This window comes from Tenrec ecaudatus, chromosome 3 (assembly GCF_050624435.1).
Source record: "Tenrec ecaudatus isolate mTenEca1 chromosome 3, mTenEca1.hap1, whole genome shotgun sequence".
NCBI lineage: Eukaryota > Metazoa > Chordata > Mammalia > Afrosoricida > Tenrecidae > Tenrec > Tenrec ecaudatus.
The window spans coordinates 208,238,659-208,527,016 of NC_134532.1; the positions used below are offsets into that span (position 1 = coordinate 208,238,659).

Sequence of the window (288,358 nt, forward strand, 5' to 3'; positions counted from 1 at the left end):
GAAGCGGGGAGTGGGGAGGGAGGGGGAAGAAAAAGAGGACCTGATGCAAAGGGCTTAAATGGAGAGCAAATGCTTTGAGAATGATTGGGACAGGGAATGTGCAGATGTGCTTTATACAATTGATGTATGTATATGTATGGATTGTGATAAGAGTTGTATGAGCCCCTAATAAAATGTTTAAAAGAAAAAAATAAAATAAAAAATAGAATGTGTGAAAAAAAAAAAAGAAAGAAAGCTGGACATTGTATAAAGAAGAATTGATGCATTTGGTCCTAACCTCTGATCTACTCAGGCAACTGTTGAAAGTCCTTTAGCTCCACTGATAAGTACCCAGAGGCATCTCATTGTGCCAGTAAACCTTGGTCCATAAGCACTCAACTTTCCAGACCTGTGGGTCAACAAGCCTGCAGGCTCCCTACTCTGCCAGCCAGCTTCCTGCTTGAAGGCGCTCAGCTCTCCCGCTCTGGGGAAGCCCAGAACTGGGATACTCTCTGGCATTCTGGTGCTGCTGTCCCTGCTTTTCTGTCACTGCTCCTCACACCTGTTGGTGTCTCCAGGGTCAGAGTTCTCGCTCGCTCTCTCTTGCGTCTAAAAGTTTCTGGGCACAGGAATCGTGGGTCCAAAGGATGTGCCCCCTTCTTTCCAAAGGATGAGCTGTTCTTTCTTGGTGTTTGTGAAGTGCCTGCTTTGCCCATGAGATAGATTTGGGTTTGGCTTTTTAAAACAGTTTTATTGGCACATAATATGAAATAGATTTTTTTTTCAAGTAGGTCCCAGATCTTTATTTTGTCTTCTATAGTGTGGATATATTTTTTTAATTATGTTCAATAGTGTGTTTGGGCCTTGTATTTCGGTCTGTAAGTGTACACTTTTTTTGGTTTGCATTCACGATTGCAGCCACTGTGTCACACCGTCTCCTCGAGGCCTTTCCTCTGTGCAACACGGCCCTGCTGCTTAACCAAGCACGATGTCCTTCCCCAGGGACTGCTCGCTCCTGACCACATGTCCAAAGGATCCTCTAAAGAGACAAAATCAAGAATGCCAACACACAAAAAGGCAAAATATCACTAACAAGGCAGGGGAGAAAGAAAAGACTAAAATGGATGTCAGAAGAGACTCTGAAACTTCCTCTTGAATGTAGTGAAACGAAAGCAAAGTGTAATTGCTGAGCAGAATCATTTCACAGGGCAGCTCCAGAAGCCAAAAAGACCAGAGTTTGAAAGCCAAAAGGGGAGAAGGGAGCTGCTGCCTTCTACGATGGGCTGAAACATAGCAACAATCATGAACATGGCATGTGACTAGGAAAGGTTTCCTTAAGTTATACACACAGAGGTGGCGTTGAGTTAGACCACTAACTCAACAACCACTGACAACAATTCCCTAACAGTCTCCTGGACAGTCTAGACTAGGGCTTGACCAAAGAACTGGGCACCACGACCTAACCTAGACGACGCACAATATTAACTGTCGCATTTCAATCAGCTGCCCCAGGTCACACATGTGCTTAGTCATGGAGGCAAGACTCCCCAAGTCCCAGTCTTTGAATCCAAATTAAGTCCCAGCTCACCCCCTGTGGGAAAGAGCCCTGCTGAGTTTAATAAAATTCCTATCATTTTATCATTAAAATGGCATTAATTTGAATGGCATTCGGGCTGTCATTTTATTGTCGATGGCTGATAGCACTTTAGTCTTTCCGCATCACCACAGCATTTGCTCATCCTTCCAACTACTGAATGAGGCCACAGATAACCCGTCCAGCAAGCTGAGGTCATATCTTCATCCAGTCAGTTCCTCCTCTCAGAGCCTCCTCTCGCCACGTTCTTGAACTTGGTCTTCTCTCACAAAGGCAGGCAACCTAGCCTTTGTATTCTGAGTACTGGCTCCTAAAAATAGGAGTTGTAAATCCTAATGCCTATTGTGTTAGAGAAACAAATTCAGAGACACTCATGTGTTTAGGGGAGCGCTTTATAGCTAAGAGCAATTGTATTGAGAAAGCATCCTAGCACAATCTGGATCAAGTCCATTAGTCTGGTTATTAACCCAGATCAAGTCCATAAGTACAATATTAGCCCATATGTCTGATACTAGTCCATAAATTCCTCTCAGATTCATGCAGCACACGCAATGATGGCAAATACAGGATGACCGGAGGCTGGTCGGTGAAAAGTCTTATGGATCCAGTGGCGTTGGAAGCATCTCAGTGTTGGTACAGGTCTCCACTTGTCTTCTCCAGCTCTCTGAGTGTGGCTCTCAACAGGAAGGTGAAGCAGAGAGAGGGAAGTTTCCAGAATTCTCATGAGAAGGCCATGCCCTCAAGGAGGCATCATCAGGCTATGACCTGATTGACAGACTAGACTCCATCCCATTCACTCTTAATAATACCCTCAAGTTGCCATAAGATGATGTAACTACCACACCTCACTTCTCACCGCCATTGAGTCTGTTCTGACCCTAAGAGGGTAGAACTGCCTATTAGGCTTCTTTAGACTATTGCAAAGCAAGGATGTCACTTTGAGGGCTAAAGAGCACCTGACACTCAAGCCAGTGTATTTTCAATCACCTCATATGTAAATGAAAGTTGGACACTGAGAAAGACTAAATGCATATGCATTTGAATTATGGTGCTCGTGAGGAATACTGCAAAGTACCATGGACTGCCAAAAGAACAAACAAATCTGTCTTGAAAGAAGTACGGCCATAATGCTCTGTAGAGGCAAGGACAGTGAGACTTCATCAGGAGCAGCCAGTCCCCGGAAAAGGACGTCATGCTTGGGTAGATAGAAGGACGGCGAAAAAGAACAATAAACAGAGAAACTGGCTTATTGGCAGAAGAATGTGGGATCAGGATTGGAGGAAACCTTATTAACAACCTGCCACGTGATTTAACCTTGCTTGCTGAAAGTGAGGAGGACTTGAAACACTTGCTGATGAAGATCAAGGATTGTAGCCTTCAGTAAGAACTGAATGAAGAGGTGGAGTCTAACCTGTCAATCAGGTCATAGCCAATGAGGCCTCTGTGTGGGCATGGCCTTCTCCTGAGGATTTTAGGAGCTCCTGTGTTCCTCCCTAGAGACAGGACACACACTCTCTGCTCAATATTCCTGCTGATAATCCACATGGAGGTCCCCTGATGGAGTCAGAGCCCTGGAGCTGGAGGAGGCACGTGGAGACCCACACCAGCGCAGAGATGCTTCCACCACCACTGCATCCACAAGACTTCCCTCCCACGGGCCTGTGCTCTTCCTGTATTTTGGCGTTATTGCATGTGTTGAGTGAGTCTGAGGAGGAATTTATAAACTGGTATCTGACATATGGGTTAATATCAGACTTATGGCTTTGATCTGGAATGGGCTGGGATGTTTTCTTCATATAGATTTAATCTTTCTTATACACATGAGTGTTTCTGAATATCTCTAGTCAACCCAGACTAACACAGGTGGTGTTTCATTCCGTTGTACATAGGGTTGCTAGGAGTCAGCACCGACTCCGTGGCAACTAACAACAACAAGGAGTCCTGATCAAGAAGTACTCTGACCATACTACTTCCAATAAAGATCAATTTGTCCTTTTAGCAGTCTAGGGACTTTCAATATTTTTCTCCAGCACCACAATTCAAATGCATCGACTCTTCTTCGGTCTTCCTTATTCAATGTCTACCAGATCAAGTAGTGGGTTACGTATAGAGTTCAAATCCACCATCCGCTTTATGGGAGCATGATGAGGCTAGCTACATCCATAAAGATGTATAGTTTGGGAAACATCCGGAGCCAAATCTACTCTGTCCTATAGGCTTGCTATGAGTCAGAATGGACTCAGTGGAAGTAGATCATGATCAGTACATATTCTCTTTGTGTTTAGAAACCCCAAAGGGTTTCTTGGACTCAACCCCGAGGGTAGGGTGACCTTGACCAAAGATGGGCAGAGCCTCCTTAACCTCTACCCTCTGCCAGGAAGTCCAACTCATTTGCATCTGTGTCTTCATCTACAGATTCAAAGGTTTTCTCTCTGGGTGAAAGCGTTTTTTCCCACCCACAGAACGTGACCCGGGTTAGTCTGTGAAGTCCTGTTGTCCAGTCTCCAGGTAAAGCTGTTGTCTGAGAAGGTGTTTTGAAATTCTTGAGGCCTGTTATTTCCTGGCAAAGGGTTGGGCTCAGGGTGGGGTTTCCTTCCCTGGGGAGCAGAAACCCAAGACTCCTGTGAAGTTGACTAATTGTTCTTCTGGTCTGTGGGAAACCCCAAGGAGGGCAGGAAATATGAGCTCTTGTCTCACCTTCCTCGTCTTTGGACAGGTTTCCGGGCTCCCTGTGGACACGGAGGAAAGCTCAGGGTCAGGGCCCATCACACACTTCTACCACGAATGCAGTTACTGCCTTTATAGATTTCACTACCCTGGGTTGCGTATACAGAAAAGTATACAAAACAAAAACCCCGACGACAAAGAGAACATAAAGTAGAAAAGCCTCAATCTCAAGGAAAGCAGAAAATATTAAAAATTAGAGCAAATTTTAAATGGGTCAAAAGGAAGATGCAATGATAAGGTGTTAAACTTTAACCTAACTAAATCTGGAATGATCCAATTCCCAGTGCATTGTGTCTGATAGCAAGGCTCTCCGCATCTCTGGTCTGTGCTCAGAGGGATTCACTGGAGGCTTACTATACCTGGGACCCTGCAAATGGAGCTGAGGCTCTCGCCATTGCCCATCGCCTTCTGCACACCAGGGGCTCAGAATTTAAGCTCCAATACTCTTTTCTTCTCTGGCCTTAGATTCTGTTATCCACAGCCTTGAATCGTACAGGCTGGTGTGTGTCTCCCATGTGGACTTAGCTGATCCTGCAATAAGATGGTTGATTTTTTCCTTTCCTTTAAAAAATATTTTATTGGGGTTCTTACAGCTCTTACAACAATCCAGACATCAATTGTATCAAACACATTGTTGTACATATGTTACCATCATCATTTTCAAATCAGTTTCTTTCTGTTTGAGCCCTTGATATCCGCTCCTCTTTTTTTCCTCCCTCTCCAGAACCTCTCACCCTCATGGACCCCTGATAAATTATAAATTATTATTGTTTTCATATCTTACACCATCTGCTCTCTCCCTTCACCCATGTTTCTGTTGTTTGTCCACCTGGTTGGCGGGAGGCTGGGGAGGGTTGTTATACGTCGATTATTGTAGTAGGTTCCCCACTTCTCTCTCTTCTCCCTGCCTTCATGGTATCACTACCGCTATGACTGTTCCTGAGGGCTTTATCGGTCCTGGATTCCAGGTGTCGAGAGCTCTTATCTGGACCAGTGGAGTGATTGTTCTAAGACAAGCCTTTAAGACCCTAGACGCTATTCTTTTTGGTAGCTGGGCATTGTCACCACACTTGGCTAAAACATTCATATCCTCCATGATCTCTTTATGAAGGCAAATATTGACTAACAAACATGCCATAGAACTAAGTGTCCGAAGATTAAGACTGCGATTAAGTGTGAGTTCAAAATCCCTTCATACACCTGTAGTTTATCTATGTCCCTGGTCACTTTACAGATACCATTATCTTTTCATTGGGGAACATTAAACATCATCACCATGGGCCAACTAATAATTCTAATGATAATATCATTAAGTTAGTTAATGGTACGGAATTTAACGCTGTTGAAAAATGAAAGTTGACATGTATAAGGAAGCTTTTTCAACCAAAATGCATGTTGAGGTAGTTAGCTTATTGTGCCAACCTGGCTGATAAAAACATGTGGGGTTAATTGAAGAGCAGAGGGATAAATGGCTCAGTGAGCCTCGCCTTTCTAGTTCTGGGGTCTCTTGCTTTGTGATGGTCAGACCAGGGTGCAGCTGTCTTAGCCAGTTCTCTGCTTCAGCTGGCAAGGCTCACTTCCTGCAAGACATCCCCAAGGAGAAGCCGCATGGACCTACCCCGATGCATCCCTGGGTGCTGGAGCAGCCGTGTGGAAACCCCTGCCAGTGCTGAGATGCTTACACCTTCACTGATTTGGCTTTCCTCCTGCAGTTGGCATTGTTGTGTGTGTTTTGCAAGATGGAGGAGGACTTTGTGGATTGCTGTCGGACATATGGGTTCATGTTGGACTTGTGGCCTTGGGCAGCACTGGGTTGGGATGTTTTCCTGATTTGCACTTACTCTTTATATAAAACTCTCTCTTATACATGATTTTCTGTGGATTTGTTTCTCTAAAGTACCCAGACTAACACACATGTATTGTTGACTTTCACAGATTAAACATTCAAGGAACAGGACACCATTTACACTAACAATGGGGTTGGAGATAAGCTAAAACTTCCGGGTACACTCACTCCCAAAGGTAGAACCACACCTGTTAGACTAAGACATGCATAAAAAAGCAAAGAAAGGGTGAAAACAGTGACTATGTTAGTCTTGGTAGTTATTCCCTGAGTATCCACAAAACGAGATAGCTAAACCAAAGTTGGCCCTTAAATCCATAACCCTGGGGTAGTAGTCATCTGCTTTATCTCACACTAGGGTGTTTCATTCTTAAGTGCAACGGCTTCCTTCAGCTCCTGAAGTCTGCTTCAGGTGAGTTTAAGGTGAAGTCTAGTTCACTTAGTGGGGTTTCCAAATCAGGTGTGATATATGAAGAAGGTGGATCAGCTTGCAAGGATAGGGTCTAAAGTCCAAGCTGTCTATAGCATATGGCTTTAGTCAACAGGGGCTGGATAGGCACTAGGTCAAAAGCATCCAATTAGGAGCATAGTGCCGGGCACATTCTTCTCTTAGGGGTAGATACAAAGAACATCGGGCATTTTCCCGATGGTAGTTTGCCCAATGGTGTTGACCACCAACAGATGTGAAGTCACCTTCTTTGAGACGGACACACCCCTTGACTTAAATTTCCATTGAACTTCACCAAGTACCCTTGTTGGAGTATCTGTTGATCTGGGAACTGATTCGTCTTCTCTCTCTCCCCATAACGTGAGAAACCGAGGCCGCCCCTGTTGAAGGGACTGTGCAGGTGTATAAATAAGGGGGTGATATATGGTTCATGAGCACTGGGAAGGCAGACTACCTGGTTGCTTAGGAGACTGGATTACAAGATTACATGACCTGAGAACAGAAGCCTGCCTTTGCCTTGGCGTTTATCCTGATTGCAGCGGCCTCACACTATCTCTGTCCTGTAATTGACTACCTTCCTTCAGTACTTTAATGGTTTAAAGGTCCATCCATGTCATGAGATGTTGTGTGGTTTCATCACCGTATTGTTTAGGGATGCATAGTATTCCATTGTGTGTATGTACCAGAGTGGCTTTATCCACTCTACTGATGGGCATTTGGGCTGTTTCCAGTGTCTTGCTATTGTGAACTGTGCTGCAACGAACATGAGAGAGCATACACTTGTTTGTGTTCTGTCTCTTACTTCTTTGGGTTGTATGCCCAGCAGGAATCACTGGGTGGTGTAGTCCCAGTTGTTTTAAGTCACATCATATCATTTTGCACAATGGTTGTACATGGTTACAAGCCCACCAGGAGTGTATAAAACCTTCCAGTCACGCCACCCCTCTCCTACATTTGCTTTGGATGTTCTTTGGGACAATGTGATGCTGTTCCTCTTGGGCGTGCCATTTCCAGCAAAGTAGGCATGCTCGTCTAATCCTCTGATTCCAAAGAACTCGTACAAGTCTATTTCAGCTCGCTTATGCCTAGAATATTGATCTTCAAGTGCTCCATTTCATTTTTGGACAACTTCTCAGTTTCCTAGACTCACACTTCAACATGACATGAATGATTAGTGATGACTATTTGCCGGGGTTCTCCTCATTGTGAGCCATAGCACATCTCAGTAAAGAAGGTCCCCCCAAATGCTACTCTGCCCATGCCCTTCAGGTGGACTCTACTTTGAGGAGGTAGATCTTCCCTAGTGTATTTGGCATCCCTTCCAACCCGAGGGGCTGGCCTCCTACACTCTATCAGACCCTCCGACTCTCCCTTCAGTGTGAGCTTGGTACCAACCTTCAGACACATTCACTGCTCATAAAGGGCAGGCTGATGCAGACAATATGTGTAACACAAGCGTGGGATGCAGAAAAGTACTGAATAAGAGCCCCCTCCCCCCTGTTGTCATGGCAGCATTGCCTTCTCAAGGTCTTCCAGCAAGGTCTGCAGGGAAACCCGTAGGCAGGAGGAGCTGGAGATGGGTTTGTCCTTGACTCTGGTTCTCCTCTTGGACCTTTCTGTCTCTCTGCCATTTCTGACCCCAGGGATGACCTCACATTTACGCCAGCTTGCATCGCAGTCTTGAAAGTCCAAATTCCACTGACCGCATTTCTGCCCTCTGCCGTACCCTTTCCTGCGGGCCACTGTGCACACAGTTCAGCAGATGGGCTTCCGAGAAAGCTGCATCCCTCTGGGGCCTGCTCTCAAAAACACGGCTCCCATGTTCCTCTCTGTTTTCCAGCCTCCTCTGCTGTGTTCTGCAGCCGGATCCCTGAGCTGGGATAGATGGGAGGTATACATGTGCAAGTCCCATGAGACAGCCTTACAGCCTTTCAGTCATACCCACCCAGTGGGCTTTCCTGACCACTTTATCCATGAGAGAACACCTCCCCCCCCAACCCAACCAGATAGTCTCCTTCTCCTTGACCACCCCCACTGTTCTAACCAGATAGTCTCCTTGACCACCCCCACTGTTCTAACCAGATAGTCTCCTTGACCACCCCCACTGTTCTAACCAGATAGTCTCCTTGACCACCCCCACTGTTCTAACCAGATAGTCTCCTTGACCACCCCCACTGTTCTAACCAGATAGTCTCCTTGACCACCCTCACTGTTCTAACCAGATAGTCTCCTTGACCACCCCCACTGTTCTAACCAGATAGTCTCCTTGACCACCCCCACTGTTCTAACCAGATAGTCTCCTTGACCACCCCCACTGTTCTAACCAGATAGTCTCCTTGACCACCCCCACTGTTCTAACCAGATAATCTCCTTCTCCTTGACCACCCCCACTGTTCTAACCAGATAGTCTCCTTGACCACCCCCACTGTTCTAACCAGATAGTCTCCTTGACCACCCCCACTGTTCTAACCAGATAGTCTCCTTGACCACCCCCACTGTTCTAACCAGATAATCTCCTTCTCCTTGACCACCCCCACTGTTCTTCAGAACAGTTATCGCTAACTGAAACGGTGTCACGGTATGCTTTTTGTTTGCTTGTCTCTCTCCTGTAAAAAAAAGAACGTTATGAGATCAATGTCCTGTCTCGTGCTGTTCACTGTTACATCCAGGCTCGAGAAGAGGACCTGGCACGTGGCAGGTGTTAGATAGCATCTTCCAAAAACCGATGTCCACCTGGAACCTGTGAAAGTGACCTTGTCCTGGGGGGCTGGGGGGAGGGGATATCTTTGCAAGTGAAATTAATTTTTTCTTGATCTTCTTGTCATTGTTAGATGCCAGTGAATCCGGTCCAACTCATAGTGACGCTACCGGCAACAGAATGAAACCCTGCTCGGTCCTGCACCATCCTTACAGTTGTCCTTACGTGGTAGGCCATTGTTGCAAGCATTCTGTCAGTCCATCTTGTCGAGGGGGTCTCCTTTCTTGTTGCCTTTCTAATTTACCAAGCCTGTGACCTTTTCCAGGGAGTGGCCTCTCTCCCTGATATCATGCCCAAGGGACATGAGCCAACCACTCGCCATCCTTGCGTCTAAGGATCCTTCTGGCTGAACTTCTTCCAAGACAGATTTGCTTATTCTTTTGAGAGCCAGTGGCACTTTCAATCTCCAGTCTAGGGGAAGATGATATTCTTCACAAACAAACAAAAAACCCAATTCACTGCCATTGAATTGACGCTGACTCATAGCGGACCCCTGTGGGTTTCTGAGATGGTAAATGTTTCCGTGAGTAGAAAGCCCCATCTTTATCATGCCGAGTGGCTGGTGGCTTTGAACTGTCGACCTCGAAGATAGCAGTACAATGCATAACGAATAGATCACCAGGGAGCAATATTCAAAGCCTCTACCAGTGATCATTTCATTGCCTACCAATCAATCATGAAATAAGAAAGAGACAATACAAATAAGCCCTAAGATGATCAATATATTGAAATATATTCTAAATTTTAAAAAATTCTTCACCAGCACCATAATTCAAATGCACAGATTCTTCTTCTTTAGCAGTGTCCAAACTTCACCTGCCTGTGTGGCAAGTGAATTCCCCTAAGGATCTCTAAACCAGGTCTCTAATTAGCTTGTCAGACTGTGGTGGCCGGTGCGCTGCTGGGATGCTGGTGGCTCTGTCACTGGGAAAGGAACCCCAGTCGTGCTGACAGGTGAGCACGCACCACTAACCTCAAGCTTGCTGGTTAAAAACCACCAATTACTCTCAAGGAGAAAGAAGTTGTTGGCCGCCATGAAATTGACAGACTTGCAGACCCTGTACTGGGTTGGTACGCATTGGAATGGATTCAGTGGGCGTGGTTTGGGCTTTGGTTAATGACATCATTCTGAATTGAAGTCCTAAATCCAATGGCATGTGTACTTAGGAGAAGGGCAGAGAAACAATCGAGCCCATTTTAATCCATAGCAACCCTACAGGCCAGCGGAGGACTGCTCCGCAGGGTTCCCAAGGCTGTGAATCTTTATGGGAGCGGACCGCCTCATCATTCCCCCTTGGAGAAGCTGGTAGGCAGAAGCCTACTGTTTAGCCCACTGGACCAAGGCTTATGAGACGTGAAGAAAAGGGGAGAATGGAAGCAGAGGTGGGAGGAATGCTGCCAAGGAATGGCTGGACCCACTGGAAGCTGGAAGTGGCAGGGCAGTATCCACACAGAGAGCCTTTCGAGGCTGGTGCAATCGTATTGATTTTGAACACTTGACCTCCAGAACTGTGAGCTTGTGTTTCTGTCGTCTTTAAGTCACCAAGTGCTCAGTCCTCTGTTAGGGCAGTCGCTGGACACTCAGCATGTGGCCAGGTACCCCCGAGGCGACCCCGTGATCCATAGAGTGAAACACTGCCCAGCCATACACCGTTCTCACAGCACACTTGCATTGGAGCTCAGTGTCGCAGCCATTGAGTCAATCCGTCGTGTGGAGTGAGGGCCTTCCTCTTTTCGGCTGCCCTGGTACTTTACCAAATCGATGTCCTTCTCCAGCGACTGGTCTCTCCTGAGAATACATCCAAAGAACATGAGATGAAGCCTCCCCATCCTTGCCGGCAAGGAGCATTCTGGCCATCCTTCTTCCAGGCAGATGTGTTCGTCCTTTGGGCTGTCATGGTACTTTCAATATTCTTCTCCAGCACCACAATTCAAATGACTCGATTCTTCCTCGGTCTTCCTTATTCGATGTCCAACTCTCACTTGTTTAGGTGTTCAATAAATATTTGCTGGATGAATGACTTAAACAAATGAAGCATTTCTACAATGGGGCAGTATTCAGCCCCTTTCTAGGGGGATGTTCTAGAATCCTTTGTGTGGAAATCTCCTAAATGAAGTAGCACACAAGTAAAATGTCTCTGCTCACCACTAATACGCACCCTGGGCTTCAGTCTCCCCGTTTGGAAGAGATGCTCTCCAAGGCCTCTGGAGTCTCTATGATCCACCAGGAACATTACAGACTCTCCTAGGCTCCCCCTTGGGCCCTTTCCAGCACCCTGCTCTCTTACCCCTGGCCTCTGATCACAAGGCCCGAGAAGGCTTCTCCCTACACCCTTCTCTCCAGTAACCTTACACATCCTGAACTATGGCCTCAGCTGGCAGCGGGCACCAGCATCCCCCCAGAGCAGGACACAGGCTGCGTGCCCAGCAGTGGCAGCTGATGTGTGCCTATATCTGCCCACCCCTGGAGGCCTTGTGGTTACCTTAGTGATTGTCTCTCTCCCAAGTCTCCCAGCAACAGATGGGACCAGCTGGCGGGAGGGTGAGGGGGGTGGTGCATTGTTTCCTGGTGAGGAGACTAGCCTGGGGGCCCACAAGGGACCTTTAGCTCTAGGTCAGGGTAGAAACAAGCTGCTGAAGGATGTCCCTTGTCATTGTCAAGGCGTGTTTTCCACTCGTTGTATGCAGAGGGGTCTCCGAAGAAGTCTGGCTGGCTTCCCCAACATGCAGATGAAAAGCTACTTTTGGAAACTTGGAAAGATGTGCGAAAAACTTAGTGCTCTGCAAAGCTGCCTTCTGCAGCCTCCAAAGGATGTTTTTGGAGGCCCGACCGGGGTTCATTTCAGCAGAGTTTCAGACTAAAGCAGATTGCTGGATCTTTGAGATGGAGCTCTACCTGACCTGCATCTTCTGGCCTTTCCAATGGTTGCTTCATCTTGGAAAGCTCCTGGAGCAATTACTGAGCCTGACCACTCGGCAAAGACCAGGAAACACTGGGTTACCCCTAGGGCCGTGAGGATTGCACCAGCTTGTGACATTAGAGACGTCCCTAGATCTCTGTGTCTCAGCTAACGTTAGGAAAATGCCAATCGCAGTACAGGAGGTAAGAAGCCCTGGTGGGGTGGGGTGGGGTGGCTATGAGTCGGACTGTGATCCACATTGTCAGAAGTTCAAAACCATCAGCCGCTCTATAGGAGAAAGAAAACAGAAGCAGGGCTTTCTACTCCCATAAACAATCTCCCATGGGCAGCTCTACTCTGCCCTATAGGGTCTCTAGGAGTCAGCATGGACTGTGTAGGAGTGAGTGAGTGAGTGAGTGAGTGAGTGAGTGAGTGAGTGAGTGAGTGAGTATTGGTTCTGCTCACCCCAGGTGGCATCAGTAGATCCAGGGAGTTAGGGATTTTGTAAAGGTTTCCTAAGAAAAGACTTGGGCACCCAGGGGAGTGGGTGGAAAAACTGGAGAGGTCTTGATGTAGAGTGAAGAGTGAACTTTGTCCAGAGACAAGGTTAACCTTCAACCCACTTCCTGCAAGACAATCTCTAAGCAATTTGGAAGGTCCTGCTTGATAGGAGTGTTTTTGTTTACCTGGGGCCCTTAGGCTATTGGAGATGTGTCCCTGATGCTAACTATGGAATCTAGGATGAGGGCCTTAGGATACTCCAGCTCTAGAGGGTCAGGAGAGGGAAATTAGGCAAAAGGGCAGTCTGCTGGGTCTATGTATCTCATCCCTAATAAAAACAGAACCCCAAAGTGTGGGAGAGATTTCCCTAGTTGGCAATATTCTGTGCATATTGGGTCTATGAGGAGCTCTGGTGATATCGTGGGCTACACGTTGGGTGACTAACTGCAAGGCCGGCAGTTCGAAACCATCAACCACTCTGTGGGAGAAAGACGAGCCTCTACCAGTGAGTGAGATGGTGAGTGCTGTCACACATCCCTGCTGGGAGCACTAAGTGCTGTCTGCATGGCTCCACTGAAAGGACAATCAGAAGCTCCTCCTGGGAACTCTATGCACCTCAGCACATGACTCATTTTAATTTGGATCATTTTCCACGAGGATTTTCAATCACCTCATATACATGTGAAAGTTGGACAAGAATAAGGAAGATAGCCAAGAATTGATGGATCAAAATTATGGTGTTCGCAAAGAATATTGAAAGTTCCCATTCCAGGAGAACGAACAAATCTATCTTGGAAGAAGTACAGCCAGAATGCTCCTTAGAAGTAAGGATGGCAAGACTCTGTCCCACACACTTCAGTTGTGTTATCAGGAAAGACCAGTCCCTGGGAAAGGACCCTGTGCGAGATGAAGTAGAGGGTCAGGAGGGAAAAATAAGAGGAAGATCCTCAAGAAGATGGGTTGACGGAGCGGTTGCAACAATGGACTCCAACATAACAACTGTGAGAATGGTACAGGACTGGGCAGTGTTTCATTCTGTGTGTATAGAGTCCCTATGGGTCAGAACCAACTTGATGGCACTGAACAACAAGAAAGAACATAACAGCTTTGCTGAGTTTTGTGAGTCCTTCTAGCAAATGATTGAACCTAAAGGCAGGCTTGGGTCCCTCCCGCTGAATTCACACGTGGATAATAGGCAGCAGCCCAAGAAAGCTCAGCAGTAGAGGGCATAAAGGCAGGTGACAGGAGAAGCTAGGATGGGATTCTGACCCTAGTCCCACTGGACACCTGGGTTGAAAATCATCTAAGCCTGCCCTGACCGCTTGATTTTATCACCACCAGAGTGAATGAAGCATCTCCAAGAGTCCTTCATCTTGGTGTCTCTTCCCGAGACTCAAAGTCTTGTAGCGAGTGTCTGATGGACAGAGCCAGGACCACACGACTGGTTACCCGGAGCTAGGAGAAGATCTGCCTCTTTGAGGTTCACATGGTGGGAAGAGACCATTCCTACCCCCAGGATCAGGGTTGGCGATTTCCTAGTGCTGCTGTGACATCGATACCACAAGCGAGTGGCTTTAAAGAACAGAAATGTATTCCCCCGGAGTTCTGGGTTCTGGAGGCTCAAGGTCCCAATTGGCACCTTGGTTGTACTCTCATTCCTTGTGGTTCGTACCAGGCTTTCCTGGGTTCCTAGGTGATTCGCCCCTGGCATTAGTCTTCTGCTCTTGTAACGATTCAAAAGAGATGTGGTGTAGGATGCCACCGGGACTCCTAACATGGCACAGAAACCCTGCTTCCAGACAGCATTCCTCCACAGGTGTAGGAATGCCAACACAAAAATATGGGTGGATGGAGAATAATCGATCCAATCCATAACAAATGGGGAATCGCTCTATCTCCCAAACAAGAAAAACATTCTTATATTTTAAAGATGATTTTATTGACATAAGATCTATATATCATAAAAACCAGTGGTTTGTGGACATCAAAAAGAGTTGTGAAATCATTACCACTGTCATTTTGGGAACATTTCTTCTTTTTTGGCTCCATTGTTTTTAGCCTTTTCTGTCCCCACAACCTTCTGTCATGACCTCAAGAAACGATTGATCTAGTTGCTGTCTCTCTAAGTTTACCTGTCCTGGATTCCCTATAAACAAAAGCATACAAAAAGAAGAAGAAAACAACAACAAAATGCAACACAGAAAAATCATATTCCAAAATAAAGCTGAATGTAATAAAAATGCTAAAATGAATCAAAAGGGAAAACAAATGTTAAGATGTTAAATTTAAACAGAACTGTGTCTACAGTAATCCACTTTCCAATTCAGCCTGTCTGTGGGCAAGACCATTTATGTCCCTGTTCAACGGTCTGAGAAAACTTAATGGAGGTTTAATCCACTTGGAGACTCTGCAAATGTCATCCTTAGTCTTCTGCAAACCGAATGCTCAGAATTTAAGCTCTAATTCAATTCCCTCCTCTGATCCGGGTTTTGCCATTTGAAATCCTTGAATCACATGGGCTACTGTGCTTCTTCTGTGTGGATCTAGCTGGCACATCGCTTAGATGGCTGCTTGCTTCAGATAAACCTTTAAGACCCAAGACACTCTTTTTTCTGATAGTCAGGCACCATCTGATTTTTTCTTTTTTTTGTTTTTTTTAAACAATTTATTAGGGGCTCATACAACTGATTTTTTCATTGCACATTCTTTGGCACCCATATCCTCAGTGATAATTTCATGAGGACACATATTGAGTAGGCCACATAAAAATGCACTGTTCTTAGATTGGGGTGTACAGTTAAGTGCACTCTACAAGTTCATTCATTTATTTAATGTTTCTTTGTATCCCTTGTCTACTTTAGAGGCAGCATTATCAGGCTCTTGAAAATAATATAAGTAGTATACAGAGGACATTTGATTATTCAATTAATAATATCCTAAATCTAGTTAATGGTACAGAATTGAAAATACTGGTGTGAAAAGGAATATGTACATGTATACTAAAGCTTATTCGACTGAAATATCTAGAACGTTCACTTACAAAGGTCGAAAACAAGTGACTGAACATCACTTAAGGAAACAATGGGGGCTACACATAAGGCAAAAAAATCGATAGCGTTCATTCACTAAAGCAAAAGTATGCCTGCAGAACTAATACATGTCACACAGAGCAAAGAAAATATAGGAATGGCCAATGTATGTTGGTGTTAGGTTGCCAGTTCTTGGACAACCTGGAAAGCAAGATGTTTGACCCAGAATTCAATGAAGGAAGGGCATTCTGTTGTTTGGTGACTAAACAAGGGGTCATCTGAAAAATGACTTGGATGGATCAGACCATCTTTTAAAATGTCTCCGTGTTAGTCTGGGTAGACTAGAGAAACAAATTCGGGGAGACTCATATGGGTATAACAAAGATTTATAGACAAGAGTAGTTAAATATTAAGAAAGCATTCCAGCGCAGTCCAGATCAAGTCCATAAGTCTGATATTACCCCATATATCTGGTACCAATCTATAAAGTCCTCTTCAGACTCATGAACACACAAATGCAGAAAGATCACAGGCCAGTGGGTGGAAAGTCTTGTGGATCCAGTAGCTTAAGCATCTCAGCACTGGCAGGAGCTCTCCATATGGCTTCTCCAGCTCAGGACACCAGAGTAGTTCTATATGTCTTGTTAGCTGCTGTCTCCCAGGGTGTGAGCAGAGAGAGACAGTATCTTCCTGCCTCCAAGGAGGAAATATAGGAATTCCCAGAATCCTCAGGGGAAGGCCATGCCCACACAGAGGCCTCATTGGCTATACAATTATTGACAGGTTAGACTCCACCGATTCAGTCATCATCCTCTTAAATTGACGACAGATTATATAGCTACCACAGCCTCTGGACTGAAAGTGTGGAGAAAGCTGGTTGGGAACAGGACTGGCTGTATGCACCCATGACTTGTGCTGACAGCCTAAGGGGGTCCTGCATGCAGAAGGGCCGGCAGTACTTTCAGTGCTTTGCTGCTGCTGTCAAGAAACCCACCATCGTTTTTGGAAAGGGGGCCCTGCACGTTCCCTTTGCACCAAGGCTCACAACCATGTAGCCGTTCCTGCTTGGAAGACATCCAACATCATGTAACTGCAAGGGGTGGGTACAACCTTTGTTTTACTAGCAAATGATCCGATCCATCAAAGCTATTTTCACAGCTGCCTCTTTTGTTGATTCATTTTGATTTCGATTTAATGAAGCCACCATCTGTCCCACTGGTAACAGCCCTCTAAGTGACCCTTTCTGTGGACATCACTGGCTTGCTTAACAACAGACCTCCTGCTTGTTATGCAGTTGTCATTCCCCCTTTATGAGGGCACCCATTGCAGTTCTCCATCCCTCTCTGGCCCAATCATCCTGGTGTGCCTCTACTTCACTGGCTGCTGCTCTTGCTCCTTGACAGTTCCTTCTTCTCCACTTCCTCTCTGCACTTCAAATCTGGATGCCCCCCAAGGTGACTTTCCTTGTGCTTTGACTCTTCTTTAGATGCATGAGGTGTTTTATTTATTTATTATTTTATGCCTTCAATCAGAGATTCTTGGCAGAGACTTCCCTGGTGGACACTCACTGTCTGCCAGCAGTCACTACCATGTGGAGGCTGTTATGGGTTGAATGAAGTCACCCCCTTCAAAATGCATGTTGAAATCTTATACCCCTGTTCCTCTGGGTTTAATTTAATCGAATACACGCACCTTTTGTAATGCAATCAATTGCAATGTAACTAACCAGTCTATGAATTGCGATCTTACCAGTGTAGGGTGAGTCCTAGAGCGAATCATTCGGAGTCGGACACAGACAAGGAAGCATACACAAGGGCGATCGCAGATGGCATGTGAGGTTGGCTGAGGACGCAGGGAAATCCTGGGCTTCTAATAAAGAATGATTTGAGAGAGCTGAGATTTTAACTTGGATTTAGGCTTCAAAACTGTGAGAAAATAAATTTCTGTTCTCCGAAACCACCCATCTGTAGTGCCTGTCTTCAAAAAGCTCTAGGAACCAGCAGATGCTTCAACAGATCCAAGCCTAATATTATCAATTCTGGCCACATCCCTGCTCCCTCGGGATGCTTTTGATGGTGCCCATGGAACCTTCGTGATCCAGTTTAACTGACCTCAGTCCCCTGCCTCCACACTCTTGTCATCTGTAATACATGTCCAGAAATTGATAGAATATCTGTTGAATGTTTCAACAAGCTGATGAAACACTGAAGTTCTCGCTCATCGATGTTAAAAAATTTGGAAGACGGCTACTTGGCCAACTGACTTGAAGAGATCCGTATTTGTGTTCTTTCTAAGGAAAGGTAATTCAAGCGCATGTACAAATTATAGAACAATATCAGTGACATCACATGCAAGTAAAATTTTACAGAAGGTCATCCAACAATGGTTGCAGCAGTATATTGACAGGGAACTGCCAGAGGTTCAACAGAGAATACCTTAGGAACACTATGGGGAAGATGTTTATTTGTGTTTCATTGACTATACAAAGACATTTGACTGTGTGGACCATAACAAACTGTGGCTAGTCTTGAGAAGAACGAAAATCCCAGATCAAGGGGCAGTTGTGGGAATGGAACAATGGAATGCTACATGGTTTAAAATCAAGAACGGTGCATGTCAGGGTTAAATCGTCTCCCCATACTTATTCCGTCTGTATGCTGAGCAAATCATCAGAGACGCTAAATCACATGAAGATGAATGTGAGATCAGATTTGGAAGGAGGCTTATTAACAACCTGTAATATGCAGATGGCACAACTTTGCTTTACTGAAAGTGAGGAGGACTTGAAGCACTTGCTGATGAAGATCAAGCATTACAGCCTTCAGTATGGATTACAACTCACTGTAAACAAGACAAAAATCCTCACAAATGGACCAAATCATGATAAACAAAAAAGACTGAAGTCATCAGGGATTCCGTCTTGCTTGGATCCACAATCAGTGCTCATGGAAGCAGGAGTCATGAGAACATGTGATGTACTGCACTAGGAAAATCTGCTGCACAAGCCCTCTTTCAAGTGTTGAAAACAAGAATGCTACTTTGAGGACTAAGGGGTACTTGACACAAGCCATGGTAGTTTCCATTGCTTCATATGCATGTGAAAGTTGGACATTGAATAAGGAAGACAGAAGAGAATCATTGTACTTGAATTATGGTACCATAAATTATTTTTTAAAAACAGGAAAAATAAAAACCACAGACAAAATTGTCTTGGAATAAGTATAGCCAGAATGCTCCTTGGAAGCAAGGATGGCAAGACTTCATCACATGTACTTTGTCCATGGAAAGACCAGTCCCTGGAGAAGGATATCATGCTTATTAAAGTAGAGACATCGTGAGAAAGAAGGCCCTCAACAAGATGAATTGGCACAGTGGTGCAGCAATGGGCTCACATAGAACAATGTGAAGATGGTGCCCAACTCGGGGGCTGGGAGTGTTTCATTCTTATATAGGGTCACGATGAATCAAAACCAACTCAATGGCACCTAACAGCACAAACATAAAACTTCAACAATTGAACAGCAAAGAGACAAATAATCCATCATAGGATGGGCAAAGGACGATGAAACAGACATTTTACCAAAAGGACAACCAAATGGTCACCAAACCCATGAAAAGATCATTAAGCACCAGAGAGATGCAAATCAAAACCACCATGAGATCCATTGTCACCTCCATTAGAATGACTATGATCAAAAGTATTTATGTTGACAAGGAATTTGGAATCCGTATTCATTGCTAGTGGATACACAAAATGGTATAGCCGTTATGGAAAAGAGCGGAAGTTCTTCGGAAATTAAAACTAGAGCTACGGTATGACTCAGCAATTTCACTCTTGGATATAGATCCACACACCTTGAAAGTCAACACTCAGAGACTTGCACACCAATGCAGTATGACTCATAATCGCCAAAAGGTAGAAACAATCTGAGTGACCAGATGGACAAACTGTGGTACAGACATTCAGTGGAACACTACTCGGCCACGGGATCAATAGCCTTGATGCATATTATCATGGGGATGGTTCTTGAAGGCAACATGCTGAGTGAGATAGGTCAGTCACAAGAGGACACATGAAGCGTGGTAGTCACCTAATCTGATGTCAATTTAAGGATTAAGAGTGTAGGGGTGGAGTCTAGGCTGTCAATCTGGTGATAGCCAATGAGACTTCTGTGGGCATGGCCTTCTCCTGAGAATTCTGGGGAATCTGGTACTTCCTTCTTGGAGGCTACTCCCTGGGAGACATTGCAGAAGACAAGTCACAGGATGCAACCAGACCTCGGAAGCCGGAGAAGCCACAGAGAGACTGCTGTCAGCACTGAGATGCTTATAACGCCACTAGATCCAAAGACTTTCTACCTACTGGCTTGTGATCGTCCCACATTTGGCTTCATTGCATGTGTTTTGTGGGTCTGAAGAGGATTTTATAGATTGGTGTTGGGCATATGGGCTAATATCAGACTTATGGCCTTGGACTGGACTGGGTTGGGATGTTTTCTCAATGTTCAATTCCTCTTGTATATAAATCTCTCCCTTATATACATATGCATGTCCATGGATTTGTTCTCTAGTCTACCCAGACTAACACATGCAGTATTAGCTCTCTTATATAAAACACAAGAGCAGGCAAATTTATGGAGACCAAAGTTTCTTGGTTACCAGGGTCAGGAAGGAGGATGAAAGGGGAGGGTCAATTACTATAGGAGAATCACCCTCATCAAGGGTAGGATTGCACAGCCAAATTGGCATTGTTGTCAACAATGCACACCTCTGTAAAAACTTGAACTGCAAACATTGGGTGATAGACTTGTCATCCGAGAGATGCAAATAAAAATGGAGGAGATACCACCTCCCATTGGGAGAGATAGCCAAGTTCAAAAATACAGACACAGACAAAATAATCATAATTTGTGAATGATGAAGGGCGCATGAGGTAGGGGGAGTGGGGAGGGAGGGGGGAAACGAACAGCAGATATTAAGGGCTCAAGCAGAAGGCAAATGTTTTGAGAATGATGATGGCAACAAATGTACATATGTGCTTGACACAGTGGATGGATATATGGATTGTGATAAGAATTGTACGAGCCCCCAATAAAATGATTTTTAAAAAAGAAAAGAAAGCTGGTTGTGAGGATATATTCCTCTGAACTAAGTCCTTTCTTAATCCTTGTTTTGCTTAGTTTATTTCCCTAAATTCTGTGAAAGAGATGATCAATTTTACACTAAGTGTTTTAATCTATTAAACGCATTACTGAGTAAAAAAAAAATACAGACACAAAGTATCAAATGCTGCGGAGGACAGGGAGAGGCTGGAACCCTCATGCATTGCTGGGGGGATGTGAAAATGGGCAACCACTGTAAAAAGCCACAGACCCAGCATATGGCCCAGCAATGCCTTGGCGGAGTATCCTAAAGACGTCAGAGACTTAGGTGAAGGAGAAAACATTATTCCACAAGAGGAAGAAGAGACATCGCAGGGGAACAGCGCAAAGTGTTGAAGGGTTTGATAAATCATTTACTTTGTTACATACCAAATTGATTATCTGAAATGTAAACTCCCACTTAATTCAGAATAAAATATTTCTAAATCGTGCGAGAACAAACAGAGCAACTGCTGAGGTTGCTTTTATCTTCTATCACCTGGCACCTCATGATCTTGGAGCTTCTGTACTATCTCCTAGTTCCTTGCGTCGTGCCTGGGTCCTCAAAGCTTGCAAGGCAGCGATCCAAGGCACAGTAACCTGTTCCCATTGGCCTGGCTTAACAAAGAAAGAAGAGTCAAGAATGTTGTTTTCAACTGATTTGGGTAGTGGTTGTACAACCCTGCTTGATATGGTTGAACTATGGAATGGTATGACGCCCAGATTAGGTCCTAATGAAATAATTTGAAAGGATAAAAAGTAACAAACACGTTGTTGTTGTTGTTGTTGTTGTTGTTAGGTTCCCACCCACTGCAGCCCTCTGTCCAACAGAACACAACACGGCCTGGTTCTGTGTCATCCTCACAATAGGCAAGAAGAAGAGGAGGGAATGGAATGCTTGCCTCCTTTGACAAGCCAGAATTGCACGGCGCCGATGACCATGACTGTGCGTTTTGATTGGAGATTCTGAAGAGGAATCCTGGTGCAAAGGGACATCCTGCAGAAGAGACTTTCAAATTCTCAAGGAGCCTAGAATTTCTGGAATCACAGAAGGTGGATGGATGGGCCTCTGAAATGTTAGCCTTTAAATCGGTCATCTTTAAACGTTCAATCCAAACTATCCTGAACTCTTCAAAACGAATAGTAGGTTAGCTTTACTGGTATGATAATAATAAGAATATACACAGATGCATATGCGGATATGAGCAGTTGACTCTGTAGAACTGCCTGCATGAGATCCAGGTATCAACAGCCACTCCAAAGATTAGACAGGAACCCTGGGGAGCCCTGGCAGTGTAGTGGTGATGAGTTAGACCACAATCCACATGGTTTGAAGTTCGAAACCAGCAGCAGTTCCTTGGGAGAAAGACTGGATGTGCGTCGGCACTGACTTGATGGCAGTGAGTTTGGTTTCGTTGGGGAACAGGGAGGGTGGCAACGGTTGCAAAATTTGAAGAACAAAATCACCGTCACTGAATTCTTCCTCTAGAATTGGCTGACGGGCCCTTGTGTTTTGCTGTATATGTTCTCGGCAGCAAGAGAAAAAGTCAGGCCAAGGAGGATGCCGTAAATGAGAGAGAAGGAAGGTGATTCAGACACAGTCCCAGAAATGGAAGAATCTGCACCATGTGTTCAGTGTCTAACTTTTACTGTCTCGTTTTATGTGACACAACATTATTTTTGTCAGGAGCCTGGTTTTCCTCAGAGAAGAGCAACACATGAGTACCCATACTGTTAACTCTGTGAATGCCGAGGATCTGCCAGGTGTCTGGTTCGGGGTGGGAAAGGAGAAGGAGCAGGGAGCCCCCGGTTGATTGTGTTGAGCTTGTGAATCAAAGTCAGTCTGGTCTGCCCAGAGTGCAGAAGCGAAGTCCTGGGAAACCCATAATCAACAGATTCTGTCCTTATCGATTTTCTCTTCAGTCCAAGCAGCTTTGGGTTGGGGAGGAAATGTCCTGATCTTCTCATCCAGTTGTTGTTGTTAGGTGCCATCTGTACACAACAGAAGGAACCACTTCCTGGCAACAGTTATTCCTAGGTCCAGGAGCCCTGGCGGCACAGTGGGTTACCTGCTGGATTGATAACCACCAGGTCAGCAGTTGGAAGCCACCAGGGGAAAGAGAAGGCTTTCTACTATCATAAAGATTTACCGCCTTGGAAAAATCACAGGGGCCGTTCAACTCTGTCTTATGAAGTTGTGATGAGTCAGAATTGACTCCAGGCCAGTAAATTTGGTTCTTTTCCAGATAAAGCACTGGACCTCTAAAGCATCACATGACTGATAGATTTGGGCAGTCTCTGACTTCTGCTTGAGTCCCTGGTTGGTACAAATGATTAACAATGTACTTTGCCAGTTGGAAGTTAAAGGTGAGCTGACCCAGAGCTGCCTCAGAATACAAGCCTGGCAATCAGCTTATGGCACATCAGCCCTGGAACACCCGATGGCCTAAGGTGGAACTACTGGGCTCTGCTTGTCTGGAGACAAGAAGAGTGATGAGCATTTTTAAATGGAAACAATTAGGCCACTGGATGAATGGACCACACAAAGCTCAGTCTCCACAACCCTGAGACCAGAAACGCTAGATGGTGCCCGGCTACCGCAACCAACTCCAATGAAAAAAGACCACATTAGGGGGTCCTGGAGAGAGTGGGAGAAGACTGTGGAACGCAACACAGATTCATGAGAGCAGGCTTACCAGTCAGACAGAGGCTGGTGGAACCCCATGACTATGGCCCTTCGTTCCACTTCATGACCAGGACTGAACTCACGCCTGCGTTGGAATAATGAATCATTTAAGACCAAAAGTCTAGCTAGTCCTTAGCCAAGGACAAAAGTTTGGCAATTGATGGGATCTGCTATGAGAAGCCAAGCAGTTATACGAAGAGTGGAGTGTGGCCCCCTTACTCGGGTATCAGCTCTGATGCAATCGGAAGGAAGTTTCCCCAGGAGTGTGGCTCACTTCCTATGTAATTGGGCGCTGTGGAAAAGCTTGTTCACTTCTGGCTGCGTCTGAATCCTGCATTGGGCTCATTGACCTTTAGTTCTTTGGATTTGAGCCAGTGGCCTGTCATGCTGGCTTTTGACCCCAGGAGCAGTCATTGGCCTGTCATCTGACCTACTGACTTTGAAGTCATCCACCTCTGCCACCTGACGTCAACCTGCGGTGTTCCTGCCTAGCTTGGGATCTGCTGGGTGTCTGGTCTGGGGTGAGAAAGGAGAAGGAGCTGATGATCGGCTTTGTCAACTTCCATCTCATTTGAAATAAAATGTTTTGGGGTTTTTTTAATAAATGAAAATCCAATGGCGCACGTTTGGACCGTGACACAGAGAGGGTTGTCATGAGTTGGAACCAAACGAATAACTAACCCCATGTGAGCCTGGGCAGCAGGTATGAGCTCCCTGACCCCCATCTGGTGTCTGAAAGCTGGGGCTCCGGAGGTCTGTGCTTCCTGAGCTAGAGGGAGGGTGCTGTGGTGGGTTCCTTACTCTGGGCTTAGGGTAGCACCGAATGCCACTTGGCAGCTGATGCAATAGGGCAATGGCGACTATGCTGAGGGGAGAGGGTACAGACAGTCTTTCTGTGGTTCTCCAGCCCATCTCTCTCTGCGCCCCTGCAGTCCACTCCCCTGCAGTGCCTACAGTGGTGTCATAGAGACACGATGGGTGCTGGGAGTGATGGGATCTGCAGCCCACCAGAGGCTCACTGCCATTCCTGACATATCCCCAGCGGGAGGGGAGATGCTTGGGAATTTCATTGACAGAGGACGTCCTACATTCCTTCCCACTTGACTGCCATTGGACAGGCCACAGCCTCGTCTACTGGACTGCTGGCACCCCAGACCATTCTTAGTCTGTGTGTGGCCCATACACCACTCCCTCCCTGCCCTTAGTCATGCAGACTCCATGTTCCTAGAAAGAATCATTGTCTGGTCCTGCCCCACCCCGGGACCTGTTGTGAATCTGACCACTGTGATCCGTTCATGGAGTTCTTACTTGAATTTGATCACCCGTTAATTCTTCCTAGTCCCTCTTAGTCTGAAAACTTCACCTGATACATGCTCAGCCTCCACTGACGGGCAGGCGATGCTTGTGCTTGGGGTTCATTGGCCGGTCACTGACCCAGGCTCTCCCACAGGGAAGGCGAGAATTCTACCACCGAGCTATCATGCCTTTAGTCCCAGGGTTTTAGGCGTTGGGGAGCAGCTGCCTGCCAGGGAGTCCCTGCCTTTGTGGGAGAGTTCCAGAAAGACTGGGAAGGGTAGGAACGAGCGTGCTCTGGAGGGATTTGAGCAGCAGCGTGAACCCTGGATCCCTGAGGACCTCCAAGTTGAATTATTTATGATGCAGTCTCGGTCTCTGTGTTTTTAATTAGCATCCTGGGAAAAGGCTGCAGGCGGCAGCCCTCCTGTGGAATCCTGAGGAAAGCTTTACAGGCCCACGGCATCGCTTTGGTAACAGGCTCAGACGCCGCTGGCCACCTGGAGCCCTGAGAGCAGTGAGTGAGTAGGTGGCAGGAGAGGGGTCCTCCATCCTAAACTAAGTCCAGCAGCATGCCCCACCCCTGCTGGAGGTCTGTGACCAGCTCCCCGAGCTGAGCGTGGAGGCTTCCAGGCAAGGGCGGTGGTGAGGGCCAGGCCGGTGTCTAACTCAGAGCTGACAGCAGCCAGTATAGCCTGGCACAGTGCCACCCCAGGGCCCTGTGCGGTCTCCAAGCAGAGCCTGTACTCCGGGGGCAGAAACGCAGGGACCGGAGCACAGGCATCACCAGTCATTCTCCGAGGTGTGTTGGCCTGGGTTTCTCCTGTTGTGGCCAGGAGGGGAGCTGGGCCAGACTCTAGGGAAGCGGGAAGCCGGGGCCCTGGAGAAGTCAGCAGGCAGAGTCAGAGAGGCTCTGGAACCACAGGAAAGTGAACCATCTGGCGACACGATTCTACACTCAGACATCCCACCCTTCTGTCAGTGTCTCCAACGGTGGTGGCCGGCGTATGGCTGTGATGCTGGAAGCCACGCTGCTGCTGTTTGAAGTGCCAGCAGGGTCCCCCAGCGTGGACGGGTTTCAGGGGAGCTTCCAGACTAAGACAGACTAGGAAGAAGGCAGAGGCAGTCCAAGGACTGGCCACTGACATAGGAGGTGCCAACAGGTCAGGTTGGGGACTGAAGTCGACCCACAGGGCCTCTTCCTAGCTGTGTGGCTTTTGACACACCATGTCACCCCACAGTGCCTACATTTCTGTCGCTGAAAATGACCTAAAGCCACCGCTCCCTGCTGTGAAGTTAAATCCCGCACATAGCCCACCTGCCCCTGAGAACAGCGTCTTTCTGTTTTTAAATTCTTTTATAATTATAATTATTAATGCTTCTCAATTTGGTTGGACCACCGTTCTCCGTGGTTCGCCATTTATGATACAATTTGGCAGTTGGGAAATCATGTGTTGTTGGTAAGTGCCACCGAGCTGGTTCGAAACCATAACAAGCCTACCTACGCACAACAGAAAGAAACACTGCTGGCCCTGTGCCTTCCTCACAATTACACCCATGCTTGAGCCCATTGTTGCAGCCACTGTGCCAGTCCATCTCTCTGAGGGCCTCCTTTTCCCACTGTCTCTCACTTTCCCAAGCATGACGTCCTTCTCCAGGGACTGGTCTCTTCTGACAACAGGTCCAAAGTAGGTCATTCTTGCCATCTTTGCCTCTAAGGATCCCCCTGGCCTTACTTCATTCAAGACGGACTGCTTTGTCCTTTGAGCAGTCCACAGTAGTTTCAATATTCTTCTAGAGCACCACAATTCAAATGCATCGGTTCTTCTACAGTCTTCCTCATTCAATGCCTGACTTCCATACCCTGACTTGGGCCGGGCACACCTTAGCACTGGAAGTAATGGCCTCGCTTTTCAACACTCTGAACAGGTCTTGTGCAGCAGAGTTCTCCAATACAATGTGCCTTTTGATCTCTTGACTGCTGCTTCATGAGCACTGACTGTGGATCCAAGCAAAACAAAAGCCTTGACAGATTCAACCTTTCCACTATTTATTATGTTACCTGCTGGTCCAGCTGTGTGGATTTTGGTCTTCTTTACACTGAGCTGTAATCCATGTTGAAGGCTGCAATCCTTCATCTTCATCAGCAAATGCTTCAAGTCCTCCCTGCTGTCAAGCCAGACAATGTGTATTATCTGCCTATTAAAGGTTGTTAATAAGCCTTCCTGCAAGCCTGGTGTCACATTCTTCTTCATGTACACCAGCCTCTCTGAGTATTCACTCAGCATATTAATTGTATAGGTGTGGGAGGAGGCTACAACCCCGATGCACACCTGTTCTGAGTTATAACCACGCAGCATGACTTTGCTCTGTTCACATAGCCGCCTTTTGATCATTAGGAACCCAAGCTCCTAATGAGGGCAATGAAGTGTGCTGGAATTCCCATTCTGCTTAAGGCTGTCTATATGTTGCTGCGATCCACACAGTCAAATGCTTGGCATAGTCAATAAACACTGCAAACAACTTTATGATACTCTCTGATTTCAGGGAAGATCCATGTGACATCAGCAATGATCTCACTTCTCCCATGTCCTCTTCTGAATCCAGCTTGAGCCTCTGGTAGCAGCCATTGTTGGATGATCTTCGGCAGAATTTTACTTGTATGTGATATCATTGGTATTGTTCTATCGTTTTAGCATTCTGCTGGGTCACCTTTATTTGGAATGGGCACAAATATGGGCCTCTTCTAGTCAGTTGGCCAAGTAACTATCTTTGCAATTTCCTGGCATAACAAGTGAGTGTTTCCAGGGATTCATCAGCTTGTTGAAACATTTCAGTGGGTACGCCATCGATTCCTGGAGCCTTGATTTTGGCTAATGCTTTCAGTGCAGCTTGAACTTCTCCCTTCAGCACCTTCGGGTCTTGCTCATATGCTACCTACTGAAATGGTGAAATGTTGACTATTTTTTGTCTGTACAATGACTCTGTATTTTTTCCATCTTTTTAATTTTTTAGTTGTTTTCTACATCATTCAATATTTTGTCCATAGAATCAAGATTGCAATTTGAGATTTGTGTTTTTTTCCTTAAATTCTTTCAGTGTAAGCTATGTTGAGTGTGTTCTTCCCTTTTGGTTTTCTAATTCTACATCTTTTCACATTTCCTTGTAATACTTGGCGTAGTCCTCTCAAGTTGCCTTTTGAAATGTTCTATTCAGCTCTTTGACTTCATCATTTCTCCCATTTGCGTCAGCTGCTTCACGATGACGTCCAGCTGCTTCACGATGACGCCCAGCTGCTTCACGATGACGTCCAGCTGCTTCACGATGACGTCCAGCTGCTTCACGATGACGTCCACCTTGGTCTCTTCCTTCTTTCCTGTCTTGTTAGTGACGTTCTGCTTTCTTCATGAATAATGTTCTTGATGCCTTCCCACAGTTCATCCGGCCATCTGTCATTAGAGTTCAATGCATCAAATCTGTTCTTGAGTTCAGGTGGAATAGACTCAAAGTCAATTTTCACTCTCGTGCATTTGTATTAAGTTTCTTCAGCTTTATCCTAAACTCACATATGAGCAATTGATGGCCTGTTCCATGGCCAGCCCCCAGCCTGGTTTTGGCTACTGATTTTGAGATTCCCCATTGTTTCTTGCCACAGATGTATTCAATTTTATTTCTATATGTTCCATCTGTATAGTCTATATGTTCCATCTGTATCATCACCTTTTGTGTTGTTGAGAAAAGGTATCTGCTGTGAACAAGTCATTGATTTTGCCAAATTCTATCACGTGAGCTCCAGCTTTGTTTCTATCATCAAGTTTATATATTTTAATTACTGTTCCTTCCTCTTTGTTTCCAACTTTTACATTCCAATCGCTAATGATTATCAATGGTTCTTAGTTGCAGGTTTGCTCTATTTCAGAGTGAAGACATTGGTAGAATTCTTTAATATCTTCATCCCTAGTTTTGTGGTTGGGGCATATTTTAAATAATTGTTGTTTTGACTGGATTTCCTTGAAGGCAGAGAGATATAACCCTATCAGGGACAGCATTGTACTTCAAGACTGATTTTTAAATGTCCTTTCTGACAATGAATGTAATGCCACTTCTCTTGATTATGTTATTCCTAGCCTAGTAAGTCATATAATGTAAAACATATGTAATGATATGATATCCATACTTTGTGATCCGATATAGTATAATTTCCCCCATAATTGGAAGTGGTATGAACAGTCAATTAATTGAAAGGGAGTTTCTTCAGGCATACGGGCTGTATGTAATCCATATGAATATTCTGTAAAAGTTCTATGTGTTTTTGCTTTCTCTGAATCCTGCATACAGCGTATTGTCATCTGATCTCCAGTTCTTGCGACTTGAGCCAGCTGCCTGCTGTCTGACTGGATGATCTTGGCTTCCTCAGCCCTGTAGCTACATGAGTCAGGAGAAGCCTCCAGCTTGATGTCTATCCAAGGCACTTGGGGCGTCAAAGGGTTGTAGAGAAAATAGATAGCCACATGAACAACTTTCTAGAGAGGCATTTCTCTCGATGGATTCATATATAAATTTCACTGCCTTTGCTTCTCTGGAGAATTTGGTCTAAGACAACCTTGTTCCCTATTTTTCTCCCAGTGCTCAAACTATGTGACCATCCACTGCCGTGGCGTCGACTTTGACCATTTGGCACACAGTAGAACTCTTCATGTGGTCTCCAACACTCCACACCTCAGCGGGAGCAAGCAGTCTCGTGTTTCTTCCATGGAGCTGCTGGTGAGTCTTGAACTACTGACCTTTCAGTTAGCTGCACGTGGCTTAACCCGCTGGGACATCAGGGTTCCTTCATGTGAGTTCAGGAAAAAATCCAAACCCACCACCAGAGAGCCGATCCTGTCTTTTAATGAACCCTGCACAGGGTTTCTGAGACCATAAGTCTGTATGATTGCCGACAGCCGCCTCTTTCTCCCAGAGAGCACGAGGTGAGCTGAAATTGCTGGCTTTGCAGTTAGATGGTCAGATATATTCTGTAAATGGTTTTATTGTTTTTTACTTTTATGATAATGACGTAGGACATTTAAAAAGCAGGAGGCAGTTGCTTCTGGCTTCTGTGATCCCATGTGTATCAGGGTGGAACTAGCCCACAGGGTTTTCAACGGCTGATTTATTTTTTCTTCATAAAATGATATGTTTAATATTCGTAGAAAATGTTGTAAGCCTACAAAGTATTCATAAATACCTGTCCACCTTATTATTGTTCTAATTAATATTTTTTGTTTGAAATATGAAAATGAAATGGTTTCTAGAATATAATGGCAAATAAGATTAATGGAATAGCCAAAGGTGACATGAGTTATATAACATCAAAATAATTCTTAAATTTCTTCCTAATATAAACTAGATTTGATTCATGACAATAAATTTGCTTGTTATATTAAATGTTGCGTACTAGTCTTTACGGGGCAATCTTTCTTCGGTTTGCTTTCACTTTAAGTACATGCTGAACGGCCATTTCCTTTGAAGGGCATTTGACCAGCAGGCCATTCTTCTGAGGCACCTCTGGTGGATCCAACCTTATGGTTATCAGCTGAGAGTCTGAACTCTCTGCGCTCCCCAGAGACTGGGGCCTAGAAGGTATTGCTGCTTTGTGCCCCGGACATCCCAATACTCAGAAGAGGATGTCAGTTGGCTCCACATTGGAACAAGTTTCTTCACCTCCTGGTGCGTGTTTCTTTGTCTGCAGATGCCACCCTCCCTGTGTGGAAGCGCTGTAGGGAAACCATCACCACAGGTGATACCCGAGAGCCAAGAAGGACAGTTGTACTGGGCCCTACCGGTTTACTGTGAGTCAGAACTGACACAGTGGAAGAGAGGGATTTTTGTCTTTGTTTAATTGTGTTGACTGAGTTTGCTCTGGACTAAATGGCACTGCTTTGTTCTCTCTGAGAGAATGAATTTCATATTTCAGGAATGTCACCTCAATAAAAGAAAAAAACAAACAAGAGGCTGGGGTTAGGGGAAGGTCCTCTTTGTTGGTTTATGCCTGTTCAGTGACTCAGCCAACAGGAATGACCTTCCGCCCTGCGACTCCCTCTTAGGGCAGGAGCTTAGGTGGGGAATTTTTCCCGTGCCCTGGGGAGGGCCTTCTGCTCAGGACTCCCCATTTCTTCTGGGAAGTGGCAGCCCCCTGGGGGAAGGGAGATGGGTTTGCCTCTCTGTCTTTCCTGCTGTTGATGGGGTCCAGCGAGTCCCTTCAGAGCCGAAGGACCCCACGCACAACTGAATGAAGCACCGCACGGGCCTGAGCCATCCTCACGAGGGCTCCCAAGCCTGACACCTGAGCCACCGTGTCAGTACAGCTTGGGGAGGATTTCACCTTTTCCCTGCCTTTGGACTTGACCGAGCACTTGACCCAGCATGATGTCCCTGTTCCCTCGGCCCTCTCTGTCCTTCTTTCCTTCCTCCTCCCCACAATGTCCTTCTCCCTTCCTCTTCTTGACTCCCTTTTCCCTCTTTTCCCATCTTCCTGACCTCCCCCCTCTCCCCTCCCTCCCTCCCTTTCCTCTCTCTCCTCCCCGTCTTTGATTCCATTCTGCACAACCTCCCCGCCACTCCCCCACCCCCCACCACACTCTCCCTGGTTTCCTTCTTTCTGTGAACTTGTCTTGACAGAGGAAGTGCCTGGATAGTGCAACCAGTTAACAGTTCAAGCCCAGCGCCTGAGGGTTCCAGTCCACCTTGTCTGGCCCTCCCTGCTGCGCAGTGGTTAAAGCCCTCCACCATCCATTCATCACCGCCATCCATTCATCACCGGTGCCACGGGAGAAAGACCTGGTGCGCCGTTTCCATAAAGACAGCCAGGCTGTTGTCTCTCTTCCACTGCCTCCCTCCTGTGCAGAGCAAGTGCTCAGTCATGGTTTCTAGACGGAATTCTGCATACAGAGGGCACACGGCTGGCTTTGAAGCTCTGCTCTGGCGACTTTGGGCTGGTGCCTCTGCTTCCCTGAACCGGGGGTTTGCTTGACTGTCAAAGTGGGACGGGGGTGGGGGTAGGGGTGGGGGAGGTTGTCCCAGACCAGCCCCTGCTTCCCCGAGGAAGCTGGGACAGGAGGATAGAAGTAGAACAGCAGGCCCTTGGGAGGTGGTGCAAGTGATTACAGCATGGGGACGCCATGCCCGTTCACTTTCAAACATCTCAGACCCCTCCTTGTGGTTCAGCTTCCTGGGCTGAAGGAGCGAGGGCCTCCTAGCAAAGCTGTGTAAACGAGGACGCCTGCCACTGGCCTTTCTTCTTCCTCCACGGCAGGCCTTCCCTGCCCCCTCGCTGAGTGAGATGATTGGCAACCTTGCTCCCTAACCGCAGAAAGGTTTCTAGGGCTCCCATTGCACAGCCTCTCTGTTTACAGTGCTTAGGTACAGCTTGTTCCTGGTGTACCCCAGGGCTCTAGAGCCAGCAACTTTCCCTCTTACTGGATGGAGAGGATCTTGAGAGGGTCACCCAACCTCTCCAAGCCTCAGTTTCCTCATCTGTAAGACAGAGACAGTAGCATCTTCCTCCTGGGGTGACGGCTCCAAGGAAAGGCAGTTGGGTTTGGGGAAGCTCTGTCCTGGTGTTCAAGGCCAGCGGAAGCTAGTCTCTGAGATGCTTCTTGGATGATGCACTGTCTTCTTCTAGATGGTTCTACTGTGATCTCTGTGATGGACATGGGCTACTCGCTCAGCATCAAATGTCAGGGTGGTTGTTGGAGGCTGTCTGTCTGTACCGCACGGGCAGACAAGCTGTACCTCCAACTTCCAGGTAGATATGAGACTTCTAGGATTGAGGCAAGTCTACCCATGCACATGACCTTTCCATGGGTGCTGTGTTCATCTGTGATGGAGCCAGACATCCGAGACATGGTACTGGCAAAGTGAAAACCAATGTTATTAGTTATAGAATGCAGACGGGCAACAATAACAGTTGATGGTCAAACTGAGATGGCTTATGCAGCCTCAAACCAACTATACCCATGCTTACAGGGCCAGACGGGTAGACAGAGAATCAAATCAGAGGCTGTGGGCTTGTCACGAGGCCTCTGGCATCCTGTACGGCTCAGAGTGCCTCCCTGCCTCCTGCTTCTACTTCTCTATTGGGGCCTCCTGCTGCCTCCAGCCATGCTGCCCAGGTCTGCTGCCTGAACGGCCAGCGGTGTACAACTCCTACCCAGGGTACACTCAGACCCCCTTCTCCTGCCCCAGGCAGGCAGCTCTCTGGTCATGGGCCAGTAAGCACAAGGCAGCCATCTGCCGCTGTGTCTCTGCAGCTCAGCTGGCCCTTCAGACATCATTCTGTTGCCCAAGCTCAACGAGCATTTAAAAGAAACACGATAGCAGTCACTTGCAGATGCCAAAAGTGCCCCTTAGGTGGGGTATAAATTTAGGAGCAGAGAGCTCTGTGGGGAAGGGCCAGAGAAAGATGGAAACAGCATTCCCAGGGTGTCTAGTCTTAGATGAAGGAGAGGTTGAGAAACTATAGTTGTGCATTTTGATATTATTGTATAATAAAGGTCTCTATGATTTCTTTTGGTTGTCATACCTTTTGACGGATCCTTGTACAAGGGTCAATCTCACAGAAGTTCTAAAGGGTTCTCAGGGAGAGTCTGAAGTGGAGCCCTTCCTTTGAACCCAGGGTCCCTGTGCTGAGAACCTCCTACACCGAGAAGAGAGAGGTGTAACACTGAAGACAGGGAGACCTAATGGCAAGCACGCAGCTCACCTGTTCTTTCCCCCACAGAACTCTCTGCTCCTGAATGTAAACCACATCAAAAGGCACTTTGGGCATCCTCAGGGGACTCCAATCATGTTCTTTTTAATGCTCTTCGAGATGGGAGAGCAGAATGAAGTCTGAGGAGCAAGACCAGGGCTGTAGGGTGAACGAAGTAAGAGATCCCAACGCATTCTCCTCAGAGAATGGGCAGGTGTGTTGCCATAACGGGAAAAAGATGCCTCAGCCCAACTTTCCTGCCTTCGCCTCACTGCTGCAGTTCTCAATTTTCTTCAGACTTCTTCCTAATTCACTCCCACGGCCATCCTTTGTTCTTCAAGACTCTATGAAGACAAGCCCCTGGGAAGCCAGGAAAGGGTCCCCATGACTGTGTTAGCCTGTGTAGGCTGGAGAAACAAATTCATAGACAGTCAGTCATATGTCTATTGCAAAGAGCTTTATATAAAGAGTAATTGTACATGAAGAAAGCATCCTAGCCTGGTCCAGATCAAGTCCATAAGTTCTATATCAGGCCATATGTCTGACAACAATCTATAAATTTCTCTTCAGACTCATGAAACACATGCAATGGTGCCAAATACAGGAAGATCACAGGCCACTGGGGGGAAAGTCTTGTGGATCCAGTGGCAGTGGAAACATCTCAGGGCTGGCAGGGGTCTCCAAGTGACTACTTCAGCTCAGGGCTCTAGCATAGCTCCATGTGTCTTGTCAGCAGGAATGTCTCACAGGGAGTGAGCGTGTGTCCCGCCTCCAGCAAGCAATTTATCGCCTTAGTGCCTCCAAATGAGGTCATGAAGCTGTGACCTGATTGACAAGCCAAGCTCCACCCTTTCCCTCTTAAGTCTCAAATTGACATCAGAGTATGTAACTACCACAATGACCTTCTTTTAAAATGTTTCTTCATTGGTTCATTTATTTAAGGAGCTGCTTTTGAACACTTATGACATATTACCCAAAAAATATCCAAATCCACTGCCAGAGGGTAAATTCCAATCCATAACAATCCTTTATAGGGCTCGCAAGGCTGCTTGTCAGTCCTTAGGAGCAAATAACCTCGACCTTCTCTCGTGTGACATGACAGGGATTGGCCTGTGTAGGACGTGCTTGAATTCCCTGTCACTGTAACTGAGTTGACCCCTCTGCTTTGAGTGGAACTGGTCCAACAGATCCCCTCAGGGGCTACTGTTCTGATTGGGCTCTTTTTTGACGCACCCTCAAGAAATCACACAATATATGACATCGGGAAAATCTGTTGCACATGACTTCTTTATAGTTTTGAAAAGCTAGGGTGTTACTTTGAGGACTCAAAGTGCACGTGACCTAAGCCATGGTATTTTCAATTGCCTCACGTGCACATGAAAGTTGGACATTGAGTCAGGAAGGTGGAAAAAGAATCGATGCATTTGAATTGTGGTGCCGGCAAAGAATTTTGAAAGTACCACAGGCTGCCCAAAAGAACCAACAAATCTGTCTTGGAAGAAGTATGGCTACAATTCCCCTTTCAGGCAAGGATGGCGAGACATCATCTCATGTGCTTTGGAGCTGCAGTCAGGAGAGGCCAGTCCCTGGAGAAGCACTTCGTGCTTGGTGAAGGAGAGGGGCAGTGAAAAAGAGGACAGCCCTCAACAAAATGGATGGACACATGGCTGCCACAGTAGCTCACACCTAATAACGACCTTGAGGACGGCCCAGGACAGGGCAGGGTTTTGTTCTGTTTGGAAGAAAGCTGCTATGGGTCGGAACTGACTCATTGGCCCCCAACAGCAGCTACAAAGAGATAAAGACAGGTATGACTGAGAAAGCTTGGCCACTGGCCCCAGAGATAGATTTGAACACGTTTTGCTTGGAATAACTGGGCATATATGAACTGAAGCCCTAACAGCAATATTTTTAACTGACCGCACAGATCCATCTGTGTCTTATGGGATGCCTCATCTCAGTCTCGGCCCTCCAGGATCCTTTAGGTCCCCTGTGAGTCTGGAAAATGGCTCTTGACGTTTTCTCCTAGAACCTACTTTGTAAGCAGGTTGACAGTTCCCCAGCTCTGAAAAATTATCCAACCGAACCTTTTCTTTTAAAAAAAAATCATTTTATTGGGGGCTTGTACAGCTCTTACCACAATCCATCCATCCATCCATTGGGTCAAGCCCATGTGTACATTTGTTGCCATCATCATACTCAAAACATTTTCTTTCTACTTGAGCCCTTGATAGCAGCTCCTCATTTCCCCCCTCCCCCACCTTTCACAAACCCTTGATAATTTGTAAAAGAAAAAATGTTTCATGTCTTATACTGACCAGTGTCTCCCTTCCCCCACTTTTCTTCTCCAAGACAATCTTAATTTCTCACGGAATCCACACTTCCCAAAGCCATTGAGGTTGGAAAGATGCTAAGTCTGTTGATTTAAGATCACCTTCAAACCTTAAAACTTACACCAAAAATATCTCCTAAAGTCTCCATTAAGTCCAAAATAAGCTTACTTTGTAAAAATGTCTGCCTTGAGCATCACGCTTTCTGGAAGAACTGCTTCTAAAGGATCAGATTGACCAGAGCAATTTGAAAGGTCCGATAGGAAGCTTAGGGGCAGCGAGCATCTTAGTGGTGGTTAGGTGCCATGGAGTCAGTTTTGACTCAAAGCGACCCACGTAAAACAAAACAAAACCTTGCCCGTCCTGTGCCATCCTCACAATAGTTCATACGTGTGAGCCCACTGGTGCGGCCACTGTGCCAATCCATCCTGCCGAGTCTCTTCCTCTTTCCCGCCGCCCCTCTACTTCACCAAGCATGGGGTCCTTCTCCAGGGACTGGTCCCTCCTGAGAACCTGTCCTAAGTACATGAGAAGAAGTCTCGCCCTCCTTGCCTCTGAGGAGCATCCTGTTTGTGTTTCTTCCATGTTAATGGTCACACAATCTGAAGAATATAATTGATGTCATTGAAACATGGGTAGAAATTGTTGATTGATGTCTATTTTGCTGTGTATACTTTCGATATCATTGGAAAAAATTAATATGAGGTTGCTGGCTAAAGGCATGAGAGGTACAAAGAGCCACATCCCCGCCTGAGTCTATTAAACACTTTGCTGGACAGGGCAGATGGAGAACTTGGGTGTAGCTGTGGAGATAGTCCCTTGCCTTTGACTGTTGTTCTGTGCGCCTGGCTCTGTAATGCAAACTGCCCGGTGTATCCCTGTACTTTACTGTAAATGGTGATTAGAAAAGGCACCTCAACAGACAGAAGAAGATGATGGTTATATTCCTAGGAGGGAACCCATGTTGATGGGAAAAGGTTGCCCAGGAATTGGGTCAGTCAGTGACAGATGTAATAACTAAAGTTAAGCAACTAAAGGACTCAGTAACCAGGAGCCACTGAGTTGGCTCTGACCCATAGTGACCCTGTGCACATCAGAACGACACATGGCCGGTCCTGCAGCCTCCTCACATTGGTTCCTGTGCCTGAGCCCAGTGATGCCGCCACCAGGCCAATCCAATTCCGTTAAGGTCTTCCTCTTTTTTGCTGCCCAGTCTACTGTCCCAAACATGATGTCCTCCTCCAGGGACTGGTCTCTCCTGAAGACATGTCCAACGTATGTAAGACGATGCCTTGCCATCCTCACCTCTAAGGCGCATTCTGGCCTTACCTCTTCGAAGACAGGTTGGTTTGTCCTTTTAGCAGTCCATGTTACTTTCAATATTCTTCTCCAGCACCACAATTCCAATGCGTTGATTTTTCTATGGCATTCCTTATTCAGTGTCCAACGTTGACATGCATATGCGGCAATGGAGAATACCATGCTGGGTCAGGTTAATCCTCAAATAATGTCCGTGCTCGCCAGTACTCTACGGAGGTCTTGTGTAACAGATTTACCTAATGCAACATGTCTTTTGCCTTCTTGGTGGCTGCTTCCATGAGCATCGATTGTGGATCCAAGCAAGATGAAATTCTTTTTTTTAACTTATTATTAATTGGGAGTTAGTACATATATCACATTGTTCTATAGTTCAATCATATCAAGCAGAATTGTATAATTGCTACCACCGTCAGTTTCCAAATATTCTTTTTCTTCCTGGACTCTTTGACATCAGCTCCTTTTTATATTCCCACCACCACTCTATCCCCCTCGCCCCCCAAACCCTTATTCTACTTGCTGTCCCTATAGGTTCATCAATCCTGGGTTTCATATAACAAAAACACAGAAAAACATGCAATATAACTTCATGAGGGTGACCTGCAGTGACATAACACCTCTGAGACAAACCCTAATATGAACAAACAAAAATACAGAAGGTCTTGAAAACCAGATCAGGTCCAGCTGCATCAGATGGGGGATCAACTGACAACATTTTGACTGTTCAAGTGTCAGCTTTATGCCTTTCATCTTCTGTGCGCATCTCGCCAATGCACTCTGTTTAGGAACCACAAGATGAAATTCTTGATGACTTCAACTGTTGCTCCATTTATCATGATGTTACCTATTGGTCCATTTGTAAGGATTTTGGTCTTCTTTACACTGAGTTGTAATCCATACTGAAAGGGACAATTCTTGATCTGCATTAGCAAGTGCTTCAAATCCACCTCACTTTCAACAAGCAAGCTTGTGTCATCTACATCTCGCAGGTGGTGAAGGAGCCTTCCTGCCATCCTGAGTCAGCACTTTCCTTCCTTCGTAGAATCAAGATGATTTCACCGTACAGATTGAAGAAGTATGGTGAGAAGATAGAACCCCGACACCCACCTTTCCACCTTTCCTGGTTTTTAAACCACACAGTGTGCCCTTGTTCTGTTCATAAGTTTATAAATAAATGAATATTAAAAGTATATAATTTTAAAAATCCCATCAAGTTGACTCCAACTTATGACAGAGATCTCACTTGTGGTTCCTCAGAACTGTGCTTCATCAAGTGGCTGATTATTATTTTTATTATTACTTATTATTTTGGAAGTAGATCTCTAGTCTTTCTTCTAAAGCAGCTCAGGGTGGAACTGATCATCCAACCTTTCTGTTGATAAATCAAGCGCTTGGCCATTGGCTCCAACCAGGGACTCACCTTGGGGCTAGTGGCTCTTCAGGAAATTCTCAATCCATCCCCCCTGCCCATCTGCTCGGGTCAAAGCCCCAACTCTGCCCTGAGAAGGCTCAGCCCTTAGGCAAAGAGAGTGGGCCACCATGAGGCCAGCTTTGCCAACATCTCTGCCACTTTCCCTTCTTAGCAGGAAGATGCTCACTGGGAATGAGAAGCACAGTTGAGTTCCAAGGCACAGATCACGTGGGAAGTTTCCATGGCATGATTCAGAGCAAGAGTCAACTGAGTCCAAGTCCACCGAGCACGGGTATGAACCAGCAATAGTTGCAGCCCTTGGAAGGACGGTGCTCTGATATGACCGGGTTGGCGCTCCTCAGCTGTTGTTAGGTGCCATCAAGGCTCCAACCCAGAGCAAGCCTTTGTGCGACAGAAGAAAACACTGCCCAGTCCCATACCAGCTTCTCAAAAGGGAGAGGATATCCCTGACATCAATCAGGCATGAAGAGGAGGCTGCTGGGACAGACAGGATGTTGCTTGGAAGGTGGGCCTTTGACCAGTGAGACATTGCTATCTTCTTTGTAGGATCTTTTGGCCTCAACTTGAACCTAGATGTCAAGGTGAGCTAGGGAAGGTGAAATCCAAATGCAAGAAGATGGCCACTGCATTGGAAGAGGTTAGGCCAGGCAGGGTCTCCCTGTGGGCAGCCTTGAAGGTTTGGGGAGCAGGTCCAGCTAGTGGGCTCACTCAGTCTCACTTGCTGCCATCAAGTCAAGGCTAACTCACAGCACCGCCCTATGGGTTTCTGAGACTGTAATTGTTTTTTTGTTTGTAATTGTTTACAGGAGTAGAAAGCCAAGTCTTTCTACCACAGAGCTGCTTGTGGTTTCAAACTGCTGACCATTCAGATCACAGCCCAACAAATAACCACTATACCACCAGACCTCCTATCATCTAGTGAGCTGTTGTTAATGACTCTGATTACTGTATATACTCGAATATAAGCCGACCCGAGTATAAGCTGAGGCACCTAATTATTAACCTGGTAAAGCAGAAAAACTTTTTGACTCGTGTGTAAGCCTAGGGTGGAAAATGCAGAAGCTATTGGCGAGTTTCAAGAATCAAATCAAATGAAAATAAAATTACTAAAAATTGAGACAACAGTGGGGTAATGTATTTAAATATTTATTTTAAATAAAAAACATAAATAAAAGGATAACAAGTCATTTAACATTAGTAAACCAGCACAGTAAGTGGAAAATAGGTTCAACAAAAACAATACGGTATCAACAATGATACCTTAAGAGTACTATTCCCTGAGTTCAATCAGCAACCAAGCTAAAATGTAAAGAGTTAAAATCCTTCAAAATTGGATTCCTCATCATCATCCGTATCCCAGTGAAGAGCTTCAGCTGGTGTGAGGTCATCATAGACGCTGTCCTCACTGAGATCTCCGTCATCACCATCACTGCTGTCATTTACATACAAAGCGCAGTCTTCACTGCCATCCATAGCATTACTAATACTACATTTCTGGAAGGCACGTCGCACCATGTCTTCTGGAATGTCTTCCCATGCATCTCGAACCCACTTTGCCATTAACTCTATGTCAGGCTTCATGAGATTTCCTCTTTTTGTTAGTTGAGCTTGACCAGATGACATCCACTCATGCCATATCCTTTGCACATGGTCTTTAAAAGGCTTATTCAAAGATACACGTCATAGGACAGTTTTGATTGGTTAGATGTGAATAAACAAACATTCAAAGCCCTGCAGTGTCAGGGGGGCTTTGAATGAACAGTGGAGAAATGGTAATCACCCACGAGATAACGGGCACTCGTCCCCTTTTTTTTTGTGGTGAAAACACAGCTTATACACGAGTATATATGGTGCGTATACACGAGTATATACGGTATACTCCTTTGGCGCCCCCAGACCCCCTGGAGAAGTCTCTAAGTGTCATTAACAGTTGAGCACTTGGCTAGCAGTCACAAAGGTAGGTGATCAAACTCACTCAAAGTTATCTCAGAGGACAGGACTGGAGATCTGTTTCTAAACAGATGGGCTCAGCCTTAAACGCCTGATGAAGCCTTTCCACTCTGCAACACGGTGGGGTCACCCCCAGCCCAACAACCAGCTGACACCTGCCATCAAATGCTGCTCAACAGTGCAGCTTTCTCCCAGCTGGGTTGGGCAATTTGCAGGAAGGGCCCGCGCTCAGGTTTAGGTCAGCGAGCTTGAGGCACAGACAGGACCCCGGACAGCAGTGGTGTGATGAGACCTGAGCTCCCCGAGGAAGAGGAGTCTCAGAGGTGAGCTCCTCTGCTCCTTCAGCGTGGACGGTCTTGCCGCTGCCAGGATTGCAGGAGCAAGGTGTGAATTTAATAAGGACGCTGATAGAATAGGCTCAGCCACCCAGGTGACTGAATCCCTGCCCAAGGGGCTGCCTGCTTCAGGCCAGGTGTCAAGGATGATGTGTTGAGTGCTGCATCTGGGGAGCGGTTTCTGTAAAGAAATTTGAGAGAACCAGATGGTCAAGCTGAAGCTGTCCTGGAAAGACCAGAGGAGGACCATGCTTGGAGGGTCAGAAGCAGGCCTGGAGAGTAGGAGACAGATCTCAGAATTTAGAATCCCTCATCTGAGCCGATCCAGGCCTCCCCCACCTTGTGTCCTAGCCCAACCTCTGTGGGATTTCTCCCACGTTGTCTCCCCCAAATTTATGCCAACCCCAAGATGCTGCTTGCTACACGTGGTAAATAGCTATGCACTTGGAGGTCAATGAAAGCAGGTCAGAGGTTATTTTCCCTAAGGGTTATCAGTCATCAAGAGCAATCAGACTGTACATAGTATATAGTCCATCCCACCCTAAGTAGGGTCCACTCCCATCTGAAAGGATAGTAGATTGTTTCCCTGAAGGAGAGCCCAGGGAGGTCAAGCCCACTCAAGGGTGACCAAGGTTAGGCCGCCATATTGAGTCTAGGGTTCACCCAACTTGCCACATCTATACGCCTAGTCCCTCCCCTTGCTATTAAGTGTACACCCCTAGCTCATCCCCTTCCTGTCGCACTTATACCTATTGTACATCCCCTTCCTGTGACATGCGTGGTTACCTGTAATCACACCCTGAAGTATATATGGGCCTTGGCCAGAAATAAAGAGCAGAGACTGTTCTGCCCTCTCTGCCCTTGTTGTGCACGGACCTGGCTGGTGAGATCATGACCTTCCAGGAGGTGAACATGCTGCCATGCAATGTGTCTGACTCATTTATTTTACCTTCTCTTCTATCTCTCCTATTCTCTATGACTTTATTATAATCTTTACATATCTTAACCGTACAATTGCGCCTATGGGACCTGTGGTAGGGTTGTGAGGGGCTGGTTTCCCCCACAAAGCTCTGCACCTGATGCATGTCTACCTGGGCCATTTTGCCTCAGATACTTGCTTCCTTCCAGTCTCTGCTAAGACATCACCTGGCCACGAGTTTCTCTGACCACCTCATGGAAAACACCAACTCTTGCCGATTGCCCACACTTTCTTTTACTTCCTGGCACGCATCTCTCCAAGGCTATTCTACAGAACATTTATGTGTTGCTAGAATGGAAACACCATGCAGGTAAGAATGTTGTGCTTGACGTTGACTCAGCGGCCTAGAGCAGAGCTGGTGTTTTGCTGTGTGCTGTCAATTTTGTTCCCGCTCCTAGTCCCTTAGAGCCACCTCATAGGACAAAGTACAACTGTCACACGGGGATTCAAAGACTGTACCTCTTCGCAAAAGCAGATTGCTTCATCTTTCTCTGACGAAGCCACTGGTGGGTTCCAACTGCCCACCTTTGGGTCAGGAGCTGAGCAATTCACCGTTCATCAGCAGGGTTGCCGGCACATAGTCAGTAAGCTGTTCATGATGGAGGCCGCTGGATGGTTATGTCAACCCAGACCTGTGTGAAAGGGTAAGCATGGAGTTGATCTGTCAATCAAGTCATAGCTTGATGGTTCCTCCTGGGAGGTGTGGCTTTTTTTTATAAGAGCGACACGGGAAATTTCTCCTTTTTTCCGTTGCCTTCCTCCTTCCTGGGACTCTGTATCTGCCTCCAGGAGGAATTCCACCTGGCTGCAGGTGGAAGCTTATGGAATCCTGCCACGTTGCCACTGGCCTTTCATCCACTCCACTCTGCACCCACTGGCCTATGATTGCCCTCTTTCCCACTCCTGCTCTCAGCATCACAGGCCTGCCCCTGCCCGAGGCTGAAGAGGGCTCTTGCCAGCATCGAACCCTTGGACTTAATTCCATTGCACTGGGATGGGAAGCTTTCTTGATATAAGAGGACTTCTTGATTTAAAGTTCTTTCCTAGGCATATGTGAACGTCACTGGTCTTGTTTCACTAGACACCCCAGCCTAGCATAATGAAATTTGTTGAGTGGGTGGTGATGGGATAGGTGTTGATGGGGCTTCTACAAGAGCTCAAAGATGCGCTTTCATGGGATATCATTTTGGCATAGGGATGGGGACTTGCAGAGGCAGCACTGAAAAGCCATGATTCAGGGGAACCCATCCCAATGATCGACACATAATCACACACACACACACACACACACACACACACACATCCCTCTAGGAGGATGAACAACAGAAACCACGGGGGAAGCGAGACAGCAGTCAATTTAAGATAGGAAAATAATAATAATTTATAATTTATCAAGGGTTCACAAGGGTAGAGGAAAAAAACAGGAACTGATAGCAAGGGCTCAAGAAGTTAAATGTCTAGAAAAGAATGATGGTGGACAAATTTACAAATGTGCTTGACACAATGGATAAATGGATTGTTGTAAGAGTTGTAAGGCCCCCAATGAAATGATCTTTTAATTAAAAATTGTTTAAGCCATGATTTGCTCCACCTTCACTATTAGTGCCTATTGCCCCACCTGTCAATACTGGGCCATTTCCCTCAAAGATAGCCCCGCCCCTGGTACATTCTTGACCGCACCACGTATGACTCCTCTTTGGCTTTGTCCAAATTAGTTCGTCTTATAATGTTTTTTCCACATCCTCCGCTTTCCAAAACGTTGCTCTTCTTTAAGGCCAGAATGTATTCAAGCTTTAGGGGCCAACTTGAAGATCATCAGCCTCCTTGTAACATCCTTTCAGGTGAAATGCTTATTCCTTTCCCTTGGAAGGGTCCCAGAGCACGTTCCTTACCCATCAATTAAGGCAGGTTTCACGGTCTGACTTAATTAGGACACGGTATGGCTGTGTTGTCCCTGGAAGATGTTGTCGTTTGCGGCCATTGAGCCAACTCTGACTTACGGCGACTGACCCCCTAATGCAATAGAACAACCCTTTCTTCTGATCCTCAGCCGCCTTGGCTGGTGTTCTGCTCAAGTCCTGCATTGCAAGTGCCGTGTCACTTGCGTGCTTCCCAACTTAGGGGGCTCATTTTCCAGCCCTGTATCGGACAATACCCTTGAAGGGGGTTCTCAACACCTGTGGAGTCAAATGACATTTTCACAGGGGTCGCACAATTCATCACATTAGCAAAATTACAGTTATGAAGTAGCAACAAAGATAATTTTATGGTTGGGGGAGTCACCAACTTTCTAATTAGTTAGTCAGTCCTTGGATCTCATGCATAGTTTCCTTCCATTTTATCTCAGCTCTGGCTCTGGGTCAGTGTGGTCTTTGCATTTACCTGTGGCTACAGTGCTGTGTCAGAAGATTCACCAGGCCCTGGCTTCAAGGTTAAGGTGTTTACCAAGCCCGTTCTCACAAGGTCCCGGCTTCATAGCTTGCTTTCACAGGGTCCTCTGCTCTTTCCCATAGCAGCAGAAGACCCTGTTCTGTCTCTGTCCAATGGGCTACAACCCTTGGGATTTACGGGGCTTTCAGAAGTACACTGCTAGGCCTTTCTTCCTCATCCCTCTTAGTGCAGAAGCTCTGCTGAAACCTGTTCATAGCAGCATGCAACCCTCCACCGAATGACACGGTGGCTACGTAGGCCACCTGCGACGGCCAGATTCAGACCTGGGCCTCCTGCCCAAGAGATGGTGAGAGAAATCTACCACTGAGGACTCAGTATAGTCTGGGGCTCGGAGCCCAGGTTTGAACACCTCGGTTCAAACTACCATCCAGTCCAGTTTAACTCATGGCGATCTTCCAGGACAGGCTAGAACTGCTCCGTGGGTTACCAAGGCTGTAACTCTTTGCGGGAGTAGAAAGTCCCATCTTTCTCCTGAGAAGCAGCTGGCAGTGTTGAATTGCCAACCTTGTGCCTGGCAGTCTGAGGCATAACCCCCTGGCCCATATCCAAGAGGAAGCAACTTTAAGTCTATCTCTCTTGAGCACCTTAGGACAGTTCTAAAGACAGAGCTTAGGAATCAGTCGGCTTAGGCACCAGGGCAGCGACCTTTCAGTCTCTATGCTTCACACAGTGACTACACCAAGTTGTTTCACAAGCGTCACACACTCTATGAGCCAGACAGTCTTTTAACCTATTTATTTCAACAGGCATTCACACATATCAATAGCAAGTCAAGAAAAACAGGTAAGACTTACAGGCAAGAGGGAGGGAAGGAGGGAGGGAGGGAGGGAGGGAGGGAGAGAAGGAGGGAGGGAGAGAAGGAGGGAGGGAGGGAGGGAGGGAGGGAGGGAGGGAGGGAGATCTCTGTTCTACTACAGCTGTCAGAAGCTCTACCTTCTGGGCTCTTGGTGATGGTGGTGGTGCTGGGGGTAGCCATTAGGTGTGGTGGGTGCTCATCAGTCTGATAAGGGGTACAACCTCGGATGTTTAGTCCAATAGCCTGGCCACTTTAGGTTTCCTTCTTGTCAGGCATACTGTTGTTTACTTCTTTATTCTTGTTGGCCTTTTTATTGTCCGTGGTCGCTGCATTTTGTATGCTCTGTTCACTATCTTTGTGATGCACTTACACAAATATCACATGGTTGGCTTTGGGGGTCAGACATTTATTTCTCATATTTTTTTAGGCTAAACGTTCCATCAAGGTCTTGACTGTACTGATTCCTTCCTACCTGTTAGTAACCGTAGGCTGTTTCTTGATTCCTTGATTGGTAGATATTCCTCCCGTTGCATCTGTCTCTGTGTTGAATCTGCTTGTTTTCTTTCCTTTTTTTTTTTTATAATTCAGAAATCATAAGCTCTAGAACCAACCTGAGACAGTGAAGGCCTACTGCCAACTTGGCTGGGCCCGGATTCCCAGGGGGTTTGCAGTGAAGACCTAGTTATGAGAGATTCTCAGGGGTGTGGTTTATTTCCAGTATAATTGGGTGCTGGGGAAAAGCTTGCTTGATTTTTGCTGGATCTGTATCCTACATCTGTCTTATTTTCTGACCGCAAGTTCCTTGGATTTGAGTCAGCAACCTGTTATATTACCTGATGATCCTGGGAGTCTTCAGCAACATGCCATGTTTTGTTTTTAAAAATCATTTTATTAGGGGCTCATACAACTTTGATCACAATCCAAACATACATCAATCATGTAAAGCACATTTGTACATTCATTGCCCTTATCACTCTCAAAACATTTGCTCTCCACTTAAGCCCCTGGCATCTGCTCCTCATTTTCCTCCTCCCTCCCCACTCTGCCCTCCACATGAACCCTCGACAATTTATAAATTATTATTATTTTGTCATATCTTACACTGTCTGACGTCTCACCCACTTTTCTGTAGTCCATCCCCCAGGGAGGAGGTTATATGTAGATCCTTGTAATCAGTTTCCCCTTTCCAGCCTACCTCCTTCTACCCTCCCAGTATCGCCACTCTCACCACTGGTTCTGAAAGGATTATCTGCCCTGGATTCCCTGTGTTTCCAGTTCCTACTGTACCCGTGTACATCCTCTGGTCTAGACAGATTTTTAAGGTGGAATTAGGATCATGATAGTGTGGGGCGGGGGGAGAAGGGAGGAAGCATTTAGGAACTAGAGGAAAGTTGTATGTTTCATCATTGCTACACTGCACCCTGACTAGCTCATTTCCCGCAATCATTCCATATGGGAATGTCCAATTGCCTACAGATGGGCTTTGGGTCTCCACTCTGCACTCCCCCTCATTCACAATGATATGATTTTTTTGTTCTCAGCAACATGCCGTCTTAGCTATCAACCTTACATTCATGTATCTTTGTAGTCAGAAGCCCACCAGCTGATTGGGTTGATCAGCCTCTGAAGCTGCCTGAGTCAGAAGAAGCCTCTAGCCTGACACCTGGCCCAGGAGCTTAGAACTTGTCCTCCATTGCATCTATTTGAGCCATTCCCTTGATATAAACGTCTTTGTATATATACATATACACACTGACACCACCCTCGTTGGATATGATCTGATTAACATAATAAAGGAAACCTTATTTCCAAACCTATCATATGCACAGGTGTGGTGGTTTAGGATTCTAACACATGTTTTTGTGTTGGGAACACAGCAGTCTTTCATTCATCAAACACTTGACATAGTTGCCATTGTCCTTTCGTGACACTAACGTGTTGGGAATGTCCTAGAGCAGACTGATGGCTGTTGTCTCTCATGGCTGGTCCACTGGTTGAAGACCACAGCCCCCTTCCAACCCAGCCCCAAGTCTCCCACCACACCCTCTGCTGCCAACTCCCAATGCCAACATTCCAGCTACTTACACTGCCTTTCATGACAGAACATTTAAACCTGCAACAAAATGGAACCTGGGTGCCCATTGTACAGCATCAATCCTTTCACTGACTCAGATCTGACTTCAGGGTGTTTAACATAGTTCGTCAGGATTCTTTGCATTTCGACTGCTCTTTACCAGTGGATTTTTTTTCCTTTCAGAGGATTCAACCTTGATTGAACTTCCCCTTGAACTTCCTCCTCCTCCCCCTTCCTATTAGGTATCTCTGAAAGCAAAATTTCTCTTCCTCAGTCTTTTTCTCATCTGTTTGAAATGAGCTTGTATGTCACTAAAGACTGTCCACTTGGGTTTTACTTTTTGTCGTTTTTTGTACGTTTGTTTAAGCCACTCAAGTCAATATTTAGATCTGAAGGGTAAGAAGTCTAGAGAGTTAAATTTTTTTTAATTTGGTTTTTCCTGTTAAACACTGCATTTTTTGTGTGCTGCCCCCGAACCCCGCCCCATCTATCCCTTCCCTCACTGTTTCCACCCCTGTCCTTGGCCTGCTTGTAGTCACCAAAGGGCTGTCCACTGGTGTCTAAACTGCATTTTTCTCAGTTTTTCCTAATAGCAAAGATTCCCTGGGTTTGCTAAGCACGATGATCTCCAATTTTGTCCATTTCTTGATTTCTTTCAATGAGTTATCATGGATTTTTAATAATGCATGAAATTCCATAGTATGAATATACCAGAGCTTGTCTATCCATTTCTTTAGAATTAGGGTTTTTGGTTGTTTCCAAGTTTTTGCTATGGTGGAAATTGCTGCAATAAATGTAGGTGTACATACGTCTGTTCGTGTTATACTCTTGATTTTTTTAGGGGATATACCCAGTAGAGTGATTGATGCATCCTAAGGTACTTGTATTTGCATTTGTTTAAGGAAGTGTCATACTGATTTCCATAACGATTCTACAATTCTACAGTTCCACCAGCAACATGAAAGCATGTCTATCTCTCCACATCCTCTCCAGCATTTGTTATTTTCTATTTTATTGAATTTGGCAAAAGTGTTACTGAGAGATGATATCTAATTTTTAAAAATTTCTATTTACTTATTGCTAATGATCTCAAATACATCTATTATAAACTGTCTGTTCATGTCTTGTGCCCATTTTTTATTGTATTATTTGTGCTTTTCTTGTTAAGATGTTGTAGTTTTCGATCAATTTTGGATATTGTCCCTTTATTATATGTATTACTACTGAATATTTCTTCCCATTCTATGGGTTCTCTGTTGACTCTTTCGATACATCATGTATGTGTTGTGCATATATGTTGTATTCTTAATAGGTCCCAGTTCTTTATTTTGTCTTCTGTGGTGTGAACATTTTTCATTATGCTTAGTCATGTGTTTGTGCCTTGTATACAGTCCTTAATGTATCCCTAATTTCTCACCAATGTCCTTAATAATTGTGGTAATAGTTAAATTTAGGTCTTTGATTCATCTTGAGTTTGTTCTGGTCCATGGTGTGGGTTGGGGGTCTTGTTTCATTCTTTTGCAGGTGAAGATCCTGCTTTTCCAGCACCATTTGTTGAAAAAGTTGTCTCTTGCCCATTTCATGTGTTTTAGTTCTTTATAAAAAACTAGGTATCTATAGGTACTTGGTTGTATTTCTGGGTACTCAATTCTACTCCATTGGTCTTCATCTTTATTGTTGTGCCAGTACCAGGCTGTTTTGATTCGTGGCTGTGGTAGATATATAATCATTTGTCAATTTGAGAATTAAGAGGGTAGGGGTGGAGTCTAGCTTGTCAATCAGATCATAGCCAATGAGGCCTGTATGGGCATGGCCTTCTTCTGAGAATTCTGGGAAATCTGGTACTTCCTCTTTGGAGGCAGTAGACACTTCTCTCTCTGTCACTCCTGGGAGACATAACAGCTGACAAGACACATGGACCCACCCTGATGCTACCAGACCTCAGAAGTCACATAGAGGCCCCTGCCAGCACTGAGATGCTTACAGTGTCGCTGGATCCATAGGTTTTCTACCCACTGGCCTGTGATCTTCTACATTTGGCATCATTGCATGTGTTTCATGAGTCTAAAGATGACTTTATAGAATTGGTATTGGACATATGGACTAATATCAGACATAAAGCTTTGGACTGGACTGGGTTGGGATGTTTTCTTTTTGGGGGAGGGGATGTTTTCTTAATGTACACTTGCTCTTGTATATAAACCTCTTCCTTATACACATATGTGTCTCCATGGATTTGTTTCTCTAGTCTACCCAGACTAACACAATGGCTATATAGTAAGTTTTAAGGTCTGGGAATGAAAGACCTCTTACTTTGTTATTATTTTTTTTAACAGTGTTTTATTTATCCTAGGTTTCTTTCCTTTTCATAAAAAAAAGCTGGCAATTAGTTTTTACATTTCTCTGAAAAATCACGGTGGAAGTTGGATCAGAATTGCATTAAGTTTTAAAGTAGTATTGGTGATATTGCCATTGTCCCAATATTTAGTCTGCCTATCCGGGAACAGAGTAACTTGTTCCATTTGTGTAAATTCCTCTCAGTTTCTTGAAAGAGTATTTTGTAATTTTTTTGTAAAAGTCTTTTGTTTTTCTGGTGAGAGACCTATTCCTAAATATGTAATCTTTTCTGTTGTGCATGATAGTGTTCTTTTGATATCTTCTTCGGTATCATCATCCTTATTATACAAGAATTTAACTGATTTCTGTATGTTGATCTTAGAGCCTGCTATTTTGCCCAACTTTTCGATTTGTTTGAGCAATTGTTTAATTGAATCTTCAGGGTTTTCCAGATACAGGATTATGTATTCTTCAAATGAAGAGATTTGTTTTTCTTCTGTGATTATGTGGATACCTTTAATATCTTTTTGATGTCTTATGGCTGTACCTGAAACTTCCAGAATTATATTAAATAAAAGTGATGGTAATAGGCAGCCTTGCCTAGTTCCCATTTAAAGAGCAAATGATTTCAGTTTCTATCCATTCATTGAAATGAAAGCTATTGGTGTCTAATTTGTGGCTTTTCTTATGCTGAGAGATTCCCCTTCTATCGCTATTTTGTTGAGTGTTTTTATAAGAAATGAATGCTGAATTTTATTAAATGCCTTTTCTTCATTGATTCATATAATCATATGGTTCTCCTTGTTTTGTTTATGTAATGAATCGATTGTTTTTCCATTATTAAACCATCCTTGCATATTTGGTATGAATCCCAATTGATTGTTGTATATACATATTTTTAATGCTTAGTTGAGTTGTTTGCTAGTATTTTATTAAATATCTTTCCATTTATATTCACTAGAGATATTGGTCTATAATTTTCAATTCTGGAGTGTCTTTGTCTGTTAGGTATCAAAGCTATAGTTGCTTCATAAAATTATTTTGCTAGTATATTGTCCATTTGTATATTGTGGAATAGTTTATATAACATTGGTATTAAGTCGTCTCTAAAAGTTTAATAGAATTCCCCAGTGAAACTATCTGGTCCAGAATTTTGGGATGTTGGGAGTTCTTTTACTACTAGATCTACTTCTTCTCATGTTATAGACTTGTTGAGACTTTCTATAGCATTCTGTAGTAAGTTCAGTAAATGATGCCTTTCTAGAAATGTATACATTTCTTCTAGATCTTCAAATTTGTTGGATTACAATTTTTGATAATTAGATTATAATTTTTCATATTACGTTGTCATTGTATGTGTATTTTTCATTTGGTTCTGTTGTAATATCATCCATTTTCATTTATTTGGGGAATTTGTTTTTTCTCGTTCTTTTCCTTTATTAGGTTTTCCAGTGGTTTATCAATTTTGTTCATCTTTTCAAACAACCAATATCTTATTTTATTGATTTTTCTATAGTTTAAAATTTTCCTGATTCATTTATTTCTGCCCTAATCTTTATTATTTCTTTGCTCCTAGTACTTGAGTTTTTTGCTGCATTTTTTAGCAACTCTTTAGTTGATGTGTTAATATGTTTGCTTCAATTCTTTCTGCCTTATTGATATGTACAGATATTGCTCTAAACTGGCTGCTGAGTAACAGCTTTTGCCCTGTCACAAAGATTTTGATATGTTGTAATTTCATTCTCATTTGTTGCGAGGAATCTTTTGATTGTGTGTTCATTTCTTCAGTTACCCAGTCGTTCCTGAGTAGAGTGTTATTCAATTTCCATGTAGTTGGCTTTTGGGGGTTGATCATTCTATGGCTGATTTCTAATTCTACACTGTTATGATCTGAAAAGATGGTTTGTATTATCTCAGCATTGTTGAATTTAGTGATACTTGCCTTATGACCTAAAATATGCTCTGTTCTAGAATAGCATCTTAGCATTTTCAGACAGCAGCAAATGCCTTCTGAGACATTTGGCAGAAGACATGTGTGCAAATGCTTTCCTCTGACAATCTACATCTTCACCTCTCCTTCTCGGCTAGTCACCAGACTCCTCTGTCCTCAGCCCCACGGTGTGTTCAAGGCCTCTGAGCCACAGATTGCTGGTCATCTTCCTGTTACATTCAGGCAGACCCAGGTGTTTTTGTTTGTTTCGTGTTCTTGGCTAAACGTGTCTCACCATAAGTATTGGCCATTTAATACTAGTGGGATTTCTTGAGCTGCTACAGTGTCGGGACCCCCAGGATGCAAGCAAAGAGCTTCTCATCGGGACGGTGTTGAAGACACACACCGCTGGCTGTGTCCTTAGGTGTCTAGCAGAAGGCCCATCTGACACAAGCAAACCAAGCAAGCCGAATTACTGTCCCTCCACTATGGCTCATGGCCACCTCATGAGTGTCAGAGTAGAACCAGTTTCCATAGGGTGTATCTTGTTTGTTGAAAGGTGACATGCTACACAGCCGATGAGAGTTCTCTTCATGAAAGGTCTGCAACAACACAGAGGGAGATTTCAATGACTGCTCAGCCGTGGACCAGAAGTCATACCTTTGGTGAGCTCGGACCTCCAGCTTTTCCCTTGCAAGTGCTTAACCAATGGCACCATCCAGGGCCTCCAAGCCAGATGCACACAAAGGTCGCTGAGAGAGTGTCTTTCCTGCCAGACAGAGGTCAAAGCCCACGGTCTCTATTCCACTGGGAAGCACTTCCCATGGGAACATGGGGGAGGTGAGCTTTGAATTGAATTAGCCCCCTGTTGCTATGTCTGTGTTTAACTCTTAACATGATGTACTGGGGGAGGGTTTACAGAGCAGGTCATCGGTTTGACCATTTTGGCACATGCCGTTCCGTCTCAGTGATGACAATCCCAGTGTAGCGTCACTTTGCTCACTTACATCCCCCCTTCTTGCCTAACCCTTTTGAACATTACCCTTGGGAAAACGCTGCCCTTTGGAGCTCAAACGGCTGACCATTCTAATGTGTGTGTACACCTGAGTGCTATTGTTCCCCTTGAGGACCTGCCTATTGTTTGGCTGAAAATTGAGTCATGGAGTGAGTTCAGTTCCAGTTCCTGAAGGATAAAGTGGGGCTATAGTCTTGAATGTTCCACCAGTCTCTAGCTGATCAGTAAACGACCCTTGAGTATTACCTTTGACCTTGGGCATACAGTTCTTCCCTCTGGCACTCTAGAGTTTGGGGTTCTGTCTTTGGGCTCTCAGGGGGTCATTGGCCAGGCCAGGCCAGCTTCTGCCTCAGTGTTCTTGCTCTGGGTGTCCCTATGTCCACAACAACCATGAGGCTCCCACCTCACCTCCTGCGTGGATCAACTTGAAGCCCTTTTGCAACAAGGTCCACCATGATCACCCTTCTTAGGACAGTGTCCTCCCCACCCCCATTTCCAATCACCTCCTACTCACGTGGAAGCTGGAGCCTGAAAAAAGAAAGACAGAAACAGAAGACACATACTTGCAGTGTGATGACAGTGAGGAGTATCTGCCAGATGTACATACCAGGGACTGCCCGAAGGATGAGCGAACACATCTCTCTCCGAAGAAATGCAGCAGAAGGCTTCTTAGAAGCAAGAATGATGAGACTGTGACTCTCTTACTTTGGACACATCATTAGGAAAGACCAGGCACTTATAATGATGGTTGGGTAAAGTGAGGGACAATGAAAACAAGGAATGCTTGCATATTGGAGCTGAAATATCTAAGCACTAAGTTAGGGGGAAAAGGCAATGGTTTACAGTCGAAGTCCTAAGTCCATTTATGAGATTCCACATAAACCCAACCTCCACTGAATTCCTTCTGAACATCAACCCATCTCATGAATAGCTTTGTCCTCAGGCAGAGTGCATTAGAGAGGAGATTGTTGTCACTCCCTGGCCATCTGGAGAGAAGCTGCCTGACTCTTGGCAACAGGCCCGGGTGTGTCCTTCATGGAAATTGTGGTGCTTCAGTCATGCGGTCACGAGGCCCATCCTGACTGCTTTGATTGGAGGGCCCTGAATTAAACGTGTCGGCTTTTCTAACAGAAAGCCCACGTCCCAGTCATGGTCCCATTCCCCTTCTGTAGTCCCATCTGTAACTGTGATGTCTTGACCTGCCACCAATCATGCCTTTGTGAGTGTTTCCTTTGCCCTCCTGTGCCCCTTCTAAGCCCCCAGATCTTTGCCAACTCTTGGACACCATCATGGTCTCGTGCTAATTGTCTCTCTCATCCAAGGATGTATTTTTGCCTTTGTCTAGTCTTTTCCTGTTTAGGACTTAACACATGTTCTCCTTAAATTAGATGTGAGGTTTGGGGTCTCCTTTGTACCTTCATGTAAAGAGGAACCATTTCAGAACCCCCCAGGGGAAATCCTACCCTGTCCTGTAGGGTGGCTGTGAGTTGGAATTGACTCGATGGCGGTAAGTTTTTGGTGCCCTAAAGCATCTCAATGGGATGGACTGAGGCAGTAGCCTCAGCCACGGGCTCAGGCATCTGAAAGATCATGGAGCTGGCACAGGGCCAGGCAGAGAGCACTTTGTTCTAATGTCACATGCTCACCCTGAGTCAGAGCTGACTCAATGACTACTAGCAATAACAACAATGTTGTCGCTTAGATCTGATTGTCTTCTTACATTCGCTCTGTTCTGCTATACTGTTATCACTTATCACTGAAAGGGTTGTCAGATAAGAGGCCGGTTTACTCACCCCAATTAAGTCCAAAGTCCCCTAAGCAGGCTAGACTTTATCTCACATCTTTGCACAATGCAAACCTGCTTTTGTTTTGTGTGGTAATAATCTTGATAAGGGGTCTGATCCTCAGATTCCTGGTCTACCCTTCTGGGACATGGCAAATTCCCTGCCTTTGGCATAGTGCTTAAGCCCTGGGCTGCTAACCCTAAGGTTCAGCAGTGTGAAACCAACAGTAGGAGAAAGACAAACTTTCTAGTCCCATAAAGAGTTAAGTCTCAAAACCAAACTTGACCCATGGTTACCGTGGGTGAAGGGAAAAGACTCGTTGGGTAGGGGGATTGGATTTATGTCAGTGGTGGTAGAATAACTTGGAAAAGGATATCAATAGGGGCTTTACAGCACAAAGAGTATAATCAATAACACTGAATTATGCAAGTAGAAGTTGTGGAACTGGAGAATGTTCTGTTGTGTGTATTTTTGCCACAATTAGAAAAAAAATCATTGCATGAATAACAATGACTACAAGGAAGACAAATATGTTCTAGAATTGCACACGACAACCGTACATCTCTTCTTGATAGGATTGGACGATTGAATAGTATGACATGTGCATGAAGTGCTAATAAAATTGTTAAAAAATAATAGAGTAAAAAAAAAAAGAGTTACAGTCTCAGAAACTAAAAGGGTGGTTCTACTCGGTCCTGATAGGGTCGCTAAGAGTCAGCACAGACATGAAAGAAGTGAGTTTGACTTGACTTTGGTTAAAGGAGCTAATAATAATACCTACATAATTTGCATTTGAGAATTATGAAATGAAAACAAGTGCGACAACTACCAAAACCCTGGGGGCTTCGTGCATTATGCAGTGGGTTATTAGCTGCAAGGTCAGCAGTCCGAACCCACCAACTGCTCCTTAGGACAAAGATGAGGCTTCCTACTCCCATAAAGAGTTACAATCTCAGAAACCCACATGGGCCATTCTTCCTTGTCCAAGAGGGTCGCCATGAGTCAGAATCAACTAGGCAGTGGCAATGAAAAGAAGCAAGCACACCTGCACATGGTAAGTGGCCCTCTCAGGTGACGTGGCTTGGTTTTACAGTCTACAAGCACATTTAGCATTCATCACAATTGCTTTTTAATTTTTAAGCAGTTTCATTGGGACATAATCCACACAACATACAATTCAATAGTTCAATCACATCAAGAAGAGTTGGACAATCATTACCACGGTCAATTAGAAATCATTTTCTTCTTTCTTGTACTATTTGTTATTAGCCTCCCCAGCCTCCACTGCCTTACCCCCAAGAAGCCATCAATCCATTACTGTCTCTTGGTTTCCTTCGGTGGAGGTGTAGGAAGCTCTAGTGCCACAGTGAGTTCAGCCTTGGGCTGTTAACCACAAGGTGGGTGGAGTGATTCAAACCCACCAGCAGCTCTGCTGAGGAAAGATGAGGCTGTCTGCTGAAAATAAAAGCATAAGAATTTTCCACCTTTATGTATCTGGCAAAACTCTGCACAAGTGTCACCTTCTAAACCAACTGTGGATCTAGGACAGTGAGGTGGTTAGTTTATTGTGCCAACCTGACCGATAAACACATGTGGCATTAATTGAAAGGCAGACGGATAAATGGCTCAGTGAGCCTCACCTTTCTAGTTCTCAGGTCTCTTGCTATGTGATGATCGGACCAGAGTGAAGCTGCCTTAGCCAGTTCCCTGCTTCAGCCGGCAAGGCTCACTTCCTGCAAGGCATCCCCAAGGAGAAGCTGCATGAACCTACCCCGATGCAGCCCTGGGTGCTGGAGCAGCTGTGTGGAGACCCCTGCCAGCGCTGAGATGCTGACACCTTCACTGATTCGGCTTTCCTCCTGTAGTCGGTGTCATAGTGTGTGTTTTGTGAGATGGAGGAGGACTTTGTAGATTGGTGTCAGACATATGGGTTAATGTTGGACTTGTGGGCTTGGGCAGCACTGGGTTGGGATGTTTTCTTGATATGTACTCAACCTTTATTTAAAACTCTCTCTTATACATATGAGTTTCTACGGATTTGTTTCTCTAAAGTACCCAGACTAACACCGACAGTAGGTATTCAACTGGGGCTGGTTTTCACCTCTGAGACATTTTGGGTCGTTACAGTGAGGGAAGGTGTGCTACTCAACTCTGGGCAAGTGGAAGCCAAAGATCCCTCTGATAGCCATCCTACCATCACCCCACATCCCCTGTCAGCCCCCATAGCGCGTATCCATGTCCAGCCTGAAATGCTGAGATTATTTGCAAGCTGAGCCAATCATCTGAGACACGGGGCTATAGGAAGAAGAACAGAGCATCAGGATGGGAGGAAGGCTCACTAACCAACTAAGAGATGCAGGTGGCACCCTTTGCTCACCAGCCTCAGTGACTGGTAAAAACCAAATACAAAGCTTTCTGGGTGGCTTACCAGAGCAAACCCCTGACCACCGAGTCCATTCTGACTCACAGAGACAGGTCGCACGAAGGAGAACTCCCCTGTGAGATTCTGAGATGGGAACTCCTTATGGGAGTAGAAAGTCTTGCCTTTCTCCAGCGGAGTTTATAGGAGTTTCCAGTGCTGCCCTTGGGTTAGCAGCTCAAGGAGTAGTCATGACAGGGTACTCGTGTGGATTGCAAGTAGCCCCAGGGCTCGCAGTATGGATTACGCCTCCGTGGAAAACCAGAAAACTCACTACTGTTGAATTGACCTGGCCTCCTAGGGACGCTTTAGGATGGAGCAGAGCTGTCCCACAGGCTTCTGAGGCCTGGCACCATGGATACAGATAGCCTCGTCTTCCTCCAGCAGAGCAGCGTGTGGGTTTGAACTACTCATCTTGTGGTTAGCAACCCAGGGTTTTACCCACTGTGCGCCTGGGACTCCCTATACCTCAAGATAAGGAAAACAAACATCCTCACAATTGGGCCCATTAGCAACATGAAGATAAATGGAGACAAGTTGGACAGTGTCAAGGATTTCATGTGATATGGATCTACAATCAGCGATCATGGAAACAGCAGTCAGGACATCAAATGACGCTGTGCACTGGACAAATCTGCTGCAGAAGATCTCTCTCTGTAAAGGGCTCGTGCGTAAATATGTTACTCTGTGGACTAAGGTTCGCCTTACCCAAGCCAGTGGATGTTCACTGGCTCGTATGTAGGCAAAAACTACACAACAAATACAGAAGACCAAAGAAGAATTGATGCCTTTGAATGTTAGTGTTGGCCTAGGAATATTAAACACACCGGAGGTGGCTAGAAAAACAGCAAGGAATACATGTGTGTTGGAAGGAATGTGGCCAGAACGCCCCCTTAGGAGTGAGGAGGTGGAGAATTCTGAAGGACTTTGCACATCTTATCAGGAGAGGCCAGTTCTGGGGGAGGATAGCATGCTGGGTAAAGAGGGCCAGTGTAAAAGAGGAAGACTTTTTTGTTGTTGTTTCCATTTTATCGGGAGCTCTTACAGATATTATAACAGTCCATAGTTAACTACATCAAGCATAATTGTACAATTGCTGCTACCGCCATTTTCCAAACCTTTTCTTTCTTCTTGAACTTTTTTATATCAGCTCCCCTTTATCCCTTTCCTCTCAGGAACCCTTATTATTATATTATATATAGACAAATATTTATCTATGTATATATATATATGCAGATGGACTTTGGACCTCTACTTAAATCTTACCTCTGTACAAGAATGGTTTGTTCTAATAATGTGGCAATGTATGAGATCCACCTTCCCAACACAATCACTGAAGGTAAAATGGGTGCATAAGCAAAGGTGGTAAAGAAAGCTGACAGTGCCTGGCTATTAAAATATATAGCATCTGGGGTCTTAAAGGCTTGAAGTTACACAAGCGGCCATCAATCAGGGAAGCAACAAAGCCCACACAGGAGAAGCACAGCATCCTGTGTGATAATGAGGTACCGATGGGAATAGGTCTCAGACATTAAAAAATGAAGCAATCAAACTGGTGTGAAGGAGTGTAGGCAAAGTGGAGACCCAAAGCCCACCCGTAAGATAATTGGACAGTTCCTCACAGAAGGGCCACAGGAAGGGATGCAGTAGAGCACTGATGAAACACTGAACTATTCTCTAGTTCTTTAATTTTTCCTCCCCTTACTATTATGGTCTTAGTTTTACCTCTTTGATTTTGTGAGACCTGTGTATGTTCATTTGTATAATTAAGGTCATTCGATACACGAAATCCAATTTAGATAAACCCTTCAGAAATCGAAATGGGAGTAATGATTCCCAGAAGGCACGGGAAGAGAGTGGGGGTGAAGGGGTGTGGAGTGGAGGCGGGGGACAGTGGGAATTGATAGCAATGGCTGTATGACCCCACTCAAGGGAAATGAGTAACAGAATTGTAGGTGAACAGATACCATGGATGGTGTAAGATACAGCAAAGAGAGGAAGTGGGTTAATGAGACAGGACGACACATTCACTGCGAACATGGGTTCCTACTTATAGCAGTTGTGAAAATGGCGCTGAACCGGGCCGTGTTGGTCCTGACTCAATGGCCCCTAACAAAAACAACAACAAAATGTCAAGTGTGCGGACTATGAAAAACCCTGCTCTCTCCATCACGTTTCTTACTTAGCTTGACATTTTCTTTCTCCTACTTATGAAAACGGTTCTTGATATCTTCCCTCTCTCTCACATTGCACCTGTTGGACAGTACCCTAACTATTTTATCCCACCTACAAGCCCAGTCCCTGAACCTACCAGCTTAGTCCAGCCCGTGCTGCCTTGACATTACAGGATCATTGCAGGGTGAGGTAATTCTATTTACATTCTGAGGAAGGAGAAGAGAATGCCTTTTGTAAACATTAAAACTTGCTTCCTTGTCGTTTTCCTTGATCTTCCAGAACGTTTAGACCTGTTAATTAAAAACACAATGACTCATTCTGTGTTTTCTGTCGGTCCCAAGGAGTGTATTGCAAACGAGTCCCTTTTAGTACATCCCCCTGCTTGGAGTAGTCCTTTGAAGTCTGAAGTTAAAGATGACTTGAAATGGGAGTTTTCTATACAGGAGATTTCGAGAAAGGCTGCCAGGACCTTCCCTGTGAGAGTTACTGCATTTCTGTCCCAGCAAAGGGCCTGTTATTACAATTCCCCATCAATAGCAGAGCCTCTTCCAAAGTGCAGGCATCAATCCAAGTATTTAGATTCTAAATAGAATATTAAAATTATGTCATTTAAAACTTTGCTGTCTGCCTCCCAATAGATGTTAAATCGCATCTGAGCTGAGCTATCATGATTTTCAAGGAACTTAAAACTTGATCGGTTACAATGAAGCAGAAGGGGGTTGTTCCTTTTCATACCTAGGGACCCCTACAGGAGGCTGGAAGCCAATGTAGGCTAAGGGGCATGTGCCAATTGAAGGCCGAGTCAGGTGGGCTTAATCAGCCAATGGGGTCAACCAGTACTGTCAATTACACCTCCCAGCACAAGACCCCAAAAGGCAGGAACCTGGAGACAACCGTGCTCTTTTCTGGCTGCTCTTTGTCCTTCTGCTTGGCTGTGCGGATCTCTCTCTCTCTCTCCTGAGCTCAGGAGCTGAGCAGGACGCTGCTGTGGTTGGCTCAGCAGCAGATCACGTGAAGAACAGACATTTACATAGGCACTCCGAAGTACCGCCATGACAGTTTGCTAAGCGTCGCAGAACTTGTCAATATCTTACAGTGTTGGAAATGTGATGGCTGGGTTCATCTCGTGGACATGGGAAAACCCCCCTGCCATGCCCCCCAAGAAACCATTCCTTCAGTTACTGGAAGACTGTTTCCATGAGCTGGGACTTTGCTGGGTTTAAAATCAACATGGTGCCATTGTTGTTAGCTGTTGTGGAGTCGGCTCTGGCTCTTGACCTTCTGTCGCCAACATAGAAAACACTGCCTGACCCTGAGCAGACCCCGTGATCTCTGATCTGTTGGAACCCATTGTGTTGATCCATCCCCATCTCCTGAAGGGTTTCCCTCATTTTCCACCGGCCCTCTACGTTACCAGAGAGGATGTCTCTTCCTAGAGACCACTCTTTCCTAAGGAAGAGTCCAACGTGAAAAATTCCCAAGTCTCACCATCCTTTCTGCGAAGGAGCATTCTGGTCACATGTCTCCTGTGGTCATGAGTTTGCCTTGCTGACAGTCCATGGTGTTGGTAATATTCTTCAACACCACGGTTCAACTATGTCCATGCTTCTTCGTATTTTAGCTGCAGATAAAATAGGGAGAACGGGAGAAATTTGAGCAAGAATGCTTGACGACCAAGTCTCCCCGTGGGGTGATTTGCAAAGGACAAAGAAGAGGAAGTAGAGTAGTTAAGGAGAGTATTTTTGTTCATAAAGGATCTTTGGGATTAGAGATCTTATCAGTAAGTAGCTCTCCCTTCTGACAAAGAGCCAGTGCTGAGTAATTATGACCTATTAAATGATGGAGTAACAGATGCTTAATAAGCGCTTTGAGATGATGGGGAGGATAAGTATAAATGAGTAGTTCTTTAGAGAAAGGTGGGAATAATAGTTATCTCCAGAAGGGGTGAAAGGCTGCTTCATTGGGGTGTTTAGTTTGCTGCTATGTAAATTACAAGTTCCAACCGGACCTTTTATGGGCTATGATCGAAACAGACACCTATTGCATTATAAATGTTTTCCTGCCTGCCTCCTTCCACCACCTTACAACATTTACATAGACAGAACACACCAATGAAGCTGCCACGTGTCTATCTATAGAAAGAGATCTGTATCGAGAAAGGGCCCCCACAGATGTAGAAGGGGGAGAGTGCAGTTTGGTTCAAGTCCTGGGTTAGACTTAAGCTGGAGGCATTGCCTGACTCCTGTAGCTGCAGGGGCCGAAGAGCAGGAACCAGGAAGTTGAAGCAGGAAGAACACAGGCTGGTGGATGCAGAGCTGAATGAATCAGAGGCCGGGAATCTGCTGCTGGCTCCTGGGCCTGGTGGGCACGATAACAGGAGGCTGATGAACTAGATGCAAAATGCAGTTGGCTTCCACATATTGTCAATCTAAACCAGTGGTTCTCAACCTTCCTAATGCCACGACCCTTTAATACAATTCCTCATGTTGTAGTGACTCCCCCAATCATACAATTATTTTTGTTGCTGCTTCATAACTGTAATTTTGCTACTGTTATGAATTGGGCAAGCCCTGGGAAAGGTTCGTTTGATCCCCAAAGGGGTCGCAGCCCATGGGTTGAGAACTGCTGATCTAAACAAATAGTGGGCCACACCTGGAACGAAACCTCCCTCCGCTGTATCAATGCTGTGGCCAGAATCCTCATGACCGGTCCAAGAGGTAGCGCCCTGAGAAAAGGAGGGAAGGTCAAAGTTACCTCGGGTCATGTCTTGCTTGGATCCACAAGTGATGCGAGGGAAGATCACATGATGCATTGTACTGGGTAAACCTGCTGTACAAGACTTCTCTACAGTGTTGAAAAGCTAGGAGGTATGCCCAACCCAACTGATTTTCAAGTACCTCATATGTGTATAAAAGTTGGAATCAGAATCCGTGTCTGGGAATTGGGAAGAACATTGAAAGTACCACGGAATGCCCAAAGAACAAACACATCTGTGTTGGAAGAAGGAACGTCCAGATTGCTCCTTAGATTCAAGGATGGCGAGACTTCGTCTTACGTCCTTTGGACATGTTTCCAGGAGAGACCAGTCCCTGGAGAAGGACATCCATCAAGCTTGGTCCAGTGGAGGGGCAGTGATAAAGAGCAGGTCCCTCAGCAAGCTAAATGGACACAGTGACAGCAAACAGGGGCTCAAATGTAAGAACACTCGAGAGGATGGTGCAGGAGCAGGCAGGCTTTCACTCTGTGGCATAGCAGGGCCACTGTGAGTCAGAACCAATTCACGGCACCTGACAGCAGCAACAGTCCACCCCATTCCTCCCACAACGGCTTGGCTGCTATACGGAAGCGCCCATCACCAAGTTGAGCACACTGCGTAGATCTTATCATGGGAGAACCCTAGCTTACCCAAGTTGAGCTGAAAGCTGACCATTATAATCTTCTTTCAGAAATGACTCCAACGCTTTATAATCCCTGTCCTTTTGCAGTGCACGCGCGCACACACACACACTCACACACACACACACACACACACACATACACACATCCTACACACAATATGGTTATTGAAGGGTCACAACAAAGCCCGTGAGTTTGTGCCTGTGAAAATGGACATCAGAGGAAAGGAAGGCTTTGAAGGGAGGCATTTATTTGATACAGATACTGGAAGATCGATTGAGTGCACACCACCTTCGACGACCCACCCCATCTGCCCTGCCCCATGGAAGTGTGACTGAGTTTTCCAACTTTTCCTCAGCAGAGTGCTAACCCTGAGGCCAGGTCCTCAGCCTGGCCCCCTTCCCCTCTCCCTCCCTTTGTTCCTGAGCCCAGGAAGAACAGGGTTGAGTGCTGGCCCCTCCCCCCAATGCAAGAAGCTTGATGGATGCCTGCAAATCCTACCTGAAGGCTCTGGAAATGCCACAAGAATGTTGTCCCAGCTTGGTTGGTTATTAAACACCAGCCGTGCTATTTCTGGCATCCAGGCCTAGAGGCCAGGGGGCGGGGGTGGGGAGCAGGAAACCATGAGGTAAAGCATTTATAGGGGAAGCCTGGCTTGCATGAAGTGATTCCTCTCAAAGCTAGATGGGCTTCTTAAATACTATGCTCCCTCGCTCACTCGTTCCTCTCCTGCTCTCGAGGCATTGGCTGGTCCTCACACGTGTTTCAGACTTAGGAGGAGGGCAGGCTCAAATCCACTGCCATCAAGTCCAATCTTCCCTCTGGGCTTCACAGACTGTAACTCTTTAATGTGAGTAGAAAGCTGCTATTCCCATAGAGTTACAGTCTGGGAAATCCACGTCTACTCAGGGGGACAGTTCTACTCTGTCTGTAGGGCCGTTATGAGTCAGAATTGATTCGGGCAAGGAGATGGTTTAGCTACCCATTGGAGCTAGCCAATTCATAGTGCTACCCAATAGAACTTTCTGCAGCGATGGACAGGTTCTTTTTGGGATCTGCATTGTCCAAAATGGCAGCCACCAGTGGATACCGAGCATCACCACTGGACAAATGAGATTGTGTGGCCTGCTGGGTCACATTGCCAGTTAGTGACAGGACCGGAGAGTCCAGGACTGCAGGCCCAAGAGGGTTTCCTGTTAGCTTTGCGTACCATGGTGGGCACAGCGTTTCACTTACCAGCTACGTGACTTTGGGTAAATGACTACACCTGTTCTAGCCTTAAGGAACCCTGATGGTGTAGTGGGTCAGGAATTGGACTACTAACTGCAAGGTTAAACAAAAGATCAGCAGTTCGAAACCACTAGCCACTCCAAGGAAGAAAGATGAGGCTTTCTACTCCCCAAAGAGCTACAGTCTCAGAAAGGTACTGGGACTGTTCTACTTTCCCATAGGGTCACTATGAGTCGGAATGGACTGGTGGCAGTGAATGAGGGAGCCTTCACGTTTTTCACAGGACAATCTCACAGGACAGTCTTTAGCAGCACTGTCTCAACAACAAACTAACAACTCCCTGTCATCTGGTCAATTCGGACCTATAGTGACCCGATGGGACAGGGTTGACTTGCCCTTGTGGGTTTCCCAGAGTTTAACTCTTTATGAGACTAGAAAGCTTCATCTTTCTCCATAAGTGGCTGGTGGTTTCAAACCGCCTGCTTTGTGGTCAGCAGTTAACCCCCATGCCGCTAGGGCTGTTCTCTTCCGGGTTGCATACAATCATGCACTTGAAGGGACTTAGCACAATGCCTCATTTACAGACAGCACTCATTAAGGGCTAGCACTGTTGTCCATATGCTTGTCATGGTGATTGGTGGCAGTAGAAGAAATCTCCCTGTCCTTGCAGGAGCCACGGGTTCAGTTCTTAGGCAGTATGCCCATCATGGGCAGCCAAGACCAGTCAGTGCAAATGTTCATGGTGCTGAATAGGTCTTAGCAGAGCTTCCAGAGGAAGATGAGATAGGAAGGAAGGCTGCATGACCTACTTCTGAAAATTCAGCCTACAAATACTCCATGGACCGCAATGTCCTTCTTCTGACTGCAGACGACCGTGGAGTCAGCCCCAGGCCTTTGTGCATGGAGTGGCTTCGAATCTGGGACTGTCTTGAATGCAGCTGGCAATGAATATTATAATGAATACTAACAAGCCTGTGAGGAGTAGATCTTTCTCTTAATTTTACAGATGAGGAAACTGAGGCTCAGTGAGGTGAAGCAGCTAAAGTCACAGTGGTGTGTGGGAAACAGCCAGGGCCAAATTGGAGGCAGGCTGGAGGGGGCTGCTCTTAGGAGCGGGAGAGGCCCCACTCAGAGGAAGTTGGTCCCCTTTGATCAGGTGGGTGATGCTCCTCACAGGTGCTGTTCATTTTGAGGGCCCTGAGCAGGGGTTGCAGAAACACAGGGCTTATTAGAAGCCCCTTGGGTGCCCCCACAGGAGGCCTGGTAGTGTAGTGGTGACGATTCGGGGTGCTAACCACAAGGTCAGCAGTTTGAAAATGCCAGCCACATTGTGGGAGCAAGATGAGGCTTTCTACTCCAGTAAAGAGTTGACAGTCTTGGAAACCCACTGAGCCTTTCTACCCTGGCCTAGAGGGTTGCGATGAGTCAGAATCGACTCGATGAATGAGAGTTTTCTTGGTGTCTGTGCTTGCTGTATAAATTTCAGAAGTGTCTGGAGCTACCTTTTCTTGCCCTGGAAACATGCAGATTCAAGAAAAGTTCAAACTGTAAGTGCACTGCCATCCCGCCCCAGCAACTCTCTAATGCCAGATGACTGAGAGAGCTATTGCTCATTCACTCTTTCCCTCCATCCATCCTTCCACCCATCAGTCCCACACAGGTTTATGAAATGCAGGGTGTACCGTGCCAGAAGCCATCTTCTTTCTTCCACAGACTACATTCAAGAGGGAAAGTAGGGGTGGAGAGGTGGGAGTTGAGGGTGGGGAGGCATGTGCAGCCTCAGGAAGGCCATTAGCAGAGATCAGCAATTTCCACCACTCAGCTCAGTGAAGTAGAGACACGGGGAGTGTCAGCCAGCTGACGCCTGTGGCTTAGTGGTACTCAATCAGGCTGCTAACCACAAGGTCAGCAGTTCAAAACCACCAGCCACTCCACAGGAGAAAGACATGGCTTTCTACTTCTGTAAAGAATTACAATTTCAGACACCTGTAGGGGTGGCTCTACCCTGTCCTATAGGGTGTCTATGAGTTGGCATTGACCCAATGGCAATGAATTTGTTTTTCTGTTTGTTTGTTTTTTTGTGCTTCTTGCTAATGGGTGTGCTTTGCGGGAAATTAGCACACAGTCCACCACTTCCGTCAGTTTTCCTGACTGTGTGTCCTTACTCCTATGCACGCGAAAGTTGGACATTGATGAAGAAGACTGAAGAATCCATGCATTTGAATCATGGTGGTGGTGCAGAATATTAAACGCACCATGGACTGCCCAACGAACAGAAAACTCTGTCTTGGGAGAAGTACAGCCAGCATGCTCCTTACAGGCAAGGATGGTGCTGCACTTTGGACAAGGATGATCTCATGTCCTTTGCACGTGTGATCTAGACCAGTTCCTTGGGAAAGACATCACATGCTTGCTAAGGTAGAGCAGCAGTGGGAAAAGGGGAAGGCCCTCCATTAGATGGACAGTCGCCGTGGCTGCAACAAGGGATTCAAACCCGAGAAAAATCGTGAGGATGGCGCAGGACCAAACAGAGTTTGGTTGTGTTGTGCACAGAGTCGCTATGAGTCCGAACTGATTCGATGGCACCGAATACCAACGGTGCTCCAGGCCTGGGAACCCAATGCTCGGTTGTTTTGACTAATGGTAATAAAATAATAAAGCGCAGTGAACCCAAGGGCAAAATTCGGAAGAGTTGGGAAAGGAGGAGGGGTGGAAATGAGCAAACTCCGGGAGAAGGTGGCATAAGTGATGACCCATGGGGGGTGGGGGGGTAGGGGATAGCTATTCGTGAGAGGAAACCTGTGGAGGCACCATTACTGATCTGCTCTGCGAAGCGTCCCCTAATTCACAATAAAAAGTTCACAAAAGAAAAAGTGCGCCCAGGCGGGCAGAAGAAGCGTTTGGGGCGCTCGGGCGGGGTTCGGTTGGAGTTGGGAGTGGAGTGGAGGGCGCGCGGTCTCCAGGCGGCGGCGTTCGGGCAGCGGGAGGCGTGGACGCCGCGCGGGCCGGGCGCCCCCGCAGGAAATGGACGCTGTCCAGGCCCCGGGAGGTGCCGCGAGTCGCAGGGCTGAGGCCGCCCATCCATTCCGAGCCGGCGCCAGTCCAGAGTCCCGGGCGTCGGGGCTGGGGCAGCTGGTCGTGGGCTCCTAGTTCCCCGCCCGGCCCGGGCCGAGCGCTCCGCTCTCCGGCCCCGGTGAGTACGTGGAAGCGCGGCTTCCCCGCGCGGCCGCCCGGCACCCAGCTCTCAGCCCCGGGACCCGGAGGCCGCAACAGGTCCGCGAGGCACCCTGCGCCGCGCTCGCCCTCCCGGAGGCGGGCGCCTCCCCCTGGGGCGGCCGTTTCCAGGTTTTCGCCGGCGGGGCGCGCGGCTGGCCCTCGGGCAGGCGCCCTGGGGTCCCCGAGGCTGGCTCGCCAACCTTTATGACCGCGGGGGGCGGGGCGGCGGCCGCGGGAGCCGGGCGCACCGGAGTAGCGGCGGCGGCGGAGGCGCGCGGTGAGTGGCTCCATCCTGGCCTGGGCACCCGGGGCAAGTCTGCGAGCCGGGCGGGAGTGCACCCCCTTCCAGAAAGTGGGGAGCAGTGAGGTTCGTGGTGCGCCTCCCCTCCGCCCCGCGGCAGGTGGCCCAGCCCCGAGAGCGGCGGGGTAACCGGGACACGCGCAAACTTTCCGGGTTGCCGGTAGCCCGCGCCGCGCCGCGCCGCCGGGGTCGCCTCCTGCGATCGGGAGCCGGCGGCCGCGGGAGGCTCGTTGGGACGCTGGGGACGGCTCGCGAGTCGCGGGGCCCCCAGCCGGCTCTCTTCTCCCCGTGCGAAGCGGGGCCGGCTTTCCCGGCGGGAGGAGGTGAGGGCCGGCCCCGGGGGGAGTCGGGCGCCTCTGCTTTGGGGTGCTAGGGAACAGGGCTCGCGCGCCTGGCTCTAGCACCCCTACGCCCACCCCCACCCAGGGGTACGGCGTGGGTCTCTCCGGAGATCGCGCGACCCGGAGCTGGGGCACTCGGGGCGCCCCCCGCGAGCCCATGCCTGCCGGAATAACAAAGGGCTGTGGGCGGCGGCGGGAGAGCCGGGGCTGGGGTATGGTTTCTCCGGTAGCCTGCACTCCCGGAGCCCTCTTTCTCCCGGGGCTGGATCCCCTCCGGATCCAGGCCAGGCAGCGCCCCCGCGGGAACTCGGTGCCAAAGCGCTCTTGGAGCAGCTAAGTTCCCGGGCCAACCCTCCTGGCGGCGGGTTCCCGGGGTCCCCGCGCCTCGTGCGCCCGCGCTCGCCCTTTCCTTTGTGTCGGTGCCCTGACGCCCCGAGCAGGGCAGGAGGCGCGGGGGAAAGGCGGGAAGCCGGCGGCCCAAGCTTCCCGCAGCCACAGGTTTCTCCGGAGGCTGCTGGCGCGTCTCCGGCCCGGGTTCCGGAAAGGGTTTCCAGGCTTCCTAGTGGGTGGTTGTGTACCTTCGTTTAGAGAAGCAGGTGCGGGAGGATGGGGGTTGGTTCCCGAAATGTACTTCCCTTCCCTAAAGGATACACTCGGGGCTCAACTCTCAGAGCCCATGGGGGTTCGGTTGAACCTCAGGAAAGGGCCCGGTTTTCTTTGAGTTAAAAGGGCTCAACCTTTCCGAAGTGATTTCTTTTCTGTTTAATTTGCTAGTGTCCCCTTTCACGAGTCGTTGGAGCTGCCTCTGGTCCAGGAAAAGCCTAGGGGACCCTGGTGGAGTCTGGCAGAGGGGTGGTACTGCAAGGTAGCCACACACCTTGTCCCCATTGCCCCTCACAAGCACAACGTTCCCCTTTGTCCCCCAGGAGCCTGGGCAGCTTGGAGAATGAAAACCACCGAGGAAGCCCCAGGGTGAGCCCCAGGGTGAGCCCACGGTACCTGGGGCTCCTGCCCTGTCTCCAAAGCTTGTCTGTTGCCTCTTTCCCCGTGGCTTTTGTTTTGATGTGGCTCCAATCAATATTTTCTCATGCACTTCCTTATGAGTGGCTCTTAGGCAGCGGTGTCCTTGGGCAGCCAGGTAGGAAAGTGTACCAAAGGACAGGCTAAAAATAATACAGCTTTTAAGGCAATAGGAAGGAAGGAAGTAGGTTTTGTGGCAGAGGGCCCTTTGTGAGATTGTAGGGATCAGGCTGTGGCCAGTGGGGAAAAACCAACCACGCTGGGCTGCTTTTAGCAGAAAAGGGATTTCTTAGAAAGACACTGTCCTGGTCTCCAAGTGCTGCTGTGACAAATACCACCAGGAATGGTCTGCTGTTTGTAACCACCAGCCATGCCCCAGGGAGAAGGATGAGGCTTTCTACTCCAGGAAAGGGTTTGCTGCCATCGAGTTGATGCCAGCTCATGACAACCCTATAGGACAGGGTAGAACTGCCTCAGTGGGTTTGCTGTAACTCTTTACAGGAGGACAACGCCTCCTCTTTCTCCCGTGGAGTGACTGGTGTTTTCGAACTGTTGACCTTGCAGTTGAAAGCCCAATCTATTCATCACTATGCAACCAGGGCTCCTGGTGTAAAGGGATGCAGTCTCAGAAACCCACCCGGGCAGTTCTACCCCATCCTGTAGGGCCGTGGAGTCAGAATCCATTCTGTGGCAGTGGGTTGAGTTTGAGAGGGTCTCCCACAGCGGTTCTCAGCCTTCCTCATGCCGAGACCCTTTCATACAGTTCTTCGTGTTGTGGTGACCCCCCAACCATAACATTATTTTCATTGCTACTTCATAACTATCATTTTGTACTGTTAAGAATTGGACGACCCCTGTGAAAGGGTCATTCGACCCCCAAAGGGATTGCGACCCACAGGTTGAGAACCGCTGGTGTACAGGCTCCAGTGGATATCTCTCTGTCTGGTCTGGGTGGGTGGGGGGTGGGGAGCAGATCCTGGCCTCAGCTAATCTAAGGTGTTGGCTCTCTCCAACATCCTGGGAGGTCTCCTCATGGCACAGATCAGCCCTTCTGTTCGTGCTTGCTTTCTTAAATTGCTGGGGGCCCTGGTGGTGTAGTGGGTTACATGTCAGCCTGCTAACTGCATCCCCAGCAGTCTAAGCCCACCAGCTTCTTCCAGCTAGAAAGAGGGAGCTTTGTCCTCTGATAAAGAAGAAACCTTGGGGACTCTGTGTTCTAGGGTCCCTATGAATCTGAATTTACTCACTGGCAAGTGGTTTGACTTTTGGGTTTTCTAAAAACCTTATCTAGGGAGCCCAGGTGGCATAGTGGTAAAGCATTGGGCTGCTAACCATAGGCTTCACAGTTCAAAACCACTAGCTCCTCCGTAGGAGGAAGACAAGGCTTTGGGTTCCAGTAAAGAGTTACAGTCTCAACAAAATTCAAAGGGATAGTTGGTTCTACCCTATCCTCATAGGGTCGCTATGAGTTGGTATCAACTCGGTGGCAGTGAATCTTTGCTTGTGTGTGTGCCTCATCTGCATTTCCTCTAGGAAAAATTGTGAGGATGGTGCAGGCCTGGCAGGGTGTTGTTTTGCTGTACATATTGTTGCGATTAGTCAGGGTCACTGTGAGTCATAACCGACGCAAAGGTACGTGGCACCAACACCAACAATCACAATCTGCTTTTTTTCTTTCTTGAAAGTGTTTGGTTCAGACACATGCTCCGTTGCTGTGGCCTTATAAGCACGACCACTGAGCCCCGAGCCCCAAGTGAGGCCACACTCACAGTAGACCCACGGCCTGTGAACCTATGCAGACTCGGTGATGCTGTAGGACAAAGTCGAACCACCCCACAGGTCTCCAAGGCTGAAAATCTTCACGGAAGCAATCTGTCATTCCTTTTCCCTCGGAACTGCTGGTGCACTCAAGCCGCGGCCCTCCCAGGTAGCAGCTGCGACACGTGGCCTCTCCACGGGTGTACAAACCCCAGACCAAACCCACCGCCACTGAGTAGGTTCCGACTCACAGCGACTCTGCAGGACTATGCCCCTGTGGGTTTCTGAGACTGCAAAGCTTTATGGGAGCAGACAGCCTCCTCTTTCTCCCACTGGTGGGCTTGAACTGCTGACCTTGTGGCTAGGATGTGCAGCACATACTGGGGTGCAGGGTGGTGGCACAATTCACTCTCTTAACAGATGGGCAGTGGGGGCTTAGGGAAGTGGCAGGAGGGCAGGCTTGGACCCCTAGAGGGCTGGGGTCTAGGCCAAGCAGGACCCCCAGGCCATCTTGGGATCCTGAGAGTGGCTACTGGCTCACTGGGGGGTGCTGGTGGGTGCTCACTGCCATCAATAGAGAGCATTGTAAACTGACCTTATTCTGCTGTGTTGTGAGGGTGCTGTTAGTGTGCTTGCCTGCTAACTGTCAGCGTTGTCTGCCCAGAGGTGCTGTGGAAGACAGGTCTGGGCTCTACTTGCAAAATATCAGCCATGGGAAACCCCACGGAGCATTGTTCTCTCTCTCTCTCTCTCTCTGTCTCTCACGCACGTGCACACGAGGGCTGCGGTTGTCACCAGGAGTCAGAGTGACCTCAAGGGCAGGTGACTGGTCTTCACAGCATGGCTCTGAGCAAGGTCTAGGTGTTAGGTTTCTGGGGTGGTTCACCTCAGTTCTTGCTTCTCAACGCCTCACACAGCAGAAGCACTTTTGTAAATCCAAGTAGCTTTTATGAGGGAAAGGGAAGTGTTGTGTTTTACAGTGTCAGATACTACACGCTATCTGTGGAAAGCGGGCAAGGCCACGCGAGGGGGACCGCTCAGGAGTTTGAGACTGCTGATGGCCATTTCAGGAGAGCAGGAAACACCAGGTGGAAGGAGTACCAGAACAGGAGAGCAGACCAGAGAGCCACTCCCCTTGGTCTCTGCTTGAGGATACTGGCTGTTCATAGTGACTGAGCGCAGGCGCACCTGTGATGTAATGTTGTTGGTGTCTAGTGTGTGTGCCCAGGTTGACTTTCACTTGGGTCTAGGTGACCTGGGTCTGAGCATGCTCAGTTAGAATCGTCCCAACCAGTGTCTAATGTATACCTGATTTCTTTCCAACCCTCTGTTGAGGCACGGACAGCTAACTTTTGTTGAGCGTAGGCATTCGGTGGAGACAACCCCGTCTATCCCTAATCTTCCTACCTGTCACAGGAGGACAACCAGAGTGTGAGTCAATAACCCAGAGGGTTGGAGGCTTGGCCACTCAGCTGACCTCACCCCAAGTGTCATGGCTGCCTCCCAGAGACCTCCCAAAGGCGGGGCACAATAGCCGGCCAGCGCTGACACCCAAACAAACAAAACACCCCAAGCCAGATGACCAACGTCCATCCTTTCCTGCGGTCCTTTGGATCAAACATCGGAAAAGTGGTGCTACGGAGAGGAGGCTCAAGGTTTCCATCTCTCCACTCTTCACTTCCTGTCTTGGTTGCAAGAAAGCGTCCAGGCCAGCGGGCCAGAGGCAACATTCAGACCAGAGTCAGCGAAAATGTTTGAATGGAAAGAGCAGGTTTTTCGAAGCACACAACTCCAAAGGGCCCATATCTAATCCCAGGGCCTGGTGGAATGTGTGTGGCACTGGATTTTTGTTCTGCTAATGGTGGACCTCACACCATTGGCTGGCTTTCCAGCGGGTCTTCTGCCATTGGCTGGGTCTCTGTGAGTAGCCAATAGCTATTGGGTCTTGTTCTCTTTCTAGGTATGTGCACCCCTGCACTCCAGGCTTCATTCCAAGAGTCTGCCCCTTTAGCTTGTGTGTGTTGTGTGTGTGTGTGTGTGTGTGTGTGTGTGTGAGAGAGAGAGAGAGAGAGAGGAGTGGGGAGGGGTGTTAGGTGTCAGGGGTGGGGTGGGGCGTGAACACCCTGCGTTTCCCCACCCAGCCTTTTATTTCCTCTGGTCTCTGCCATTGATAAAGGGAATGTGTTTCATCCGCCGCTTTATCTTTTACTGTGCTGGAAGGTATGCTACCCTTCTTTGGTACTGGGATTCCTGCCAGCGTCACCTCTTTGCCCATTCCTTAGAGGTCTTTGGACTTCTCACGAGAGACAGTCCCTGGAGAAGGACAGCAGGCTCTGTAAAGTAGAGGGCAGCAGAAAAAGAGGAAGGCCCTCGACGACATGGATGGACACAGGGGCGGCGACCATGGGCTCAAACCCCAGAACACTAGTGAGGCTGGCACAGGGCCGGGCAGTTTTGTTCTCTTGCATACAGAGTCCTTTGAGTCGGAACCGGCTCTAGAGCACTTACCAACAACCGCGTGCCAGAGGAGCCGTGGTGCGGCTCCGACACTCTGCTTGGAAACTCTATTGGTTGAATTGAGTTCGCCGAATTCCAGCTTCACAGACCTGTGTAGTGCTTCTCTACGTTTGTGGGGTCCCTTTGCCAGTTAGAAATTTGTGCATTTTGCTCCCTGAAAGACTTTATGGCCTCAGAAAGCCGCAGGGGCAGTTCCACTCTGGCTATAGGGTCGCTGTGCGTCAGCATAGACTCGATGGCAGTGAGTTTGGTTTGGTTTGGGTTTGATGGATGGTGTTACTAGAGCACTGTCTCTGTTCTGCCCCCAGGAGGGCTTCCCCCTCACAGATGTAAACATACCACAATGCACACCCCCACAATTAATGGGGGCTTGCATCATTGGGTTCCCGGAAGGCTCTGGGCAGCTGATTTTCATAAGTAATTTTCCAGCCCTTTCTTCCAGTCCACCCCAATCTGAAAAACTTGTAGCAACCTGACACAGCTTGGTGGCTGCACAGGAGGTGCCCTGCCTGGGTTCTGAACCCCGTCTCCCACCTGGAAGGCTTCCTTTTTTGGGGGAGGGGGGTACATGGCTCATTTCCATTCAGAAAAGAGGTTCCTCCTTTTTGATGTGACTTTTCAATTGTCTGAAGTTTCAAAGGAACCCTGATGGGGTAGTGGGTTACACACTGGGCTACAAATTGCACAAGGTGAGCAGTTTGAAACCACCAGACTCTCTGTGGGAGAAAGAGGAGGCTTGCTGCTCCCAGAAAGATTTACCATCTCGGAAACCCACACACGCACTTCTACTGTATCTTAGAGTGTCACCTCGAGTCAGAACCGACTCCATGCAGGAGGAGAGTTTCATCAACAGTGAAACCAATCTTTCCTTCAAGCTTGGTCTGAACTGAAGTGGGTGGGGGGCACCTACTGCATTGGAGCTGTGGTGTAGGCAAAGATCATTGACTGTTTAGCCCGTGGGCAGCCGGAGAACTAACTCAGCTGGTTGGAAGAAGCACAGTTGGAGTGTGTGAATGCTCCTTAGAAGCGAGACTCTCTCATGTCCTCTGAGGATGCTCTCCGGAGGGACCAGTCCCTGGAGAAGGGCATCACGCTTGGTAAAGTAGCGAGCAAAAAATATCTCAACGCTCACTTGGTTCCAACTCACAGCCACCCTGTAGGACCCAGGGCAGAATTGCCCCTGTGGGTTCCTGAGACTGTCCCTCTTTTTGCTTTTTTAATCATTTTATTGGGATCTCATACAGCTCTTATCACAACCCACCCATCCATCCATCCATCCATCTATCCATCCATCCATCCATCCATCCATCCATTGTGTCAAGCACATTGGTACATATGATGCCATCATCCTTTTCAAGACATTTTCTTTCTACCTGAGCCCTTGGTATCAGCTCCTCATTTTATCTTTCCCTCTCTTCCTCATGAACCCTTGATAATATATATATATATCCATATATATATCCATGTCTTACACCGACCAACGAGACTGTAACTCCTTTTGGAAGTAGAAAGCCTCCTCTTGCTCTCTCAGAGTGGCTGGTGGGTTTGAATCGCTGGCCGGTGGCTCTGTGCACAGCCCACTGCACCATCAGGATGCCACGGTGGGTAGATTGTCCTGGAAAGCAGGGAGACCCTCGGTGCGATGGGCTGACCCAGTGGCAGCCACGCGGGGCGCTCTCACAGGGGAGATTGTGAGCAGGGGCAGTCTGTGGTTCACGGAGGGCAGAGCCAACAGGATGGCACCTGACTCATCCCCACCTGGGAGCCGGGTGGATAGACATCTGAAAGGGCTCCAGGTTCCACCCTGGCCCAGGTCCCCTTCTTCAGCCAAGAGGAAGTGGGGAGGGGAGGCGAGCAGGGCACCTCCTGTCTCTGGGGCCTTCCCGTAGTGCCTTCCCGAGGGTGTTTGAGAGCCTGTTTATTCCTACTCTCCCCGGGGCCTCCTGCCCTTCTCTCCACTGCTGCTTCTCACTGCTGCCTGGCTGGGCCAGGCTGGCTTTACCAGGAAGTCTGTCTTTCTCAGCCCCAGGGCCTGAGTCCCCCTTCACCCAGCTTCCTGCTCCACTTGCCCTCCAGGGGAAGCGAGCTGGGATGTGTGGTATGTGTGTGTGTTTGTGTGTGAATGTGTGCTAATCGCATGTGCTTTGGGAGTGTAAGGTGTGAGGATGTGTGGTTTGAGAATGTGGTGGTCTGTGTGACTGTGAAGTGTGTATGTGAGTGTGTGCTGTGTAGGTGTGCTGTGTGAATGGTGTGTGTGAGCATGGCGTATGTGAGGAGGGTGAATGTGTGGAATGGCAGTGGTGTGTGTGAGTTGTGAGGAGTGTGTAAGCCTGAGGTGTGTGAATGTGGTAGGGAAGTGGTGTGTGTGAGGTGTGTACTGTGTGAGTGTGAATAAGAGTGTGAGTGGGTGGTTTGGCAGTGGTGAGTGAGGTGTGTAGTGTGTACATGAGTGGGATGTGAGTGAGCAATGTGAGTGGTGTGTGAATGTGGCGTGTGAGTATGTAGATGTGTGTAGGTGTGTTTGTATACTGTGTGACTGTGGTGTGTGTAGGCATGCCTGTATGGTGTGTGAGTGTGGTGTGTGTAGGAGTGTCTATTGTGTGACTGGTGTGTGTAGGCATGTCTGTATGGTGTGTGAGTGTGGTGTGTGTAGGCATGTCTGTATGGTGTGTGAGTGTGGTGTGTGTAGGCGTGTGTGTCAGTCTGGGTAGACTAGAGAAACAAATCCATGGACACACATATGCGTATAAGAAAGAGAGATGTTGAAAAAAAAAAAAGAAAGAGATGTTGTATACAAGAGCAATTGAACATTGAGAAACATCCTGACCCAGTCCAGATCAAGTCCTTAAGTCCGATATTAGCCCATATGTCTGATACCAATCTGTAAAGTCATCTTCAGACTCACGAAACACATGCAATGATGCCAAATGTAGAAGATCACAGGCCAGTGGGTAGAAAGTCTTTGGATCCAGTGGCAGTGGAAACATGTCTTCGCAGGCAGGAGTCTCTGCCTGGCTTCTCCAGCACCCAGGGCTGCATCAGGGTGGGTCCCTGGGAATCCCGGTATTTCCTCCTTGGAGGTTGGAGACGCTCTGCTCACACCCTGGGAGACACAGGAGCAGACAAGAGGAAGGCCTGGACGAGCTGGATTGACACCATGACTGCAACAATGGGCCCACACATACGCACAATTGTGAGGATGGCGCAGGACTGGGCATTGTTTCCTTCTCTTGTATGTCGCTCCCTGTGGGTCAGAACCGACTGGAGGGCATCTAACAACAACATGCGGGAAGTTGAAGGGTCTCTGGAAGCTTGGGCACAGTGGTGGATTCTCTCTACCCACACTGCCCCGTGTCTGCCAGGGGTCGGGTCCAGATGGGCACAGGGTCAAGGTCCACTGCAGTGGCCCCTGCCTTGCCCAGTCTTTACCACAGGAAACCCCACCCATGCCATCCCTCGGTGGAGGAAGGGAGTGAATGAGGCCTGGTCTTGAGGAGACCCGGAGGACTGGGTGGGTATTTCAGGAACCGAACCAGCGATCCTTTCCCCACCAGGGAAAGGAGAGCAGAAGGTCTCATCAGCCCTGCAGACGTGAACGTGCTTTATTTCCTTCATGGCATCTGCTTTCCCTGGAAAGAATTAGAGGACTAATGGAGTGTACTTACGTTCTTGGAAGCAAAATAGCAGTGACAACTCCAACCCAAACCAAACCACACTCACTGCCCTGGAGTCAATTCCCACTGGTAGCGATCCTATGGGACAGAATTGAATTCTGAGACGGCAACTCTTTACAGGAGTATAAAGGCTCACTTTCTCCTGTGGAGCCAGTGGTGGTTTTGGACCACCGACCTTGTTGCTGAAAGTGCACTGCTTAACCCACTTCATCACTAGGGCCCTGACTAGAACTGGGGAAAGGCTAGTGCCTTCTAGTGTCTGGGGGGTGGGGTGGGCAGTGCCTGCAGTGCCCAAGGTGTGGCAGGGGACAGAGCAATCCTGTGGAAGTAGTGGCCGGGGTCCTGGCAGGGCATGGTCTATCACCACATGGTGTCAGAGGCGGGTTAGTGAGGTTGACAGTAGTTTACAGCTCTGTCATTCTGGGAAGGCCTCCGTGCCCTAATGGTTCATATTTGGCTGCTGACAGAAAGGTCAGCGGTTTGAATCCACCAAGGGTTCCACAGGAGCAAGGTTTTGGGATCGGCTGTTGGGAGTATATACTGTTGTTATGTTGTCAACTGCTGTCCCGCTGGTTCCAACTTATCGCCACGCTCTGTGCAGCAGAACCAAATATTGTCTGGTCAGGCGCCATCCTCACGGTTTTACTTACATCGCAGCCACTGTGTCAATCTATTCTTGTCGCGGGTCTTGCTCTTTTCCGCTGCCCCTCCACTTTTACCAAGCAGGATGCCCTTCCCCGGGGACTTGTCTCTCCTGACAACACGTCCAAAGTAAGGTGAGACAGTCTCACCATCCTTGCCTCTAAGGAGCATTCTGGCTGTACTTCTTCCCAGAAGTGCGACTGTACCAGGGGAAGCCTCATCAGGCAGTTCTCGGCCCCTTAACTAGTCACTGGAACCCGCTCCACCCCAGCAGGCACATCCATGCAGGGGAGCGCCCTCTCTGAAGCCCTGCCAGCGTGGCTTCTCCATGTATGTGCACAGCCTGTTCTGCGAAGTCCCTGTTTCTTTTTTTTTTAACATTTTATTAGGGACTCATACAACTCTTATCACAATCCATACATATACATACATCAATTGTATAAAGCACATCCGTACATTCTTTGCCCCAATCATTCTCAAAGCATTTGCTCTCCACTTAAGCCCTTTGCATCAGGTCCTCTTTTTATTCCCCCTCCCTCCCTGTGTTTCTTGAACCCACCATGGGCCGGCGCTCTGAGCCTGATTCTTGGTAGCCCCTCCCATGGTGGTAGCCCCTCCCATGATGGTAGCCCCTCCCATGGTGGTAGCCCCTCCCATGATGGTAGCCCCTCCCATAGTGGTAGCCCCTCCCATGGTGGTAGCCCCTCCCATGGTCTGAGCTTGGTTCCCAGCCTCCCGGATTAACTGTCCTTTGACTTGCTCTGAGCCCTTACTTAGCCTGCTCTCTGGAAGAGCTCCTGGTGGAGGCAGGCGCAGCTTGCAGGCTGGTGACAATTGCTGTCCTTTCTCTCCCTGCTAGGGACTGACCCTGCTGGAGAAAGCTGGCCGCCCCCTACTCCGCCACGCCAGCCCAGCGTGACAACTGAGGGATCTGCAGACCCCGTCCAGCACACCTCTGCCGCTCAGGGAAGCTTCCAGAACCTCTGAAGCGGCAGGAACCCTTTCTACCTCATGAGTGGAGCAGCCTGCTAGCCATGGCTCCCGTCCTCGGCTGCCTGCTGCTGCTGGGACTCAGTGGGAACATCCTCGCAAGAGCCCCGCCGTCCACCCGGAATCCTAACGGTCTGCGGTTCAACCTGCCAGTCGCCCACTATGAGACCAGCAGCTCCGCTGACTGGGGGCCCATCACGCCCCTCTTCGGGCTTGCGCACGCCTTCCTGCATGTGGTCCAGCCCCACGATTTCCCCGAGGGTAAGTGCCCACCTCCCGGCCTCTGAGTCACAGACACAGCATTCACGGGCTTCTGGGGGCCAGTTCAGGAGTGGGAGAGGGTCTCAAAAGGAGCTGCTAACCACAAGGTCAGCTCTTCAAAACCACCAGCTGCTTGGCGGGAGAAAGATGGGGACTTTCTATTCCCCGGAAGAGTTACAGCACTGAATTCTATGAGAAGTTGGTGAATCGGAGAATATTTTGTTGTGTATATTTTTGCCACAATTCAAGTCTCGGAAATCCTCAACGGCAGCGCTGCCCTGCCTTAGAGGGTCTCTGAGAGTCAGTGTCGACTGGTTGGTAGGGAGTTTGCTGTCCCCTGGGAGAGAGCAGAGTCTGAGCAGGGCAAATGCCCATGAAATTGAGGAAGACCTGCCCCAGTTTAAAAGGGTCTTAAAGAAAGTTTATAACACTTGAATCAAACCATGTTGCTATACCGGGATTTAAAATTCTAGATCCAGATCCCCCCCTCCCCCCTTGTTTTGGAGGGACTGGCGCAAAAACAACAAAACCCAGACTCAGAGGGAACTGACCGGGAGAAGGCAACCTCATCTTTCTCCAGGGGTGCAGCTCATGGATTTGAACCGCCCACCTGCGGTTAGCCCGTGTGTACCTGGCAACACCACCCAGATCCACGCCCCCTTTTTTGGAAGGCAGAGTGTTATTTTTAAATACCACGAGTTATTCTAAAATATCAGTCAAATTTGTAAGACATGAAAATAATAATTTATAAATTATCAAGAGTTCATGAGGGAGGAAAGGAGGGTCAAATGAGGAGCTGATACCAAGGGCTCACGTAGAAAGAAAATGTTTTGAATAGGATGATGGTAACATATGTACACATGTGTTTGACACAATGGATGTATGGATCGTTAGAAGAGCTGAAGGGAGCCCCCAATAAAACGACTGATTAAAATTTAACTAAAAAGTGTAAAGGCTTCAAATGCAAACTGCCCATCATTAAATGAGAAGTTAATGATTATCTGGCATCTCCTGGCCAGTCTAGCGCATAATTATTCAGCTGTCTTTCTCTCACTGCAAAATACATTTGAACATTGCTTCAGGCAAGGGCCAGCCTGTCCACAGCAAACCTGCTTACCTCATGGCCCACTGCTCCTGCTCTGGGGCGCGGGGGTGAAGAGAGGAGGGAGGTGCTGGCCAGAGATTTCAAGGCGTGCATCTTTCACCTTAACTTGCCTGTACACTAACATTTTCAGGATATCTGTTGGCAAAGACAGAATTATGAAGTGAGAAATGGTCTTGGGGAATTTTTGCTAGTAGAGATCTTCGCTCTGAGGGATAGAGTGAGTGCATTCTATTCAGTGAAGAATTACGGTCTCCGAAACTCACCAGGCAGTTTCACCCTGTCCTGCAGGGTCGCTAAGAGTTTGACTTGACTCAATGGCAGTGAGTTGGGGTGGTGAGAGCTCTTCAAGGAGCCCCGGTGGTGCAGTGAGTTATGGGTTAGGCTGCTGTCCTGAAAGGTTGACAGTTCGAACCCCCCGGCCCCTCCATGGGGCAAAGATGAGGCTTCCTGCTCCTGTAAAGATTCGCAGCCTCAGAAACCCTTGGAGCAGTTCTGTTCTGTCCTATAGGATCCTGATGGGTCGGATTGGGAGGCTTGTGGACCTGGTGGTGCTTTGTTCTGTTGTGCGTAGGGGTGGAGAGGAGGTGGATCCAACTGGCTGGTGCTTCACCACAGCAGAGTTTGCTGCATCAATGTTTGCCTTCTTGTTAGATCTACCTAGGCCTGTTCTTTCAACTGGAAAGACTTGACTACGATGGCTGATTACGAAGAATCACGAAGCTCATCGTCATCAGCTGCTAGTTGTAAGAGGCTGCTTTGTGTGTGAGAGATATGTCCTTAGTGAGCTTCACTGCCATCTGCAGTTCATTTATCATTCTGACATACACTTTTGACATTTAATTGGATTGATTTGATTTTGGCTTTAACCCTTATTAGTCTTAGGTTAAGCACTTGGAGCAGTTTGAAGGGCAGTTGTCAGTTCCTGTAAGGTTCAAGTTCAAGTTCACCCAATGAAAGCCTCACTGTGCTGATTCCTCTTGAAGAGAGTCTTGAACTCATGCTGTTTGCTATTCGCGTTTCTCCCCAAGGGAGGGAATTGAGCCTGGACACTGGGAGGTGGAAGTAGCAAAGACGTCCTGTTCAGCATAAACGCAGTGTCCTTGGAGTGTGGGTAGACCTCGTGCACATGTTAGTGAATAAGCAAGTTACTTCTCGTGATCTCGGCCTTTTAAAGCCATCTGTGTAAAAGGCATACAGTTGAGCTGTTTGAAACGAATTTCTGATGACTCTGAGAAACCAGGGGACACGACCCACAGATGTGCTAATTCCCCGGCACATTACATAATCCCTTAATGCCCTAATCTCTTCCCATATGTCCTCCTAGTTTGCTGTCTGGATTTCATAAGTAGGCCCCTCCTAATTACCCTGCAAAGAATGAGCAGCGTTATGGGGAAACCTTCGTGCCAGTGATCAGATCAGGAGGTGCCCGGGAGCGCCACACAGAACCTGCCGGCCGTTTTAGGGCTTTGAAACCCACCACCCTTTGTTGAGAAGGTGCCTTCTTAAAACCCCAGTACAACTGGAGGGCATTCGCCCCCTTTCCCCCTCGGTCTCCATCCATCCTTATTTCCTCACAGGAAAGAAAGAAATGTTACAAACGTTTGAGCCCTTGACCAGATGGTTTCTTACCACACCCACCCCTCCCGTTATGGGAGATTGAATCTCACGATGGCCAGTGCCGCCACCTGGGAGAGCTGGTGGGCCTTCCACAGCAGATCATCTTTGGCAGATTATTGATTTGTTTACGTAATTGTCTTGTTGTGCTCACCGGGCCGTTTGCTACGTAACACATTCCAGACAGCCAAGCGTTTTCATGTGGGGCTAGTTAGTGCATTTCATGTCATGCTGCTGTGAAAGTCAACAGTGAGTAAGCACACATTGGCCAGTGGAATGTGTTTGGCGCGTAACCACAGTGGCGCTGGTTATGGCTGCCGTGTGCCACCATCACCACCGTCCATCGCTATCGTGTTCCACCACCATTATCTGTAACTCGGTGCCTCCATAAACTAAGACTCCCTTTCCCCTTTCTCCCTCCTACCCCTGATAACCACCAAGAACTCCCGTCCCTACGCCTTTGCCTAGGACATGTAAGTGACTGTGTGCCCTTCTGTGACTGACTGATCCCACTGAGTGCCATGGTGTCCAGGTTCATCCACGTTACAGCACACCCCAAACCTGTGTTTCTCTGCAATGGTGCCTATTGATGGCTGTTCTCAGAGTCTTGCTGCTGTTATTGATCGTGAACTGTGCTACCCGGAATGTTGATAGGGTTCCTTCCACTTAACCAGACCTGACTCACACAGAAGCCTTCAGGATCAGGCAGCCCTGTCATGGGCAGTCTCTTCTTGGACTTTACTACACATGGGAGCTACGTACGATCCCATCATCTGGGGTTTCTTTTTGAAAGAGTTGAGGCGCACTGTAAATGTGAGACTCAACTCAGGCCAAGGAGCTGAAGAGGGAGGAAGGATGGGCTGAAGGGCTGGATCCCCACGTTTCATGCCATTCTCACGTGGGAGCTCCTCACTTCTGCCTCCTTATGTCTCTCCCCACTCCAAAACAATTGGCCTGCTCTGCTTTACCTGGGAAACAAAGAGCCACTATTGGGTTGTCCTCATCAACACAAGGTAGAGGGGTCTTGTTGGGCTGGGACGCCAAGCCTTCTTCCTAAGTGGAAGCGGAGATGATTCAAGATTTGACCAGGTGCTCAGGGAGCTCTGTGTACTTGGCTGAGGGATTTTCAGGAATACCTGTCCTGGCCTGACCTGGAGCCGAAAGAGTGATGCAGTGCTCTGTGTCTAGGCAAGAGCTATCCACACATGCACTCAGCCGGGGACGCTTGCTGCGGGCAGGCTTGCCAGGCGACCTGAGGGAAGGGCAGTCCTGGTAGAGAGAACAGCATGTCTGAGGTGTGGAGAAGACTGAGTCATTTTAATATGGCATGTAGCGAAGGTGTTCCAGTGTAAGTTGAGGCAGAGTATAGAGGGCCCTGAGTGCCAGGCCGGGGAGCTTAGTAGAGGGAAGGAAACTACAGACAGTCTCTGAGTAGACTTCTCCATCATTCAAGTGTTTGTTGGAAGCCCCTACTTTCCAGGGCTGTAGACAAGGTTCAAGATGACATTGGCAGGTGTGGTAGTTAGATAATCTGTTGTCACTTTGAGACAACTAAGAGTGAATGGAGTGGAGTTTAGTCTGTCAATCAGGTCACAGCTTGATGACCTCATTTGGAGACGCTAAGGAGATAAAAACTCACTGAAGGTAGGCCACACGTTCACTCCCTGCAAGACATTCTTGCGGATAAGACACATGGAGCTATGCCAGAGCCCTGGAGTTGAAGGAGCCATGTAGAGACCCCTGCCAGTGCTGAGATGCTCACAATGCCACTGGATCCACAAGACTTCCCACCCACTGACCTGTGATCTTCCTGTATTTGGCATCAGTGCATGTGTTTCGTGAGTCTGAAGAGGACTTTATAGATTGGTATTGGGCATATGGGCTAATATTGGATTTAAGGGCTTGATCTGGACTGGGCTGGGAAGTTTTCTCAATATCCAGTTGCTCTTGTATATAAAGTTCTTGCTTATACACATATGAGTTTTTCTCTCTAGTCTATCCAGACTAACAGAGTAGGATACATCACAGGAGGCGAGACCCAGCCGGGGATTCTTGCAGTAGTGCTGTGCTGTTGTTAGGTGTCATTTTGACTCCTGGTGATCGGGCACAACAGAATGAAACACTGCTCATTCTCACCGTTGTTGCTATGTTTGAACCCATTGTTACAACAGCTGTCAATCCACCTTGTCCTGGGCCTTCTTTTTTGCTGCCCTTCTCCTTTGTTGTTGTTTGGTGCCATTGAGTCAGCTCCAACCCATTATAACACGATACACAACAGAAGGAAACACTGCATGATCCCACGCTATCCTCACAATTGTTCTGCTTTACCAAGCGTGATGTCCTTCTCCAAGGACTGCTCTCTCTTGATAACATGTCCAAAGTATGTGAGACAAAGTCTCATTATAGCCCTTGCTTTTAAGGAGCCTTCTGGTTGTACTTCTTCCAAGAGAGATTTGTTATTTTTGATATTCCTTTCCAACCCCATAATTCAAATGCACCGATTCTTCTTTGATTTTCGTTATTCATTGTCCAACTTTCACATGCATATGGGGCAATTGCAAATACCACGACTTGGGGCTGGCCCAACTGAGTCTTCAAAGTGACATCCCTGCTCTTCAACACTTTAAAGAGGTCTCGTGCGCAGATTTGTCCAAATGCAGTATGTCCTTTGCTTTCTTGTTTGTGAATTCCATGACCACTTGACTGCTGATTCACACAAAATTTAATTCTTGACAGCTTCATTCTCCATGTATCATGATGTCCCTATTGGTCCAGTTGTGAGGATTTGGGTTTCCTCTGCATTGAGTCGCAATCCATGCCGAAGGCAGCAATCCTTGAACTTGATCAGCAGGTGCTTTTCGCCCTCCTCCCTTTCAGCAAGCAAGTTTGTGTCATCTGCATAATGAAGATTGTTAACAAGCCCTCCTCCAGCCCTGGCACCACACTCTTCTTCATATAAGCCAGCTTCTCTGATGTTCTTCTCAGCATGCAGACTGAAGAAGTCTGGTGACAAGATACAACCATAGCTTTCCTGATTTAAACCCGGCACTAGTCCCTTGTTCTGTTTGCGCAGCTGCCTCTTGATCCACGTAAAGGATCTGCCTTAGAACACTGAAGTGTGTGGAATTCCCATTCTTCTCAGTGTTACTCACAGTTTGTTCCGATCTACACAGTTGAATGCCTTTGCACCGTTAAGAGAATATCAGGGAACATCTTTTTGGCATCGTTTGCTTTTAGCCAAGAGTCTTCTAACGTCAGCACCAATATTCCTAGTGCCACGTTCGCTTTTGAATCGGACCTGCATTTCTGGCCGCTCCCTGCAGATGTACCGTTGCGACCGCTGTTGAATGATCTTCACCTACATTTGACTCTCATGGGACATGAACGATGCTGTCAGAGGATTTCCCGCGCTCTGTTGAGTCACAGGTACAGACACAGAGCTCTTCCAAATTTTTGGGGGAATTAACAACTGAGTGCTTCCAGTGCTTCATCAGCTTGTTGAAACATTTCATTTGGTATATTTTGCCAATTCCCGGAATTTTGTTTTTATTCATGCCCTCAGCGCTGGTTGGACTTCTTCCTTCAATCTCATTGATTCTTGATCATCTGCTGCCTATTGAAATGGTTGACTGTCAACCTGCTCTTTTGGGAACAGCGACTCTATGTGTCTTGTAACTCCCCACCCCCCATCCCGCCCCTGCCTGCCTGGGACAGCTTCATTGCACTCAGACTAGGCCATGATCTCATAGGGGATGGGCTCCAGCAGCTCGGGCTCCTCCCCTTTGGTTCCCACGAAGTGAGCCTCTCTTGAGGGGGCAGGCTGGCTCTTCAGGTGCACCCAGATGCCCTTCTCTGCCTCCTTCTTTTTCTGGTCTTCCTCCTTCACAAGCTTCAGGAAGCCATGCTGGCTCTTCGAGGGTGTAAGGCGTTCAATGAGCACGTAGATTCTCTTGGTGACCATAATAAGCCCCGTAACTTGCTTGTTCATAACATGCCAACGGCTGGGACACGTTGTAGACATGTCCGGTTTTGCTGCGGTCACACGTGTATGGTGGTTCGTTCTGAACACTGTCCATGGCCCCCATCGATGTTCACAGTGTCATCTCTCTTGTGGATTCAGTGAATGCCGCCCTGCTTCCCGAGGGGCTGGAGAACATGCAGTGGGTGTCCCTCCTCCTTCCCCAGGTTGCGACTTGAAACCGCTTTCTGTCTCACTCAGTGTTTCCTCATAGGATTCTCAAATAGCGCACCGTGAGGCGGACCAGTTTTCTTCATTGCTGCAGCGTGAGATGTGTGGAGTGTGTGCTTTTCCCATGTGGCTTTCTCACTGCCGGTCTTTGCCCCTTTCGTCCGGCCCTGCCTTTGGAAATCGTGTGTTTGCTCCTTTGCATCATCATCACTTCCAGTTCACCGTAGCTACTGGACGTTCAAGAGCAAGTTCAGAAACTCTTCTAAGGCCCACTTCAGCTCTCGGGACTTTCTTGTCAGTTGCGTCCCGTGCACGTGCTAGGTTCGCCACGTTCTCCCACAGCTCCCCGGGTTGGCTGTCCGGGGTGCTCAGTGCGCCAACTCTGCGCTCCAGAGGGTCCCCACATCCAGGGGCGTAGCCCCGCGGCTGGAATTTGGTTCTCGTGAGCTTGTTTCCATTTTCTTCCACTTCAGCCTGGACGTGATCTGTGAGTAATTGACGTGGGTTCTGCAGTCGGCCCCTGGCTCGGTTTCAGTTGATGATGCTGAGCTCCTCCATCATCCCGTCGGGCACATGGAGTCGACTCGGTTCCTGTGTGTTCTGCCTGGTGAGGCCCATGTGCGAAGGCGCTGTGTAGGCTTTTGAGAAAAGGTAACTGCGATGAAGAAGTTGTTGATCTTGCATAATTCTGCCAGTCGATCTCTGGTTCCAGCTCTGCCCCCAGAGCCACAGTTTCCAGTCACCATTCCTTCCTTTTTGTTTCTAACGTTTGCATCCCATCGCCCATCATCATCAATGCATCTGGGTGGATGTGTGATTAATTTCAAACTGAAGGCATTGGTAGAACGCTTCCATTTCTAGCTTTAGTGGTTGGTTTGTGAATATGACTAATAGATGTATTTGCCCCTGTGAGTCACAGATGTATAACTGGACTTCCTGGTAAGGCTGGGGATATGAATGCATCATAGACAGTGTTGTCCGTCAGAGTAGATCTTGAAATGTCCTTTGTGATGATGCAGGTGATGCCATTCACCTTGACCTCCTCGTTCCTGGTGACGCCAACCATGTGGTTATCTGATTCAGAATGGCCAATGCCAGTCCATTTCAACTCCCTCTTCCTGTGCGCCACATCATTTTTAATGCTTTTCCCTTTCTTAGACGTGGACTTCGTACATTCCATCTCCCCATTGTTAAGAGCTTGCAACTCTTTCTTCGCTCTCTGAGTCCAAGCCCCAACAGCAAACGAAGGTCCTGAAAGCTTTCCTCCAGCCACAGCCCTGTGGTCTGCTCTGCTCCGAGGAGCCCCCTCTGGAGTCCCTTCAACCCGGCAGGCCTGTCTTCTGGCACTGTGCCTCCTAATATCCTGCGGCTACTCCTAAGGTGCTCAGTGAGTCATCTCTCAAAAGAGTTCTTTGTAGTCTGCATCTGGTCTGGAAGCTCCACTGAAACCTTAAAATACCAGTGAGATAGCTTCCAGCACCACAGTGACATGTCAGCCACCACGGTGTGACAGACTGGTGGCAGCAGCAGTCAGGGGAGAGGTAATCATGGAAGAACTGGGATATGAGCGTGAGGGCCATCTGGCTGTCCCATTGTTATTCATTGCCATTAAGTCGATTCCAGTGTATGGTTTCTAGAGTATATTGCGCCCTATGACAGGGTAGACCTGCTCCATGGGGGTTTCTCAGCTATAACCTTACTGGAAGCAGGCTGACAGATTATTTTCTTCCATGGTCCCACTGGCTGGGTTTGAACTTCTGACCTGTAGGTTTGCAGTCCAGTGTAAACCGTCTGTACCCTGAATGAATGCAGAATTCATTTTATGTCCAGAGGGCTTGGTTGACTTCTCCACTCTTGCCGCTTGCCCGCCCGATGCTGTTTGTCAAGTTGCGGGCCTCTGCTCTCTTTGATGTACGAGTCCTGGAATCCTAACCCAAGGCAGAGCTGGTATCTGTGAAGCTTCAGTGAGTTGATCTATGTAGCGCTTCTGTTTAAAACCATTCCTGAGACACGCAGGGAAAAATTCCGCCAGTTACACGGCTGCTGTGGAGATTCCTTCAGAGACAGAATTGGCCAAATTTGGTGCTGAGATGAAGGTAGAGGGGACGTCAAAATAAGAAATGGTTTTCAGGTGGGACCTTTAAAATTTCCTTACGACTGCTCTAGAAGCAGCCCTGGTGGTGTAGTCTACAGTATATGTTGCACTGCTCACCATAAGGTCAGCAGTTCGAAACCACTCTGTGGGAGAAAGATGAGGCTTTCTACTCCCACAAAGGAGTCGGAATTCATTGGATGGCAGTGGCCTGAGTACTGCTCTGTCTTGGAAGAACAACAACTACGATGCTTCTTGGAGGCAAGGATGGTGAGACTGCATCTCATGCACCTTTGCACATGTTTTCAGGAAGGTCCCGGCCCTGGAGCAGGACGTCATGCTTGGTAAAGTAGGGGCTCAGTGAAAAAGAGGAAGATCCTTGACAAGATGGATTGACACTGTGATTGCAACAGTGGGCTGAAACTTTAAGGAGGATTGTGAAGATGGCACAGGATGGAACATTTTCCCTTCTGCGGTCCATACGGGGGTTGCGATGAGTCTGGATACGCAAATCCTTCTGTGAGCTGTGCTCCCCGGCAAATCCAGCTGTTGCAGAACTGGGTTTAACGCTGGCTTCCTGTGTGGTCCTTCTCATTGTCATGGATCCAGGCTGACTCCTGGTGACCTGGTAGGACAGGGTAGCACTGCCCCTGTGGGTTATCCAGACTCTTAACTCTCTATAGGAGTAGAAAGCCTCGTCTTTTAAAAAAATTCTATTATACAGTGGTTCTGTTTCATACCATAGTTTTATTGATATAGAATTCATCATATACTTCTATAATTTAGTTGGATTAAAAAGAGTTGTATATACAACTGCAATCCATTCTAGAACATTTTCTTCCTGCTTGTATTCATTATTTGCTCCCCGTTACCTTCCAGCCTGCACACACATACACACACCTTATCCCTGATAAGCCATTACCCCACCTATTGTCTCTATCCTGTGTTTCATATACTGGAAGACATTCCAAAACACAACCAAGAACAAAAAAAGCTTTCTATCTATCTATACTGTTTTTTGTTCATATACACACACATATATAATATGTTTTAAAGAAGGGAAAGACCAACAACAATATTAAAATGAACCAGAGGAAAAAACCCTCTGTTGTGAAAAAAAAGGCAGAAAATTTTTTTAAAGCTAGAACAAATTTAAAATGGGTCAAAAGGTAGATGGAATGAACAGGTGCTACCTGTTAACCCACTGAGCTCTGCCATGACTGAGTTGGCAACATCGCTGTCTGATAGCGATGTTATTTGCACCCCTCAGCTATGGTCCTAGGGGACTCCCCAGGGGTTTAATCCATAGAGGGACCTGCAAATGGACGTTGGCCTTCCACTGCCATCCATACGCTTCTGCATATTGGATGTTGACAATGAAGCTCTGATACCCTTCCCTGCTTCGGGTTTGGATGTTGTTATTTATCCTTCTTGGATCTCCCAGGCTGGTGTGCTTCTTCCTGTGGACTTTGTTGACGCCTCGCTTAGATGGATGCTTGTTTGAAGACAAGTCTTTACGATCCAAGATGCTATTTTTTTTTTCTGATTGCTGGGCACGATCTGCTTTCTTCACAACACTTTGCTGTAGCATTCGTATCTTCAGTGATCTCTTCATGAGAGAAAGTGTCAAGCAGCGCCATGTCAGAAGAATTAATTGTTCTTGAATTGGTGAAAGTCTCACCTTTCTCCCTCTGAGCAGCTACTGAATTAATTGTTCTTGAATTGGTGAAAGTCTCACCTTTCTCCCTCTGAGCAGCTACTGGCTTTGAACCGCTGACCTTGTGGTTAGCAACCCAATCTCTATATGGAATGGACTCCTTTTTCTTTGCATCTTTATCCCTTTCTTAAGGTCCCAGTATCTACTGTAAGGTTGATATCTTGCTTGACTGACTCAATATTATCCCACTTGATCTGGCAGCTTTGAGGAGAGGCAGATGGTAGTGCTACTTCAATGTACTCTCCTCCTTGTGCAGATTCAGGAGTCCTGGTGGCTCAGTGGTTAAGCACGAGGCTGTTACCCCAAAGGGGAGCAGTTTGAACCCACCAAGCACTTAGCAAGGAGAAAGATGAACAGTTTGTGTCCAACAAGACTACAGCCCTAGAAACCCCATGGGAGGGTTCTGTTCTGCCCTACTCAGTTTTGACTAGAATTTTCCTCTCCTACAGTGGGTTTGTGTTTTGCTTCCCGTTCCCCTCCCTTCCCCACTCTTGGGCAGCGTCAGGATCTCTGGTGGCTCAGCGCTTATAAGCTAGACTGCTCATCGAAAGGTTGGCGGTTTGAACCCATCAGCTGAAGCAATCTGTTTCTGTAGTTTCCAGCCTTGGAAACCTTACGGGGGAAGTTCCACTCTGAGGGGCTGGGTGGTTGCTACGAGCAAGAATCGACTCAGCCACAGTGGGCTGCACCAAACCAAGAACTCACTGTCCTTTAGTCGATTCTGACTCACAGTGACCCTTGAGGACAGGGTCGAACTGCCCCCGTGGGTTTCTGGGGCTGTAACATGGAGTGGCTGGTGGTTTTGAACCACTGGCCTCATGGTTAGCAGCCCATCGTGTAAGCCCCCAGGAAATTAAGTCAGAAAGAAGTTGCACGTTCAAGATGCTCAGCAGCCGGGGGCACACTGAGAAACCCCGTCCCAGGTCTAGTGGTTGCTTCACAGCTCCTCAGCCTCCTGGGGCGGGATTGTTTCTCTTCATTTTACCCTGCGGGAGAAACTCGGCCGTCCGTCTCCACCGACATTCCATCCCAGGAAGCCCCGGGGTCAGTTTCACTCTGTCCTACAGGGTCACTAGGAATCCAAATGGACTCCATGGCATGGGGTTTGGTTGGGTGGCAGTGCGAGTTAGGCATTCCACTATTAACCATCAGGTTGGCAGTTCAAACCCACCAGCCGCTCCGCAGGCTAAAGATGAGTGAGTCTGTGTGCTCCCAGAGAGATTTCCAGCCTCGGAAACCCTATGCGTCTATAGGGCTCATGGTGAATCAGAAATAGACTCATTGGCAATAACTTACTTGTTTGGTTTTGGGGTTTTTGGGTGCTAAATTTGGAGCCCTGGTGGCATAATGGTTTATGTACTGGATGGGGCTGCTAACTGCAAGGTCAGCAGTTCGAAAACACTAGCTGATCTGGAGGAGAAAGATGCAGTTTTCTACTTCTGTAAAGAGTGATAGTTTAGGGAACCCCCAGGGACAATCCTACCTTGTCCCACAGGGGTCCGACGAGACAGAATTGACAAGATGGCAGTGAGTAGGTTTTGAGTTTAGACCCAGATCAGAGTCCTTCTCTTGGAGCAAATGCTAAACTACTACTACTACCACCACCACCACTACTACTACTGTGCTTTCTATTTTTTTGTAGAAATATTTTAGAAAAAAATTTTTTGACTTTTTAAAATTAGATTTTAGGATGGTTAACTTGTTTTAAATCTATATATATATAGGTTGCTCTGACCTGCTCCTAGGGTTTGGCAGGTGTGGGAGTGGAGATGGGTTGATGGGCCTTTCTTTTTTTTTTTAAATTTTTTTTTTCTACGAGATTTTCAATGGCTGGAGCGCTGGTGGCATCATGGTTTCGTGTTGGGCTGCGTTCAAAATCACCAGCTGCTCCACGGGAGAAAGATGGATTTTCTACTCCCGTAAAGTTAGAGTCTCAGAAACCCACAGGGCCTCTGTTCTATGTGGGTTGCTGTGTGTTGGAATCCACTCGGTGGCAGGGAGCTCAGTTTGCTTTTGGTTTGTTGCTTTTAGATGCCTGTGAATTGGCCCTGACTTACAGTGACTGGATATATAACAGAGAGAAACACTGCTCGGTCCTGTGTCATCCTCACAGTTGTTCATGTGCTTGGGCCCATTGCGGCAGCCACTGTCATTGCCAGCAGCCAAGGGCCTTGGGTGTGAGGCTCGGGGTGGGGGCGGTTCAGTCTGGCTTTGTTGGATGGACACGGGATGGCTTTGTCAGGGAGCAGTAGCTACGGGGAATCAAGAAGGAGACATCATCAGGACTCACATTGTCCCGTAGGACACAGTGAGGGTCCAGCCACCAGGGTGTCCTTCGCTCTGTATCCTCTGCTCTCATCTTGAGTCCTCCCGCATCACTCTGTTCATCGTCCCCACTGCCCTCAGCCCCCAGCATGCAGAACCAGGTTGCCCTCCTACCAGGTGGCAGGGCAGCTTCCTGGAGCGTGGCAGTGAGTTCTTTCTCTGTAGCTGCTACTTCCACAATCCCAGGGAGGGCTGACTGCCAGCCCCGGAGCCATTGACGGACTGGGTGACGCCATCCCTGCCACCCACCTTGGCATGAGCGACAGAGAGGAAGTTCCTGGAAAAGGTCAGTGGGCAGACAGCCCAAGAGGTGTGCCCAGGTCAGTGGGCACGTAGGCTTGGGCTCCCACACAGGCTGTTCTTAGTGACTTCGGACAAAGCCAACATTGTCTCCTTTGGATCTGGTGACTCATGCTGACGATGGGCCCAGGTGTCACTGAAGCCACAGAGGGAAAGACCGAGTCGCTGGGGGTCCTGACTAAGCCGCCAGCCTTGCGCTGGGTGGGCGACAGCTGCCGTCCATGTCTTCTCAGCCTCGCAGTAGTGTTGCTGTGGCTCTGGGGCGCTGTGCAGTGGGATCTGGCTCTGTCCTGAGGAGGACTGTCCCTCAGGGTTCGGCACGGTCAGCCTTTGTGCCGACAGCCGGGGACGCGACCATCCACCCACAGCGCTCTTCGCAGTTACTGTGACAGACACTTGCTGTGAGGTTACGGCAATTGCTCTGATCGAGGATGTCGGACCGAAAAAGACCCCCACACTCACTGCTACCCAGTCCATTTTGACTCATCGCGGCCCTGGTGGCGTGTCGGGTTATTTTCCACTGGGCTGCTAATCATAAGGTCAGCCGTTTGAAACCTCCAGCTGCTCCTCGTGAGAGAGACTCCCCGAAAGAGCGACAGCCTGGGAAGGAAACGCAAGGTCCGGCCTGCCCTCTAGGGTCGCTGCCAGTCGGCATCGGCTGTGAGTTTGCTGGTTGGCGAGTGATCTTACAGAAGCACGCGCCCAGGAATTGCCACTTGCTGCTGCTGCTGCTGCTGCTGCTGTTGTCAGGTGCCATCGAGTCGGCCCGCCCCATAGCGACCCCGTGCCCAACAGAACGAAGCACTGGGGTCCTGTGCCGTCCTCACACCTGTTCCTAGGCCTGAGCCCCTTGATGCGGCCACTGTGTCAGTCCATCTCGACAAGAGCCTTCCATTTTTTGACCGTCCATCCACTTTACCAAGCACGGTGTCCTTCTCCAGGGACTGGCCCTCTCCGGACAGCGTGTCCAAGGCATGTCAGATGAAGTCTCGCCATCCTTGCCTCTAAGGAGCAGTCTGGCCGTAATGCTTCCAAGACAGATCTGTTTGTCTAAAGTCTCTGCTCACATCTCTCTCCTTCCATCTGCTGTGGAGATAAAAGGGGGGTGCAGGCCGCACCCGAGAGGATCCCCACTCGTGTCAGATCAGGGTGGTGACCTGAGTCAGCATGCTGCCTCCCCCCACAGCCCTGCTTCGTCCATGTCCAAAGGTTGTCAGGAGGGACCACTTATCACAATGGAGTGTAATTCCATCAGCTCACACCTGAGGGATGTCTCCATCATTATCCCACTGCCAAGCCACTCAGAAGCATGGCATGGCCCCAGGGACACATCTTCGGGGTGGGCCGGACAATAGATCAAAACAGATCAGACTGGGGCCAGACTGTGAATCTCAATCACCCCCGGGGTGGATTAAGAAGAGGTTTCCGGACGTAGATCACCAGGCCTTTCTTCCAAGGCTCCTTTTTGAGGATTTAAACCTCCAACCTTACAGTGGCCACTGAATCTGTTGGCTGTTGACACCATCCAGGGACTCAGGGGACAGCTACTAGAGGCTTGTGGCCCAGGCCCAGGGCAGACTGTGGACAGGGGCTGGGGGTGGGGATGGGGTGGGTAGAGGAGGGGGAGGGGGGATACCTTAGAGTAGGAGTCCTCAAACTTTTTAAACAGGGGCCAGTTCACTCTCCCTCACACCCGCTGAAGGGCCAGATTATAGTTTAAAAAATATGAAAAAAATTCCTACGCACACTGCACATATCTTATTTTGAAGTAAAAAAACAAATGGGGCAAAAATACCCGGCGGGCCAGATAAATATCCTTGGCGGGCTGCATGTGGCCCGCGGGCCATAGTTTGAGGACCCCTGCCTTAGAACATGGAGATCTCAGATTTTTTTTTTAATTGACCTTTTCAAGGATGTGGAGATAAAAGGATGTGAATGTGCGGGCGTGTTCCTTGATGCATAATAAAATGCTGGGGGCTTGGCCGTCTGCCTCCTGTTAACCTGCTGTTTACGGAGCCTGTCTGCATTTGCTCTGTGGTTTCATGGTAGCTGTACTTTGGGGAACAGAGGAACGGGGAAAGAGCATATGCAGACAGGTTCTTTATTCTCATGTTTAAGAAGCCTGGGAGGCCAGGATTCTGGGGTGAAAGGAGGCCTTCGCACTTGTGAGTTAGAGATGAGTCGCAATCACATTGTCATAATTAAAATTAATCCCCACATTATCCTCCCGTAACAGCGCTACCTGAAAGCTACTTCCTACAAGTACCTGGCTGATGGCGATGTGGCGGGCAGCTTTAGCCACCGACATGTTATAGCTGCTCTCCCGACCCCCTTACCTGCCCCCAGCACTGGTGTTAGGTTACTCCCCCAGTGAACTCAGGCACCTTTAGGGTTGGGTGCTCTGTTAAACATGTGGTTACCTGTAATGAGGGGGGCCTGCATGCCCCAAGAGCATATACGGTGATAGGAGACTGCAATCTCTCTCTGCTCAGACCTGGTTCCTGAAGAGACGGCGGAGGTGAGGACCACCCCAAAAATTTTGTCTGCATCTAAACCTCTCTCCTCCAATTACACGGTCGTCCCTTAGGGCCCATCTGGATATGAGGTTGGACCTCACACTTTACCTCACTTGGAGTCTCCTTTACACCCACTGAATTGACTCCGGAAGCCTTTCCTCTCTCAGGAAAAGCTGCCCAAGTAGCGGGGGCACGTCTCAGTTTGTTTGTATTCGGGATGTGTGTTCATCTGAGGTGGTGGGGTGGAGTTGGGGGTTGGGGGTTGGGGGAGAGAAAGAGGCTGATTTTCATTTTAGAAACTGGAATATTGGGAAGTTCTAAAGCAGAAAACAAACCCTTTCGGGCCTTCCTGCCCTAGGAAAGGGAAAGCTCCCTCTTTGGCACATGAGGAGCCCTGGTGATGTAGTGGTGAAATGTTGAGCTATCAACAGCAGTGAGGTCGGCGGTTCAAAACCACCAGCCGCTCCCTGGGAGAAAGACGAGGCTTTCTGCTCCGGTAAACAGTTCCAAGTCTTGCAACCCACAGGAGGTCGCGAGGAGTCAGCACTGATTTGATAGCAGTGAGATCCTGTTGAGTTGTTGTTTTCTAAACATGCATTTTCTGTTTGGGTTTTGTTTTAAACTGGACAAAAACTAATCCTGCTACTGTTTTGTGCCTTTTTTTTTTTTTTAACTTCTAGCAACTGTCAGAAAACTTATATACAACAAGTTTGACATCTTCAGCGATTACAAGGAGGTAAGTACTCCTGATAGCTATGTCATTTAATATACCTCTAATCTATCCATCTATCTATCTATCTACCTATCTATCTTGAATACTTTGACTTCGAACTTTGGGGAACAAGAAGTTGGAAATACCCAAATAGATAGGATCCCAAAGCAGTAGTAGTAAGTCTCCTGTGTAACTCTGGAAGTCCACACTTATGGAGAAGTCTCCGAGGTAGATGCCTTTCACTCTGCCCTTCACCTGACATAGTGCCCGCATACTCAGGTAACGTACCCTCTTCTGGAAACGAGAGCGTGGTGCACATCTTATGCGCTGTTTGTGAGCCGCTTCTGGTTCCTAAACTTAGGGGAGGCTTGGAGAAAAGCCTGCACAGTAGGCACCTCTCCGACTTCCCGCAGGCTTCCGGGCTCAGACTGCTCGGTAAAGTACAGACCGTTTATTCCGTCAGTTTCCTGCTACGTACAACAGCCGTAGCACAGAGCTCGCTGTTTCAGCCCCTTCAGCAGACAGTTCAGGGACATGAGTAAGAGTGGCCTGTGGGGCAGTCATGACCAGGATCTGCCTCCAGACAACTTTACCTTCTGCTACAGAACCTCGGGGCCCCGCAGGGTCACGGTCCCTGCCTCCCTCTCAGGTTCCTGGCAAACACTCCTCAACTTTTGGCTCTTAAGAAAAGGGAAGGTGATGAGGGCAACGGGTGTACAAATGTGCTTTACACAAGGGATGGAGGGATGGATTGTGATAAGTCATATGAGCCCCCAGTAAAATGATTTTAAAAGGAAGGAAGGAAGGAAGGAAAAAAGCAGGTAGGAAGGGAGGGAGGAAAGTCTTCACACCCAGCGGATTGTCTGCAATTCTCATAACTTTTTCCGCTCTAAGAACTTGCGTGGCCGAGAGAAACACCTCGTGGCTCTCACTCACATGGCAGCGGAAGTTTCAGGAGTGGAGCTGGAAGAAACAGTAACCTTGCAGTGAAGACTAAGCCTTCCTAAGAAGGAAAAAAACGTGCTTCTCAGGGAAGTAGGCGCCCTAAGAAGAACTCTGGAGAATCTTAGAGATAGTGCGTTTGTATCTTGCTTTAAAAGACGGTGTGTGAGAGGACCATAGAGCTGGCCCCACCACAAGACATGACTGACCCATTGTGCTATGAGAGACAACACTGGAGACACAGTGCAGGAATTGTGCCCAATCTGACCCCACCACACTGAGACAGAACACTAAGGGTGTGCAACAGAACAGCAAGGGGAGCAGAGCAAGGAAGTCCCCAGGGAATACCAAAAGTAGACTTGGGGGCCAGGGCGGGGCACCCCATCAAACGCAACCGGAAAACACTCCTAAAGGTCAACAAACACCTTCTTTCTTTCTTTTGTCGTTGGTTGTTTTGTTTTCTTTTGTTGCTTTGCTTTGCTCTCTCTTGTTTTGTGCATATTATTATCTCTGCAGGTATATATATATATATATATATAGTGGGCTGGATAAACAATCTGGAGGAGAAAACAACAGGACTAATGGTTGAGGGGGGCATGGGAGAGGGGAGATGGGGGAAAGAAAGTGGGCATTAATAACCCCAGGGACAAGGGAACAACAAGTGATCCAAAATCGATGGTGAGGAGGGTGTAGGAGGCCTGGTAGGGCTTGATCAAGAGCAATGTACCCGAGAGGCATTACTGAAACCCAAATGAAGGCTGAGCATGATAGTGGGACAAGAGGAAAGTAAAAGGAAATAGAGGAAAGAACTAGGCAGCAAAGGGCATGTATAGAGGTCTAAATATAGGCATATAAATATATAAATATGCTTATATATGATGGGGAAATAGGTCTATGTGTATATATTTATAGGTTTAGTATTAAGGTAGCAGGTGGACATTGGTCTTCTACTCAAGTACTCCTTCAGCGCAAGAACACTTTGTTCTATTAACCTGGCATTCCATGATGCTTACCTTCCTGACATGATCACTGAATACTAAGCGGGTGCATAAGCAAATGTGGTGAAGAAAGCTGATTGTGCTCAGCTATCAAAAGACATAGTGTCTGCTATCCTAAAGGCTTGAAGTTAAACAAGCGGACATCTAGCTCAGAAGCAACAAAGCCCACATGGAAGAAGCATACCAGCATGTGTGTTCATGAGGTGTCTATGGGATCAGGTATCAGGCATCAAAGACCCATAAAAAAAATCATGTCAATATGAATGCGGTGGAGTGCAGAATGTAGACCCAAAGCCCATCTGTAGGCAACTGGACATCCCCTTACAGAAGGGTCCCAGGGAAGAGATAAGCCAGTCGGTGCAATATAGCACCTATGAAACATACGACTTTCCTCCCCCGCCCACTATCATGACCCCATTTCTCTCTTACAAATCTGGCTAGACCAGAGCATGTACATGGGTACAGATAAGAGCTGGAAACAGAGGGAATCCAGGACAGATAAACCCTCAGGACCAAGATTAAGAGTAGACATACCAGGAGGATCAGGGGAAGGTGGGGGTAGATAGGGGGAATCAATCACAATGATCTATCTATATCCCTCTCCCAGGGTGATGGACAACAGAAAAGTGGGTGAAGGGAGACATTGGTTAGTGTAAGACATGAAAAACTAATAATAATTTATTAATTATCAAGGGTTCATGAGGGAGGGAGGGGAAAAATAAGGAGCTGATACCAAGGGCTCAAGTAGAAAGAAAATGTTTTGAAAATGATCATGGCAACAAATGTACAAATGTGCCTGACGCAATGGATAGATTTATGGATTGTGATAAGAATTGTAAGAGCTCCCAATAAAATGATTTTTTTTAAAAAGATGGTGTGCTATGGGAAGCAAGCCCGAGGAGAATCAGCAGGACCAGTGGTCCTGAGTGGGGTGGGCAGTTTGGGGGCCGAGGGTGGTGGGGGGAATGGTGTAGTGAGCAGGCAGCGCCATAGACAGGGGAACAACTAGGGAATTACAGTCAATAACAAGGAATAGATAGAGATCCTGGGGGTATCAGAACAATAGCAAACTAGCTAAGAGGAAGTTCTAAGAGGCAGAAATGGGAAAGTGGTAGTGGGGCAGGAGGAAGGTCAAAGGAAACAGAGGAAGGACCTAGGAAGCAAAGCAATGGATAGAGGTATAAGCATAGGTGTGTACAGATGTAAATCCATTAATCTACAAAAATAGAGGTATTGTCCTATGTGCATATATTTATACGGCAATACACTGAGGTAGTGGACGGACTTTAGTCCTGCTCATACTCTCCATCTAAGAACACTTTGCTTTAACAAATCGGCATTCCTTGATGCCCACCCTCCCGACACAATCACTGAAGACAAAATGCATAAGTAAATGTGGTGAAGAAGGCAGATGGTGCCCAGCTATAAAAATAAATAGCATCTGGGATCTTAAAGGCTTGAAGTTAAACAAGCGGCCATTCAGCAGAGAAGCAACAAGCCCACATGGAAGAAGCACACCACCAGTGTGATCATGAGGAGTCACTGGGACCAGGTAACAGGCATCAGAAGACACATAACAAGCAAACAAACAAAAACATATTGTTGAGAATGAGGGGGGTTGGAGCAGAGACTCAAAGCCCATCTGTAGACAGTGGTGTGTCCCCCCACAGAGGAGTCATAGCCCCCACTATTGTGACCCCAGTGCTGCTTCTCAAGACCGGAGCATGTACAAAGGTATTGACAAAAGGTAGGGTTCACGACAGACGGATACCAGGAACAGAAGTGGAAATAGCGATACCAGAAGGGTAGGAGGAACAGGGGGGAGAGGAAGAGAGAAATGGAAACTAATCTCAGTGATCGACACATACCGGTACACCCCTCTCCAGGGGGAAGAACAACAGAAAGCATGGGGGAAGGGAGACAGCGGTCGGTGTGAGATATGAAAATAAAAATAATTTATAGTCTATCAAGGGGGTATGAGAGTGGGGGGTGGGGGAGGAAAAAAAAGAGGAGTTGATACCAAGAGCTCAATAGAAAGTAAATGTCTTGTAAAGAATGAAGGCAACATATGTACAAACATGCAATCAAAGTATGGATTGTAACAAGAGTTGTAAGAGTCCCCAATAAAATGATAAAAAAGATGGTGTGCTAGAAAGTCGCTTCACATTGTGCAGGCTCTACTGAGCAGCCCCTGTGCACGTGACCGAGTCCCTGCTTGTGTAGATGGTTAAACAGTCCCATACACAGATGTGCAGATGGGTAAACGCTCCATTGCCAACCCAAAGGTTGTTTGTTTGAACCCACCTAGAGCTGCCTCTGCCAGCCACCGTTGGCACAGTGGTTCACACTGGGCTGCTAACTGCAAGGTCAGCAGTTCGAAACCACCAGCCGCCTCTGAGGAGAGAAAGAAGAGCTTTTGTAATTCCATAATGTGTTAGTGTTGGAAACTCACCGGGTCAGTTTTACCTTGTCCTATACAGTCCCTATGAGTTGGAATCCACTCGACGGGGGTTAATTTTTTTATTTGTGTGAAAGGTGCTTTGAAGGAAATGCCAGCGACACACGTCTGGAAACGCAGCCCTTGGAAGCCCCACGGGGTGCGGCTCTGCTCTGCCACACCCGGGGTCCCCATTTGTCGGCACCAATTTGAGGGCCACCGTTCCGGCTGTTTGGGGTTTTGCTGTATGTGTGCAGCACTTGACTGGGTAAAGCAGCGACATGGAGGCCAGGGAGAGAGCCCCCAGTGGTGTGAACAGTGCACTGCACTCGGCTGCTCATGGAAGGTTTGATGGTTTGAATCCCCCCACAGTGGCCTCAGAAGCAAAATCCCAGGGAGTCACTGCCAAAGACTCCGCGGCTTCCACCAACACAGTGGTGCATGGTTCTCCTGGGACATCCGTGGGGACGCCGTGTCTCAGAGGCCACTCAGAGGCACGTGGTGTGAAGGCAGTCTTTAGTCACCAGAGGTTAAGAGCCAGATGGTGGGACTATAACCAGAAAAACCAAATTCACTGCCATCGAGTCGATGCCCACTCGTGGTGGCCTTTTAGGAGAGGGTCAAACTGGGCCTGTGGGTTTCAGACACTAATTCTTCATATGCATGGAAATCCTCATAACTCTGAACTATCCAAGGAGATGAAGTCCGTCGTCAAGAAATCTGATGATGTACACGGCAGCAGGCACATCTCTCTGCACCAGTGTCGGCAACCAAGGCTGTCACTCTGAGGACGAGGGTGCACCATGGTACTGTTGGTCACCTCATAGGCATGTGACCCGTGGTGCTGGGGAAGAAAATCGAAGATAAAAGGACAAACATGTCCGTCTTGGAAGAAGGACGGCTGGAGTGCTCTTCACAGGCGCAGGTGGCGAGACCTTGTCTGCCACACTTTGGACACGTTGTCAGCAGAGACCGGTGTCTGGAGGAGGATATCACGTTTGGTAAAGCAGAGGAACAGTGAAAAAGAGGAAGGCCCTCGATGAGTTGGACGGGACACGGGGCCTGCCACCATGGGGCTCCAGCAGAGCGAGGATCGTGAGGATGGTGCAGGGCCCGGCGTGTTTCCTTCTGTTGCGTGTTGGGTCACCATGAGGCAGAAACAACAAGGTGACACCTAACAACAACAACCACAACGATACAAATTACATAGGAACCCCAGAGGTGCGGTTGGGCAAGCATTGCACTGCTAACAGCAGGGTCTGCAGTTCAAACCCACCAGCTGCTATGAAAACAAAAGTCAAGACTTTCAACTCCTGTAAGAGTTACAGCCTCTGACTCCCTGTCTAAGGCAGCTATGTTGGAGTCACCTTGATGGCAGTGGGGTTTGGGTGTAAGATGAGTTACATGGAGAGGGGTGTAGAGGAAATTAGCTCATTCTTATCAGCGGTTTTTCCAAGAGAAGTGACTTGGGGGTTGGGGTAAAAGGTTAGGCCGGGTTGGAACAGGTGGGGAAGTGGTTCTGCTGAGGCACATAGATGTAGAAACCACAGGAGCCAAGGTGATGCCCATGGCAGGTGGGCGAGGAGGGGAGGAAGGAAAGGGGATGGGAGTGGAGGAGATTGAATGCCTTGCTCAGGTGAGCGGATGGGACCTTTGGAAAAGACCAAGGCACTTGGCAGTTCTTTCCGGAATATCCCCACACCCCTGCTGTCATGTACATTCTGATAAGGAACTGAAGGCCGGCTACAGCGAATCATCTCACTTCGAGGGTGTAACGGATCCTTGAACAAAAACGCACTCCTTTCATTTTGATTCATTGTGGGGTGTCGCTTACCAACGGAACGCAGAGACCAAGCGGCGCTGCTGTGCATGAAGGATGGCAGAGCCCCTTTGTCAGGATCTTAGTCCTGCTGCCTGGGCCCCTGGGGTCCTGGTGTGGAGAAGGTTATCAAGGTACCATTACAAGCAGGGGACAGGTGGGGGCCATTCATTCACAACCAGGGACAGTTCTGACTTCGAATGTTCCCGGTGGGTGTGAGGGCTGTATGTGTGGGTAAGGTCAGCCCACACTTCCCTAGTGAGTGGGTAGCTCAGAGACAGTGTTACAAATTATGTCACCCTACCCTCACTTTACCTGAAAATGATACACAGGAGCCCACCAGGAAAGCCTTCTCTAAAAGCCACTTGTATTGGACCACTTGGTGCTTGCTAAGTTGCCTGTCAGTCCATTCTTCCTTCCACAGGGAAGACTGTATAAAAGAGTCTGAACCAGCCACCAGCCTTCTCCAGTACCAGGGAAAGCATTTTCATTCATCAGTGCCCCTGTCATAGCTCCCAGACGGGTCAAGTCCCAAGAAAACCAAACTCAACTGTCATCGAGTCAGTGCTGACTCATAGTGACAGCTGCTCCTTTGTTTATATTAAAAAAGTAGCCACTGAAGCTACAACTGTTGGTCTCTTCTTGTCCAGGGCTAAAGCACAAAGAAGGAAATGAAAGCCCAAAGAAGAAACTAGCCTGCAGAACCAAGAGGCTACATGAGTGATGATGACCTCATCTCCCTTGAGACCAGAAGAACTAGATGGTGCCCGGCTACCATGATTGACTGGTCTAGCACGGCCACCATGGATGGGCCCTGATGGAATGGTGAAAAATGTGGGAGGAAATCTCAAATTTCTTTCAAAACAAGAACCACCCCAAAGCAAACCCAACTCAAATAAAAAAAGACCACCCCAGACCAGACGTACTGGACTGATTAGGACTGGACAACTTCATGAGACGTGGCCCTGAGATCTTCTAGCCTGATTCTAAAGTAGCCCGTGAGCCACTCTTGTAGTGAAATATAACAAATAGCTAATCAGACAACCGGCCAGCCAGCCAACAAGCCAACCCACTCCACTGCCATTGAGTAAATTCCATCGCAGAGAGACCCTATCCAGGGATTCTGAGACTGTCAATTTCTATAGGAACAGACAGCCTCACATTTCACCCACAATGCGGCTGCTGGCTTTGAACCCCCGGCTGTGGTTAACGGTGCAATGTTTATCCCACAGCACCAACGAAGAGCACGTCCATTCTTCTTAGAGGAAATAGAGCCAGCATGCTCCTTAGAAGGAAGGAGGGTGAGAGTTTATCTTTCTTACCATGGACACACCACCAGGCAAGCCCAATGGCTACAAAAGGGGACAGCAGAGGGTCAGTCAAAATGAGATGGAATGACACAGCCACCACAGTCGTCTCAAGCAACTGGCACAAACATGATCATGAGATGGCCCGGGGCGGGGCTACATTGTTATGGGATATGAGGTCACCAGCCCTCCTCGAGGGAAAGGACAGAGTGCTTACCAAGGCATGCACATACAACAAAGGGGATCTCAGGAACTGAGACCCGCAGGGACCATCATTCCATCGAGTGGACTACCCTGGAAGGCGCTACGCCTCACTGGATGAACCCACCTACTAGACTTAAGGAATACGGGTAAAGTGCGTGGAGCGGAGCGCTGCACCTGGCGTGTGTGTTAGCACTGCGTTCTCATGGAGCTGTGGCAGTAGCTCGTGGCCCCCATTCTGTGGGTCTGGACTCAGAGGCCCAGAATAGCATTGGCAGCCATGCTCAGGCCCATCCCCAGGAGCTGCTGATGCCCATGGCCAGGCTGGGTGGCTGCTGGTATTTTTAAACTGCTCGGGGAGCCTGGGGGGTTGTCACGGCCCATTGGAGGTGCACAGATATTTCAGAGAGGAGCCAGCATGCAAACTGCCGCATTGCACCCACGGGAACTCCCACACCTGCCTGAGGACCGGCCTGGAGAGGACCCAGGTGACGGTACCTGAGCTCCCTGCTGCTGTATGCTATTCCTCTGAGTCAGACCAGGCCAATAACTGGCACAGAAGGGAAGCACAAAAAATGGGCTTATTATAACTTATATATGGTTCTTCCCCGGTCACTGCCCAGAGGGACCCTTCTTCACCACCAGGATCAGGTTCCTGGAAACTTCCTGGATTGTTTCCATCACATGGAGTTTGTTTTAAAGGTGGATTCTGGTACCAATGTGTGTTCTCTGGGCTAGCCAGATTTGTAAGGTAGAACTGGGTCATGGTAGTGGGGGTGGGGGGTGGGGGGAAGCATTCAAGAACTGGAGGAATGATGCGTGATTTACTGGTGCTAAACTACACCTTGGTCGAATTATCCCGTGTAACCCTTCTATGAGGGGGATATCCAATTTTCTACAGATGGGCTTTAGGTCTCCACGCCAACCCCCCTCATTTGCATTGCTATAGCTGTTTTGGCTCTTTTGATGCAGATAGAGCTCTCCACACATGGAATTCAGGAAAGATAAACCCTTCAGGAACAGTAGTGGGAGCAGCGATATCATGAGGTAGGGGGATGTGGGAGTATGGAAGAGGAGAAAGGAGGAACCCATCATAAGGTTGGATATATAGCCCCCACTAAAGGGGACGAATAACAGAAATGTGGGTGAAGGGAGACAACGGACAACAGACAGTGTAAGATATGAAATACTAATAACAATATATAATTGATCAAGGATTCACGAGGGTGGGAGTAGGGGGTGGGAGGAAAATAAAGAGGAGCTGATACCAAGGGCTCAAGCAGAAAATGTTTTGGAAATGATGGCAGTGACATGTACAAATATGCTTGATATAATTGATGTATGGAGTGTTATAAGAGCTGATTTAAAAAACAAAGGCGGGGTTCTGGCCCCACTGCACACTCAGAAGAGAACATGTATTTAACTGGAAGCCAGTGTGTTTAACTCTCCTCTTGGGTAAGTTTAGGAACTTGGGCCTGTGGTAGACTGGGTTCGATGCCCAGTCAGGGCACTTCATGTGCTGCCATGACCTGTCAGTGGAGGCTGCTTGCCTGCTGCTCTGGTGCTGAGCAGGGTTCAGTGCACCTTCCAGACCAAGTCACACCAGGAGGAAAGACCTGGCAGCCTACTTTGGAAAACTGGCCCATGCACCCTGGGAGTCCCAGCAATCTGGTCCTTAGCAGGTGGTGGTGTCACATGGCTGGGTGGGGTTGCAGTGAGTCTGAGCAGCCTCTCAGACCTCCACTCAGGACAGACAGCACCTGTACCTGGACTGCCCGCCCTGCCCGGCTGTAATCTGCAGATGTCATTGAAGATGGGAGCATCAGCCTTTGCGATTCCTGGAAATTTCTCAGAAATTAAAATGAGCAATCTGGGTAGTGAAACAGAACCACCTAAGGCTATTAAATGAAGAGCCCTGGGGGCACAGTGGTTATGAGGTGGGCTTCTAACCGCAAGGACAGCAGTTTGAAACCAGCAGCCGCTCTGAGGGAGAAAGACGAGGCTGCCTGCTCCGCAGCGATTCACAGCCTCGGCACCCTTTGTAAGGCCCCTCTGGAGCTGGCATCCACTCCGTGGTAGTGGGTTGGCTTTTTGTTGGCTATCAAACCACAACACGTACATCACACACACGCCGTCCCCCTAGAATCCCTAGAGAAAGGGCCACCGTGCCGACTGAGCCGCTTCAGTTGTGGTATGCTCTTTGCATCGTCTTTGTCTCCACCACCCTCCACCTTCTGCCCCCCAGTGGGGCTGGTTCAGTCTCCTGGCTGACTGGCTGGTGGGTTTATTCAGGCAGAGGGTGAGGACAGGAATGACATTCTAAGCAGGGAGGCAGTGTGGTCGGATGGCAAGCAGGGCCAGGCCAGGGACGGGGAGGACGAGTTGAGGGAAGAGGATGGGGAGGTGGATGTGCGAGACATAGGGGAGGAGTGGATGGAGGGTGGGGGTGGTGGTGGTGATGGGAGGATTGGCCAAGCGCATCCACTGTGTAAGACCAGCGCCTTCCAGAGTGTCGTCCCCCCCGCCGCTGCTCAGTGTCCCAGGGTGAGGCTGGGGCCCTGAGGTAGAGGGTTAGTTCCCATGGGGCCACGTTCAGTTGTGATGTGGAGCCCTGTGGGTGGTGGAATGACATCGGCATGGCGGTGATCGCTGCCTCTGCTTCTCAGCTCCACCACCGTTAGGCGGCGTGTCCATGAAGCTGAGTAACCTCCCTTCTGATGGCTCCTGTTTCTACTAGTGGGGCACATGGGGAAGAGGCTCCAGAGAATTTCCCAAGTACCTTCCAGACCTTGACCTCACCCAGCATGCCCTTTCTCCAACCAGCTCCCCGGTTTCAGGCCCTTCGGCCCCACCTTGTGTCTCTGCTACCATCTCTGTCCTTCGATTTCCCCTATTGCCATGATCACTCACAAGGCCTGTTCTGTGCTTTCCTGATGCACGCTGCCTCTGCCTGGACCTCACAGCCAGAGGACGTGGTCTTGACTCTGAAGGTAAGGTCCTATCCCGCTTTGCCTGCACCTAGTAGAGGAGCGACGCTTTGGTCAGGCTTGCCGGGGTCTTCGCTGCGGTGGCTTTTAAAGCAGTGCTTGCTCCCCCCACCCTCCCACCCCCGCCCGCTGTCATCTGCAGTCTGCTCTTTGAGTGTCCGTCGTTCACCAGGAAGCTGGATCCCGCTTCTGTCCATGCAGGTCTCGCTCGTCCTTGCCTTCTGTACCATCGGCCCATCTCTCCCAGAACATCACGTGGATGTGCCGTCCCACCCTGGCTAGACTGCAGCCTAGAAACAAGTGCCTGAAATGCCATATCTTGTTCATGACTTTGTGGTCAGCCACGTTGGGCTGACGGTTCCAAACCCACCAAGTGGATCCATGGGAGACCCATCTGGCGAAAGCCCTCCGGGGCAGCTGTGAGCTGGAACGGACTCCCTGGTCCACAGTGTCAACACGGGGAAGGCTGTGTTAAAGTTACATAAACCAAAAAAATTCATATTTGGCTCTAAAGCGAGTGCATTTGTAACTGGGCTTCTGGCAGATCTTGTTTGAAAAGATCCCCATTCAGTACATCTAGGGTGGAAAGACACATTCTCCTCAGGAGAGGGGGTTGAACTGGTATGAACTGGTTTCTGATGGAAAATGTTGTGTAGGGGTTACTCACAAGGCTGCTAACCGCAAGGTCAGCAGTTCTAAACCTACAGTTTCTCCAACGGAGAAAGACGAGGCTGTCTGCTCCTGTAAAGATTTAAAATCTTGGAAACCCTCAGGGGCAGGTCTGTCCTGTCCTACAAAATCCTTATGAGTCAGAATTGATTCGATGGCAGTAAATTTAGTTGTGATTTTTGTTTTTCTTTCTTGAGTTTGGGCTCAGGGTCTCCTGGGATTTAGAAAAAGCTTTAAGATTCCTTTAAACCAGTGGTTCTCAACCTGTGGGTCGCGACCCCCTTGGGGGTGTCGAATGACCCTTTCACAGAGGTCGCCTGATTCACAACAGTAGCAAAATTACAGTTAGGAAGTAGCAATGGATATAATTTTATGGTTGGGGGTCACCACAATATGAGGAACTATATTAAAGGGTCGTGGCGTAAGGAAGGTTGAGAACCACTGTTTTAAATAGAGTAAATCATTTGGAATGTTTGCCCAGAAACAACTCCATGTATTGGTGAGAGTTTGGAGTGGCTGGGACTGGTTTCTGAAGGATTCGACAAGGTTAGCCCTCGGAACTCTTAAAAAAGCCTATGAATAAGGGCTCTGTAAAACCGGGGTGGGGACCCTTCTTTCAGCCAAGGGACATTTTTAACAGCATTCTCAGGCCACACAAAATGATCAACTTAAAAATTACCCTGAAGCATTTGGTGGCCAGACTTTTGATGAACTCGCCTCTAATGTGCCCCGGACTGCAGAAGAAGAAACAAATCTGTCTTCAAGATTCACACAGCCATAGGATTCCTTTAGAGGCAAGGATGGGAAGACTTTGTCGTGCATTCTGTCGACATGCTGTCAGGAAAGACCATCCCTGGAGATCATGCTGGGTAAAGTAGAGGGGGGAATAGAAGACAGGAAGGCCCTTCAGGAGATGGACTGACCCCGTGGCTGCAACAATGAGCTCACACTTAGGAACCGTTGTGAAGATGGTGCAGGACCGTGCAGGGTTCCGTTCTATTGTGCACGGAGTTTTTAGGGCCAGAACTGACCTGATGGCACCCAACCACAAGGTCATGGCTGGAACGGCTTCTCTCTGGTGAGGTGTGCGATGCTAGTGGGTTTGATTTCCCAGGCCTTAGCCAGCCCTCGGGCCAGCAGTTGCCCACATCTTGTTTAAAAAGAGCGCTTGTACATTGAGACAGTCATACCCAGCCACGTTTGCTTTACTTGACACGTGAACCTTAGTTGTGAAGTCGATCATTTCTAAGTGCCACCTGCCCTTGGCTCAATAGTCTTAAGCGTGTTCCCATAGACAGAAGAGATACTTGTTGAATCTTGACCAAACGGAGCTTCCTGGGTTATAAGTTGGGCTGGTCGACGGGAGGAAGTCGGGGCTCACTACGGAGCCTTATAGTCTCGGAAACCCACAGGGGCAGACCCGCCCTGTCCTAGAGGGTCACTGTCAGTCAGAATCCACGTGATGGCATTGAGTTTGGCTTGGGACCAGCCCCTGACTGGCTACTTACTGCACACCTGATCATTTCGTTCTTCGCCCTTCACGGTCTCCTTGCAGGGCCTGGGCTAATGGAACAAGAAGCTATCTGGTGGGCATTGGAAGCAGGTCCCCTGCTCCAGTTCCCGTGCTCCCTTCCCAGACAGCCATGCCTTTGCTCTGCTCCGCTGGCCTTCAGAATCCCGTGCTCTCTCCCACCCTGCAAGTTTATACCTTGAGAGTTTATACCATCCCTACAAAGAGTGCCTTCCTTTAAGGAAACGGAGGTCCTTGGTTTTCGTTCACTCCTGTGACACAGCCTAAGGGGCTCTGGTAGTGGGTTACACTTGGGCTGCTAACCGTCAGGGCAGTAGTTCGACACCACCAGCCGTTTTGAGGGAGAAGTGTGAGGCTGTCTGCTCCCGTGAAGATGTGCAGTCTGCTCAGCCCACAGCAGTCGCTCTGCTCTGTCCCACAGGGTCACTATGAGTTGGCGTTACTCGATGGCAGCGAGCTTGAGTCAGGGCCCTGATGGAGGAGTGGGTTTCACATTGGGACAGCCCTGCACCATGCGGCTCTCGTTGGCTGATTTTTTGCAGGCTGTTTGCCAGGCCTTTCTTCCGTGTGTGGTGACTTGTGAGTTGCTGTGATGCTGAGCAGGTTTCAACAGAGCTTCTCAACCAAGACAAACTCAGAAGCAAGGCCTGGCAACCTACTCGCAAAAATCAGCCCGTGAAAACGGCATGGATCAGAATGGCCCCAAACTGGGTTTGGGATTGGTTTTGTTCTGTGGTACAGGCCACCCCGGAACCAACCTAGTAGTCTCCAGCAGCAACAACAACAACAACACACACACATACACAGATTCAACCGAAGGTGCTAAGTAGGAGCTGAATGAAGAAAGCACCAGGTGCTCTCGGGAAAGTTGTTAGCTCTGTGTGATGGCGAGCCGCGTCTCTCTGTTTTGCAGGTGGTCCACTATGAGATTGGGCTCATCGTCTGTGCCTCCCTGGGACTGCTCTTTGTGGTTCTGATGCCGCTGGTGGGGTGCTGCTTCTGTCTGTGCCGCTGCTGTAACAACTGTGGCGGAGAGATGCATCAGAGGCAGAAGAAGAATGGGCCCTTCCTGAAGAAGGCCTTCGCCCTCTCCCTCTTGGGGCTCTGCATACTCATCAGGCAAGTGGAGGCTCGGACAACACCTGGCTGGGGCTTGGGTGGACACGGCATGCCTCGTGTTAGGCCCTCGAGCTTGAAAACAGACGGCAAAATCTCAAAGCGGGGAATTGGTAAACAGAAGTGAGGTTGGAACCGAGTGAGGCCGATGGTTACACGCCTGGCGGCCGCTAACCAAAAATGGAGTTTCCAATTCACCCAGGGCACTGTGCAAGAAAGGTTTCCTTTGGAAACATCAGGCACCGGCTCCCCTGTGGAGCACCATTGTCACCATTGTCACCCAGCACATACGAGACCATCGAGTCGGTTTAATTGTTTAAGGTGAGACCATCTGTTTAATTGAACGACGTCAGTCTGTCTGGCGTAGATTTTGAGGGATCCAGATCCATTTGGGGTTTCAGAAGGCATTTGTCTGTAACACCCAGGACTCCCACCTCTTCAGTAAGTGCTTGGGTTCAGGCAATGCCCAGGAGCACCCAACAGGTAATTGGTGGTTTGTAATCACCAAGGAACCATCATCGGGAGGTAGGTTCCTTGCAGCTGGGGACCAGAAAACGGGAGAGTGGGGTTAAATTTCTACCAGTAGACCTCCGTGCACCACACGGTGGGGGCTTGCATGTTGAACAGGATTCATCGGGACTTCCAGACTAAGACAGGCTAGGAAGACAGGCCAGTTGGGCCTGAGTCTTGCAGGGCAGGCCTTGTTTATCCAGAGACTTAGGACGTAGGCTGCTTCCTCTCCAGCCATGCTCGGTCTCCCAGGTGCGGCTCAGAGGGGAGAGGGTGTTTCTAGAAATACTTCCCTTGGAATTTCTTGTCATAGTATTGGCCCGCTTTGTAATTTTCTAGCTTCTAAACATGGGCATAGAAAGCTCCAGGAAAATTCTTTAATTGCCTATAGTTTTTCATTTGCCCAGGGAAATATTTAGATCTTTCACCTCTATGATACTATGGTTGATCTTAGCAAAAAGACTAAGGTGCCCTAGTGATTATGTGTGGGGCTGATTGCTGAATGGTCAGCAGTTCGAAACCACCAGCATCTCTTGGGAAGAACGACTGGGCTTTCTACTGCTATAAATAGTCTTGGAAACCCACCTTGGGTGAGTGGGGAGCGAGCTATGAGTCAGCATTAACTCGATGACAATGAGTTTGTGAGTGAACCTTCATGATAATTAGCTCTTGATTTCTTTCTTTTCTCTTTTAAAAAAGCCTCTGTCACATGCTGGGTTCCCTTTCTAAATTGCACATGCATCGACATCAGGATCAATGTTGTCTTTCAGAGCCAGTCACCTGAATTAGCTACATTATGTTTAACCTAGGTCAGCAGTGTGATACCATCAGCCGCTCCACTCCTGTAAAGAGTTACAGTCTCGGAGACCCACAGGGGCCGCTCTACTCTGACCTTCAAGGTGGCCATGGATGGCTATGGGTGGACTTGACGGCAGTGAGAGGAATGAGAAGGTTACAAAGTCAGAAACAAATTTGCCTTGCATTTATATTATATACGAAATGAACGCTACCACGAGTGTTAGGATTTTTCATCGTCAAAGAATGCAAACCCATCGAACACATGAAGATGTTTTCATTTTGGATCGAAAACTTCAGTAGCTATTCGATGATTTGAAAGCCTCTTACACACCCGGTAAAGGTATTTTTCCCACTCAAATAGAAAAATTGGAAATCTTCCAGGTTTGATTTCAGCATAAGGTGCGAGGTAGTCTGTCCCTATAAACAGTTAGTCTCAGACACTCAGCTACAGTTTCTGACCCACAGCTACCCTGTAGGACAGAGTAGAACTGTCCCCGTGGGTGGCCAAGGCTGTAACTCATTACAGGCACAGAAAGCCTGCTCTTTCTCCAGAGGAGCAGCTGGTGGGTTTGAACTGCTGACCTTGCCGTTAGCAGCCCAGTGTGTAACCCACTACACAACTCGATGGCAGCAAGAGATTTTTGTTGTTGTTACAAGGCTACATGATTTTGTTGTTTAAGGCTACATGATTTTGTTGTTTAAGGCTACGTGATTTTGTTGTTTAAGGCTACGTGACCAGAAGTGGGACTAACTGGGTTTCATAGAGCCTTCTATCAGAATGGCATCTCAGAGCAATCATTTGAGATTCTTTTGTTGACTTTAAAGTCCAACTCAAAAGGGTCACTTGCTTTGCCCTGGAGCTTTGGACTTAGCAAAGCTCTTCTGATGTCATCCTTTCGAGGACCCCTTTGGTTTGCAGGAAGGAGCCGCGGTGGCGTCGTGGTTACCCATTGGGCTGCTAACTGTGAGGTCAGCAGTTTGAAACCACAAGCTGGTCCGCAGGAGGAAAATGAGGTTGTCGATCCTGTAATGACCCACCATCTCAGAGACCTACGGGGCCATTCTATTCTGTCCCTCTGCGTTGTTAGGATTGGACCCGGCTCGATGGCAGTGAGTCGGCCGACAGGTTTGCAGTTGGCGGGTAAGAAGCAGGAGCTGAGTATTGGCTTGCTTGGAGTCCTGGGCAAGACAATAGCTAGCAAGGGAAGTGAAAGCTCAGGCAATAGGAAGATTTCCCTACTGCCGTCAGTTAGAAAGCAGAAGACCGTAGAAGAAAGGAGGAGATTGGGGACACGTGAGAAGGGGGGAACGTTGCTGAGATGTAAAGATAGAAAGGGAAAGGAGGGAGTGGACGGTGGAGTTTTCTCTGGTGTAATGCGGGGGCTTGGTCTTCGGCTGGCGTTAGCTGTAGATGAGGTACCTTGTGTATGTGATACGATGAGAGAGTGTTTTCAGAAATCCCAAGAAGTCCACTTGTTCTTTGTTCAACTTGGTAACTAAGCATGAGGGGGGCTTAAAACGCTGGAATAATGCCTTTCATGAACTTTTCTTTGTATTTGCCCATCAACTTTTGCAAGTCTCGCATCTTTATCCCGGTTCATGGCACTTCTATGAAGTTAGAATTAAGTGGATTTATTTTTTTTGGTCATGCCAAGGTAGAATTTAACAAGGGTATTAAGTAACTTTACATTGTCACAAGTATTTTAAACTTTGCTTGAATTTTTAGATTAAAAATGAATAGTTAATATACAGCATGTTTGTTAGTCTGGGTACTTTAGAGGAACAAATCCACAGAAACTCAGGTATAAGACAGAGTTTTATATAAAGGTTAAGTGTGCATCAAGAAAACATCCCAACCCAGTGTTTCCCAAGCCCACAAGTCCAACATTAACCCATTAAACCATATGTCCAACAGCAATCTACAAAGCCCTCCTCCATCTCGCAAAACAGAGGCAATGATATCAACTGCAGGAGGAAAGCTGAGTCAGTGAATGTGTAAGCATCTCAGTGCTGGCAGGGGGCTCCACACGGGTGCTCCAGCACCCAGGGCTGCATCGGGGTAGGTCCATTTGGCTTCTCCTTGTGGATCTCTTGCAGTAAGTCAGCCTTGCCAGCTGAAGCAGGGAACTGCTAAGGCAGCTGAACCCTGGTGTGACCACCAGAAAGCAAGAGACCCGAGAACTAGAAAGGCGAGGCTCACAGAGCCATTTATCCCTTCGCCCTTCAATTAATCCCACATGTGTTTATGGGCCAGGTTGGCACAATAAACTAACTAACTCAGCATGCAAAAACAATGGAGGGATACAATGTAGAATAATTGAAATAGATGCACATGGATGAAGTGAAGTTAGCCAGACTAAGAACCACAAGAGAAATCAAAAAGAGCACCCGTCATGTTTAGAAATAATTCACGTAATACCCATTCTCATACAAAATATAAGTAAATAATTGCCCCTGTTTGGGTATATATTTTTAAGATTTAGAGTTTACATTTACAAATTAAAACAGATAAAGCAGAACACATATTCCATATCATTTGAATCACTTAATCAATTAGCGTGGCAGGGTAACTGTCAGGCATATAGATGTCATTACAAAATGATCATCACTATGACGAATGTAATATTAGATTTTACATTTATTTTTTCATCATTGTATTGGCTCGCACAGCTCTGATCACAATCCACACATACATCCATAGTGTCAAGCACATGTGTACATCATTTTCAAAACATTTTCTTTGTACTTGAGTCCTTGGTACCCGCTCCTAATGAACCCTTGATAATTTATAAACTATTATTATTTTTTCACCCTTCCTCCCTCATGAACCCTTGATCATTTATACACTATTATTATTTTTTCATGTCTTACACTGACTGATGTCTCCCTTCACCCACTTTTCTGTTGTCCTGGGAGGGGGCTATATGGAGATAATTGGGATCATTTACCCCTTTCTCCCCCCACTTTCCCCTTCCCCTCCTGGTATTGCTACTCTCATTATTAGTCCTGAGTGTTTATCTGTCCCTGTGTTTCCAGCTCTTATTTGTTCCCATGTACATGTTCTGGTCAAGCCAGATTTGTAAGGTAGAACTGGCTCGTGATAGAGGGGAACAGGGAGCATTAAAGAACTAGAGGCAAGTTCTATGCCTCATTGGTGCTGTCTTACACCCTGACTGACTTGCCTCTTCCTTGTGACCCCTCTGTAGGTGGATGTTCCATTGTCTAAAGATGGGCTTTGGGTCTTCATCCCATGCGCCCCTTATCTCACTGGGATGATTTTTGTTTTGTTTTGGGTCTTTGATGCCTGATACCTGATCCCATCGACACCTCATGATCACACAGGCTGATGTAGTTCTACCATGTGGACTTTGTTGCTTCTCAGCTAGATGTCCACTTGTTTATCTTCAAGCCTTTAAGACCCCGACACTATATTTTTTGATAGCCGACTACCATCAGCATTCTTCACCACATTTGCTTATGCATCCACTTTGTCTTCAGTGATCATGTCAGGAAGATAAGCATCATGGAATGCCAGGTTATTAGACCAAAGTGTTCTTGCATTGAGGGAGTACTTTAGTAGAGGCCCAATGTCCATTTGCTACCTTAATACTTAACATATAAATACATGTACTTAGATCTGTTTCCCTATCTACGGGGGGAAAGGAAGGCCCCCAACAAATCATCACTGATCCCATAGGTGCAATTGTACGGTGATAATAAGTAAAAATTACAGTGAAGTCATAGAGAGCATGAGAGATAGAAGAGAGATTGAAATCATGGAGTCAGACACAATTCATGGTAGCAGGCTCGCCTCAACCCCACTTGTTGGTCCTCATGGGGAGAGTCCAAGAGCCAGAGCAGGAGAGCCTTTACTTTATTGCTCACTTGGGGTTATATTTACTTAGGGGGCATGATCACAGGTAATTACATGTCACAGGAAGGGGCAGTACAATAGGTATACGCATCATAGGAAGGGGATGTACGATAGGCATAAGAGTGACAGGGAGGGGATGAGTTAGGGGTGTGCTCGTAGGAATGGGAGGGACTAGGTTTATACATGTGACAAGATGGGCAGACCCTAGATTCATGATGGCGGCCTAACCTTGGTCACCCTTGGGTGGACTTGACTTCTCTGGGATCTCCTACAAGGAAACAGTCCACTACTATCCTTATCAGAAGGGAGTGGGCCCTACTTGTTGTGGGATAAACAGTGGTGACTGCTTGCTTTAGATGACTGATAACTCTTAAGGAGAATAACCCCTGATCTACTTCTGATGACCTCGAAGTGGATAGTCATTTGCAAGCAGCTAAGTCTGACATATATTTGGGGGAGACAACTTGAGAGAAATCCTCTGTTTCCCACACCTATCATTATATAAAAATATATTTACTTATGTACATGCCTGTATTTAGAGCTCTGTAAATGCCCTTTGCTTCCTAGTTCTTTCCTCTATTTCCTTGTACTTTTCTCTTGTCCCACTATCATGTTCGACCTTCATTTGGGTTTCAATAATTCCTGTTACGTTGCCCTCGATTAAGCCTTATTAGGTATCCTATGCCCCCCTTGCCATTGATTTTAGATCATTTGTTGTTCCCTTGTTCCTGGGTTTGTTAGCACCCACTTCCTTTCTCCCCGCCACCTCTCCTCCCATGTCCCCCGCAAACCTTCGGTCCCATTGTTTCCCCTCAATTGTTTATCCCACCTATCTTATCTAGATAGACATGCAGAGACAATAAGCACAAAAACAAGACCACCAACAACCAAAAAAACCCCAAAAAACCAATGACAAAAAAAGAGAAAAGCTTATAAATAGTTCCAGTTCTTTTGACCTTTAGGAGTGTTTTCCAGTCCAGTCTGATGGGGTGCCACACCCTAGCCCCAACATCTATTTTTTGCATCCCCGGGGACTTCATTTCTCTGCTCCCCTTGCTTTTCTATTGCATGCCCTTAGTGTTTGGCCCTGGTGTGGTGCAGTCAGATTGGGCACAGTTCCCGCACTTTGCCTCCATTGCTGTCCCCCGTGTAGCGCTATGCGTCATGAGGGACACCATGTCTGGTGGTGGGGCCGGCTCTATGGTCCTCTCCATGCCTTGTCTGCTCGGGGCTTCGTGGGCCAGGATGTGTTCCACTCTTCCCTTCCCTCTTTGTTTGCTCCTATGTGGTCTGATTAGACAGGCTCCTCTTCCTGAGCTGTAGCTTCAGCGCTGTCCTCTGAAGTGAATTCTTCTGGAGGGGAGGTGTCCACATAGTTGGGACTGGGGCTGACACAAAGCGGATTTTTAAGGTTAGAATTGAGTTCTGTAATTTTCCATTCTACTTTATTGAAAAGTTAAAACATACTTACTTCATTTATTAATATATTAAAATAGAGATATTAAATTCAGGAAGGCCTAGATGTTAGGGAGTAACCTCCCCCTTCCTCAACCACCCTCTTAGGGAATCTATGTGCCGGTGTCTTTTCCTCTGGGAACTTTTCCAGGGCAGCTGGGGATATATGCTGCCATTCCATAGGCGATGGCATGTGTCTGTGTTGTCTCTCTGACCAGCCGCAGGAGATCGGATTTCCCCCTCTATCCGCGGACTGTTTAAACAGATGTGGCTCGTGCTGGAGAAAAGCCAAGTTCCCTTCCCTCTCTGTCCCCTGCTCTTGTCATCACTGCACAGTTTAGACTTTGGAGGTAATGGGGGCTGGGGAGGGAGACAGAACATTCATCATGCTGACTTCTCCGGCGTATTTCCAAGCTTTTCTGGCAGCTACCCCGGTCACAATTGATATCCCAGTGGTTTTCAAGAGGAAGATGGATATTTCCACATCTTCTTTTAGACGTTTTGCTGTGAGGTGAAGGTTTACAGACAGATTATAATTTTACATCTGACGATTCATACACATTCCGAGGCAGCTCATTCTTGCAGCCCCTCCCGGTGCTGAGGGTCACGGACCCTGCTTCCTCCCTGTGTTTCCTGTTTCCACCTGCCTTTCTTTCCCGACTCTCCCTGCCATCTCAGCCATTCAGACTCATCTTGACCTTGTAGGACGGAAGACAACTGCTCCTGTGAGGCTTTCCAGAATTTCAACAGAGCGCCTCATCTTTCTCTCACAGAGCAGCTGGTGGAGTTCGAACCGCTGACCTTGTGGTCGGCAGCTCAGCGCATGGCCCCGCCAAGCCACCAGGGGTCCAAAGATCTAAATGAGATCTTGAGTGGGGAACAACAATGGCTCCTCCCTAGTAGGTGGATTTTTAAATTTTAAGTTGGTTGCTAATATTTTAAAATTTGGAGATTTCCCATAGGAGTCAGACTGCCAAAGTTCTGGGACTCTCACCAGAAACTCGGCGGGATGGGCATTCCATCAGGGCGGCCCCTTGGTAAGAACTGCTAAGCGGTTCTCTTGGCTTCCCAGCATCCTTTTACTTAGACGTGAGCTTCTTGTCTCCCCCACCTAAGGATCTGAGTCTTCCGCCCTTGAGTTGAGTGTGACATTTTCAACAGGTGATGGGTCTGGAAGTCAGCTGTGAACATGACAGTGTTTTGAGTTGAATTGGATGGGAGATTGGTTAGCAGACAGGTCACCGAGCTGCGTTGAAATTCGGTGTTGTGTTGAAGTTCACTTCTGTGACTGATCGCCTCGATGTAACTTGTGGAGGGAGAGGCATCACTGAACAAAGCACAGGGCGGTTTCCTATATAGATACCCCAGACACTTGGCCCATCGTCTAGAATCATCTGGGATGTAGATGGAGCCAGTGAAACCACAGCCCAGGCTGATTCCTGCCTCCACTGAGCACCCACTGTGGACCACAAACCCTGCATTATAAAAAGGGTTGTTTCTCCACGTCGATTCCCCCCCCCCCCCCCCCAGTTTGCTTATCATGTGCAGAACTTTGTTTTAAAATCACATCCATACCTCCCTTTGGATGCTTGCTAACGATTCTGTAGTCAACTGGGGTGGGTAAAGTAGTCATTGTGTTTCTTGTTTGTTTGTTTGTTGTTGTGGATGCCATCTGGTTAATTCTGACTTTCAGTCGGCTCCAACTCACTGGCTGGGCTGTCAGCTCCTACTCTGTCCTCACAGTCCTGTTGGAGTTCTTATTCCGTGGGTTTCTGCAATTCCTTGCTGCCCTCTAGTGGCCGTGACGCCGGCCTTGACCAGGAATAGGAAATTGAATATTTTAATATTTTCAGGCTTTGGCTCGAAAAGGCAGAACAACAGATCAAGTTAATTTAAGCCAGTGGTGAGTTGATATGAAGCGCTCCTTAACATTATTAAATTAAATGCAGGCGTTTTCAATGGCTTACACACAGACTTTTAAACAACCTGTCCTGCCCAGTAGTCTTGCGTGGAAGATAAAAACCTTTTCTCTGGCTTGTCGTCAATGAAAGTCCACATGGAAGAAGCACATCAGCCCGTGCGATCCAAGGATTGTAAATGATATAGGGAATGATATCAGTGCTTAAATTGTGAACATCCAGGTGGCAGAAGGCTATGGAGGACAGTGGAAGCCCAAAATCTATTTTCAGGGTTCACGCACAGATTAGACTTCTGATGAATCTCCTCTGACCATGGTCAAGGGTCGGGAATAGCCTTATTACCAGACAGAGAGCATTGTCGAGACGATTATGGTGGATATAAACCCCCAAACTCACTGCCAGGAGAGTCAGTGCTGACTCATAGCAACCCCCTGTGGGTTTCCAAGTCTGTGGGAGTAGAAAGCCCAGTCTGTCTCCAGAGGAGCTGCTGGTGGTTTCGACCATGTTGACCCCACTTGTAACCACTATGCCATAGAGTTAGGTTAAGACGGAATATCTTATTTGATCTTTTGGCCCATTTAAAAGTTGTTTCCGTTAAAAAAGGGTGGGGGAGATACATGTTGATTAATCCCGTCTGACTACAGACCAGCCTTGCTATCATGCCAAGTCCTTTGGAAAGTGGATTATGACAGGATAAAATTTAGCATCTTATCATTTTGATGTCCCTTTTGATCCATTTAAAGTTGTTCTAATTGTTCATATTTTCTCCTTTTAGATCAAAGAGTTTCTCTTTTATTTTGTTATGGTTGCTAATTTTTTTCCCTTTTGTTTTTTTTAATATCTGAAATTTGGGATGGGTGAGTCTGTAGAGACAGTAACTGAATTAATGACTTCCTGGTGGGGGTGCGCACTGTGGGCAGGGGCGGGGGAAATGGGGAGCTAATAACAACGGATCAAAGAAAGGACAAAATGTCCTAAAATTGACTGTGGTCCCGATTGTACAACTCTTCTGGATATGCTTGAACTCCTGAATTGTATGCTATGTGGATGAAGTGCCAATAAAACTTTAAAAAAGAAAAAACCGAGAAACTTTTTCTATGAAAGTAGGTTCCACCTGGGAGTGCGTCCCTCCCCTCAGTTAGCTCTGTGTGAATTGTCTCATGGAGATCATGCTCATCAAAGAACAGAACATCCCAGCACCCGCCCCTCCTCCCCCAAGTGTCCCAGTGGGGTCTAGTCCTCCGTTCCTACTCTTCCTGTGGGAAAGAATTGGACCGAGAGACACCGCCTGGGGTGAAGCATGTTGCTGTTGTTCTTCGGTGCTGTCTGGTTGGTTCCGTCACGGAGCGAGCTCATGCACAACCGAACGGAACGGAACACTGCCTGGTTCTGCGCCATCCTCACAGTGGTCCCTGTGCCTGAGCCCGTCGTGAAAGCCACTGCTTCCAGCCATCTTGTGCAAGGTCTTCCTCTCGTTTGCGGCCTGCCACTTTATAGAGCAGGATGGATGTCCTTCTCCAGGGACGGGGCTCTCCTGCCAACATGTCCAAAGCACGTGAGCTGAAGGCTGTACTTCTTCCAAGACAGATGTGTCTGTTTGGACAGCCAAGCACAGGAAAGCTTTGTTCAGAGCAGAAGTGCAGAGGTACCGGGAAGCTTTAATACCCCCGACAGGGGCAGCGTCTGAGGGCGCTGTCTGCCTCGTGGGTTTCTCTCTTACAGCGGTGCCTTTCTCCCTTTGTTGTTGTCTGACTGGTCAGTTCCTACATGTTCCCCGTTAGCGTTTGGGGGGTTGCTTTTCTGTTCAATTTGCCAACATCAGGCTCCTTCCCTCCCAGCTCTCAACTCTGCCCCTAACATAACCGCCGACCATCATGCTGCCCGATTTCGTACTTTTGGTCAAGGAGCCGAAGGCAGTGAGCAGGTCTGGGTGTGGTGTCACGCACAGCATTCTCACGCTAAAGCCACGCATACTCCTGTCCAACCTGGACGATAACAGAAACAAACGAGACAACACGGGGAACCGGAAACGTGGGACCGTCCGACCCACGGTGAGCCTTTTGGTAAATTTCCTTGTAGCCTCGTTGGCAGGCACAGAGGCGTCTGCTTGGGGCGAGCTGGGAGACTACACAGGGCGGGTACACGCATTTGCATTGGCTCAGGAGTGGCACTGTGCCACACAGGCTGCCTGACCACCTTTGCAACTTCTCTTTCATCCACAATTTCTCGCGACTCTTGTCCATTCAAATCACTGATGAGGATCAGGGATTGGAGCCTTCAAGATGGAGTACAACTCAGTGTAGAGAAGACTCAAATTTTCACAACTGGACCATTACACCTCGTGGTAAAACAGAAAAGATCGAGGTTAAGGATGTTGTCTTGCTTGGCTCCCCACGCAAGGCTCATGGACGCAGCAGTCAAGAGACCAGAAGCCGCATTGCACTGGGCGAATCTGCTGCGCGAGGCCGCTTGAAGGTGTTGTAAGGACGTAAGGACGTAAGGACGTAAGGACGATACTGTGAAGACTAAGATGTGCCTGAAATTCCAAGCCATGGAATTTCAATTGCCTCCTATGCCTGTGGAAAGTGGGCATTGAATGAGGAAGGCGTAAGGAAAATCGATGCATTTGAATTGTGGTCCTGGAGAAGATGGACTACTAAAGGGACGAACCCATCTGCTTTGGGAGAAGTGCAGCCAGCGTGCTCCCTCGAGGCAAGGATGGAGAAGGACATTGTGGTGAAGCAGAAGGGCAGGGAAAAGAGGAAGACGCTCAATGGGATGGACCAACAGTCACTGCAAGAAGGGCTCAAACACAAGAACAGCTGTGAGGATGCAGCAGGACCGGGCAGTGGTTGGTTCTGTTCTATCCGGGCTCGCTGTGAGTTGCATGTGACTTGATGGCTGCCCTGTTGTCTTCGTGGTTACTCTCTGGGCTGTGATCTGCAAGGGCGGCAGCTCGAAACCACTGGCTGCTCTGAGGGGGAAAGACAGGGCTTTCTACTCCTGTAAACGGTTGCAGTCTTGGGAACGCACGGGGGCAGTTCTACCCTGCCCTGTAGGGTCACGATGAAATGCACGGGCTTGATGCCAGGGAGCTTTTGGACAACCGCTGTCTGTCCATTCATAAGATTCACAGTGACCAGAGCAACCAGACGCTGTGGAGTTGATTTTGACCCACACGGCTGCCCCACGTGTATCAGAGTAGGGTCCTGCTCCCCCAGGCTCACCGTGGCTGATTTTGGGGGGAAGCAAATGGCCAGGCCCTTCTTCTGTGGCACTTCTGGGAGGTCCTGAACCGCCAGCCTTTTGGCTTTGCGCCAAATGTGTTAACTTGTTTGCATCAAGTAACTGACTCATACTTGGGGCTGCCTGTTGGTGGCAGGCTGACTGTGGGGCTTCAGTGGGACAGCAGCAGTAGCAGGAAGGAGCTCTGGGGACAGAGAGGGCGCGGCGATGGGTTGCTAACCGTACAATCAGCAGTTCAAACCCACCAGCTGCTCCGCGGGAGAAAGGCGAGTCTGGCTGCTCCTGTACAGATTCACAGTCTGGGAAACCCAGACGGGCAGTTCTGCTCTCTCCTCGAGGGTCAGTGTGGGTCTGGCTGGACTTGGTGGCTGTGGGCTGGGCAGTAGCAGAAGATGGCAGGGGGCCAGAGCTAGTGGGGAGCTCTGTGGGGCACCTGCTGAGGCGGCCCTTCCTGTCTCCTGCGCTGCGGTGCTCACCGGACAATCTCGGACTGCACACTGAATGCCTTTTCTTCCCGTGTCCTTTCCCTGCAGCATCGGCATTGCCTACGGCTTCCTGGCCAACCAACAACTCCGCACCCGGATCAGAGGGGCCCGGGCGCTGGTGGGCAGCAATATGAAAGACTTACGGACGTTCCTGAATGAAACCCCAGTGGTGAGAACCTCCCCTCTCCTGAACCCCGTGCGGCCTTGTGGGCTGAATTTGGTTGCTGACTCACCTGGAACTTCTTGAACTCCAGTAGCTCCATGTTGACCGGTGTCACCACGTCATTTTATATGGAGGAGGAAATGGGGAACCAGCGTGTCGCTTTCAGAACGAGTGGCCACGTGCTTGGTGCAGGATGCTTTTATTTTAGGATTGTTCTCTTTAAGAGTATGGTGCCATGACGGGGCCCACACCTAAGCAAACTCACTGCCAGCGAGTGCATGCGGACTCCACAGGGCCCCACAGGACAGAGCACAGCTGCCCCTGTGGGTCTCCGAGACGGCAACTCTTTGATGTGAGCGACAAGCCTTGTCCGTCTCCCTGAGAGTGGCCGGTGATTGGAACTGCTGGCTGACCTTGCAGTTGGTTGCCCAACATGCAACCATGAAACAATAGTACAAATAACAAAAGTTGCTAGCAATTGCTTGGGTCTATTTCATGGCCTTTTGGTTTTGTTTTATTTTTTTTAAAGGACAGTCTTAGGTGATATCTCTTTGTACTTCTGAAGTACAGGTAGCCCTTGATGTACATATGAATTCTGTTCCACAGCCCATCTTTAAGTCGAGTTTGTGCATAAATCGGAACAGTTAAGTACAATGCCGACCTACCGTGAGTCTCTCAAATGTTTGTCTTGGTGCATCGTTTATAGTGTGCCCATCTATGAATGAGAGCTCTGGTGGGGCGGGGCGGTAAGCATTGGACTGTGCACTGCACATTCTGTGGTTCAAATCCACCAGCTGCTGCTTGGGAGCAAGATGAGGCTGTATGCCCCCATAAAGATTTATAGCCTCAGAAAACCTACAGGGTCAGTGTAAACCAGTATCAATTCGATGGCATTATCTATGTGTGAAAAACGATGAAAGAAACCGTGACAGCCCATGCCTGTGTTGTCCTCCTTAGGAGAACTAGCTAGTTCCAGACCTGTGTGCATTGTAAGGGTGCAGAGATAAGCCTGTCCCCCACCCCCATATGGCAGCAGCAGCAGCAGCAGCAGCAAAGAATTCAGCCACAGGTTTATTAAAGCACAGGAGCACTTCCAAAGAAATGAAGAAGTGGGTCCTGCTTGCAAGGTGGGAAGGACCCCTTAAACAGATATTTCACTCCGGGAATGAATCGGGTCCCCTCTCAAGTTGAGAAGGGGTTTGTCTGGGAGAATACTTGTTTTGTTTTTTAAAAGGCAATTTCAAAGTGGAGGGAGTTGCCATTTGGCAGATAGTCCAGCAACTTTCTCTTGAGTTCCTCAGTTGGCCCTAGAGCCTCTTAATTTCATCTCGACTCCAGCTGTGGGTCAGCGGGTTTTCGGATTTCTCTCCAGGAACAATCCTGTGTCTGGATATTCACTAGGGCCTGGCTTCAAGGTTCAGGTGTTTACCAAGCTAGATCTCAGAGTCTTTTGTTCATTGTGTGTTCTCACCAGGGTCCTCTGTTCATTGCCTGAGCAGTCGGGGCGGAAGCCTCTCTTCTGTCCCCGCTGGAAACAACTCCAGACAACACACACTAAGACATCTTTAGCATCGTAAGTCAGTAATAAGAATGCTTTGCTGTGCATTGCCAAGTTTGGTGCCTTTATATTCATATGAACCATGGTATGCGCTTTGGATTTTAACATAGCAAGCCTGGTTCATGGTTATGAGTTGGGCTGCCAACCGTAAGTTCAGCAGTTCTAAACCACCGGTGGCTCTGTGGGAGGAAGACGAGGCGATCTGCTCCTGTAAAGCTGTGCCCTCTCGGGATCTCACAGGGGCAGTTCTCCTGTGTCCCACAGGGTCCCTGTGAGTCAGAATCGACCTGATGGCAGGGAGAAACTTATGAGGGTTAGTTTATAACCACGGGTGGCTACACTCGCTGCTGCCTCTGTCTTTAACTCCTCCCTGTGGACACGAACCACTTTTGTTGGCAAGTCCCTGGAGAAGGACGTCGTGCTTGGTAAAGTGGAGGGGCCGTGAAAAAGAGGATGCCCTCAAGGCGATGGACGGACACCGTGGCAGCCACAATGGGCTCAGGGAGAGGGACAATTGGGAGGATGGCTTATGACGGGGCAGAGCTTCCTGCAGTTGGGCATATGGCCCGGACTCCACTCCATGGCAGTGAGTTTTGGAAGTCCGTAGTTTTGGAATGCTCTTAAGGACTTGGAGCCCTGGGGCCATAGTGAGTTACCAGTCACACTGCCAACTGCAAGGTCAGCAATTTGAAACCACCAGGCGCTCCGAGAGAGAAAGATGTGGTTTTCTACTCCATTAGAGCTACAGTCTCAGAAATCCTCAGGGGGCAGTTCTACCCTGTTCTGCAGCTCCCTTAGACCTTGGAATCGACTCGATGGCAGTGAGGTCTTTTTTGTTTTGTTTTTAAAACTCAGTGTCAGAAAATGTAAACCTCTCTATGAACCTGCTGGTTCTTCTTATTACTTTTAATGTTTTTTATTTTGGACTCAGACTAAGGATCTTAGAAAGGAAAATTTCACTTATTATGATTTTTTTTTTAAAGCAAATCCACTATGTCTTGAACCAGTACAACACCACTAAGGAGAGGGCAGTGTTGGATCTGAACAGTGAGTAAAACATGCCCTGACCTTGGGTCTTCTTTGCTTTCCGGTTTGAGTGGATGTGTGCTTTGGCCCCGCCCTGGAAGCACCAGCTGAGAAGCCAGGTGTGCTGTTTCTGCCATTTGTGAAGGAAACCAGGGGGAGGGGAAACCGAGGAGCGAAAATCCCTGGGGCTGTTGTGGATCCATTGTGATGAAACTCCAGCATTCTTTGTGCTAAGTGCTTGTTCTTCCTTCCCACTGTGGAAGAGTAACTGTTCTCTACTGGGTCCTCTGTCAAGGACTGGCAAAAGCTCAGAGAAACTGGGGCGCTTTAAGGGATGGAGGGGTATGATAGCCCATTTAGAGAACCCAGGGGGGTTCAGGCTGGAGGGGTGTGTAGCTGCCTCAGAGACCATCAAAGAGATCTGGGCCACAAAGAGCTATGGCTCAGGATGGGAGAAACAGTGCCCCGAGGACAAGAGCATAGCAGTTCTGCCGTGATTCCCAGCCCCTCACTGGGCCAGGGTGGGGATTTTGAAACACGTAAGCAATCTCCACTTCAGAGCCAACGTGTACACCAGGCCCAGCATGAGCAGTGGGCCTGCGGCGCAGGAGGGAGGGGGGGTGGCATCCAGCCGTGTGAAGGGCATGAGTGCTAAGGAAAAGGTGAAGAAATACATGGGGTCCCCCACCCCCTCACAGCACCTTCTGTTTCTTTGATTCTAGATATTAAACCTCTGCTAGGAGGCCAGATCCACCACCGACTGAAACCCAAAGTGGTCCCTGTCCTAGAAGACATCAGGACCATGGCCACAGGTGAGCTGTGGCAGAGAGACAGCCCGGAGACAAGTCTGTCCCAGGAGGCCCTGGGTGTCCTGGGTTTGCACCCCTTCTGTTGTCTTTCCTGAGGGTGAGAGCCATAGCGTGTGACCTCCCCCGCCTCCCAAAGCTCTCTTGTCTTTCACCTCGAGTCCATAATCCTTTAGATGCTAATGGTTCTAGGGTTTGGTGTGGACGTTACCAGGTCACAGTTCAGGCGGCAAGATCAGGGTAGAGTTGTTGGGTCAGCATATGTTGCAAAGTTCTTTTAGGACGGCTAACAGATGCTCAAGGGCTGGCCACTCCACTGGAAGCTTTAACCCAAAGGCTCTGGCTCTGGGGGTCAGTAAACCCAGCTCCCTGAATTTAATGCCCAGATGCTGGGGATGCTGGGGTCCAGGGAAAAGCTCTGTTCCTGCCTCTTGCTGGTAGTGAGACCTTTCTTCCTGCTTCTGAGACAGGAAGCCGTTGGAGCGGCAATCACAACGAGTCTTGTCAACAAGCACTCACAACCGAATCCTAGAGTATCTTCCCCCACCTTCTCCTACCCAGACCCCTCAGGAAGAGGTCGTTCGCTGGGAGTTACAGGGACTGTGGGTAGAAGAGCCATGTTAAAAGAATTCACTGCCCTGCAGACAATGCCTGGAGGGGAGTGGGTTATCAGTTCCTGAATGGATGGATGCGCTAGGTGCCTGCAACCCATAGCATATGTAAGTTTAGAACGCTGTAACTTCACTAGCTATCAAGCAGAAACTATGCTGTGTGGGGTCACAGGCTCGCCTTGCTTACTAGGCCGCTGCTTTTTAAATGTCAAGCTTCCTGACCTTGTACTTTTATTTCCATGAAGATGTTTTGTTTTGTTTTTATCCCAACTTGCCACTGGTGTGATCTGTGGATAGCTCTTTCTCTTCCTTCTTACCCCTCCTTCCCTCTCTCTTTTTCTTTCTGTCTGTCTTTCCTTCCTTCCTTTCCTCTAGCCTTCCTTCCATGTATCCACCCCCCCCTCCATTCTTCCTTCATCCATTCATCATCCATCCATTCATCCATGTACCCATTCTTCCATGCATCCATCCATCTCCTTTGTTTGGGGAATTTTGGAGATACATTTCATACATTGTAATTAGAGGCCACTTCAAGGAGGCACCATCAGGCTGTGACCTCATTGACAGGTTGGACATCACCCCTACACTTTGATACATCTCCAAGTTGACATAAATCTTTCTAACTACCACAATCTGGGTCTGATTTGTGGCCAGTGCAGCCATGGCCCACCTGTCTGTGTGTGGCTGTGATGCCCAGCAGGCTTCAGTGGAGCCTCCAGCCTAAGAAGACTGGGAAGAAAGGCCGGGAGATCAGTTTCCATAAAAATCAGCCAATGCCAATTCTGTGACTCACAATGGTCTAATCACAACTGGCCATGGGGCTGAGCCAAGACCAAGCAGTGTCTCCTGTCACTGTGAGGTTAGTGTGGCTTGTCCCAGATTGGGTAGCTGTTAAGTGGTGGAGGTGGGAATTCAAGGTGAGTTCCACTACAAAGCCTGTGCTACCTGGGTCATCCTAGATGGGATTCAGGTTACCTCTGGGGGTGTCCTGTGTAGGGGTGCTATGAGTCGGGATTGACTCAACGGCAGCCATGGGCTGTGATAAATCAGAATCAATTTGATGGCAGTAAGTATGATTGCACAATGGTGACTAAAAAGCAGCCGACTAAATGGTTAGCAGTTCAAACCCATGCCGCCCATGGGGCACATTACAGTCCAGCTTTAAGCAAAGGCTTAAGAATCAAAACCAAATTCCCTGCCATCTAGTACATTCCAATTCAGAGTGACTCTACAGGGCAAGGAATAATTGACCCTGTCGGTTTCCGAGATCCCAGATCTCTACGGGAGTAGAAAGACGCATCTTCTCCCCATGGAGTGGCTGGAGGTTTCGAACTGCTGACCTTGTGGTTAGCAGCCCAAAGCGTAACCACCACACCACCAGGGCTCCTTAAGAGTTAAGAAGCTGGGGTTCAAATACTAGTGTGGCTATGACATGAGCCGAGGCAGACAACTCTGCACCCCAGTTCCCAAGTGAGTCAGTGCATTTGGAATGCTTGTCTCCCAAGAGCACTTCCACACGATTTATCTATTTCCTAAACTAAGTACCACGAAGGAGTCTTGGTCCTTATATGTTGGGATGCAAGGTCAGAAGTTCGAAACTCTCAGTCGCTCTGCGGGAGAAAGACGAGGCTTTCTACTCCCTTAATGTGTTACAGTCTCAGAAACCCAGAGGGACAGCTCTACCCCGAGTCGGTCGACTCAATGGCAGTGAATTTGGTTTGTGTTTCTCTTTCAGTGTATGTGAACGAGGTAACATGGCTGGCCTGTCAATTGATTTTCCACCCAAAATTCCAATAGTTCCAAGCACTTGAATTCTATTTCCATTTGAATAAGAGGCAAATGCAGTAGACGGTCAGATATTCTTTTTTGCTTCAGTCTGCCCTGCATTATTACCAAAGTTCTGTATCTTAAGGGCAGCCTGTGTCCCCTCAAGCTTAGTTCCTGGGGTTGCCGGCGGCACTCTTAAAACTTGTTTAGTAAATAGCATCAGCCAGTTTTTGGCGAACAATCCTCTGGAGGTTGTATAACGGATGTGTGTAACGGTCTCTGGAGAGAGTGGAGATTCCCTTTGGAGACATTGTATTTGGGCTGCAGGCTGGCTGTAAGCTGGCACAATGTTCATGAACTAAAATCAAGGACCAGGACCCTGTTTCTACTTCTTTCAGATAATGGATTATCGTTGAGTTTTCTGAGCGCCAGATCAGAGGTTCAAACCTACCAGCTGCTCCTCAGGAGAAATATGAGGCTGTCTGCCCCTGGAAAGGTTTACAGCCTCAGAAACTCCAGATGAATCACAATCCACTTGATGATATGAGTTTGGTAGTGTTTTATTTTTGGAAGCTTCAGATGCATCCTTTATGTGGTATTGGTAGTCATGACCCCGTAAACAGTTCCTTAGAAACCTCTGGAATAATGCATCTTTATTACTTCTGAATCCTTGCTGGAATGATACTGAGACTGTTGCCCAGAACCCCAAGTACACACACAGTTCCGGGCCATCAGTTTACTTTATTATCCATCATTCTTTCTGGTTGTTTATTTCTGACCTTTAACTCACCTTGAGGCAAAGCGGGAACTGCGAACACCACTTGCCCTTGAACTGCGAGCAGGCTGTGTTCTGTGTGTGTATGTGTGTGTGGGGTGTATGTGTGTGGGGTGTGTATGTGTGTGGGGTGTGTATGTGTGTGGGGTGTGTATGTGTGTGGGGTGTGTATGTGTGTGGGGTGTGTATGTGTGGGGGTATATGTGTGGGGGTGTATGTGTGTGGGGGCAATACACAGTGTGTTTGGGCATGTCTGTTTCTCGAGTTGGTTGTGTACTTTGCTTCTTGTTTGCTACAGTAGATGTTTACTGAGTCTCAGGTGAGCCTCGAGCTATTAACCTTAAGGTCAGTGGTTCAAATCCACCAGGGACAATGAGGGAGAAAGAGGAGGCTCTCTCTGCTTCCCTAAAGATTTACAAAGCCTTGGAAACCCTATATAGAAAGTGTGGCAGTGGTTTTTGTTTTTCCTCGTTAGAGCCACCCTTAACGATTCTCCAGGACAGAGTGGAACTGCCCCTGTGGCTTTCTGAGACTGTGACTCTTCACGGGAGGAGGAAGCCCCGTCTTTCTCCAGCTGAGCATCTAGTGGCTCTGAATGGCTGCCTTTGCGGTTAGCAGCTGGCATAGACTTACTCTACTGAAGAGTTACAGTCTCGGAATCATTGTCCCCTAGGGTCGCTTTGAGTCAGAATTGACTCGATGATCCTGAGAGTGACCAAAAGTTGACAGTTCAAATCCACCCAGAGCATCCTTGGAAGCAAAGCCTGGTGAGCTGCATCTGAAAGATTACAGCCATGAAAACCCTGCCGTGCTCAGTCCTGCTCTGAAACACGTGGGGTCGCCAAGAGCAGGGGTCACCCAATTACAACTGTGTTTATGATTATGGTTATTGCGGTCCAGTCCCACAGGTCTCTCAGGAAGTCATTGAAGGCCAGTGACGGTGATGTCTTGGATTGCTGTTACCCCATCAGACCGAGCTAACTTGGGAGGGGGCGCCAGGGAAGCCCCCACAAGCACAGTGTTCTCATCCCCTCTTCCACGGGGCTGTTGGGAGTCAGACTGGGGCAGGGGGGAACTTGCCTGACAGCAGTTAACAGCAGGTGAGAGGCTCAGAGACTCAGGCTAAGGGGCCGCTACCCCAGCAGCCTGCTCAGTTACAGAGGAGCAGATGGAGAGGGGAATGATCCTGCAGAAGGTGTCAGAACAGGGCTTAGGAAGACCCGGGAGGAGCGCTCAGGCCGCTTCTGCCATGATGACGCGGTGCGGGTCTTCCTGGCATGTCCGTTAGCCGGGTCTGGGTTGTGAGTGTGTTGTCTCCCTACAGTCATCAGAGAGACACAAGTGGCCCTGGTGAAGGTGAACAGCACCTTGGACGAGCTGAGAAACAGGGCAGGGGAGCTGAGCGCCAACCTGAGCGACATTAAGAGCCACCTGGAACGTTCTCTCCACCACGCCTCCTGCTCCCAGAACCCGGAGATCTGCGACAGCATTAGACAGTCCCTGAGCCAGCTGGAGATGGGCAACAACCTCAAACAGGTGAGGAGCGGGCGGGCATGTGTGCCCCTGCTGGGACAGGGTGGCATGGCTCTGCTTGGCAGAGCAGAGTCTGGGCCAACCTGTGGGGCGAATAGTGGTCTAGGTGCTGTCTGCCCTCTGAGCATTCCTCCACAGCTCTGCATTGGCTGAGCCCAAGGGGAGGGTTGTGCAGGGCAGCTCTCTGAAGTTGGCTGAGAAACATCAGAGAAATCCACTTAAAAAAAGCAGATGGAAGGGATACTCCATCTACACACACCATTCAAACCAAGTTCACCACCATCGAGCTGATCCCAGCACCCAGCGACCCTTCAGGACAGAGTAGAGCTGCCCCTCTGGGTTCTTGAGACTCTACACCTCCATGGGAGCAAACAAACCTCATCCGCCTTCCCTAGGGATGGCGGATGAGTTTGTACTACTGACCTTGTGGTGAGCAGGTCACACATTTATATGAGGTGTTAGAATCTATATTTAAAAAAATGGGCTCAAAGTTTTTTGAGATCATGCAGATGGTCCCAGGCCTGTTACCATGTTGTCTGTTGTCATGGTGAGAGCTATCTCCGTGGCAACAATGATGCCCCAGTAGAAAGCAATTCCATGTTTCCCCAAAGGAAAGATTTAAAAATATTTAAAGTGGAGGATAGGTGGGACAACTTGAATATATAAAGGTCTGAGGATATAGGTAAACTTGTCATGTCCGTTGATGATATTTAATTCATTAATTTAGTCACACAGGCACGGTCACATCTTTCCCTGTTACAGTTCTTGTGAGAGTCCCAGTAGCTGCCCACTGGCCACCTGTGCCTGCCTGGCTCCCAGGACCAGTTTTGGACCCTGGCAGTGATGGAGACATGGAGTCTGAAGCGGCATTGTAGTTCTTTAAGAGGGAGTCCTCTGGGATGACATTTCTTATGATTTATTTTCAAGCATATAGAGAAGATGCGAGATCAGCACAAGGAGGTCCCGCTATGTCACCCATTATCCATACATCCACCCTTCCTTGTATCCATCCTTCCATCTTTCCATCATTTATACCCACATCACTGTATGTGTGTGCTTTGTGTATACCAGAACGTACTCGTTTATTTTTGTGATCATTTGGAAATAAGTTGCAGATACCATGCCCCCTGTACCCCTAACTATTTCAGTGTGATTCCCAACCTTTCTGAGCTGCTGGCCTCTGATCATGGAAACAGCAGTCAAGGAATCAAGCCTCATTGCAATGGGGTGAATCTGCTGCACAGGACCTCCTTAGAGTATTGAAAAGCAAGGATATATTTTTTTTAACTTAAAAAATTAATACATCCCCCTCACTATGGGCAAAGAGACACCGGATTGGTGGTGGTGCTCCTATATCTGTCAGGGACAGAGCCAACTTGAAGTTCTTTGTTCATCCTAGCTTGATGCCTGGATTGTGGCCAGAGCTGTTTCATGCCTAGGGCACATTATAAAAAGAAATTAATAAATCATTGTTGAGGACTCTTACAGCTCTTATAGCAACCCATACATCAATTGTATTGAGCACATGTGTACATATGTGCCATCATCATTTCTAAAACATTTTTAATTTGAGCTCTTAGTATCAGCTCATCTTAAGATAATTAAAATCCATTGTCTGTGTTCATTTAAGTATTTCCAAAATTGTCTTGTGCTTTTTCCTATTAAAATGTCATGTGAGCCAGTGAGAATTATAGGTTAATTAGTTAATTAATATCTATTAAATACTTTTATTGAGGGCTCTTATAGCTCTTATCACAATCCATACTTTCATCCATTGTGTCAAGCACATTTGTACATATGCCACCATCATCATTTTCAAAGCATTTGCTTTCTACTTGGGCCCTTGATGTCAGCTCATTTTCTAAGCAAGGATGTTATTTTGAGGATGAAGCTGCACCTGACCCCAGCCATGGTATTTTTAATCGCCTCATATGCACATGAAAGTTGGGTATCGAAAAAAGAAGACTGAAGAAGAATTGATGTCCTTGCACTGCGGGGCTGGAGAAGAATATTGAAAGTACCATGACTGCTCAAAGGACGAACCCATCTGTCTTGGACGAAGTAAGGCCAGAGTGCTCCTTAGAGACAAGGATGGCTAGACTTCATCTCACATATTCTGGACTCGTCATCAGGAGAGACCAGTCCCTGGAGAAGGACATCATGGGGGACGGCCTGACACGTTGCCTGGAACCACGGGTTATCAGGCTTAGGAATGATCGTGAGGACTGCACAGGACCGGGGTGGGGCAGTGTTTCGTTCCATTGTGCGCAGGGTCACTATGGGTCAGAACGGACAGGATGGTGCCTAATTACCGTGCCATTATCTGTTTCAAGATGAGGAACAGCAACCTCATCCTGCCCTCCCCTCCATGAGCCATGTCCCCAATGTACTGGTGTTTCTAATAATGTCCCTCACAACCATTGTCCCAGTCAATGGCCCAAACCGGGATCGCAACTTGTCTGCAGTCATCGTGAGTCTGTCGTCCCCTTCCATCTGGAACAACTTGTGAGTCTTTTTCTCATGTGACCTTGAACAGGGAAGGGCGCAAGCACCCCCGCTAAACCATGATGTTAGGGGACCGACCTGCCAAATACCTGCCAGCAATAGATTTTAGTTATGCGTCTGTCAGGAGTCGCACCGGAATCTCACCATGCCCTTCTCGGAACGTGGTGTCAGGCGGCCTGTGGGAAACGTTCCAACTTTGGGCCCCAACGTTGGAGAGAGGTGTCGTCACTTCTGCTGTCTGATGCTGTCGATGGTTCTGCCTCATCAGGACTCCGTGTCCAACAGAACCGAACACTCCCCGGCCCTACACTCTCCTCAGAATGGTTGTTCCCTTTAAGTCCACGCGGCAGTCACTGTGTTGTCCGTCTCAACGAGGGACCGGTTCTGTTTCTTGTCCCAAGAATATGTCCCAAGGACTCCGTGTCCCAAGGACGCGAGACTGAGTCTCATCATCCTGGCTTCTAAGGAAGACTGGCTAATGCTTCTTCCGAGACAGACGTGTGTGCTCTTTGGGCAGTCCATGGTACTTTCAAAATGCTTCCACCAGCACAATTCAAATGCATCCATTTGTCTTCGGTCTTCCTTATTCTGTGCCCGCCTTTCATATGCCCATGGGGTGACAGGAAATGCCTTGGCTTGAGTCAGGTGTATTTCAGTCCTCCGAGTAACATCCTTGCCCTGTGACCCTTTAGAGAGATCTAGTGCAGCAGGATAGAGCTCTTGAAACCCATGCATTAGGTCCTCAAAGGAAACTGTATTCCAAACCACGCACCCACCTTGTTTCTAATCATATTACTTCTTTTAAAAATCCCTTATTATCTTTCATTTAAAAAAAACACTTTTAGCTCATAACTCACCCATCATTACACTTCAGTAGTTCTGTCATCTCAAGAAGAGTTGGGCAGTCATTACCACCACAAGCAGGTGTGGAACATCGTCTTCTTTCTTGTGCTGTTCTAAGCTCCCCATTCCCCACCAACTCCCCCCGCCATACCCACCCAGACCCATGAAGTTGCTGACTGCCTCTGTTGATTGACCTACTCTGGATTTCATAGAAAGGGGAACACACACACACACACACACACACACACACACACAGACACACACACAAATCAAAGAGCAAAAAAACAACAAAGTAAAACAGAAAGAACCTCGGTTGAAGAGAAAGTAGAAAACACTGAACAACCGGAAGGCATTTAGAGTGGGTATTACTTTCAGAAGGGATTTTGCAAAGGTTTGTGGGTAACGAGGTCAAAGGTCTTGACGGGGTGAGATCAGATGTACCATGCTTTCATTCAGTTGCGTTGCCTCAGTTCTAGCTGAGACCGTCGAGAGATGTGTACAGGTCTCGGAGCCAGCCGACCTTTCCCAGGGAAGAAGGGTGGTTCCCCGGAGCTTGTGACTGAGGTGTGATGAGCTGAGGGATGGTGGGGAGTCTGCCTCATCCTTTGCCTCCCCCCCTCCAGCTCCCATCCGTGAAGGACCAACTGGACAGCGTGAACAAAGTCTTGAGGACAGATTTGGCTGGCCTGGCCCAACAGGTAGGTTTGTGAGGGGGGGGGGGGGCGGGAAAGATAGCGGACAGGCCAGCAGAAAACAGGAAGTGAAATGAAAAGGCAGTGAGGGTCTGCTGGAGGGCCCAAGACCGGGGAGGGGAGTGGGGGGTTGGAGGGGAAGGGAGGGCGCTGTATTCCTCCAGGGAGTTCTGTTCCCCTTTCCCAGCCCCTGTTTGGTGCCAAGCACCGTACTGCTCGCTGCCCAAAAGACCCCCAGCCATTGAATGCATTCTGTGCTCACCCTGTCCCCTGTGGGTTTCTGAGACTATAACTCATATATGGGTGTAGAAAACCTCCTCCTTCTCCCACGGAATGGCTGCTGGTTTTGAACCACTGACCTTGCAGTTAGCAGCTCATGTGTGATTACAGCGCCACCAGGATGGTAAAAAGGAAGCAGGAACCTCTGCTTCGCTGGGCTCAGATGGCACCGGAGGTGGCTCCGTATGCCATACGGACTCGCTCTCCACAGCAGAAGGCCCCCCAGTGAGCAGCTGTGAAGAACAGAACGTTCTTTCTCACCGTCCAGCAGGCTAGAAGCCCAATGCCAGCCCCAGCTCCCAGGGGACGGCTGTCTCGGTCAGCCCTGGGGGAAGGTCCTGGTCCCTCTCCAGCTTCCGCGCCTGGGTTCCTTGGGCATCGGCAGGTGGCATGCGATTTCCTGTCTCTCTGCTTTTTTTCAGTCTCTGCACTTGAATTGGGATTGAGGTGAACCCTGTCTGATGGGGCTTTATTAGCCTAACTAAGAAGGCCCTGTTCCCTAATGGGATTATGCCCTAAGGTCCAGGGTTTAGCATTTAAACTCCTACTTAGGTGGAGGTACACCCAACTAAAAACAAACAAACAAACAAAACTTCACTCCCTTTGAGTCAGATCCGGCTCAGAGCTACCCTATAGGACAGGGTAGAACTGCCCCTGTGAGTTTCCGAGACACTCTATGTGAATAGAAAGTCTCCTCCTTCTCCCGAGAAGCGACTGGTCATTTTGAACTGCTGACCTTGCAGTTAGCAGCCCAAGATGTTCAGTCCAGAACAGACTCTTGTACAAGCAGCTCTGCTACTCTGCCCAGGTCTGTTTCTTTCCACCCCCTTTCCCCTGTGGCTGTAACTCTGCCCATGGTCCCCACCGTGCCCACCTTTGCTTCATTTGTCATCGTTTGAGCCACTGTCCAGTTAGCCTTCGACTCATGGGAACACTGTGCATGAATTGCTGCCTGGTCCCCACGACTGGATCAGGCTGTTGTCACTCGCTGTTTTCCTTTCCGATTTCTGCAAGTGGGGAGCCAGGCCTTTCTTCCTAGTCTCTCTTTGCCTGGAAGCTCCACTAACCCCTGCTCAACATCATAGCAATGCCCAAGCCTTTGCAGACAGGTGACTGGTAGCCGCTGCTTGAGGTGCACTGGCCAGGACTGGACTCCACGAGCTGGGGGATCTCAGCAAGTCCAGAGGCAAACAGCTGGGTCAAGACTAAGGCCAGTAGAATGCCAAGTCAAAGCTCAGAGTGCTGGCTGGCTCTAGTCACTGTTGATGCTTGCAGGCTGAGTAGGAACATGCCTGTGATCTTGTGTATCCAAAAAAGGTTACAAACCCCACAGTTCTCTGACAGACCCCTCACTGCACCAGGAGGCTGCAGACACCGACAAAGCTCCTTTCGGGAAGAGAGGTGGGACCTAGAAATCAGACCCATGCTATTCAGTGTATTCATGCTATTCAGTGTATTTGAACCCATGCTATTCAGTGTATTTAAATGCTCCAGGACAGAGAAGAACTGCCTTTCAGGCCTAGGGGGACCCAGGCTGTTGTCTTGAAGAAGTAGATGCTCAAGTCTTTCTCCCACCGAGTGGCTGGTGGGTTTGAACTGCCAACTTTGGGGTTAGCAACTGGTCGCCATTACCACTTCACCACCAGGATTGCTCCTGTGGGAAAAATAGAACAATGCATGTTCTCGAGGTTCAAGAAAAATCATAAAATTGATAGAACAGAGCTTGAGGATTTTAGAATAGGATGTGAAAGTTCTATCAAGAATTACTGTGTGATTAAAAAAAACCCACTGCTATTGAGTTGATTTCAGCTCATGGCGACCTTATGGGATAGAAGAGAGCTGCTCCTTGGGGTTTTAGAGGCTGTCAATCTTGATCCAAGCAGATTGCCTCATCTTTCCCCCTTGGAGTAGCTGGTGGGCTTGAACTGCTTGTCTTTTGGTTAGCAGCCCGATGCTTAACTCACCATACCTACTGCCTGTGACACCCTCTGACAGTCAGCTCTGACTCACAGTGACCGTGTTCCCAACAGAAATGGACTCTCTTCCTCATCAAGGGACAGCCAACTCCTCCACACTCTGTTCTTAGTCTGGGAGCTCAGCTGGAGCCCATTCCCTGTGGGGAACCCTGCTGGCAGTTTCAAATGCCAGTGACCTAGTCTCCAGCAGCACACAAGCCGCCACAGTACAACAAAACTGACAGTCAAGGGGTGGCCTAAGGAGCCACAGCCTCCAAAACCCACTGGGGCAGTTTAACTCTGTCCTGTGGGGTCTCGGATCGACTCGATGGCAATGGGTGAGGCTCGTCGGAGGCAGTGGTAGAAATCTGACTGTGTGTGAGAGGCCCAGGTTCGATTCCCAGACAATGCACCTCAAGCACAGTCTGCCAGTGGAGCCTTTGTTGTTGCTATGATGTGATTTCAGTGGAGGTTGCAGGTGGGCCAGGGAGGAAGGCCTGGTGATCTGCATCCGAAGAGCAACCCTATTGAGCAGAGTAGTGTGAGCCTGTTGAGCATGGGCCCTCATGAGTCAGGCAGCATACAACCCAAACCAGAATGCCCTGCTGCCTTGTCAGTGAGAATACTAGTAACTTTTCCGACATCCTGCATCAACTCATTTAAAAATATTTTTTAGGGCTACAAATCCTTCAATGACATCCCTGAGATGGTCCAGAACCAAACCACGGACATCATATCCGGTGAGACTTGGGTGCTTTTTTCTCTCTGGGTTAAGAGTCGGGCAGTTGGAAAGGTTAACGGCCATTTGCCTCTAAAGGCATTCTCTCATTCTAACCTTGAAAACCACAAGCAAAGTAGAGCTTTTAGCTGTTGAATAAGAAATGGATCTTCTTATGTGTAATACCTGTCAATGTCATCCTGCTGGCCAGGCACCATGAGATTGGGTCCCTTTGTGACTCAGAGCCTCCGGGTGCACAGTGACAGCACTGGGAATGGGCTTCCGTGGGAAGGACACAAACCAGCAAACAGACCCCAAACCATGCAGATCGTATGTGCGCAGAGAACATACCCTGGGCTCTTCTATATGGGGGAGCCCTGCATCTAAGGATTTATTTTCTCTTTTCCGGAAGATTTCTACCTGCCCCCTGATGTGATAATTACAATGTCGTAGGCTCATACATCCTCTGACAAGTTTGATGGCGATAGAAATCAGTGTTGAGCAAATCTCTCCAGACTGGGTCTGGCTGAAGCAGGCAGTTCGGCATCTTGGTATTTCGGGTGAAGGCATAGTGAGGGTGCCCAGCCCTTCTTTGTGTAGGCTTGGCGACAAACCAGTGGGTGGGGGGTTTGCTCCGGGGAGAACATCCTGGGAGCCACGTTCAACTTTTCTTCTTTGTTTTGAATCATTTTCTCAGTACTTCATTTACCAGCCAACCGGGAAGTTTTAAAACACCTAGGAGAGGGTTTGTTTGTTTGGTCCAAGATTGTCCTGGCAATCCAGTAGGATTGGGGGTCATAGGTATTGTATCCAAGATGTGATACTGGAGCATCACTTAGCATCACTTAGCAGCTTCTGGTTTTAGATTGGTTGGATACCCCTCCCCCCGCCCCCACCCAAGACGGTGCCCCTGACCCTTCAGGGCTGGCGCTGAGCTTAGAATAGCTAGCCATTTGCCACCGAAAGGGCAGCCGTGAACAGTCAGGGCTAGTATGAGGAAACCCAGGGCAGGAGCCCGGTAAGTCACAGTGCCTCAAGGGGGTTGCAATGGAAGCATTGAGTCAGCGTGTGCTTGAATCGCTGGGTGTCAGACTGTCCCTCTGCTCTGAAGGCTTTCGCCTGATTCGCACTCAAAGGCTAAAGAGAAGAGGTTAAGGTTGTTCTGAAGCTGCAAAGACTCAAGGTCACTTTCCAGCTGTCCTTTCGGGCTCCTGCCTCTGGTGTGCCTGATAGGCACGTGCTGACTAATGTTCATGTTCAATCTTGCGCTTCCTCGCTGGATCTCTCCTGCCCTTACGTGCAGCCCTGCCTTGTAAGTGAGGTGCTGCCCAGCACCCCAGCATGCTTGCTTAACGAGGCCCGCGGCACACGCTGCCATCCTCTAAGGAGAAGCCCAAGCCAGAGTTTTCCCAGGGCCTGACGGGCATACCCTGTCAGCCTGGAGAGCAACCTCGTCTCCTCCTGCCCTTCCAAAGCAAGGGTCCCTACTGTGTGCTCGTTCCCCACACTTGCTTTTTTGGAATGCCCACTGTGTGCCAGGCTCCCCTCAGGCCAGGGCGCAGGATGAACAGGGTAGGGCCATGCTTACGCATTAGCTCCAACCTCCTCCCCCCATAAACTCAATGCCATCCATTTGATTTTGACTCAAGTGAGTGACACTAGGACAGAGTAGACCTGTTCCTGTGGGGTTTTCCAAGACATAATCACTCTTTCAAAAAATTCCACACTCTCTGCCATCCAGTGAGTTCCGACTCATAGCGACCCTATAGGACAAGGTAGAACCTGCCCCAACCTCCCACCCCCATGGGTGTCTAAGACTATAACTCTTTATGGGATCAGAAAGCCCCATCTTTCTCCCTCGGAGTAGCTGGTGGTTTCAAACTGCTGACCTTGTGGTCAGCAACCCAACGTGTGGTCCCTCCGCCACCAGTGCTTCTTTTTCAGCTAGCATGAATGAAATCCACTTGACCATGCTCTTGTTGCCAAGAGTTGCTCTTGCACATAAGAAACATGGATGTCTTTTAAGTCTCCACTGGCATGAGTCAAAATGGTGACAGTAATAACACCTTAGGTCATGTGTTAGGCCAGGTCGACTGGACAATTTCATTGACACTCATAGATGTGTACCAAAGAACTTTATATCAAGGAGTAATTGGATATCAAGAAAACATCCCAGCCCAGTCCAAATCAAGTCCATAAGTCTGATACTAGTCCATAAATTCCTCTTCAGGCTCATGCAATGATGCAGAATGCAGGAAGATCACCAGCCTGTGGGTGCAGAGTCTTGTGGTCCAATGGCAGTGGGGGCATCACAAGGCTCTGGCAGGTCTCAGCCACCGGTTTCCCCAACAGGGAGGTGAAGCAGAGAGAGAGGGGGAAGTTCCCAGGACCCTCCTTCTGAGAAGGCCACACCCACAAGAAGACATCATCAGGCTGATGATAGGCTAGACCCCACCCCTACACTCTGTTTATCAAGTTGACATGAAATTATGGAACAACCACAGGCCACTTATTAAAAAAAAAAGATCCTGCTAAATTACCATGTTCCTAAATGTTATTTTTCAAATGGAGGAATTGTTATTTCTTTGGATATTTTTCTAGAATCATCTAAGAGGGGCTTTAGAATAGGGCAAAGCTGAGTTTCAACCCCATGACCATGGTGTTTAGTCCCTGACTTACTGTGGGATTCCTCCCCAGAACTCCGGGGTAAATGGAACACCTCATTGAAAAACAGCAGCAACAACATCATTGGTTCCTTTTGTTATCAGTCCATTCGGCAATCCAATCTTTCTTGTGGGGGTTGAAAGGAACACCTGTGGTCACCTGTTCACACACCTGTGAGTGAACAGATGAGGATGATGCCATCAGCAAATTATGTGCTGAAACCTATTATTAAAGAGAAGATTTACCCGGGAAAGGTGCCTGTAAGTGCAGCGTGTGGTAACTGAAAATGTAAGTCGGGGACTACCTGAACTGTCTACAAAAGAAACCCACAGAGGAGTCATTGCACCTCTGTGAGTCTCCGGGTTACAGAGGATAGCCACCTGCACAGGACAGACCAGTTCATTGAACAAGGGAGTGCCGAGCTGAGCGAACGGGTGAGTTAGCAGATGATTTAACAACGCATGAACAGAACAGCTGCGTTAACACAGGTAGTTAACAGGTGGGGTTAACAGAACAGCTGAGTTAATAAAACGAATGAACTCGCAGAATGAGTGTCTTATTAGAAAAGATGAATTCACAGAAGCATTACAAGGACAGACGAGCTAATAGAATGGGTGAGTTAATGAACAGAACGGACGAGTTCACGGCACAATTCACTGACATTTGCAAATGCCCTTGACACACAGTGGGCACAGCGCCCACTCCATTGACCTATCCTGGCCTTTGGGTGATGGAGCAGAAGAAAACTCTGGCTTGTCTTCCCCCGCCCCCACCCCCAATAATAGGTCGGCACTCACAGCCTGATGAGTTGTTATGTATTGTTTCCGGGCAGCTTTGTTTCCTTCATCCATGCTTGCTCTGAACCCCACCCATCCTGTGGGGGGACATTCATCACATGGGAAAGTCAAAAGGGCCCCATTAAAGCCTCCGTTTGGCTCCCAGACAAAGTCGCTCTGTCCTTCAGGTTTGCCAGTACATAATCAATTCTCCTTGTTTCCAGATATTAGGACCGTCTTGGATTCCATTGGCTCAAGTCTCTCAAATGTAATCAATCATGTCCCCATTCAGGAGGTAGTATCAAATATCACAGGCTACATTAATGATACAGAAGCATATATTGGCAGCTATTTTTACACATTGGAAAAATACGAATCATACAGGTGAGTGTCTACTTTGAGCAGGTAAACTAGCCATGGGGAACACAGGGATGGGATGGGGTAAACGTTGAAGTTTCTCTCGTAGGAGCAAATTGTATGGAGGAGCCATACCTGAGACATGTTTCAATCCTGGTGTGTGTTAGATCAAAAAGTTGAAGGTGGGTCGTTCTTCACCCAGATATTCAGTACTCTACAATTCTGGTGTCTTTAGCGTCCCCTAGCTGTCTTCGAAGAAGTACAAACCAATTACAGCCAGCGTGCCCCTCAGAGGCAAGGATGGCTAGACTTTGTCTCACATACTTTGGACATGTTGTCAGGAGAGACCAGTCCCTGGAGAAGGGCACCAGACTTGGTTAAGTTGAGGGGAAGGCCCTTAACAAGAAGGATGGGTGGACACAGCGGCTGTAACAGTGGGCTCAAGCATAGGAACAATGGTGAAGATGGTGCAGGCCCTGGCAGTGCTGCGTTCTTCTGTGCGTGGGGTCTCTATGGGTCACCATAGGCCGATGACACCTGACAGCAGCAAGTGGTCCCTACGATCTTAGTTCTAATGACCAAGCCAGGCATGCCACATCATGTAAAAGAAATTAAGAGGGACATCTGGGAAATATTCTTTTAAAGGTGTTGTAAAACACATGGAGTTTGATTCGAAAGAATGTTCTCTTCTGAGCCTTGCCTTGAAACCAGTCAATTGTCCCCCAAAAGCCCCGTTTAGGGTGCCCTGCCCATTAGGGAAAGCCCTCGGTGAGGTTTGTCTGGGTGGAACATGGCGGTGGGCCTCAGAGGCCTGGGGAAGGGACGACTTGGAACTTGAAACGTCTTGAGGATCATGTGAGATCTAAGAGGCATGCTTTTCGAAGGGATCCCGTCTCAAGTGTCCATCCCACGGGTGGGCCAAAGACATCCGGCCCTATTCAGGGTCTTCCTGAGGTCAAAGCACAGATGCATGGAAACACGACAGCAGCGCATTCACGGCACTGCAGAACAAGTGCGTGGCCTCTCACCTGGCGCTCACCCTGCGGCTGTGGACCCTTGGTGGTGTCCCCGTGGTACAAAAGGAGGCCTGGTGACACAGTGCTTAAGCCCTTGACTGTAACCCAAAGGTTATGGCCAGCTTCACCCCGCCAGTGGCTCCATGGGAGAAGCTGGGGTCGTCTGCTTCAGTCAAGATCACAGTAAGCTTATTTGTAAAAGGAGGTCAGCAGAGCAGAGAGGAGGTTTTCACCTGCCCTAAAGGCTTTTGGAGGCCAGGCTCCATGTGAACACTTTAATTCTGTCCCTCATTATATGTGGCACACACCTTCACAGAGGGACGCCGGTGGCTGCTACGCTGAAATTGCTCTCTATGGAACGAAAGACACCGAGGTACCAAGCAGAGGTGGATCTTTTGTGTTTTTTTTCCCAGTGTTTCGACTGTTGGGAAGCGCCTCCCCCTTGAGTGCTCCCTGCTTCCCGGAAATGTTGGCACACGCTCTGGAAAAACCAGTTAGGCTAATTGAGGACCCATTGTCCCAGAAGTCTTGCCAGGATTGCAGTCCCATTAGGGAATTGAGGGCTTTTGACTTAGGATGCTCATAAGTCTCTGAACAGTTGGAGCATCTACCAGGTCGTCTCTTTCTGGTTCAGCCAGGGGCATGATGCCCCAGAATTTTTCTCTGCTGGCACAGAACACTGAGCGGGGTGTGTCTTGGTCTGTAGGCCAAATGGGCCACAAAGTGAACTATGAACCACAAGGTCAGCACTTTGAACCCACCAGCTTCCCCGCGGAAGAATCGCGCGACTTCCTACTCCCTGTAAAGATCAAAGTCTTGGAAACCCACAGGGGCAGTTCTGCTCCATCCTCAGGAGTCACAATGAGGGGGAATCGACTTGGTGGCTGTGAGTTTGGTTTTCTCTGTAGACTAGTCGTGATATATTATTCATGGCTCGACAGCCTTTAAGAAGTCTGATAGAGCTTTGAAAGAGCTCGACATACCTCAGGGGTGTTTTTCTCAGGAGTCCTGGAGAATTTGAGCAAGCATTGCTTGTGATGCGCTTCATAACGTTACGGGTAAAGGTAACAGTCAAAGCACGGAGTCGTAGGGACCCCCTAGGATAGAGCAAAGTGGCCCTGCCATGTCCCCAAGGTTGTCATCTCTTGGGAAGGAGACGGCCACATAACATCTCCACTGAACAGCTGCTGGGTCCGAACCACTGGCCTCTCGGTTAGCAGCAGAGCCCTTTACCCGCAGTGTCACCAGGGATTCTTAGAGGGAACAAGAACTAAAAATAAAAAATCTCACTGCCATTAAGTCAGTTCTTAAATGTAGAGCCCCTATGGGAGAGTGTGTTAGACTGGGTTGACTAGAGAAACAAATCCATAGATGTTCACATGTGTATAAGAGAGAGCTTTATACCAAAGAGTAATTGTATATGAAGAAAACAGCCCAGCCAGTCCAGATCAAGCCCATAAATCTGAGAATAGCCCACAGTCCAATACTAGTCCATGTGTCCCTCTTCAGTCCCATGTGGTGATGCAAAATGCAGGGAGATCGCAGGCCGGTGGTGCAAAGGCTTGTGGATCCAGTGGTGGTAGAAGCATCTCCAGGGTTCTCGCCATCCTCAGCTTGGCTCCACTTGGCTCATCTAAAGGAAGATGAAGCCGAGAGAGAGAGAGAGAGAGAGAGAGAGAGAGAGAGAGAGAGAGAGAGAGAGAGAGAGAGAGAGAGAGAGAGAGAGAAACCGACCCCTGCCTCCAGGGAGAGAGGAGGTCGGCCTCAGAAAGACATTTATCTTGGTTGCCCTCCTATCAAGCTGCAACTGGGTTGACAGGATAAACTCCGCCCACATGTTCCTACAGGAGCCATGTTGACACAGAAACCTAACTGTCACACCTGTGTGTTTCCCTAGCTGTAACTCTTTACACGAGTGGAGAGTCCAATCTTTCTCCCGAGGAGCCAGCTGGTGGTTTTGAACTGCTCACTTTGGGGCTTGCAGCCCCACATGTAACCACTGCGCCACCAGGGCTCCTCAGAGGGAGCAGAAGGAAGCTAACCACTTAAGACTGCTCAGAGAAACGCCTCGCCGAAACTCAAAGCGTTTCTCTTTGCCATCTCTTTGTTAGCCTCAGGTAAGGCAGGGTTGAGAGAACGTTACCTCAAAACTCAAAAGCACAAAATAAAAACAACCGGACTGCCATCAAGCCATTTCTGACTCATGGGGACCCGACAGAGTAGGACTGCCTCTGTCGCATTCTGAGGCCTGTCGGCTTTTAGGGGAGCCCAAAGCCTCATCTGTCCCCTGAAGAGTGGTAGGGAGTTGGAATTGGGGACCCTTGTGGTTAGTGCCCCACACAAGTGCCACGAGGGCTCCTTTGAGGCTGTTGGCACATCCCACAACATCGGTGCTGAGACATTGGGTGTCTCGGCCAAGGTGGTGGTGGTGGTGGTGGTTGTTGTTAGTTGCTGGTGAGTCACTTCCAGCTCATGTCAGTGTGGACCTGCCCCCAGGGTCTTTGAGGCTGTGAGCTTTCAGAAGCAGATCGCCAGCCTTATCTTCTGAGATGCCTCTGGGCAGGAGGGAACTGCCTTTGCACTGGCGGCTTTTCAGCGAGCCACGTGCTTAACCACGGGGAAGCCCACCAACTCAGGCCATCAAGTGGAGACGGACTCATAGTGACCCTGTAGGACAGGGTAGAACTGCCCCTGTGGCTTTCTGAGACCGGAACTCGTGAGGGGAGCAAACAGCCTCATCTTTCTCCCTTGGAGCCGCTGGTGCTTTTGAACTGCCGATGTTGCCCATGAGCAGTCCAGCTAGAAACCACTGCACCACCAGGGCCCCTTCTGGACACTCAGGGACTTAAAACATAAGTTTCCCGATGTTGTCGAGCCGGGGGACTAGTGATGGGAAGAGCTCTTTCGATCATATCTGCCCCCTCTGAGGAGCCCACAGCAGAATCTGCCAGTTGCTGACCAAGTGGTCACGGAATTGCTGCTAGGCCCCACACCCCACTCCACGAGTCTGATGCCTCTGTGCTTCCTCTCCAGGTGGCTGGGCTGCTTGGTGGTCTGCTGCCTGCTGACCCTCATCGTGACTTTCTACTACCTGGGGCTACTGTGTGGCACCTGCGGCTACCACAGGCACGCCACGCCGACCACCAGGGGCTGCGTCTCCAACACCGGCGGCATCTTCCTCATGGTGTGAGTGTTGGCTCCTTTTACGGAGCGAGCGACAGAGTCAGGTGCTGACTCGGGTGCTCTGGGGGCCTGCTGCCTTCTAGACGCAGCCAGCTGGGATCCAAGAGGGTGGGCATCTTGGCTCGAATGGGCTCGCCTTGGTCTGGCTCTCTTATGGCGTGTGACGAGTGAATGAAAAACTCTGAACGGGTTCCACCTTGACCACCAAGCCCCCAAACAGTGTCTGACACAGAGTGGAAGCCTCCGGAATGCAGCAGCCATGGGAATTCTTTCCCAGTTTTCTTCTGGACTCCGCTGCACTGTACCTGCTCGTTCATTCGCTAACCTCCCGTGCCTGGCTCCACGTGGCCAGCAGCATCACAAGCTAAAATTCACCAAGAAGCTTGATTTACAACTGAAGAAACCAACCGAACCAGCACCCTGGGGGCATCAAACAAAGCAGTTGCCACTGAGTGGATTGTGAGTGTGTGTGGCCCCAGGTGTGTCAGAGTCGAGCGGAGCACCGTCGTGGTGCCAATGGAAGTGGGGGATCCACAATCGACTGGATCCTTAGGAGCGACGTGTGCAATTATAGAAATGAGGAGACCGAAAAGATGGGGCACAGGGGTTCTCGGCTGCAGTATCGGGAGAAGAGGCTCGAGTTTATTTAACAAGAAGGTTTTATAGTAATGTGGCTTGCAAGCCTTTTGTTAGTGCATTCCATAAAATGGGCGATGTGTTCATCTGAAATATCCTGAGCCCTCTAAGGGGAACACTTCCAAGGAAGGGTCTGGCAGGCGAATAAACAAATGGTGTCAACCAACAAATGATATCAATCGCTCCTTAAAAATGGGCAACAATGGCAGCGGACACTCTTACAGATAAGCATCCTTTTAACAGTGTATGTGAGGAGCCAATGCTCTGTAGGAGACAACTTATCGGTTTATAGAGTATATATGTGAAGAGCGTGTTTCGTGGAGAAATGTGTGCATCTGGCACTGTGTTAGTCTGGGTAGACTAGAGAAACAAATTCAGAGATACTCATCTGTGTATAAGAAAAGCATTATGTATAAGAGCAGTTGAATATTGAGAAAACATCCCAGCCCAGTCCAGATCAAATTCATAAGTCCAATAATAGCCCATATGTCTGATACCAGTCTATAAATTCTTCTTCAGACTCACATGCAATGACACCGAGTGCAGGAAGATCACAGGCCAGTGGGCGGAAAGTCTGGTGGATCCAGTGGCATTGTAAGCACCTCAGTGTTGGCAGAGGTCTCCATGTGGCTCCTTCACCTCCAGGGCTCTAATGTAGTTCCATGTGTCTTCTCAATGGGAATGTCTCACAGGGAGTGTGTGAGTGTCCCACCTCCATCGAGCTATTTACCTCCTTAGCAGCTCCAAATGAGGTCATCAAACTGCAACCTGATTAACAGGCTAAACTCCACCTCTTCACTCTTAAGTCTCAAATTGACAACAGATTACGTAACTACCACAGGCACTTATTCATTTTCTTGAGACACTTGTGCCATTTTCCCAAGTGCTGTAGTCTGGAGAGTAGAGAATAGGCCAGTTACACCTTCTTCCAGGTCCTCAAGTTTCCCACATGGAAGATCACCAGCCCTTTTGTCTGAGTGGACTGGAAACATCAACCTTTCAGTTAGTCTTGTGCCCATTCATTGGACCCAGAACCAAAACAAGGATTATTTCAACCCTCTAGGGCAGACTAGAACTGCCCCTCTTTGGGTCTCAGAGGCTGTAAATCTTTATGGAAGCAGGCAGTCTCATCTTTCTCCTAAGGAGCCACAGGTGGGTTTGAACCGCCAACTTTGTGTTTAGCAGCTCAACTCCTAACCTATTTCACTACCAGGGATTCTTCGTTACCTAAACCCCAAACCAAACTCATTGTACTCAAATAAATTCTGACTCATAGTGACCCTATAAGATAGGGTAGAACTGCCTCTGCAGGTTTAACTGTAACTGGTTGGTTTTTTTTTTATTTATAAAAAAGGATTTTATATCAAGAAAGAATTTTATAAGAAGAAAGCATCCAGTCCAGTCCAATTCAAGTCATTGGTTGAGATGCTAGACTGTAACTCTTTGTGGGAACAGGAAGTTCCTCCTTTCTTCCTCAAAACGGCTGGTGGTTTCCAACTACTGGCCCTGTGGTTAGCTGCCCAACATGTGAACACCACCCCAGAGCTCCTCTTCATGACCTTGGTACCCTAAACAGTGATGAGAGCAGGTGTGGGGGGCCCGGAAATGAGTAGTCACCCCTGGTTCAAGGGCATCCATGGCCAAGTTCATAGTTTTGAAAGAACCTTTCCCTTTGTAGAACGGAACCTGATTTATTGGCTCACGAGCCAGGCATGACTAGAGATGGAGCCAGAAACATAAACCAAGATGCAGGTGTAAACACTGTGATTAGTCCCCAGAGAAGAAGCTGTGGGTCTCTAGGTCGATATTCCCTGCGTGGATGGGGTCACTGAGAATCAACAGTAGGAAGTGTGATGCGACTGAGAGGGATGGTAGAAATCGGGAGCCTACCTGCTGTCCATCTAGATGGTCCTATGGCGAATGGAGAATACCACCCCCTGGAGGCAGGTGAGGAGATGGCCAAGGCTGGTTCTCTGTAGACCTCAGCCACTGCATTATCTCACTACCTCCCTGCCTTCAGTCGCCTCAAAAGCATGTGAAGACCGGGCACTGAATGAGGAAGACCCAAGAAGAATCGCTGTGTCTTGAATCATGGTGCTGGAGAAGGGTAGTGAAAGTACCATGGACCGCCAAAGGAACTGACAGATCTCTCTCGGAAGAAGTACAGCCAGAATTCTCCTTTGAGGCAAGGATGACAAACTTTGTCTAACATACTCTGGACCCGTTGGCAGGAGAGACGAGTCCCTGGAGAAGGACATTATGTTTGGAAAAGTCGAGGGGCAATGAAAGAGAGGAAGGCCCCCAACAAGATGGACTGGCACAGTGGCTGAAACCCTGGGCTTAAGCACAGGAACAATTGTGAGACTGGCACAGGACCGGGCAGTGTTCCGTTCTGTTGGACATTGGGTCACAATGAGTCTGAACTGACTTGACGGCACCGAACAACCACAAGAACATGAACAAGTTGGTGGAGATGAAAGGCTACCACTTGTCTTTGGCGCTTGAGTCTGTAGAAAAATCATATGATCTGACGGACAGGATTTATTTCAACTGTAGGGGAACCCCCCACCCCCACCTCTTTAGAGAATTGAAGAGCAAGGATGTTTCTTTGAGGACAAAAATACACCTGACCTAAACCATGGTAACCTCCATTGCATCCTATACATGTGAAAGTTGGACATTGAATAAGGAAGACTGTAGAAGATTCTATGCACTTGAATTGTGCTGGAAAAGAATTTTGAAAGTACAGTGGACTGCTCAGAGGACAGCATACCTGAATTGGAAGAAGCAGGCAGAGTCCTCTTAGAGGCAAGGCTGGCTAGAGTTTATCTTACATACTTTGGATATATCGTCAGGAGAGGCCAGTCCCTAAGGAAGACATCATACTTGGTAACGTGGAGGGGCGATGAAAGAGAGGAAGGTCCTCAATGAGCTGGATTCACACTGTGACTGCATCCATGGGCTCAGACATAGGAACCATTGTGAGGATGGTGCAGGACTGGACAGTGTTTGCTTCTGTTGTGCACAGAGTCGCTATTAAAATCTGGTGGTGCTAAGATGCCAGATTTATTTCAGGTGGCCTGCAGCCTGCTGGTGACTCTGAAGCCTCGTGGCTGGCCCTCCCTGCTCAGTCACTGCATCCTTTAGTGAGCTTGCAGAATTCCACATCTCCTGAGACCTCGGGTAAACAGCTGGAGACTGGCAAAGGAGGAATGATGCAAGGGTAATCAGGCTAATCAGACTAATTGGAAGAATGCGATTTCTTCTTTACAGTTACAGCTGTGTCCTTAGGAGGAGAAACCAGGAAGGGTCTATTTAGGTCTGCAGCCACTGCAACACCACCTGCTGTTTACCTGTGGGGACTCAGCCCATCAGCTCTGGAAAAATCCAGCAATGACCCTTCTTTTCCAAAGGGATGCAAATGGATGATCGGCTGGGAAGATCGGCAGAGAGCCTGAGCTCCTTTGTGATTGCGTGCCCTGGGGGGGGGGGGTCTCTCATTAGGTGGCTCAAAAGGGGCCCTAGTGGCACCATGATCAAAGCACTTGGCTGCTAACGGAAAGGTTAGCCACTCCACGGGACAGAGATGTGGCCATTGGCTTCCTTAAAGAGTTCTGTCATGGGAACCCTATGGATCAGTTCTACTGGGTCTTGTAGGGTCGGTAAGAGCTGGAATGGACTCAAACTGGCTAGTTTGGGGGTGATTTTTTTTTTCAGGTATTGGGTGGTGCAAATGGTTAACACGTTTGGCTAACAGAACGATTTGCTCCTTTGAGGTCATCCCAAGGCACCTCAGACTCTGCCACTTAGAGTCCTCACCGCCATTCACAGCTCTCCACCATCTTTCTGTCACACTACTACATCATCTCCGCACCATCCAGCAGTCAGCCCTCCACCAGCTCTCCATCCTTCTGCCACCTCTCTTCACCATTGCCCTCAATCCTTCCTCCCTCCACCTCGCCACCCTCCACAGCCGCACTCTCCATCTCTCCTCTGACTGTGCTCCTCTCAGATTGGCCTCTTGAACTGGATTCTTCCTGGCTCCGAACCCTCTCACACACAGGGTCCTCTGCAGAAAGCACTGTTCACGGAACAGAGCCCAGGGCTCTTGATGTGAATGACTGCGCTGAGCTGGACGTAGCCCAGAGATCAGCTGTTCTGAGGATCCAATGAGCGTGTGCCAAGGAGACCACGGTGACCACTGTGCTGAACACTTCCTATGTTCCTCCTGGGTACAGCTCACCATCTGCAGAAAGTCGCAGACTTTAGGTTCACGTTCTACATTTAACAGAAAGAGTAAAGACTACTTGATAACAGAAAACAACCCAAAGACAGAATGGAAAAAGGACTCAGAGGCAACCAGTACATGGGAAGCATGTTGGTCTGTGAACAATTGGATAATTCCTGGTCACGTTTATCTTGACTTTTCTTTTCTTTCTTTCCCAGTGGAGTTGGACTGAGTTTCCTCTTGTGCTGGGTATTGATGATCGTCGTGGTGCTGACCTTTTTTGTTGGTGGGAACGTGGAAAAATTGGTCTGTGAACCTTATCAAAACAGGAAGTTATTCCAGGTAAATATGCCTTTTCTCTCCCTTATGAAAAACTACGTGGAGACTGTGATGGCCCCCTGGCCTGGGAGTTTCTCCCACGCAGCCTGCTTTATGGTTGTTAGTGATGCTGAGGTAAACTTCATAGCACCTCGTCGAGTCTACACGGACAGTTCAGTGACGGGCGTTACATTCTTCAAGCCACGCAGTTTTTCTTGCTTCACTTTTCTGAATTATTAATGACATTCAAATGCACTAAATAAACATCCTTCCCCGCCCACCCTGCCTCCACCCCGCCTCGGCAACCATGAATGACTTTTGACTTCTCTGTTTGAGTATTTCACGTAAAGGATATCATCGAGTATTTACCCTTTTGTATCAGTGTTTGCTCAGAGTGATGTCCCCTGGACATACTGTCAGGAGAGACCAGTCCATGGAGATGGCCATGACGCTTGGGAAAGGGGAGGGGCAGTGGGAACCGCGGAAGGCCTCCATGAGCTGGACTGACGCAGTGTCTACAACCAAGAGCTCAGGCGTAGGAACCGCTGCAAAGATGGTGCAGGACCAGGCAGTGTTTCATTCTGTTTTGCATAGGGTCCCTGTGTTAGTCTGAGTACATTAGAGAGACAAATCCACAGAAACTCATATGTAAAAGAGAAATTTTTATATAAAGGTTAAGTGCACATCAAGAAAACATCCCAACCCAGTGCTGCCAAATCCCACAAGTCCAACATTAACCCATATGTCCAACACCAATCCACAAAGTCCTTCTCCATCTCACAAAACAGACTCAATGATGCCGACTGCAGGAGGAAAGCCGAGTCAGTGAACATGTAAGCATCTCAGCGCTGGCAGGGGTTTCCACACGGCTGCTCCAGCACCCAGGCCTGCATTGGGGCAGATCCATGCAGCTTCTTCTTGGGGATGTCTTGCAGGAAGTGAGCCTTGCCAGCTAAAGCAGAGAACTGGCTAAAGCAGCTGCACCCTTGTCCGACCATCACAAAGCAAGAGACCTGAGAACTAGAAAGGCGAGGCTCACTGAGCCATTTATCTCTCTGCCCTTCAATTAACCCCACATGGGTTTATCAGCCAGGTTGGCACAATAAACTTTAACTAACTCAGTCCCTAAGAGTCAGAGTCAACTCATTGGCACTTAACAACAACAAGATTCATCCATATAATGGAGTACGCAGCAAGGACTTCCTTCTTCTCTGGTGGCGTCATACGCCCTGGAGCGTATGGACCACATCTCGTTTTCCCATTCATCAGTTGACAGTTGGGCTGCTTCTTCCTTTTAGCGAGCGTGAGTGAATGGTGCTGCAGGGCCATTGGTGCCCACACATCTGTGTGTGCCTCCAGCTTTCGGGTCTCTGCGATGTACACCTAACCGTGGAACTGCCGGGTCACGTGGCCATTCCATGGTCGGCATTGTGCAGAACCACCAAGCTGTGTTCCCCAGTGTTTGTACCAACATAAGCCCACCCTGAGTTGATGAGGGCTGTTATTTCTCCACAATCTCACCAACACCTAATGTTTTCCTCTGTGTGTGCCTGTCATTGCCTGTTAGAAGTATGATGATATTTCATGGCGGCTTTTATTTGTAAACCCCTAATGGCCAGTGCCTTTAAATGTCTTTTCAGATGCTTGATGGTCATTTGAATATCTTTTTTGGTGACTTGTATACTTATGTCCTTGCCTCTTTTTTTCCCCAGTTGTATTATTTTTGTTATGTTGTAGCAGTATGTGTATCTTAGAAGTTAGAGATAGACCTTTTTCTATGGCTACCCAACACTTTCTCCTGCTCTGTAGGTTAATTGACTTTTTCGGATAAAATCTTTTGGTACACAAAACCAGAAAACAAAAACTCACTGCCATGAGTCCATTCTGGATCCTAGCAACCCCATCTTGGGTACATATTTTTGATGTCAGATCCGACAGCTCATCATAAAAATCTAGGTCCCGTAGCTTCCTCCCTGGCTTCTTCCAAGACATGCATGGGTTTTTTGGGTTTCCCAATTTAGACCTTGGATCTATTTCCAATTGGTTTTCCTGTTTCCCAGAACTACTAACTGAAAGGGACCCATTTTTCCCCAATTAATGGGTTTAGCACCCTTGTTGAAAATCAGCCGCCATCACATCTATGGATTTGCTGCTGCTCTTTCAATCCTATTCCATTTGTCTATTACACCAGTGTCAAGCTATTTGAATGACTGGTTTATACTATGCTTTTAAGACACGAAGTGTGAATCCTCCTCCTTTATATTTCTTCTTCACAATTGCTTTAGCTACACAGACTCCCCGACCCTTCCATGTGCATGTGAAGATCAGCTTCTCCATCTTTGTCAAGGGGGGTTGGAATTTCCAATGGAATTGCATTGAATGTATAATTGGCTTTGGAGAGTGGCGACATCTTAACTGTATTAAGCCTTCCCCTACCTGAACAGCTTGCTTTGAATGCAAAAAAACGGAGATGATTTCATTTGTAAGAGAGGGTGGGGGCAGGAGGGCATGTTCTTGTTTTCTGCTTCTCAGTGAGGTCAGCACCAAACATCCAGGGATCTTCATGATCATCAACAGTAATATTGCACAAGAGTAACTGCCTCCAAAGCTGGCATTCTTACGGATGATTGAAAAACCAGACAGTAGTTGCCTCAGGCCCTCCCACACACCTAAGGGGGTTTCTGACAACATCGAGTCTCTTGGACGTAGAGATGGCAGCACCGATGGTTGAAGCTCCCCAGTGGAAGGCAGAAGAAGCTGCTAAAGAACCTGTCCCGTGGCAGAGTGCCCGGCTGGTGGTCTCTGCTGGCGAAGTCAGGAATTCAGTTCAGCGTCGTCGTCCCCCACTCTAATGCACACACACACACACACACACACACACACACCGCACTGGCTCTGAGGACCAAGTGCCATCAATGAGGACACGTTGGTCTCTCTGCCTTGGGTTTCCCCCAGTGTATTGCTGTTTTCCTTTATTATTGTATCTGCCCGTCCGCTTCAAATCTGGTATAAAATTCTGTGACTTGCTTTGAAGGTAGCTCAAGGTCATCATAGTATTTTAGTTCTTCAGTTGAGAGCAACAGTGAGTCCATTGTTTCCCATGGAAAAATAATAGTAATATGCACATGATAACAATCTATATGCTCTTGAACAAAAATAATAATATAGCCAGATAACATGTTAATGTCGGTGTGGTCAAGTTGATTCCAATGCCTAGAAACTCTGTACAAAACAAATCCTATGAACAAAACCCTGCCTAGTCCTACGCCAGCCTCCCAGTGCTTGTCAATGTTTGAATTCAGGATTGTAGCCACTGTTGTCAGTCCATTTCATCGAGTCTTCCTCTTGGTCATCAAGGTATACAATAGATTGATTGAATGTGTTCAAATGATCGTGTAGCATACATGTACCCAAAAAACCTAACTCACTGCTATCAAGTCGATGTCGACTCACAGCTACCCTTACAGGATGGGGTAGAATTACCCCTGTGGGTTTCTGAGACTGTAACTCTGGATGGGACGAGAAGGCTTGTCTTTCTCCTGTGGAGTAACTAGTGGTTTCAAACTTCTGTCCTTGCAGTTCGCAGCCCAACATATAACCACTGTGCTAAACATTGCATGTATGACACACAAAGCCAGGCTTCCTTCTCTTCTGTAGCATGTGGAATGGTTCAAGGGCATCGCTGAAAACGTAGGGATAGATGACAGCACACCTGCGCTTGTAATAATTTCGCCCATCTTCACTATTTACAGTTGAACTCCTACAAGGCAGAAGCTGAATAGAGAAGGGACACCCAACTTTCCCTTCACTGAGAGCTGGAGAAGTGATGCCCTGTCCCCTCTCACCGGCCGAAAACTGTGGAGGCCCATGGACACAGAGCAGAACCATTGAGTTCAACCCTCCTGGGCTTCACTGTCCCATCTCCAGCCACCGGGCTGGGAAAACCCACTTGGCTCAGGAAGTGGCCGTAGACAGCACTGCCTGTTTGCCCCTAGCCCTTTTCAGTCAGAGCGCCCGTTTCTCTGCCATGTCTCATGGGTGCGTTTGCCTAAAGTAAAGGTTCTCGAGATGTCCTGTAGGGCCTGTTTGATGCTCAATCGAATTTTTCCAGGCATTAGTATTTCCTACTTTTAAGTCAGAAAGCATGGGGGAGTTGGGGGCGGGGGGAGGGAGGGGCGACCAAATCTCAAAAATGCATCTCACAGACTGTTTTGCGATGTGTGGCTGCTCGTGGAACACGGTACCTCTGTTCTAGATTTTAGACACGCCATACTTACTGAACGAGGATTGGGAATACTTCCTGGCCGGGCTGCTGTTGCAGAGACCATCTATCAACCTCACTTTTGAGAAAGTATACAGGTACGAAAGATTGCGTGTCCTTGTTTTGCTCCTTAAAGCGGGCTTGTTCCCGAATAAGGAGCTGGCTTTTGAGGCCACACACTGCCGTGCTGGGTCACGATGGCTCTGCTTATCCCCACAGCAACTGCAAAGAAAATAAAGGCATTTACACCTCACTTCAGCTTGAGAAGCGCTTCAACATCGATGAGCATCTCAATATCCAGAAGGTAAGTTAGGGTCAGCCTGGGATTGGCCTATTTCCTACCATTTCCGAAGTCTGGCGTCTTCTGTATTTTCCTTTATTCCCTGAAGTAAGCACGTACCACACAAACTGTGGGAAAACGTACAACGTGCAGCATTTGGGGCTTTCACAACGTGCACAACCTCCTCTTCTCTCTTGCTCCAAAACATTTTCACCGCCCCCCTCAACTCTCTTTCTCGGAGCTTGAATTCTTCTGGTAGAGAAGGATTTGAAAGGCCTTGGGTAGTCTGTGGCTACTTGCGAGTCCTGGGTGGTGCCCCTGGCAAGCCCACCCACGGCTCATGAAAAAGCTGTGGGTTCGCAAGCACCCACAGGGGCCTGGAAAGAACAGCTTCACGACGTAGGTCCAGAAAGAGTGCATTGAAATAGCTCTGTGGAGGAGGCCGCACTGCCAGGTGCTCCTTGGAGTCTTACTGGTGAGTTTCTGCGATTGCTTGCTGCCTCCTAGTGGCTGCGTCCAGGGCCCTGGCCAGGAACAGGAACTTGAGCTTTTTAATGTTTGCAGGCGCTGACCCAATGAGGCAGATCAGTTGTTCTGTTCACTTAAGCCAAAGGATTATTAGCAGTGAGTTGATAGAAAAGGCTCCTTAACATGATGAAGTACAGGCACTTTAGATGGCTCACAAAGAGACTTAAACAACTTGTCCTGCTCAGCAGCCTAGCACACAGCATGTCTTTTAAAACCTTTTCTCTGGCTTGTCCTCAAGCAAGCAGCCAGCCAAGCGAGGCATCAACTAAGTCCACATAGAAGAAGCACATCAGCCTGGGTGATCCAAGGATTGTAAATAATATAATCCAACCCGAAGGAGGGAATGGTATCAGAGCTTAACTTGTGAACACCCGGTTTGCGGAAGGTTATGGACAACTGTGGAAGCCCGAGATCCATCTGCGGTGTCCACACATGGACGAAACCTCCAGGGAATCCCCTCGGACCATAGCTGTGGGATGCGAGTGGCCTTGCTCTCAGACGGGAAGTATAGTGATGGTAGTAGGCAGAGCTGCATTTGATCTCCCTTTTGACCCATTTAAAAATTGTTTCAGTTAAAAAAAAAAAGTGAAAGGGAGATACACCCAGATTAAGCCTCTGGTGAGTACCCACTAACCACAGATCAGGGATGTAAAGAGCGGTGCTCTCAGGCAGAGTGCATTGAAAAGTGGATTATGGCAGATACAGTTAGGCTAAAACTCAACACTTCATTATTTGATCTCCCATTTCGATCCATTGTAAAGTTGGGCTAGTTTTTAATACTTTCTGCTTTCTTTTTTGTTGAGATTTTCCTCTATTTTATTTTGTTCTTGTTGTGAGCTTTTTTGTTTCTTTGTTTTGATATGTTTTTTGGTATATGAAATCCCGGAGGAGTGAATCTATGGATAATGGGATAATGGCTTCTTAGGTGTATGGCAGAAGAGGTTGGGGGAAATTGGGGAGCTAATGACAATGAGTACAAGAATGAAGAGAGTGTTATACTATTGATGGTGTTAATGATTGTACAATTCTTCTTGATAGGACTGAACTACTGAATTATATGCAATGTGGATTATGTGCCAATATTTCTTTTAAAGAAAGAAAACTACACATTACAGTTCCTCCCTCACACACGGGGCCACTATGAGTCGAATAGGACCAGTCTAACTCAGTCCCCAAGGAGACTGGCTTTGGAAAAGTATTGGAACCAAAGACTGCCTGAAGCCTCACAGTGCCTTATTCACCTGGACCTCATTTCTCACTTGAACATGACCTGCGTTAGTCATCAAGACCCATTCCTTTTGGCCTTGGTATAGGTTTCTCCCCACCCACCAGCTCCTATTCTTTCACTTCTGCACCTCCACACACAGGGTACTCCCCCTCGGCCTCCTCCAAGACCAGTCAATTTGTCCTCCTAGTTCGTTGAAGAGGAAACTATTCACTAAGAATGATCATCTGGACCAACAACGTCCCTGTGAGCCCCAGCGATAGGGTGGACTGTGATGAGGTGTCCAAGAGCAAAGCTGATGTAGTGGAACGACTACCTTGTGTCCAGAATCACCCAGGCCTCCCGCTGAGTCTTAGTCATGAGATTCTAAGGGCAGGCCTACCTTCCCAGAGACACCCCCCGCACCCCCCCTGGCCGACAGCAGCAGCAGTGCTAGCTAGGTCCTTTCCATTTCCTAGACTTTGGGTGACGCCCACTACTGGTCTGTCAGTTTGTCTTAGTGTGGTGGCTTACATGTTCCTGTGATCCTGGAAGCTATGTCACTGGTATTTCAAATGCCAGCAGGGCCACCTAAAGTGAACAGGTTTCACTGGGGCTTCCAGATGAGCAAGAAGGAATAGGCTGCCCACTCCAGAGGAATTAGCCACTCAGACCCTTAGGACAGCAGGGCAATACTGCTAGACATTGAAAACATCGTGAATGACAAGAGAAGGTTGTCAGAGATGAGCCCCTCGGGTCAGAAGGCACACAAGACCTGGCTGGGGAAGAGCTGCCTTCTCAAAGCAGGGTCTACGAGAATGCCATGCCTGGTGTACAGCCGTGAGAGTCATCAAGCCTTTGTGACCTTCGTTGGTTGCTGGTACGGGACTCAAAGGTGCTGCAAACATTAATTACTTGGAAATTGAAATGTATGAAGTACGAATCTGAGAAAATTGGAAGTTGTCAAAAATGACATGGAATGTCCAAAGATTGACATTCTGGGCAGCAGTGAGCAATGCTAGGAATGACAGGTTCATCTGGTCTGGTGTCACGTGGATCATCAAAAAGGACATTTCAAGATCTGTTGTGAAAACACTATGATAATGTTTAATATCTATCCCCATCGAAGGAAGTCCAGTGAGTACGATTTTAGTCAAATCTACATACCGATGACTAAAGTGAAGGATGAAGAAAATGAAACATTCTAGCAAGCACTGCAGTCTGAAATTGATGAGCCACGCTGTCAAGAGGCAGTTGGCATTACAACGCAAACATTGGAAAGTAAGAGGAAGGAACATTGCTAGACAACATGACCTTGCTGACAGAAGCAAAGCTGGAGATGGCGCGAGAGAATTTTTTAAGACCAGGGACTTCTTCATCGCAAATGCTTTCCAGCAACACAAATGGCAGCTCCACACGTGGACTTCTCCAGATGGAATACACAGAAACCAAATTGACTACATCTGTGGAAAAGACACGGCGGAGAAGCTTTTTGTTTATCTCATCATTTTGTTTGGGGGCTCATCAGCCCTATTCTCCATCCATCCATCCATCCATCCATCCATCCATCCATCCATCCATCCATCCATCTACTGTGTGAAGCACATTTGTTGCCATCATCATTTTCAAAACATTTTCTTTCCACTTGAGCCCTTGGTATCAGCTCCTCACTTTTGCCCGTCCCTCCCCCACCTCCCCTCCTCACGAACCCTTGGCAATTTATAAATTGTTATTTTTCCATGTCTTACACTGACCGATGTCTCCTTTTACCCACTTTTATGTTGTCCGTCCCCCGTCCCCCAGGAAGGGGGTTATATCATTGTGATCGGTTCCCCCGTTCTCCCCCCATCTTCCCTTTACCCTCTTGGTATCGCTACTCTCATTATTGGTCCCGAGGAGTTTATCTGTCCTGAATTCCCTGTGTTTCCAGCTCTTATTTGTACCCATGTACATGCTCTACTCTAGTCGGGTTTGTAAGGTAGAATTGGGATCATGAGAGTTGGGGAGAGGAAGCATTAAAGAACCAGAGGAAAGTTGTATGTTTCATCATTGCTATACTTCCCCCTGACTGGCTCGGCTCTTCCTTGTGACTCTTCTGTAAGGGAATGTCCAGTTGTCTACAGATGGGCTTTGGGTCCCCACTCAGTACTCCCCCTCATTCACATTGATATGATTTTTTTGTTGTTGTTCGGGATCTTTGATGCCTGATACATGATCCCATCGACACCTCATGACCACATAGGCTGGTGTACTTCTTCCATGTGGACTTTGTTGCTTCTCAGCTGGATGACCGCTTGTTTATCTTCAAGACTTTAAGACCCCAGATGCTGTATCTTTTGAAAGCCGGGCACCATCAGCTTTCTTCACCACATTTGCTTATGCACCCATTTGTCTTCAGTGATCGTGTCAGGAAGGAGAGCATCACACAGAATGTCAGGTTATTAGAACAAAGTGTTCTTGCATTGAGGGAGTACTTGAGTAGAGCCTCAATGTCCGTCTGCTACCTTGACACTTTACATATAAAAATATGTACATAGATCTATTTCTCTATCAGTATATATAAATATATTTACATACACACATGCCTATATATAGACCTCTATGAATGTCATTTGTTTCCTAATTTTCTTTTCCTTTGTTTCCTTTTACTCTCCTCTTGTACCACTAGCATGTTCAGCTTTCATTCAGGTTTCAGTAATTCCTCTTGGTTACATTGCCTTTGATCACGCCCTACCAGTCATGATGGAGAAGCTTAATATTAGCAGCTAAAACAAGGCCCGGGGCTGGCTGTGGAACAGACTATCAACTACTCATAAGTTGAGGCTGAACCTGAGGAAAATGAAAATAAGTCCACAAGAGACCAAATATGACCCTGAGTCCACCCCACCTGAATTTGGAGACGATCTGAAAAATAGATTCGACGCCCTGACCACGAGTGACAAGACCTGAGAAGCTATGGAGGACATCAGAACATCATTCGTAAAGAACTAGAAGGTCATTAAAAAGACAGGAAAGAAAGAAAAGATCCAAGTGGATGTCAGAAGAGATCCGGACACTTGTTCTTGAATGTAGAGGAGTGAAGGCAAATGGATGGAATGGTGACACCAAGCAGCTGAACAGAAAACGTCACAGGGCAGGTCAGAAAGACAACGCAGAGCATCATGATGAAACGTGCAAGGCCCCAGAATTAGGAAACCGCACGGGTTCCTATGAACTCAGTATCGGCTCCACCAGCATGGATTTGGGTGTCGGTTTCTCACTCTCTGAAATCAGAAATCAAAGCCAAGCCCTCTGCCTTTGGCATGATGCTAACTCAAAGCGGCCCGAGAGCAGGTTTCCAGACGATGAACCTTGCCCAGTATAGACAGCCTCAGCGTGGTTGGTGGATGTCAACCACCAGTCTGTGGTTAACAGTCCAAGGCCTAACCTACGGCATCACCAGGGACTTTCAAGCCTTCAAAGCTCCAACTCACTGCCATCAAGTCAACTCTGACTCTTAGCAATCCTACAGGACAAAGGAGAGAAACTGGCCCTGCGCATTTCTGAGATGATAACTCTTGACAGGGTTAGGAAGCCTCAACTTTCTCTCTAGGAGGGGCTGCTGGTTTTGAACTTCCGACCTTATGATTAATGGCTCAGCTCATAACCCCCTACACTACCAGGGCGCCATAAGGCACTCAAACTCAAATGCACTGCCAATGAGTCGATTCTGACTCATAAGGACCCTATAAGACACGGTGGATCTCCCCCTGTGGGTTTCTGAGATTGTACTTTTTTATCGGAGTAGAAAATCTGGCCTTTCTCCCTGGGAGCAGTGGCTGGTAGTTTTGAACTGCTGACCTTATGGTTATCAGCCCAGTGTGTAACCCACTACGAAAGCTTCAAGTGTATTAAATTGTTGGCGAGTGATGGATTTACTCACAATTTCTCTTATCCTGCAGTACACAGAAGATGTAAACAACAGATTTAATGAACTGAACATCGACTTTGGCAATATAGTTCTGCTGAACGATGAAGGAAGACAGAACCTGGGGGATTTTGTGGCTACGGGAATCAACCAGATCAACTATACAGCTTACTTGATTGAGGTATGACCCAGGTGTTCTCACCTGTGCTTCCAGGAGCAACGAGACCACCGGTGTGTGTGTGTGTGTGTGTGTGTGTGTGTGTGAAGTCAGGTGCATTCCCTGACCACCGTGATAAAGCCAGTGCCACCATAAATCAAGTCCCCTGTGGATTTGTTGTTGTTGCATTTTCCTGTCACGTGTGAAAGTATGTCAACACTAGGAAGTGGACTGTGGGACGACCACAGTGTGACACAGAGGCACAGCGTGAGCACACGCTGTTGGGAAAACGCCACCCACATACTTGCACTACCCAGCTTGGTTGCCAACGTTCACCTTGTGAAAAATGCAAAATGTTTAAAGTGCGATAAAGTCATTCTCAAGAAAGCAAGGCCTGCCCTGTGTGTAAAATAAGAGGGCAGGAGTGGCCACCTACAGAAGCGTTTTAGACTTCCATTGAGTCAATGCCGACTCATAACCACTCTATAGAACAGGGTAGAACTGCCCGTGTGGGTTTCCAACACTCTGGCTCTTTCTGACTAGGAAGCCTCATGTTTCTCCAGTGGAACAGCTGGTGGGTTCGAAGTGCTGATCTTCTGGTTCAGAGTTCAATGCATAAACCTCTATGCCATCAGAGCCCTTAGCCCTATGTAGGGCAGAGTATAACAACTCCTTAGGGTTTCTCAGTCTTTAGGGGAGCAGGCAGCCCCATCTTTCTCATGTGGAGCAGCTAATAAAAGTACCACTGACCTTGCCATGAACAGCTCAATGCATAGCCCACCACAACCCCAGGAATCCCCGGTTTTATATGGTTAGGAGCCCAGTTTTAAATCTGTTGCTTTTATGTTAATATGTTAAGCTTATGTTGTTGTTGTGGTTTTTTTTTAAAGAAAATCACCTCCATTTAAAATGTTTTTCTCTTCTTCCTCTTCTTTTTTAAGGCCAGTAAACCCCCCACCAAAATGAATCTTCTTTCATTTGCTGAGAATCTGGACAGAACAGCAAGCCAGTTGGTGAGTTCAAACACCTGCTGCTGTCGAGTCGATGCTGATTCATGGCGACCCTGTAGGACAGGGTAGAACTGGACAGCAGTACAGAGCCCCGCCTTTGTCCCCATAGAGTCCAGTCACATGCTGGGATGGTTGTGGCGGTCTGACGGCAGTGGCGCTCTCAGAGAAGTGGCGAAAGAGGTCCCTTCTAGCAGGACTAGGTCTTGGTTCTGACCACCCTTGTCGGCAGCGTGGCAGCATGTCCCACCCCAGCCCCACCACGGTGGGCAGTGACTGTGTCCAGGGCTGCTGCAGGCTGTGGACATCAACCCCCACAGGACCGCTGCTGTGCTCAGGGCTGGGGTCTCACTGCCATAGCACATGGCATCCCATCAGCCCTCCACCCCCTCTTCTGAGACCCATACACATACACACACGCACACACACACACACACACACACACGCACACACACACACCATTCCCCTTGCAGTGCAGAGGAATGGTCGCAGATGGCATGAGAGATTTGTCTCTAGTGTTTTAATATCGTCCTTTCCTAGGACTGCTTTACTAGAAATCAGTGCCAGTCGGTGGCTTTAACGAACAGGAATGCATTCTGGCTCAGTGGTGGGGGACTAGAACTCCAAAGTCACGACTACAGCCCTCGGTGCAGGCGTCCTCTCTCTGGGGGCGCACAGTGTAGGAGGAGGATCCTTTGTCTCTTTTCAGCCTCTCTAGGAGCGGGCTTCCAAGTGTCTTGGAATCATTCTTCCCCTGGGGCTAGTTGTTTCTCAGCACAGGGACCCCAGGCCCAAAAGACACACCCTGCTCCCTGCTCTTCTCTCTTGGTGGTGGGAGGTCTCTCTGATCTCCACTGGCTTCTCTTTTCCTTTGATCTCTTGTAAGATAAGAGGTGTTCCAGGCCATACCCTTTACATTGGATCAAAGCTATTGACTGGATTAGGGGTGCAATATCTTACCCTCAATTGTCTTACTGGTTTATCACCTCAAATACCATGGGGGGTGGGTAGTCATCATATCACTGCCAAACCACTGAGGACCATGGCCCAGCCAAGTTGTCACCTGTTTTCAGGGGGCTGGGGAGGCGACACCATGGAATCCATGACTCTTAGAGATAGTAAGTGGTTAAAGGGGAGCAGAGCCACCCTGCCAACCCAGTAGGTAAACTTCCCCTTCATCCACTCGGTACTGGTTCACAGCTGGACGGTTCCTTCCAAGGACTCTAAGTGGGAGCCACCTTTAACTCCGGACTTAGAAATGCCCCAGCTGTGGGGTTGTCAGCAAGAGATTTCACTACCCTCATCTGCACAGTGGGTTTAATCATGGTGTCTGCCTTGCGTTCTCATGTGTGGCTCTCCATGAGCATTGTTATACTTGTAAAAGAGGACCTGGCATAGACCAGACGCCATTTAACAGCTGCAACAAAAAAAACACAAGTTCACCACCATGGGGTCCATTCTGCTCCTAGAGACCCTGTAGGAGAGGGTAGAACTGCCCCCTGAGGATTTCCAAGATGGGAACCCTCTCTTGACAGCAGTTAGAAAGCCTGCTCAGTCTCCCTTGGAGTGACTCGTCATTCTGAAGGGCTGAGCCCGTGGTTAGCAGCCCAGCCCATAACCCCGACACCACCAGGGCCCCCAACACCATTTAAGTACGGGCTAAATCAATGGAAAATGCCAGCTGAGCTCTGGTCTTCTCCTCTGTAACCTGGGGAAGTTGCAGGAGAACAAGAAACTGCACAGCCTTGGGGACATGGGAAGGGCTAGGGGGGTTGAGTGTTTGCTGAGAGTCTGGGTCTAGAATTGGAAGTGCGTTCTCTCCGCCTGTCCCCTCCAGCACTAGTGGCCATCAGAGTCAGGGAAGGGGACTCCCTCCTAGAGTTAGGGAAAACGCATAGAGTTGGGCAGCTGGGGTTGATTGCTATGTGTTTCCCTCTCTTTGTAGCCACAAGGAACTTTGAGAGACTCCCTGATGGAGAGCGTGCAGAGCATTAAGGCAGTCTACCTACATCAGGTGATCCCGTTGGAGCGCTCCATGGTGAGGATCGGCGGCCTCTGGTCCTTGTCTTCCTTCTCCCATGGTCCGGTTCAGTAAGTTGGCGTCGTGGCGCCCGGCATCCTGGGCCCCCCACACGGGGGTTGAGCCATGTCAGCCCTCAGCCGAAGGAACGGAGTCATCCTCGCACCAAATTCCAGCAGCTTAGCGTTCCAGGCGAGGACTAACCGAAACGCCCCCACCCCTCTTTTGCTGGTTTCCTTTGCTTGTTCCACTGGAGCGGGAGCGTGTCATGTTCTGTCTGCCATTGTTGCGCCTCCCCCCCCCCCCACACACACTCTAGCTTCCTCCATGGCTGTCCAGAGCCCCCATCCCTCACCCCCCACCCCTCACTGCACCCCCTGGGCGGGCATGTGGCGATGCTGCTGCTGTGTTTCCTCTGGATGCGTGCTCACTCCATCTCGAATTCTTTTCCTCCAATGCTGCCAAGAAATACGTGAAAGCTCGGGTAAGTGCCCTCCCTGACGCATCCCTCGGATGCACCGCGCTGCTCTCCTGCTGTGCCTAGGCTCTCTAGACAAGGGGACTGTGAGGCAGGCGTGGCTCGTGCGTGTGCCCCTACACGCGCGCACACACGCACACACACAGTTACCACCTGTTCCCAGTCGATCCGACCCGTGCCGATCCCGTGTGTGCAGGGTGAGCTCCTGGCGGAGGGAGGAGGGTAAGGATGTGGCCTGCTGGAGACATTGTGTGTTCCACTGGGGACCTATGTAGATGTGTGTGCGCAGGAGCCTAGGTGGCGTAGTGGCTTACGCTGTGTTGGGGTACTAAGTGCAGAGTCAGCAGTTCAAACCCACCAGCTGCTACTTTTGAGAAAGTTGAGGTTTCTCATAAAGATTTGCATCCTTGGAAACCCACAGAGGCAGAGAATCGACTCAATGGCAGTGTGTGTGTGTGTGTGTGTGTGTGTGTGCCAAACTCACTTCCACTGGGTCAGTTGTGACTCATAGCAACTCCACAGGACGGGGCAGAAGTGGCCCCGTGGGTGTCTCAGACTGTAGCTCTTCAGGGGAGCAGGCAGCTTTGTCTTTTATCTGAGGAGTGGCTGGTGGCTTCAAACGGTTGACATTGGTTGTGGTTAGCAGCCCAGGGAGCAGCCACAGCGCCACGAGGGTTCCAACATAGATAAAGAAAGTTCAGGGCAATATTTCGTTACCTTTTTAATTCAAATTTTTCATGAGCTTTTTGAAGCCCCCTCATGCATATCACTATATAGAGAGATTTAGGAGCCCCACTGGATTATTTATGGGGCTGCTAACCACAAGGGAAACCGTTCTAAACTGCTAGCTACTCTTAGGGAGAAAAATGAGACTTCCGACTCTCTTAACAGTCTTGGAAACCCACAGGGTCAGTTCTACTCTGTGCTACAGGGTCACTCTGGGCCAGGACCGGTAGGGACTGGAAAGTCTAAAATACTTACTATCTGGCTCTTTACAAATAAACGGTGCCACTTTCTGATCTACTGTATTTTTATTCATATATCTCAAAAGCTCTATTTTTGTTTGTAATCAGCCCCCCCTAAGTTGTGTTTGTATAAGCATGCTAAATTTTTTCCCAGGCCCCCTGTACAAAATTAGTATACAATGTACTTATGAAAATACCTTGGAGTGGGAGGAAGAAATCTGGTTAGCAAACAAACATAGATTTTGTACCTTGTTTGCATAAAATAATAACAGAAGCCACGTAGGAAAAACAGCCCCAAGCTCTGTTTGAAATAATACCTTCGCTTTCACAAACTCTAACTCAAAGGGGTCTCGGACGCCCTGCATGTGCCGTCCTGGCCCTCAGAACATTTGAGAAAACACCTGCTGGTGTCTGGTGTTCTGTCCAGAATCCAGCCCTGAAGCGTGAAGTCAGATTTGATGACTGACTTGCCGGGAGGGGAGGACACAGGGCACCCATTCTTGCCACTGCTTCATGGAATCCTTTGGACACTGTTTCCTCTGCTTGTTCCAGAGTACTTTATACCAAAACCTCAAGACACTGGAGGGTACCAGCAGCGGACTGGAGGTAAGGTCATCTTGTGTTTTTCCGTCCTGGCCTTTGGGACACAACGCTGCTTTCAGCAAGCAGTCCTGTCTTGGAAGAGGTCCAGCCAGAATGCTCCTTAGAAGAGAAGATGGCGAGATCTGGTCTCATGAACTTTGGACCATTTCCTGTCTGGGTGGACTCGTGTCCTCAGAGTGGACCTCAGGAGTTTGGAGGGTAGATGGAAACCCCGGTGACCCCTTAGATAACAACCGTGAGCTGCCCTGTCCACTGGCATTCCCTTGGTCAAAGCAAGCCTCGTGCCCAAGCCCATCAGAGAGATAGGGTTCATACAGTATCCCTGGAGACTGGGCTGGAGGGTGTTTATTATCAAACAGCCCCTGTTGTGCTCACCTGCCCCCCACACCGCAGACAGACTACTCAGAAAACACCTCTTCACTGTGTGGAGTCGGGCGTCCACCGAGGTGTCAGCTGTCGATCTTGCTGTTAATAAAAGTTTTTGGTTTTCAAATGCTGTTGCGGTCGTTTGGACTCCTGGTGACCCATGGGTGGCTGGACTGTGCCCCTTGGGACTTTCAGTAGCTGAGTAGGTCACCAGGCCTTTCTTCCAAGATGCCTGTGGAGAGAGATGACACAAGGACCCCTCCCGCCCCCCACCACAACCTTGTAAATGGGCAGCTGGCTGCAGTGTGACTTGGCATCGCCCCAGCCCCTGCTTCTGCGATGGTGGTGGGAAGAGGCTGGGCCTGAGAATAAAAGGTCCTGTGGGTTAACTGTGGGCCTGATGACCACAGGGTCAGCGGTTTAAACACCGGTCAGTGACCCTGAGGGCTGGCTGCTTCCAGAAAAATGTAGTCATGGCGGGCCTATGGGGGGCTGCTATGAGCTAGGCTTGACCCGATGGCAGTGGAGTCAGGGACAGATGTCAGCTCTGGGGTTTCCAAATATGGTGCCTGTGAACAGGGTGCAGCTCCCTCTGCTGGGTGCTGAGCACCGCTGCTGCTCTTCTTCAAACCTCTCGCTGTCATCGAGTCGATAACTGACTCATAGTGACCCTACAGAACTGCCCCTGTGAGCTCCCAAGATAGAAACTCAATCGGAAAGCCTCATCTTTCTTCCCCTGAGCATCTACTGGTTTCGAACTGCTGACCTTGCAGTTAGCAGCCCAATGAGTAAGGACCACATCACCAGAGCTTCTCCTTGCGGGGGTTAGTTGCTGTCAACACAGTCCTGATCCATGGTGGCCCTGTGTGTGCAGGGTAGAACTGCTCAGTGGGGTTTTCCAGGCTGTCAGCTTTCTGAAGCAGATTGACACCCATGGCTCCTGAGGCGCCACCTCGGGTGGTTTCCAGCTCCCAGTGTTTCCGAAGCTCACTCTTGACGGCTTGGCTGTTTGTGGCAGCCAGAGACCCCCCCTCACCTGTAAAGGGGACCCAAAGAGGTTTTCCCTCCAGATTTAAGTTAGGTCGGGTTGTCTAGAGAAAAACACTGGTGTCATTCCTGTAGATAGAGAGATAGAAATGGATGGATGGATGGATAGATAGATAGATAGATAGATAGATAGACAGACAGACAGAAGAGCTGCATATCAATCAGTACTTTGGTATGAAAAGGGCATGTTAGCCCAGTTCAACTCAAATCCATGGGCCGGAAGCTAGCCAGAGTCCTTTTCTGAGTCACTTAGCTGCAGGTAATGATGCAAAACGGTGAAGGGAGATACAGGGGGCCCCCGGGCCGGTGGATGCAGAGTCGGTCAGTGGGAAAACAGCAAGGTGGTAGCTCCCAGGATCAGGCAACCCAGATTCGGCTGCCTCTGGAGGCAGGCACACAATCCCAGGGAGGAGGAAGGTGAAGAAGGTCCTGAGAGAGGAAGAGAAATCCTCACTGTCATAAAAAAAAGGCCACCCCTCCCGCCCAGGTGGCATCATCAGCTGGGACTGGATCGATAGGTAGGATTTCACCTTACACTGTCACACAGGGTCAAGGCAATATAAAATTAAACCTCCACACCTGCCCATTTGTGTAAAGCACAGATCCTCATGCTAATTGGACCTACAGGTCCCTTTACAGGGGAAAGAGATATACACTCAGTGCCCCCCTGGCAATTAAACACTCTCATACTATAGCCCATTATCCAGGTCAGAGTGTAGGTATCCTTTTGTGCAGCACCCCCCCCACCCGCCCCGGACCATCCCAGTGCCCCCAGAGGGCAGTACCAGGAGCCTGGGTGCTGTCATGGAATACATGTTCAGCTGCTAATCTTAAAATCAGCAGTTCAAAATCACCAGCCGGTCCTCGGGAGAAAGAGGAGGCTTTCTGCTCCTGTAAAGTGTTAACGTCTCGGGAGCCCACAGGGGCCATCCTAGTCTGCCCTGCAGGGCTGCTCAGAGTTGGAATTGGCTTGATGGCAGTGAGGAGATGGCACTGCCCACTTTCGGGGCCATTGGTATAGCGGAGCTAGCCTGTGGCGGGCCCCAAACAAGCAGCCCCTCTGCCTTCACCTCCCGCCCCTCTGCCCGCCCAGGCCCAGAGCCAGAACGCATGGCCCCCTCAGCTGGCAGGTAGTGGTGTGGGGCTGAGAGAGTTGTACCCACCCCTGCTGTCAATGCCCATCTGATCCCTTCCCTCTGGGGCTGTGTCTTCCAGGCAAGAGTGAGGGAGATCACCGTCTCTCTGGACTCGGCTCAAGACTTCATCCAACACAACGTCTCTTCCATCGTCATCGATGTGAGTTTTCTTATTCTTCTTTCGCTATAAAAATGGGTGTGTCCCAACATGGGCGTGTGACCTGCATGGCATGATTAAATGGGAGGCTGTCGTTAGAGCCTGTGTTAATCTGGGTAGGCTAGAGAAAAAATCCATGGACACACATTTGTGTATAAGAAAGAGATTAATATACAAGAGCAACTGAACATTGAGAAAACATCCCAGCTCAGTCCAGATCAAGCCCATAAATTCGATAGCAGCCCATATGTCCAATACCAATCTATAAATTCCTCTTCAAACTCAAGAAACACATGCAATGAAGCCAAATGCAGGACAATCACAAGCCAGTGGGTAGAAAGTCTTTGGGTCCAGTGGCGTTGTAAGCATCTCAGTGCTGGCAGGGGTCTCTCTGTGGCTTCTCCGGCTTCTGAGGTCTGGTAGCATCCAAGTGGCTTGTCTTCTTCAGTGTCTCCTAGGAAGTAGCAGAGAGAAAGAGGTGTCTTCTGCCTCCAAGGAGGAAGTACCAGATTCCCCAGAATTCTCAGGAGAAGGCCATGCCCACACAGAAGTCTCATTGGCTATCTCCAGATTGACAGCCTAGCCTCCACCCCTGCACTCTTAATCTTTACATTGACACCAGATTAGGTGACTCCCACAGAGCCCCAGTTGCAGTGGGTGAAACAGGCTACTAACCACATGGTCAACGGTTCAAACCCACTCCCAGCTCCATGAGAGACAGCCATACGCTCCGGGAAACGGGCCCAGTCTGGGGAGCCCCAGGGAGCAGTGCTCTGCTGTCCTGTCCGTGTCAGGTGTGATTTGGGTTGTGATCATACTACTGGGTTACGCGTGTCTGATTTCTTCCCAGGAGAGCCAGGCTTACTTGAACACCATAATACAATACTTCGAGCAGTACGTGCAGTGGGCCAAGGACTCTGTGAGTACTTCCTTTTAGGTGGAGAGAGGGGTGGGTGTGTCCCTGGTTGGTCCTAAAATAAAATCGGGAGGAATTACAAAGAAAGGCACCCTGACATGGGTGGAGGCAAGGGAGGGGTGGGCGTAAGGGGGAGGCGCCTTGAGACTGGGCAGAGGTGTCATACACACCTCTGTGGGGTTATCTTCTGTGTACTGGCCCCCGTCTCTGTCTATTCCTCTCTTAACTTGAAGGCCACCATCTCATCTCCTCTGTGAACCACCAACTCCTGAGCAGGCTTACATAGTAGAGTGCTTCGTACAGCCCCTGGGGCCCCGGGCGACTGCTGCTTAGTTGAGCTCCTTAGGGGTGTGTGCAGCAGGGCGAAGTTCCCAGTGGGTTTAGTTTTAAGGTCGGGGGAAGGCGGTCGGAGCAGTTCCGTTTTCCACTCAATAGTTCGTACATCAACTGCCATCCCCACACGGACCAGCCCCCCTCCCACGTCCTTACCGTGTTTCCTGTTTCCCTGTCTTCTCTCCCAGCCTTTTGGGACTCTGGCCTCAGCGTGCCAGGAGTTCCTTGGCAGCGGTTGCTGGGTCACACAGCCTTGAGTCCGTCTGGAGACTCATTGTGACCCTGTGGGGTCCCCAAGGCTCTCATCTTTGAGGAAGTAGGCCAGCAGGCCAACCCACTCCCGCCGCCCTCCCCCCACCTTCACCCCCCAAGGAGCGCTGGCGCCACAGTGAACGCGGCCCAGGACGCAGCCATCACAGAGCAGCTGTAACCCAGGATGGGGGCTGGCCAGGGCCTAGAGACATCCCTGGGGGCCCCATAAGAGAGAAAAACACACAGAATGTGAAACCCCATTTCTTGAATCCAAGAGAGGAGAAAACCCAGAAAGCACTGAAATTGAAGAAACCTACGGTTTCCCATGTGGCAGGAGGAAGGCGGCGGTGTTAAGTCCATTCAGTGGATTCTGGCCGGTAGGACACTGAGCACCAGTGTCGCTTCGGTTAGGTGCCGTCGGTTCTGATGCATAGCAACCCCTGTGCACAGCAGAAGGGAACCCGCCCCATCCTGTGCGTCCTTACCGCTGTTCTTAGGCTTGAGCTCTGGTTGCAGTCACCGGGCAAAGCCATCTCGTTGAGGGTCTTCCTCTTTTTCATTGCCCCTCTACTTTCCGAGCAGGATGTCCTTCTCTAGGGACTGGTCTCTCCTGACCACATGTCCAAAGCATGTGAGACGGAAGTCTCGCCCTCCTTGCCAGTAAGGAGCATCCTTACTGTCCTTCTTCCAAGACAGGTCAGTTTGTTCGTTGGGCAGTTCATGGACTTGCGGTACTCTTCACCGGAACCATAGTGCACATGCCTTCATCTTTCTTGGGTCTTCTTTATCCCCTGTCCAACTTTTTATGTGCAGAGGAAGCGATGGAAAATGCCATGACTTGGGCCAGGCCCACCTTAGTCCTCCCTCACAGTCGCCGCCTTGGGTCTCAACATTTTATCTATTTGTTTATTTATTTGATCAAACTACTTTATTGGGAGCTAATACAGATATCATATCGTTCCATAGTCCAGTCACATCAAGCAGTATTGTACAATTGTCACCACAGTCAGTTTCAAAATACCCTCTTCCTTCTTGAACTCTGTCAGCTCCCCTTTGCCCCGCCTCCCCTGTTACATCCCGCCCCCCCCCCGAACCCTTATTCTACTTGCTGTCTATAAACGCATCAATCTTGGGTTTCATAGATCGAAGAAAAGAAAAACATGTAACAAAATTCAAGCAGGTTACCTCCAATGACAAAATATATCAGAGATGAACTCCAATCTGAGAGAAAGAAAAACACACAGAAAAAGCTGAGGTTTCGTGCAGCAGAGTTACCCAATGCGGTGCATCATTTGATCTCTTTATTGCTGCTTCCTGAGCACTGACTGTGGACCCAAGCAAGGTCAGTCTTTCTCAGGTTATCAGGATGTTACCTACTGGCCTAGTGGTGAGGATTTGGGTTTTCTTTATGTTGGGTTGTCATTCATACTGAAGGTTGCGGTTCTCAAAAGTGCTTCATCTCCTCCTCACTTTCAGCAAAGTATGTCATCTGCATATCTCAGGTTGTCAGTAAGCCGTCCTCCAGTCCCGATTCCCCATTCTTCTTCATATAATCCGGCTTCTCTGATGATTGTACAGATAGCGCAATCAGTGTACAGATGGAGTAAGTATGCTGGCAGGATACAACCCTGACACACACCTTTCCTGATTTCAAACCCTGTGGTATTCCCTTGTTCTGTTCTCACAACGGCCTTTTGAACCATGAGCACAAGGAAGTGAAGTGTTTGTTGTATTTTGTTTTGGGGCCCATCAGTGAAACTAAATCTCCCCGCTGTTGTTGAGTCAGTTCCAACTCATGTTGTTGTTGTGGCTGTTGTTTGGTGACATCAAGTAGGTTCCAACTCACAGTGGCCCTTTGCACACCAGCTTGAAACACTGCCCGGTTCTACCCCGTTCTCACAATTATTGTTCGGTTTGAGCCCATTCTTAGAGCCGCTGTGTCCATCCATCTCGCCAAGGGCCTTCCTCTTTTTCTTTGCCCCTGCTGTTTACCCACATGATATCCTTCTCCAGGGACTGGTCTTGAGGGTACAGACGGAGGGAGACGGAAAGGGGAAAATGGAGCAAACCAGAAAGAAAAGGCTCCTATTTCCCCACCTCCACCCCCTAAAAGACATATCTGTTTTATTAGCCATACTAAAGAACTCTTTCACTCTCCAGTTCTTCCCACTACCTCCATTTTTAATAATAGTGTATAGCGCTTTCAGTCTGCACAGCTGTTCGGTGATGTGGCTTGTCGTCTTCACAGTGTGACGTTCTCCTGGTTTCTGTCCCCATGGGCTGGGTCCAGCCACCGCGTCCCCTTGCCCCCTTCACTGCTCACCTCCGTTTCAAAGGGATCCTTGACCATCTGGTCTCTTGGAGGTGGTCTTGTTGGTTCTTAAAGGAGCACAGGGTTTACGGGTAGGTGATGGTCATCTTTCTTTTTTGGACCCAGTTTGTTTTATAGCTACAAGATGGCCTCAAAGGTCAGCTGCAGTTCCAGGTGTGAGGAGCCCCTCAGGGTACCAGTCCTGGAGAGTCGCCAGTCTCACTCAGGTCCCAACTCCCCCAACCAAACCCACTGTCAGAGAGTCTACATGGGGTCATAAAGAAAGAAAAACCCCAAGCTCACAGTCATTGAGTCGATTCCCCTCAATGTGTATTTCAGGCTAGAACTTCCCCAGAGGGTTTCCCAGACTCTTTTCCCCCCATCATTTTATTGGGGAGGGGGGGGCTATTATAGCTCTAATCACAATCTATCCATCCTTCCATTGTGTCCAGCACATTTGTACATATGTTGCCATTATCATTCTCAAAACATTTTCTTTCTACTTGAGCCCTTGGTATCAGCTCCTCAATTTTCCTCCTCTCCTCTCTTCCCTTATGAACCCTTAATAATTTATCATTTTTTTCATGTTATAATTTTCATTTTATAATTTTTCACCGACTGCTGTCTCCTTTCACCCAATTTTCTATTGCCTATCCTGCTGGGAGGAGGTTATATGTAGATCATTGTGATCAGTTCCCCCGTTCTCCCCACACCTTTCCCTTCCCCTCCTGGTATCGCTACTCTCATTATTGGTCCTGAAGGGTTTATCTCTCCTGGATTCCCTGTTTTCATGCTGTTATCTGTACCCATGTACATGCTCTGGTCTAGCTGGATTTGTAAGGTAGAATTGGGGTCATGAGACTAATTGGGGTCCAAGACTAAATTTTTATGCTCAAAAATATACTCACTTTGCCTCCATTGTTGGGTGGGTTTGAACCGTTAAACTTGTAGTCAACAGCCCAACACTTCTCCCCAAAGGCCACCAGGTCTCCTGTAAACCAATCCAGTGGGTCTGATTTTCGAACCAGTAGGTATTTGAGTGAGTGAGTGACGGGTTTCCTTCAGTCATTCATGGGGATGGCACATTGGTCCATGATTCATGGAGCAGATTTCTTCTGGCCTCATGAATGGGGACACCCTATTCTGACTTTCAAACAGGCCTAGTAACAGCGACCGACTGTGTGCATAAAGGGTTATTGGAGCCAAGCCAGGCCCATGTCTATCGATGCTGCCTATGAGTGATAAATCCTAGTGGCACAGCCATAGATGTTTGGCTCCTAACTCCAAGCTCAGTGGTTCAAACCCACCAGCTGCTTCGCTTAAGGGAAAGATAAGATTTACAGCTTCAGAAATCCCAGACAGGGTTGCTACGTATCAAAATGAGCTGAACAACAGCGGCTTGGCTTTTGGTCCGGTTTGTCTTTGCGTAGCAGCAGAAATCAAGTCATTTTGGCAACATGTTTCTGTCAGAAAATATCTATTCTCTGGGCCTTCTCCCAACATGTCTGCTGGGCCTGGTTCCAAAAAGTTCCGCCACAAAGCCATTGGGCCCACATGAATTATCCCATTGCACCACGAGTCCTACAGGTTGAGACTGACTTGCTCCACTTAGCCAATGAGGAAGTCAAGGCCAAGTGCATGGGAGTCGTGGCCAAGAGGACATAGCTGTCCTGGTGAGGAGACAGGCCTGAGTGTGTGTGTGTGTCTAACCCAGGTGTGCTCTGCGCTATCTCCCACAGATCACCAGGAAGATTGCTGCCTGCAGGCCCCTGGCCACCGTGTTGGATTCTGCTGTCGACGTCTTTCTCTGCAGCTATGTCGTGGACCCCATGGTAAGAGTTTTCTCTCACACAGTGAAACGGCCCCAGAAAGCCATCAGCTCTGATTTTTGTCCTCTCCAGATTTCGGCACCCAGTTACGTTTCCGTTCAGACCTCTTACAGGGTTAGACAAATGCGTAACCACTATGCCACCAGTGCTCCTGTGGAGTCAGCCCACAGGTGCCCCCAAAGAAAGACACTGGGAGGTGGTATACGGCTGAAAACTCAGCCCCTGGCCAGTCTGTGGGGTGCAGTTCTGCCCTAATGCAGTGCGACCCCCGTGAGTTGGAATCCATTCAGCAACACATGGTCAAACGCCAGGTTTCTAGAATGAGCGGGTGTGTTATCATTACATACACTTTCCACGGAGGCTGGCTCACCGTGCATTGACACACCAAACTGAGCACTTGTTAAAAAAATTCAAAACTACAGCACAAAGCTAAACGTCATTTTGCCAATTCCCCTCCACCACTGTGGTTGCCATGTACTCACGGGTGAACCTTTACCCTCACCTATCGGTTCTCTTCCCAGAATCTGTTCTGGTTTGGTGTCGGGAAGGCTACGATGCTTTTACTCCCGGCCCTCATCCTGGCCGTCAAGCTGGCCAAGTACTACCGACGGATGGAATCAGAGGACGTGTATGAAGAGTGAGTGCCCAGCGTCCTGGGAAGCGGGGACGGGGGGGGGGGGGGGGGGCGTGTCACGTAGTGGATGCTGGGGGCACAACCTAAGGGGCTGCTCTCTTCTGCCGGACTTGAGATCCAATGTCGTGATGCTTTGACTTTACTGAAGTTTAAGGTGACCTTTGTGCAGGACCGAATTTCTCAAGTATATGTTAATTGCTCTTGTTGTTTATTTTGGGTGGTTTTTGTTTGTCTATTTGTTTCTCAATCTTTTGGTTAATCTTCTCCCCGGCTTGTTTAACCAGCCTCTCTCTTTCTCGTTTTACAGCGCCTCTGTCTTGGGGACCTGGCATTTTACTTTATGATAACTGTTGTTTTTCCTGGTCCTTCTCTGGGCTCCTTGGTCTTTCCCTCCCTCTCCTCGTGTCTGCTGAGTAGCTTGCGCTCCATTCTCATTTCATGCCTCGTCTTCTCAACAGCCTCTCTCCTGGGCTTGCACCCCTGCGGGGCATCAGCAGTAGAATGAAAAGACCCAGGGCAGCTGCTGGGCTTGACTACTAGTGATTTTAAAACGTAATAACCCTGTCTCCCTTTTTGTTTGTATTTTGTAGTGTTGAAACTGTACCCATGAAAAAGTAAGCCCCCTTTTCCTTTGTCTTCTTTTTAAAGATCCATGTTCTTAATGGGGATTGGCAGGGGAGGGAGAGTTGATTAAGATTTGATGGATTTTAAAAAGTTAAATTGATTCTGTCTGAACCACGTCTTGTAGCAGTAGGAGTACCCATGACAAATACAATCTAAAGGCAGATGCGTTAAATACAAATATGCTTAAAACAATGCGTGCTGGGACCTAAGGGTAGTTAGGAAACGTGACAAATGATTAGGAAAAGAATTTCACCTGTAAGAGCAATGCTGGGCTTTTAAGTTCATTCACACATGTGTGAAAGAGCACCCAGTTGCAGCAATACAAGTCTTGTGTGCCCTCAGACATCATGAAATGACAGCCTTTTTAAAGTGACAGCTCACAGCCATCCCACAGTAGCATCTAGTAGCCCAAGCACAAGTCAATTCTAAAGACTTTAGAAAAGAGCGTTGGCACATAAGGGCCACACAAGGAATACTTGACTTTAATTTTTAAAAATGGATCTGTCACATTCATCTACAGAGTAGCTAGCTGCTTCAGTGTCTAGCACATGTACCCTTTTAACAATGTCTTTGTCAAACGACCGTGTTGCCCCCTACTTATCACGACCATGCCATTGTCCTTGTAGCCCGTGGTGTAGACTCTTCATCATAGAGATAACATAGTCTCCTTGGTGTCTTTATTTCTGTTGCAGTCTGGAATATGGTAATAATGGTTATCATAAAGATCACTTGTATGGTATCCCCAATCCTTTCATGACAAGGTAAAGCCCGCGTCCGCAAGTGCATGCCTGCCCTGTGTGTGTGTGGGAGGGGGGTATAAAAGCCCACCACCCGGGGATCATCTGTGGATCAGACACTGGGTTTCCTGCATGTCTGGAATGCTATTCCCCTTTCCCTGCATGCCCCCCTCTGGATCGTTTGTCTCCAATCAGCCCTGCATAGCATTTGATGATGCTGCATGTTTAAAAGGCCAGTAGTCACTTGAGGAACAAATGACTCAGCAGCTAAGGGTTGATGCCATCTTGAAATGCTATGTGTGTCTGTAGAGTTCTATGGGTGCACTGCATGCTGGCTCACACGTAGCTTTCCACCCCCTCCAAATCACCTCCGTGTGGGTACCGTCCACAAAGCCCTCCCGCCTCCCCACCTCCTTTCTCCCTCCTTTCCTTCCAACAAATTAACTGTGAGCAGTCAGATCCGGAGCCGTGACTCCCTGCTTCCAAAATCCTTATGAATTTATATCCTCTGGAATTAGGGTCCCTATGAGCCGGGATTGACTTGGCGGCAAAAACCTGGTTTGTTTTCTAAGCATTAAGGAGGAGCTTCTGTGGTTGGGGCTTGGTAGCCCTGGGGGTGCAGTGGGTTACCATCAGGCTGCCACTGAAAGGCCAGAAGTTTGAAACCACCAGCCCCTCTGGGGGAGAAAGATGAGGTTCTCTACTGCCATACAAGTTACAGTCTTGGAATCCCACAGGGCAGTTCTCCCCTGTCACTATGAGTCAGAATCGACCCTACGGCAGTGAGTTTGAGTTTGAGCATCTGGTTTGAGGGCAGTCATATCTGGGCAGTGTAAATGCTTAGCACACTTGGCTTGGCCGCTGACTGGAAGGCTGGAGGTTCAAGTCCACCCAGAAGCCATCTCCTTCTGACTGCTCAGCTGTTGAAAATCCTCTGGAGCAGTTTCACCCCAATGCAATGGGGTTGCCGTGAGTCCCAGTGGACTCACTAGCCACTGGTTTTAATCTGGCCGTCGAACCAGTTCCCCTCAGCCTCAACCCATGGACACCAACTAGTCTGTAGATGTTAACACAGACGCCTGCTTCTCTGGATGCAAAGTAAGCCCTGGTATTTGCCTCTGCGTGTGGGTGCCACCATGATTTCCTGCGGTGTTGACCCCACAGATTTCCAGCTGCACCGCAGGGGAAAACTGTACTTGGGAACAAAAGGTCAGAGAAGGTACTGAACTCTTCAGGAAAACCCTTCTCTGAACCAGACCATAGGCTGTTGTTGGTATTGGATGCCATCGAGTCGGCTCCGACCCGTACCAGTCCAATGCACAACAGAACCAAAGGCTGCACCGTCCTGAGAAGAACACAGAACACCGAGTTGAGGTGCAACTTGACCGCAAAGACTTGAATGAAAGTGACTGGCATTGGTTGTTGGCTGTGACCGTGTGTCTCATGTTCCTTTCATCAGCCTTGCCTAAATGCCCGCAAACTCCGGCTTCTCCTTCGTCCCTCAAGACGGGCAGAATGGAATACAGACTCTAAAGAGCACGTATCAAAGGGACTGGGAGTTGCTTGCAGGATTGCTTTTGTATGAAAGACACGTGAGCCTGGGAGACATTCTTCTCTGGAGATGTGTTGGATGAATGAATGGCTTGGGACTCTTCCATCTTGGCTTTGGGCAGACCCCTGGAGGAGATCACATGGGCAGCTTGTTTTCTTTCCTCTTCTGAGGAACTCAGTGAGCTGGATAGTGGCATGACGGTTTTTAGTTACCTGTTTATTATCAAGAGAGAGAGTCGCTTCCTGCGTGCCCACAAGCTTGAGAGGATCAGAGAATGGGGTTCTGCCCAATTCCTAAAAAGCTCAGTGTCCTGGAGCCAGCGCCCGGCGAAACCTCTAGGGCAGAGTAGACCCGTCCCATAGGGTTTCCCAGCCTGCCATCCTTGCTTCAGCAGACTGCCACATCTGCCCTGCATGGCGCAGCTGGTGGGTTCAAACTGCTGACCTTCGGGCTGACAGCTGAGCACCAAGGCACCAGGGCTCTGCAGCTCTGCACCGTTTGTCCCCCAGACCCACCCTCTACCCCCAAACAGAGGCTAGACCACACTGCTCTTCTTCCTGGTTACTCCTCCCAGCAGCCATTCTGGAGACTTGGGAAGGCAAGGTCATGCCCAAGGCTACACCGCCAACAAGAGGCCAAGCTGAGAGTCCAACCTACAACGTGAGTGTTCTCTCTCTGGGTCTCCCAAAGGGTCCAAGCAGCCTGGAGATGGCGCACCTTATCCTCGCTCGACTCTGAAGACCCTAAACTGCCGAGCAACTGCACGAAGCACTGCAGGGAGAGCCCGTTCCCTGGGAAAGGGGGACATCAGGGTTTTAGATGAAATGTTCTCCCTGTTGATGTTCCCAGCATTGATGAGGAGGAAAATGTAGCCAGGGGAGGGGGTCAGACAAAACATGCCTCCCAGCGGTGGATTCTTGGGGAGATATAGGAGGCACCCACACAGGCTGTAGTCTACGGCCAGCCTGAAGCTGGCAGGCTCCAGGGAACTCTACGGGAACCTTGGCCTTGTGTTCTGGCTGGCCCAGGAGAGGGTCTGTAGAGCCCTCGCCCCTGTGTTTGAGGTTGAATGGCTTGGGGAGCCAGTTTCTTTCTCCTTCAACAAAGACGGCAAATGTGAAGCAGCAGTGGCAAGGAGCTGCCACCTTCTTCTCAGCCTACACCCTCTTGGTCCACTTTGTCCAGAGCCCTGAATGAGAGAGAGCAAGAGTCTGAGCCCAAGCCAGGTCAACCAGAGAGGCGAGAGCGTGTGCCATGTGCTCCAGAGACGGTGTCTGTCACCAGTGCCCGCTGCTGGATGCCTGTGTATCGACTCCCCAGACGTTAGCCTTGGGATCTCAAGTCCTCTTGAGAAGGTCCATCTAAGGGGGGGACCCCCAGGACAGTTTCTGGTTACTTGAATCAGTGTGTCCAGTCTCTGGCGTTTCCAGAACCGTGTCTCTGCGAGGTGGCGGTGGTACCACAGGAGCGGCGTGGCTGGATGTGACACCGGTTGTCCAGGAGGGACGTCCAGCTGTCCCTCTGCAGAAGGAGGCGTGTGGCCCTTCCAGCCCTGTTGTGTGAGCAGCTGGGAGCCCAGCCCACAAGATCCCTTGGGACATAGACGTGATTTTTCCAACGAAATTCCACTTGCTGACAAAGCAGTTCCAACTCACGGCAGACCAGCCCGTCGGGGGCAGAACTGTGCTGTGGATGGCTTTCAACAGCTGTTTTTTCAGGAGATCATCAGGCTTTACTGTCAAGATGCCTCTGGGTGGCTTCAAACCTCCAGCCGTTTGATGAGTGGCCGGGCAACTTCACCATTTGCCCCACTCCGGGACTCCATCAGAGATGGACGTCCTTCGGAAAGTTCGGTCTCAGGGTGGAGTGCTGAGGGTGGGCAGGGGAGACTGAACCCTCTGGCCCCTTCATGGATGAGCATAAGTGAAGGTGCAGCAGGCGGCACACAGACCAACCGTGCCAGGTTCCCCAGTCTGCAAGGCAAGCACACCTTCCCTTGTGGTTACTTACTAATGTGTAGTCAACGTGTTTCACATTTTTTCACCACAGTGAAGACTCTGCTTCTAGGTCTGGCTGGCCACTGTCTCTTTTCCAGCCTCTCAGAATCAAAGTCCCCTTTTTTCAAAGTTCCAATTCCTGATAGGGACAGAGTGCCCAACCCAGTAAGTGAGGTAAGCACAACTGGCTTGTGCTTTCTTACTAATCAGTAGTGAAGAGTGCTACACATTGTTCACTGCATCCAAAATGTAAAACCCACGTGAATCTGCTTACTGCAGATAACTCAGTAGGGACCAGCAAGTGTATGCTTACCCTATGGTGCCTGGCCCTGGACATACTCCAGTGTGCACAGGTCACGTCCTACCCCTGAACCTACTGGGGTCCCCAGAAGTACTGCAGTTTTGTGGAGTGGGCACCAGGACCACCTCAAGTCCCAGAGCCCCTGTGATTTTCCCAAGATCATAGTTGGGGAAGGAAGGAACCAGAGTCAAGGTTCACAACCGCTGGTCGGGCGTCTCATCCTTGCACCTAGACTTTTCTATCAAACACACCTATGCCTCCCTCATCAACTAGCTTTTCATCTGAAATTGCACAGTTAAGACCCCAGGGAGGTCTTCCTAACTGTCCTGTCCAGTTGTCGGCCATCTGCAAGGACAAACAACCGAGGCGCAAGGCAAGAGTCGCACCCGCTGTCACTTGGGGCAGGCCGTGACTCTCAGTAGTGTGGCAGTTGAGTAATGATGTCTGTTTGGCAGCCCTGCCACCATGTGAGCATCCTCCATTTCCCCATCATGCCGATTTTCACATAACCACCTGCTTTGGTACTCAGCGTGTCGGGTAGTGAGGAGCGGGTGTCAAGGGCATTAGCGAGGATGGCAGGGCTCCTGCAGTCGGTGCCGAGGGCTGCTTGGAGGGAATGCACACCGAGTGTTCTCACCTGTGGTGAGCTCCCACTTGCGTCTGGCCTCCGATCCCAGGCTGATTTTCAAACACTGCATGAGGGAGCTGGGTGGCTGCATGGCCTGGGTTTCATTCACTGCATCCAATGGTGAATACCCACCATTCTACTTCCTGCCGTTTGTTTCCATGTACCCGTCTCTAAAAGCAAAATGAACAAGCCCCGGGAAAACCCGTTAATCGTTGGCAGTGTTCCCAATACGCTTTCTGTGTGTGGTCCCTATCCATCTCGTGATTCATCCCTGCCTCCTTGTCAGCAAGGAGGGTACAGAATCCCCGGGAAGGCTTGTCTCAGAGGTTTCATTTGTGCGCACTCTCTCTCTCTTCCAGCTCTATGGTACATGATAGCTGAGGATGAATTTGCTTGAGGTAAGTTGACTGCCTGAAGAGACATTAGTGGAGCAAGAGAACAGTTTTTACCACACTAAAATATTCAACTGACATAGCTGAACCCTATATGAGTAGGTGATCTATATCTGTGTATGATGTTACAGTATGATTATATCTAGACTTAATGATTGTATCCTAATGTATGCTTAATGGCTACAGAGAGTTATGTGAATATATAGACACACACACCAATTATGAAAGGACTTCAAAAAGTTGGTGGAAAATTAGATTATATTTTAATTCCATTTTTACAAACTTTTTGAAGCTCCTTATTGTGTGAATATATATGCTACTGATATGTATATTCTAAACATATGCTCTCTGTAGACACGTACATATACCTAGTGCAGACATAGTGTTTTGTGTATGCCTATATATATTCTATATATACAGATCTACATATAGCTTATGTAGTCTTTGTGTGTATCCACACACACATAAGCTCAATGTTGGCATATATACACTATCAGTCTATATGTGTACACAAACACAGTCGACGAAAAGTGCAGGCTCTGAAAAAACCTGTGCACCAGCCATGGGCTTTGATTATTATAAACTTGAAAGGTTTTCTAAGTGTGCATATTAGCCTTTTTTTTTGAGGGGGAGGGGCAACAAATTTACGTATAACAAGTGATCACATAGAGCATGTTTAGAAACCACACTGATAATGTGATCACGCAGGAGGCTGAACCAAGAAGCTTGCCTCCTGAAGGCATCTGTCTTCTCTGGACTTTGCCCCCCGGGTTTTATTGACTGCAATCATTGTGCTTCACAGTTGAAAGCCTGGCTCTAAACTCCTGTGTGACCTTCTTTTCAGCTTCAAGACCCTCAGAATGGGAGGTTCTTAGACTTCTGGTCGCGGCTGGCCCCGCAAGCGCTTTCCAAATCCCAGATGGAGCTGGCCTGGCCTTCCGAGGAGCATCCCCGCGGCCAGCTGTGGAGACGAGGCCACTCCCCTCTGGACGGGCTGTCAGGATGAACCCCACACTCCCAGGGCCAGTCCTTTGCCCATGGCCACCCTGCCCACCCGCCTGCTTTATATTACTTGAGTTCTTTTTTCTTCTCACACTGGGTTCCTGTGTGGACAGGACAACGTAGAGTGATCCGAGCGGGATGCTTTTCTGGGTCACCCAGCCATTCCAGTGTCACAGCTCGGTTTGTAACCCGCTCACTGCTGAGCAGGGCCCTCCACACATGCCTGCTTACAGGAAAGCCGCCTCTCCTGCTGGGCAAATCTTGTGAGCACTTCTGTTACCACGGCCAGAGTGTTTTCAACAACTGAGTATTCGTGATTCCCTTCCTAAGTCAGTGTTGACTTACTGCAACTGCCCCTGCAAAGTTGTGAGGATGACAGCACCCCCACCCTTTTTTTCCCTTTTCTTTCCTTTTTTACGTTTTTAATCGCTTGTCATGTTCGTTTACAGGCCCCACCTCTTGTCGTGTTCAGAAATAGAATGAACAGCCCATCACAAAGCGATCAGTTAATGCTCCTGGCACACATGAAAGAGTCAGAGAAGAGGAAGCCTGAAGGAGAAGACATGCCATCCTGTAGAGAGTGTAGCTATTGTAACATATGTCACGGACAGGGGACACTTAAGATCCTTTGCCTAAACCCTTATTGGAGAGCTGCAGGGTAACCTGTTAACAGGTGTGGCTGGGATTTTTTTTTTTTAATGAAACAGAAGACAATTCTGCCAGGTCTCTTAGGTTTGGGGTCTCACATGAATGAAACCTTTGAACTTGGTCTGTACGAAGCCCAGGAAGGACACAACAAGCATCTGTCTACCTGGGGATTTTTTCTGTTATCTTTGTCATCAACAACCGTGATCAGAATGAAAAAAAAAAACTGTTGAAGAAAATTGATCATTCATGTACAGAAACCGGAAGTGTAGATTTTATTTCCTGCAGCAAATCTTTGAATCTGTACAGTGCAGTCCTGATTTCTATCAATAAAAAGAACGTGAAAAACTCTGTGTGCCTGCTTATTGCTTCCCTAGCCTTGTTCAGGGGCGTCCAGGTGGTCCCATCTGCAACTGTTAGGTCATGCCCATGGTTGCTGCAGGCGCTCTGTGGGTCCATCTTGTCCAGGGGCTTCCTCTCTTTCCTTGAGCCCCGACGTGAGCAAGCACGACATCTTTTTAGAGGGACTGGTTCTTCTGCTGACCTGTTCAGAGTACATGCCGGCCTCGTTCTGGGTGCACCTCCTTAAAGACAGGTGTATTCCTTCTTGGGCAGTTCATGGTGTGTCCGATGTTCTTAACTCAAATGCAGACGAAGGAAACCCAAAATGCAACCCACTGCCTTCAAGTCCGTTCTGACTCACAGCGACAATACGGAACCAAGTAGAACTGCCCCTTTGGGTTTCACAGACGAAACCCTTATGGGAGCAGACAGCTTCCTCTTTCTCCGGCAAAGTGAATGTTGAATTCGAACCACTATCCTTTCAGTTACCAGCCAAATGCTTAAATTAACGTACTGTACTAATGGCTCTTGCATGACCTCTTTCGGTCAATTCTGGCTCAAGTAACCAATAGGACAGGGTAGAACTGCCCCTTTGAGTTTGCAATGCTGTAACTCTCTTTAAGAGCAAACAGACTCATCTTTCTCCCACAGTAGCTAATTTCCTGGAGGTTCAAACCTACCTAGGAAGAAAGACCTGGTGATCTACCGAACAATCAATCACTGGAGCCTTGTTCTAGTCTGATAATCCACTCAGTGGTGATTGCTTTTTTTTTTGTTTATTTGTTTTTAATACAGAAGCGATGAAAGTTAGAATCAACAACAGCCTGCTTCAAAGAGGGCTATTAACCGGATCCATTCTGTCTACAAAGGCCTGCAGCCTTACTTGTTAGTGTCTGCCATCACCATTGCTTAGGAAAGGATCCAGGTGGCTCGGCCAGCATACTCACTCCGTCCCTTAAGCTTGTGAGGGAATCCTGGATCCTGGTGGCGTAGCGGTTAAGCGCTCAGCTGCCTGCCATCCTAAATGGGGATAGATCACTGAAACCCACCGGCCACAGGGTGGGAGAAAGACGAGGCTGTCCACTTGGGGAAAGACGGCAGCCTTGACAACTTCCTGGGGCTGTTCTCTGTCCTGTAGAGTCCCTGGGAGAATGGACTCCATGGCAGTGGGTTTGCTTGTTGTGTTGTAAAGTGTGTGGGTGCAAAATGAATTTGTGTTACGCTACCTGTCTACCCGTCAGAGGCTTGCAATCGGGACAAATTAACTAAATTGGACAACTGTACAGGGTGAGAAATAATCCCTGAAATTGACGTTTTCACACCTGATTTTGATATCCTTACAGACTCACCATTCAAAGTGTTCCAGCCAACTAAATTCCGCACGTCATAGCTTACTCACCAGCTTCCCGACCTCGAGCATCTCCTAGTGTCAAACCCTGTGACAGGAAATCAGGTGTGATATTCTCTGGGATCTTCTCAGGGAATCCTTTCCTCCCCACCAGGGAACAAGCAAACATTCCCTTCCTCCGCCCGCTCTGAAGAAGTCCTCAACCCAGCTCTACCTCCCTGGTGCTTCAGCTGCCGGTCCCTGATGTCCACCCCCTATGAACCATTGGAGGGGCCCTTGTCAAAGACACTGGTGTCCACTTGCTTGATGATGTTAACAAGACCCTTTATTCTGCCTTGGCCTCTGGTAATTTGTGACTCTGTTGACCTCTCCCTCTTTCAAAGATCTTTTAAATTTTATTTATTTTAAAAATAATTTTATTGGAGCTTACAACTTTTACAACAATCCATACATCAATTGTATCAAGTATGTTTGTACATACATTGCCATCATCATTTTCAAAACATTTTCTTTCTGCTTGAGCCCTTGGTATCAGCTCCTCTTTGACCCCTCCTTTTCCTATTCTCCCACCCTCATGAACCCTTGATAAATTATAAATTAGTATTGTTTTCATATCTTACACTGATCGGTCTCTCCCTTCACCCATGATTCTATTGTTCTCCTTTGGGGGGGGGTGGTTATACATCAATCATTGCAATTGGTCCTCCCTTTTCCCCCTTCTCACCCCACCTCTGGGTATCTCTCCTCCCACTTCTTTACCGGAGGGGTTTATTTGTCTTGGATTCCATGTGTCGAGAGCCCTTATCTGTACCAGTGTACATGCTCTGGTCTAGCAGGATTTTTATGGTAGAGCTGAGGTCATGATAGTGGGTGGGGGAGGAAGCATTAAAGAACTAGAGGGATCTAATTTCATCAGAGCTATACTGCACCCTGGCTGGCTCACCCTTCCTTGTGACCCTTCTGTGAGAGGATGTCCAATTGTCTACAGATGGGTTAATTTTCTTTTATTGTGAACTAGGTAAAATTTCACAGAGCTAATCATCAGTTTTATCTTCAACAATGGAAACATCTTTTGTGTCCACTTTTCCATTCCTCTCCCTTCAATGTGCCATCACTTATCCAACTCCCTGTTTCCATGCCTCCTTTCCTAACCTGAGCAGTGTCCTTGGGAAAATGCTGCCCTTTTTATCTTAAGTGGTTGATTAGTCTAACATAAAGTCTAGCACCTGAAGGGTGACTAAGGGTAAGGTCCACCATACTGGAGGTCTGGAGTAAACAACATGGGGGCAATGGCTGACCGCCTGGCTTCTTTATTACCAGGAGGCAAGGATCAGTCATGTCTCCACCTTTCATCCTTCTTTACCCTATTCTGGCACCTTCCATTTCCCCTCCAACAACATTCTCCCTCAGGCTGGAAGACACGCAAAATATGATTGTAGAAGGCCTTTTGCTTTCTTCGTGAATGATGTTCGCAATGTTACTAGACACTTGAATTGTGGGCCTTCATGAGAATTTTGAAAGTACTTCTACAAAGACAAACCTATCTGTCTTGAAAGAAGCCAAGCAAAGCCTCTGGGGCAGCTCTACTGTCTAAGGACAACCCGCCATCAGAATTAACTTGACAGCTCTCACCAACACACCACCCTTCTTTCATCTCCTTTTCAACGTCAGGGCTGCTTCTCATTGGCTCGGCCACCTTACAACTGTGATTTAGGCTTAGCCACTTGGCATTCTTGGGATTAACCAAACTCATTGCGCACCATGTTGGGGACCACTGAGGAGAAGGCAACCCTGAGGTAGCCCAAGGGCCAAGCTACACAGATCCCAAATGTTTTCAAGGAAGATGCTTATGAACAGGAAATTAAAAGATGTTAGATGTGGAAGCCTTCTAAAAGAAAGAAAACATAAAAACGCAGAGTCAGAGATGGGCATATGCATTAGATAAGACTGGGGCTAAAGTTTAAAAAAAACAACAATAACGTTGTTCAGTGAAGCTTACCGACAGAGGTCCGTTAGACACGAGAGAAGCATTTTCTGAAAATGAAAACAGAAAGGGAACTTCTGGTCACCCCTGGTAGCCCAGGTGACCCCAGCACCTGAACAAACTCCTTTGGGGGTGGCAGTAGGATTTCAGCTGTTAGTGAGCTGGTGAGGGGAGGGTGGCCAGGGGCACTGTGACCGCTAGAGGCTGAGCCCTTCTCTCCATGTGCCACGGAGTGTCAGTTTCAACTCACAGAGAGTCAAGAGTTGCAGGCAAGGCAATCTTGCTGTTATCTAATCGGACCAGAGACCACAAACCACAGCTGATGTTCTTACTTTGTGTGTTTTCAGTTTAACTGGGGAACTGCCCAGTTTCTGCCTCCCTACCCTTAATCCTTTGTTAAGGCCTTTATCTTTCAACCGTCAAGAGCTCAAATGATGTCTCACACTGGGTAAATGTGCTGCACGATATCTCTGTAAGGTGGTGAACGGCAAGGATATTACTTTGTGGCCTAAGGTATTTTCAACCCCTCCAAGCCCGGGTATTTTCAATCGCTCCATTTGCATGTGAAAGATAGACATTGAATAAAGATGATCAAAGAAGAATGGGTACACTTGAATCATGGTGCTGGAGAAGAATATTGAAAATACTATGGACTGTCAAAAGAACATAGATCTGTCTAAGAAGAAGTACAACCAGAATGTTCCCTAGAGGCAAGGATGACAAGATTTCATCTTACATATTGGTTATGTGGTCAGAAGCCACCAATCCTGGAGGACAGCATGTGTGGTAAAATAGAGGGGCAGTGAAAAAGCTGAATGCCCTCAGCAAGATGGATTGACACAGTGGCTGCAACTATGGGTTCAAACATGAGAACAATTGTGAGGATGGCACCGGACCAGGCAATGTTTAATTCTTGTGCACACAAGGTTACTTTGAGTTGGATCCTATTGGAACCTACGTGAAGGCACCTAACAATAACAATAACATACAAGACTGGTGGCATAGCAGGTTATGAATCAGGCTGTTAACCATAAGATCAATGGTTTAAACCCACCAGCCACTGCAAAAGAGAAAGATGAGACTGTCTGCTCCCATAGCAGTTTATGGTTTCAGAAATCTTGTGTAGGGCCCATGTTAGTCAGAATCGACTCGATGGCAGTGGGTTTTCTCTGTTATATGCCAAGCGGGGCAGGGAGGGTGGGGGAGGGTGGGCCCTAGTGTGGCAAGAGTTAGGTTCTCAGCGGCTAACCAAAGAGTCAGAGGTTTAGACCCACTCAAAGACAGCTAGGAAAGCCTGTCCATCTGCTCCCATAAAGATGATACCCAAGAAAGCTCCATGGGCCTGTTCTACTCTGCCTCACGAAGTCACAATGAGGGAAAGTCTGCTGGTCAGCATTTACCAATGGCGAAGCACACTGGGCAGCGGGGTGGGGTGAGAGGGAGGAGCTAGAACATCCTAGGAGCTCAGTTCAGTGATGAAGACCAAGAGGACAAATTTGATATAAGGATGAGAGACTGGGGGTGATGGGAGTCAGAGGGAAATTATAGATGGATTTTTTTAAAAAAAGATATACTCCTGTATAAGCTGAGTTTTCAGCACATGTTTTTTTTTAATTATCTTTTTATTTTTTTATTTTTTTTTATTTTAACAATTTATTGGGGCTGATACAATTCTTTTCACAGTTCATACATATACATACATCAATTGTATAAAGCACATCTGTACAGTCTTTGCCCTAATCATTTTTTCTCTTTTCTTCTTTTACATTTTATTAGGGACTCAAACAACTCTTACCACAATCCATACATATACATACATCAATTGTATAAAGCACATCCATACATTCCCTGCCCCAATCATTCTCAAGGCATTTGCTCTCCACTTAAGCCCCTTGCATCAGGTCCTCTTCCCCCCCCTCCCTCCCCATTCCCCCCTCCCTCATATGCCCTTGGTAATTTATACCTCGTTATTTTGTCATATCTTGCCCTATCCGGAGTCTCCCTTCCCCCCTTCTCTGCTGTCCCTCTCCCAGGGAAGAGGTCACATGTGGATCCTTGTAATCAGTTTCCCCTTTCCAACCCACTCACCCTCCACTCTCCCAGCATCGTCCCTCACACCCTTGGTCCTGAAGGTATCATCCACCCTGGATTCCCTGTACCTCCAACCCTCATATGTACCAGTGTACAGCCTCTGTCCTATCCAGCCCTGCAAGGTAGAATTCAGATCATGGTAGTTGGGGGGAGGAAGCATCCAGGATCTGGGGGAAAGCTGTGTTCTTCATCGATACTACCTCACACCCTAATTAACCCATCTCCTCAGCACATGTTTTTAATGCTGAAAAAGTGCCCCTTGGCTTATGCTTGAGTGAGGGTCCCCACTTACCTATTCTCCGGTGCAGTGCAGGTGTTCTCCGGTCTCTCCTGCTCATCTGTGGGTGCCTGCAGCCTCTGTGGTGGTCCAGTATTGTGTTAGCACTTCCCATACATACGCGGCAAGGCTGCATATGCCATAACACAGAGCATGCAGTCACACAGCGCACACACAGCTCAGCGTGTATATTATGAGCCCTGACACAGGCTGCTCTGTGCAAACAGTCATGTCATCACATCCTGGAGTATCATCAGCCTCGGTTAGGCTCAATCTATACCAGTTGCACTGTGTGCACGCAGGAAGGCAGCATATGTAGTAATGAAGCACATGCAGTAACACAGCGTGTATATTGTGAGCCCTAAGACAAGCTGCTCTAGGCAAACATAGTCAGGTCACCACATTCTGGAATATTATCATACAAAACTCTCCAAACCCTGAATTGCTGTCAGCTCCCTTGATGATCCAGCATGTTTGGGGTCTTGTGGTGTCTTTTCAGTGCGATTCTTTTGTGGGGGTATCTGTTCTCCATGGTGAAGTCTGTCTGTCTTGCTGCATTCTATTGCCAATTGATTTTACTTGTTTGTATGTATACTGGTAGTTTCCTGGACACCACCAATTTTACTGTAAATTGACCTCTTTTAAGAACTATAATCAGGGCTTATTTTTGGAGTAGGGCTTACGGTATATTTTGAGAATTCCATCACTATGGTATGGCATTCTCTTTCAGTCTTTTGTTTTAATCCTGTTAGAAATGGATCCAAATACTTCTGATCCTGCACCAAAATAAAACCACAGGTCATACAACGCTCATTTCAAACTTAAGGATGTAGCAAGAGGAGAAGAAAGCAGTAACAGTATTGCAAGTAGGGAATTTCGTGTTGACAAAAAACAAGTGAGGGGGTGGCAGAAAATGAAAGCTGACTTGGAAAAGATTCCAAAGGCAAAAAATGCTCGATGTGGGCTCTAGAGACTGAATTGTATAAACGGGTTATGGCGTGTCGTCAAAATGATGACTGCGTTACACACTTACATGCCCTTTAAATGGCTAAAGGCAACAAATTAAAAGCACCAGGTATTGGAAGTTTTGTTGCGTCAGCAGGATGGTGTACCCGCTTCATGAATAGGTTTGCCCTATGTTTGCAGCCAAGAACAAAGGTTTCATAGACGATGCCAAAAGACTTTGATGAAAAAGTGATGTCATTCCATTCATTCATCAATAAAACAAAGAAGGATCCATAACTATGACCTGGGTGATATTGGGAATATGGACGAAACACCTATGACCTTTGATCTTCCAAGTAACAGAACCGTGACAAGTTTGGGAGACAAAACTATTTTACTCAGAACCACAGGAAGTTAAAAAAAATTCACAGTCATTCTGTCATGTTTGGCTAATGGAACTAAGCAGCAGCCTGTCATTTTAAAAAGAAAGACCTTGTCTAAGAAGGTCAAATTCCCACCACAAAAGTATAGTGTGCACACATATTAAAGGCTGGATGGATGAAGATGGAACAAAAAAATGGCTGGGAGAAATTTGGGGGAAAATTTGGAACAGACCACCAGGAGTAGTCTTAAAGAAAAAAACACCATTGTTGGTTGGGAAATGTTCAGAGTCCACACATCTGATGACATAAAGAAATTGGCCAAGTCGGGAGAGAAGGAAGATGGCGGATCACGGGACGCACATACACTGAGAGCTCTTTCGAACAGGTGGGTTTGGTGTCCAGGTACCCACGTGGAAGGAGTCTGGTGAGTGAAATATCTCCCTGGGACAGCACCCCACATTTGTCCTGAGCCGGGGCCTTGGTGATCCAGGGTCCGATTCTTGGGACATCTCGGGTCATTAGGCCGCCGCCATCGCGGCTGTGACTAGCTATAGTCCCACTCCACCCCCCAGACCAGGCAGGACCCCGCACCCAGAGTCGCTTGGCTGCTCTGCCGAGATACACGCAGTGGTGTCGGGGAACCCCTACAGCAGCTGCCCACTCGTGGGACACCACTAGGAGAGATCTGCCCTTGGGCCCACATTCCTCCCACCATTCACTCAAGGCCCGGTAACTGACCTGCAAACTACCAGTGGCTGCCTGGGCGACCTCCATGGGGGACGACCCATCCCCATTGCTGCCTGGGGACTATAACCAGCACCCCATTTGCCCAGCCACCTACCCCCGTCAGCTTAGCTCCCGCTCCACTCCCATCCAGGGAATCTGTGCTGCACACTTCCCACCCATGCGAGCCTGCAGCCGGAACCCACCCGATTCTACACACTACACTGCGTTTCTGACGGAGCCACTTCGGGCTGGCCTGCATCACCGCGGTGCCCTGTGCCCATGGTCCAGAGCGCTAAACCTGCCTGCCAGTGGAGTGTTCTTTATAGTGCAGACTGCGAGCGCCAAGCCGGACCCTGCGCCATTCACAGCACCAGGCCAAACAGTGGCCGCTCCTTCCTACTGGAAACACGAGCAACAGAGTGTTGCCCTCCTGCCGGAACAGCTTTGCCCATCCTGGTGCACTGAGGGGTTTCCAGCGGCCGGCAGCTCCGAGCGCTAAGCCTGCCCACTGCTGGACGTCCCTCTCAGGGTGGAGGGCAGGCGCCTTGGCTGCTGTTTCCCGCCAGAACCTCCACTGTCTGATCCAGCTCGGACCACATCGCTGTGGAGCCTGCACGTAGTTTTGCGGTCCCCTGCAGAGCGGTCTGTACACTCCTGCTGGCTCTCACCACTGTGGTGCCCTGTGGGGTCCCCAGCATCAGCTTCTAAGCCAGGCTTCCCCAGTCTTTTCCAGCTGACACAGGAGGTGGGATCTGCGGCCAGTGCCTCTCTCAGCACCCCTTGTGGCCCCAGCCCTTCCCAGCCAGCATAGGCAGGTGCTGCGGCCAGTGTCTCCCCCAGCTATTTCCAGTCGGTGCAGGAGGCTCGCTGCTGTGGTGCTTCTCCCGCTGGTGTAGCCTCTACCCACCGGCTTAGCACTACAGGCCTGCAGGGACCTGGGAGTGCATGCTGCTCTGAAGAGCATTTTCCCCTCACATAGCCTGGCTCTGGAGCCCAGATCAGCACCATGTCCCATGGCAGCGAACCGTCGCCCACCTCTGCCTTCTATTAAGCATCTCTAGAATTTGGAGAGAAAAGTAGGGGGAAATCTATCTATCTATCTATCTATCTATCTATCTATCTATCTATCTATCTATCTATCTATCTATGTATGTATCTATATTTATTTATCTCATGCTGGTTTTTCTTTCTTTTACTTTCTGTGTTTTCTTTTCTCTCCTCTTTCACCTTCCCTTTTCATTATTACTATTACTTCTCTTCTGCCCCTCTTCTATAGGTTTCCCTTCTCTCTTTTTTCCCACGTTCACTATTATTATCACTTATTTTCTCCCCTCTTTTATAGCTTCTGCTTCTTTCTCTCCATTTCTTTTCTTTTTCCCTCCCCCCAAAATTTTAAAATTATTTTTAAAATTTTAATTTTAAAATGTATTAAACAAAAATAGGACTGCTAAGGGTGCCCTGACAGACCAGGTCAAAGCATCCTGGGACACTCGCTGAGGCCCCAGCCCCCACTCCAATCTCTGAAACATCTCACCACTGCTGGCCACTAAGCCAAAGAATATGGTGCAAGACACCTGACCCTGCAGAAGATACTGGCTGACTCACTACGGCCAGAGGATCAACCTCCACCAAGAACAAACAGGAGACCACCAAACAGCCCATCTCCATCTAGAAGCCAACATGCCAGCAACAATTACCAGGACAGCAGGGTCTCAGATGGAAAAGAAGACAAGATAGAAACTCTCCACTCAAACACAGCACACTGATATGAAGGGAGATAGGCAAACACCCAAACCACAAGACAGAGTATGACAACTATGAATCCAGATAGTGATAATAACTGAACACTAATGAACTCAACTTGTACATTAAAAGAAAAAGGTTTGAGGACTGGCTCAGAAAACATAATCCATCAATCTGTTGCCTGCAAGCGACACATCTTAAGTGCACAGACAAAAATATGCTAAGAATAAAAGGTTAGCAGAAAGTATACCAATCAAATGGTAACTCAAAAAAGTGAGGGGTGGTTATCTTAATCTCCAACAAAACAGACCTCAAGATCCAAACCATAAAAAGAAACAGAGGGACACTACATAATGCTCAAAGGTTCAATAAACCAAGAAGCATTTAGCATACTGAATATTTATGCTCTTAATAATGGTGCAACGAATTTTGTCAAACTATTAAAAGTATGAAAAAAGAAATCACGGACTCAACAATCATAGTAGGTGACTTTAGCACTCCGCTATCAGAGAAAGACAGATCATCGGGAAAGAAGCTCAGCAAAGAGGCCATAGAGCTAAACAATGTAATTAGGCAACAGGGCCTGATAGACATATATAGAGCTTTCCATCCAAATGCAAAAAAAAATCACATTCTTCTCAAGTCCACATGGATCTTTTCCAAGAATAGATCACATGCTGGGACACAAGTCATGTCTGAGTAAATTCAAACACATAGATATTATCCAGACATCTTTCTCAGATCACCATGCCATAAGGCTGGAGACTAATAAGAGGATGTCCAGAAAAGCAAGGATAACCAATTGGAGGATGAGCAACAATCTCCTACAACATGAATGGGTACAGGCCCAGATAAGAGAGGATATCAGGAAGTTTCTAGCAACTAATGAGAATGAGAATGCAACATATCAAAACTCATGGGGCACTGCAAAGGCAGTTATCAGAGGTAGCTTGATATCATTAAATGCGTATATGAAAAAAGAAGAGAGGCTTATGACAGATACATTAGTACAAAACCTCCAACAACTAGAACAGAGTCAGCAGAACAACCCCTCCAACAGCAAGAGAAAAGAAATAATAAAAATCAAAGCATAGCTAAGCCAGTGGGAAGACAAAGAACAATGCAAAAGATAAATGCAGCTAAAAGCTGGTTCTACGAAAGAATTAACAAAATGGACAGTCCTCTGGCAAAGCTTACCAAGGAGAGAAAGGAAAGGAGCAAACATCAATAGCCAGGATGAGGGATGACATAGGGGCAATAACAACAGACCCCAATGAGATTAAAAGGATAATCACAAAATACTATGAAGGTCTGTATTCTAATGAATTCAGAAACATGGATAAATATTTGGAGAAACAGTCTCTCCTTAGATGATCTCAGACAGAGATCAAGAACCTCAACAGCTCACAGCGAAGGAAGAAATAGAGAGGGTCATCAAAAACCTACCAACAAAAAAAGCCCCAGGGCCAGATGGCTTCACAGAAGAATTCTCCCAAGCATTCAGGGAAGAGTTAGTTATAAGAGAAATGCAAATTAAAACAACCATGAGATACCACCTAACACCCCTGAGGCTAGCCCAAATCAGTAAATCAGAGAGCAACAAATGTTGAAGGGACTGTGCTGAAGTAGGAACCCTCCTCCCCTACTGGTATTCATGTAGATTTTTACAGCCATTGTGAAAAGCAATCTGGAGATACTTAAAGAAAATGGAAAATTGATCTACCTTAATACCCAGTCATCCCTCTACTGGGCATATACCCAGTGGAGGTAACAAAACACGAGCAGTCATCTGCGCTCCAATGTTTATTGCAGCACAATTTACAATCTCCAAGACTTGGAAACACCCTAAGTTTCCATCGATAGACAAGTGGATTAGAAAACTCTGGCACATACTCACAATAGAGTACTATGCAGCACTGAAAAGCATGGATGATCACATGAAACACGTTGTTTCATGGGAAGTGCTGGAAGGAATCATGTTAAGTGAAGTAAGCCAAACTCAAAAGGACAGGTATAACATGAGTCCCCTGAGTTAGGTACAAACTGCACGGCAGGAACAGAAGAATAGGCACCTATCTTGCAATAAACGGGTGGAAGCATAGATAGTTGTGGGGAGGGCAGACCACACCCAGGGAGGTACATGAGAGTCCAACATAATGAAGGGGAAGGAGAGCAGGTGGAGGGAGAATTGGGGTGGGGAGAAACTGAGATGATGGCACAGGGGGAACAGGGCACTAATACACCCAGGGGGAGAGTATTGGTGGTGGCCCCACAGAACTGGTATGTGCATACAGACCCCACCATGACACACCAAACCAGGAGGGCAATGTAATGCGCTGAGGAATCCACAAAAAGACTGGACCATATGCCTGGCCCTAACCAGAATAAGCCCAACCCCCATCATAGAAGGGAGTGCCACAGAAAATGAAAATACATCGGCTGGTGTGGGAAAGGAACTGACCTACTATACCCAGAAGGAAGATGAAGCAAATTAAGGAGGAGGAAGGAAGTGGCGTACACCTGGGCCCACCAAGCTGAGAGGATGATAGCCCGACTCAGAGCGCCCAATGCACAGAGAGGACCATAGCTGGCCCCACTGTGAGATGTGACATCCTGCACTGACCCATGGCCCCACATGGGACAGCACCGGAGACACAGTGTGGGATGTGCAACTGAGCTGACCCCACCACACTGAGGCAAAACGCTGGGGCATGCAATGGAGAGGTGGGGGAAGCAGAGCAAGGAGGTCCCAAGGGAGTATCAAGGATGGACTTTGGTGCCAGGACATGGCACCCCATCAGACTCATCTGGAAAACACTCCTAAAGGTCAACAAACAGACCTTGAACTACTAACAGGCTTTTCTTTCTTTCTTTCTTCCTTCCTTTCTTTTGTTTTCTTGGTTGTTTTTTTGTTTTTGCTTTGTTTTTTTCTTCTTTTAAATTTTGTATGTCAGTGGCTTTTTTGTTAGCTTGTCAGTGTTGCTGCCATTGTCACCATGTTCTTATGTGCCACCTTGGTGCTGCCAAAGTCATCCGATTTTTTTTTGCACATATTACAATATCTGCAGGTCCACCTAGATAAGATAGACTGGACAAACAATGTGAGAAGAAAATAACGGGGCCAATGGTCCCGGAGGGACATGAGAATGTGGGAGATGGGGGAAGGGAGGAGGTGTTGGCCAACCCAGGGACAAGGGAACAACGAGTGGTTCAAAACCAGTGGAGGGAGGGGATGGGAGGACTGGTAGGGAGTGACCAAGGGCAAGGTAACTGAGAGGAACTACTGAAACCAGAATGAAGGCTGAACATGGTAGTGGGACAGGAGGAAAGCGTAAGGAAATAGAGGAAAGGAGTAGGAGGCAAAGGGCATACATAGAAGCCTAGATACAGACATGTACAAATGTAAATATTTTTATGATATGGGGGAAATAGACCTATGTGCTTATATTTATAGGTTTAGTAGTAGGGTAGCAGGAGGACATTGGGCCTCCTCACATCTATTTCCTTAATACAAGAGCACTTTGCTCAACTAAATGGTCATTCTGTGATACCCATCTTCCCGACATAATCGCTGAAAACAAACATGTGCATAAGCAAATGTGGTGAAGAAAGCTGATGGTGCCCAGCTATCAAAAGATATAGCGTCTGGGGTCTTAAAGGCTTGAAGGCAAACAAGTGGCCATCTAGTTTGGAAGCAACAAAGCCCACAGAGAAGAAGCACACAATCCTGTGTGATCACGAGGTGTTGACGGGATCAGATAGCAGACACCAAAGAACAAAAACCATCATTGTGTGATCACATTCCCCATGTAAACGCTGAAGATGAATGTGTGCATAAGTAAGTGTGGTGAAGAAGGCTGATGGTGCCCGGCTATCGAGAGATATCGTGTCTGGGGTCTTAAAGACTTGAAAGTAAACAAGCGGCCATCTAGCCCAGAAGCAACAAAGCCCACATGGAAGCAGCACACCAACATATGTGCTCATGAAGGGTCAAGGGGACCAGGTATCAAGCACCAAAGGTGGGGGAAAATCATATCATCGTGAATGAGGTGAGCACATGATAGGGACCCAATGCCCATCTGTAGAGAACTAGACATCCCTTGCAGAGGGGTAGTGGGGAGGAGATGAGTCACTCAGGGTTCAGTGTAGCAATAATGAAACTCACAACCTTCCTCTAGTTCTTAAACACTTCCTCCCACCAACTATCATGATCCCAATTCTACCTTACAAACCTGGTTAGACCAGAGGATGCACAGCGGTACAGATGGGAACTGGAAATACAGGGAATCCAGGACAGATGAACCCCTCCAGACCAGTGGTGAGAGTGGCTATACCGGGAGGGAAGGGGAGGTGTAAAGGGGGAACCTATCACAAGGATCTACATATAACCTCCTCCCTGGTGGATGGGCAACAGAAAAGTGGGTGAAGGGAGACACCAGGCAGTGTAAAATAAGATAAAATTATAATTTATAAATTATCAAGTGTTCAGGAGGAAGGGGGAGTGAGGAGGGAGGGGGGTAAGGAAAATGAGCTAATTCCAGGAGCCCAAACGGAAAGCGAGTTTTGAGAAAGATGAGCGCAACGAATGTATAAGTGTGCTTTACACAATTGATGTATGTGTGGATTGTGATAAGAATTGTATGAGCCTCAATAAAATGATTTTTAAAAATTGGCAACGTCTTCTCAAGTTACTTTGGCCATTATTCCAGGTGGGATTACATCTGTATTGCAGCCCCTAGGTGTGTTTAAATAAACCTTTCAAAGACCGTGTACAAAAGATGTGGCATGAACGGTGTCATCTGGTCAAGCCTGACTGATGAAAGTTGGAACTCTGATGAAGCCTGACATAGAATCGATAGCAAAGTGGGTTCACGATGCATGGGAAGAGATTCCAGAGGACATGGTGCAACGCGCCTTCAAGAAATGTGGCCTCGGTCATGCTGTGGATGGCAGTGAAGACAGCGGTTGGTATGAGAGCGACAGCAGTGATGGTGATGACTGCAGACTCAGTGAGGACGACAATGTCTGTGCTGATCGCCTCACACCAGTGGAAGCTGAAGCTCTGCTTGGACATACAGATGAGGAATCCAGTTTGGAAGGATTTAACTCTTGTGTTTTAGCTGGGTTGCTGATTTAGCTACCTTTTACTTTTAAAGTTACTGAGGCCCTGTTTTTGTTTACCCTTGTTTCCACATACAGAGCTAGTTCACTGTATTCTTTGAAATAAATATTCAAAAATATTTAACCTACTGATGCTTCAATTAATGTAATTTTATTGGTACCTATTTTTATTTTGAAATTTACCAGTAGCTGCTGCATTTCCCACTCATATCATAATTTTTTATTCTGTTATGAATCATAATGTAAATATCTGATCAGTAGGATGTATTTTCTTTGTTACAGATTGAACATTAAACATAAAGCATAATGATTAATCACAAAACAGGATGTAATGATATATTGTGAAATATTTATGTGTTTTCTGATGGTCTTAGGCGACCCCTGTGAAAGTGTCGTTCAACACCCCTCTCCCCCAGCCCCCAAAGGGGTCGGGACCCACAGGTTGAGAACTGCTAGTCTAAAACTCCAGGCACTAACACAACCAACACATTCTATACCAGCAATAGTCACCAGGTGGCAGCAGATACTCGAGGTTAGATGGCTTGCCAAAACTGGATAAGCCCAGGAATAGTGCAGGGATGGTTGCTGGATATTAGGCAAATGACTGCTGTCCTCAAGATGGAAGTGTATCCTTTGAGCCCATTGAGTTATTGGGGTAGGATTACTGTGCCCAGACCGAGTGGAATAAGGGAACATCTGGGAAACCTATGCTTACTGGCCCCGACCAGCCATTGTTTCATTCCGCCTCATTTGGGCACAGGACCTTCCCTAAAGGCATTCACAGAGGGTACAGACATATCTTCCAGGTCCCAGTAGTGGCTTTCCAGAGCATCAAGCCCCACAGTAGGGTGTTTTTAATATACTAAGTTGTCGCCCAGACATTTAACTAACTAGCTAGTTTGCTAGCCACTGCCCAAGAGTAGATGGAGGATGGTTTAAAGGGAAAGCAATCGCTCTTGGGAGAAATCAAGGACTCGATGAAGGGTAAACTATTGGGGATTTGACCTGTTTTGTTTTTCTTTTTCAAAACCATTTTATTGGGTGCTATTACAGACATGCTATTCCACAGTTCAATCACGCCCAGCAAGCAGTATTGTACAACTGCCCCCACAATCAGTTTCAAAACATTTCTTCTTTCTTGAACTCCTTGATAATCAACTCCTCTTTACCCCTCCCCTCCACCAACGAACCCTTATTCTACTTGTTGTCTCTATAGGTCATGAATCCTGGGTTTGATATACTGAAAAACATACACCAAAAATTCAAGAGGGTTACCACCCATGACAAAACATATCTGGGATAAATCCCAATATGAAAAAACAAAAAACACAGGAAGAATTGAAAACCACCTTAGGCCCAAATGTATCAAAGAGGGGATCAAGTGACAAGATTTTAACCATTCGAGCCAAGTTTTCCATTTTGACCTCCTGTAGTCATCACTCCAATATTCTCTGGTAACTAGTTTATTCCGATATTTCAATTCTGGATAGAGGGAAATCAGCGGAGGCCTATTTCCTGTACAGATCTCATAAATCACAAATATATCTTGGGCTTCCAATGTCATCCATAGCTTTCTGAAAACCAGAATATTGCAATTTAGATTCTGATACTGTTCCCCTCCTTCGACTTTAGATTATATTATTTACAATCTTTTGGTGGCTGATGATGGCATGCTTCTTCCATGTGGACTTAGTTAACAGCTCACTTAGATGGCTGCTTGTTTGGAAACAAGCCTTTAAGACCCCAGATGTTATTCTATCTGATAACCGGGCACAGTTTCACCACACTTTTCTATAGCACCCATATCTTCTGTGTTGCCTTCATGAGGGTGAGTACTGAGCAGAGGTGTATATGGGGGTACCCCCAAATCTGGAAATTTTGTTTCAAAGCTATGTATTTAATTTTTTTTACACAGCAACCTTATCACCTTCAAAGTACTCTCCATTGCACTGAATAGATTTGTCAAATTTGATATTCCATTATTGGAAACATTTTTCAAACTAATCTGGTTGTCTGACAGCACCTCCCTCGAATTTTTCTTCACCCCTTCTACTTTGTCAAATTATTGTCCTTTCATGTTCCTCTTCGTTTGCAGAAACAAAAAGAAGTTGCATGGAGCGAAGTTAGGTGAGTAAGGTGCATGGGGCAGCAGAGGCATGCTGTTTTTTTGCCAAAAAAAAAAAATGGGCACACTGAGATGACTGTGTGAGTAGGTGCATGGTTGTGGTGGCAAAACCAGTCCCAATCTGCCACAAATCAGGCCTTTTGGTCTCACCATGTTACACAATCTTTTCAGAACCTCTAAATAGAAAGCTTGATTAAAAGTCTGACCTGGTGAAACACACTCCTGGTGCACTAGGAGTAGACATTTTCATCCATTCAGGAAGCTGAGACAGACATCTTTACTGAAACATCTTTATTGAAACAAGAAAACCTCTCATACTTGCATGTTTCCCATAGTGCTGTCCTTGTAACAAGTGTTCAACATCACAACAGTTTCTGCGGCATTTTTCCCAGAGCAGGAGACAAAATTTCACAGCCGCATGCTGTTCTTTTAAATCACCCATCACAAAATATGAGGTTTGAGCAAAACTTCTTTAATGAAAAAATTCACTGTGGCCAGAGGGAAACTTTACAGGCGACACCACTGGTGTACTAACTCATAGCAAGTTGCTGGATGCTTGCCTAGTGGGAAAAATATGTACTATGAAAGCTCTACTCCACCCAGTGCAATTCTAGGGTTTTTTGGGGGTGGGGGGGACCAGTTGTATGGGACCAGTTGACCAGAAGTTTTAGCTGTTGAAAACAAAGTTGGTGATCTGATATCTAAATTCCCTCATATACCTATATATTGGTGTATATATAATATTAAAATAATATAATATATTAAAAAATAAAAGCAATTACTGTAAATTGAGCTTATCTTGGTAACGGGCACCCACTTCCAGGTCTTTGTGGTTATCATTGGAGATAACATTGGGGATGGCTTCCCAGGGGACACAGTCAGTTTACTTGGACCATGCCCTCAGCTAACCAAGTTCAAGCCTCTTTGGGCACTTGAGTCTAGGAGTGAGACCTCCAGGTTGCGAAAGCTGCCCTTGTGAGTAACCAAGGGGTAGTCGAGTGGGTCTCTGAAGATGTGGCCTCAACCTTCTCGTGTAACGAGAATTTATTTGGAGTCCCCACTTGCCAGCTTCTCTGGGAGGTGTGACTTGAAGACTTGAACCATACTGTTTCCCTTTCATGTGTCATGTCTGTTTGCCATTCCAACTCGGCAATCAGCATCTGAATGGGCCTAACGGAAGCTGGAAACCTTAAATAAACCAAACTCCATGCCCTCGAGTCACTGATGACTCACGGTGACAGGGAAGAACTGCTCCTGTGAGTTTCCAGGACGGTAACTGTTTCTGGGAGTAGCAAGCCTCACCTTTCTCCCAGAGAGACTGGTGACTGAACTGCTGACCTGGTGGTTAGCTGCCCAATGTGTAACCACTACACCACCAGGGCTCCTCTACACTGAGAATACGTAGCGATAATGTTACCTGGAAGTTCTTCAAGGCCACTCAATCTCCACAGCAGGCCCTTAGCTCTTTCTCAAATGAAGTGTAGCAGGTAGCTTGTCGGGCAGAGGTTAGCACGCCTAGGGGTGACTTCAGACAGAGTTCCCCTTTTCTTTTCCCAGACACTCCACCCAGCATTGTGATCAGTTCAGATCTCTATAGTTGAAAAGATTTCTAAGCACCCTACAGCTGCTAAGACAGTTTCCTGTACAGCCTCCAGTGCACCTGGAAATGGGGTGTGTTTTCTGCTCAGGTTATACAGAAAGCTCAAAAAATACCTCCAGGTAGCCTTTATGGGCTCCAATCCACAAACGGTTCAATTAAGCTTCTTTCCTTTGTGAGGGAATCATCTTTGAGCATCAATGAATGCCAAAGAACTGATGTGGGTGGCCAGTCCTTTTATTTGATCAGGTTGAATGCGCTGCCTCTGGGTCTTCGTGTTTGTCAAGGTCTGCTCCAAAGCGATCACCCCCCGTTTTTTATTGATGTTATTCCTCAAGGAGCCCTTGTGGTGTAGTGCGTTAGGCATTGGGTTGCTAACAGCAAGGTCAGCAGTTTGAAACCACCAGCCTCCCTGTGTGGGTGGGGGTTGGAGCAGGCAGGGAAGATGAGGCTTTCTACTCCTGTCAACATTTACAGTCTCGGAAACCCACAAGGACAGTTCTGCTTTGTTCCATAGAATTTCTCTGAGTCAGAATTGACTGGATGGCCATGAGTTTGGGTTTTCATCCATGTAATGGAATCCGGTCACTTTGAGAAGGCAAGTTTTATGCTGTGGCAAATGGAAGAAGAATCCAAGTACTCTTGGATTTGGGATGTTTTTTCAGTTAAGTGAAGGTGCACTCGTCTTTGACTCGTGGTGCTCAAGAGACTAATAATTTTTTTTAAAAAGAAGGTATTGGCAACGTCTAAGGCAGTATACCAGACACTGTCAGTGCGTGCAATGGACTCAGCTGTAGTTACGGAGTCTGGACAACTGGGGCGGTAGAGGTCATAACTGAATTCCGTTGGTGATTGCCCACTGAAGGTCCCCAGCCCCGCTGGTATATCTCATGGGCCACACAGCGCTGTTGTCTTGAGAGATTGTATCTTTCAATAGTCAGCTACCTCCAGGCCCTCAATCACACATAGCATTCCCCTTTATCTTCCTCGCACTTTGCATGACTTCTGCTGTGCAGCAGAGAAGGGGGCAGGGAACCTGCCGGTGGTCATTGTTGTCTCACTACCTTCAAGTCCATAAGTCGGAACAGAGAGACCCCTGCCAGCACTGAGATCTTACAACGACACTGGACCCAAAGACTCTCCACCCACTGGCTTGTGATCTTCTACATTCTGTGTCATTGCATGTGTTTCGTGAGTCTGAAGAGGACTTTATAGATTGGCATTAGACATATGGGTTAGTATCAGATTTATATGGACTTGATCTGGACTGGGCTGGGATGTTTTCTCAATGTTCAATTCCTTTTGTATATAAGACTCACTCTTATGCACATATGTGTGTCCATAAATTTCTTTCTCTAGTCTACCCAGACGAACACACCTCTGTAGTCTCGGACTCACGTACCCGCTACTCCGTTACTTCCACCTTTGCTACTTTCCACCACACCTGACCTCCTGTTACTGTATCCATTCTCTTCTCCTCTCCATCACTCTCAAGGGACACCCTCTCTTGCTAGACCTGGGCGGTCTTATATTTGGGAAAGGGTGTGTAAGTTCCGAGGTCATAAACTGGCTGGGGCTGGGAACAGTATCGCTCCTACCTTTGTCCTCTCCCAGCCCCAAGTGAAATGTCTCTAACTTTATTGCTGAAGGGGAGCAGCTTTGCGTTCTCTGGAGAGTTCGAAGGACCCCAAGCATGGTTGGAGCTGAGGAAGTAGGGGCGAGTGTAGAGCAGGAAGAGATCAGAGAAGCGTTGGTGCGGGGTCTCGGAAAGTCAGTGAATGAATAATACATCTTGTAAATAGATAAGCAAATTCATTTTCAAGCCACGGTGCACAGTCTTATGGTGAACATCATGCAAGTAGATCTCAAGATGTTACCAAATTTCACTTGCAGTTTTAATATCAGTAGACTAGGCCCCCCTTACATTTGTTAGTTTGTCCCACAGTGGTGGCTGGTGTGCTACTGGAAGCGATGTGACTAGTATATCAAAGACCAGCAGGGTCGCCCATGCTGGACAGGTTTCAATGGAGTTTCCAGACGACAATGAAGTAGGAACCAGGAGGTGGTCCACTTCTGAGAGATTAACCTTGGGAAGCCTTGTGAGTAGTTGGGATGTGTTGTCTGATATAGGGCTAGGAAGACACTCCAAAACCATGGGCTCAAACATAACCATCGTTTTGTAAAGGCACAGGATAGGGAAATGTGTCATTCTTTCGTTGTGCTTGTTGTTGAGTCACCCATAGCGACCCCATGCACAATAGAACCAAACACTTCCAGGTCCTAACCCTTCCTCACAATGGTGCCTGTGTTGGCGCCTACAGTTGCAGCCAGTGTGTCAATCCATCTCACCCAGTGGCTTCCTCTCTGGAACTGGCGCTCTACTTTGCAAAGCATGTTGTCCTCCTGCAGGGACTGGTCTCTCCTGACAACATGCCCAAAGTACATAAGACCAAAATCTCAACATCCTTGACTCGAAGAAGCCCTCTGGCCGTACTTCTTGGTTTGTCTTTTTGGCCGTCCATGGTACTTTCAGTATTCTTCTCCAGCACCACAGTTCAAATGGTTCGCGGTTCTTCTTTGGTCTTCCCGTGTTGTGTGCAGGTTCAAGACAAGTGAGTATGGACTCAAGAGCATCGAGCAACAATAGGTGTGAGGTTCTTGTAGAGTCTCCATGGGCTGTCTTAGAACCATGGAACTCTGGAGCTAACCCACACTAGCCCAACTCACCCTGGACTCTGGTTGCCTGCCCGTGGGTGCACTTACATATCTCATCTCTACTCGTAGTATCGCTCTCATAAACATGGTGCAAGGATTCCGTGGGGTTATCCATGCAAATTGCCTGTAGTAATAGTTCAAATGGCAGCCACTGCTACTTTCATCAGCATATGGTTTCTCCATCTGTGTTTATTAAAAGTATAGGTGCTAGGTCAGGCCCGTCTTCCCAGCGTATTCTGTTTCTGGGAATATACACAGGAAAAATAACTGAGTAACCACCACACCACCAGGGCTACAGATTAGGGATATTCCTGTCACTAGGAATTTAAATAAGATTGTTTAATTGCCTAAAGTGTACCCAGCCTCTCGGAAGTCTTTCTAAACCAGTCTTTCAACTAGTCAACTAGCATGGATATTTCCCCTAGAGTTCATTATCTAACCCCCCACCCCCATCCTCCAGTCCCCCATATTCAGCACCTATTGGAGTTCTTTTTCTTTGTCAGTCTTTCCTCCTCCTGTGGGGAAGACAACCCCGTTATCCTGTTGAGATCCATACCCCTTCTGATTCAGGCTGGCAAGGCCCCTAGGTGGTGCAAATGGTTGGCTTTGGGCTTTAAACTTCAAGGTTGGCAGCTCAACTCAGTCATAGGTACTGAAGAAGAAAGGCCAGGTGGTCTGTTCATGAAGATTCCAGGCGCGGAAACCCGATGGTGCACAGTCCACCCCTGATGCACATGGGGCTGCCAGGACTCGGAGTTAACTCGGGATCGATGGGATTGTTTGTTTGCTTGCTTGCTTGTTTGGACAACCTCATGTCTGCCAATCCCAGCAGTGGATGTCGTGAGTGTGGGACGGGCACTCGGATCTCTTCAGTTGTTCTGGGTGGGGAAAGATCCCCAATTCCCATCTATTTTAGAGGGAGACGTCGTAAATGGGACAAAGACGGAAACAACGCATCCAGGCAAGGGAGGCCCTCATCATGCGGTCCTAACAGTCTCCAAGGGGTCCATGGGAACATGACTAATGATAGAAGATGCAAAACAGGGGGAGCTTGCTCGTCCCAAAGTCATGGTTGGAGGCATATCAATTTATCATCATCATAGGTGGAACTTGGGAAACACAAAAGGGGCCCTCGTGGGTGTGTCAGCCTGGGTACAGAAGCAAAATCAGTGATGCTTCTGTGTGCTCTATATAGAAATATATAGCAACAAATGGCTTACACCATTGTAGAAGTAGGTACGTCCAGTCCAGTTGAAGTTAGTCTTCTCCTGACTCATGGAAGCTGATGTACAGAAAGCAGGATAACAATGCAGGGACAGCTGGCAGCACAGGCTGGTGACTGCAGATGTCGGCTGAATGAATCCACCGTCAGTAGTCTGCTGACAACTCCTGGAGTCACAGGCAACTCAACAGGATATGAGAAACCAGACTCAAAATCCAGCTCCAGCAGAAGGCCAAGGGCCAAAAGGGAGCCGTCTCTGCTCGGTCTCTCTCTCTCTTATACAAAAAGACTTCTGACATCTAGGAGGTGTCATCAGGCTGTGATGCCATTGATAGGTTGGACTCTGCCCCTACCCTTACTCTGGTATGTCTGATTGACATCATCCTTCAGCATCATAATTGGGATAAGTACACAATTATATATTGTAAAAACATGGACATGACTCATAACCACTGTAACCCTAGTACTCTAATTTCTATCAAAGGCAAGGGCCCTCCCTGAGGGCAAGACTCCTTTCCAAGGGCTGGTCAGAATTGGTGCAGCAAACACTGCCTGAGGGCAAAGTTTCTGACACTGCTGGTCATAGGTCAGAAAAAAAGTCAAGGGAGGCTGTATCTAGGAGGAGACTCAAGACTACTGAAAACCTAGTGTTCAGATTTTAAGCTCTAGTCAAGAGTTAATATGAAGTCTAGGGACATAAAGGTCTATTTTATAAATGGATACACCTGCCTGAAAATAAAATCTGACAGTGGAAAGGAGAGAGTGAGAGACAGACAGAGATAGACAGAGAGAATCTTAACCTTTGGATCCACGTGAAGCAATTCCACTCTGGATTATCCAGTTATATGAGCCAATAAATGTTTTTCCATTCTTTTATTTTATTTTTTTAATCATTTTATTGGGGGCTCATTCAACTCTTATCACAATCCATACATACATCAATTGTGTAATGCACATTTGTACATTCATTGCCCTCATCATTCTCAAAACATTTGCTCTCCATCTAAGCCCCTGGCATCAGCTCCTCATTTTCACCCCCTTCCTCTCCATTCACCCTTCCCTCACGCACCCTTGATAATTTATAAATTATAATTTGTTATATTTTACACTGTCCGACATCTCCCTTCACCCACTTTTCTGTTGCCCATCCCCTAGAGAGGAGGTTATATGTAGATCTCTGTAATCGGTTCCCCCTTTCCATCACACCCTCTCTCCACCCTCCTGGTATCACCACTCTCACTGCTGGTCCTGAAGGGATCATTTGTCCTGGATTCCCTGTGCTTCCAGTTCCTATCTGTACCAGTGTCTATCCTCTGGTCTAGCCAAATTTGTAAGGTGGAATTGGGATCATGATAGTGGAGTGGGGAGGAAGCACAGGAACTAGAGGAAAGTTGTATGCTACATCATTGCTATACTGCACTCTGACTGGCTCGTCTCCTCCCCATGACCCTCCCATAAGGGGATGTCCAGTTGGCTACAGATGGGCTTTGTGTCCCCAATCCACTCTCCTCCTCCCTCAATGTAAGAATACTTTGTTCTATTAAACTGGCATTCCATGATGCTCACCTTCTCAGCACAATTGTTGAAGACAAAGCGGGTGCATAAGCAAATGTGGTGAAGAAAGCTGATGGAGCATGGCTACCAAAAGATATAGCATCTGGGGTCTTAAAGGCTTGAAGATAAATAAGTGGCCATCTAGCTCAGAAGCAACAAAGCCCACATGGAAGAAGCACACCAGCCTGTGTGATCACGAGCTGTTGAAGGGATCAGGTATCAGGCATCAAAGAACAAAAAGTCATTTCTATTCTTTCTTAAAAGCCAGTAAAAGTAATTCTCAACTTGTGATTGAAATCATTCTGACCCTACACCTCCAACTTTGTGTTAGGATTTGGTGTGGCCACTAGGAACCTGAGGGCAGAGACAGACTCATGCTAGAGAACTTGATGATAATGTCAGCAGGATTTGGCTGGAAGGTTAATCACCTAGCAGATCCAGGTCAGAAGGCAGGCTTGGCCACTTCTACTCTGTGATGTTTGCCCAGGTAGTTGACCCACCCTAGCTTCAGCTCCATGTTTGTACCAGGAAGACAATGGAGAGGACTTTCTCATAAGTTTCCTGTGAAAAGTCAAGGAGATCTGCATTGAATTTCCATGGTGGGGTTGGGGTGGGGGGATGCGTGTGTAGCAGATCTTGTAACAACAAGAACCAGCTGTTACCAGACTTGACTGGGTTCCCGATTGTCTCTCATCCCCCAGGGCGATGTGCAAGTATATCCTTTTGTAAGTCCATCAAGATGGGGAGAATTGTGGGGGAATGGAGTGAAATGCTGGCATAGAGTAGGCACTTGGTAGATGAGCTAGTTAAGATTTATTGTGCCACCTGGCCGATAAACACACGTAAGATCAACTGAAGGGCGAAGAGATAAATGGCTCAGTGAACCTTGCCTTTCTAATTCTCAGGTCTCTTGCTTTCTGATGGTCAGACCAGGGTGCAGCTGCCTTAGGCAGTTCCCTGCTTCCACTAGCAAGGCTCACTTCCTGAAAGACATCCCTGAGGCGAAGCCACCTAAACCTACCCCACTGCAGCCCTGGGTGTGGAGACTCCTGCCAGTGCTGAGATGCTTACACTCACTGATTTGTCTTTCCGCCTGCAGTCAACATCATTGTGTGTTTTGTGAGATTGAGAAGGACTTTGTAGTTGGTGTTGGACATATGAGCTAATGTTGGGCTTATGGGCTTGGACAGCACTGGGTTGGGATGCTTTCTTCTTCTTTTTTTAAATTTAACCATTTTATTTGGGGTTCATACAACTCTTATCACAATCCATACATCCATCCATTGTGTCAAGTGCATTTTTACATTTGTTGTCATCATCATTCTCAAAACATTTTCTTTCTACTTGAGCCCTCGATATCGGCTCCACACTTTTCCTCTCTCTCTCTGCTCCCCACTCCCTCATGAACCCTTGATAATTTATAAATTATTATTATTTTGTCATATCTTACACCATGAGATGTCTCCCTTCACCCACTTTTCTGTTGTTGGTATGCATTCTTAATATACACTTACCCTTTATATAAAACTCTCTTATACATATGAGTTTCTGTGGACTTGTTTCTCTAAAGTATCCAGACTAACACAGTAAGCATGGCTGTGCAGGCTGGTGAGAGAATGAGATGGTGGGGTAGCATGGGGGCAAGAGCAGGGGCCAAGCACATCAACAGAGAAGACATGATGATGAAGCGGGTCTTGAAAGATGCTTGACTGGTGGACAAGAGCATCCTAAGCAAAGGGAGCAGGAGGGCAAGGCAGGAATTGGGTGACAAGGTAGTCAGGTTGGACTGTGTGTGTGTGTGTGTGTAATAACTGGCTAAGTCTGATCTGAAAATGTCTACACAGTTGGTCTAATACTGTCCCCTCTACCCACTGCCTCCATTACAGAATGGAAAGACCAAGGCGGAAGTTAGAGCTAGGAATCACCTGAAGGCTATGGTCTTGGGAAGCCCGCGGGGAATTGTGTCATGCAGCCTGCCAAGACTTAGAAAAACTTTTCTCAGAAAAGATCCTGATGTTCCACTTGTTTCCTTATAAATGTGTCTTCTGACGTAGAATCTTCATCCAGAAGAAATCGGACGACCTTCTGAGGATCAAGTTGAATTTCTCATTTTTCATATCCACTTCTCCCTTTTGAAGTAAAGTGACTTTATCTAGCACATTTCCAACCAGTTCCCCCAAATGCCCTCTCGTGGAAGCCTGGGCTTGAGAAAGGGTGGTGAAAACAAGGGGAGTTACTCAACATTTGGGTCAATAACCACCAGTGACAGAATCCATGCAAAGATTCCCCAAGTGATGCAGTCAACGCCCATCATGCTGTGGCCTTGGGATTTTCAGCTGGTGGATGGATCGTGCGTGGACTCCAGCCACAGTTATAACTTCTGTTCTTCGTAGTGTTGGATCATCATCATAGTATTTTCAGGGAAACGTGAATTAGGAGCCACCCAATGTCAAATAAACATACCTGGATTCGGGGGGAGGCTATTGAAAAACTCAGAAAGGTGAACCTCCATGTCCACACGTCCTTTGTCTTTGACTGAGCCATTTAGACTGTTTGGCCTCTCTATCTTGCCCCAGTCTCCACCTCTCCCTAGTGCTGCCTGGCCCCCAGTCAAGGGCTACTTTTCATTCATCTTCATGTTTCTGCTCTTGCTTTTCTAACAGCTGAGTAAACCAGGAGAGAATTCTTGATGCCCAGATATATCTGAGCAATATGATGACACAGTATCTTGCCAACGTCCACAACTTCTTTCTGGAAGAATCTCTCTTTCTATATGCTCCATGTGTAGACAATAGAAGTCAGTGTAAAGACCCCGCTAGGAACCAGTGTGTTCTGCAGCACTTGGTGGTAGCAGTTCAGCCTGCTAAGAAACCTAGCTTCAACTTTCCAAGAGGTGCTGTTTGTCAAGAAGAACGTGGAGGCTCAGAGAGGTTAAGCAATCTGAGAAAGGGCACACAGCTAACCCAAGGCTATAACCAGGATGCACCAAGACAACACCCATAGCAGGCTGGCCTGAGTGATGCCCTACAATGGATATGCAAGTGAATATGTCCAAGAGATGTCCCCAGCTGGGGAATTCCCTCTTTTCCAAACTCTCAGAGTCCAAGGAATGCCCGCCCCTCTCACGCCAGGAATTTCAGGGAGGCCCTGCCAAAAATTCAATTCCAGCATATAGAAACCCTATAAATGATTTCAGAGGTTTTGTGAATCCTTATGGGAGCAGACAACACCACCATGGTGGGGCCATTGGGTTTGAACCACTAACCTTTCAGCTAACAGTCCTGTGCTTACTTGACAGCACCACAGACATGTCAGTCAAAACAAGTCCTTGGAAACCAGTGTGAGTTGCTCATTCCCCAAGTTCATAATGAGGTAGTAGAGAGATAGCAGGGGATCTGAGCATGGTTGCAGAGAGTCCTGAGTTTGAATTCTGGGCTCCTCCCTTGCCTGGCTCTGAGACTGGGAAAGTTCTCTGAGTTCCAGTTTCTCCTTCCAGGAATTGGGGAGCGTCATGATAGGTGCATGGGAAGGCTGTGGGGGAGGATAAGCCAGAGCTGCTTCTCCTTAGCTCCCAGGGTGTTTGGGAGCTAGGATGATGCTGGTGGTGGTTCTTATGACCCCTCCCCTATTCCCATCCCTACTCCCCACCCCCCCATCCACAGTAACACTGTCCAAATCCTCCACTCACCCCCACCCTCATGTTGGAAGAGAAGGGCGTGTGTAGAGCTGAGCTGAGCGTCTATCTTGGCAGCTGTGCCAATGGAAGGGGAAGGGCTTGGAGAGAGCAAGTTCAAAGACACACCTGTTAACCTGCCTGCAGCTTTGGGGCCAGAACTTCCTCAGAAGGAAACTGCCTGCGGAGGGGGTGTGCCTGGGAGGGGCGTGCTTTAAGCAGGTAGGAGGTGTTCTAAGTTTGACTTGCACTTTTAAACGGCCCTCCCAGTCTCATGCCACAGTTCCCCGGGGTGTGCATCTGCCGAGTTCGCACTTTCACTGGAGCATCCACACCGCCTGGACCCATAAACCCAGGACAAGGTAAGAGGAGCCTGCTCTCTGGACAGTTTCATTACCCACCCCTCTGCTTGCCCCACACCACACAGCAAGCACCTTGAACCGGGAACCCCTGGGGGTTGGGGGTTGGCGAGGAGGTTGTCCCTCAGCTGTGAAGATATGAGCGTCTTCATTCAGCACATCAGCTCTCCAATCTCAGCCCTTCACTGGTGGAGACCACTCCTGCAACTGTGACTGTGCCCTGTTCCTTCCCCCACCCTCCCCACCCCACCCCTGTTCCCATCACCAAGACACAGGGTGGAAATGCAAGCAGGGCCATTTCCTAGACCTGCCCCCAGTTTTAGACAAACGTTTGTGTTGTCTGTTTTTAACAGAGCTTGTGGGTAATGTGAGAAATGATGCCCCCGCCAAAAACCCCACACAAAACAAAACCCCGGTGAAGTCCACTATTGCCCCCTTAAAAATTGTCACCAATATTTGTCAAAGGGCAGAAGAAAAGGGAAGGGCAAGATGTAATTGAAGAGGGGTGGTTGGAAGAGGGGTGGTAGGAAGAGTGGTGGTGGGAAGAGGGGTGATAGGAAGAGGGGTGGTAGGAAGAACCTGAGAAAAGCTGATGGGTCTCCAGGCAGCCTGGACACGGGCCACCGTGGGGTCCTAAGCAGTCTACTTACCTGTCTGAGCCTGACCTGCCTCACCTGTTACCTGGGGGTGTGATGGCCCCACGGGCTGGCGGGGATCTTCTATGGACAAGTCAGAGGGAGGATTTGGCTGGTGTTGTGTGCTGTGAAGTTGATTTTGGCTCATGAGGACCTTAGAGGGCAGAATAGACCCTCCCCACACGTTTTTGCAGGTTGTGATCTTTACAGAAACAGACTGCCGCCTCTTCCTCGCACAGAGCAGCAGGTGGCTCACACCAGGGAACTTTCACTGAACAGCTGAGCCAAATCAATTGTTCGCTAGTTGACTCCCACGCTGCGGACCCCGGATGTGCAGATGGAGGCATGCTCTGTCTTGTTTTCAAGGCTGTGGCCTTTAGAAAGCCATCTGCCAGGCCTTTCTGCCACAGTCCCTCTGGGTGTGTTCGCTCGGCCAGCCTTTCAGTTAGTAGCAGAGTGACTGACCATTTGCGCCTCTGGGATCTCGGCTTCCCAAACCCACTGCTATCAGGCTCATGCTGACTCGCAGTGACATGATGTAGGATTTCTGAGATGGTAGGTACCGCACATCTTTATGGGAACAGGCAGCTTCGTCTTTCCCCTAAGGAATGGTTGGGGGTTTGAACTGCTGACCTAGTGGTTAGCAGCCTTTCCATAGTGCGTCTAGGGACCCTAAGCACATACAAAACCCAAACTGTTTTTTATGTTAAGCCTGTTGATACCAATCAAGCCATCAAGTTGATATGAATTCACGGAGATCCTACCTGTAAGACAAGCAGCGCTTCCCACACAGGGTTTCCAGGGCTGTACATCTTTGGCAGACCTGTGGGTTCAGAGCAATGACCTTTCAGCTACAGCAAATGCTTAACCAGGCATCTTTACTTAGCACATAGCAAATGCCAAATGGAAACCATACCTCTTTCTCCTTTTAAATATGTGTGCATGTGTGTGTATTACTCACCTGCTAAATCTCATGCCATGTCTTTAAGGTCATCCTGTGTAATCAAGGACATATTTTGGGAATTATTGATGGGAACTTTCAATATGCCCAGAACGGAAGCAGACATAGTCCTTGTCCTCAACCTTGTAGTCTGATTCCTCTGGTCGAAAGTCACCCCTGTTAACCTGGGCTCACTTTGTCCCAGCCAGATTGGAAAACTTTCCCACCTTCATGTCTTTCCTTAGCCTCTAATCTACTCCTAGAATGCGTCTCTTCCCAACTCCCTTTCCCTTGGACTGGATCCACAATCCAGCCATGGAAACATCACCCCTCCCACAGGCACATGCACATCCTCTCTCTTATTGTGGCCTGGGCCCAGGTGGGCTGCCGAGATAAGAACCCAGCTCCTGGAGCTGGGAGCGAGTTTGCTATTCTTTCACCCTCGACCTAGATTTCCAGGTAAAGGAGCCCAGACCCAGAGTGGAAGAGTCACACGCGGAAGGCAGAATTGGGATTCCCCAAGGGTAGCTCTGAGCCACTCAAGACCTACGACTTGAAAAAAGAAAAGTCTTCTTGTGAAGGGTGTACAGCTTTATGGGGATCATGGCTCTGACATTCCACAGCGCATGTCCTTTCTGTTTCTGGGCTCCCTTCCACGCACCATGCCTCATTCCACTTCCGCTCTGCGTTTCCGTTGTCCACTCCTCCTTCTCTCCTAAGCCTTCTGAACTTTGTAAGACTTAAGACTCTCTCCTTCAAAATAATGGTCAACGTCTCAGGAGCTTGGGCAGCATCGTGGGTTGAGAGTTAGCCTGCTAGCTGAAAGGTCAGTGATTTGAACCCACCAGGCACTATATGAGAGAAAGATGTGGTCCCGTTGAGACTGACAGCCTTGGGGACCCTATGGGGGCAGTTCTCCTCTGTTCCCACACTCTGAGTCAGAGTCGACTTGATGGCGGTGGGTTCACTATATTTGATATTTAGCATCTAGTCTGGACCGGACACGCAGTAGCTGCTCTATGCTACTTGGTGAAGGGCTGGACAGAGACAGGAAGGCATGAGCGAATGCATGAGTGAGAGTGAATGAGGCTGAATAGAACGAGGCAGGCAGGCAGGGAGGAAGTCTGTGATCCTGGAAGCGCAAGTCAACTGGAGATGGGCATAGACAGGCTGCTCACCTGGTCTTCCCACGAGCCAGAGTGATTCTGGCTTTGCTCATGAATGGATCAGGTCTGTGCCAGGACAGGAGGGAGGGCCAGCCTGTAGCCCTGGGCTTGGGAATGGCTTCCCCAGCTCTGACTCACCTCCCCTTTGTCAAACAGGTTCCCGCCAAGCCCCAGCCATGAGGATCCAGAGCCTCGCCCTGCTGTCCTGTCTCCTTCTGGTGACCCGGGAGCTCTTGGTGGAAGGCAAAAAGGACAGAGGCCGGAAGAAGGAGCGTGATGGAGGACAGAGAAGTCAACCCCAAGCGCGCCTGGCGAAGGGCCGCTTTGTCACCCCAGACCAAACGCAATGCAGATGGATGGAGGTGGAGGAGGGCGGTGGGGCCATGCTGAAGGTTGAGTGCCGCCGAGCAGAGAACCAGTTCAGCTGCTTCTTTGCAGGCAATCCAGACTCGTGTCCAGAGTTTGCCAACAAAAAGAGAGTCTACTGGAGACAGATCGGCCGGTCCCTGGGGAAACTGGCAAGCCCCTGTGAGGACGCCCGGACGGTACTCAAGACCAGGCTGTGCAAGAAGAACTTTCCAGAAGCCCAGCTCAGGATGGTGAACTCTACTCTGATCCAAAAGAAGGACCCGGAGAGCAAACCGATGGCCCTCCCTACCAACGCTGCCCTCCCAAAGCCAACGGTAGCTGCTAAGACCAAAGAAACCGTCCCAGCAGAAACCCAACGGCCAGCCATGGGCACCAAAGACCCCCATTGTGAGCAGGACCCAGATGTCCAGTACCAGAGGAAATTGATTGAGGAGTACTGTGGGGAGTCCTGGGGCTCTTTCTGCAAATTCTTCCTCAGCATGATACAGGAAAACCCGTGCATGTGAGGCCAGCAAGGATGGCAGCCACCCTTCCAGCTGCAGAGCTCTCCAAACGAACCCTCCCGTCCCTCAAGACACGGACCGCCGGACTGTGGGAGTGCGGCCGTGTATTGATCATTTTTGCAGTTGTGTTTGGCATGTATGTTCCTGGATGTGAGATTTTCTATGTGTTTAAGGCCCCTCCTGCTCTGTGAATTGAGCAGGGGACACCCCCCCCCCCCCCTTGAGCTGAACTCCACAGAGGGATTTCCTGTGCTGTGTCATTCCTGCTGAATTCACGCGCATAATAAAGCTTGGGCGTTTTGTTTTGTTTTTTATATCTTCAGAAACACCTTCATTCATTGTTTGGTTTTCCTATGTCTGGTTTCCAATGAACACATGGCTTCTTATAAACAGGCCCGCATAGCTCAGTAGGAAACCCCGTTTAAGCAATAACCTTGCTTTGCCACCCCAGTCATCCCGAGTTGGCCTCCAATGTAACCAATTCCAGAATCCCCATCTTGATGATGAGGAACCCGAGTGGGGTAGGGGTTACCTGTTGGGCTATGAATCTCTTAGCTAATCACTAAGCTTTATGCTCCTGTCAAGATTTATAGCCTCAGAAACCCACAGGCAGCTTGGCTCTGTCCTATAGGGTTGAGGTGAGTTTGATTGATTTTTTTTTTTTTTGGCTATTGGTTCATCTTTATCATTTCAATTAATTGTCTGTGATGCTGAAGGCTTTGCTGATTCCTGCTTCTCCAAACGCAGGAAATCTTCCCTGGAGGAGCTCATTTTTAGCCCAGAGAGAGGGGGTGGGGGCTGGGCAAGTCTTCCACTCTGTCCTGTGCCTTGTGGGCAGGGCTCTAAAAGAAGGGAGATAGGTGGCCTTGAACATGAGGGAGGAAGCAGCAGCTGTTCTAAGAGCTGGGGCTTCACAGGAAAGGTGATACTGGTGCTTTGAAGTTTTGAAGATCAGAGAGGAGTTCTTGAGGTAGAAAATGGGAGCTTGAGGTAGCATGGAGGACAGCAAAGAATTATGTAAGTTCTAGGAGTTGGTAGAGATTGGGCAGCTAAAATGCAGGTGGGGCCCAGGAATGAGACTGTTAATCATTTACACCTTAGTATGAAAACTGATATCAAAGTGTCTTCTTAATGGGAGCCCTGGGAGAAGGCAGTTAGGGAAGAAGAGGACAGAATCCAACCTTTGCCTTGTCTGCTTGCCTGGTGAAAGCCTTCTCTGTGCTGCTCAGCTTTAAACATTGTAGAAAATCTCACGGAAGGCGAACCTTCTCTAATTCCTGTCACAAGTCTATCAAGGAAGAACTCTGGGGAGCAGAGCCTGGCAAGGGCATGGCTCTTAGGTGTCTGTCGAGGGGAGAGAAGGAAGGAGAAGTGAAAGTTATATGTCAGTCACACACACACTGGTTTACCAGGAGGTCCCTCAAAGCTTGGCAGTGGCAAATCCAGAGTGTGACATTCTTAGGGGGGCATCGAATATCATTATCATCACCAACTGCCTTAGGTTGACTTCTCTAGAGAAGCAAAACCACCGATGTTTATAGGCTAGATAGATAATTATATCAAGAAAATGGCTCACACAGCTGTCCAAGTAAGTCCACATCTGGACAGGTTCCAAATCTATGAGGTGGAGGCTTTTCCTGGCTCTGGTAGCTATGGGGGCTGAGGAACCTAATATTGGCAGGAAGACCACAGTCTGGTGGCTGTAGAAGAGAATGAAGCCAGTCCAGCTCATCAGGCTTGTGACTACAGTGGTGATGAATCAAAGGTTGTCAGGCCAGAAGGCAGGCAGCTGATGATTGTCACAGAAATGTCAAGCAATATGGCAGGCCACTGGCTCAAATCGAAAGAACCGGAGCTCAATGAGCCAGAGGCAGGACCTAGACCCAGTAAATGGGTATGCAAGATTCCCCACAGTGCCCACTTCCAGAGGCCACATCTCTGAGGAAACTTCCTTTCAATGGATTGTATCAGGGCTGCGACCTGAGTTAGGCATTGCTTCCCACCCTCTTCTTCTTTTTTAATATCATTTTATTGGGGGATCATACAGCTCTTACGACAACTCATACTTACATCCATTGTGTCAAGCACATTTGTACATTTGTTTCCCTCATCATTTTCAAAACATTTTCTTTCTACTTGAGCCCTTAGTATCAGCTACTCATTTTTCCCCCTCCCTCCAAAAACTTTGATAATTTATACATTATTATTTTACCTTCATCTTCGTCTAGCTGATTGGCCATGGCTACATCGTGTCATGACTAGATGTTAACTGCCAAGCCACTGAGAATCCTGGACTAGGAAAGTTGACCCCAAACCTTTAATTATCATGCCAATGTAAACACCATCTTCTTCTTCTTTTAATCATTTTATTGGGGGTTCATACAACTCTTATCCATACATACATCAATTTCCTTCATCATTCTCAAAACATTTACTCTCCACGTAAGCCCTTGGCATCAGCTCCTCATTCCCCCCTCCCTGTTCCCCCACCCCTCATGTACCCTTGATAATTTATAAATTATTATTTTGTCATATCTTACACTGTTCAACATCTCCTTACACCCACTTTTCTGTTGTCCAGCCCTAGGGAGGATGTTATATGTAGATACTTGTAATCGATTCCCCCTTTCTACCCCACCTTCCCACCACCCTCCCTATATCACCACTCTTACCACTGGTCCTGAAGGGATCATCTGTTCTGGATTCCCTGTGTTTCCAGTTCCTATCTCTACCAATGCACATCCTCTGGTCTAGCCAGATTTGTAAGGTGGAATTGGGATCATGATAGTGGCAGGAGTGGGGGGGGGGAGGGGGGGAAACATTTAAAAACTAGAGGAACGTTGTATGTTTCATCATTGCTACACTGCACCCTGACTGGCTTGTCTCCTACCCGCGACTCTTCCATAAGGGGATGTCCAGTTGCCTAAAGATGGGCTTTGGGTCCATACTCCACACTCCCCCTCATTCACAATGATATGAATTTTTGTTCTTTGATGCCTGATACATGATCCCTTGGACACCTTGTGATCACACAGGCTAGTGTGCTTCTTCCATGTGGGCTTTGCTGTTTCTGAGCTAGATCATGCTTGTTTACCTTCAAGCCTTTAAGACCCCAGATGCTATATCTTTTAATAGCTGGGCACCATCAGCTTTCTTCACCACATTTGCTTATGAAGACACCCAATAGTCTTCAGTGATCATATCGGGGAGGTGAGCACACAATGATATGATTTTTAGTTCTTTGATGCCTGATAACTGGTCTCTTCGGCACCTCATGATCACACAGGTTGGGTAAACACCATCTTCTATAAAACCAGCACTTGTCACAAGGCTCTGAACTAAGCTCTTTCTATGAATTATGCATTCATTCATTCATTTCACAGGCATTTATTAGTGCTTATTCCTGCCAAGCTCTGTTTGACGTGCTGGAGATAAGGCAAGGCACAGCAATGGATGCTCTGACTCATAGGACATGTCAGTGAGGAGAGCAATAAGCTCAGAGATCTGCAGGAGGGAACGACGAGAAGTGTAGTGAGAGGGAAGGGCTGGGCATGATGGAGAACCACCGGTTTCAGATAAGGAGTCTTCTGTGCCTGACCCGATGGAAGTGATGCATGGAGAACACCAGCAAGGTGACTATCCAGTGAAAATCCAGAGTCAGAACAAATGTCCTGGAACTAATTGACTTCTTTTCTATGCTAAACCCTTAGCACGTGCCAGACACTGTTCTAGGGGCAGAGAAATAAAACGTAAAGACAAATAAACAAAGCAAAACACCCACTGCTGTCAACTCAACGCCAACTCATAGCACCCTATAGGATGGAGCAGAACTTCTCCATGTTGTCGTCATTGTTAGGTGCTGTTGAGTTGGTTTTGACTCTTAGCCGCCCTAGGTACAGCCAAACAGAATCTTGCCCAGCCCTGCACCATCTTCACCACTGGTTTTATGTTTGAGTCCATTGGTGCAGCCACTGAGTCCATCCATCTCATCGAAGGCCTGACCCCTTTTCTGTGCCCCACGACTTTCCCAAGCATGACGTCTTTCTCCAGGGATTCTTCTGCCTTACAGGATGTGCAAAGACGCGCCGGTGGCTCAGTGGGTTAGACATTGGGCTGCTAGCTGTGGTGTCAGCAGTTCAAACCTCGGGAGACCGGAGAGGCTTTCTGGACAGCCTCAGAAACCCCGAAAGGTCACTGTGAGTCAGTGTCAACTTCGTGGCCATATGGTTCAAGAGGGAATCTTTATGGAAGCCAACTGCCACATCTTACTCCCACAGACTGTCTGTGCGCTGGAATCTCTGGCCTTTGGGTTAGGAGCTCAGTGCTAAAGCAGAGCTCCAGTAGGTGCTTCCTTGCTAAGAGGGGTGGGGTTCAGAAGGCACCGAAGTGGAATCTGCTTACTGACAGCAGCATCTCGATTTTGAAGGTGATTCTGTCCTTCTGTGGTCTGGCCTGCCCTATTTAAATCCCAGGGAGCTGAGCGAGACGTGCCACCAGCCACCACCATGTCTTCTCTGCTTCTGAGCCCCTCGAGAAAACTTTCAAAGGCAGCAACAGCCCCGGGGTCCCTGTCGCGGGACTGGCTGGCAGCAAAAGTCCAAATCAGTCAGAAAGGTCTTCTGTGTCAGTGGTGAAAAAATTATTTCAGAATGAAGAAGGATCTAGGAAGATGTGGCCTACAGTGCCAGCAAGACCTATGAAGAAGAGTGACTTAGAAGTGTTTTTCATGTTGCCGACACACAACGGAGAGCCTCAGTGGGAGATACCCAAATAAGAGATGACCAGATACAAACAACTAGTCAAGATTCTGAAGACAGGGGCCTTGAGGAGCTGTGGGAAATGCTTGTTCCTGAAAGGTGAGACCCCCACAACAGGTCTGGAGCCTTTCCATGCCATCAAGAGGCAGTTGCTGGCTTACTGGAGAAACAAACACAGGGAAACTTCTGGTTGTGAACAACAGGACAGCACAAAACCAGGCGGAACATTTAAGAAGACCATAGCTGTAACAGTCTACCCCAGGGAGCTGGGAGGCTTTGGGCAGAGATATGTCTTAGAGATGTGTGATTTAGATATGTGATTTGATTAGCCATATAGTCAACCTGTATTTCAATAAGCAGAAACATCCTTTGGATGTGACAAGAGGACAAAAGTGCCCAGGCTCTGCAGGTGGCCCCACCCAGGGACAGGTCTTTCTGTTTGTGTCCGGATGAGTGATGGCCCACGTATGGAAGAGGATGCTGTTGGGCGCTTACATTCTGAGACCCTGCCACAACCCCAGGCATACCTCACGCTGTCATGGCCCGGACACACTTCATCCACAGAGAGTACTGTAACTTCAAGTGAAATTTTGAATATGCCTTTGGGTGACCTTGGCTGCAGATCAGGCTCTCCGTTTTGAGTGCAGGCTGGCTTCTGCAGTGATCGCGACTCCAGGCATCTGTCTAGTTCATGGCAGTAATCCCTCCCAAGGGTCTGTGAGTAAAGACAACACTTTATTAAATCTGGAAGCCCAAGAGAAACCAGAAACAGTGGAGTCACGGACAATAGAATGTGCTGCAGGAGACACAGCTGCGTCCCCTCTTCCTGCAGTTGCTGTGAAACCAGTCAACTTTAGACAAAGTGACACCATTTCTGCTTACGAGAGGGAGGTGGAGGCTGAATTTCTCAGATTATCTTTGGGGTTTAAGTATGACTGGCTTACCTTGGAGAAAAGAGTGAAACGTGGAGAGAGGTCCCATGACTTGGCAGCAAAAAACTTGAAGAAGGAAATCTCAAACTGTTTGAAGCAATTCGAGGCTTTAACACCTCTATGTGAAGATGACAACCAGGAAGTCTTGAAGCGCTGGAGCGGAGCATGCCATTTCTTAGGCAGTGCACATTACGCATGGCCGGTAGCCGAGTCAGGAACCATTAATCAGAAAAGCAGGGTTAGTGAGGCAGCTGAAGTGAGGATTCAACATGTAGAAAGCTTGACGAGGATGCAGGCCAAAGAGCATGCTGAATGAGAAGACCTGGAGCAGGTGCTTTTGCAGGATGAAGCATCTTTTAATCCTCTTGGAGATGAAGATGACTGCCCAATTCAAAAATGTTCAGCTTCTCTAAAGCCCAAGCCATCTTCTCTGCAGACAGCGACCATTGCCTCTTTGCACAGAAATATCGGAAATACAGTCATGGTGGCTGGGATGGGGAAAACTGGCTGATTCAATAGGGGATCAAGCAGTTGGCGTCAAAGCTGAGTCAACACCGTCCCTCGTTACATCGGTTTCTTAGTACCTATTGGTGGGCAGATGCGGAGGAAGGAAAAGGCAAACTGACAACTAAAGATGTCTCAGAACCACCTGGAGAAGAAGTAGTAGAAAGGACCGGGAAGCCAAGTCTCGCTGAAAAGAGAGCTAATCCATCAAAACGGGATGTCTCTTCAGCTGATGACACAATAGCTTCCTGGGCAACAACTCTCAGGCCGTCCTTTAGGAAAGCAAGGAAGCGTCTCTGGATTTCTGTTGGGTTCGTCGTACTGTTTGCTGCCATGACGAGCTTCCTCACGGGTGGGCTTGTTTTTCCAAAAGGCTGTGGATGCCGCTCCTGTATTTGGACTCGTGGTTGTCTCTAGAACATGCCTTGTGGCCTTTGACCCGACTCCAGCACAACAGGCCGCCACCAGGGAGACTGCTGCACAGCTGAACCTGTGCAGCTTGATTTTTCAAGTGGCAGTGTCTGAGCTCCGTAAGTGAATTGTCTTAGCAGGAAAGGAAAGCACGGCACCAGAGGAGGATCTGGCCTCAACCCTAGGGCTTTTATGCTGCCTCTGTCTGTGATTAGCTCTCTGTGATTAGCCTAAAATACAGTGAGGAGGAAGTCTGCCTCTGACTGGCTAAGGAGCTTTTTAAGGAAGGGCTCAAAGATATGGTTTCATTTGTTAAAATGTATTGAAATAAAGGCGAATGACCTGATGCAAGGGGCTTAAGTGGAGAGCAAATGCCTTGAGAATGATTGGGGCAGGGAATGTATGGATGTGCTTTATACAATTGATGTATGTATATGTATGGATTGTGGTAAGAGTTGTATGAGTCCCTAATAAAATGTAAAAAAAAGAAAAGAGAAAAAAAATGATTAGGGCAAAGACTGTACAGATGTGCTTTATACAATTGATGTATGTATATGTATGAACTGTGATAAGAATTGTATGAGCCCCAATAAATTGTTAAAAAAAAAGAGTTGTATGAGCCCCAATAAAATGACTTTTAAAAAAAAGCTCATCAAGTGAAATAAAAAAAAAGAAAGAAAGAAAGGCGAATGAAAATTAATCAGATCCAGAGTGCAGGCACTTAGAGTGGTCAGACTGAGCGAGGAGCAGTCAGTGTCCGCCTAGAAAGCACCTGGGGCCCCCCAATTCCCCTGGGGAGGCAGGTCTGGGTGGGGCCCAGAGACCCCTGAGGCCTCCCCAGTCACACACAACCTGAGCCCACATTCCCCAGGTGTCCCCAGAGAGGGCACTGAGGGTGTAGAGGGGCCAGCTGGGCTGGCGAAGGCACCTCCGGTGGGTGAAGCTTGATTGGACTCCCATCGTATGGTTAACGTGAACGAAGAAGGAATATGTGCAATTTGGGCCTGGGGGTTGGGGGTGCGGCCCCTGGGTATGGACTTGAGAAGCCAGTGGGGTTGACACTCAGCTCCGGACTGGACATGTCCCCCATGCAGCCTGTGTCCCTCCCTCAAGATGGTCCCCAGGGGGCAGGTCCCCCACCACCCGCTGCTGAGGTACCAATCCCCAAAGTGCAATGCTCCGGCTTCCCCCCACCTGGGAGCCAAAGCCCATTCATTCAGTGGTCAGTGTCCGGCCGGGAAAGGAGCCAGACCAGCCCAGTCCCAGGGAGACTCTGGCTATCCGCAGGGGCCTGTCCTTGCTCAGGCAGTGCAGGCCTGGGCTGCAGGGTCCAGACCATGGAAGCTCCTGCGTGGTGAGTGCACGAGGCCCTGCAAACAGGGCCCCCGCAGCCCATTTGAGCAGGGACAGCTCGACTGGGTGGAGAATGGTGGGCTGGCTGGGCGCAGCAGTGGGTATTCTGCTGGGCATTCTGGGCAGAATGCTGGGTGGGATGCAAGCTGGCCTTGAGGGGATCTGCAGCACAGCCAAGAGGGGGTCACTGTTGGCAAACATCCCGTGGGGGCAGGGTGCTGAGAAGGAGGCCCTTGTCCCCACTGGCAAGGGAATCAGGCGGTGGGGCAGGAGTGGGACTCCGCACTGCTGGGGGCCGGCCTGGTGGCTGCACACTGGACACAGGCCGGCACTGTGGTGTAGGGCTGCGGGCGGCTGCTGGTGCTCTGGAGCCAGGTGTCCTGGGCATGGGCGTGGACACGGTGCTGGTGCTGATGTCCATGATGACGTTGAGCATGTCCTTGAAGGCGTGGTACATGCGCAGCATCTCATCCCACTGCTGGGCCTGCTCAGCCGACTCCTCCACGAGGCTGCTCTGGTCTGCCGATGAGCACAGGTAGGCCAGTGGCTCGTGGTAGATGAAGGTCTTGGTGTCGTTGATCATGATGTGCATGATGGTCTTCGGCATGAGATCCCAGATGGACTTGTTGATGATGGCCACTTGCGAGTCGCCAGGTTGGGAATGGTCTCCTCCTGCCGCTCCAATGGCGGATCCATGGAGAAGGTGTTCTCCTGGGTCCCCTCCTCATTTTCTGCCTGGTCCTTCTCAGGGTAGACCCCTGCCTCGAGGAATGAGGCCTTCCAACTGTCCACTTCCTCCTGGGAGTGACAAGCTAGCTCAGTTTGCCGCAGGTCCTTGTAGACACTGCTCCTCTGCTCCGTCTTGAAGACAGTGAAGATGTGCTTGGTGGACATGAAGTCCTTCTCTGCATCGCATGTGCTTCTTCTCCTTCTCCTCCTTGTCCTTGTACCAGGAAAGTGCCTCGGCGGTCAGCACGGACCTGTACAGGAGCTGGTGATGGTCAGCCAGCCCTTGCTCTCACCCCTGATTGAGGACAGTTCTCTTTTTGTTCAGCTGCGTGCTTCTCTCCTGGGTGTTGGCAAACCAATGAAGTGCTTGTGGTCCAGCAGTTCGGGGTGGATTTTGAGAAGAGGATCCTGGGCTCAGGTGACCAGATGGACAACCTGAAGCTCTCAGCTCGATGTCAATCAGGAGAAGAATCTGGTCCTTGGTCTTGCCCTCCCTCTCTCGGATGTGCGTGGTGACGATGCCCTCCATCTCCTCCTGCAGCCGGGATAGGAGCTGAGCTTCTGGGAACATTTTTCAGTGACCGCGGTCAGTTCTGAGACCATGAGGTCAATGGACTTCAGACTCGGCTCTGGGCTTTAAAATCTGTTCACCCCTCCCCCCGCCCAACGGATTCAAAGGTCATGTAGGGGTGAAGAGCCCTGTCCCGACTCCCTGGATGTTCTTGATGGCGTAGCTGATCTCTCATCATAAGTCCTTCTTATTGAACTCTGTCTTGACCAGCTTGAAGGGGAACTGCTTGTGGAAGATGTGGCTTATGTGGGCGCCCCCTGAGAGCTCCAGGGTGTCCACCTGGTCACCTGAGCCAGGCTCTTCTTCTCAAAGTCCACCCTGAACTGCTGGACCACCTGAAGCAGGGCTTTGGTTTTGCATGTGGGATCATCGGGCCAGAAGTTCTTGTACTTCTCCACCCTCCTTCTCCAGGGACAGCACCTGGCTCTGCAGCTTGCTGCACAGGGCCGGCAGTGACTCCTGAATGTGGTTGGTCAGTTGCTGATTCAACACCTTCTGTAGGTGTGGGGTGCCCATGTGGTCCACCATGTGTCCATAGGCCAGGTGGGAGAGGAAGAACTTCGTCTCGGCTGCCATGGCGGCCCCGATGTCCTCCCTGCCCTTGATGTCCTTCTGGCTGCGGTTCACCACACTGATGTGCCCTCTTCTCAGGAAGAGGAGCTTGTTTTCCAGGATATCCCTGGTGTCGGTGCCCTCATCCATCAGTTCCAGCTTGGTGATCACACTGATGGTCCGCAGGCCTTGGAGGTCAACCTCCTTGGCCATTTGAGGGCGTCTCAGTTGGTCAGGTTCATGATGGTGGGGGTGACGGTGAGGGTCTGGGTGCTCTCCTGGCTGATGAACCACAGGATCATGTCCCTGATCTGGTACCAATTCTTCCTCTCAGCTTCTCCTCAGACTCCAGCCCTGTATCCCGAGCAAGAAAAGACCCTCCACTCCCAGAAGAGGTCAGGGATTGTCCCTGGACCCAGAGGGAGAAAGAGGAGTTGGCTGTGCTGGGTCTCCCCTGAGGGTCCCCAGCAGGCTGCATGGCAGTGCCCACACTGAGAGCCACCTGGTGCTGGCCTACCTGTTGGTGGTGAAGGTTTGACTTCCTGAAGGTTGGAGTCTCCCCTCACACCTCTCCGTGCTGGTGGCCCTGGGGAACCTGGGTCTGTTGGTGGTGATGCTGTGGACGAGGCTGATGCGGGGCCAGCACGAACGGGCCCCATCTGGGCAGTGTAGGTGCTGAACGTGCTGAGCATGGTGCTGCTGGCCCCACTGTGGCACCTAGTGGCCCCTGTGGCTGAGTGGCCCCACTCGGTGGCCTTCATGACCCTGACCTTGATGCTGACCCTGGCCTGCTGTGTTTCCAATGTCACTTTCCTTCCCTTCCTGTGCCACCTGCCCCCGCCTTACCTCCAGTCCTCCATCCTGGATCAAGTCCTCAGTGCCTTGCTGCCCTGTGTGCTGGCTCTGGCACAGGGCACTGGGCACCTCAAGTGCCCCTTGCCGCCACCAATGGCACCCTGACCCCCCCACCCCCACCCCCACCCCCTTGCTACTTCCAAGAGCACTTCGCCACCAACTCCTTCTTCTGGGAGCTGACCGCCCTTGGCCACCTTAGATGCTTCTTTCGAGGGTCTCCTGCCGCTGTTGCTGTCCCTGCCTCCGCTGCCTGGACCCACCGTGGGCCCAGGACTGGGCCATCATGTGGGGGCCCAATGAGGTGGCTCTAAGGAAGAGGAGGGGTAGGAGGTCTTGACCTTGCAGGAGCCACCGGGTCAGGTGGCAGTTGCCACCCCTGCTGTTGGCCCGCAGTACCTGCCTGTTGGGCCTGCTGACTCTCACCAACGCGCTGACCAATGGCGTGTTCCCTGCCATGCAGAGCTTATCTTGCCTGCTCTACAGGCACCTGGTCTACCACCTGGCCGTGGCACTAGGCAGCAAGGTCAACCCCTCGCTGCCTCCTGGCCATGGGCATGCTGAGCAGGTCCCTGGCCAGTCTGGCCAGCCTCTCTCTACTAGGTGTGCTCTTTGGGGCCTACTTGATGGTGCTGGCCCCCTCTGGTGGGCACCTCTCCAGGGGTAGCCCTCGTGGTGGTGGCCTGGGTGCTGTGTCTCAGCTTGTTCTCCTATGTGAAGGTGACGGTGAGCCTCTTGCTGCATGGCGGGGGGCAACGGGCACTGCTGGCAGCCAGTGTGGCTATCCAGGTGGGGCCTCTGCTCGGCCACTGGCCATGTTCCTTCCCAAGAGCATCTACCATGTGTTCTGAAGTGGCAAGGCCTGTGGGGACCCGTGTGGCTCCTGAACTGGGCAGCAAGGTCACCCACACAGGCTGTCTTTATCTGTGCCTGGAGAGCTCCGTGTCCCTGGCTGCCCACGCACTGGCAGACTCCAGACACCTACAGACTCCTCAGGGAACCCTGGCACTCCACTGGGGCCCATCGTGGGGATTAGGGCAGGTCCCGCCTACAGGCTGGTCCCCCTGCCAACCTGGGCACTTTCTGTAGGACTTGCTCAATAAAGCCTTTTACTCTTGGTAAAGTGGTGGGAGTGGGAGGCCAGAGGCTGCCTTGGACGTGTCCATGCCAACACCAGCTCTTGGGTCCCCACACTGGGCACACAGGATGAGCTAGCAGACTGGGTACCTCATGACCCAGTCCATGGAAGCTTCCTTCCTGCTGTTGGTGAGATAGTAAGAGGTGGCGGGGGATGGAGGGTCTTGGGGAGGGGGGGCTTTTAGGAAGGTCTTGACAGGTTTGGAAATGCTCCTAAGCATTGTCTGTCTGAGCGGTCTCTGGCAGTGAGACGGCTAGCTCTCTGCTCTATTCCCCACCACCCTGAGGCTGAGCGGAGCCCAGGACAAAGCACTACATGGCTGTTTTCTACAAAACACCTGGAGAAGCCAGAGGGTGGCTCTCACCATCATTCAGTCCAGGCCCCACAGTTAGTTATACAGTCACGCAGCATTAAGGTGTATGTGTCAGCAGGTATGGCCAAGCTGGGTACACCTTCTCTCTCTCCACCCGCAGAGGGTGTAGGAGAACCCTGGCTTCTTCAGAACAGTGTCTAACTTCAGGACACTTCCATTCCAACAAGGAACTTCCCATTGCTTGGAAAGATACCCAGAGATCCTGACAGCAGAGTAGGGTAGAGTGCAGGGACCTGTGAGCTTTACCTTCTGCCCCAGGAGAATGGAACCGGCCTCCCTGGTTCTCCCTAAGCTCAGACAGCCTTCCTACATTTTCCATGGGGATCAATCAAAATCAATCTGCAAGGTCTATGGACTTCCCTGCCCTCTCAGACGTCCCACGTTAACCTCTATAACAGTGGTTCTCAGCCTTCCTGTTGCCATGACCCTTTTCATACAGTTCCTCATGTTGTGGGGACTCTCCAGCCATAAAATTATTTTTGTTGCTCCTTCATAACTGTCATTGTACTACTGTTATGAATCATACGACCCCTGTTAAATTGGATACCCCGAATTGGGGGAGATAAAGGCATGAAGTGGTTGGCTTACAAACTTTCATAGATGGGGGAAAATTCACAGGATGATAGGGTTAAGGTGTAGACATTACTTAATTGCAATTGTGAAGCTAAATAATTATATACAGGTGTCTGGTTGGCAAGGGGTGGATTGAGTTAGTTTATTGTGCCAACCTGGCTGATAAACACATATGGGATTAATCAAAGGGCGGAGGGATAAATGGCTCGGTGAGCCTCGCCTTTCTAGATCTCAGGTCTCTTGCTTTCTGATGGTCGCATCAGGGTGCAGCTGCCTTAGTCAGTTCCCAGCTTCAGCTTGCAAGGCTAACTTCCTGCAAGACATCCCCGAGGAGAAGCCACATAGACCTACCCCAATGGAGCCCTGGGTGCTAGAGTGCTGGAGCACCCATATGGAGACCCCAGCCAGTGCTGAGATGCTTACACATTCTTAGACTCGGCTTTCCTCCTGCAGTCAGCATCGTTGTGTGTGTTTTGTGAGATGGAGGAGGACTTTGTGGACTGGTGTTGGACACATGGGCTAATATTGGACTTGTGGGCTTGGGCAACACTGGGTTGGGATATTTTCTTGATGCGCACTTAACCTTTACATAAAACTTTCTCTTCTACATGAGTTTCTGTGGATTTGTTTCTCTAAAGTACCCAGACTAATACACCTGTGTAAGGGTTATTCGACCTCCCAAAGGGGCTGCGACCCACAGGTTGAGAACTGCTGCTCTCGAAGAAGAAAAGGAGTCACTGGGTGGTACAAATGGTTAATGTGTTTGCTGCTCGCTGGTTTGTGCTCACCTAGAAGCACCACAGAAGAAAGACCTGGTGATCTACCTTTGAAAAAAATCAGCCATTCAAAAATCCTAGTGAAGTCTGATGCTCATGGGGTCACTGTGAGTCAGAACTGATGCAGGAACATTGCTTTGACTTTGGGTTGTGAGACAGAACGAGGCAATGAAATGCTTCCTGAGGTCATTAAAAACAGCCCCGGTGTCCCTCTGAGTGGGGTTAATGTTACTACTGGAGAACCAACTTAGAGCCGTCTTCAGTTGATATCCAGGCCAGAACACTGCTGACTTTTTTAGTTCCTGCATGGCTTTGGGCCACTCACAGAACTGGGAAAAACTCTGTATTTCTACATGGTGGTGTCAGCCAGTCCTGGTTTAGAAATTTGCTCTGTCACTAATCGATTGTTTACACGTACAAGTCTCAATTAGCTCATCTCTTGCTTACGAAGCCACCTTTTAGTATTATCAGACTGGCATTGGTTGATATACCTAAAGTACATAATGCCTCTCACTTACAGAAGAGGTTTTACCTGATACTCCCTTGTCGGAGTCCTCCATTTACCACTTCTCTCGAGTTAGACACAAGAGTTGCTTCTGACTCATAGCAACCCTATAGGACAGAGTAGAACTGCCCTGTGGGTTCTGAGGTCGTAAATCTTTCCAAGAGTGGACAGCCTCAACCTTCTCCTTGGGGGTGGTTGGTGGTTTTGAATTGCTGATCTTGCTGTTAGCAGCTCAACTTAGAAGCCAGTATGCCACCAGAGCTTCTTATGTTCCACAAAAGTGACCTTTAAAAGTCCATCACTCAAAATTGGATTGTGTTGTTGTTGTCAGGTGTCATTGAGTTGGCGCTGACTTTGAGCGACCCTGTGCACACAGATGACCCACTGCCCCGTTCTGTATCATTCTCACAATTGTTGTTGTGTTCAGCCCACCCTTGCAGCCCCTCTGTCCATCCATCTCATCAAAGGTCTCCCTCTTTATCACCGCCCCTCGCGTTTACCAAGCATGAGGCCCTTTTCCAGGGGCTGGTCTCTCCTGATAACCTTTCCAAACTATGTGTGAGACAAAGCCTCATCACCCCTGCTTCGAAGGAGCCTTCTGGTTGTACTTCTTCCAAGACATCGGTTTCTCCTTTTGGTAGTCCACAGCACGTTCAGTATTCTTTACCAGCACCACAGTTCAAAAGCATAGCTTCTTCCCTGGATTTCCTCACATCCATACGAGGTGATTAAAAATATCATGACTTGGCCAGGCACACCTTAGTCCTCAGAGTAGCATCTTGCTTGTCAACTCTTGAAAGAGAGTCTGTGCAGCAGATTTACCCAGTGCGGTGTGCCATTTGACCTCTTGACTGCTGTTTCCATGAGCACTGATTGTGGATCTAAACAGACTGGGTTGTAGAAAGACATAAAAAACAACAACTAAGGCATGTTATGATATCTGTAAGAGCTCCCAATAAAATGACTAAACAACAAAAACAACAACAGTAAGACTTCCGTGTGAAAATTTTAACATTGGGAACCCCCCCTCCCCCACCCTTAATACAATAAGGGGAGGAGTCCCTGGATGATCCAAATGGTAAAAGCGCTTGGCTACTGATTGCAATGTTTGAAGACAAGCTTAGAGTCTCCTTGGAAGAAGACCTGCCAATCTACTTCTGAAAGCCCCCACGGAGCTTTATTCCGACACACACAGGCTTGCTGTGAGTCTTGTTGTTACGTGCAGTCCAATTGGTTCCAACTCATAATGACTCCGTGAACAACAGAACAAAACACTGTGCGGTCCTGTGCCATCCTCACAATGGTTCCTGTGTTTGAACCCATCTGTGTGGCCACTCATCAATCCATCTCCTCGAGGGCCTTCCTCTTTATTGCCACCCCTCTACTTTCCCAAGCACGACGTCCTTCTTCAGAGAGTACTCTCTGCTGACAGCATGAAGACAAGAAGCTAGTGGTTCATGGCTGCCATAAGGGGACAGGGATGACTGTCATACATGATCACATGTATCAGCTGCTTTACCTCAGTTCTCTTTTTAAATGGCACAACACCCTGCGTTATAGCCCCATAGGTTAGGTAAGAGAAGGAGGCTCAGGGAATTGAGGAGCTACCAGGGCCATAAAGCCTTGTAAGAAGCAGAATCTGGATTAAGAAAAGAAGGCTTCCAACTCCACGGCCACCAGAGCCGGGCAGCTTCAGGCAAAAGGTGCTTAGTAATACTGAGATCGTTCTAGGAACTGGAACGTCTCCTGGGAAGCCCGAACAGGTTCTCAGTCCTGGAAACCAGTGGAGACTGTAATCTGCTTGGGGCGGAGTGTGGGGGAGAGTACGCTGCGTGGGACCGTCAACTACGGAGGGCGAGCGGCGTAAGGTTTGCTTTAGCAATGTTAGACTGGATGTGGCCACTCCCAAAAGTCCAAGGGGACAACTGGAATTGAGGCAACTTAAAAACTGCAGGCAGAATTGAAAGTGACCAAAGCCTCTAAACCTAACTCCTTCTTGGGTCGGGCTTTGGAGCTGGGACCCTGAGGTTAGTTTAATGTCCCTTCTACAACCTACGAGTTGATAGGAAAATCCCATTTGTTTTCCAGCTCTTGATTGCTAACAAGAACATAAATAAATCCCGCTGGCTATATTTTCACCTTATTCCAAACAAAGCAAACAAAGCAAACAAACAAACAAACAAAAAAACCAAGCAGAATCTGTAAGTGAGAAACCCAGACCAGGAGGTCGCCAGGTCTCTCCTGTCTCCAAAACAAATTCACACTCATTGCCCTGGAGTTGACAGTGAGTGAGCCCGACTCATGGCAACTCGATGTGCTTGTCATTGGGGTCCTACAGACAGAGCAGAACTTCTCTAGAGAATTTTTTTGGCTGTAATCTTTATGGAAGCAAACCACAAGGCTTCTAGGTGGATTTGAGCTTCCAATAGCTAGATTCGTGTTCAAGTGGGAACTGTTTGTACCACTCAGGAAACTCAAGCTGCTGGCAGACTTCATTTGAGGGAAGAAGAGTGGCACGGGTGGTCTTTAGTCAGAGATCAGACCTAGAGAGTTCTCAGAGCCAACATTCTTGAGCATTCAAGCTCAGCCTCCACCATAGTCACTACCTAAATATGCATGTGCACAACATAATCCATGACAAACACACTACACATGCTCATCACAGTAACACACACGCCATTAAACTAAATAACAATCTAGCTCAACAGACAAGGAATGCCTGCCTTGAGCATTGCACCCTATTGAAGCATTGTGGAGTCAGACAAGAGTGAAATGATACGTGTAGTTGTTGTCATTGTTGCTAGGTGCCATCACGTTGGCTATTAGCAACACCACACACAACACAACAAAACAGTGCCTTCCTGGGCCGGCGCCATTCTCACAATCGCTACATTTGAGCCCATTGCCACAGCCACTATGTCAACCCATCTTACCCTGGCCACCCAGCCTTTCACCTCCTTCCTCAGGACCCTGTAGGTGGGTTTTGGTCAGAGAAACCAAGAAGGAAGTCTGAGGGCACCATCCCAGTATCATTCAGTGTGTCAGTCTTCACACAGCCCCAGGCCTACACCCACATGAACACAGCTCACCTGAAAGCATCTCATGTAAATAAATGTGCATAAAAAGTAAGTCATCATGTGAACAGACATATGCACATTATCATGCGAACAGACATATGCACACCTATGTTCCTTGCAGCACTATTCACAAAAGCAGAAAGATGGAAACAACCTAGATGTAGGAGAACGGATAAAGAAACTTTGGTACATACACGCTTAGAATCCTAAAAAAAACCCCACAACAACAACAATCACTGCCATCGAGTCAGTGCTTACTCAGCCACCACCTGTGGGGTTCTGGAACCGTGACTATTCTTAGGAGTTTAAACCTCATCTTTTTCGCTCAAAGTTTCTGGTGGTTTTAAACTGTGGACCATGTGGATTGCCGCCCAATGCATAACCACTACACTACAAGGGTTCCAGCGACTACTAGGCATTGCTGAAAAACGACAAAATCATGAAACAACTCATGGCATGGATAGACCTGATGAACATCATATTGGGTGAAATTAGACAAAAACAAAAGGACAAATATACAAGATCACTGTTATAAAGACTTTCATGCCAAAGGAACCAGACTTTGGAGTTTGCCAAGGGAGGGAGGGCAAAGGAGAGGAGGTAAAGCAATAAACTAGACTACTGGCAGATGTTAACTTGGCTGACAAGGAACAAGGTGAAGGAAAACCAGGGATGAGGTGAGGGGTCCATTAATGAGTGGGTTTATGAATAGTTTAAACTATTGCATACAAAGTTGATGATCTAACTGTAAATTCCTGCCTAATTTATAACAAGAAAAGATTTGTTCAAACCTGTACTGGGTTGGAACCCACTTAAAGGCAGTGGGTTTGCTTTAGGCCAGTGTTTGATAAGAGTACATTTCACAATAGTCCGGAGGTGGAAACAACCCAAAAGTCCAGCAACAGACAAATGGAGAAATATGTTGCCTGTCCACATGATGGACTCAGCCAGAAAGAGAAGTGAGGTCCTGATGCACACCACCACACGGATGACCCCTGAATTGCCATGCGGCGTGAAATCAATCAGTGGTGAAAGGACAGGTCATGTCTGAGGCATGGCCTGTAGAGCTTCTACCCAACCATCTGGTCCTTTTCCCGTCTTTGCCCAAAGCACATCCAGTGAGCAGAGTCAAGCTCCAGAAGACTTACTACCTAACTCAATCTGCAGGTGACACGAATCGGGAGGATTAAAGAAGACCTGGTGCATTTGAATTATGGTGGGTGAAAAATATTGAAAGTACCATGGACAGCCAGAAGAACAAAGACCCCTGTTTGGGAAGAAATACAGCCTGTCTTCTTCCTTAGAAGTGAGAACGGGGTGACTTGGTCTCATGCACTTTGGGTATATTTTTTAAAGAGAGACCACTCGCTGGTGAAGGATAAAGTGGAAGGTCAGCTAAAAAGAGGAAGGTCCTAGACCAGATGGGTTGACACAGTGGCTACAACAATGGGCCCAAGTGTTACAAAGACCATGGGAATGGTGCATGACTGAGCAGGATTTCATTCCATTGCACTTAGGGTCACTATCAGAACTGACTTGATGCCCTCCGACAACAACAGTTCAGCAGTTCAAAACCACAAGTTGTTCCTTGGGAGAAAGATAAGAATTTCCACTCCCATCAAGAATTACAGTTGAAGATAGCATCCTACCACTCCTGCTGTTAGACCAAAAAATCGAGAGATAAGGAGGCCAATATTGGAAGGCAGGGTGCCAGAAATAGAGTTCACATGTACTAGGGTCTGGTTTAGACCTCCCTCTGTGACTTTCACCCACGAAGCAATTTGAGAACTCGATGAAATACTCTAAGTTCACTGTGTCTGCCTGCAGGCTCTGTTAACTCCTCACCTGGTCCAGCAGGATGGCATCCACCCCCATTTCCTGCACCCAAGATATGATACCTGAAGTGAGCAGTAATTTCCCCAGTCTTCTGTTTAAAAGTGGTTATAATCCCAGACTCACAGAAAACCTCCAAGAACTAGCCCCAAGACCTCGCACCAGAATTCCCCCCTCTGCTATCTGTCCTGCACCTGTAGTCTAGGGCTTTGCAGTTCCCCTCCCCAACCAGGAACGGAGTGACCACATTGGCCATCCCTTTTCCGCCTCTTCCCAGCTCCATGTCTGCCACCGAGGGTAAGGATAGATAATTAGACAATAATTTGCAGCAACTGAAGAAAAATCAAACAAGATCCTTACCTCACCCCATGCACAAGAACAAAATCAAGGTGGACCACAAAGCTAGATGTAAAACCCCAAATTATCAAGACCATCCGTGAAGGAATTGGGACAAACCTAAGAACCGTGGCTTAGGAAATACATAGGCTAAATGCAATAGGGAAGGGTACAAACAGAGATAACCTGAAATTGACAAATGGGATATACTAAGGATAAAACACCTGTGGGCATCTTCATCTTCACCTGGAGAGTAACAAGAGAGCCCACAGACTGGCAGAGGACACAACAAGCAATGGGCTTATTACTAAAATCTACAATACACTCCTAGCCTGCAAAAAGAAGAAAATAATTGATCCCCGGAGGAAGTGGGCAAAGACCTGAACAGAAGTGTCCCTAGGGAGGACACTCAAGTGGCCATTAAACATGAGAAAATACTCCTGATAATTAGCCACCAGAGAAATGCAAATTAAAACAGCCAGGGAGATAGCATCTAACGCCCTTGAGGATAGCCCAAATTAGAAAATCAGAAAGCAACAAATGTTGGAGGGGATGTGGTGAGATAGGAGCTCTCATCTCTGTTAAGAACTTAGCCAATTAAAAAAGGTCAAGTACAAGATGAGTCCCCTGAGGTAAGCATAATTAGCACAGTAGGTCTAGAAGAAAAGCCACTTATCTCACACTATATGGGGCTGAGGTACAGGCAGTCAGGTTGGGGACAGACCAAACCCAAGGATGTATATGTTATTCCAACACAAAGAAGGGGAAAGGGGGAAGGGGGAAGGAGAAATGTGTGTGGTGTGGGGAGAGGGAGATGATAGCACAGAGGGAGCAAGACACTAACACACCCAGGGGGAGAGTATTGGTTATGTCTCCACAGAATTAGGAGGGTGCAGGCAGACCCCACCATGGTGCGCCAAATCTTGAGGGCAATGTAACCACATGGAGCAATAGCATGAACATAGTGGGCTCAGGGCCGGCCCCAATCAGAGTCAGAGTGACCCCTCCCTAGAAGTCTGTGCTACAGAGGACAACACTAAACCTACAGGTTGGGCCAGCATGCCACACCACACAGAAGCAAACCAAGAAGGAAAGAGAGTGAGGGTCTAGACCCCAGATCGGGTCTAGACCCCAGTGATATTTAAAGCAAATGGAAATTGAGCTATCTTATGACCCAGCTAGCCCTCAACTGAGCATATACCCAGAAGAGGTAAGAAATAGACCATGACCAGTTGTCCACATCTGATGGTGCCTGGCTATCAAAAGATAGTGTCTGGAGTCTTAAAGGCTTGAAATTAAATAAGGGGCCATCTAGCAGAGCAGCAACAAGCCGACATGGAAGGAGCTTACCAGCCTGTGTAATCATGAAGTATTGACAGAATCGGGTAGCAAGCATCAGAAGATCACAAACAAACAAACAAAACACATTGCTGAGAATGAGGGGGGTCAGAGCAGAGACTCAAACCCCATCTGTATGCAATGGGACATTCCCTCACAGAAAGGTCACAAGGAAGGGGTGAGTCAGCCAGGGCACAGTATAGCACCAATGAAACACACAATATTCCTCTGGTTCCTTGAGGCTTCCTCACCCCCCACTATTATGACCCCAGTCCTGTCTTTCAGTTCTGGCTAGACCAGAGCAAGTACACAGGTACAGATAAGAGCTCATGACGCACAGATTCCAGGTCAGAAAAACTTCTTAGGAACAGAAACTGGTTCTCTGGGAACCAATTGCAATAATGAACACATACTCACCCACCCCCGCATACCAAGAACTCGTGGGAAAAGGGAGACATCAGTTGGCATAAGATATGAAAATAATAATAATAATTTATAATTTATCAAGGGGTCACCAGGGTGGGAGTGGAGGATGGATGGAAAAATTAGGAGCTGATACCAAGGGCTCACATGGAAAGTAAATGTTTAGAAAATAATGATGGCAACGTATGTACAAATATGCTTGACACAATTGATGTATGGATTTTTGTAAGAGTCCCAATAAAATATTTTTTAAAAAAGAATGACAATCTCAGAAACTCACAAGGGCAATTCTTATAGGATTAATATGAAATGGTTGACTGTCCACCAATCCTTTTTAGTACAGACTGTGTATTCCTTCCAACTTCTTTTGATACTTCCTGTGTCATTCAATATTTTATCTACAAACCAAAAACCAAATTCAAGTCAATTTTGACTCATAACAACCTTAGAGGACAGAGTAAAACTCTCTCTGTGGGTTTCTGAGACTGTAAATTTTTCTTTATGGGAGTAGGAATTCTTGTTTTCTCCATTGCAGTAGGTGGTGATTTTGAACTACTGGGCTTGTGGTTACCAGCCAACACGTAATCCACTATACCATCGGGCTCCTCATTTGTCTGTAGAATCCTTCAACATTGAATCTTGAGCTTTGAATTTTTTTCTTTAGTTCTTTCAACTTGAGCAATGCAGAGCCTGTTCTTCCCTTTCAGTGTTCTGATTCCAAGTCTTTGCACATTTTAGAAGGACAGAAGTACTAAAGTCTAACACTCCAATGAAACCTATAGTCCAAACAGTGATGAAGATGATCAGCTGGTGATAGGGTCCAAGTGCATTGCAATGGGACAAGCTGAACAGATGGCAGCTGCGGAAAACACCAGAACAATCCTGATGTAATCGGAACTTAGAAAAGCGAAGATGAAAAGAAAAGCCTGCAGAGACTTTTTACTTTACTACAGACTCAAGAAGTATGACCAGAGTGCACCTTAGAGGCAAAGCTAGTGAGGTTTCATCTCACAGATTGCGGACATGTTGTCAGGAGATATCAGTCTCTGGAGAGGGACATCATGCTTATTAAAGCAAATGAATGAGTCACCAGGGTGCAGTAAAGCATTGATGAAACACACTATATTCCTCTGGTTCCTTGAGGCTTCCTCACCCCTCACCACCATGACCTCAGTGCTGCTTCCCAGTTCAGACTAGACCAGAACATGTACACAGGTATAGAAAGGGATGGGAGCTCATGACACACAGAATCGAGGAACAGGAGTGGAAATAGTGCTACCAGAAGGGTAAGGGGAAGAGGCGGGAAAGAAGGGAGAAAGAAGGAACCGATCGCTATGATCGACACATAACCATATACCCCTCTACAGGGGGAAGAACAACAGAAAACATGGGGGAAGGGAGACTGCGGTTGGTGTGAGAGATGAAAATAACAACAATGTACAATCCATCAGGGGGTTATAAGGGTGGGGGAGGGGGAAGAGCTCATCCCAAGGGCTCAATAGAAAATAAATGTCTAGAAAAGAATGAGGGCAACATATGTACAAACACGCCCGATTCAATTGATGTATGGATTGTGATGAGTTATATGAGCCCCCAATAAAGTGATTTAAAAAAAAAAAGGAAAAGAGCAGTGAAAAAGAGGAAGGACCCCAATGAGCTGGATGGACACAGGGCCTGAATCAATGGGGTAGGGCATAGGAACAATGGTCAGGATGGTGCAGGACCAGACAGGGTTTCATTCTGTTGTGCAGAGGGTTGCTATGAATCAGGACCAACTTGATGTCACCTAACTACCATCACCTACTCTGAGGTTAACATTGTGTGGGCAAGATACAAGGGTAGGTGATCACAAACCTGTTCAGGAGACACTTCTAGTCTGTGTGGGTGAGACCAGCTCATCTAGGTGCCATCAAGTGATGCTCATATGTGTGCGTGTAAGTGTACATGCTTGTGCGTGTGTATGTGCTTATAGAGAGATTGATATCACAGTTGTAGAAGTGGGTAAGTCCAGTTCAGCTCAAGTCTGTAGGTCAAATGTTAGCTGGAAGGTCTTTATGATTCATGTACCTGCAGGGGCTGATGAAGAGGAAGCAGGAAGATGAAGCAGGAAGACCAAAGGCTGGTGGATACAGAGCTGACTGAATCTGAGGTTGCCCGAAGGAACTGCAGGGTTGGCAGTTGGTTGATGGCTCCTGGAATCAGCAGGACACATAACAGGAAGTCAATGAGCCAGATGCAGAATCCAAATCCATCAGTAGAAGTGAGCTAGCTTCCTCACAGTGTCAATCTAGTCTAAGAGTGAATGAAACCTCCCACAATTCTATTTAGACTGTGACCAGATTGAGAAGGTCCATTTGCCTTTCCCCACAGAAGGTCCTATCATGGAACTGACCACCTTTTGTTAGATCATATGCCAGGCAAATTCTGGCTCAGCCAACTTGACCTAAAACCTAAATATCATCGCATCCAAAACCTGGAAGGCCACACATCACATTAGTGAGTGGGGAGCATCTTACTGACGATGCTCTCGAGAAATTGAGAAGAGTGTCATAACACACTGCATGACCAGAACTACCAACTCTTCCCCTTCTGAACTGTTACATGGCTATTGACTGCCTCACCTTCTACCCCAAGGTTCTGGACACTCCCTACCCTCCACCATTTTGGGGGTATTTTCCCCTTAAATGAAAACTATATAAAGTTCTACTTTTTTTTGGGGGGGGAGTATTTTTTCATGGTTATAAAAATGCATGTAGCATCCATTTGCCAAGTCAGGGATTTCCATGTATACAATCCAGTGAGAACAATTACACCATCTGTTGCCAAAGTAGGGCGATAAACTCGGTACTTGTTAAAGAAAGGGTGGATAGTGACAAAATGTCTATAGACACACTATCAAGTATTCCTCTGTCATAAAGAGAAACATGGTCTGGGTATCTGTGGCTACTCGAACACATTCTTGTTTTTTGTTGGGTATACCAAGGATTGTGAGATTGGCATTGTATCAGGCGGGATTTCAGTCTGCGGTACATGGGGTTGCCATGAGTTGGAACCAACTAACAACAGCAGAATAGAGCTCAGTTTTATAGTGGTTATCTATAGAGGGTCACTATGAGTCACAACTGACTCCATGGCAGTGGTCTAGTCTTTGGTTTGGGGTCCTGGTGGAAGGGAGGGGGAGATGGGCAAGAATTGTTTAGAAAGCCTTGAGTTCCTTTCTTTGGCGAAGCACTCTAGATTGGAATTCTGTCTGTCTTCCTCTCAGAGCCTTCAGCCTGACATACATCAGGGTCCACCTAGGTGAACAATCTGCACCCACCCCCAGTGCCCTCTCTTTAGAAGGGTAAGGGCATTGCGTAAACAGCCATCAACCTTCTTGGGTTCTGCCATTGCCTTTCCTGAAGAACTCCTCACAAAGCAGGTCTCCGCCACCACTGCCAGACCATGCCCTGACCTTTCTCTGGGACCTTAAGAAGAAAAAGCACATGATCCACATCATGACTGGCTCCTGCAGCTGATGCCCCACCAGGCACCCTGCTCTCTGTCTCTTGCTCTGTCATTTAGAAAAGAAACAGGTGCATCTGCTCTCTCCAGCAGGACCAGGCTCACCTTCTGCAGGGCCCCTGGGAGTCCTGGTGCCCTTGAAGGCTCTGTGGATTTGTTCTTAGTGGCTTCTACCCAACTACCCACACATCAAAAATAGTTTGCACTCGACTATCAACAAAATATTGGCAGTTCGAAACTACCCAGTGGTTCCAATCCAAGAAAGGTCTGGCAATCTGTTTCTATAGAAATCACAGCCCAGAAAACCCTGTGGAGCTCAGTCAGTTCTACTCTGTTACCTATGGAGTCAACAGGAGTCTGAATCAACTCTATAGCAATGGGCTTCTCTGGTTGTTTTTGCTCCCATATGCTTGTGTGTAGGAGTCCGGGAGGGTCGGTAATTTGGGGGTGAGAACAGAGTCCCCCTGCGTCTCCTCCTCATCTTTTTCTCCTAGATGCTCTGTATGACTCATCTCATAATGTTCCAACTGTATGGGTTGAGTGGACACCCCAAGTTTTAATGAGGAAGATTTAGCGATGCTCTTTCCCAGACATGTTGAAGCAATGATTCAGTATTGTGACATACCATGCGCATTCATCCTGCCCAGTGAGGTAAAATAATAAAGATACAATAATAATAACAACTGCTGTTTACTGGAGCAAGGAGATTGCTACCAGATACATTTCATACAAGTTGGCCCAGTCATGAAACTAATGGCTGGCCTCTACTGTATCTCAGTAGCTTCCGGAGCAGAAGGGTTAACATGTGGAATCCCTGAAACGGGGTTCTGGCTGGTGCAAATGGTCAATGCACTCAGTGGCTAACAGAAAGAGTGGGTGCTGGAGTCTTTCCAGCAGCACCTCATAAGAACGACCAGGTGATCTACTTCCAAACCATCAGCCCCACCAAAATGCAATGGAGCACAGAATATTTGCATGCCTGTGGAGTCACCAGGACTGGGAGTCCACTCACTTCATCCTGGCCTTCTCAAACCTCCTCAGACTGCAGGGAATGGCCTGTGGCAGAACCCTTCCATTGGGAGAGGCCTAGGTAATCCAGGTTCTGACTGCCTCTCCTGGCCCCCACATGGGCCAGAGTTCCCGTTTCGTTGGAAGGAATCAGCCAGTGTGGAACGGGGTGTGTTGGTGAGGAGGGTGAGACCAACAGAATGAGCAGACAGCACCAGTGTCACTGCTCCCCTTAAGAAACAGGTGGAATTAAGCAGTTATGCGCATGAAGCAAGTCCATCCTATGAGACTATCAGGAAAGCAAAACTAACGGAAGACAGATACCTGGCAAAGAGGAAGGAGAAAACATCTGGCCAGAAGAATGTCCCTTAAAGAGTCTCCTTGTTCCAGAGACTGTGACCATTGATGCTATGCTTCTGTCAGAGAATCAAGAGGAAGACCCCTGAGTCTGCTGCTCAGTATTGCAGGCGAAGTCTGAAAGCTGTGTCTCTGGTCCAAGGAGGGCATCTGAAGAATCAGGATATCTCTCATCCTCATGGCAGTTTCCCACCCCAGGCCTCAGAACATGGCCGAACATGGCAGACTGAGAGTTTGAGTTCAGCACTGGTGCTGGAAGGGCAATAACCAAATGTTGCTTAGTCTTCTTGGATGAAAATTAAGGGAAAAGTAAACATCTTTTCTGACCACTCTCTTTCCTTTTGTCTTCTGAAACTTTGCTCCTGGGGTGAGTCAGACAATTTTGACAAGTCTTAATGCCCAGAGAATTAACATTAGTAAGGGTTTATGACCTGATGCAAAGGGCTTAAGTGGAGAGCAAATGCTTCGAAAATGATTAGGGAAAAGAATGTACAGATGTGCTTTATACAATTGATGTATGTATATGTATGGATTGTGATAAGAGTTGTATGCACCCCTAATAAATTTTTTTTAATCTTTGTTTTTTTTAAGCAATTTATTGGGGCTCATACAATTCTTATCACAATTCATACATATACATACATCAATTGTATAAAGCACATCTGTACAGTCTTTGTCCTAATCATTTTTTTTCTCTTTTCTTTTTTTACATTTTATTAGGGGCTCATACAACTCTTATCACCATCCATACATATACATACATCAATTGTATAAAGCACATCCATACATTCCCTGGCCCAATCATTCTCAAGACATTTGCTCTCCACTTAAGCCCTTTGCATCAGGTCCTCTTTTTTTTCCCCCTCCCTCCCCTTTCCCCCCTCCCTCATGTGCCCTTGGTAATTTATACATCGTTATTTTGTCATATCTTGCCCTATCCGGAGTCTCCCTTCCCCCCTTCTCTGCTGTCCCTCTCCCAGGGAAGAGGTCACATGTGGATCCTTGTAATCAGTTCCCCCTTTCCAACTCACTCACCCTCTACTCTCCCAGCATCGTCCCTCACACCCTTGGTCCTGAAGGTATCATCCACCCTGGATTCCCTGTACCTCCAGCCCTCATATGTACCAGTGTACAGCCTCTGTCCTATCCAGCCCTGCAAGGTAGAATTCGGATCATGGTAGTTGGGGGGAGGAAGCATCCCGGATCTGGGGGAAAGCTGTGTTCTTCATCGGTACTACATCACACCCTAATTAACCCATCTCCTCTCCTAAGCCCCTCTATGAGGGGATCTCCAGTGGCCGACACTTGCGCCTTGGGTCTCCACTTTGCACTTCCCCCTTCATTTAATATGGTATATATATACATATATACACATACATATATACATATACACATATATACACATACATACACACACTTATATCTCTTTTTTTGCATGATGCCTTATACCTGGTCCCTTGGCACCTCGTGATCGCACTGGCCGGTGTGCTTCTTCCATGTGGGCTTATTTGCTTCTGAGCTAGATGGCCGCTTGTTCACCTTCAAGCCTTTAAGACATCAGTCACTATCTCTTTTGATAGCCGGGCACCATCAGCTTTTAATCTTTGTTTTTTAGAATTCAAACCTATCTATGCTTTGAGTCTGTTGGATGTGTGGTCAATTGTTGTAATATTGCTTTTACAGTTCTTATTCCACTTCCTGGTTCAGTGACTAGTGTCTGACATCTTGAAAAGCTTGTAAAATGGCCAAACAAACACAATTGGTGTCTCTTTTCCTGGAGCAGCTGAAGAAGAATGAGGCCAGAAATTGGAGATGGAACGAGATTATAGGTCTAATTGCCACCATGAACAACTAACTGTCTTCTTAGCTAGGCGATCAGAGGGTCTGGATACAAAGCTACCATTACTGAACATTTGAATCAGGGGTCAATGGTGGATCCTGATCAAAATCAGGGAAACGTAGCAGAGAATTTGAAATTCTAACAGAATCCCTGCTTACTGAATCGATTTATATTGGATGAATAAATAAAGAAGACTTCAGAAGGATGGAAGCATCCAAATTATGGTGTTGATGAGGAACACTGAAAATATCATGGACCACTGGAAGAACAAACACACCTATCTTGGAAGAAGAAGAGCCAGAATGCTCCTTAGAAGGAAGGATGGTGAGACCTGATCTTCCATACTTTGTGCATGTTATCAGGAGAACAGAACCCAGGAAAGGACACCATGCTTGATAAAGCAGAGGGTCCGTGAAAAGAGGGGAAGACCCTGAGTGAATTGGATTGACAGAGTGGCTGCAAATATGGACTCCAACATAACTACAATCTTTTCTTTCTTGTTGTGTTTTGTTTTGTACTTTGTCAGAGGTTTGTTGTTGTTTTGTTGTATATTGTTGCTTGGTTTTGCTCTGTCTTGTTTGTGTGCATGTTATTATCTCTGCAGGTATGTCTAAATAAGATAGGCTGGATGAACAAGCTGGAGGAAAAACAATGGGACCGACATTTCCGGGGGTGGGGGAAATGGGGTAGGGGGAAGTGGGGGGTAAGGAAGTGGTGTTAACAAACCCAGGGACAAGGGAACAAGTGATCCAAATTGGTGGTGAGGTGGGTGTGGGAGGCCTTGTAGGACATGATCAAGGGTAATGTAACAAAGAGGTATTGCTGAAACCCAGGTGGGAACGGAACATGATAGTGGGACAGGAGGAAAGTCAAGGGAAATAGAGGAAAGAGCTAGGAGGCAAAAGGCATTTATAGAGGTCTAGACAAAGACAAGTACATATGCAAATATATATGAGGATGGGGAAATAGATCTATGTGCCTATATTTATAGGTTTAGTATTAAGGTAGCAGAAGGACATTGGACCTCTACTCAGGTACTCCCTCAATGCAAAATACTTTCTTCTATTAAATTGGCATTCTATGATGCTTACCCTCCCGACACAACCGCTGAAGACAAAGCGGGTGCATAAGCAAATGTGGTGAAGAAAGCTGATGGTGCCCGGCTATCAAAAGATATAGCACCTGTGGTCTTAAAGGCTTGAAGATAAACAAGCAACCATCTAGCTCAGAAGCAACAAAGCCCACATGGAAGAACACACAAGCCTGTGTGATCACGTGGTTCCGAAGGGATCAGTTATCAGGCATCAAAGAACAAAAAATCATATCATTGCGTGTACACCTCCATGATACGATCGTTGAGGACAAACAGGTGCATAAGCAAATGTGGCAAAGAAAGCTGATGGTGCCCAGCTATCAAAAGAGACAGCGTCTGGGGTCTTAAAGGCTTCTTGAAGGTAAACAAGTGGCCATCTAGCTCAGAAGCAACAAAGCCCACATGGAAGAAACACACTAGCCTGTGTGACAACAAGTTTTCAAAAGGATCAGGTATCAAGCATCAAGGAACAAAAAATCATATCATTGAAAATGTGGGTGAGTGCAGAGTGGAGACTCAAAGCCCAATGGTAGCCAACCAAACACCCCTTGCTGAGGGATTGGGGGAGGAGATGAACCAGGCAGAGTGCAGGGTAGCAATGATAAAACATATAACTTTCCTCTAGTTCTTAAATACGTCCTACTCCCCACTATCATGATCCCAATTCTACCTTGCAAATATGGCTAGACCAGAGGATGTACATAGGTACAGATAGGAACTGGAAACAGGGAATCCAGGACAGATGACTCCTCCAGGACCAGTAGTGAGAGTGATGATGTCTGGAGGGTGGAGAGAATGTAGGGTAGAAAGGGGGAACTGATTACAGGAATCTATGTATAGCCTCCTCCCTGGGGGAGGGACAGCAGAAAAGAGGGCAGGGAGAGACATCAGACAGTGTAATATATGACAAAATAATAATAACTTATGAATGATGAAGGGTTCAAGAGGTAGGGGGAGTGGGAAGGGAGGGGGGAAATGAGCAGCAGCTATTAAGGGCTCAAGGAGAAGGCAAATGTTTTGAAAATGATGGCAACAAATTTGCATATGTTCTTGACACAATGGATGTATGTATGGATTGTGATAAGAGTTGTACAAGCCCCCAATAAAATGATTTTAAAAATAAAATAAAAAATCTTACCATAGTGAATGAAGGGGGAAGTGCAGAGTGGAGACCCAAAGCCCATTTGTCAGCCACTGGAGATCCTCTTGCAGAGGGGTCAAGGGGAGGAGATGAGTCAGTCAGGGTGCGATGTAGCACCGATGAAGAATACAGCTTTCCTCTAGTTCCTAAATGCTTCCTCCCTCCCCTCTCCCCTCCACTATGATGATCCAAACTCTCCCTTGCAAGTCTGGCTAGGCCAGAGGAAGTACACTGGTGCAGATAGGAGCTGGAAGTACCGGGAATCCAGGGCGGATGATACCTTCAGGACCAGGGGTGTGAGTGGCGATACTGGGAGAGTAGAGGGAGAGTGGGCTGGAAAGAGGAAACCAATTACAAGGATCTACATGTGACCTCTTCCCGGGATGGACAACAGAAAAGGGGGTGAAGCGACACGTTGCACAGGGCAAGATATGACAAAATAATAATTTATAAATTATCAAGGGCTCACGAGGGAGGGGGGAGCAGGGAGGGAGGGAAAGAAAAGAGGACCTGATGCCAAGGGCTTAAGTGGAAAGCAAATGCTTTGAAAATAATGAGGGCAATGAATGTACAGATGTGCTTTACACATTGATATATGTATGGATTGTGATAAAAGTTGTATGAGCCCCTAATAAAATGTTTAAAAAAATAGACTCCAACATAACAAGCATGAGGATGTCACTGGATCAGACTGGGTTTTGTTCTGTTGCACATAAGGTTGCTATGAGTTAGCAGCAACTGGACATCAGGTAACCACCACCCACTAATAATAACAACCAAAATTGAGATCAGAGATACCCCAGAATGTTTTGCTCTGAGAACATTTTCAAACCATGAACTTACATTATCCTCAGAAGATTTTTTTTCAAACTGTCTCAATGAATAAAGAATAGTTACCACGAGCATTGAACCATTTTAAAGAATTAGCGGTGACAAGGCTAAATTGTCCACAGAAAGGCTATGGTGGTGAAACAAGATGGGCAGAGATGGTAACAGTTATTGGCACACATAAAGAATGTAACTAATACTACTGAATTTGTACATCAAGAAATTTATGAGGGAAAAAAGAAGCTTATGAGTGGGTTTGTGTTCTACTGTGCATATTTCCACTAAAAGTCAAACGAACAAACAAAACCGATTTATGCGCTTGCCACCAATCCCCACACCTTCCTTTGTGAGAGACTAGAGCTCCAGGTGAAGTGCACAGACTCTCCAGCAATGTCCCACTTGCCCTTGAATTGACTTGGATGGATGATGACCTTGTGATGAGAGTAGAGCTGTGGTTTTCAGGGGCTGCTTTTCCAGAGTAGATTGCTAAGCCTTTCTCCAAAGGCACTTCTAGGTTGATTCAATTGTCCAGTCTGAAGTTAGAAGCTCAGCTCATTACCTGTTGACACCACTCAGGGACTCCTTAAGGCCTAATCTAGAAAACATAGATCCTTTGAAAACCCTCTTTGAAGAGTCAATTACAAATATTCCCGCTCTTATGTAAAGTTAACTCAAGGATGGGCTGAGTGCATAATCTAGGAAACCAAAATAAGGATCTATATGTTCTGACAAGCTATCGAAGCTGGATTATAGGAATAATAATTCAGCATCAGGCTGGAGGAAGGTTTATTCACAACCTGCAGTATGCAGATGACACACTTTACTTGCTCAAAATGAAGAGGAGTTGAAGCATTTGCTGAAGAAGATCAAAGATCACAGCCTTGAGTGTAGATTTCAACTAAATGTAACCAAGACCCAAATCCTCACAATTGGACCCATAGGTAACATCATGATAAATGGAGAAAAGATTCAAGTTGTCAAGTACTTTGTCTTGGTTGGATCCACAATCACGGCTCATGGAAGCAGCAATCAAGAGATCACATGACACATTGTATTGTGGGTAAATCTGCTGCACAAGCGCTTTAAAAATTGTTCCAAAGTAAGGATTTTATTTTGTGGACTAAGGTGCACTTCACCTGATCCAGGGTACTCTCAGTCCCCTAATATGCACACAAAGGTTGTACATTGAATAAGGAAGTCTGAAGAAGAATCATTGCATTGGAATCATGGTGTTGCTAAAGGATCATGCCAACTGAAAGAACAAACGAGTCTGTCTTGGAAGAAGTACAGCCAGAATGCTCCTTAGAAGCAAGGATGGCTCGACTTTATCTTATGTATTTAGACATGTTATCAGGAGAAGCCAGTCCCTGACATCTTGCTTGGAAAGTAGAGGCACAGCAAAAAAGAGGAAAGTGCTGGGTGCACTGGATCGACACAGTGGCTGTAACAATGGACTCAACCTAAGAGCAATTGTGAGCATGGCGCAGGACTGAATAATGCTTTGTTTTTTTGTACACTGGGTCGCTATGAGTAGGAACTGACTTGATAGCACCTAGTAACAACAGTAAATCATGAATTAAAGACCCCAAAAGTACACACATGTTAGATCATGCAAGCTTTAGCGTCTACAGAATATCTAGTTTTGGGGACTGCTACACACCAATTGTGTGAGCTCGGGTCATTTCTTCCCTTCATGCCGTCGTTTTCCTTGACTCACCTAGTAAGCACTCATTGAGGGGTGATCGTGTAGTAGTCCGCTCCTTGGCGCGGTCACACCCTGGAGTCAGGGAAGAGAATAGCTGTTGGAGTTGGCAAACGATGCACCTTTGTTTCCAGCTACTTCAGTCTCCCTGCAGCTGTTGATGAAACCAACAAGTTCCCAGTCGCAGTGTTGGAAGGAATTAGGACAGAATTAGGTAAAGTTTCTCAGAATGTTGGCATGTCCTCCTGTCCCTTCAACAATTCTGCGAAGGGCTCACTACCCTTAAATATGTCTGCCCAACAGCTGAGAGCTTAAAGTGATCCGTGGTGCGGGTTTGCCCAGGGATGAGGGAATCCCGGAGACATGGAACTTTCCTGACCAGCAGGGGGTTAAAGTCCAGGGAAACCAAGATGTGTCGGTCACCCTAATTTCTGGGTTGCTGAGTCTACTCTAGCACTAAAGTCCTCCAGCCTGGTCATAATTGGTTGACTTCGTTCCCCAAGCTCCAGTGCCTGCTCATGGGACCTTCATCCAATGTTCCTATCAGCTTCTTCCTGTCACCAAGGATGCTGGGTCTCCTGAGACAGTAGGTTCCTCAATCCGTCAGAGTGTGGAACTGGACAGTGATGATTTGTATTCCTTGCCAATAGTTGGTCCAGTTTCTTCAGAGGTTGTCAAGGTTTCCGTGATTTCTCCTTATCTTTCCTGTGAAATCTAAATAAAGCTCGACAGCCTCCAGAGCCAGGCAACGAGACCTCTTTGTTTTGCTTGGCATGAGCTGCTTTGGCAGGGACCTGAACACCCTTCTGCCCCAGGCTGTTGGTGATATTTCCCATCATGTCTGTTCTGATTCATAGCGATCCTATGTACAATAAAACACAACCCCACCTGGTCCTGTGTCACCTTCACAGTTGTTCTATTTAAGTCTGTTGTCGCAGCCACTATGTCGATCTACTTTGTTGATGGTTGTCCTCTTTTTCACTGCCCCTCTACTTTACCAAACATGATGTCTTTCTCCAGGGACTGGGCACTCCTGGAAATAAATTCGAAGCATGTGAGAGGAAGTCTTCCCATTCTCACTACTTTAAAAAAAAATCATTTTATTAGGGGCTCATACAATTCTTTTCACAATCCTTACATACATCATTTGTGTCCAGCACATTCGTACATATGTTGCCATCATCATTCTCAAAACACCTGCTTTCTACTTGAGCCCTTGGTATTAGCTCCTCACTTTTCCCCTCACTCCCCACTCTCCCCTCCCCCTGAACCCTTGATAATTTATAAATTATTATTATTTTATCATATCTTACACCATCCAATGTCTCCCTCACCCACTTCTCCACTGTCCGTTCCCCAGGAAGGAGGTTATATGTAGACCTTGTCATCTGTTCCCCCTTTCTCCCTCACCTTCCCTCCACCCTCCCGATATCACCATTCTCACCACTGGTCCTGAGGGGTTCATCTGTCTTGGATTCCCTGTATTTCCAGTTCCTATCTGTGCCAGTGTACATCCTCCGATCCAGCCGGATATGTAAGGTAGAATTGGGATAATGATAATGGGGGAGAAGAAGCATTTAAGAACTAGAGGAAAATTGTATATTTCATTATTGCTACACTGCACTCTGACTGCTCGTCTCCTCCCCCTAGCCCTTCTTCAAGGGGATGTCTAATTTCCCCCAGATGGGCCCTGAGTCCCCACACTGCACTCCCCCTCATTCACAATGCTATGCTTTTTTTTTTTTTTTCATCTTTGATGCCTGATACCTGATACCTTCGATGCCTGTGATCTCACAGGCTGGTGTGCTTCTTCCATGTGGGCTTTGTTGTTTCTCAGTTAGATGGCCCCTTGTTTATCTTCCAGCCTATGGGGCCCCAGATTCTATATATTTTGACGGCTGGGCACCATCAGCTTTCATCACCACATTTGCCTATGCACCCGCTTTGTCTTCAGCATTCGTGTCAGGGCAGGCTGGTGTGCTTCTTCCATGTGGGCTTTGTTGTTTCTTAGCTAGATGGTCGCCTGATTGTCTTCAAGCCTTTAAGACCCCTGATGCTATATCATTTAATAGCCAGGCACCATCAGCTTTCTTCACCACTTTTGCTTATGCACCCACTTTGTCCTCAGCGATCAAGTCTGGACAGGCTGGTGTGCTTCTTCCATGTGGGTTTTGTTGTCTCTCAGCTAGATGGATGCTTGTTTATCTTCAGGTCTTTAAGACAAATATACACAAATGAAGGCAGAGCATGATAGTGGAACAAGAGGAAAGTACAAAGAAACAGAGGAAAGAACTAGGAGGCAAAGGGTAGTCATAAAGATTTAAATACAGGCATATAAAGATGTAAATATATTTATAGATGACGAGGGGGAAATAGATCTATGTACATATATTTATAGGTTGAGTATTAAGAAAACAGATGGACAGTGGGCCCCTGCACAAGTACTTCCTCAACACAAGAACACTTTGTTCTAACAATTTGGCAGTCTGAGATGATTACCTGCCTGGCATGATCGCTGAAGACATTGGGTACACAAGCAAATGTGGTGACGAAAGTTGATGGTGCCCGGCTACCAAAAGATGTAGCACCTGAAGTCAATGAAGGGGGGAAGGGAGACTCCAGATAGGGCAAGATATGACAAAATAACGAGGTATAAATTACCAAGGGCTCATGAGGGAGGGGGGAAAGGGGAGGGAGGGGAAAAAAAAAAGAGGACCTGATGCAAAGGGCTTAAGTGGAGAGCAAATGCTTTGAGAATGATTGGGGCAGGGAATGTATGGATGTGCTTTATACAATTGATGTATGTATATGTATGGATGGTGATAAGAGTTGTATGGGTCCCTAATAAAATGTAAAAAAAGAAAAGAGGATAAAAAAATGATTAGGGCAGGGACTGTACAGATGTGCTCTATACAATTGATGTATGTATATGTATGAACTGTGATAAGAATTGTATGAGCCCCTACCCTAATAAAATGTTTTTTAATAAAATTAAAAAAACAAAAACAAAAAAAAGACAATGGGTGCACAATCAAATGTGGTGAAAAGAGCTGATGGTGCCCAGCTACCAAAAGATATAGCACCTGAAGTCATTCTCACTTGTGAGGATCTTTCTGGTTGTACTTCTTCAATTGTAAATTTGTTCATTCTTTTGAAAGTCTGTGGTATATTCAATACTATTCACCAGTGTCTGGAAATACCATTAGCTTTGGTCAGGCTCTCCTTAGTCCTATAAGTAACATATTTGCAATATAAAGATATCTAATGCAGCAGATTTTCCCAAGGCAATATGTTGCTTGATTCTTTCCTCTTGCTTAATTGAGCATTGATTATAGATACAAGTAAAATGAAATCCTTAACAACATCAATATTTTCTCTTTATCATGATGTATTCTATTGGTCCTGTTGTGAGGATTTTTGTTTTCTTTACAATGAGTTGTAATGCAGTACTTCTGGGAGAGCCCTACCGGATTATAACAAACTATGGATAATATTGATAAGAATTGGAATTTCAGTACACGTCATTGTGTTTATTCAAAACATGCACATAGACCAAGAAGCAGTTGCACACATAGAACATGGGCATATTGTGTGGTTTAAAATCAGGAAAGGTATGTACTAAGGGTCTATCCTTTCACCATACTATTTCAATCGGTCATGTGAGAAATAATCCCAGACACTGGACTATATGAAGAAGATCAGAGCATCAGGATTAGAGGAAGCTCATACCTGTGGTATGTAGATGACCACCTAACTGGTTGAAAAGGCGGATTTGAAGCTCTTTCTGATGACAATCAGAGACTGTAGACTTCAGTATGAATTATAACTCAGTGTAAGGAAAAGAAAGCTTACAAGTGGACCAACAGACAGCATCACTACAAGGAGAGACAGATTGAAGTTGCCAAGGATTTCATTTTGTTTGGATCCAAAGTCAACGCTCATGGAAGCAGCAGTCAATAAATCAAACAACATATTACATTAGGCAAATGTGCTACACAAGATATTATTAAAATGTTGAAGAATAAGAATGTCTTGATTATTATTTTCATATCATACACCATCTGCTGTCTCCCTTCACCATGTTTCTGTTGTTCGTACCCCTGGGAGGGGGTGGTTGTAATATGTCAATCATTGTGATTATTCCCCCTTCCCCCTTCTTCCCCCTCATCCCCTATACCCTCCAGTGTGCATGTTCTGTTCTAGCAGAGTTTGTAAGGTAGGACTGGGATCATGATAGTGGAGGGGAGGAAATATTAAAGACCTAGAGAAATGTTGTATGCTGTGCAGTTTTGTCAGTACTATACTGCACCCTGGTTGACTCATTCCTTCCTTGTGACCCTTCTGTGAGGGGATGTCCAATTGTCTACAGGTGGGCTTTGGTTCTCCACTCTGACCCCTGTCATTCATATAGATTAGATTGTTTGTTTGGGGTCTTCTGATGCCTGATACCTGATCCCGTCAACACCTCGTGATCACACAATCTGGTGTGCTTCTTCCATGTGGGCTTTGTTGCTTCCCTGATAGATGGCCACTTGTTCAACTTCTAGCCTTTAAGACCCCAGATGCTATATCTTCTGATAGTTGAGCATCATCAATTTTCTTCACCACTTTTGCTAATTCACCCATTTTGACTTCAGCAATCATGTTGGGAAGGTGGGTATCACAGAATGCCAAGTTAATAGGACAAAGTGTCTTTCCATTGAGGGAGGATTTAAGTAGAGGTCCAGTGTCCATCTGCTACCTGGATACCTAACATATAAATATATGTACATAGACCTATATCCCTATAATTATATATCAATATATTTACATAGATACATGCCTATATTAATACCATTATAAATTCTTTTGCCTCCTAGTTCTTTCCTCTATTTCCTTTTACTTGCCTCCTGCCCCACTATCAGGTTTGACCTTCATTCGGCTCTCAGTAATTCCTCTTGGCTACCTTAAAATTGATCAAACCCCACCAGGCACTCTGCACCCTCCTCACCATCAATTTTAGATCTATTGTTCACTTGTCCCTGAATTTGTTGGTTTCCGCCTCCCTCTCTTCCTCACCTCCCTCTCTTCCCTTGTTTTTTCCTCGGGATTGTTTATCTTGTCTATTTCATATAGATAGATGTGAAAAAAGAAGAAGAAAACAAGAGGGGGCCTATAAACAGTTCCAAGCCTGTCTTCTGACCTTTATGTATGTTTTCCAATTGAATTTGATAAGGTGCCAAGCCCTGCCCTCTGAGTATGAAGTCTATTGTCGGGACTCCTCAGGGATTTCATTGCTTTGTGCTCCCCTTGCTGCTTTTTGTGCTCCCTTTGTGCTTCACCCTGATGTGTGTGTGTGTGGGGGGGGGGGGGGGTGTTAACACCAGGCACAATTCCTGCACTGTGTCTCCAGGGCTGTCTCCGGCAGCACTGTGGGTCAGTGAGGGGATGTTGTATGTCATGATGGGGCTAGTAGTGCAAGGGTGGGAATGGAGGGAAAAAGAGGAGCTGATACCAAGGACTCAAGTAGAAAGATAATGTTTTGAAAACAATAATGGCAACATATGTACATATGTGCTTCATACAATTGAAGTATGGGTTGTTATAAGAGCTCCAAGAGTGCCCAGTAAAATTATATATATATATATATGTTAGGCTATTGAAAATACCATGGCTTTGCTCAGACTCAACTTATTCCTTAAAGTGGCATTCTCTCTCTCTCTCTCTCTCTCTCTCTCTCTCTCTCTCTCTCTCTCTATATATATATATATATATATATATATATATATATATATATATATATATATATATATATATATGGAATAAGTTGAGTCTGAGCAAAGCCATGGTATTTTCAATAGTCTAACATGCATGTGAAAATTGGACAATAAACAAGGAAGACTACCAAAGAATTGGTGCATTTGGGTTATGGTGTTGGCAAAGAATATTTAAAGAACCATGGGCTTCCAGAAGAACAAACAAATCTGCCTCAGAAGAAGTGCAGAATGCTCCATGGAAAGGGAGATGGTGAGACTGCATGTCATGTACTTTGGGCACGTTATCCAGAGAGAAAAAGCATCATGCTTGGGGTTAAACTGAAGGAAAACAGTTAAAATTATGGATTGACCAAGCGGCTACAACAATAAACTCAAAAACAACAATTTTGGAGCTGATGCACAGTGAAAGAGTGTTTCATTTTGATGTACATAGAGGAGCTCCTTATAAATTGGAACCAATTTGATGACACCTAACAACAACAATGGTTTGTGTTTGTTGTTAGATGCTATCTAGTGAGTTGGAAAATGGAGGGACCCTATGAAACAATGCCAGTGCTGCACGTATGTCACAGTTGTTCCCATGCTGGAGCCTATTGTTGCAGCCACTGTGTCAGTCCATCTTGTCTAAGGCCTCTCTCTCTCTCTCTCTCCCATCTTTCTATACATCAAACATGATATCCTTCTCCAGCGATTGGTCTCTCCTGACAAGAAGTCTCACCATCCTTGCCTGTAAAGAGCATCCTGCCTGTACTTTTTCCAAGACAGATTTGTTTGTCCTTTGGCAGTCCAGGGCACTTTCAATATTCTTTGCTAGCTTCACGATTCAAAGGCATCAATTCTTCTTTGATCTTCCCTTTTCATTGTCCAACTTTTACATACAAGTGAGGCAATTGAAAATACCATGACTTGGAGGCAGGTGAACCTTAGTCCTCAAAGTAACACCCTTGCTTTTCAGCACTCTAAAGAGGTCTTGTGCAGCAGATTTACCACATGTGTTTCATCTTTTAAAAAATCATTTTATTAGGGGCTCATACAACTCTTATCACAATCCATACATATATCAATTGTGTAAAGCACATTTGTACATTCAGTGCCCTTATCATTCTCAAAACATTTGCTCTCCACCTAAGCCCCTGGCACCAACTCCTCATTTTCCCCTCCCTTTCCATTCCCCTTCCCTCATGAATGCTTAATAATTTACAAATTATTTTGTCATATCTTTCCCTGTTCGATGTCTCCCTTCACCCACTTTTCTGTTGTCCATCCCCCAGGGAAAAGGTAACATGCAGATCCCTTTCCAAACCACCCTCCCTCTACGCTCCCCGTATCACCACTCTCACCACTGGTCCTGAAAGGATCATCCACCCTGGATTCCCAGCATTTACAGTTCCTATCTTTTCCAGTGTACATCCTCTGGGCTAGCCAGATTTGTAAGGTAGAATTGGGATCATGATAGTGGGGGAGGAGGAAGCATTTAGGAACTAGAGGAAAGGTGTATGTTTCATCGTTGTTACATCAGACCCTGACTGGCTCATCTCCTCCCCGGAACCCTTCTGTAAGGGGATGTCCAGTGGCCTACAAATGGGTTTTGGGTCTCCACTCCACACTCCACCACTCATTCACTATGATAATATTTTTTGTTCTGATGATGCTTGATACCTTCAAGCCTTTAAGACCCCAGACGTTATATCTTTTGATAGCCAGGCACCATCAGCTTTTTTCACCACGTTTGCTTATTCACCTGCTTTGTTTTCAGTGTTGTCGGGAAGTTGAGTATCATAGAATGTCAATTTAATAGAAGAAAGTATTCTTGCATTGAGGGAGTACTTGAGTGGAGGCCCAATGTCCTTTTGCTACCTCAATACTAAACCTATAAATATATACACATAGATCTATTTCCGCATCCTCATGTATATATTTGCATATGTACATGCCTTTATTTAGACCTCTATAAATCCCCTTGCCTCCTAGCTGTTTCCTCTATTTCCTTTGACTTTCCTTTTGTTCCATTATCATGCTCAGTCTTCATTTGTGTTTCAATAATTCCTCTTGATTACATTACCCTTGATCATGCTCTACCAGGCCTCCTAACCCCTCTTCATTACTGATTTGGATCACTTGTTTTTCCCTTGTCCCTGGGTTGTTAACATCACTACCTTTCCCCCCAAAACCCCCTCTCCCATGTTCCCCTGGAACTGTTGGTCCCTTTGTTTCCTCCTCCAGATTGTTCATCAGCCTATCTTATTTAGACAGACCTGCAGAGATAATAACATGCACAAAAACAAGACAGAGCAAAACGAAGCAACAACATACAACAAAATAACAACAAACCAATGACAATACAAAACACAACAAAAAAGAAAAGCTTGTAGTTAGTTCAAGGACTGTTTGTTGGCCTTTAGGAGTGTTTTCCAGTCCAGTATGTTGGGGCACCATGCCCTGGCCTCAAATTCCACCTTCAGCATTCCCTGGGAACCTCATGGCTCCATTCCCTTGCTGTTCTGTTGTGCCCCCTTAGTGTTTTGCCTTGGTGTGGCAGAATCAGATTGGGTGGAATTCCTACACTGTATCTCCAGTGTTGTCCCTTGTAGGGCTATGGGTCAGTGAGGGACGTCATGTCTCATAGTGGGGCCGGCCATGTGGTCCTGGCTGTGGACTAGCTGTTCTAATTGGGAACATCGTCCTCAAGGCCTAGTGGGCCATGATGTGCTCTACTGTTTCATACTCCTCCTTCATCTGCTCCTGTGTGCTCTGATCAGGTATGTCCCTCTCCCAGAGCTGCAGATTCAATGCCGTCCTTTGAAATAAACTCTTCTGGGGGGAGGGGCAGGTGTCCCTGTAGTAGTTGGGATTGGGGCCAGCCTCCCAATCCTCTTTTGATCTCTTGATGGTCACTCCTATGAGCACTGATTGTAGATCCAAGTAAGTCAAAATCCTTGACAACTTGAATCTTTTCTCAATTTATCTTGATGTTACCTACTGGTCCAGTTGTGGGGATGTTGATCTTCTTGACATTGAGGGTAATCCATACTGAAAGCTGCAACCTTTTATCTTCATCAGCAAGTACTTCAAGTCCTCCTTACTCTCAACAAGCAAAGTTGTGCCATCTGCACATTGGAGGTTGTTAATAAGCCTTCCTCTAATCCTGGTGCCCATCCTTCTGTCTCTTGATCCCTGTACAAATTCCACAGAAGCACAATGAAATGTTCTAGAATTCTCATTCTTCGCAAGGCTATCCATAGTTTTTTTTTTAATGATCCACAAAGACAAATGCTCTGACATCAGAGCAATACACAAGCCACCACAGTAGGACAAACTGACAGACAAATGGCGGCTTTAGCTAAGAGATGCCAATCAAATGTCTGTGAGCTACCACTTTACCTTCCATTATAAAAATAATAAAAAAGAAGGAAAAAAACAAGTGTTGATGAGGAAGTAGAAATTCTGGAACCTTTATTTATGGCTTTTAAAAATGTAAAATGGCACAGACATTGTAGAAAACATTTTTGAGTGTCCTCAAAAAGGTAGGCACAGAACGACCATATGAGCCAGCAGTCCCTATTCTAAGTTCAAAACCAGAAGAAGTGAAGGCAGCAAGGTAGGACAGAGTCCAGTACACCAATGTTCACTCTGGCCCTTTTCACAGAAAGCAACCAAAAGGCAGAAATCACCAAAGGGCCCATCAACAGTTGGCTAAATCAACAAAATGTGCGGCATGCAAAGACATGGACTAGGACGCAGCCATAAAGAGAAAGGAACTTCTGATGCATGCAACAATATGTGGATGAATGCAACAATATGTGGATGAACTGCAAAAATCTTTAGCAATAAAGCTAATTCAATGGCAAAACGACAAATATGCATACTGTGTGATCTCACTTATGTGAATAAGCAAACTATGCAAACCAAAGGTGGCTAGTAGTTACTGGAGCTAAGAGGGACAGCGGAGGGAGGCATTTCTGTTTCTGTTTGGGGCATTGAGTCTATGTGGACAGTGGAAGGATACTTGGGGAAGGATAGCCATACTGGTGCCACAACATCTTAAAAATGACATCAAGTCATCCGATTATAAATGTGGGGGGTTGCGATTCTAGTGAATGCTTTCATATCTGTATTTTTCCCTTTAGAAATATTTTATTGAATTATAATTAATGTATCATACAATTCATTCATATCAAGAATGGTTGTGTCATCATTGCCACCACCAACTTGGGACCATTTTCTTCTTTCTTGTGCCCATTGACCTGCACGCTCGGTTTCCCTCGCGCTCCCCTTCCATTGCCCCAGGCAATCTCCAATGCAGCTACTGTCTTTTTAATGCCACCCACCCTGGTGTCCCTATACAGATAAATATACAAACAACAACAAACAAGGACTCAGCAACAATAACTATATAAAATAGGTAAAGAATTAAATCTGAGGGATAACAGAAAATTAGAGATTTAGAATAAATTCATCTTGGGTTTAGAGAGAGATCAAATTACAAGGTGATACTTTGCAGCTTAAGTATCCAAATCAAACTCGCTGCCATTCAGTCAGTGCCAACTCACAGTGACCCTATAAGACAGAGTAGAACTGTCTGTGTGAGTTTCCCAGACCCGTCTTTCTCCTGACCTTGTGGATTTCAGCCCAACACATAATCACTATGCCTCCAGAGCTCCCTAATATAGATGCCAAAATCCACTTTGCAATGTTTTCCCCATGATATTAGGGCTGTTAACATTCCTAGCAGAGGCGTGTTGGTCTTCAACAGGGACTCAATTTAAGTAGGGATCCGGCAACTGCATTTTGTGCTTCCACTTAACATCCACAGCTTTCCGTAAACCAGGTGTTTAGTATTAAGTTTGCCACAAGGATAAACTGAAGCCAGGCCAGAGAGAACAACAGGGGGGAGTTTATTCTGTGCTTCCGGGTGAAATTTGCGGGCTCCAGCAAGGAGTCAGTGAAGTTCTCCCTGCCCAGGAGGGAGCGGGAGCAGAGGAGCAGAGAGGGAGGGAGATGGGAGCCCTGAACTCCGGGGCAAGCTCCACAGGTAGAGCAAGCTCCATCTGTGGCAGAGAACAAGTTTTAAGCTGGTCAGGAGGGTAAACAATAAAGGGAGAGGGAGAAGTTGCAGGTGGACATGGAGGAAAGGGGGAGGAGTTGTAGCTGCAGGGCCTTTAAGCCGCCTCCATCCATAAAAATTCCAATGTAGGGTTTTGCAGATGCCTCATTGTTCTGGGGCCCTTTGAAGCTAGCCGTCTTGGTCCAATAAAGGCAGGCAGGCTTTTCCTAAAGTCCCCTGACTGGTACTTGACCCAACATTTAGAATTTAGGCACTGGTCCTGTTTCCTCCTCCAGGTTTGGATCTGATTCTTTGTAATCCTTCCATCACACAGGCTGGGGGGCTGCTTCCTTGTGGCCTTCCTTGACTCCTCACTTAGATGGCTGCTTATTTTGAGACACCTTGACCCCAGGTGCTGGCATGAACTGCTTTCTTTTTGGTGTGTGTATCTTTATCACAAAGTAAAACACACACACACACACACACAGACACACACACACACACCAAAACAGTTCTGTTGAAAGCCAGTTAGCTTGGAAGATCACCTGACTAGAATACACAGTTGTCAAAATTGAAGAGCCCCAGGTCCTGAGTTTTAAACTAATGTTTTCCGTGGCAAATTGCCGTTAGGTAGATTGTGAGTCATGGTGACCTCTTCTACAACAGAGGAAAACATGGTCCAGTCCTGCACCATCTACAGGATATGGTTCAGCCATTGTTGCCTGAATGTGCCCACCCTTCTGTTACAGGGTTTCCCAAACTTTTTCTAACTCTTTGCCAAATACAATGCCCTTATCTAATTCTTAGTCTTTCCTGGGTTTTATACTGTGTGTCAGTCATTTGAAACCTGAGTACCCTAAGGACTAGCAATTAGAAATCACCAGCTGTTCCTTGGGTGGGTGGGGAGAGGTGGTTTCTGTCTCCATAATGATTAAAAACCTCAAAAATCATCATCATTTATTCGATTCTGATTCATAGGGTCCCTATAGGGCAGAGTAGAACTGCCCTTGTGGATTTCTGAGACCATAAATCTTGGTGGAAAAAGAAAACCTCATCTTTCTCCTTTGGCGAGAGGCTAGTGGTTTTGAACTGTGACCTTGAGTTACCAGCCCACCCAGTAACCCACTCTGACACCAGGGCTCCTCCTTAAAGATGATAGATCTGGAAACCCCATGAGATGGGTCCATTCTGCCACATGGGCCACTCATGATGACACAATGACAATGGGTTTGGATTTTTTTTTAATCTGGTCATTTGGATGAACTAATCAAATTTGATATCTTTTAAGTCTGTCTTTGCACGGGTGTGCTGGAATTTGAAAATTTTCTGAATTTTTCGGCTTTGAAGAGAAGGGATTCTGAAGGGTTGCCAGTGATTCCAAATTTAACCTACTATGACTGTGTTTTGTCTGAACTGTAAAACCAAAATATTCACTCACTGACATCCAATCAGTTTTGATTCCCAATGGCCCCGTAGGACAGGGTTGAATACAACCCAAAGCATAACCACTGTAGCACCAGGACTCCTGTAACACCCAAACGGGGAACACATGAAACCCTCCACAACAGGGGTTCGTTAAATGGCCAGGAGGTACACCAACAGAGGACTAGCTGGAAATCACCTAAACGACCCAAATATCGTGGCACATGTAAATAAATGTTTATAATAAAGTATTCCTTGTAGGATGAAAGTTTTCTAGAAAACAACACTGTTTATCCATGCCCACAGGTGAAAAATGAACAGAAAATAATCTGCAAATATACATCAGGCCCCTATTTGGAGGGCCCACAAAAGAGGACAGGAAACATACAAGCAAAAACCTAGTAAGAATAAAAAACTTCAATAAATTAAAAGCCTCATTTAAAAAAAAAAGAAAATATTTGTGACAGTTACATAATCTGTCAATTTGCAAAGGGGTAGAGTCTAGCCTGTCAATCAGGTCACAGCTTGATGACCTCATTTGGAGACATGAAGGAGATAAGTCACTCACTGTAGGCCAGCTACACTCCCTGCAAGATAGTCCTTTTTACAAGCTACATGGAGCTACACTGATAAAGCCAGAGCCTGGAAGACCTGGAGGAGCCATGTGGAGGCTTATGCCACTGCTGAGATGCTTCCACCACCTCTGGATCCACAAGACATTCCACCCACTGGCTTGTGATATTCCTGCATTCAGCATCATTGCATGTATTGTGTGAGTCTGAAGAGGAATTTATAGACTGGTATCTGACATATCAGCTAATATAAGACTTAAGGATTTTATCTGGACTGGTCTGGGATGTTTTCTTAATGTAAAATTAATTGCTCTTTGATATAAAGTTCTCTCTTATACACATGATTCTCTATGAATTTATTTCTCTAATCTTCCCAGACTAAACACAGTATTAGAAACTAAGACAAATTTAAATGTATCATCAGGGAGATCAAATGATAAAGTGCTAAGTTTTAACCTAACTGCACCTGTAACAACCCCTTCTCCAATGCATTCTGCATGATAGCAAGTCTATTCACAGCCCTAGTCCATGGTAATCTCGATAGCCTTGTATGTACATGGAAGTTGGCTATAGAATAAAGAAGACCAGAAAGAAATCGATGCATTTGAACTATGGTCCTGGAAAATAATATTGAAAGTATGGTGGACTCCCAGAAGAACAAACTGTCTTGGAATAGGAAAGATGCCCCCATAAGCTCCTTACCTGCTGGAGAGAAGCCTAGATTCTCCCAGAGGAACTCTGGGCAATGCATTCGTTTCCTCTTTTATGGTAATTAATTATCAGAATAGTAATGACTTTAAACAACATAAATATGGTCTCACTTAGTTCTAGATGCCAGAAGTCTAACAAAACAGGTCTCAGAGTCAAAACACTGGCAGGGTAGTATTTCTTCTAGAGGACCCCCCAAATGACCAAACTCACTGCTATTGAGTCAATGCCAACTCATTCCGACCCCATAGGACAGGGTAGACTTGCCCCTATGAGTCTTTGAGAGGCATAACCCTTTACAGGAGTAGAAAGACCAGGCTTTCTCTGATGGAGCAGCTGGTAGTTTTGAACTGCTGACCTTGCAGCGAGGAACCCAATGCATAACCCCTACACCAGGAGAAGACTCCTCTCTAGAGGTTCTAGGGGAGAGTAATGTTTCTTTGACTTTTCTGGATACCAGGGGGTCCCCTGTTTTCCTTGGCCCGTGGTCTCTTCCTCCATCTTCAAAAGTAACAGTGGTGTTGCATTTCCCAACCATTCTTCCAAAGCCATACTTCCCTCTGCACAAAGCTGGAAACATTTCTGCTCTCTCGAAGAGTCCCATGATGACATTGGGCTCAACTAGATAATCCAGGATAATCTACCCATCTCAAAATCCTTAAACGTGTTGCCCTCAGCAGGGTTGTCTTGCCATGCATATTCAGAGCTTCTGGGGATGAGGATGTGAACATTTGGGGAACCACGGGAGGGCCTTATCCTAAACATGCAGGGATCCCTCTCGGTCATTTCTGGCTCGTACACATGTGTCAGCCATGACAACCTTTGGATCTGAGGGATTGTCAGCATCTGCCGTGTTCGGTGCTGGTGGAGATAGTCAAAGTTCCAAGGACGGCTGAAAGGACAAACTAAATTGTCTTGGGACAAGTACAGTCAGACTGCTCCTTAGAGGCAAGGGTAGCAAGGCTTCCCATCTGACATACTTTGGACATGTTGTCAGGAAATACCAGTCCCTGGAGAAGGATATCATGTTTGTTAAAGTGAAGGGGCAGCAAAAAAGAAGATTCTCAAGGCGATAGACGGACACAGTAGCTTCAACAATGGGCTCCGGTATAGAGAGAATTGTGAGGATGTCACAGGAGCAGGCAGTGCTTCATTCTATTGTGCACAGGGTTTCTAGGGGTCAGAACTGACTAGATGACACCTAAAAGCAACGGTGTTGTGATTTTTATCATTGCTGGAAAGATAGGAACGTTATTTTACAAACAACTTCATTTTGTTTGATTTAGGGATTCATCAATGGTCTTCCCTCTCTAACCCAGACAACCTTTCTCTTTAACAGAAGCAGCTAGAAGGATGTGGCTCACTTCTTCATATCCTGGCTTAAAGGAATCAGTGAAAACGGAATGCAATGTAACTCTACTCACCAATTGCTGTAGTTTGGGAAAATACAGTTATTTTTCATAAAAATATTTATGTTAGCATTTAACTCTTCAAATGTTGGGGGCAACTGGGTTACTAGGGGTAACCAGAAGTTTCTTTGGGGGTTATGTCTTTTCATATGCAAAATGTGTTTCTTAAGTACTTCATTAAGTTCAGTTTGTTTCCTTATCTAACTGACAAATATGTCCGCAAGCTTTAAGTCAGAACATTTCTTTTAACTTTAGCCCAAATTTCTCCTCTATATAATAGGTATGTCCATTCCTGACTATGAGATTTTAATTTATTTTATAAGGAGCCTGGACAGCGTAGTAGTTACTTGTTGGGCTACAATCCCCAAGGTCAGTAGTTCAAAACCACCAGAAGTTAGTCAGGAGAAACATGGGGCTTTCTACTCCCATCCAGAGTTCCAGTCTCAGAGATCCACAGGGGCAACTCTACCCTGTCCTTACAGGGTTGATATGAGTGGTCCTCATTTCCATGGCGGTGAATTTGAGTTTTTTGAGTACAGGTAGCTTATATGTTTTATAGAGTGAACTGTTTTTTAATGGTCATAACAACCACACAATGTTTTTGTTCTATGGTGCATGAGAGTTACTATGAGTCAGAGCCTACTCAATAACAACTAAAAAAAAAAAAAATCCACTGCTAGCAAGTCAATACTGCCTCATGGCGGACCCTACAGGTCAGGGTAGAACTACCCACCAGCGTCTTTCTGAGACTGTAACTTTTTACAAAAATAGAGCGCTTCAACTTTCTTGAAGTTAGCAACACAATGTGTAACCCACAATGCCACTCCTCATACCATACTATATATGATGTGAGTGTGTATAGGATAGTGTGCATATATATGTATATATAGTGTGTGTATATATACATACATACATATAGTGTATATAGATAGCTGGCTAATATGAAGAAGAATGTGACTTTAGATTGGAGAAAGGCATATTAACAACCTTCTTATGCAGATGACCCACCCGTGCTTGCAGAAAGGGAAGAGGACTAGAAACACTTGCTGTGAAGATCAAGGACTGTCGCCTTCAACATGGATTTCAATTTCACGTGAAAAAGATTGAAATCCTCACGACTGGACCCATAGGTAACAACATGATAAATGGGGGGAAAGTTGAAGTTGTCAAGGATGTTGTCTTGCTTGGATCCACAAGTGACGCTCATGGAAGCAGCAGGCAAGAGATCAAAAGACACACTGCATCGAGCAAGCGCTGCACAGACCTCTTTGTAGTTTGACAAGCAAGGGGGTTATTTTGAGCACTGAGGTGCCTCTGCCCTAATGGTGTTCTTCATTGCCTCATAAGCACGTGGAAGTTAGGTATTGGATGAAGAAGAATCCATGCATTTGAACAATGGTGCTAGAGAAGAATATTGAAGGCATTGTTAGATTTCTTGGGGGGCAATACCTGCACAAGAATTCAAGAATTCAAGCCAAAGCCTGGTTTGTGATCCAAGTGGGTTTTTATAAAGGATAGAAGTTTCTGGCATTACAGTCCCTGAACACAGGTACCCTCAGGGCACTGCACACCCACACGCGGCAGCCTGAGGCCAGAGAGAGACCACCGCAAAGTCCAGCAGAAGGCAGAGGAGCAGTTGGAAAAGACGGTGGTGGTTTCCAGGTTCCGTCCTTTAGGAATGTCCCTTGCAAGTACCATGCAGTCCATGGTACTGGTTGACTCTCTTGGCTGAAGCAAGCCTACCTGGCTGGGGCTTGAATTGTCACATGGCTCTTAACCTGTACTGGCTTCCAACCTCCTGTAGGGGGCCCCTAGTTATGGAGAGGAACAACCTCCTCTCCTGCCACCTAACAGTTTCCAAGACTGCTAAAAGGACAAAGGGATCTGTCTTGGAAGAAGTCCAGCCAGAGTGCTCCTTAGTCATGCTGTCAGAAGAGACCAGTCCCAGGAGAAGGACATCCTGTTTGCTAGAGGGACAGCAAAGTATAAGAAGGTCTTCAAAGAGATGGATGGACACAGTGGCTGCAACAATGGGCTCAAGCATAAGAACAATCGTGCGGAGGGCGCAGGACTGGGCAGTGTTTCATCCCATTGGGTATGGGGTCGCAATGGGTCGGAATCAACTCGATGTCACCTAACAACATTAGGTTCGTGGTTCACGTCTTCTTCAGGCAAAGGGCTGTGGACTGAAATCCTGATTTAGTCACTTCACTGACTATGGTGATGAGCACTCTCTAAATCTCCATTTGTCCAAATGCAGATAAATGCATGATCCATGTTAGCACTTTTGAGAATCCAATTAGAGAGGCTGGTAAAGTATTCAACACCTTGTCGGGTTTTAATGGAGGCAGTAAGTCTTTTTTTTTTTTTTTTTTAAATGGGTGCAGGTGGAGGGAGTTGCTTTGAGTGGCCTTCTGAAAACCTTGAGTATTTTTTTTTCTAGGTTTATTCTCTTTCTTCTGCCTGGGGCAGCCTCGTCACACCCACTTGGCAGCAGCTTCCGGTTAGTGACTCAGTGACTCACAAGCTTGTGCAAGATCCTAATGCCAGCCAGGGCTGGGCTGCCTGCTGGCTGTCACCGTAGGCCCACCAGGTGCAGTCCCGCCCACCGCCTGATGTCGCCCCATGTATTGGGGCCAATCAGTGGAGCTGTGACTCTCACCAGGCACCTGGTTCTCAGTTGAGGGCAGAAAGCCTGTGCTGACACCACTTCCTTCTTCCATGACTCACCCACCTGGCAGGCCTTCTCCCACGGCATTGGCAGTCCTCCTCACCCTCTCCCTTCCCAGGGACCCCTCCTCTGACCAGGCAGAGGGAAGAAGAGGCAGGGAGACAAACTCAGAAAGCCAAGATTGTTTTTGTTCATTGGTTTGTTTTCCTTTTCTTATTGTAAGATTTGGCCATCTGGCCAGCTTTTTTTGTTTGTCTCTAAAAGCACACAGACTGGCTCCCCGCATTCTTGGCAGATGTTGTAGGGGGACTCCGCAGGGAACAGGAGGTGCAGCCAGCCGGTTCTTCTGTCTACAAATGAGAAACCAAACACCCCACTGCCTGGGGTCTGCTCCTGTTAGGTCTCTCTCTCCGGGACTAGATTTCAGCCTCAGTCCTGGGCTCCGCACGAGAAAGATTTCACGCCGAAGCCGGGCTCGTGGTCAAAGTGAATTTAATGAAAGTTCAAAGAAGCATCAGGTTTTACGCAGCACCCATAGGATTCCTTTGACCATGCGGCCTGGCAGAGACTGCACCGGGACACGCAAGGATCTCTCCCCTCCCACGAAGACGACCAGACCGCACAAGCAAGCCAAGACCCCTCTCCCTCTCGGTCCCTGCCTTTTCAAGGGTTCCCGGGGGAGGCGTGGTGAACGACCCCAGGTTGATCCCATTGGCTGAATTGCAGTCACCTGGCCCAGGTGGGCTGCTCCAGGTGTAACGCCCATCTGGGCCCACCAGCGGGAAAATCCAGCTTTTGTCCTTTGCTGGCTCTCCTGGGCATGTGTAAATGGACTTCCCAATTCCCTAGGCTAAGCTACCTAACACTCCCACTCACTGGGACTCAAGGTAGGGTTTCTGAGACTCAGTCCCTGCAGAAACAGACAGTGTATTCTTTCTCCCGCAGAACAGAGGCGGTTCTACCTGGATTGGATTGCAGTCAGCAGTCCAGTGCCTTCCTACACTGCCGCCCCTCCACCCCAGGCCCCAAACCAAGCCCAAACTCACTGCCATCAAGTCAATGCCGGGGTGCATTCCAACTCACGGAAACATGGTAGGACAGAGTAGATCAGCCTTTGGTAGATTTCTGAGACTGCAACTCTTTAAAACCCAAACCATACCCACTGTCATGGAGTCCGTGCTGACTCATAGTGACCCCCAGTGGGTTTCTGAGACTATAACTGTTTATAGGAGTAGAAAGCCCAGTCTTTCTCCTGCAGAGCTACTGGTGGTTTTGAACTGCTGACCTTGCAGATCACAGCCCAACGTGTAACCACTACACTATCAGAGCTCCTTAGAGGAGCAAAAAGGCTCATTTTTCTCTCTCTCATGGAATGGCCGAGTTTCCACTTGCTGACCAACCACTAACCACGACCCCATCAGGGTTCCTCTCCAAAAGGTCATAGTCATGAGATCGCTGTGTGCGTCACACTTCTGCTAGACAGGAACGCCACGATGGGTTCATTCATTCAAGAAATGCGTGAGTCTCTCTGCAAGCTTAGCGTAATTCCTCGGTATTGCAACTGTCAGGCACAAATCCTTGCCCACATGGCACTGACCTTCTTGTGTGTGGGGGGGGAGGGTGTCGGGGGAGAGGGGGATGACAGGAGGACAAATAATGAATGGAAACCAATACAGGCAATCCTGTGTTACAAACATCTAGCTTAAAGACATCCTCCTGGGCCTTCAATGGTATGTAAATCTGTCCTCTCTTGGGAAGCAATTGTCAGAACCCTGGTGGTCCTGTGGTAATGCATGGGGCTACTAACCTCAGGTCAGAAGTTTCAAGGCACTAGCAACTCACAGGAGAAAGACAGTTTTCTACTCCTGTGAAGAGTTACAGTCTCAGAAACCCACAGGGGCAGTTCTACCCTGTCCTGTGGGGTTGCTATGCGTTGGCATCGACTCGATCCAGTGAGTTTGGTTTTAAAGTAATTCAACAAGTCCCAACTTCCCACAGCTTCTTCCCTTCCTGGCTGCACATGCCACTTTAAGTCATTGGAAAGTCTTTGAACCTTTCCTTGCCTGAAGTTAAGGCTATGTAAGAACAGTGTGTGCCTGTTCTGATGTGTACCTACAACTTCTTAAAGGCACAGTTAAGAGTGGCTCACTTCATAACAGAATTGCCTCTAATTAAACAGAAAAATAAGTGCTATGAAAAAAAATAAGGGTGAAGATGGCAAAGGACTGAGTAACTTTTTAAATACAGGGTCACTATAGTCTAAACCAACTCAATGCAGCCTAACGACCACACACACGCAAGAAAAATTAGCACAAAATAAGAAAGGTTGTAAGGTTGGGGTAGACTTTCCAGGTCGTCCTGTTTGTCACCACAAGTTAATGAACTTGGCTGCTAATCATAAGGTTGTCAGTTCTAGTCCAACCAGAGGAAGACACCTCAGAAGCAAGGCAAGTTGGGTTGGGTTTGCTAGAGAAACAAAACCAGTGACACCTGTGTGCATTGTACACAGAAAGAGAGTTCTATCCATAAACAGCCTCCACACGTGGAAGCTGATAAACAGAAGTACAATGATGAAGCAGAGACAGCAGGGGCACAGGCTGGTGGATGCAAGGTTCAAAACTGGCTGAATGAACCCACCATAGGTAGTTTGCTGACGGCTCCTGGGATCAGCAGACTATGCAACAGGAGATCGAGAGACCAGCTACAAGATCCATCTCTGATAGAAGGTGAAGGGTCAACAAGGATTTTTGACTCTCCTATGTCTCTCTCTCATATATTAAAAGAAAAGAAAAAAGATTTATGACACCAAGGGGGTGTCATCAGGCTGGGTGAAAATAGGGTGAGTTGCACTCCTGCCTTTACCCAGGAGTGTCTAGTTGACATAATTCCTAACCATCACAAAAGGCCTGGCAGGCAACTTCTAAAAAACTCAGTCACCGAAAGCCCTATAGCACACAGTTCTCCTCTGACACACATGGAGATGTCATGAGTAGGACTAAACTGTGGGATTATTATTGGTTATTGGGTTGGATGAGTGTAAGGGACATGGGAGCACGTAGTGATTACTGGGTAGATAGGATAGCAGGATAGGATGGAGGGATGGCTTCATTGAGATGGCAAAGAGAATAAGATTTCCTCTAATTTAGGAATGAGTATTCCACGCACAAGTTATGGCCACAGCGATAGCTTTGAAGCTGACGCAACTAGGAGGTTAGTAGGGTTGAAGACGGAAGTGGTAAGACTATTAGGATGTGAGGGCAGAGTGGTATTGGAGGTGGTCATGTCCTGAAAGATCTTGGGGGGTTTTATCAAGATCCCCCTTTACTCCCTGGGAGATAACAGAGGAGGGACATGACTGGATTTTCATTTCAACATGACCTTTCACGATATAGAGACTACTGTGCCAAGGGTCATGGGTGGAAGCAGGTAGACCAGGTAGGAGGTATTCACAGTGATGCAGCTGGAAGATGATCATGGCATGGACCAAGGTAGAGAGAAGGATTCAAATTCTGGAATTGACTCTGAAGATCTAATCAGTAGGCTTTGGTGGTGAGTGGGACATGGGTTGCGAACAAAAGAAATCAAGTTTAATTAGGAGATACATTTCAATGAAACCATGGACTCACTGTCATTAGATAAAGGAAAGCCTGTGGCAGGGGTGTGCCCCTGAGCAATTGTGGGACAACGTGATAAAGATAAGCACATTTGCTCTGTGTGCTTGCCCAGTCTTCCAATGTTAAACATTCCTTCTCTCATTGTAATGGACATGCCCTTACTTCTGCCTTTTAGTGAGCCCGAGCATCCTGCCAGGACAGCTGCCTGGTACATTTCCAATGCCAAAGAGCGAACAGGGCATCCATTAAAATCAATGAAGCAATCCGGGAGTGGGTAGGGCCTTGACTGGATTCACAAAATAATTCCTGCATTCTTTTGTGTCACCTTTCTTTTTAATAGGTCCAAGTAGGGTTCTTTCCCAGTCAGGTAGCCAAGTAGATGCCTTCCAGATTTCCTCGCATAGATCAATGGGGGCTTCCAGTGCGTCATCAACTTGTTGAAACATTACCATTGGCATTCCATCAATTCCTGGAGCCTTGTTTTTGGCTAATGCTTTCCATGAAGCTTGGACTCCTTTTTGCAGTACCATTGGTTCTAGCTCATATGCTACCCTGTTTCCCTGAAAGTAAGACATCCCCTGAAAATAAGACTTGCTTACAGTCTTGCCTCTCACTGAAATATAAGGCATCCCTCCAACAATAAGGCCCCCTGAAGCCACCGTAACTCTGGACCCTGGACCTTAGCAGGCAGGCGCCGCTGTGCAGCTCACTATTGACCACAGCGCAGCTGGAGCAGACAGGAAGTGCGAGGTCTCTTTTAATAAAACAATAAACAATAAATGTGCACCGTATTCTTCTTCATGGAAAAATAAGACATGCCCTGAAAATAAGATCTAGCGCATCTTTGGGAGCAAAAATTAATATAAGACGCTGTCTTATTTTCGGATAACAGGGTAGCTAGCTGCTGAAATAGTGGAATGTGGACTAGTTCTTTTGGTGCAGTGACTCTTTCCATCTTCTTTGGGTTCTTCCTGTATCATTCAATATTTTGCTCATAGAATGTTTCAATATTTCAACTTGAGGCTTGACATTTTTCTTGAGTCCTTTCAGTTTAAATATGCATAGTAATATATGACAAAAAATAATAATTGATAAATTATCAAGGGTTCATGAGGAAAGGGGGGTTGGTGGAGGAGGGAAATGAGGAGCTGATATCAAGGGCACAAGTAGAAAGCAAATATTTTGAGGATGATGATGGCAACAAATGTACAAATGTGCTTGACACAATGTATGTATGTATGTATGTATGTGATAAGAGTTGTACAAGTCCCCAATTTTTTAATAAAAAATATGCATAGTATTCGCTTCCCTTTGGGTTTTCTAATTCTTGGTCTTTTCACATTTCATTATAATATTTTATTTTGTCTTTTTGAACGTCCTTTTTGACATTTTCTATTCAGCTCTTTGACATCAACCTTTCTTCCATTTTCTTTAGCTACTCTTCTGTTAAGAGCAAGTTTCAGAGTCTCTTCTGACATCCACTTTGATCTTTTCTTTCTTTCCTGTCTTTTTTATGACCTTTTGCTTTCTTCATGAATAATTTTTTTATGTCCTCCATAGTTCATCACGTTTTCTGTCATTAGTGTTCAATGTATCAAATCTGTTATATTCTTGAAAGTCATGTGGCATAGACTCAAGGTTGTACCTTGACTCTCATAGCCTTATTTTTATTTCCCTCAACTTTACCTGAAATTGCATATTAGCAATTGATGACCTGTTCCACAGTCAGCCCCTGGCCTAGTTTTAGCTACTAATATACTGAGCTTCTCCCTCTTCTATTGTCACAGATGTAGCCCATTCCATTTCTCTGTAATCTATCTGGAGAAGCCCATTTGTAGAGTCTCCTTTTGTATTGTTGAAAAAACATATTTGATATGAACAAGTTGTTGGTCTTGCGAAATCCTATCATAAAATCTCCAGTTTTTTTTTCTATCACCAAGTTCGTATTTTCCAACTGTTAGTCCTTCCTCTTTGTTTCTAACTTTTGTGTTCCAATGGCCAATAATTATCAACACATCTTGATAGCATATTGAATCAATTTCTGTCTGAGGACCTTGGTAGAATTCTTTAAACTCTCCCTCACTAGCATTTGTGGTTGGCGGGTAAGATTGAATTATAGTTGTATTGATTGGATTTTCGTCACAGACAGCATTATGCTACAGGATGGATTTTGCAATGAATGTCCCTTTGAACAATGAATACCAGGCTGTTCCTCCCGATTATGTTATTCCCAAAAATCATAAATCATATGATTTTCTGATTCAAAATAGCCACTACCAGCTCACGAGTGCCTAGGATATTGATCTTCATGTGTTCCATTTCATTGGACCACTCCCAGATTCAAATCTGTATATTCCAAGGTCCTGGATTCATACAGCATGCTACAGCAGCGTTTGTTAGTGTTCCTCCTTGTGTGAGCCACCCCCCATCAGCAAGTGAAGCTCCTGAAGGCTCCACTTCCACAGGCTTTACCTGTCACCGTTGTTGACTCTTTTCTAAGAAAGCAACTCCTCTCCAGGCCCATTTCAAGTGCCCGCCCTTCGAGGGTCCATTCTCTGGCGTGATATCTGTGATGTCCTGCTTCCATGCATTAGGCCTTCAGTCTCTGATGGTTTCCATGTTGTGTATAAGGTTTCTAGTGGTTTCTTCCTCCAAGGTGGGCAGTTGATTCCTTCCTCCTTGTCGGTTCTTGATCTGGATCCACCGCTGAAATCTGTTCTTCACTTTGGAAGACCCTGCTGGCATTTGAAATAAGAATGATATAGCTTCTAGCATCACGGCAACACACAAGCCACCACAGCATGGCCAAATGACCGACAAGAGGTGGAATCAGTTTAGCAGCTATCGTGAGGTTATGAGTTGATGCATTTGAATTGTGGAGCTGGAGAGGAATCTTGAAAGTACCATAGGTGGCTAAAAGGATCAACCAGTCTATCTTGGAAGAAGTATGGCCACAGCGCTCCTTAGAGTCCGCAAGGCAAGACTTTGTCTTACATACTTTTGACATATTGTCAGGGGAGACCAGCCCCTGGAGACGTTACCATTTTGGGTAGAGGGCAGTAAAAATGAGGGCAATCCTCAAGGGTTGACACCATGGCTGCAGCAAGGGGTTCGCGCAGAGGAACAATGGTGAAGGTGGTATGGGAGCAAGCAAGCGTTTCATTCTGCTGTGCACTGGGTTGCTAAGGGTCGGAGAAAGACCAGGCTTTTTGTTCCCATAAAGACTTAGAGTCTTAGAAATTCACAAGGGCAGTTCTACTCTGTCCTATAGGGTTGTTATGTATTGGCATCACTCAGTGACTGTGAGTTTGGGTTTGATATCCATAGGTGACAACTGGTCCACTTTCTACTGCTGCGTATTAGTTTGCGTAGCCTAGCATTTGATAGGAATGGCAGGCTAGCTGAATGAGGGAAGCATGCCGAACTTCTACATAGTACAATGGTTCTTGCTGTTAGGTGTCATCGGGTTAGAAGCTGGTGGTTTCAAACTACTGATCTTTTTGGTTAGCAGCCCCACAGGGAAACCACTAAGCCACAAGGAACGGGGATAGCAAAAAAGGGGGCTTCGAAGGGGGCGGGAAGGAAATTTTGGATGAGATGCAAATGTCCACTTGGTGTGTATTTGGGTTGTGGCTCTAGAGCAGTGGTTCTCAAGCTTCCTAATGCTGCAACTCTTCAATACAGTTCCTCATGTGGTGACCCCCCAACCATAAACTTATTTTCGTTGCTACTTCATAACTATAATTTTGCTACTGTTATGAATCAGGCAACCCAAAGGGGTCACAACCCACAGGTTGAGAACCACTGCTCTAGCGGTGTGTACACGTATGCCATTATGTTGATTCCAGCTCATGGTGATCCCACATGTGTCAGAGGAGTTTTATATAGGGAAAAATCAAAAGATAAAGGCACACTCATGCATGAACACACACACAAAATGACAGGCCTGAAGAGAACACATGCTCATAGAAAACTGGTGATGGCGGCTCTGTCTGCCGCCCCAGAGTGGCCACCAGCCTTTAATTTGTAAAAACCATTGTATCTATGAAGTGCAATAGGATGTGCTGTAGGCAAGCACTTCTCCCTGTGCACATCCGTTTATGTCTCCCTCGCTGAGGCCGTTAGCAACCAAAGGGCTGGACCTGTGCCTTGACCATCACTCAGAACCATGCCAGCTACTGACTCAAGGCAACTCTAGGTGTTGCTGAGTAGAACTGTCCCGTAGGGCTTTCATGGCTGTGGTCTTTTGGAAGCAGACCACCAGGCATTTCTTCCAAGGTGTCTCTGGGTATATTCAAACCACAAGCCTTTCAGCTTAGCTGTTTGATACACCTGATCATCCAAAGCCATCCAACTTTATTGGGAGAATGAATGAACAAGTGATTTCTCTGTTATAAGCAGAATTGGGCAGGGATTAACCTATTTGGGGTATAAGAAAGCCCCACAGATTTCCTCTGATTGTCCCACAGCATTATAAAAGTGACACAGGGGGGTGTCAAACCCACTCTAATTTTAATAAGAGAGAGACTCCCTATCAATTTAACAGCCCAAGCTTGGTTAGAGTGAACAGAGGTCAACCAAGCACCCACTCTCCACACTATGGACCCATTCTGACACTGGGGGTTCCTCCCACAGAACTCGCTGCTTCTCCTATGGGTTTGCTAATGTATCGCAATGATCTTACAAAACTCACAGATCATACTTACAGTTAGTTATAAGGTGGTGCAGTGGCTGCCAGTTGGGCTGCTCACCACAAAGTCTGCAGTTTCAAACCACGAACTGCTCTGCAGGAAAAAGACAAGGCTTTCTACTCCTGTAAAGAGTTACAGTCTTAGAAAATCACTGGGGTAGTTCGGCTCTGTCCTAGAGGATCGCTATGAGTTGAAATCAACTTGATAGCAGTGAGTTTGAGTTTCTGAGGATTACAATTTAGGATCAGAAACTGAACCGCTTGGGATACAGTTCTTGAATCAGGACAGCGTGCTCATGAGAAGGCCTCTTTCTGGCCCTCAGCCCTGCTTCTTGAACCAGCCCAGTCTCTGCCTTACTCGGCGAGGCAAGAGATAGAAAACTCTTTAGCTCTTCCAATAAGTGTGCAGAGGCATCCCACTGCCCAAGCTTCCTCACACCATAGCTTGGGAACCCCATGGTACCATCTCCTGCTGGTCCCCTATTTCTGTTGCTTTGCTACCCATTTCTCTCTGCTGCTTCTAACAGTCTTTCTCTCTGTTTCCAGTATTACAGCTCTCTGACCCCTGAGTCTTGGGGTTCTCAAACCCAGGACTTCCAGTCTAAAGGATACTGTGCATTCCCATCTCTTCTTGGTGGCAATCAGGACCTACCAGGCCACCTCTGGGGTGACACATGTTAAGCCTAGCAGGAAGATAACATTAGCAGTCCCCTCAAGGGGGTTCCACACACCTTATTTGCATGGTTCCACTCCTGCACAGTTCCATGTACCTCATTTGCACGATTAGCAAACTATCCAATGTTCTTGGACAAGCACCTTATTTGCATAGTCCCAGTCAGTCATTTGGTGGAAGTCCCAAAGATCTGGATTGGAAGGTTTTCATTACATAATTCACTGCTCATTGAAAGACAGCCAGCAGACTTTAACAAACGCAAACAAAAATCTAATATGATCATGAGAAAAGCTGAAGTAAACTTAAGTTCTCTGTCTGATGCTATGAAGTGGAACAACATTAGAATTATTGGCTTACAGGAGGAAGACACAACAAAGAAGTGATCTGCAACAATAGTGAGGGAATTCTTGAAGGAAAGCTTCCCCAGCTTAATAAATGAAAACAAGGCAACCATTCAGGAAGCTGGATGAACACAAGCTAGACTTAATCCCAAGAAGAAGTCACCAAGGCACACAATAGTTAAGTTATCCAACTTTGAGGAAAAGGAGAAAATCATGAGAGCAGCTAGGGAAAAACAAGCAATCACATATAAAGGTTCCCACATAAGAATATGCTCCGACCTATCAGCAGAAACTATGAAGAAGAGGCATGAGTGGAGTAACATATTCCAAAAAATTGAAGGAAAACAATGCAAACCCAAGAATACTCTACCCAGCCAAATTACCGATCAAGATAGATGGAGAAGTAAGAGTCTCCCTAGACAAGGAAAAACTCAAAGAATACTTTAGAAGAAACCCAGCCCTACAAAATATCCTTGTCGACCCAGTATGGGCAGAAGAAAAACACTCACCAAGCATAAATAAGAGACCACCACATAGAACAACCTCACCCAGAGGGCAAAAAAGAGAAAACGGACCTCAAGATAGCATTGACTTAAATATAGAAAGACTTGAAAGGCTGCTGAGGTAAGCTTTTAAAAAAAAAGGCAAAAGGGACATAGGGAAAAAGCTACGGTATACAAACATTCCTGGGGTGAGGACCAGGTAATATGGCAGGGATTAGATCAAATACAGGGATACACATGATAGACAGCTAAAAAGGAGGTGGGGAAAGGAAAAAAATAATAAAATAAGAAAAGGGGAGCGGGGACACAGGGCACTAACCACCCAAGGGGAGGGTATTGTTTGTGTCTCCACAGGGAAAGAGAGATCAGCCTTCAACCAGGTGCTCGAAGATGTGAATGCAACATGCTGGCATGGAGTAGGGAACCAGTGGAGAGATCTGGGGGGCCAGCCCCAACACCAATTATATGTAGACACCTGCCCCTCCCCTCAGAAGAATTAATTTCAAAGGACGGCACTGAATCTACAGCTCCAGAAGAGGGACATATCTGATCGGAGCACACAGGAGCAGATGAAGGGGGAGGAGGAGAGAGTGGAGCACATAATGGCCCACCAGACCAGGAAGTCAATGCTCCCAATTAGAGCGGTCAGTCAACAGAGAGGACCACATAGCTGGCCCCACTATGAGACATGATGTCCCTCACTGGCCCATAGCCCTACGGGGGACAACACCGGAGACACTGTGGGACTTGCCACACCAAGGCAAAACAAAGGGGTGCAACAGAATAACAAGGGAATGGAGCGGCAAGGTCACCAGGGAATGTTGAAGGTGGACTTTGGGACCAGGGCGTGGTGCCCCAACAGACTGGACTGGAAAACACTCCTAAAGGCCAACAAACAATCCTTGAACTAACTACAAGCTTTTCTTTCTTGTTGTGTTTTGTTTTTGTCATTGTTTTACTGTTGTTGTTTTGTTGTATATTGTTGTTTGGTTGTGCTCTGTTTTGTTTATGTGCATGTTATTATCTCCACTGGTCTGTCTAAGTAAGATAGGCTGGATGAACAATTGGAGGAGAAAACAAGGGGACCTATATATCCGTGGGGACATGGGAGAGGGGGAAGTGGGGGAAAAGGTGGTGGTGTTAGTAAACCCAGGGACAAGGGAACACCAAGCGATCCAAATCAGTGGTGAGGAGGGTGTGGGAGGCCTGGTTGGGCATGATCAAGGGTCATGTGACTAAGAGGAATTGTTGAAACCCTGGTGGGAACTGAGCATGATAATGGGACAGGAGGGAAGTCAAAGGAAATAGAGGAAAGAGCAGAGAGGCAGAGGTCTAAATAAAGACATGTACATATGCAAATATATACATGAGGATGGGGAAATAGATCTATGTGTATATATTTATAAGGTTAGTATTAAGGCAGCAGAGGGACATTGGACCTCCACTCAAGTACTCCCTCAATGCAAGAATACTTTCTTTTATTAAATTGGCATTCTATGACGTTCACCTTCCTGACACAACCACTGAAGGCAAAGTGGGTGAACAACTAAATGTGGTGAAGAAAGCTGATGGTGCCCGGCTATCAAAAGATATACCTTCTGGGGTCTTAAAGGCTTGAAGGTAAATAAGCGGCCATCTGGCTCAGAAGCAACAAAGCCCACATGGAAGAAGCACACCAGCCTGTGTGACCACAAGGTGCTGAAGGGATCATTTATCAGTCATCAAAGAACAAAAATTTCATGTAATTGTGTGCTCACCTCCCTGATATGACTGCTGAAGACAAGAGGGTGCATAAGCAAATGTGGCGAAGAAAGCTGATGGTGTCCGCCTATCAAAAGATAAAGCATCTTGAGTCTTAAAGGATTGAAGGTAAACAAGCGGCCATCTAGCTCAGAAGCACTAAAGGCCACATGGAAGAAGCACACCAGCCTGTGTGATCACAAGGTGTCAAGGGATCAGGTATAAGGCATCATCAGAACAAAAAATCTTACCATAGTGAATGAGCGGGGGAGTGTGGAGTGGAGACCCAAAGCCCATTTGTAGGCCACTGGACATCCCCTTACAGAAGGGTCTTGGGGAGGAGATAAGCCAGTCAGGGTGTGATGTAGCAACGATGAAAAATAGAACTTTCCTGTAGTTCCTAAATGCTTCCTCCCCCCACCCCACTGTCATGATCTGAATTCTACCTTGCAAGTTTGACTAGACCAGAGGATGTACACTGGTACAGACGGGAACTGCAAACACAGGGAATTCAGGGCAGATGATCCCCTCAGGACCAGTGGTGTGAGTGGCAATACTGGGAGGGGCTAGGGAGGGTGGGTTGGAAAGGGGGAACAGATTTCAGGGATCTACATGTGACCTCCTCCCTGGGGGACATACAACAGAAAAGTGGGTGAAGGGAGACGTGGGAAAGAGCAAGATACGACAAAATAATAATTTATAAATTATCAAGGGTTCATGAGGGAGGCGGGAGCAGGGAGGGAGGGGAAAAATGAGGACCTGATTCCAGGGGCTTGGGTGGAGAGCAAATGTTTTGAGAATGATGAGGGCAACGAATGCACAAATGTGCATTACACAATTGATGTATGTATGGATTGTGATAGGAGTGGTATGAGCCCCTAATAAAATGATTTTTTTAAGTCAAGTTATTCAGTTCTTGGCCACTTTTCCTTCACCTGTTCTAACCTGCAGATTCTCTAGGGAAAGAACTAAGTCGGGATTACCGCTCTCTGTTCTTTGAACTAACTCATTGGCAGTGGGGCTTTCCCAGGCAGAACTCTAGGGGTGCAGTGGACAAATGTTTGGCTGGTAACCAAAGTGCAGTAGTGCAAACCTACCAGCCGCTCTGCAGGAGAAAGCAGTAGCCGTTTTCTTCCAAACAGATACAGCCTTGAAACTCTGTGGAGCGGCCCTACTCTGTCCTACAGGGTTAAAATGAGACACAATTAACTCTATAGCAACTGCTTGGGTTGGATTGGGTTGGTTCTTCCAGTGTCAGGTCCAGTGAGGGGCAGGGCAGGAGGCTCTCTCTTAATGACTTTGTTGATCAACAGACTTCTCCCATGAATGGCTCTCTACTCGCTCTCCCACTTTTTATGTCCTCTCTCTCCAGTAAGGACTCCGACTCCAGGGCTCCAGATCTCAGGAAATTTACTCCCCTCAAGATGATGTGGATGAAGCATGAATTTACAAGTCTTTCCAGAGCCTATTGTTGAGCCACAGCCCCTCAGGTCTTGGTTTGTGAAAGGTCAGTTGGAAAAGACTTGGCTAAGGATACCCTCCACATCAGAACATGTTGAGAAAGCAAGGGGGTCTTTCTTGTAGCTGTTGGTTGTCATCAAGTCAGTTCCAACTGACGTGTATAGGCACAGTCCAATGAATTGGTGCTCTTGTCCTGGGACATCATCTCAGTGAATTGGGGCACTGGTGCTGGACCATCAGTGCCACTACTGTATGTTTTAAGAGTCCTCCAACCTCAGGGATTCATCTGTAAAGAGGTCTTCCTGCCCCTGTTCTCTTTGAGATGCAAAGTCTGAGATCAACTGTTCCCTTATCCAGCCCCTCCTCCCTTCTATCAAAAATCACCCCTCTGAGAAGTACACCCATTTTCACTGCCAGCTACATGTCCACTCTTGCTGGTGACTGTTGAGAAATTGGGAAATGACGTCATGATCTCAAAGTCCTGGGTAAGCCAGACTCTGCTGGGGATCAAGAGATCTGGTGACCACCTGTAATCTCTGGTCTCTTTCCTTCCCGGCTTGGCCCCAGCCTGACACAGGTGTGATTTACCCCTTGCTGGTGCACAAAGGGGACTTCATATGATAGCCAAGAGCCCTGACCTAGTGAATCAGAATCTTGGGGCGAGGTTCTGACAGTTGCATGTTCCTCTACTTCCTCTTTCTGGGTTGATTGGAGGCACTGCTGAGCTTTGCTAACTGCTTCCTTCCCCAATTTGCATCTTTCCTTGTTGATTGAGTCTGACTCATGGCAACGCCACTGTAAGAACTACTCCACAGATGCTTTGGGCTGTGATCTTTATGGGAGCAGATCACGAAGACTTTCTTATGTGCTACTGCTGGGTGTATTCAAATCACCAACCTTTAGGTTAGCCATCTAGTACAGCGGTTCTCAACCTGTGTGTCACAGCCCCTTTCGGGGTGGGGGTGGGGGGTGGGGTCAAACGACCCTTTCACAGGGGTCACCTAAGATCATCGGAAAACATTTATTTCCAATGGTCTTAGGAACCGAGACACTGCTCCTCAATCCACCTCCAGGCGGATCCGCCCACATGCAGATATGCTGCTCTGGTGAGAAAGAAGCTATCTCAACCTTCCCATTAATGTTGACTTTTTACGCATACTGTCGCAAAATGTAGCAATGTAGTTTACAGCTGTTATATTAAGACGGTGACCCAGGCTACACCATGCTTCAAGACAAAATTTCATTTATTTGTAATTAGAAATAAATATTTCACAATATATAATTACATATTGTTTTTGTGATTCATCACTATGCTTTAATTATTTTCAATTTGTAACAATGAAAATACAATCTGAATATCATATATTTACATGATGGTTCATAAAACAGTAGCAAAATTACAGTTATGAAGTAGCAACAACAATAATTTTATAGTTGGGAGTCACCACAACATGAGGAACTGTATGAAAGGGTCTTGGCATTAAGAAGGTTGAGAAACACTGGTCTAGCACAAATAGCTTGTGCCACCTATTGACTTCCGATTCACATTTAAATCATCTAAACCTATATTCAGGAGCCCCGGTGGCACAACATTGGGTTAAACATTGGGCTGCTAGCAGAACAGTTGGTAGTTCAAACCCATCAGCCACTGTGTCCAAAAAGAGGTGAGGCAATCCACCTCCATAAAGATTTACAGCCCCGGCAATCCGCGGGAGCACTTCCACTCTGGCTTACGGGTCGCCGAGCGTTGGGATAAGGGATCAACATAGAGTGCATGCATTTGTACCATGTGCAGGTGGAGAAAGCTGAAAGTACCATGGATTACCAAAAGGACGAAAAACACACACATGTCTTGGAAGAAGTACACCTACAAAGCTAGGATGGTGAGACTGTCGTATGGGCTTTGGACACGTTGTCAGGAGAAACTACTGTCTGGAAAAGGACATCATGCTTGGTAAAGCAATGGGGCAGCAGTAAAAGAGGAAGACCCATGTCGAGATGGAGTGACACAGTGACTGCAAGAAAGGGTGCAGACATAGGGCCAGTTGTGAGGATCGTGCAGGACCAGGTGGTGTTTCAGTCTGGTACACAGGGGGCTGTCATGCACTGGAGCAATATGATGTCACCTAGCTACGACATCAGTTTGAATTGACTCAACCGCAAGCAGTGGGCAGATTTAGTTGTAATAGTGGAGGGATGGTATCCCAGTGGCATTCCTAATGTGATGCACGATGACACATAAAGCATCCCTGTGGGCAGAGTAATAGCCAACCCTTCCCCGAGATACCCACTCTCTAATCTCTGTTGTTGTTAAGTGCCAACACAGCAACTCTATTTACAACAGAACGACACATTCCCCGATCCTGTGCCATCCTCACGATTGGTGTTTTTGCACTCATTGATGTAGCCACTCTGTCCATCCATCTTGTCCAAGATTTTCCTCTTTTTCGCTGACTTGCTACTATACCCACCACGATCTCCTTCTCCAGGGACTGCTCTCTCCTGACCACATATTCAAAGTACATGAGACGGATTTTCACCATCCTTGCCTCTAAGGATGGCCGAGAACCAGTGTTTCATTCTGTTGTGCACAGGGTCACGATAGGTCAGAACAGACTTGGTGGGACCTAAGAACGTCGTCAGGTTAACATGTAACACCTTATCATTTGATCTCCCCTTTGACCCATTTTAAATTTGATTTGGTTTTTAACATTTTTCTCTTTGCCACTGAGGTGTTTCTCTGTTTTGCTTTATTATTGCTGTTTTATTTTTGAAATGTGAATGTTTGTCTGTGGATGAGATCCAGGATAGATACGTCTAAAGTGAAGGCAACTGGCTACTTAGGGTTATTCCAGGGGAGGTTAGGGGAAATGGAGAGTAATCCTGAGGAGCACAAGGAAGAAGAGCATGTCCTAAAAACGAAGAGCATGTTTGTGGTGACGAGTGCGCAATTCTCCTTTAAGACGATGAAACTATTGAACTGCGTGCTACATGAATCATATGTCAATAGAACCTTTATTATCAAAAATAACCCCGTTTGTCTTCTCTTTCTTCTATAATAGTTCCTCTAATTCTAACCCTAAGAGAGGGCATTCTCGGAACCAAGGCTGAGACCTAGACCCGCCCCTTACAAAATAAAATGATTCAGGGGAGTGAGATGGGGCTTCCTTGACTTGTGAGCCTTGTTTTTACATGCAGGTAAAAATACCCAGCTCAAACAGAACAGACCAAAACGCAAAACAAAAACCAACCAACCCAAACCAACAAAAAAACAGCCCAATCCGATTTTGTGTCATTTTTGGCCCAGCTCAAAATATCAAATTCTACTTATCTAACATGAATGGATTGTCTGGAGTAATTGTTCTAGAACTTTTGGGTTAAGTATTGGGCTGCTCATATGTAGGTTGGTTCTCTAAATGCATCAGCTGTTCAGAAGTAGAAAAATGACATTGTCTGTTCTATCAAAGATTTATATACTCAAAAAAACCCTACGGAACGATTCTTCTACTCTGACCAACAGGGCCACTATAAGTCAGAAGTAACTCAATGGCAGTGGTTTGGGTACACACCACCTCCACCATCACCACCACCACCACACGAGGGTGTTTCACAAAGTTTGTGGTAAATTCCATTATTTTTAATTCCAATTTATCACAAGCTTTTTGAAGCCTCCTCATATCCTCATAGACATAGATGATAGATAGATAGATAGATATCTCTCTCTTTATATATGAAAAGTTGGAAGGAAGGAAAGGGGAAAAATGGTCCTAGTAAAAAAATAAAAGAGAAATACAGTAACAGCAAACTGAATTCAGAGGAAAAAATGACTCATTATTTCAGGCTATTTCAGTGAAAGATCTCAGATCCCTGCACATATACTAAAAATCAATTCTCATAATTATAAATCCTACTCTTGAGGATGCACGGAGGGTTAGAGAAGAGCCCTGCTTTTGAAAAGGGGGATTCAGTGTCTAAATCCATAAAGAAAATTAAGGAAGGGAGAACACAAGTACATGTGTAGGAGGGCAACAGTGGTTCAGTAGTAGAATTCTTGCCTTCTGTGTGCCCCAAAGGCGTCCTGCTTATGCGCTGGGCTGCTAACCGAAAGGTCGGTAGTTCGAAACAAACACCCGTTCTGTGGGAGAAAGAACATACTTTCTTCTCCTGTACAAAGCTCTACCCTGTCCTCCAGGGTCACTAGAAATCAGAATCTACTCTGTGGCAATGAGTTCTGAGATTTTGTGTGGGAGACCTAGGCTTCCATCTTGCTCTTTGCAACTCCCATGAGGAAGAGAGCACCCATCTGTTGGTAGATGCTCCGGTGCTTCATCGGAGCCTCCATCCTAAATTAGGAAGCCTGATTGGTGACTTGCTTAAAAACAAACAAAAGTAGGCAGTGAAAACTTATGGATCAAGACAATTTTATCTCTTAGTGCCTGGGTTGGCGTGAGTTAGGAGACAGCGAACAAATACATCAGCTAGCTCGATGTGAACTTGGGGAATGAAGCTCCGCCTGCTCGGCGAGCAAGAAACATCGACAGTGTCTACCAAAGCAAGGAGCTCCTTATAAGTAAGAAATAGTGTGGAGTTAAGCTTCACAGTTGTTGCCGTCAAAGACACCAGCACCATGCTGTTCAGCCAACGATTATTGACCATCTGCTGGGTCCAGGCTGTCTTGAGTCATTGGGAGCACTGTACTGGCGGGAGGGGGGTGCTAAGGTCAGTTTCTATCCCGTGTGGCAGAGTAGAACTGCTCCGAAGGATTTTCTGGACTCTAATCTTTTTTGTTTTTGTTTTTAACAATTTATTGGGGCTCATACACTTCTTATCACAGTTCATACATATACATACATCAATTGTATAAAGCACATCTGTACAGTCTTTGCCCTAATCATTTTTTTCTCCTCTTTTCTTTTTTTACATTTTATTAGGGACTCATACAACTCTTATCACAATCCATACATATACATACATCAATTGTATAAAGCACATCCATACATTCCCCGCCCCAATCATTCTCAAGGCATTTGCTCTCCACTTAAGCCCCCTGCATCAGGTCCTCTTTTTTTTTCCCCTCCCTCCCGCTGGACTCTAATCTTGATGGAAACAGTTCACTTGGTCTTTTTCCCACGGAGACTGGGCAACTTTGAACTGCTGACTCTTCAGTTAATAGCCCAGCATTGCTGTACCACTATGGCTTCTATTGAAAATGTAGAGATGAACAAAGCCTGCTCATTTCCCTGAAGAAGGCCATCTGAGATGGAAGGGCATGGCATGTGTCTGTGGGGTGAAGCCTCCCTTTAAAACAAGATCCAAGGATTATAGGTCACACTGCCCATCCTGCTCCTTGTTCAAATACTCAACAACCAGTGGTAGGAACTATAGCACATACTTAAAATGATCGTAATCAGTCAGCTTCACTAGACGTGATTATCTCTCCACCGATTTTGGAGTTCCTAAAGTTGGAGAAATTGAGCTGGCAGCCACCTTTGGCTTATAAACACTAGATCTCTGCCCTGTATTTTAGGGTCTGGTGGTGTAGTGGTTACAAAGTGGGCTATCAGCCACAAGGACCACAGTTCAAAACCATCAACTGCTTTGAAGGACAAACGGTGCTTTCTACTCTCATAAAGAGTTACAGTCTTGGAAACTTACAGGGGGCAGTTCTACCCTGCCCTACAGGGTTGCTATGAGTCGGCATCAACTCAATTGCCATGAATTTTGGAGTGAGATCGCTCTCTCTCTCTCCTCTCTCTCTCTCTCTCTCTCTCTCTCTCTCTCTCTCTCTCTCTCTCTCTCTCTCTCTCTCTCTCTCTCTCACACACACACACACACACACACACACACACACACGGTGCTTTTTAAGTCTGGCTGACAGATCCACCCATCAATATTTTCAAATCTGAAGTCAGGCAGTGTGTATTGCTCAACAAAATTCACATGGCTGTAATGTTCAAAGACGCATCAGATGACCAACTGATGCCCCATTGTACTACCAACGATTCTTGAAGTAGGAGAGTTGTCTCCTGAGGACATCTGGGAGGAAATACCAAGAGCTCAGACATGCATTGACCATGTTTGAACCTGAAGATAACTGCAAGGATATCGGGGGCGCTCCACCCTACAGGTCTTCAGGGCAGGGCTGACAGCAATTCTCACTGAACCTAGAAATGAATCATCTGCTTTTATGAGTTTCCCCCACGGCCTCCTGCGTAACCGGCTGACACGACAAGACTTCACTTTTGCATAAACATGGATCATCTTTTAACATGCTTTCAACACTGGTGTCAAAGTGGAGAATAACACGATTGGCTTTTCAGTCATAGCCAGTCCCTTAATCCAGTTGAACAAATGAGCTACAGACCCCTTTTCTTCTTACTGTTGTTAAAAATCCCTCTGGGATAAATATCATGTCTAATTTCACAGGGAAAAACAACTGTCAACGGCCTCATTAAAAGCAAAGACGTCACTTTGAGGACTAAGGTGCACCTGGCCCCCACCATGGTATCTTCACTCACCTCACGTGCACGTGAAACTGGACCCTGACGACGGAGGGCCAGAGGAGGATTGATGCCTCTGAATCACTGAGGTCAGGAAGAATATGGAATGTATGATGGACTGTCAGGAGAAGGGACACGTCTGCCATGAAGGAAGTACAGCCAGACTGCTCCTTAGAAGGGAGCTGCTGAAACGTTGCCTCGCGTAGTAGGGCGCTCTGCTTGCTGGAGGGTCCCCAAAAAAAGAAGCCACCCAATACGATGGATTGACATGGGAGCTACAGCAAGGGGCTCAGATATCATGACAATGGTGAGGATGGCTCGGGACTGAGAAATGTTCTGCTGTGTTGTGCGTGGGGTCCTCAGAACCAACCCAAAGGCACCTAACAGCAATAGCATATAAGTAGCACAAATATTTAAATTCCCTTCCAATTCCAAATCTGAATGCATGAACTGAATGACCCAATTAACATGAATTAACTCATCTGTACATTCACACCTGCATTTCACAAACATTTGCTGCTCACGATCTATGACAAGCACAGCAATCACCTTTACCTTGGCAGTGATGATCCGCTTGACACATAAAGAGCAATGTGTTCCAACTGACTCGGAACAGCTAAGTCATGAATGTCAAAGGAGGCTTCCCTGAAGAGGCAGTGTCTGGGCTGAATTCTGAAGGCTGAAGTGTTAGTGAGGCATTGACATCAGAAAGGGATTCCAAGAAGAGGGAGCAGCACACAGAAAGGCCCAATCTGGAAATAAATAGAAGAGAGTTCTAGTACAGCAGATGCTCTGTAGGACTTGAATAAAGACACGAGGGAACTATGAGAGAAGTTTTCAGAGTTTTAGTTTTATCCTGAAAGCAACGGGGATCCACTTCAGGAACTTCAAAATAATGTATATAAACCACACGAATCACAGTTTCCTTTGTCCTGAGACTTGAAGAACTAGAAGACCGTATCTGGCTGCCCTCCCTGGGCTGCTCTGATCATAATTGAAGGTCCAGGACACACAGAGAGAAAAGGCAAAAAATGTAAAATAAATGTCAACATCATGCAAATTAAATTTAAAGTCACAAACCTACATTTCCTTGAACCCACCAGAGTGACTAAAATGGAAAAGATGAGCAGTAAGAAGTCTTGAAAGTCACCCAGACTCTCATAAAATTGAGGAGCATCTATTGCAAAAAAAATTTACTTGGAAAAACATGTTGGTAGTCATGATTAATGCTGAAGATATGCTTAGTCTTTAAATAAGTCGTCCACTCCTTCAGTACACACCCAAGAGAAACATTTGCCAAGAAGCAGGTACAAAAATGCAGCCCTGGAATGCCTAGCAACCCCAAATAATACAAACCCCCATTAGCAATAGAACGCATCAAAAATGAGATACATTCATCCAATAAGATGCCATACAGCAATGTAAGAATGAAAAGAAAACACAACCACAAACAACAATAGGGATGAATCTCATACCCATCGTGCTGCACTTAAGAAGCCAAAACTTGAGAAGAAACTATATTTCCATTTATAAGTTCAAAAATCAGTAAAAAAAAAAAAACCCAAAACAACCAAAGTCCACAATATCCGAAGGCAGGATGTTCCCAGGAGGTAGTGACAGAGAGAGACATGAGGGAACCTTCTGGAATGCTGGGAATGCTCTATTTCATAACTTGGGTGCTTATTACATGGGTCTGCTCCTCTTGTAAAAACTCATCACGGTGTATATTTAAAATTGTGAGGTTTTCTATATGCCTATTAGACTGTAGTAAAAGAAAGTTTTTCTTTTAAATGAAAGGCAGAAAAGAAAAAGAAACGAAAACTAAAGGCGTACTTGAATTTTACTCAAGCATAGGAAAGATGGCGGGGATGGTGGTGTGGGGCCAGGCAGTGCTTCCTTCTGTTGGGCAGAGAGGTCCTGGGAGTTGGAACTGATGGGACAGTACCTAGCAGCAACAACACAGAGTGAGAAACCCAAGTTACTTTTTCTGTAGGGAGAGGCGCTTCATGCAAAGGTAGAAAAAGGTGGCCAATTCGCGTGCGTTTTTGAAGTCCTGTGTGGAATTTTTAATATTTGTACCTGTTGTTCTTGTTAGTTGACACTGAGTTGGTTTCAACTCAAAGTAACACTACACACAACTGAGTGAAACACTGCTTGGTCCTGCTTCATCTTCACAATTATTATGTGTGAGCCCATTGTTGCAGCCACTGTGTCAGTCCATCATATTGAGGGCCTTCCTTTTTTCTGTTTCCTTCTACTTGGCCAAGCATTCTCTCCTTGTCCAGGGACGGGTCTTTCCTGATAACCTGTCCATAGGGCATAAGAGGAAGGCTCGCCATATCGATTCTAAGGAGCATCCTTGTTGTGCTTCTGACAAGACATGTTTGTGTGTTCTGCTGGAAATCCACAGTGCTTTCAATATTTCATTGCCAGTCCCATAATACAAGCACATCTTTGAAGGCAGCCTGCAGTCTTTCTTTCTTTCTTTCTTTCTTTCTTTCTTTCTTTCTTTCTTTCTTTCTTTCTGTCTTGTTTGCAGGTATCATTTAATGACATTGGTTATGTTTTTTGAGTGTGAAGCCATTGTCATCTTTTTTTCCTGAGTTGTTCCTTACAGATACATTGTATTTATTATTTTTTAAAGATAGTTTTATTGGGGGCTCTTACAGATCTTATAACAATCCATACATATGTATGGATACATACAATTGTATCGAGCATATTTGTACATATGTTGAGTCCTTAGAATCAGCTTCTCTTTTTTCCTTCCATCCCCACCCTCTCCCCCTCATGAAACCTTGATAAATTACAAATTATTCTTTTCCTATGTTACACTAACCGCTGTCTTCCTCACCCGCATTTCTGCTGTTTGAGACTTTTCACAGTTTCCAGCCAGCTTTAATCCTCTGCCATTTGCTTAAGAACAAATCCATCCTCCCTATCTTATCCGAGCAGCCACCAGGCAAAATGACATCAGAGCCTGCAGATGGAAGTGTCTGCCCAGGGGTCAGAAAGATGCATGGGATCCCTCCTGTCTGAAAGAGTCATAGAGATCCCAAGGTCTTAAAAGCCTGAGATGAGTCTTTGTTTGGGCTCTATCTGTCTGGTGCTGATCTCTTGATTCTGCTGTCAGAGGAGGCAGGCAGGTCTCTCTCTCTCTCTCTCTCTCTCTCTCTCTCTCTCTCTCTCTCTCTCTCTCTCTCTCTCTCATTCTTCTCTCTGCTTCTATCTGCCAGCTTCTTTCCCCACCCGCTGGTTCTCTCCAATAAAAGTTACTCTCTGCAATAAATGACAGGCAGTGAGTCTGAAGAGGAATTTATAGACTGGTATCAGACATATGAGCTAATATTGGACTTACGGACTTGATCTGGACTGGATTGAGATATTATCTTAATATACAATTTCTTTTAATATATAGCTCTTTCTTATACACATATAAGTGTCTATGAATTTGTTTCTCTAGTCCACCCAGATGAACACACTCTGCATCAGGTTTTCAGAGGCTACTTCCTCCAACGTCTGCTGTGGATCCTTTCTTCATAGTCTGTCCTCAGTCTGTAAACTCTGGTAAAAGCTGTCTGCTCTGGATGACTCTGCTAGTATTTGAAATACCAGTGCCATAACTTCCAGAATTGCAGCAACCCAGAAGCCACCACAGTACGACACAACAAACTGACAGATAAGTGCATAGCATGGGAACACGGTCAGATATCAAAGGCCTACTGAACGGAAACAACATAGTCAGAGATCATGGCGGATGTTGGGCCCCTTGGGTTGGAAAGCTCTGGAAATGTGATTCATGAGGAGCTGCCTTCTCAAAGAAGAGTTGACAATGATGACGTGAATCCAGTAATATTCTTCTGGAGCACCCAATTCAAATGCATCAATTTTTTCCTAAGTACAAAACCATTTTCCTTGTCTCTGATGATGAGGTTGTTGCCAGGTGCCATCAAGTTGGTTCAGATCCCTAGTGACTCCATGCACGACAGAAGGAAACACTTCCCAGTCCGGCAACATCTTCACAATGGTTCCTACGCTTAAGCCCATCGTGGCAGCCACAGTGTCAATGTCAACCTGTCTTGTTGAGGACCTTCCTCTCTTTCACTTCTCCTCTATTCCAGCATGCTCACCAGAGAATAGACTCTCCTGACAACCTGTCCAAAGAAAAGATGAAATCTGACCATCTGACCCAGTATGGAGCACTGTGTCCATACTTATTCCATATGGTTTTCTTTGCCAGGGGTGACACATTTAAGATGAATGACATCACATTCATTGTCAAAAAAAGGACATTTCAAGGTATCTCTTGAAATACAATGCTTTCTGTGATAGGATTCGATTTGCCTTCACAGAAATCTGATCGATACAACTATTATTCAAATTTACATGCCAACACTAGTGATGAAGAAATTGAAGACCTCTACTAATGTCTTATGGCCAATTGTTATTGGAAATTAGAATGCAAAAGTTGGAAACAAAGAGGAAAGAACAGGAGTTGGAAAATATGGTCTTTGTGATAGAAACGAAGCTGGAGATCTCATGATAGACTATTCTGATACCAATAACTTGTTCATAGAAAATACCATGATACAACAACACAACTGGTGAATATACATGTGCACTTCTCCAGATGGAATGCACAGGAATTAAATTGACTACATCTGCTCAATATCAGCAGCTACAACCAGGCCAGGAGCTGACTGTGGAAGAGACCGTCAATTGCTCATATGTAAATTCAGGTTGAAACAGAAAAAAAAAAAGAAAACAAGTCCACCAGAACCAAAATATGATACTGTGTCTATCCCACCTGAAATTCCAGAACATCTCAAGAACAGGTTCATTACGTCAGACACTAATAACAGAAGACCTGATGAGTCGTGAGAGGCCATCAAGAACATCCTTCATGAGAAAAGCCAAAGGTCATTAAAAAGACAGGAAAAGACCAAAATGCCAGAAGAGATGCTGAACCTTGCTCTTTATTATAGAGTAGCTAAGGCAAATGGAAGACATGATGAAATCAAGGAGCTGAATAGAAAATATCCCAGGGCAGCTCAAGAAGACAAAATAGAATAAGGAAATATAGAAATA

The 288,358-nt window shown here is 47.4% G+C and overlaps 2 protein-coding genes, 1 non-coding gene and 3 pseudogenes across 3 annotated transcripts; 5 read left to right on the forward strand and 1 right to left on the reverse strand.

The window, feature by feature from the left end:
- Positions 1 to 66,668: 66,668 nt before the first annotated feature.
- PROM1 (prominin 1) lies at positions 66,669 to 182,178 on the forward strand. Its single transcript, XM_075544510.1, has 27 exons — positions 66,669 to 66,773; positions 77,909 to 78,300; positions 94,839 to 94,894; positions 108,675 to 108,880; positions 121,213 to 121,333; positions 123,869 to 123,932; positions 124,634 to 124,723; positions 129,195 to 129,406; positions 133,375 to 133,449; positions 136,354 to 136,417; positions 140,060 to 140,219; positions 144,242 to 144,394; positions 149,474 to 149,597; positions 153,829 to 153,932; positions 154,054 to 154,138; positions 159,788 to 159,934; positions 160,852 to 160,923; positions 162,863 to 162,955; positions 164,933 to 164,986; positions 167,612 to 167,692; positions 168,540 to 168,608; positions 173,241 to 173,333; positions 173,852 to 173,967; positions 174,555 to 174,578; positions 175,281 to 175,349; positions 180,163 to 180,201; positions 181,040 to 182,178. Exons 2-26 carry the CDS (start codon positions 78,084 to 78,086, stop codon positions 180,182 to 180,184), a joined length of 2,571 nt encoding a protein of 856 aa, XP_075400625.1. The 5' UTR covers positions 66,669 to 66,773; positions 77,909 to 78,083; the 3' UTR covers positions 180,185 to 180,201; positions 181,040 to 182,178.
- On the forward strand, positions 130,708 to 130,851 carry LOC142444217 (small nucleolar RNA SNORA48). The gene has a single exon (XR_012783869.1). It is a non-coding gene; the product is annotated as a small nucleolar RNA SNORA48 (small nucleolar RNA).
- Positions 182,179 to 212,958: 30,780 nt separating the features above from the next.
- On the forward strand, positions 212,959 to 213,873 carry LOC142443736 (fibroblast growth factor-binding protein 1-like). The gene has a single exon (XM_075545021.1). The coding sequence runs from the start codon at positions 212,965 to 212,967 to the stop codon at positions 213,661 to 213,663; it is 699 nt and encodes a 232-aa protein (XP_075401136.1). The 5' UTR covers positions 212,959 to 212,964; the 3' UTR covers positions 213,664 to 213,873.
- A 4,993-nt stretch (positions 213,874 to 218,866) lies between these two features.
- LOC142442505 (inositol 1,4,5-triphosphate receptor associated 2 pseudogene) lies at positions 218,867 to 220,341 on the forward strand (annotated as a pseudogene).
- Positions 220,342 to 221,476: 1,135 nt separating this feature from the next.
- LOC142442506 (dynamin-2 pseudogene) lies at positions 221,477 to 223,947 on the reverse strand (annotated as a pseudogene).
- A 63-nt stretch (positions 223,948 to 224,010) lies between these two features.
- LOC142442507 (solute carrier family 52, riboflavin transporter, member 2-like) lies at positions 224,011 to 225,172 on the forward strand (annotated as a pseudogene).
- Positions 225,173 to 288,358: the final 63,186 nt, after the last annotated feature.

Coding starts and splice junctions, on each gene's coding strand:
- PROM1 (XM_075544510.1), top strand. CDS start 78,084: ATGGCTCCCGTCCTCGGCTGCCTGCTGCTGCTGGGACTCAGTGGGAAC. Junction 144,395..149,473: donor GGCGGCATCTTCCTCATGGT/GTGAGTGTTGGC, acceptor TTTCTTTCCCAG/TGGAGTTGGACTGAGTTTCC. Junction 167,693..168,539: donor TCTCTTCCATCGTCATCGAT/GTGAGTTTTCTT, acceptor ATTTCTTCCCAG/GAGAGCCAGGCTTACTTGAA.
- LOC142443736 (XM_075545021.1), top strand. CDS start 212,965: ATGAGGATCCAGAGCCTCGCCCTGCTGTCCTGTCTCCTTCTGGTGACC.